Source organism: Lagenorhynchus albirostris, chromosome 13 (genome assembly GCF_949774975.1).
Source record: "Lagenorhynchus albirostris chromosome 13, mLagAlb1.1, whole genome shotgun sequence".
Lineage (NCBI taxonomy): Eukaryota > Metazoa > Chordata > Mammalia > Artiodactyla > Delphinidae > Lagenorhynchus > Lagenorhynchus albirostris.
The window spans coordinates 83,249,530-83,537,887 of NC_083107.1; the positions used below are offsets into that span (position 1 = coordinate 83,249,530).

Genomic DNA, 288,358 nt, shown 5'->3' on the forward strand with positions numbered 1-288,358 from the left:
TCTCTGTTTAAGATGTCAGGGAACTCTGAGTGGTAAATTAGGGGAGATCTCTCTCTTCAAATATTTCTGTGTTTTCCAAATACTTTATAATGGACACATATTCCTTTTAGAGTCAGAGAAAAACATTTTTTAAAGTAAGATGGTATGTGAAACATCTTAAGATTTCCGTGGAAAATCTGATGTACAATGAAACTGAAACCATGTAAAAAGATTGGACCGCTGAAATCATCATCCCAATATGCTGATCTGTTGAAAAAGATGAAAGCGTGAGTAAAATTACAGTTTTGGTGGGGAGAGTGGTGAGGAATGGAAAGATAACTCACATTTTTCCTCCTCCATATACATGACAAGTAAAAAAGACAGGCTCTCGAAGTGATCTGAGTGATTCTGCTGAAGCAAGAAACCCTTAGGATGCCTCTGCCAGAAAGATTTAGGCGAGCTGCATAAACCATAAAAAGACCAATGAAAGTGGGGAGAGTGATTCATTTGAAACAAAACTGAGGAGAAAGCATTTCAGTTCGATTTTACAGCAGTCATAGCATCACAAGATGAGAGTCTGAGTCCATAACTATGAAAGGAGTCAACAGCATTTGGCAGAAGTTGGAAAATATTTAATTTATTAAATGTAACCATAATGTAGATAAAGAAGAATGGGCTACAGTGGGATCAAAAAGCTACTTAAACAAGGTCCTACTGTATAGCACAGAGAATTATATTGAGTATCCTATGATAAACCATAATGGAAAACAATATAAAAAAAGAATGTATATGTATGTATAACTGAATCACTTTGCTGTACAACAGAAATTAACACAACATTGTAAATCAACGATACTTAAAAAAAAAGCAACTTTATTTTTCCTCAGGGCAGCTCCTGTAACTGCTCCGTCTCTTTCTTGTTTCCCAGACAAAATTTCTAATAGGTCTCATAATTTTTGTAATTTTTCTCATTACTCTTGGATCATTGAATATCACCTAGTCATGTTTGGTCATTAAACATTCTCATTTTAGTAATGAAATGCCTGGCCTGGACTATTAGTAAAACCCCAAACGTAAAATTTCTCCCGTCCCCAGTTCAGACCTGCAATGGAGGGGGGACCCTAGTTGATAACCCTATTCCCTGCTCCAAGGCTTCTCCCCTTTCCTGCCATCCTTGAACCTGACCCTTCTCTCATCTTCCATTCAAACGTTTGCCAAAGGAAAGCCTGTTTCTAGTAGCTTCTTTCCAGGCTGTCATCTGGACTGCTTTTAAAATGTGCCTGAAAGGACAACTTGTACACCGAATATCTTCAGGATTTTTATCCGGGGAGAAGAAGTGGGGAGGGGATTCAGGTAGTGTGGGTGATGGTCTTAGTGTCTGGGACTCAATGTCCCACTTCTAGACGGGGATTTGCAAAGTCCTTGACTGAGAAGCCGCCAGCTGCGGTGCAGCGGTGCTTGGGGCCACCTAAGCTGGAGGACCACTGCTTCCTGTCCCCCCCGCCCCCCCTGCTTTCTGTTATATTCCAGTTGTCCCCAAGAGAGGCGTTCTGGCCGTGCTGGTTCACTGCTGCTCAGTGTGGCTCACACCTGGTGGGCATAAGCCGACCTAAAGCCTCCTGGACTTGCTGTGGAGAGGCTAGCTCACCGACCAGGCGTGGCTTCCTGGAGTTACAGAATTTACGGGGTGAAGCGGCTGGGGTGGTCATGGTGAGGCGGTCTGGAACGGTGAGGACTGTCATGGGGGCAGCTCTCTTCTCAAAATGGTGTTCCGTAGGGGAAGCACTTAGGGACTCAAGACCCCTTCTCCCTGAGCCACCATTTCATAGCCGACACACCTCAGTGAGATCTTGCAGGGCCCAATCTCTGATATGTAATCCACATTTTCCCTTTGTGTCCCCAAGCTCATCCAGAAAGCCCGTCAACATCCCAGGGGAAGAGCAAATCTCTCGGAGAGTAGCTCAGAAGGTCAAGAAACTCAGAGACAAGGTTTAATGTACAGACAACTTTCTTGGAAGAAGAGTAATCCAGATTTTCCCTAGTACTAGGAATCCTGGGAACAAATTTAACCATTGTGGGATGAGAGTGCAGCTTTTTCACACATGGTAACCCAGAGGTGTCAGGAAGTGTAGGAAGTCTCATCTCATTTTTAATATTTTTGCCCGGGGATTCTTAACCACTTTTGTGTTCTAGTCCTTTTTGGCAGACAGGTAAGACCTACGACTGCCTTCTCAGAATGTGTTTAAATAGATAAAAATAAAATCAATATGATTACAAGAGACACCAATAATATTGAAATGCACTCATTAAAATATTTTAAAAACACCCCCCACCCCCAAAATAACAAGAACAAAAAAGAAAGCCTTTCAAATGCCTTGCTGATGATTCAGATGGTTCCTTATGACGAGAGCATTGGCTCCCACGCTGGGGCCATAGATCCCTGTGAAACCACAGATTCCAATTCCCATGTTGCTTTCACAACCAGTGGCTACTAAAAGGCCACCTGCTATACTGTGTAGGTCCTCAAAAACCTGCTTGACACTGAAAAGGGATACTCATATCTGCTATCACCGATTTGGACACAGTGGGACAAGAACCACGTCTGAGAATGATGTTTCGTTGGAATCAGCTGGGAAGATATTTAAAAAATCCCCAACAAGAGTCGAGTTTTGATTTTTAAAAAGATCTACAGATGATTTTGATGTGCCAACTTTGGGCACCATTGAAAAGCATCTGAAATGGATCACTCTGGCAACTCATGGAAAAAGCCAACAAGGGGCCAGCGTGCGGCTCCATCAGATGTTGGTGTGGCATGCGTGCACAACGAGAGGACACCCCAAAGCGTGTGACGAAGACGTAAATGGTGCTCTTTCTTCCTTAAACGCTTTCCAAGGCCACACACTGCTCTAAACAGGGTGAGGGAAGCTGGTGTGGAGTAAGAATGGAGTGAACCTTATAGGGGGGGAGAGACATGGAAACCGGTTAAATATGCTTTAACACATACTTTTGGAATACCTACTGTGCCCCAGGACTGTGGAGTAAGAAGGTGAATACAGACGATGAACCCTGGTTGAGGTCATGCAGAAAGCTACACAAGAGGGGACTGCTTAGGCTGCCTCTTAAAAGACAAATAGAATTCATCTGTTGGACTCAGCTGGACAAGAGGCAGGAAAGAATATCCAGGGGAGAGGGAACAACACTTTGGAAACAAAATGGAGATGACAAAGAGCATATGGCCCAATGTTCCGGGAACTGAACTTGCCAGCCTACGGTGGGGGCAGGATGGGAGGAGAGCGGTGGACAGTACAATGGCAAGAAGTCTGGCAGGGGCCAGCTCCAGAGGAGACTTGCCTGTTAAGTACTATTTGGGAATCTGTTCTATGGAAATGGAAGGCTGCTGAGGAGTTTAATCAAAGAAGTGACATGATCCCCAGTCTCCTGGGGAGACGGTTAGTGGGGCACCAGCAGAGGCAGGGAGGGTAGTTGGGGGCTTTTGATATGTAGTCCTGGTGGGGAGCTTCTGAAGCCTTTAAGCAGCTCAGGGGTGATGAAAGTGGCTGCAGTCAGGCGGTGTGGGCTGATTGGATGACATTAGGCAGGGGCGGAGGAGGAGGTGCATGACTTCCCAATTCCTGCCTCGGTGGATGGGGGCAGGAGTCAGGTCCCCCGACAGTGTCAGAACAGGAGGATCACACCAGGTCGGGGGGGTGGGGTGACGAGTCCAGCTTTGAGCTGAATTCTGGAAATGTTAACCAATTTGAAGGGAGGTGAAATCTGAGAGGAGCAACTAGAGAAATGGGAGGAAAACGAGGAGAATCAGAGTCACAGAAGCCGAGGGAGGGGAACATTTCCAGGAGGGAGTCGCGAGCGAAACTGTGAGTGGAAAAGTGGTCAATCACATTTGGCCGCCAGCAGGTCAGAGGTTCCTTCTGCAGAGACCCGGGTAAGGACGGTCTGCTGGGCTGCAGAGGGGGGAGTGAGGAAGCGGGGGAGGCGGTGGGCTCTCTGGGCCGGGAGATTAGATCCCACAGGTGTTCTGGGTTCAGGAGGACGGGATTTCAGCTAGCCTCCCTTCGCAATATGTTTGCAGAGTCGTTTGAAGTTATAATTGCGGTTTATTTCTCTGCATAAGCTTTGATGATAATGGTGAACTGGGATAAGAAACTCGCCATAATATGAAGAGTGACACTGAAGATGAAGAAAATATTGCCTGGGGCGCTTGCCAAAATACGCCAAAATTTGGAGGCCAGAGAGAATGTGCCGAGGGAGGCAGGGCTGGGTGACTCGCTTCCCTCGCCCCAGCCCGCCTACCCCGCTTCGCTCCAGCCGGCGCCGGCAGCCCCACCCAGCCCCGCCTCCTTCGGGCTCCGCAGACAGACACGGGGCGTGGCCACCCTCAGCCCCGCCCCTCAGCCGGGGTCACGTGATCTGTCAGTTTGCGGAGACGGGGGGGAAAAATGGCTGCCGGCTACGGTGAGGGCGACGCGCTGAAAGCCGCGGTCTCTCCCTTTCTAGTCTTCTGACAGCGCCTGCGGCAAAGCGGGCCCTTTCCGCCGGAGCTGTGGAAGCCGTCCTGGGGCCAGGTTCTGAGACGGTCAGTGTGGTGGTCGGCAGGGAGGGGCCGTGGTGGGGAGTGTAGGGGGCCGAGGCAGAGCGAGGAGGGAGCGGAGGAAGGGTGAGGCCGGGTGTGGGGAAGGGGCCGTGGCCGGGTGAGGGGGCCGCGAGGCCGAGTGCGTGTGCGGGGTCGAGGGAGGGGAGGGAGGGGGCGATGCGGGGCCGCGGTGCGGGGGGGGCCGGTGTCCGGCTTTCCGGGCGGGTCCGCGCTTGCTGGGGCGCCGGGAAGGTCTTGGACTTGGTGTCGCAGGTAGTCAGCCTTTTGGGGGGGTGAGATGGGGGATGCTAGTGAAACAAGTGTCTTTTGGTTATTTTTTCGGAGCAGCCGCAGGCACACCCACCTCCTCGAGAACCCCCTTAGCTGGTACCGCTAGGGCAGGCGTTCGAGGTCTCTTTCCTTGGGCTTCCACGGAGGAGGTGGTTGGTTTTTCTCCCTTTGCTTTCATATTGGGCTCCATTACGCCATTGTCCTGTGCAGGCCGTTATATCAGCAAAATGTCAGCAAGCCATCGATTACGACTCTTCCTTGATTTATTTATAGGGAAGCGATTTGTCAGCCAATAACGTTGGATTATTTTTCTTTAAAATTGTTTTGGCACATAGTAAGGTTTAAACCAATGAAGAATATTTTATTAATAACTATTTATGGAGCTATCTTTGCTAGCCGCTAGGGGGCACTGGTTAAAAATGTAGCTTTCTTAGCCTTACCCTCAGAATTCCCATTCAGCCGGCCTGGGGTGTGGCTCAGGAATCACCCCTTCAGATAGGTGACTGTGATACGTTCTGTCACTGTCTCCACTTTGACAGCACTGAAGATCAGCCATCTAAATTTTTTAAAGCTCCCTAGGAGACCTGATGCAGAGCCGAGGGTGAGAAATGCAGCGGCAAGGTTGTGTTCTTTGTTCTCTAGCTTTGCTAGCGTGGAAACTTTCATCAGAACCATTTTGGGGTGCTTGTTAAAATGTCAGTTTCTGCGCCCCAGGTCTACTGAATAGGATTCTCTGGGGGAGAAGCCCAAGGAATTTCTGTATTGACAAGCTTCCTGAGTAACTTTGATGCACACAAGTATGAGGGTCTTTGTTTTACACTCTGTGTGAGTGATTTGCAGATCTGTTCTTCCAAAAACTGGGTGGATTCTCCAACCCAGGTTTTTTCGAGTACCTCACATTCAGCATGCAGGAGTGGTGGGGAAGGAGGGGATACTAACCAAACAGAGGAAAGTCCTGACCTTCTCTGGACTCCACTTTTTTTTTGTTAGTGGGACCATCATCCTCTCATCACCTATGCGTGGTATCTAGTCATCTTTGCCAGTTCTTTCATGTCTGGTCACATATTTTTTAAAATGTCTACATTCAGAATCTCTCTTCTGGATATTTTGGTAGGTCAAAGGGTCCAATATGGGGGATTTTATACTGTTCAAGTTCATATCTCTCATTTCTTCTGCATCCCTACCGCCTGTCCCCTCTCCTGTGGGTTGTCTGACTGGTATCCAGGGGTCCGATTCTGGGCCGCATTCACTGCTGGGGGAAGTTTTCCTAGGATCATGTGAGTGTGCCATCCCCCTCTTCCTTCCTGCTTTTGCTCAGTTTCTCTGCCACTGTGTTAGTCAGGGCTGTTTAGAAGGCGAGGGACAGAGATTTACTCTTTTACCTCAGGGAAAAGGAGATTTGCAGGACTGACTGAGAATCGGAAAGAAATCGGGATCTAAGGCAGCTCCACCTTCTGTAGATCTCTCAGGGGCCACATTTGTTTTCTCAGTTATGAGGAGTGTTCTCTGTTCACATCGTTGGATCCTCTCTCTGCTGACTGGCTGCCTCAAAACTGTATCATTTTGTTCATGGTCTGCAATGCCTGGGTCTCTGGTTTCTAATTTCCAGTTCTAGAGAGAGGAATCTGACTGGCCCAGCTTATCTTTTTGAGCAGTCACGTGTCCTCATGTGCTCATCACTGGTTGTGCCTGATGGTAGAGAACATGGCTGTTGAGGGTAGTGGGAGCTATGGGCAGGCCTACAGAAGAGGCATGTTTAGTGTACCTATACAGTTACTCAGTTTGGCAGTTATCTTTGATGTTTCTACTTGCTCTGGACCTGTAATAGGTGCTGGGGACATAAGAACAAAAGAGAGACGGCCCTTATCTCGCAGAGATTACAGATCTAACCACCCTCACTTTCCAGTCGTAGCTCTAACTTTTTACTTACGTTCCCTATCCACGCTGTTCATTGTTTCCTGGACATAACACTGCATAGTCACTCAGCACTCTCTGTGTTCATTCTGTCCCTTCTGCCTGGTATGCCCTTCTTTCATTTCCTACCAGTGGACCCATTCTTCAGGGATCAACACAAAGTGATACTTCCATGATATTCCAGTAAGAGTAGGAACCTCTCTTGGGAGCTCTCATAGGACCTTGGGTTTCTGCAGCACTGTTCTACCTTAAATCATGACTTGGATTTATCTGGATAGTACACATTTGCTTTTTGAATTATGTTGGGCAAATTACTTGTGTATGAAACCTGTTTTCTCATCTGTAAAATGAGAGATGATACTTAAGATTATTGGAAAATCAAATAGATCATAGATATAAAAGCATCTCATAAACTGTAAGGTGACGTGTAAATGCTCTTTTCGTGATGAAGTTCTTTTATGTCTCCTAGTGAACGGTAAGCTTGTTGAAGGCTTGATAGGAATCCACTAAAGGCTGTCATGGGCCTTGCACATGATGGTGCCCCGGAAATATTTGCAGAACAGATGAGGCCTTGCCCCCTGGGCTGCCTTCGTTCACCTGATGCCTGTTGAGCCTGTCCTTTGTTCCTGGAAACGTGTCAGGCATGGGGGAAACAGTGGTGACCAAACCAGGCATGCTTCCTGCCTGGGAGCACAGTCACTGCAACGAAGTGCAGTGTATCTTTAAGGAAGACTGAGAAAGAAGGAGGGAGAGAGGAGGCCCTAAGCTGGTCTGGGAGGGGAGTGGGCGGTCAGGGAAACCTCACTGGGGGAAGTGACTTTTAAATTGAGACCTCTAGGCTGTCTGTTGGTGGGTTGGGCACACGTGTCTGTCGGGATGTCGGGATGATGGAGAGGAGAGCCTGGTCCTGTGAGGGGGAGGGGGAGGGGAGGATGGCTTGAAGCTGACAGGGAATTTCTGAGAATGACGAGAGCCGAGGATGGGTTGTGGGGGGTGAGGGTATTTGTTTTTAGATGAGAATGGAACCTGTTGAAAGGATTTATTTAAGAGGGGAAGCACGGCTAATCAAAAGTGAAGCCCCTGAGGGAGAGATTGGGAGACCTGGCCATCGAAGAACATAATCTGATTTACTGGGCACACTTGAGATCAAATTCTTGATTTGTTAGAAGCCTGGCTCATGGGAATCATTTTATAACTGTCAGTGTGGTAGACTGTTTTCTCCTGTTAAATTAATAAATGTGATGTGACGATCAAATTCAATTCAGGAAACATTTAACAATTCTTTAATATGCACAAGAAACTGTTTTAGGCGCTTCTGAATTTGTGAAGGTAAGACTTGTGAAGTTCCTCCCATTAAGAAAGCAGCCCTGTAGCACAGGGAGATCTGCTAGGTGGTTTGTGACCACCTAGAGGGGTGGGATAGGGAGGGTGGGAGGGAGGGAGATGGAAGAGGGAAGAGATATGGGAACATATGTATATGTATAACTGATTCACTTTGTTATGAAGCAGAAACTAACACACCACTGTAAAGCAATTATACTCCAGTAAAGATGTTAAAAAAAAAAAAAAAAGAAACTTAACAGTAAAGAAGGGATGGGTGGATGAATGCAGAGATTACCAGAATTCCAGGCGTGTAATGCTGAACGATCAGCAAAGCCTGCTGTAATATTTCCCCCTAAGTACACAAAGTAGAGGATCATGATGAACCCTCATGTGCCCATCGCCCAGCTTCAGCCAACCAATTTTATTTCAGCCATTTCTCTCTTCCCCCAGTCACCTCTTTTATCCTCCAGTACTTTAAAGAGCCCTAAGTCTCCATAGGGCAGAAACAGTGTATTATTCAACTTGTCAGTGGTAACCTGAAGCATTGTAAATTACAGACTTCCAACAGACTACTGTTAGATCGAACTGTTATTCAGTTATGGCTGTGTAGAATTGCATTTTCTCAAAACTCTATGACAAAGGTAGATCACCTTTCCTTAATAGATTCGTTTAAAGAATATCTTTCAGGTGGCTTAAGGCAAGGCAGCTTCAATTTTTTTTTTTTTTTACTATTACCATTTTCTGCTTAATCTTAGTCTGAAAGGATCTAAGTCTGAAGTCTTTTAATATTAGTCACAATCTATGAGTGATAACTTTTAAAGTTTTATGTATCTCAAGGTGATACACATACCATCACATAACAGATTGGGGGAGAGAGGTAACAAGATTTGAAGATCTTAAGATTTTCAATTTTTTTTTCTTTTTAACAACTGAGGTCAATGTCTATAACTACTTTTCTTTACTGTGCTCATTCCAGTCTTGTGTGATATTATAGTGAGGAAAAATATTTGATCTAAATAAGGGCTTTGTCAGACATTTGCATGTGTGTTTAAAATTTTTAAAGTAATTGCAAACTTACAGAAGACTTGTAAGAGTAGTACAAAGAACTCTGTTTTACACCTTAACCAGATTCACCAGGTGTAACATTAAAATTTAGCGTGCACATAGCCTCTGTAATTATAAAATATTCCTGTTAATTCCATAATCATTTAATGGCGATGTACCAAGCCTTTCCTTAGTTGCTGAGGATGAAAAGGTAAGACATGATCTTGTTTTCAAGGATTTCAAAGTAAATTAATAATTGTGATATGTTGTTATAAGTGTAATACTGCAGATATGCATGACATATAGGTGTACTGGGTGAAACTGACCAGGGCGGGGAAGGACAGAGTAAGGGGAAGGAAGGGGGAGGAGGTCCCAGAGGAGGATCCCCCTGAGGTGGAATTTGAAGGAATGTTTCCATTTGTTAGAAAGTTAAAGATGGGTGAAGAATTCCAGGTGGGTGCATCGGTGTAGGCATGCTCATTCATTCTTAGATATTGGTGTCTGCTGTGTGCCAGGCACTGTTCTACATGCTGGGGATTCAGCATCAAACAAAACAGGAATAGTCTCTACTCCCGTTGGGCTGCATTTTGGAGGTGGGGTGGACGATGAGGAGGCAGACGAAAAACCCAGAAAGCAAAACACAAAGGTTTCTTGAGTGATGCTAAGTGCTGCATGGAAAAGCAAGGCGGGGCGATGTAATGAGGAACGATAGTGGGGGTGATGGCTGTCTCGCACACAGTGGTCAGGGATGCTCTGATCAGGTGACTTTGGAACAGAAACCCTGGGTAGCCTGAGCAAAATGAAGGCGAAAGAGAGTGGTAGATAAGCTCAGGGACATGGAGAGGGGCTGGAATAGGTCAGGCAGGGCCTTTTGGGCTATGATAAGGAATTAGGGTTTTTATTTCGAGTGAGAGAACAACTGTTGGGGGGTTTTGAGCACAGGATGGCCAAGATGCAGCTCAGTGATTTAGGAGTGGTGTTCCAAATGCAGGGAGCAAATTGAGCAAAGGCAGGTGTGTGGAGCGTGTTAAAGATACAGATACAGGGGCTGCACCAGGACCTACTTGTCAGAATCTCTGAGGGAAGGGCCCAGGCATCTGTGTTTTACAAGCTCTAGGTGGTTCTGATGTATATTATGATTTAAGAAGCTCTGGTCCAACTTACATTTTCAAAAGATCACCTGGTTGCCTTGTGGAGGATAGACGGTGGGAAAGGCAACATGGAGGAGGGGAGAGCAGTTGGGATCTAGGTGAGAGGTCACGGTGGCTGGACCAGGGTGGTTGTGATGGAGGTGGTGAGTAGTGACCAGATGTGAAATACATTTTATAGGTAGAACCAAAGGATTTGCTAATAGATTGAATGTAGAGTGTAAAGGGACGAGATAAGTCATGGATAATTCCAAGGTTTTGACCTTGGAAGAATGGAGCTGGAGTGGCCATTTACTGAGATGGAGAACATAGCAGGAGAGGCCGTGGAGCGCTTGCTTTTATTTGTGGGTGGTGGGTGGTGGTGAGGAGGAGGGTTTGGGGGATGGGTCTGGAGTTTGGGGTTTGGATGAGTTAAGAGAGAGATGAGTGTGAGTCTTGGGAGGAGAGGGGTGGACATTTTGAGAGCTGAGCTATGGGGCCTTGTTTTTACTCCTGCCAATGGAGGTGTAATTGTACAAGTTTAAGGTTAAGAAAGTAATATAGTTAGTAGTAACTTTGTTTTCCTAATCCCAAATTATGATCTGATTTAACAGGTATTGTAGCTTTCTGTGAAAATGTCAGTTCTCATATCACAGAGCGTAATAAATTATGTAGAAGAAGAAAACATTCCTGCTTTGAAAGCTCTTCTTGAAAAATGCAAGGATGTAGATGAGAGAAATGAGGTAAGACCAAGTTTCTAAAATTAAATTCTTCTTACCAATATTTGTTGACTACCCACTATGTATGAGGCACTGTGCTAAGGATAAAGGTAAGTAAGAAATTTGTAGTTCTCACCCTCAGTAATGATATAATTTCTTATAGTTAAAAGTTCTTTGAATTCTGTATTGTTGGAATACATTTGAACTTATATAAATGATTGAATATTGAATTTATGCTTTATGACTGAGACTTATGTTTGGCTTTTTTCCAGATAGAACAGTCACCCTTCAAGAAGTTTAATTACTGAAATCAAAAGTGTTTCTAGGAAACTTTAGAAGAGCTTCTAGACCCAATCTTCTTATAAGTAGATTAACCAAAAAAAAAAAAAAAAAGATTAACCAGACAAAATTAGGACTTTCTGAAATATTTTCTTTTCTGGAGCCTCCACCCTCTTCCCGAGTTGTTCATTCCACACGCCTTGGGATTTTAAAGACTTAAATCTTTAACAGATAGTTAAATAGGTCGTGTGTTCTGTTTAATAAGACAGGGAAGTATATATTCATCATTTTCATTAACTCGTATTAGATATTTCTTTTCAACAATACAAGCAGATAAAATGTTGATTATTTTATTGTGAACAGCCAAGCTGCAACATTTTAGGGACTAATAAACTTATTGTATGAATTTTTTAAGTGGCAAATATGTATGTTTTATAAAACTTAAGAAAAATAATCCTTTTTCTTAGGACTGTATTTCAATACAGTGTAATTTTTTTTTTTTCTGACCAGTGAATAAGATGAACATGGACTGATTTTAGTTTTACACAAATGTATATGTATGTATATGTGTGCACATACATGTATCTGTGTGTGTAGACATGCAGAGTTTTATGATTTTTTTTTACAGTGGGGAAAAAACATAAAATTTACCATCTTAACCATTCTTAAGTGTACAGTTCAGTGGTGTTCAGTAGTGTTAAGTAATTCACATGTGAAATACTTCCAGAACTTTTTCAAATCTGAAACTCCATATCTATTATACAACTCCCTATTCCCCCGACCCCAGGCCCTGGTAACCACCATTATACTTTCTGTCTTTATGAATTTGACTACTCTAGGTACTTCATAGAAGTGGAACTGTACAGTGTTTGTCTTTTTGTGACTGGCTTATTTCGTTTAGTGTAATATCCTCGAGGTTCATCCATGTCGTAGCATGTGACAAGATTTCCTTCCTTATTCCAGCTGAATAATATTCCATTATATGTATGTACCACAGTGTGTTTATCCACTTATCCATTGATAGACAGTTGGGTTGTTTCCTCCTCTTTGCTGTTGTGGATCCTGCTGCTATGAACATGGGTATGCAAATATTATAAATGTTTTGAAAGCTGCTGAATCAACAGTTATTTCTTTATTATTATTATTGTTTTTGACATGGGGTACCTAATTTTATTAAATGTTAGCTCTCGTTAAAGAAATCGTGATATAAAATTTTTGTTATTGCAATACATTGATGATAGCTATTGTTTTTATTGACTATTTATGCAGATATGGTAATAGTTCTATATATTTAGCTCATTTAATTTGCATAGAAACTCCATAAAAAATTATACTCTTATTTATCTTGACTTACAGATAAATGACTTAATCCTTCAGTTTCCTATCCAAGATATTACCTGGTGAAATCCAGATTGAACCCATTCTGTTTGACTTCAAACAACCTATGATCTGTTCATGCTCTTTTGTCTTTGAGTCTTAAGCATAAGTTCATCTAATGATAGTGTCTATATCTTCAATGTTTCTATATTGAACAAACTATATTTTGGTTAGTTGACATCATTATTCCCTTCTATGGTTTTGAATAGTCAATAATTGTTATGCATAAATGAGATAAAATTAATAATTGGAGATTGTTCATTGTTATAAAAGAACTGCTTATGGAAGTAGTCATTTTATTAGCATATATTAGCATATTTGGAATAATAAAATGATAGTTTAAAAAGATTAAGTTTTATTTCATAGACAGTTTCTTTGGGAATATTGAGAAAATAGCTTCACTTGGAAGGAGAAAGATAGCACATAATAAGCATAAACTTAAATTAATCTTACAAAGAATGAAGTGTATTTGGTTTAGAGCTTAACTTGTCATCATGCATGCAGTAGCATTTAATGGTTATTAGTGATATTTACATCTAGTTTAGTATTCAATAAATTAAAATTGGATTTTTAAAATAATACTTTGAAGCAACCTGGGATTTTTACATTATGGCTTAATGTGAAGGTTGTGGAGAAAGTAGCTTTCTCAAGGCCTTTTTTAGCATTTTGCTTCTACAGCTTCTGATTAAATTTAATTTTTATAGAATTCTAAAAAGTTGCTTAGACCTTCTTCCCTCTTTCTTGCCTTTAAAAAGTGAAGTACTTAATTACCTCATGTTAATATGTTTGGTTATCAGTTTTCAAAAAGTTTCTTAATGTTACATCAATAAAATAAGATAATGTGGGGAAAATTGCCTGATGCTGTGCTTAGCATATGATGGGCTGCAATTAATAAATGCTAATTTCCTTCCTTTTTTTCTTTCTACTTTATTTGTAAACTAGATAAATCTCTTGGCCTCTGAATGTTCTCAATGATGGCAAGTCTTCGCCCTTTGTAGATCAGTGAAGGGCTTTAATTTAATTTAACTTTATTTTTGAAAAGAGCACTCTCAGCTCTCCTTGATACAAGGATATAGTGTTGAGGTTGAACATTATTCCCTGTCTGAGAAAATGAAACAGGGCTCTAAATTCAGGAGGTGAATTTTGTTACGTGCTTACAAATGTAAACCCTGAAGGAAGCTTCAAAGGAGAATTAAAAAATGTTCTAGTTTCACTACAATTATTGGAAGACGTATTGATCCTCCAAAGGTGACTGCTTTAAAGGGCAATGGTTATCTAGGCCCAGTACACCTGAATAAATAGAAGTGGGACTACCTAGGAATTGGGAAGAGCAAAAAGATGCTGAATAGGAGATGTTTTTGCATTGTAGCTTCTGGGAAGCTGAGATAAAATATGATAGCTGTTGTGCTGTATGTTAGTTGGCGCGCAGTGTTCTGTCTTGGTGTTTTGGTTTGAGGTCATTATCAATAGAGTATTATATGAGTTATGTGATCCTGTACTTTTTGGAAAGAAATGGGTTTGGGATTTGCTGGGATGTGTATGTGGGGTTAGGTAGGGGAGGGCCTTTTAGTGATTCATATTGAAGTGAAAGAGTAAAGTCGTCATGACTGTTTCTAAGTCACTCTGTCTCCACAACTGTAGTTACTAGATTGGCTAAGCAAGAACTAGTAGAATAAATATGTTTTGTGATAAGGCACAACTTATAAGGTAAATATCCTTCTACCTTAAGGGATTTAATAAAACTTAATGGCAGCCTTTCCTGAAAATCACTTATCTATTTGGATAATGTAGCTACAAAAGGTTGAAGATTGCTTTGGACTGCATGTAACAGCTCCCAAAATAGTGGCTTAATCAAATTAAGATCTTATTTTTCTCATGTAATGACAAGCTGGAGGAGACATTCCAAGGCTGATATGATGGCGTCAGGATACCTTCCCAGGCTCCTCCTGCCCTTCTGGCCACTCCTCTCTGTGTGCTTGTTACTTCACATCAGCTGTCTTGATACAACTGCAGCATTGTGTCCACATATCAGACAAGAAGGGAAAGGGAACGGGCCAGCCGAGTTAGTCTAATTACTGAGCCTTCCTGGGAGACCTAGCCAGAGTGGTGCCATGGATTATTTCCAACTGCAAGTAAGACTGAACAATGTAGGTGTTTTTAGCTGAGCATGCTGCCACCCCAACAAAATCCTGTAGCTCTAGATACTGGGTAGACAACTAATAGTTTCTGCAAGAGAAAGTTATGACTCTTCAAGTCTTTCATTTGGCTTGTTTCAGTTAATCACGTTTACACCATCTGTCTTATTTGTGTTATGGATTTTAATACACATCTAACTTATTTTTTCCCTCATACTCTAAGAGCACCTGTCTTTGTGAACTATCTGAAATGTGACTGTGACCCCAGAGAGTAAACAGAAAGCTCCTGAGTCTTGGGAATTACAATTTTGGAAACTGATGTACAAGTCATATATCCTTAGGACCATAGAGCCAATTAGTTGGCTTTAATTTATATATTATACCATTGCTTTTGATATTTCACTTTTTATCCCAGTTAATCTAATCAGAAGGGAGAAACATGCTGTAGAAAGTAACTCAAAGACATTAGAGCTCACAGAGGCAAGCCTGGTGTAATAATTGATGTCTGTAGGTATGACTCAGAATCATAAACATAGTGTTTAAGTTAATCTGTTTAACAAGTAGCAATGTGTGTATTACTTTTTAGAAAATGGTAATCATAAAAGTTATAATCAAATTTAATATTTAAAGGCTAAACTTTTTCACCTGGAAAATCTATTTATGCATAATATCTCATTCCCTAATGACTCTGGTTGAATGACAGGTGACTACCACATATAATTTAGTATCCATCATTATATGAGTGTCTGTATTTAATTCAATTTACTTTTGTCCTTTAACTCAGTATTTGTGTTTCTCTTTACTTGTATTCTTATAGTAGCATCTGTTGCATATTGCCTGTTACTATAATTATTTTTATGTTTGTATGTTGCCGTTAGTGGATTTTTAAATTCTTTCAGACTTCGCTCACTCATTTACTCAATAAATATTTGAGTACCTGTGTGGCAGTCACTTTACCTCACGCTGGGGGTGTACAGTACTAAACAAACAAAACAGACATGCTTCCCACCCTCTGGGAGTTTAGGGCCTTTAGAGGAAACACAATAATCAGTTGTTAATCACACAAATAAATGTGTAATTACAAACAAGGATTAGTTTAGTAAATGAAATTAGAGGGGGTTAGCAAGGCTTCCCTAAGGGGTTGATGTTTGACCCAAGAGCTGCCGGGTGGGTGGTGGGTTAACTGGGTGGGGTAAAGGGAAGACTCTGTCTGAGGGTCCCGAGGTGGGAAAGAGCTTGAGGGCACATTGGTGAGGAGGGAACGGCCTGGCACAGGTTTCAAGGTAGGCCTGCTGTCGTCTCTCCATCGTTAGACCACAGGCCACGTAAGGATTTTGGTTCTCATCCAAAAGAGCAGTAGGAAACCATGGAGGGTTTTAAGCAGTGGAATATTGTCAGATTAGCATTTAAAAAAATCACTGATGTTTCCCCCCCCCCAACTGATACACATTCAGTAAGTAGGTGCTTAGATAAATATTTCTCTAATTGAACTTAGTTTTTGGTGTAATTTTCATATACCTTAGTATGTTTCAGCACCTTTAACCCAGTGCTTCTAACCTGTTTGATATCACGGCATGTACAGAAAATGATAATGTGTGTGCTGCACTTGCAGTAGCCAAGGCTTGCTGCTGGAGGGAACCTGTCCCAGGATCCCGCTGCCCAGGCCCTGCCCTGCTGTCTCAGGGCTGGGGAGCACTGTATCTTATGCTGTGACTCATTCTAGGCACAGGCTGGGCAGCTCTGATGTAGCTAGTAGGGACTTCAATGAATTAAGGTTATAAGGGAAGGCTTAAAAAAACTACGTAATATATACAGCACCTGTATTGTTTTTATTTATTGCTTTACTTTCCTCTCTCTAGTCCTGATAAAACATCTTATACATACAATAAAACCACATTCTATATCATATTCTAACTGTATTGGTAGAGAATTTGGTTACCACAGACATCCTAAGATTTTTATATACATCGTGGTAATTACTTTTCAGTGCCTAGTATTATTCATGCTTACTTATTTTGAATAAAATTGCAGTGCCAAAAACAGATTGCTAATGCTGTCATAAAGAAAGTCTCATTTTCTCTTTGACTTTTACATTATTAGTAATCTGAGAACTTAAGAATTCAGAGGTGTTTCTAAATTAATGAAATACTATAAATAGCGCTTAACATAACATCAGGAAAAAGTAAGTGTGCTGTAATTAACTGGTATTTCAGCTAAAGTACAGCATCTTGACAAGTTCTCTGTGTCTTTTATATCTCCAGTGTGGCCAGACTCCATTGATGATAGCTGCTGAACAAGGCAATCTGGAAATAGTGAAAGAATTAATTAAGAATGGAGCTAATTGCAATCTGGAAGATTTGGTATATATTGAAATAATTTACTCATTTGTCTTTTTCTTTTCCTTAACTTTGCTTTTAAGAAATGATTCAGAAGTAATAGATTATAGATTGTACTTCTTCTGTATCTCAACTTTGCCTAGTAATAGTCTAACTCAATTTTTTAAAAGGGGTAATAACAGGAGAGAAATTTTTACTTTCAGTGAAAGTTCTCAGCTCTTCAGGTTTTTTAATGTATAGATGGCACTGGTTGAATAGGGAGCACATATACTTAAAATTAAATGCCTGCCTAGAAGATATGTATGAGTCATATTGTTAAGTAACTCCCCATAATGGTATCTTATTATTATAAATATCACATATGATAAGCCAGAAAGATGTGGTCCCTTCTGATATCGTTTATGAGGGATAAATCACTATTCCAAGAGGCTTACTTTCTCTGTTTCCCAGGAATTATTTTTCAGGGTCACACAGCTACATCTGTTTTTCTGTTTGTATTTATGATTCAAATTGATGATATTAAATTGGTGATTTTAATTGAGTGATCATTTGAATTAAATTATAGTACACTCATGGATAAAAGTTAGGATAGGATACTTGTAGGCTTTATTTAAAAAAATAAAGAATAGTTCTTTATCATACAGTTTCTAAACTCATCAAATGGGATCTCTTTAATAGTTTGTAAATGTGCTCTTAAATCTGATTGCAGGCTCTTTAATTTCAACTTATAGTAATGGTTGCTAACCACAAGGGTTAGCTTTGAGGTTTTGATAGTCATCTTTTCTCCTTTTTGAAAAACACAGTATGTGATTAGAAGTCCAGTGAAAAGACTGAACAAGCAGTTGTGAAACCGTTTTTACACCATTGTAGTCATACAGGTAGACAGATAAATTCTTAACAGAGCTTATGCTTCAGTGTAATTTCAGAGTAGTTTAGAGTGGGTCGGATCATGTCAATTTGGTATGATCATCTGGTATATAAATTCACATTTATTTTTCCTCACTTTGGAATGTTATTTTTGGTTTTGAAATGGTAACATTTGTGTCTGTGTGTTCAAGGATAACTGGACAGCACTTATATCAGCGTCAAAAGAAGGGCACCTGCACATTGTGGAAGAACTGCTTAAATGTGGGGCTAACCTGGAGCACCGTGATATGGTATGGACATTCTTTATCCACTGTTAATCAGCTGGAATCTTATTAGCAGTATTGGATATGTGTTAAGTCCTGTATTTTTATGTGTGAGGTGATACTATAATAATGTTTTTAGGATTTGGGATTGGGCATTGAAATGACCCTCAAGAATGTTTTAAAACCCGGTGATATAATGCACCTCCTTTAGAATATTCTTAGTCATTATTTTCTGTTTATTTTAGAATTTTAATTCTGAAATGTTGTTAAAACAACCTATTACCCTTTATAATGTATCAGTTTTAGAACTCAAGAGAAAGTTGTTCCCTTTAAGGAGAACTTTAAGAGGGACATAGTATAGTTTTAAAAATATTTTCAGTTGTTTAAAGTCATGATTTTCAGAATAATATTTATAAACTTATTTTCAAAATGTGATTGTGTTCCTAATGCCATCTGTACACATTACAAGTTTAACAAGATATGATTCTTAATTATCTTAGCTCTTATTTGATCTTGGCATCTGCTTAAAGCATAAAGGTGAAGAAAGGGATCATTTCTGGCTTAATTATTCTGCAAAATGTACAGCCTTTTCAAAGATTAATTTTAACAGGGGAAAAAAAGAAGGAATTGAACTGCCTTGATATAGACAACATGTATTACTTTGCTGCTGATGCTTTATGAAGTACAGGTGGTCTGAATTTTTAAGAAACTGCAGCACTCCACCATCTTGCACTTAATATTGTACGATGTAATATATACACGGTGTTCTTCTACAGTGTTATATTTATTCTTAAAACTTAGTGAAGTGGGGCTTCCCTGGTGGCACAGTGGTTGAGAGTCCACCTGCCGACGCAGGGGACACGGGTTTGTGCCCCGGTCCGGGAACATCCCACATGCCGCGGAGCGGCTGGGCCCGTGAGCCATGGCCGCTGAGCCTGCGCATCCGGAGCCTGTGCTCCGCAATGGGAGAGGCCACAACAGTGAGAGGCCCGTGTACCGCAAAAAAACCAAAAAAAACAAAAAAACAAAACTTACTGAAGTGGTTGGTATACTTATTTTTATAGAAGGATACAGAACCATTTGTATCCTCCCTATTTCTGAAAAGAAATTGAAGTACATTGCTATAAAAATTTAGGGAGAGAAGGTAATGATGTCAGTAACCTAGCCAAAGGATGGGTATGGCAGGTAAAGTAAAATGCAGTGTTCTTATCTTAACTGGTGTATAATAAAGCAGAAGAGAAATTCATGGAATTACCTAGTTCTCAATATTTTATTAAAAGCACCATACCATTTTATCAGGTGAATTAATATTAAGTAGCTTTTGTATGCCTGATCCCTTCAGGTTCTTTTTAGCCTATCATTAATTGACTTCTGAGAAGAATCCTATGGGCTAAGGGTTAATTTTGTTCTCAGCGTATATAGTTCAGGAAATTGAGACTGGAAGAAATACTCTTTGCCCAAAGTCACTTAGCTCTTAAGCAGTCAGACTGAGTTTTGAACCCAGGACTGCTTACTCCAAAGGCTTTCTCCTTTATCATTCTTCCATATATATCAGCAAGGGAGTTAGGAACTATAAAGTATACATTGTGAATGTGTAAAAACTTGTCAAGATTTGTAAAAAATGGTTTCTTAAACTTTCTTAGTTCTCCATATTTCTCATTTCCCTGAAGTACTTATCAAATCACAGCATATTTTAACATTTAAAGGGCCTCTGTGTTTGGCTTTTAAACACCCCAAATTAGGGAAACTGAGGCCTGTGTCTCCCTTAGTAGTTAGTATTGAGAGACCCTAACCTCAGAGAATTGGGTGGGTGGTGGCGGCTGCTGAACTGTGAGGGAGGGCAGAGTCCCTGGGACTTGTATGAGGAGAGGAGGTTGTACCAGGGGTTGTCTGGGATTCAGGAATAATTCCAGGATATAATGTCAGGAAGTCTAGTGAGGATTCTTCCTTGAGAAGACCTTTAATGGACACCAAACTACAGCATTGCTATAGGCAGTCAGTTCCAGTCTTTTCATTTTGCAAATTTGGGCATAGGTTTCTCAAGATTAAATTTTTATCTCAGAGATTCTTGCATAGGGTGATACTATACAAATTAAAATGAGGGAATGATATTAACACAATTCTGGGCAGGAATTTTACAGATTACAATATTGGTGTGTGTAAGACTTGACTAAATGCCCAGCTCTATAATTTGACCTAAATAAATTATGTCAGCCTTTCTTTGTCTTTCATGACCTTGACACCTTTGAAGACTTCTTGTCTGGCATTCTTAGAATGTCTCTCAATTTGGATTTGTCTGATGTTTCTAATGATTAGACTGAGATTGTGCTTTATTGGGAAGGAGGTGATATGCCTTTCTTAGTGTACCACATCTAGGTACATACCTCACCAGAATGTATCACTGGTGATGTATCCTGGCTAAGGTAGTGTCTGTCAGATTTCCCTTTGTAATTACTAAATATTTGAGGGAAGATACTTTGAGACTGTACAAATATCTTGTTTTTGATTAAACTTTCATTCATTTATTTTAGCATCCATCAATGCATCTTGCATGCAGCAGTTATGACTGTGGTGTTATAATGGTGATTTTTCTATTTTCATCATTCCATCTACATTTATTAATTAGAATTCTTCTGTAAAGAAGAGTTCTCTCTCTCTGACTCTGTCTCTGTCTTTCTCTGTCTCTCTAAATATATATCTATATATAGATACATGTAGATATACATTTTAGCACTTCCTTACTTTCTGGCATTACAAAATGCTTCAGGCTCAGGTTCATCTTATATTTTCCCTGCCTTATTTCCCTGATTATCAGCCCTGGAATCAATCAGTTTTCCAAGGAACCCTAGTTACTGTTTTTTGAAAATGTTATTTAGAAACCAGTAATCTAGGTGTTAGGTATGCTTATTGTTATTGGGATGTCACTGCTGTAGTGCTTCTCATTGGATAGATGTAGGAAATACATGTCTGTATATTAACTCTTGCATACACATACATCTATTCTGTATCTGTGTGTGTGTGTATATATATATACATATATATATATTTTTTTAAGATAGACTAGGTCGATAACCATGAACCCAATCCACTGTAGCCTTCTCCCTTTTCTTAATTTGTAACTCTCCTCTGACTGTGAGAAATCTGGCTCTCACTCTCCACACTATATATTTACTTATTTGTTCACCTCTAGTATACAAATAGTTTCAGAATTTCTAATCCATACCGTGAGAGAAACAGATCTGCTACTAAATACATTGTTTGTATACAGTTCTTTTCGTCTTTAGCATTATTACAGAATTCAGTCAAAATATTGCTTTCCAGAGTTACCTAGATCAGCTTCTAAGTAATTATGTGATTCGTTTGTAATATAATTAATTCATCCCAGTCTATATTCTGTCTTCCCCATATTCTAGTTGATTTTTAAAACATTTACTTACAATAAAATTCGTCTCTCTGGTGTTCAGTTCTGTGGGTTTTGACAAGCACATGATGTCATATGTCCACCGCCACAGCTCTGTACAGAGCAGTTGCATCATTTCAACAGTACCTCATGCTGCTTCTTCATAACCAGCCCCTCCACCCACTCCCCAACCCATGGCTACCACTGATCTGCTTTCCCTTTCTATAGTTTTGCCTTTTTCGGATTAGGGCAAGTATTTTTCTTAAATCTCTTTTTTAGTGACAATGAAACAGAATCAGAAGGATTAAGTGATTTATATGCTTGAACCCAAAGTTGGATTGGTGCAAATACTGATTTAAAAAAAAAAGCAAACAAAACATTCACTTCTTAGTATAATTTGATTGCATTTGTCTCTTTCATTGAACTGCATTATAGTTAAAGAGAACATTGCCAAAACAAGAACACTACTCCTGTAGCTTAAAAAATAGAAAGTTACTATGCTGTTAATTCATACTTAATGACTTTGCCCACCCCTGGAAATCATGGTCTACAGATCAGTGCCTTCTCATCCTCTCTTTTTTAGCAAGAGGTATGATAATGATCTGGAATTTATAGGACGGGTTTAGATGCAGGAGTTGAATAGCGTTGCTGGAATCCCTCTCTGGAAAAAGTCTAGACTCATACCAGGAGGAGAATATCTGGAGACATAGAATGTTTACTGAAGGAAAATATTTATAAAACCAAAATAAATCTTGGAAATTTGGAAAGAGTCCAACATGAATGTTCTCTATGTCAATTTCCAAAATATAATAAAACTTCGGAGTAATCATTACTGGACTTAAGAGATTTGACTTTTTTCAGATACTATTGTGTATTTCTCTGGGGAGCTTAGGTGTTTAAAACTACATAGTAGTGATTTCTTAAAACAATGGTTCTATAAAGAATAAAGGTTACAAAAGGAACTTCATTAATGCCATTTTTGTGCTTAGAGACAATCCAGTGTTTTGTTTCCCTCCCCTGCCCCACCTTTTTGTTTTCTTTAGGGAGGATGGACAGCTCTCATGTGGGCATGTTATAAAGGCCGTACTGAAGTGGTTGAGTTGCTTCTTTCTCATGGTGCCAATCCAAGTGTTACTGGTCTGGTAAGCGTTAACAAAAAATCCATCTGTAATGTAAGTAGTAAGTTCTTTTAGGGAATACTTAAGGCTGGTTATGCTTTGGACTTCGTAGTGGATAAAAATGATCTAGATCTTACTAAAGATAATAATGCAGAATGTGATTTCAAAACACAATGAAAATTTCTTTCTGAGGCTAAGCTTATTTCTCAGTTTTTATCAACAAAAAGGCAACTCTTAGAGTTTAAATGTTAATTATAACTATACAATTTTTCAAAAGGAGATTTTGAAATCCTTAAGTCATCTTACCTGTTTTCTGTGCGTATGTATTCTTAATCTAAACTCTTTTAAAGAGACATTTACCAAATATCCATGCCACTTTTCTATATTCTTTTTTTTTTTTTTCTGGCCCTCTCCACTGCTAAAACCTTACTCCAAGTCACCTGTATTAGTTTTCTGTGGTTGCTGTAACATCACCACAAACTTGGTGGCTAAAAACAGCAGACTATACATTCTTATAGGTGGTAATACATGCATTACTATTGTACTTTGCTTGAGACTTGATCTCAGACTGCAGATTAAGAAATTGTTTTATTGATGGGGGGATTCCTTTCACGATGTATATGTATGTCAAATCATTACATGCACTTTAAATGTCTTACAATTTTATTTGTCAGTTATACCTCAGTACAGCCGAAAAACAGGAAATGGTTTTATTCAAGTTAATGGACGGATTATAAAGAAAGGTTTTATATTCTTATTAGTCTTACCTGTTGGTTAGATAATTACATTGTGTAGTGAATCTATAAAAATAGATGTGTTCATAATATATATTTAAGGTTGAGTGCATCTCAGTTCCCAGTTATGTATTATGAGTATTACATGTGTTTTTAAAGTGGAGAATGGCCTGTAACTTGATTTTGTAAAATACTACTTTATATTGCTCCCTTTGTTGTTTCCTCTTCTTAGCAAATGTGTGCTGTAAATATCCACCTAAAAGACTTTTTCTTTCCCTCCCTCCCTCCCTCCCTGTGTACCTACTCACCCACCTGCCTACCTCCCAGCAGTACAGTGTTTACCCAATCATCTGGGCAGCAGGGAGAGGCCATGCAAATATAGTGCAACTTTTACTGCAAAATGGTGCTAAAGTCAACTGCTCCGATAAGGTAGGTCAGCAAGATCTTTCCAGGTTCTAGTTCATATTATGTCCACTCAGTGTGTCTAACTTACAAGGATTTTCATATGATCTCATGCGGCAGCTCTGATGTATCTTATGTTTATATTTATTAATACATTTTATAAAGACACACATCTCATAGGTGGGTTCCTCCTAGGTATTAAATACGTGCTAAGTGTCCTTCCATTGTCTTTTATATCACATTCATCATTCTCAGGAAAATAGGTAGGGTTGATTTCCTATCTTCATTATTTACTGTTGTAGCTCTTCTTTCTACTGTGGGTCCTGTCTGCCTTCTCTGTATTGTTGCCAGATGATCTTCTTTTTTTTTTTTTTTTTTTTTTTTGCAGTACGTGGGCCTCTCACTGTTGTGGCCTCTCGCGTTGCGGAGCACAGGCTCCGGATACGCAGGCTCAGTGGCCATGGCTTACGGGCCCAGCCGCTGTGATCCTCCCGGACCGGGACTCGAACCCGTGTCCCCTGCATTGGCAGGCGGATTCATAACCACTGCGCCACCAGGGAAGCCCCCAGATGATCTTTTAAAATTTAAGTCTTGTTCTTTCTCTCTCATATTTAAAATCCTAAAGACATCAATCCCTGTTATGATGTATAAAGATAATCCTTGCCTCCGTCTCTACCCTCTCTCCTGCTCTCTCTACCCCAAACTACTTTTACTCAACTATCAAATGATGCAGGTTCCTGAGTCCATCTGTTTTTAACCCTCCACATCTTGCAGGTGCTCTTTCACAGTGTGGAGTGCCCTCTCATCCTCGTCTGCTTTAGCTTCTGTTCATCCTTCACACTCAGCTCATGTGCCATCAGCTCCAGAAAGCTCCCCAGGATTTTGTTCTATTCATTTTTTAAAATCCTTAATACCCCAAATATTTGATAAATATTTATTTAATTATTTCATTCTTTCTTGCTTTTGGAGAGCTTTGATAGCTTCTGTGGTTTCAGGGCAAAGCCCAGACTTTTCAGGTGGACCCCCGTCTTTCTTCCCAGGTTCACTTCTTGCCATTCGTCTCCATATACACTAAGCTTTTGGATACAGAAGATTGTCTATCATTCTGTGAACTTTTTTCTTTCTTTCTTTCTTTACTTATTTATTTTTGGCTGCATTGGGACTTTGTTGCTGCGCACGGGCTTTCTCTAGTGGCGGCGAGCGGGGGCTACTCTTCGTTGTGGTGCGTGGGCTTCTTATTGTGGTGGCTTCTCTTGTTGCGGAGCACGGGCTCTAGGTGCGCGGGCTTCAGTAGTGTGGTACGCAGGCTCAGTAGTTGAGGCGCTACTACTCAGTAGTTGTGGCTTGCGGACTCTAGAGCACAGGCTCACTAGTTGTGGCGCACGGGCTTAGTTACTCCGCGGCATGTGGGATCTTCCTGGACCAGGGCTCGAACCCGTGTCCCCTGCATTGGCAGGCGGGTTCACAGAAGCCCCATTCTGTGAACTTCTATGAATTTCTATGAAGTGCGTGTCATGGTTTATCCTATTCCCTCTGCTAGGAATATTATGACCTCCTCTGCCTGATGAACTCCTATTTATTTTCTCAAGTCTCAGTTGAGGTGTTAGCTTCTCTGTTAAGTCTCCTTAACTTACCCAGTCAACTTAGATGCCCCTTCTTCTGTAGTCAGCATTCACTGTCCATACCTCCATCAGTGCACAAAAGTTCTATTGGTCAAGGCTGTTATAAAAAGTAGGTATTCATTAAATGTTCATTTCAACCTGCAGTCTCCCATGTAGTTAAATGTCACTGTGAGTATTCTTGTGTCTCTTCATTGTCTTATGAATCTCCCCAAAGATAAAGCATTGCTTTTATGCATGATTTACATTCTCTGATGTCTTTTGAATCACGTTCCAGCAGAAGGCGCTTTTGAGTGCAGTTTCTAGGCGGACATTTATTTTGTCAGGTACAGAGGCCGATCTGGGGTGGTGGTTAAGAGCACAGACTGAAGCCAGGCTTGTTGGGTTCATGGGTCTTGCTCCACCTCTTAGTAGCTTTGTGACTTCGAGCCTGTAATTAACTTCTCAGGGCCTTGTTTGCTCATCTGTTAAAATGTGATATTGTGGTTTGTACTTATTCTTCTGATGAGGATTACACACGTTATCTCGTGTAAACTATTTAGAACTGTGTTTGGCACTTGGTTGTTACTATTTCAGACTGTTGGACTTTATATTTCACAAGATATGGGAAGCAAAGAAAGCTTGTTGGAAATTAGAGGCTATATGACATTATGATGGAAAAATTGTCACTGATTGTAAAAGTTAAATTTAATTAAAATACATTTCATGCAGTGGTTAATCATCTATTAAGGAGAAATAGTATGGGGAAAATATGATTTATCTAGGATTAAAATTATGATTGGTATAAACCATAATCTAAAAATGCTCAAAGTATGATTTTTATCAAAATTCATGGTGAGAGCTAGTTTCTTTTAATACACCTTAGGTAATAATTTTAAATTTATTATTTCTTTAATAGTATGGAACCACCCCGTTGGTTTGGGCTGCACGAAAGGGTCATTTGGAATGTGTAAAACATTTATTGGCTATGGGAGCTGATGTTGATCAAGAAGGAGCTGTAAGTATCTTTTCTATTTTAACTGCTGGTAGTAGAGAGATGTTTTTAGTTTTAAGAGAGAGAATACTTTTTCCTTAGTATATACCTAGAAAAATTTCCCTATAGTTTCTAAACGATACTTAGAAAAACAAACATCTTCTGTTATCCTGGTAAATATATTATATTATAGATATTATGTATTACAGATATGTGCTTTTAAGGATTTATTGCTAATGCACATAAATTTTGGGAGGCTAAAACTATATGGAATATCTTTTAGTAATCTTAGTATAAATTAAAATACTCCCCAAATCAAATTGTTTGAATTACTGTTGTGGAAAGAGTTTCTATTTTGTTAAAATACCTTTTCTTTAAAATTCTAAAATAATATAATTTTTTGGTATTTTAATCTGTGACTTGTTTTCTCTAATAGATTTAAAAATATCAAAAATCTGTGGTCAAAACCTATATAGCTTAAAAATTGGTTCAGTATATCTTACAGTCTAGCAGTTATAAATTCCTTATTGAGTACCCGCGGTCCACCCAGCCCTGTGCCAGATGTGCTGGGGATACTGGAGAAGCCTATCATATCGCTCTTCTCTTGAGCTTGTAAGAATATAGGTAAAGGAGACGACATTTATGCACAAGAAACAATACAGGCTTCTGTTAACATAATTATTGTTATTATGTGAGATGGATCATAAAGGATTCTGAGAAGAGTTGCTACCAGATCTCTGGCTGCAATGTAACAAAAGTGAATTCTAAATCATTAAAAGTGACTTCCTGGCATAATACCAACCAGCTCCTCCTATTGTCCATGTTGACAGAAGCTACTAATTGATGACCTTCGAGGGGTACATAGTATTTTAGTGGTGTGCGGAGATAGAGCATGATTCTTACCCAGGCATGGAAGTCATACCTTTCACTTGCCTCCTTTCTGGACAGTTTATCAAGTGGATGAGTGGCTTGTCTCTATGGTTATTGACTGCTGAGGAATCTGAAAAGGCGGTGTTATTTTAATATTGAGAGAATTATGGCTTAGTTCTGGGGGCTGATATAATAACTGAAATATTTCTATAAGGAAATTGCATGGTATCTCAAACTAGATCAAAATCTCAACAATAAGTTTTAATATTTCTTTTATAATGAGTCAGATTCTTCTATTATGTGATTTTGTTATAAATTAAATGTGCAGTTTTTAAAAGAACCACTAAAAATAAGACACTTTTGAAAATGTGGTTTGTAGATCACTGTGGAAAACAGGGAAATATGTTATACTTTTATTGAAATATTCTATAGCTTATTAATTCATTGTTTTACTTCAGTTTTTCATACAGATTTTATTATAGACAATTCTTTGAAGTCTGATTGATTCTTACTTTGGATTATTTAACTTAGAATGTGTTTAATTTTGAATCATCCTGTCAGCTATTTTATATGTCAATACTTTAGTGAGAGGGTTTGTTCATTGTAAATGACTCCAATTTTGGATTATCATTTAAAGAATTGAATGTCGTAACGGTCCTATTGACCGAAGAGAATTAATGTATCTTCAAAAATGGAAAATATGCTTCTGGCCACTTTTGGTCTGTTTCTGGTTATTTATATTGGCATTTTATTATCAGAAATAACTGTTAATAATAGGCCACCTATTTGAAAACATCAGTTTTTTGACTATAGAATAAATTATATGTTTTCTGAAAGTACTAATTTCTTGGGTGTTGTTTGATTTGTAGAATTCAATGACTGCACTTATTGTGGCAGTAAAAGGAGGCTACACACAGTCAGTAAAAGAAATTTTGAAGAGGAATCCAAATGTAAATTTAACCGATAAGGATGGAAATACAGCTTTGATGATTGCATCAAAGGAGGGACATACAGAAATTGTACAGGATCTACTTGATGCTGGAACATATGTGAACATACCTGATAGGGTAGGTTATCTATTTAGAATTTGTCTTTCAGTGGTGACATTGATGGAAGGTTACCTTAACTTCTCACCACCTTTCAAGATTCTTCCTGCATGACATACATTTAAGATGTTTTATTTCTGCCTTTAGAACTAATAAGTTAAAACTTTCCAATCTTTGTGGAGGTGTTCTTCTAAATTTTTCAGAAATAATGCTGTTATTGAAAATGTGATCTTGAAACCATCCTAACTAAAGGTGTTGTTCATGGCTGTTGTTATTCATTGTTCCAAGGCTTCAAGTCTCCCACCCTTACACCTAGAATTTTCAAATTGGTATCTCTTGTTCTCACCTCTTCTCGGAAGTCTACACTTGTCTGTCCAGCTCAACTTGAACTGTCCACTTGAATGTCTAATGGGCTTCTTAACTTACAGCAAAACAGGTGTCTTGTTTGTTTCATCCCACACCTGCTTTTCCCTCAGTCTTCTCCCTCTCAGTAAGTGGTACCAGCATCTATATATCCTGTTGTTAAAGCACCAAATCCTACACATTAGTCCTGATTTCTCAAGACTACCCAAGCCAAAGTAGCTACCCAGTCACTTTCTATCAAATCACTATATTTTATTTGCATTACATTTATCTGATTTCTTATTTGTGTTTATTGTATGTTGTCTGTTAGTCTCCTCTAGGCTATAAATTCTCTCAGAGCTGGGACCTTGTCTATCTTATTTCCTAGTGCCTAGAATAGTGCATGACACATCGTAAGCAATGAAATATTTATAACCTTTTATTAATTTACTAGTCTGAACCCACATTAATGCTAATATTCTCAACTAAAATGTGTCTGCCATGGGTTTATTTACACTTTTAATGTAGTAGTTAAGGTACTACATCATGGTGCTAGACTTAATAATCCTCGAGGACCTGCATCTTGCTATAGAGCCCACTGGGGCCCACTTAGGATTGAGATGAGCTGTAGCTTATGGAATCACCCAACCCAAACTCATACAACTGATTTGTAATTTAGCAGTTAAAAAAAAAGGCCATTTACAGTATTTGAACTAGGAGAAGATATAATTAATAATGATTATTGCTTGGTGGATATAATTTCAGGGCAGAGATGTCCTTATGAGGTAGTGAACTTCATCTAAGCCTTGTACTGGGGAGTGAGTCTTGTGCACTGTTGGCCTGTAATGCCAAATTGATAGAATATAGGTGCTGTTCTGGGAACCAACCTTCTCCCTTAATTAAATGTGGTTATAAACCCACAGATGGCTCTAGCTTTATAACTCCCTTCTTTTTAGAATCCATGGCTTTTGTCATATAGTATTATTCCAAGGGATTTGTATTATGTAATTTCCAAATGTTCATCTGGTTCATTGACAGCCACTGTGTCATTTTATTTAATTTACATCTGTAATGGGAGGTTGGTTACCTTCAAATAGAATGGCTTATTGTTCTGGGTGACTTATCTTTCTAAACTTTTGTTGTGGAATTTCAGGTATAAATGTTCTCATTTTGAGGTATAAAGTCTTCTGTCCCTTATTCTGAAGGTTATTAATATCAGGTATTAATATTAGTTAACTTTCTGTTATTTAGAGATAATTTTTTCCAAGAAATTTTCAGAAAAAATCTGTTAAATTAATACATGACTAATTTTAACTTGAAAACAGTGTTTTTTGTTCCATCATCAATTCACCTTGGTTTTTTTTTTGTCTTTTTAGAGTGGAGATACTGTTTTAATTGGTGCTGTCAGAGGTGGTCATGTGGAAATTGTTCGAGCACTTCTTCAAAAATATGCTGATATAGACATTAGAGGACAGGTGTGTGTGATTACAGGGCTGTTGTTATCTTAGTATAATTGTTTGTATATGTTGGCTGATCATAATGTCATTCTTCCAGTTTTCCTATGGAGACAAACATATAAATCCTAGTACGTTTAGTGGATGCCTGTATTATTAAGTTTCACTGCCATTATTATGAAATTTCTGTATTGATGTCAAGTTAGATTTAGATAGAAGTAAAGCATAAAGAAGTTCATGTTTTTCAAATACACCTCCCTTACTAATGTCTAAATATATTCAGTTCTGACATGAGTAGTTTATGATACCAAGGCAGTTGGTGGCACTTTGAGTGTATGGGACTTATTTTCTTTAGTATGTGTTTCCTCTGTTTTGTCTTCTTCATCCATGTATTGTTCTTCTGTTCCTGGTGTTTCATCTTTCTTCTCCTTTTCCCCCATTTGCTAGCCTTTCCCAGGACCACTTGGTAGTGCCTATGGATTTTGCTTAAGGCAGTCATAGCTCACAGAGCTGTAAAGGTTATTTATTTTAGGGAAAAGCTTCCCTAAAGTTGAGAATATATCCAATATGTCAAGAGCTTTAGATTAAAAAAAACTGTACTGAACAGCCTGTTTTGTGGTTGGAGAGTCTACATTTCTGCTCAGTTTTTTTCCTTGTATTTAGCTTGTATCCAAATCCACTTTTGAATCAAACTGATAAATATTATGCCAAATGCCATGAGGGTCTTAACATGGGTCCCTTGCCTGAAGAAACATGTGTTTTAGTTAGGAAGGTTTTAGTTTGTTTTGTTTATATTTATTCTTACGTTTTTATGTAAACATAAAAAGTGTTGTCACTTTTGGTATAAGATAGTATATGATTGCCTCGTGAAAGGTTCAAATGTAAGAGTCTTGAGGTGGCGAAAGTGGGCATTAAGGAGAGCTTTTAAGGGAAGGTAGAATTTGAGCTAAGTTTAAAAGGTGGGTTAGATAGGGAGAGAGAAGGAAGGCTCGGTAGTTCAGGCAAGGATAGTGGAATAATGGGATGAGAAAATTTAGTAAGAAGGGAAAGTGAAAGACTGTATTCCTTAGTTGGTGAATAAATCAGCTTGTCAGCAGGATGGCGGGGAGGGTGGGATGGGAGATAGAGAAGAGAAAGGGACGTAGTGCCAGAGAGGCTGGAAACTAGTGTACAGTGTTGAGAAGGGAGCTGCATTGGGGACATCTTGGTGCCGGAAAATTAATGTGGCAGCGGCAGAGAGTCATTCACTGTCTTTCGGGATAAAATCATATTTTCACTAAAAGTTGGTGACTGGATCATCTATTTAGACTTCTACCGATCTCCTTTGTGTCTGTCAATTTTGTTTTCCTATGTTTTAGTCAGTGTTTTTGTTCTCTACCTCTGCATTCAAAGTCCACATGGATCTGTTTTTGGTTTTTGAACTAGATAGGATTTTAAAGGATCTGATGAAGATCAGTATATAGGTGCAGTATAGAGATTAAGAAAGCTAAACATGGTAAAAAAACAATTCACCATATGTTTGTGTAGTACACTCTTATGCATTATCTTTTGAAAAGATTGGGCAGATGAAAAGCCAAAAGTCGAAAGTCAGAATATTTATGTGACTTATCACAGGATACAGAGCTCAGGTACTGATGACTTCCAACATAGTGCAGGGTCCTGAAACCTGTTTGCTTTCCAAAAGCATAGTTTCCCCTATCAACTATGTGGGGTTGCTGCTTTCTCAGTCAAGAAGGATTAAGTTTTCTTAGGCTTCTTTCATAAAGAATTTCTCACAAGTAAATGCAAGATAGAATAAGGATTAATGTTATTTTCTACCATGCTGCTTCTTGGTAAGATATATTAATGCTTTAATAGGAATGTTAATAATGTTTTATATTTACAAATAGAAGTTTTTAATATTATATCTTATATGAAGTGGTTGTTGATCTTTTTATTATGCAGGACAATAAAACTGCTTTGTATTGGGCTGTTGAGAAAGGAAATGCAACGATGGTGAGAGATATCTTACAGTGCAATCCTGACACTGAAATATGCACAAAGGTATAAACGACATTTCTGTTCTCTTAGCAATACCTAGTGCTGAATGTTAGTACTGCTTATTTTTTTCAATTTTTTACAGTTGTTTGATATTAGAATTATACTGATTTAACTGGAAATGTTCTGTATTAAATTGAGGAGTAAGTTTATATCCTTTCAGGAGTTGTGTATTCACAGCAAAATGCAATGTGTAATTTATTTTAATTGTTATTTAATTTATTTTAATCAGAAAGTACAGTATCAGCTCTTCATAAATTATGGACAGATCATTTCCCCAGAATTATTTTATGCTCCTGTTGTTTGGAATGCAGAACACATTTCCTTTTAAAATATCATTGTGTGTGGTTATTGGTGCCCCAAACCAACCACTTTTAGTCTATTTTACTCAAATCATGTGGAAAGTATAAAACTGTATAAGACTTTAGTGATTATATTTGGCTTTACATGTGATAGTTGTCCATGAGGAAAATATATTTGGAGTTCTGGATTGAAATGGCAGGAATGAATAAAGCAAACTTACGGAATCACCCGTAAGACAATCCTATTTCATCCGTTAGAGATTTGGAGCAGCATCTTCTGAACCAGTGATGGTAACCTCAGTGCCCTGGGGCAGAGCTTCTCCTGGGATACCTTCTGCTTTGCAGGTGGTGGCTCCTTGGAATCTTGTTTCTTTTTCTTTTAGACCTTTGTGTCAGCTACTGTGACCACACGTGGCTTCTGACCAGATTTTGCTTTTTCCTAATTCAGTGCTGAACTGTGGTCTCTTCTTATTTCTATTAATTTGATTTTGAAAGCAATTGTAAAGTCTTTTAAGGTTTCCCAAAGGCATACTGCTCGTATCAGGTTGTTTCCCTGTTGTACACAGGTCCTTCCTTAGAAGCACAGAGGCGCTGGTGACAACATCTGACAGATCTAGACGCTGGCTTGTCTGGACATTGACAGGCTAGGTAGTGGGCTACTTGGGTGAGGTGGTCAGAACGGGAAGCAGCCTCTGGAGGAGGTGGCGCAGGTGTCAGCGGTGGGCCTGGGGAAAGACAGTGGTGAGGGGCAGAAGCGGCTGATAAGTAGTGGGGCACATCTCTTGCTCTGTTGAGTGATATAAAAGTATTTTGATACAAGTGATTGGTTATGAAAGGAAAAGCACTTGTTAGTTTTTCCAACTATGTTTCCTTGAGAACATTTTCAATATAGACTGGTCAGATATTTGAATTCTTGACACGTGTGTTTATGTGACTTTAAAGATTTAGGAGTAAAGGTATTAATCTGGCAAACTTTCTTATCTGTGCTCACAGGATGGTGAAACACCTCTTATAAAGGCTACCAAGATGAGAAATATAGAAGTAGTAGAGCTGCTGCTGGATAAAGGAGCTAAAGTATCTGCCGTAGATAAGGTAAAAACATCTGTGTAGAGAGCAGTTTTTTTTGAGGGCTATAGGTAGACTGACTGTATATCCGGTGGGTTTAATGGGGGTCTGATTTTATTTTGTGGAGGCAGAGATTACTTGCTGGGGCTATTTGTGTGGGATTTGGATGCTGTGAGATCTTCTTGGCTGTTCTGAGAGCATGCTGAGGAGTGGGCGGGCTCAGTATGCAGCAAAGCAGCTGCTTCAGAGGTTCCCTCTATGGCTCAGATCAGTTATGGCAAGGCGCATTGACCACCATGCAAGGAGGATGTCATCAGGTGTGGAGCTTGTTCAGAGAAACAGGAAGAAAGAATCCAAAAGGGGCTGGAGAAGATAGACTCTCAAAGGAGACTGGCATTCACGTTCACCAGCAGGAGAGATGTTCTGCCATGTGTCCTTGCCTTAATCCTTTTAGAGGAATGTTCATATTTTCCATAATAAATTTAACTCTCAATTGCTTAATACTTCATATAGAATTGATTCCTGGTTTTAGTTGGTCTACATTTTAAGCAGGTTTCTTTCTCTACTTCAAATTGATTTCCTCACAGAAAAGTTATTTCTGTATGAACTAAGAAATATAAATTTTTCCCTCTGAATATATAATATGATTTGGGCTCTCCTAATCCATAATAGATTGAAGCTTATCTTTTTATTATTCGTGAGGCAATTAAACAAAAAACACAGAATTTATATATATTTGCCTTTTATTTTATCAAGAAACATTATTAAAAAAAACACAGAAAAGCCTCCTACCTATTATTACCATATGTATTTATATATGGTATATATATTAATGTATATTAATATCATATTAATATAAAAGAAAGAAAATATAAAGAAAAATTTTAATCTTAAAAGTGAGGGCATAAAGTCAAAGAGAAGTTGTTGAAATTGAATATACTTAACTTTCTAGAAAACTTCTGTATTGCCTGTTTTTCTCATTCTGCTGTTGACTACTTTCTGGCACTGGTCCCCTAATTTGCAAAAGGGAACCCCACTGGACTACGTGCCCTTTAAGGTGCCCTGTCTCGGACCCTGTTGTGTGTGCTTTGTCTTAAGTCAGCACATACTTGCTGAGAAGCACACGTGATATCTGGAATGTTCTTGGAGTGAATGTGCATTCGTTCACACATACTTACAAAGGATGAATAAGGTGCTGTCCTGCTCGAATTTGGAATACAAACTTGTAAAAGTCTTGAACCTGGCTCTTCATAAAGGATTACATAAAAAAAACTTAAGAATAAAGATTAATGTTATTTTTACCTGGCCCATCACCAATCTCTGTTTATCTTCAGCATAAACAGGCAGGGTGTGTTGATGTCTTCTCTGCATTTTCAGAAATTTTGTGCCTGGCTGAAATGCCACTGATGATATTCTTCCTTCTCACATGTTTGGGGATAAGAAATGGAGTTCAGGTGGAGAAATAAGATGGTGAAATTCAGTTTAGATGTGGTTAGTTTGAAGGCTAAGACGTTCAGGAGGCCGTGACCGATAGGGCTTGAATTTGGGCCAGAAATCAAGGCTGGTGATAGGAATTTCACAGTTAGTTACCAAGAGATGAGAGCTGCATGGAAGTGACTAAGATCATCAGTTTGGAAGAAAGATGGAAGCTGAGGTCAAACTTTCCTTACAGCGTGTGTCACATTCTAGTTTGTTTTACGAATGTGCATGTTTATCCATTCTCCTCCTGTTACATTGTAACTTAGTTAAGGCCATGGACTGTTTTGTCTATCATCTCCATATCCCCCAAATTATCCAGCTCAGTGCCTTACTATATAGTGAGCTCGATACGTAGCTTTTCTGCCATATTTAGGATGTAGGAAGGGAATCTAGAAAAGGAAGAAGTAGACCTGAGGCAGAAGAGGAGATTCAAAATCACGATAAGGTTGTGCTGTAGAAGCCACAGGAAGTGAGTGGGTGAGAACTGAGAATTTCATTTGTTAACTTGTGGGTCATTGTCTTTAAGAGAGATGTTTGTGAAGTAAAAAGTGGAGAACACCTTGCGGACTGAATTTGCTTTTTTTTTTACGTATTAGTTTTCTTTCCTTAGTGTTGGATGCGAATACTAATACGATGGAGATTCTAATAAGGGAAGAAGGCAGGTTGATGTTAGGGAGCCGTGAAAGCTGAGGAGAACGGAAGAAGTTGTAGTAGCCAGAGAAGGATGGATTCAACATAGAGGACTCTGAGGAAGAGAATGTAGGGAACTAACATAATGGTGACAAAGGGCGTGAGGAAGGACGAGGTCGCTTGTGCTAGTGGAATATCAGCATGGATTGGGAAGCTGTCTAGACAAATGGAGACCACGTTGTGAAATAGAATATAAATTAGTTGAGGAAGGTGGTTGACATCTGTGGACAGTAAGTATCTGGATGATAGATGGTTACTAACCTGTGATGGAGGTGGATCCAGGGCCTGGGAGGAGCCGCAAGGAAAAAGCCTGTTGCTTGTCCTCTTTCGTTCTAGAAGGCTGTGGGAGAAATAATACCTGAGAAAAGCTAGGGAAGGAACAAGAGAAAGAAATTGTGGGGAGGTTACAGAGATAAAAATTCATATTATTTATACATTCTATATGAAAATATGAAAAGTTCGGATTTTCTGTTATTTTATAGAAGCATGAAAATTGTTACTCTGTATGTACTATATGTAAGAAATGTGAAAGTTCAAGTTTCCTGCCACTATTTTACAGAAAGGAGACACTCCTTTGCATATTGCTATTCGTGGGAGGAGTCGGAAACTGGCAGAACTTCTTTTAAGAAATCCCAAAGATGGACGGTTACTTTATAGGCCCAACAAAGCAGGCGAGACTCCCTACAACATTGACTGTAGCCATCAGAAAAGTATTTTAACTCAAATATTTGGAGCCAGTGAGTATTGGGTTTTGTACCTAACTGGGCTTTTAAGAAATGAATGTCTATGAAAAAATTAAGAGACTTCCAGCAGTTTTGCATTTCTCACTTAACTGAAGATTATAAAAGTTAAAGTTATTACTTTACTGTAGAAAAATAACTTTTCCCTGTCTAAAGCTGTTTTGCATTATATTGTAGCATTCACATTAAGTACATTCAGAGTCAACAATCAGCTTTTAAGACTTCTAGAAATCTAGCCTACTTTTCTAAAACTCTCTTCCCCCTGTTATTCTCTCAGGTATTCTTTGTGCTTTTATCAAAATGCACTCTGTTTTCAGAGTGTGGCTCTCTACCTTTGCTTGTGCTGTGTCCTCTCCATCCCCATGAACGTTCTTGTTAAAATCATCTCTCTCCAAGGCTGGAGTCAGTTGTCTTGTTCTCAGTGACATTTTAACTGATCTGCCTAACCAGATACAATTTTTGCCTCATTTGAATACTTAAGCATTTGTGTTTATATTTCCTTTTTTATACTTATTACATATGGCCTTTTATTTTGTTTCTTTTAAAATTTTCTCCCTTATTTCTTTTAGAATTTTCTCCCTTCCAGATTCCAAGTTATTCAGGGCAGGGATTCTTTCTTCTTGTATCCTCCATAACATCCAGCACATAATGCCTTGAATGTTGTACTAAAATAGTTTTTGCTTGTAAAGGATGCACATGAGAATGTAATCATTCACATGTGGTCTTTTGAAATACGGAACAGTTTTCTACTAGAGTTAAAAAACAGACATGTTAGTCCCAGAAACCAACAGGAGATAGTAGAATCCTGCCACCTTCCAGTTTAGCTGTTTACTTACATAAGCAAGTATGATTCTGTTCAACATTATGAGTTATATTTTAAAATATTTTTTTCTGTTGATAATAATGCACACATTAAATTTTAAGAATTAAAACACGAATACAGTAGAAAGTTCAAATTTCCTATTGTCCTTTATCTCCTAATTTGTAATTGTTTGAATGACTTGCCAAGATTTTCTTTACATTTCTAAAAATGTTTTATACTATGTATATAGCCTTAAAAAACTTGAGATACCATAATATAAAAGTTTTAAATAATGAACTATACCATATTTTAATTGTTGCACAATCTTTCATTCTAAGTTCTAATAGTACATTCAGTTCTTTATTGATGAATATTTGGTTTGTTTTGCTGTTAAAAGCTAGTGCTGAAGTGAACATCTTTTTTGTACGTATATCTGTTAACTCTTATTTTTAGGATTATTTTCTTGGAATAAACTCCCAGAAGTAGAATTGGCAAGTCAGTGGATGTTCAATTTTGATAGACTTTCCAAAATGGTTGTAACAATTTCTCCTTCCTTAGACCATGTATGATAGTGCAGTTTCCTGCAACCTTGCTAAAACTGGATATTTCCAGCTTCCTTAAGCTTTCTAATCAGATCAATAAGAAAAAATTTCATTGTAATTGGCATTGTAAAATTATTAGTGAGATTGAGATCTTTTAATATGTTCATAGGCTATTTGCATTTTTGCTATTTTCCTCTTTGTATCCTTTGCTGTCTTTTTTCTTGAGTTTTTAAAATTATTTAAAAATTGATTTTTGTGTCTTTAAGGATATTGATCCTGGATCCAGCCTATATATTGTATCTCTCTCCCGTGCTTATTCTTTGTTTATGGTGTTGGGGTTTTTTAATTCCCCATCCAATAGTTATATAAATTTGTAGTTTACTTGTTGGTCTTTTCCTGCAGTTCTGGCTTTAGTATTATATTGAGAAAGAAAGGCCTTTTCCACACAAAGATTTTTATAGTTTTTTCTCTTATATTTTTTTCTAGTGCTTTTATAGTTTTACTCTTTACATTTAATTTTTTAATGTTTCAGAAACTTATTTTTGTTAAAGTATGAGATGCAGAGTTCTAATTTTATTTAAAAAAATGGATGGCTTACTTCTCCCAATACCACTTACTAATTCATCCTTTCCCCACTGATTTGAAATGCCACATGTTAATATCCTGTGTGAGTTCTGTGATGTTGTAATTATTGTAGCTTTAGAATGTATTTTGATTCTTCTTCAAAGACAGCTACTTTTTGGTAGTCTTTAAATTATTTTTCATAGCTATTTTTACATGTTCTTCTTGCTTTTCAGCTTTTCAAAATACCCTCATGGAATATTATTATTGGAATTGCCTTAAAATGGTAGATTAATGTGGGGGAGAATTGCTCTTTTTAAGTTATTGAACCTTTCTGTCTGGAACCATAGAATGTCTCGTTTTCTCTGGTTATCTATTATGATTTTCACTAACATAGCATTCTTTATATAGGTATTATACATATTAAAATGATTCTGAAGGACTAGTTATTGTTTTAATCATTTTATCGATTGTAAAATCTACTTTACTCCACATTTTAGCATCCCTGAAGTTGGAATATGTCTTATAATTGATGGGTAAGAAAGCATCGTGTCATAAATTGGCAGCACTTTTTCTTTCTTAGTCGTACATAATAATGATGCATCTTATAATTAGTAGGTATCTTAAGTTTTATGAAATATGGTATTAACTTAAGCACCTCTGAACCTATTTTTACACAGGTCTAACCATTTAAAATAAGTGTTTTTCCTCAATTAAGTAAACAATTAATAAATGAAAATTGATGCTACTTTTTAATAGTAATGTCTTTAATGCAAGGATATGATGTGTTTATAATTACAGGACACTTGTCTCCTACGGAAACAGATGGTGACATGCTTGGTTATGATTTGTATAGCAGTGCCCTGGCAGATATTCTCAGTGAACCTACCATGCAGCCGCCCATTTGTGTGGGGCTGTATGCACAGTGGGGAAGTGGGAAATCCTTCTTGCTCAAGAAACTAGAAGGTATGTTTGTAAAAAGTCTGCATATATAACAAAGTTTTCTCTTGTGTATTTTTGTTTTTTTAAGTAAAGAAGAATGGAGTTTTTTTTTTTTAAACATCTTTATTGGAGTATAATTGCTTTACAGTGGTGTGCTAGTTTCTGCTTTATAACAAAGTGAATCAGTTATACATATGTTATACATATACATATCAGTTATAAATATACATATCTCTTCCCTCTTGCGTCTCCCTCCCTCCCACCGTCCCTATCCCATCCGTCTAGGTGGTCACAAAGCACCGAGCTGATCTCCCTGTGCTATGCGGCTGCTTCCTGCTAGCTATCTGTTTTACGTTTGGTAGTGTATATACGTCCATGCCACTCTCTCACTTTGTCACAGCTTACCCTTACCCCTCCCCATATCCTCAAGTCCATTCTCTAGTAGGTCTGTGTCTTGCCCCTAGGTTCTTCATGACCTTTTTTTTTTTTCTTTCTTAGATTCCATATATATGTGTTAGCATATGGTATTTGTTTTTCTCTTTCTGACTTAACTTCACTCTGTATGACAGAGTCTAGGTCCATCCACCTCACTAAAAATAACTCAATTTCATTTCTATGGCTGAGTAATATTCCATTGTATATATGTGCTACATCTTCTTTATCCATTCATCTGTTGATGGACACTTAGGTTGCTTCCATGTCCTGGCTATTGTAAATAGAGCTGCAATGAACATTTTGGTACATGACTCTTTTTGAATTATGGTTTTCTCAGGGTATATGCCCAGTAGTGGGATTGCTGGGTCATATGGTAGAATAGAGTTTTATGTATGGGTATGTGGTTGATCCTCTACACCGTTATTTGAGTTCTCTTTCTAAAACAGAGATCCAGCTGTGTTATAGCATACTTAAAACCCCTTCGTAGCACATTCCCTGCGAGTGCTGTTTATAACTGTCCTACCCAGGTCCTTCACAGACTGTCAGTTTGCGTGAGCACCCCTGCCGGGACTGCCCCCCCGTGTGTGCTCAGGGCTGTAGGTGTAGGGGCTCTCTGCGCCCACGCGAGCCCACTAGACCCTTCCTGAGTGGCCTCCTCTACTAGGAGCTTCCTGGACAGGTCCCCCACCTCCCCGCTAAGCCCCACTTCTTTAGTTTGGCAAAATTTCACTCGTTCTTCAAGGACAGGTGTCAGTATTGCCTATAAAATTCTTGCTAAGTTTAGTAGTAAGAATGCCTTGTTCAGGGCTCATCTGGACTGAGCACACACCTTTAAGAGCAGTGATCCTCAAATGTAATTGGAGGGAGAAGGGGTGAGGAGGAGCAGGGAGGAATGGTGGTGCTATAGCTAGGTATAATAGTTTGAAGACACATAACAGAAAAATAGTTTTTAGTTTTATATCTGGAAACAGTACCTTGTTGATTGTGTGATACAAACCACAAGAATAAATATCAAAATCTTAACAGATGGGAATATATGAAAGAGGATTTTGTGCATTTTCAGTAGGAAGCAAGAGAGTGGGTGGGACAAGGGTCAAGGGTACAGGTGCCCCTAGGGAATGAGATTCTTATCAGAAGAGAACGTTGGTTAAAATGGTTAAGTACCAGCATTCTATCTAGGGACTTGGTAAGTGCTCAGTAAATGTTTATATTGAAAATGTGAAATTTTCAAAATGTTTGAAGTTGTATTTCTTAAATAAAACAAATAATGTTTTCATATTAAATTCTCTTTCAGATGAAATGAAAACCTTTGCAGGACAACAGATTGAACCTCTTTTTCAGTTTTCATGGCTTATAGTATTTCTGACCCTGCTCCTTTGTGGAGGCCTTGGTTTATTGTTTGCTTTTACGATTGACCCAAATCTTGGAATAGCCGTGTCATTGAGCTTCTTGGCTCTCTTATATATATTTTTTAGTAAGTCTTTGCCTTTTGTCTTTTTCAAAAATGTAGAGAATGTCAAAACTCATTGTTTTACTTAAAATTGTATCTATATCTTTCTCCTAAAGTCTGTAAGAGATTTTCATAATTAGGTGAGAAAATTGATTTTTTGCTATTTTGTAAGTTGGCCTAGAGGAACATTGTTCCCAGCCTGGCTGGTACAGCTTTAAAAACTAGTGCACTACTTGTTAATATTGAAGCAGAACTTTTATTTATTATACTTTCCCTTTTATATGTTAATTAATGATTTATATTTAAGTCCTTTTTTAAAAATAAGTTTTTATAGCTGTCATGATGTGCTCTTGATCATTTTGACCATGCCTGTAATTTTTATTTTATCTAAAAGCAAAGTAATAAATATATATAATCCCCGTTCTCGCGAGTGTCTTCAGTTGCAAGAAAGGAAATAGATTTACCTTTGGAGGAACTACTGGTAACTTCAGCATTTGCAAGTAGTGATAAAACCAGTCTTTATGTTTGAATCTGAACTAAGGGTTATGTTTCTGTTTAAGGCATTATCTTTCTGATTGTGTTTCTTATGTCATATTTTAGTCAGCTTACTTTCCATTTTTCACATACCTGATGTATGTTGGGGGAGGTTAATTAATTGAGTAATTCTTTGAGGAGTAGTTAGGAAATGGAATGGGACCATGAAAATTATGTAAGTCTGCCTGTTACTACTTGATACTTGACTGTTTGGAGAAAAGAGGCTGCTTGACTAATGATTGTTCTGGATAATTTTGTTTTAAACCGTGAATTTCAGTTGTCGTTTACTTTGGTGGACGAAGGGAAGGAGAGAATTGGAATTGGGCCTGGGTCCTCAGTACTAGATTGGCAAGACATATTGGGTATTTGGAGCTCCTCCTCAAATTGATGTTTGTGAATCCGCCTGAATTGCCAGAGCAAACCACTAAAGCTTTACCTGTGAGGTGAGTTGGTCCCTTTGACAGAAGTAACTTTTAATAAGATGAAGCAAGTAAAAGTTTATAATGCATCATTTCTCAATGTATATTCCAAAAAAACATTGGTCCCTTAAACTTTTTAATGTGAGAAGTAAAGCAAACAAATACTCCCTGGTCAAATCTGTGTGGGAAACACTTCATATTATAGCTCCCTCTTGTACATTAAAGGATCAGAGACACCTTTTCATAAAGAAATCAAGTTAACTTTGATTTACCAAATTTTATTTGAGCATAAACCCATGTTCCCCCCTTATGACACCTGTTGTCATCCTTTGGACAAATTTGAAAAGAGTGCTGGTCTATTTGAAAAGAGTGAAAGGAGTCTTGGCATCTGTTTACATCAGGGTGTAACTTTGGCAATTCAGCTTGCGCTCTGAGCTGCTCTTTCCTCACCTGTGGAAATATATTTACCCACTCCTCTAAAATTATTTTTAATATCAAATAGGAAATGTATGAGAAAACAGTTCAGAAAAGATGAGAAACATGTAAGTCAAAGAGTAAAGGAAGGCTAGAGGGCTCCAGAGGCAAGTAAAATGAAAAAAAAAAAAGTTTAGAGAACTGAAAGCAAAAGGAATTCAATAGAAATTAGTAAAATAATTAAATATGCACTAAAAGATTAAGAATTTAAAAATTATTATAAGATAAAATATGTTTAAGTTAAGCTGAAAGTAAATAGGCCAAACCAGATAAGACATCAAAACTATAAGAGAGGAAGATGAAAGCTTACAAATAATTGACATATAGGAGTATTAAGAAAAGGATTTAAAATGAGAAGTTAAAATGAAAAGCGTAAAAAGAAAATATGCGGAGTGTAATAAAAGAATTGGAGAAGATATTTTTATATAAAATAGAAGCACTTTAAATTAATGAGATGGTATTTTTTTTAAAAATTAGAACAATTAAAATAGCATGCAGATACATATTACAGTGTGATCCTAGATTGTATTTTGAAAGCAATGCCTATCTACAGGATTGAGATGAGAGTTTAGTTTAGGGGTAGAAGGGAAGAAAGGAACTAATGCAGAAATAATATCCATTCAGAGACTCAAAATACGAATAATTCAGTTACTTTGCAGAACAACTGTGAAATGAATATTTTATAGCTTCTTTCTAAATCCCTGGTAGATGTTTAAGCTATAAATAAAACATTCTAAAGCTTGAGTTTTTAAATGGCATTCAATTCTTAATTATTATAATATTTTCTCAAGGTTTTAATCTCTTCAGTTGATGCTTAGAAAACTTTCTTTGTGCAGCTATTTTTGGCTGATACGGGGTGTCACCTTTTTTTTTTTTTGTGGTACGCGGGCCTCTCACTGTTGTGGCCTCTCCCGTTGCGGAGCACGGGCTCTGGACGCGCAGGCTCAGCGGCCATGGCTCACAGGCCCAGCTGCTCCGCGGCATGTGGGATCTTCCCGGACCACGGCACGAACCCATGTCCCCTGCATTGGCAGGTGGACTCTCAACCACTGCGCCACCAGGGAAGCCCTGGGGTGTCACCTTTTAATCATTTTAATCGTTGTATCATGAGATCTGTTGAGATGTCTGATTCCTTGGCTAAGCTGTCATAATCTTTTTCCCTTTCTGCCTTTAGTCAGAATTACTTCATATAAGTCTACTACATTTAACTTTTGTTATTGCCTTTTCCTGAGAAAAGTATATAAGATGTTAGAAATGGAAGATACCTAATTACAAGTTGTTTTCCCTCCTTAGAATTTTAAAAGCAACCTTTTGAAAGAGACATGAAGAAATACAGGCTAAATGATAGAGATAACATATGTTGAAATCGTTTCTTTAGATAGCTGAGTAACATTTTCTTTCCCCTTTCCCCAAGGTTTTTGTTTACAGATTACAATAGGTTGTCCAGTGTAGGTGGAGAAACATCAATGGCTGAAATGATTGCCACCCTCTCGGATGCTTGTGAAAGAGAGTTTGGCTTTTTGGCAACCAGGCTTTTCCGAGTATTCAAGACTGAAGATACGCAGGGTAGGACCTCCTTCTCTTCTTTGTGTGTATGTAGGGCTTGAGGATGGGATGGATGCAGTGCATGAAAACATGAGTTGAACATCAGATTTGTTATATGCTGTCACCGTAATGATTGAGATTTTCTGGATGCTTGACATGTTAAAACCATTTGTTGTATTACAGGTAAAAATAAATGGAAAAAAACGTGTTGTCTCCCATCTTTTGTCATCTTCCTTTTTATCTTTGGTTGCATTATTGCTGGAATTACTCTTCTGGCTATATTCAGAGTTGACCCAAAGCATCTGACAGTGAATGCTGTCCTCATATCAGTTGCGTCGATAGTGGGATTGGCCTTTGTGCTGAATTGTCGTACATGGTGGCAGGTGCTGGACTCTCTCCTGAATTCTCAAAGGAAACGCCTCCATAATGCTGCCTCCAAACTGCACAAATTGAAAAGTGAAGGATTCATGAAAGTAAGCACTCACTGCTTCTTAGAAAATAATCCTGGGAGGTTCCTGGTGGTCCAGTGGTTAGGACTCCATGCTGTCACTGCCGAGGGCCGGAGTTCAATCCCTGTTCAGGGGGAACTAAGATCCCACAAGCCGTGCAGAAAATAATCCTAATGTGAATATGCTCCCCATGACCATGGGGCTTTAGGGAGTGTTAAAGCGTTGCATTTGTTTTTAGTTTTACTCTAGATTTTTCCTATGAAAATACATATGTGAAGTGGGAAAAGTTACAAAAATAACGTATTTTTATAAAACAGACTTTTATAAGATACTCAAAAGGTTGCAGATTATTCCACAGCTGGTAATTACTACCTAATAATATAGGTTGCCCTAGAGCCTGGTAGAGTAAGCAGATTGAACCACCAAAACATATAAGATAGGAACATACTTTTAGAACAGAAAAGGGCTTTATACAGTTACCTGCAGCCCCTTACTTTGATCAAGGTCACATGCCATTGGGGGTCAAATGTAGTGTGGTATTTAGATTATTTGGATTTGCATTCAAATATGTCTTCTGACATTGAGAGCATGTGATCTCAGCAAGTAAGTCACTCAGCCAAGTCTGTCCTTTTAAAATGGATATGACAGTGTCTACCTTATTGTAATAAATGCTCTAATTTAGGTGAAGCACTTGCTACAGTTTTAAGCGGAACCACAACTGGCAGTGAGGACATTGGATTTCTTTTCTTCCTTTAGCTGACTTTCTGTCAGGCTTTTTAAGAAATGTGCTTAACCTTCTCAGATTTCAGTGCTTTGTATCCTTTCTTTTGCACAGGTTCTTAAGTGTGAAGTGGAATTGATGGCCAGGATGGCAAAAACCATTGACAGCTTCACTCAGAATCAGACAAGGCTGGTGGTTATCATCGATGGGCTGGATGCCTGTGAGCAGGACAGAGTACTCCAGATGCTGGACACCGTATGTCTGAACCACTTGAAACTTGTCATTGTCACATATGTGGCAGCTGAGAGGAGTCGCTTCATGAGTATCTCAAGTGGAGTTTGAATAATACTTCTTTTGTAAAAACAACCATGTTTTATGCAGAAACATAGCAAGAGTAAAAGTTTCATCACAAGCAGATTGAAACAATTCTAGCTTAACGGCAGTGTGAGGAAAAAAGTGAATAGAGGGTCTCTAAAGTCCATAGTGTGACTCCAGCTTTTCTTTGCAGATAGTTATGGTTGGAATGGAGTTAAGGGTAGGGAAACCACAGAGCTTGTAGAGTTCTATTAAAGTAGGGCACGTCAGTGCCTTACAGGGCACTCTGTAAGGTACGTTATAAACAGCAGTGTGTAACTGTGGTCGGAGACCAATGTGGTTAGTACGTCATATGTATTCATGAATATTTCTCATGTGTGTTGATCTTACCTCTTATGTAGACCATAAGTGTCTCGAAATACGACAGGATTAATTGTTTTCTTTGGAGATTTTATCACTCTCAAACGTTGAAAAATTGTCAGATGGTGACAAACCAGATTGAGACTTTGGTAAAATTTGTTTTCATGTAGAATAATACTTGAATGAAAAGGAAATGGTATTTTAAAAATATAGTCACCAAAGGACAACACAGATTTTGAAGAGGTGTTTTATTACTTTGGATAATTTAAAGTTTTTATCTTATCATAACTATACATTTCTTCTACCGCAGGTCCGAGTTCTGTTTTCAAAAGGCCCATTCATTGCTATTTTTGCAAGTGATCCACATATTATTATAAAGGCAATTAACCAGAACCTCAACAGCGTGCTTCGTGACTCAAACATCAATGGACATGACTATATGCGCAACATAGTTCATCTGCCTGTTTTCCTCAATAGTCGTGGACTAAGCAGTGCAAGAAAATTTCTTGTAACTTCAACAGCTAATGGAGATATTCCATGCTCAGATAATACAGGTAGAGATCGAGTTCCTCAGGTACTTTGGGTTTGAAGTAGTTCTGTAGTTTTTTATGGTGCATCTCCTTTTACCTTGAAAAATACTGTTCATATTTCACTACTCTTTAAATATCACATACAACAGAGTTTTAATACAATGGTGCTTTCTTGATAAATTCTTTAAGGGTTGCAGGAAGATGCTGACAGGAGAGTTTCACAGAACAGCCTTGGAGAGATGACAAAACTTGGTAGTAAGACGGCCCTTAATAGACGGGTAAGTTACCTTATGTTTTGAGCCATTTGTTTGTATTGCTATTATTTAAATAAAACCAAGGTGATGCCACGTAATATTTTATAAATACTGTGTTGAGCTCATCAGTAAATTTTATCATTGGATTTCCTTTCAACTTCAGGTGGTTTTTCAGGGAATGTCTGAACCTAGAGCCATAATAACTGTAAATTATATAGGAGTGCCTGTCCTCTCCCAGCCTGCTCTCAGCCCAGGTGCCACTCCAGATTCCAGACCGATTGAATCAGAACCTCTGAGGGTGAGATTTTAAAGCTCCCCAGATGATTTCATCGAGGGTTAGAGAACCACTGGGTTCATTCCAGGTCAAGTTGTGTTTATTCCAGGGACCCATGTCACCATAGCTGTAAGGGAGAGAGAGGCGTGTAGTGTGAGAACAATTCCTTGCTTTGTTTTCCTGTTGGCCTTCCTCCTTCCCCGATGTTTGTGAGATGTGTACTCTTCTTTTCTCCCCACATAGTGATTTTTGTGCCCTTCCCAGTCCCTTGGTTTTCTCCTGGAACACTGTAGTTTCCCTGTCCTACCCTATCTTTAGGAGCCTTCTTTTGTAAAGAATAAGGGAGTATTACAAGGCAGGAAGATGTCCACTTGCAGGTAAGTTATGGTGATAGTGCTGCTTAAGGATGGCTAGGCTGGGCTAGCATTAGCGCCATTTATTTTCCCCCCTAGTTTGCTAACATTAAATTGGGACATTTTACATTTTAAAAAATGTGTCTTCAGTGATATTTTGACTTTATGCCTCTACCATGTACAAGTATGGATGTGAAAATAATATTATGAATGACAGTTGACAGCTCTAAATTAAGAGCAGGGTGTGATTTACAGTTTTGAATTTCTGTCCTGTGAGTCTGGACTCCTGGGTTCCCTATAATTGTATCCACATTCCCCTGTCTCATGACCTTAGATGAGAACGCACCTTTGTTGTGCCTGTTCCTCCTCTGATTAGATGGGATTCCCTACCCCACCCCACCCAGGAGAGAGCCTTTAATTCTTATGCAGATGTGAGGATAGTTAGAGCAGCTGTGTCATACGTTTAAAAATAACCTAAAAATCAAAATGCTGAATCCTTAAATCTAGATGAGGGGTTATTTGCTTTATTATTTCAGGGTTCCTATAAATACTGAGCTCCCATAAGAGTTTGAGTTGAATTTTCTTTACACAATTCTGCTTATTTATGATCTTCAAGGCATCGAGCTTTCTCTGTGCAACTATAAATCAAAATACATCTGAAGCTAAACCATAGCATTTGATGCAGTTGCTGCTAATATTACTTTATAACTGTTCTGTAAATATTCTGCCTCAGGAAGTAATAATAATACCTGTTATTACTATATAGTCTTTCTCTTTGACTAAAATTTTGGATTGTTTTTGTTGTTGACATAAACATATATTAACTTCTCAAAAAGCCTTAAGTTCTCAGGCTCGAAGTATGGGTTCACTGTTTCAGGATACTTACCGAAGAAGACAGATGCAGCGCACGATTACTCGGCAGATGTCCTTTGATCTCACAAAACTGCTGGTTACAGAGGACTGGTTCAGTGACATAAGTCCTCAGACCATGAGAAGATTACTTAATATTGTTTCTGTGACAGGTGAATTTTGTTTTCTTACTGTTGTATGGTAGATAATAAGGCTTAACATTAATAAAGCAATCCAATTTCAGAAACAAAAGGATGTACTGCGTTTATATGATTACACTGCTGAATACCAGTTTTATTCGCATTAAGTGTGTCTAATAAAACCAATATTAGCTTTGACAATGAAAATCAACTACCAGTTGTCTACTGTTATTTTAAAACTCGATGACTTAAAAATTTTAAAATTTCTTCTCAGCTTTAATTTTTCTCTTCGTATAAACATAATTTTATGCTAATTTGTATAACAGTATAATTAATTTATAATTTAAAATGTTGAAATTCAGATTTTACATGCTGCTCTTTCTGTTTTCAAAGATATATATTTTTTCTTTTTTTATTGTGTTAAATGAAATACACAAATATTTATCAACTTAACCATTTTTAAGGGTACAGTTCCCATAGTTGTGCAGCCGTCACTACCATCCATCTACGTCACTCTTCATCTTGTAAACCTGGAACTCTCTTCTCATCCTCCTGCTCCTCTCCCCCCGGCCCCTGGCAGCCACCACTATACTTTGTCTCTATCATTTTGGCTACTCTGAATACCTCATATAGTTGGAATCATACAATATTTGTCTTTCTGTGACTAGCTTATTTCATTTAGCACAATTTTATCAAGGTTCACCCATGTTGTAGCATATTTCAGAATTTTCTTCCTTTTTAAGGCTAATATTCTACTGTATGTGTATACCAAGTTTTGCTTATCCATTCATCTGTCAATGGACATATGGGTTGCTTCCATATTTTTAGCTGTTGTGAATAATGCTGCTATAACACGGGTGTTCATATATATTTTGGAGACAGTGCTTTCAGTTCTTTTTTGGTATATACCCAGAAGTGGAATTGCTGGGTCACATGGTGTTTCTATTTTAAACTTTTGGTGGAACCTCCATACTTTTTTCCATAGTAAAAAAAGAAGTTTTTCCCACCAACAGTAAACAAGCAATTTTTCTACATCCTCACCAACCTTGTTGTTTTCTGGTGTTTTGATAATAGCTATCCCAGTGGGTGTGAGGTGGTATCCCATTGTAGTTTTGACTTGCATTTCCCTAATGATTAGTGATGTTGAGCATCTTTTTATGTGCTTATTGGCCATTAATGTATCTTCTTTGGAGAAATGTCTGTTCAAGTCCTTTGCCAATTTTTGAGTCGGACTTTTTTTTGCTGTTGTTGTTGAGTTTTAGGAGTTCCCTGTATATTCTGGATATTAATCCCTTTTCAGATATATGATTTTCAAATATTTTCTCCCATTCCGTGGGTTGCCTTTTTATTCTACAGATAGTGTCTTTTGATATACAGAATTTAAAATTTTTTATTAAGTTCAGTTTGTCTATTTTTTTCTTCTGTTACCTGTGCTTTTGGTGTCATGTCAAGAAATCATTGCCAAATCCAATATCATGAAGTTTTTATCCTGTGTTTTCTAATGCTTTAAGTCTTAAATTTAGGTCCTTGATCCATTTTGAGTTAATTTTTGTATATGGTGTTAGGTAAGTTCAACTTCATTATTTTGCATATGGGTATCCAGTTTTCCAAGCATCATTTATTGAAAAGACTGTCCTTTCCCCATTGAATGGTCTTGGCACCCTTCTCAAAAATCATCTGACCATATATGTGAGGATTTATTTCTGGGTTCACTATTCTGTTCTGTTAGTCTATTATGTCTGCATTTTGCCAATATCACACTGTTTTGATTACTGTAACTTTGTAGTAAGTTTTGAAATCAGGAAGTGTGATTCCTCCAGTTTTGTTCTTCTTTTTCAGGGATGTTTTAGTTATTCAGGGTCCCTTGAGACTCCATGTAAATTTTAAGATGGGTTTTTCTGTTTCTACAGAAAATGTCATTGGGATTTTGACAGGGTTACATTGAATCTGTAGATTGCTTTGGCTAATATTGACATTTTAACAATATTAAGTCTTCCAATCCATGAACTTAGGATGTCTTAATTCGCTTATATTTTAAAATGTTGAAATTCAGATTTTCTATACATCTATTTTATTTATTTATTTTTTTGCGGTACGTGGGCCTCTCACTGTTGTGGCCTTTTCCGTTGCAGAGCAGCTCTGGGCTCACAGGCTCAGCGGCTATGGCTCACAGGCCCAGCCGCTCCGTGGCATGTGGGATCTTCGCGGACCAGGGCTCAAACCCATGTCCACTGCATTGGCAGGCGGATTCTTAACCACTGCGCCACCAGGGAAGCCCCCGCTACTGCTTTATTTCTTAACTGTTGTATGCTAGAACACTTCAAATACTTAACGTTATTTTTATTCACTCACACTTTTAAAATAGTTTGTCTGTTCTCTGTATCTGCTAGTTTCATGAATTCATGACTGCATTTGCTGTTGCCTTTGTTTGACTGCCCTAACTTTCTCCTCTTGCCTCAGCCCTTCCTCATCAGATTGACTCATACTCACCTTGCATAGCTTAGTTCTAGGGGTTACTTTCTTAAGGAAACCTTCCTGTAACTGCTGCTTCTGGATTTGGAGTGCATTTTTTATTTTCTCACAGCAATATGTGTGTATCTCCAGAAGAGTCTTATCTGTTAGGATTGTAAGTAATTGTTTTCTTATCTATCCATCTTTTCCAGTACACTCTTGAGTTCTTTTAGGGTGGGGAGTAAGCCTTCTGTGTCTGTCATCAGTAACTAACATACTGAATGAGTGAGGTTTAAAAACTCAATAGAGCAACTGTAGTTAGATTTGAAGCCTTCATTGCCTTCCCACAAATGTGTGGGGGATCAAGCCTAATATGGGATGAAAATTAGTTCACATATTGTTTTAACCCATGTTTCCAATTCAGTTCTAAAAGTTTTTTTCACCAGTTTTTTCATCTTTTAAAGTTCAAGAAGTATGTTGTCAATGTTGCAAGCACATTTTAATGCCTTGCTTCTAGTTGTCTAGGGTTTTAAACTTTTAGTTCTGTGTTAACCTGTTTATACTCTGCTGAGAGTGGATCTCCTCTCGTCACAATTTGTGATTAAGTCATTTCATGATTTTTGTTTGATTTATTTGTCTGGCCCACTGGAGTGTAAGCTTCATGAAGGCTGGGATCATATCTCTTTTGTTACGCATTTTATCCCCAGCGTTAGTATCATATATCCGTATATTGTGATACGTCAGTGAGTTTTTGTAGCTCTCAAATGCATGTGACCGTAGCTCGCTTGGATTGAAAGTAAAGACCTTGTCACGTTTTTAGCAGACCAGATCCCATTTTCTAGGGGAAAAGGAATCCGGTGATGATAATGTGGTTTGCCCATAAAAGCAGATCTGCTGAGGGAATGAGGGTTGAGGATATGGGAAGAATTGGATGGGGGAATTACAAATCTATATCTATTAGTAGTAAGGAAAGGGATGATTCATATTTGAACCAAAACAAATAGATCTTAGTCTAGATAATGATGAAATAAAACTGACAGTGTTTAAAACTAAAAAGCAATGATATCAGCAGTTCAGAATCCCAACAAGATCAAGGAAAAATTGATGAAGCAATGAAACAAATCATCTGTTCTGAAAGTTCAGGGATTGCCAAGTGTCCTAATGTAGGCATGCCCAATGGTAGAACACTGAATTAGAGTCCTAAGAAAACCCTGGTGATAGGAGTTTTTAAATATATGTAAACAAATTTTAGAAACATATTATTATTCACTTGATAGATTACTTACATAAGCCACCCTTAGTACATAAAAATGAAAGTGTATGGGATTGTACATTTACCCGTAATAAAACGGGTAAATGTACAATCCAGCATATTTGGATTTGTTCAAGGTCCATAGGAGGATGGGGCTTATCATGGGTGCATTGATGTTCTGCTGTATGATTGTGGGTAGGGTCAAGACCGTCTGACATGCCATCCTGAAAGATTTTTGCCTGCATACATGTCATCAAAGCAGTGTGTAGCACCAACGGCAAATCACAAAAAAATTACTTTAGAATTAAACAGAGTTGTGTTTAAGCCATATCCATATAAGTACTAGGTTTCAGTTTGTAGTGTAAATTAAATGGCAAATTTTAAAAGATTTAAAGTTGAATTATTTTTGAATATACAGAATATTTGGCTTAACGTTACATGCCTATTAATTTAAAACATTTTTTGTATTCCTTAAAGGGCGATTACTGAGAGCCAATCAGATAAGTTTCAACTGGGACAGGCTTGCTAGCTGGATCAACCTTACTGAGCAGTGGCCATACCGAACTTCATGGCTCATATTATATTTGGAAGAGACTGAAGGTATTCCAGATCAAATGACATTGAAAACCATCTATGAAAGGTACTTTATCTGACCTCTTTATATTTAAGTTTACCTTAGACTGAGTTGACTTTTCAGAAGAAAGTTAATGCATATAAAGCAAAATGAATACAAAATGTATAAAATGTAGAGTTCTGGGTTCAACTAATCATTCTCATTAATTCCATTATAATTTGGAGTTGTATTAGCACAGGTATATATCCCATTATGGAAAATTTACAGACTTATTTGTCTATATTCTTCCTATCTCAGTGTAACCTATATGATGAAAAATGTTTCATAGTCCTGTTAGCTCGATGTTATTTATATATACAAAATGAAAACCTTAAAACATTATTATTTATTTCTATTTTATTTTTTATTCTAAGTGTCTTTATAGAAATATTAAGGAGGTTACATTTTCCAAATCATTAGTGCAGGTATATTCACAGCTTTATATCTGGAGGATTTGGGGAACTGTGAATACTGGCTGGAAAACATTCTTTGCATTAAACAATAAAGGATTTATAAAATATATGAACAATTTATTGTTCTTTTATAGAACAATAAGTTGTTCTATAAAACAATAAAAAGAACTATTTTTCTTTTATAGTCAGTCATTTGAAGTACTTTTTTTTTTTTTCACGGTACGTGGGCCCCTCACTGTTGTGTGGCCTTTCCTGTTGCGGAGCACAGGCTCCGGACGCGCAGGCTCAGCGGCCATGGCTCATGGGCCCAGCCGCTCCGCGGCATGTGGGATCTTCCCAGACCGGGGCACAAACCCGTGTCCCCTGCATCGGCAGGTGGACTCTCAACCACTGCACCACCAGGGAAGCCCCTGAAGTACTTTTTAAATCTACTTCTGGTAAAGAAATTGATTAATTTTTTCTGGAAAGCCATACAGTTAATGCTCAGTGAAATGTCAAACATGTCAAGTTTTAAGAGTTTGACTTTCTTGTCAAATAAACAAATAAAATTATAATCCCTTTTGTTTACCAGAATACTTAATACCTTCAAAGTTTTCAGTTACAACTCTAAATAAAAATACCTCTTAGAAAAAGTATAATACAAGGGAACTATACAATTGTATAAAACTTGATATAATTGAGACTACTCTTTTGAACATGTAAATGAAATATTAACTCTAACGAACCATTCAGTGTAGAGTTTATACATCAGAACTTTTAAGATACCAAGTAATTTTTCTTAGAGTATTGTCAGCATGTGGTTTTCATTATTTTCCAATCCCCAGTTTTCATGTACATATTTTATCTAATATTGTCTAGGTGAATAACTGATTCTAGAATATAGAGGCTGGTTGTAGTATCAGGTCTACAGACTTGAGCTCTTGTAGGTTTTGCTGTTTAATTTGTGCTAAATTAAACAGATTGAATTCTGTGAGCTGTGTCAAGTAGGTGCTCTCGTAGATGGCAGCGAAACACAGCTACCATGGGTCTGTGGAGCAGTGTCACTGATTGCATCTGCTCTTTGATGTTTTAGAAATCATCTTTTTATTATAAGATACATGACTGTTTTTTCCCTTGGTTGTGCAGTAAAATATTATTTCATGAATAAACGTTTGCATCATAGCATAGGTGCTGTATAATAATGAATGTTTGCTAGATGAGCACAGTTTTTGGTTTGATACACATAGGACTCAGGTCAGTCTCTTCACCTTCCTTTAATTGAATATAATGCTTAGAAGTTTATTGTGTCTCAGGAGTCCGGGAACATTGCTCAATTTCTCACATGTTAAGGACAGTGTGCCTAGGGTTCCCAGCACTGGGCCCTCTGCATGTTCTGTGAAGAGAGTGAGTAATTGGTGAAAGAAGGTCTGTGTCCTCAGGAAACAGAAGCAGGAGAGATGTGAAAATAAACAAAAAGTTTTTAAAGCTCTCAAAAAAATTCATAATTGAGTTCACTCAAAAAAAAATCTAAGCGTCTGCTACTTGGGGGCCCTAGTCCTGATGCTGGAGGTACAAAGGCGACCAGGCAAATATATGTTTACTTTTTGATCCTATAATCTCATGTGTAGAAATTTAAACACACACCTCCACAGTTATAAAACTGGTTGTACAGGGTTGTTTATTGTGACCTTATCTGTAGCAGCATAATTTAAATGCACATTTATGGGAACATTGCTTGGATAAATTATGGCACAGCTTCCATAATAGAGTGCCTCGTAGCTGTAGAAAATGAGAAAAAGCTATGATTTGATATGGTGAAAATTTCAGGATATATTAGTAAGTGAAAAATGCAAAAGAGTATATAACATGTTTCTGTTTGTATAAGGAAGAAGGGGGAATAAGTACGTCTGTATATACATATGTAAGTATATATTATTTTTCATGAAAATATAAAACAAACCCATGGGAAGGGTAAGCCAGAAACTAATAAAAATGTTTACCTAAAGAGGATGCTTACTTAGATGGGGAATGAGATGTCTCTGAATGTATATTTTTATGTAGTTTGCCTTTCATATCATAATCGAGAAACAAAAAGGATGGGAAAAGCAAACCCTAATATTGAATACAAACAGAAAGAGATGATCCTAATGGTACATGAAATTGAAAATATAACCACACAGAAAAAAATTAATTCAAACACCTTTGAACTCAGTTCTCTGATTCTTTTATTCTTAGTATAATATGCTGAAGACAAAATTAACTGCAAAGAAATCTTGAGCTTAGTAGGTTTGTTGCTGATAATAGTATTGGTATTATACTCCTGAAATCCTTTTGAATGTATCATAGGACAGAGTAAAAAATGAATTAATAGATATTTTTGGAAGCCGGTGTTCTCCCTGTGGGAGAAGGGATATACAAATATTGAATCGAAGAAATTAGGAGGAGCACTATGGTAGTAGACTGGATTTGGAGATATTAAATATTAACTCATAATTTAAAATGAGGTTTCCTCTAGTTTTGCCCACCAAAAGGGAGCAAAAATACCCCCAAATTGTGAGCGCATCTGGTGCCTAGATCTTGGTTTCTGATTGGGACTCCTTGGAGAAATGGCTGATTCCAGGTCTAAGGCAGGGAAAGCTCAGGGGGAGCCTGCATTGTTGTGCCAGAAATCAAGGAAGGAGAATGTTCAAAGACAGTGAGGTCTGCACAGAAGGGCACAGGGCTTAGCTTGAAGGAGCACCTTTCAAACTTGGGCCCATTTGAGAATCACAAAGAAAACTGATGGTAATGCATTATAACATATCAACAAAAGAAATCCAGTGAGTCCACAGTAATACTTAGAAGAGAGGAAAAAGGAATAATTCTTTGTTTTAAGAGACTGCCAGCAGATAAGTGTAGAAGGAATGAATGAAGTAGAAAAATTACCATTTTTTTAAATCCCCAGTGTGATAATTGATTCAAGCAAGGATCATCGGTGGTTGCAGAAACCACTGGAGGAAAGTTGTTGGGGAACACAGGAGGCGTACATGGTCTCAAAATATCACCCCCAGGTTACATATAATTACAGCGAAGACACGTGCTTGCAGTGGCGATATCTGGCTGTCATCGCATTTTTAATCAAACAGTCAAGCCTGGCATCATTAATGGGGTGCATAGCATCATAGGCCACTAGATAAAATGCGGTAGAAGGCACCACATCACCTTTCTGGTACCGTTGCCAGCCATGTTGTACTATGATTCTAATTCTGAGGAAGCAGCCAGATGAATCTGGAATGTGGAACATTCTACAAGACAACTGGCTTGAATTCCATATTGGTGACTGGGGGAGACTGAAGAGATAGGTCCCACAGCCAAAATGCAGTGTGTGAGCTGTGATAGGGATCTGTATCAGAAGAAAAGCAGGTCACTGAAGGGCATTTTGCGGGCAATTGGTAAGGAAGAATTTTTGAATTAATGTTAATTTCCTTAGGCATGGTAAGGGTGTTTGGGGGAGGTTCATGCTGAAGTATTGAAGTGTGAAATACACTTTCAGATGGTTTGGCAAAAGGAAAGTGTATGTATGTGTGTGTAGATACGCACATGTCTGTAAGTATACCTGTGTATATATTATGTGGATGTGTATACATGTACCTATATATGGGGAGGAGGGAGATAGCAGGTGTATTGCGATATGATGTTGACAGTTTGTGAATCTAGGTGAGGTGTGTTTGGGAGTTGGTTGTCCTGTTCTTTCACCTTCTCTGTGACTTAAAAAGACATCTTAACGCAGTGGAAAAGCACAGTAAATAGTTAAAATATAGGACGATAAATGCTATGATTTGAACAAATAAAAAGAGAGGAGGGATACAAACATGAAGTACCTGGTTCTTATTAAGAAATTTTCCTCTTCCCATTACTTTTGTTCTCCATAGTGATAGTTCAGTAAATATTTGTTGCTTTGTTAAGATTTTTACTTAAGGACATAGTTTACATTAAATGATTCCAAGAACTGTATTCCTTAGTACACTTATGTGGTTTTAGTAACCTTTACACACATGCCACGTGTAATTGAAGATCATTATGTATATATACATAGCTCTATTGAAAGCTTTAAAAAAAAAACCTACCATTTTGTTTCATGGTGGCAGGATGAATCACAAACCACACTTGATTGATTGATTGATTCTAATGTTAGAATCAGCTGGTACCTCTAAAAGGCATGGAGCAAGTGGATGCAGACGGTGCAGTGTTCATTAGTATTTTAAGACCTGCAATCCACAAATGCCAAGAAGTCAAGTTAGCCAGTTCTGTTCCTGTAGGAAGTAAGATGGACAGTCCATCAGTGAGGTCAAGTATGATCAGAATCTGCAACTCTTGGGTTAATGAGTTATTCAAGTGAAAAATCACATATATTTTAAAAAAATTTTTTAAATGCACAGTGTCTAATTTCTTTGCAGAAAATTTATCTTATTTCTTCTGCATGTTGTCAAACTATATAGAAAATATTGAGCATGTTTTTATGAAAATGAGCTTTTAACTTATCATTGGCAGTAATTTAAATTAGAAAGTCATGGTTTTGTAGTTTTCTAGTTACTTTTTTGCTGGGATAGTCGCTGGGAGACAAAAGATATAAAAAGATATAAAAAGAGTATTTCAGTCTCATTTTATTTTATTTTATTTTTTTCGCGATACGCGGGCCTCTCACCGTTGTGGCCTCTCCCGTTGCGGAGCACAGGCTCTGGACGCGCAGGCTCAGCAGCCATGGCTCACGGGCCCAGCCGCTCTGTGGGATCTTCCCAGACCGGGGCACAAACCCGTGTCCCCTGCATCGGCAGGCGGACTCTCAACCACTGCTCCACCAGGGAAGCCCTCAGTCTCATTTTAGATATTATCATTTGAATAAAACATGCCTTCCTGAAATCTTGTCTCTTTTCTTAAAGAAACCAAGATGAGTAGGTGTGAGACCTAATGGCTTCCCTTGATTTTTGTTTATCCATTCTAGTTAATTTTCTTCATTTAATGTGTATTTAGTGTGAGTTTTTACTATGGGTCAGGGCTTAGATTGTTGTCCTTTGTGCTTTCATGTGTTCCGGGGGCTGGCTGAGCAGGTGGGGTACATAGAGAGACAACTATACAAAGCATCTTAGGCCCTCGAGCAACTTACACACATATCTACACACACGTACATACACTTTCCTTTTGCCAAACCATCCAAAAGTGTTTTTCACACCTAAATACTTCAGCGTGAATCTCCCCAAAACACCATTACCCGCCCCCCCACACACACCCTTTTTTTTTCCCTAGACCATTAGAGGGTGTATTACATACAACATATCTTTTGTCCCTAAATACTCAAGTGTTGAGAAACTTATATTCTGATTGAAGGTAAAACATACATATTTGAAACGACTGGAGGAAAGTAAAAATGTGATGGCTCTAACGGCCAAGTAACAGGTTTTTATCAATGTCAGGCTAAAACATTGCCTTCTGGATGATAGAAAACTTTTCAGGCTAAAACTGCTGTTATTTGCTAATAGGCAATTACTTGACCTTTTAAAACTTTCACCCTAATTTCTAGCATTTGAGCCTCAAGCTTATATGACTTCCTAATATTCAAGGAAACTTTCAAAAATTTATATTTTTAATTAATTAAAATATATCTTACAGACAAAAGAGAATGTATCACCTGTAGTTTAAAGATAATAGTAATTTTTCACCCTGTTCATTAATATATCAGTAGAACATTTGTCAAAGAAATGCTTTTGGGGGGGTATTTTTAATCATATAATAAAAATAGCTTGGAGTAAATTTTTGTAGGGGGAATATTTTATTTTGTTCAAATAAATATAGATTGTTATATATTGGAGGTATAATGAGGTAATGGGAACTTTGTTTTACCATTAAGTTAATTTCTTATTTTGGACTTCAGCTCTTGGTGGGCCTGCCATCCATGAATGGGTTGGATTCAGGGTGATTTTGAGATGCCTTTTTTTTTTTAAAGAAATAATTGTGTCCTATATACCTGCAAATACTTATAAAGACTGCTTTGTCGGTAGTCTAAGGAAGAGAAAAAAGACAATGTAATAAGAATCTGAGAATTCATTAAGGAATTGACAAAGTAATTTAAGATGATTTCTTAATGAAAAACTATAGGAAGCCAATTTGATCAACATTGAAAAATCATATATTGGAATATGTTAGAATAACTTAGATGACTGTTTCTAGTTAACCATAGTTGAGTTCTCTGATGCTATTGCTTGTCATTTGAATAATAAAAAGTGTTATTTACAACAGACAAAAAGCAGCAGTATATAATTGATATTCATTTATTTTATTAAAGAAATCTGATTTGGTGAAAACAATCAGAAAATAGTATTTTTAACACTAGTAGTAAAATTTTTTTAATCCATAAAAAGCCTCATTTATTTTTATAGCAATTTGATGACACATCTGCTTGATATATTCAGCTGAAAAAGAAAATGTTGGTTCTTGGTGTTTGGTAAAATTGCTTTGTTAAATTATTTTCTAAATTGTTCAACTTTTAACAAATGACATTTGATACTAACACTGGAAAGCAATTTCAGCTAATTAAGTAGATCCCTCTGTAAACCATTGGAACATTAAGATGACATACTGTTCATTCAAGATTATTTTAATTGGTACAATTATTGTAATTTTCTGGCAATTATGTGTTGAGCTAAAAGCTTTTGTCTAGATCATTTGAGGGCTTTTTTTATTAACATACATTTAGTAAGAAGAAAGGGAGTAAAATAAAAACTGTAGATAAAGATTTTCTGTCTACTTTTATTGCAGAGTTTTAGACACCATTGAGATATTTTAGTATAAAACTTTATTTCTGATATTTTTCAGTTCGCATTTTAAGCAATGATAGAGGTTTTTAAAAGATCAATTTAAATAGTTTTCATGAAGATAATATTTCAAATTTCTGTTTTGACACTGCTCAACCAGCCTTTTACTTAGGATGATGTGGTCAGAATTAGTTTTGTGATAAGGATAATGCCTTACCAAACAATACTTTGTTTTGGTCCTTTATTTTGATTTTTTAAAAACAATTTAATAAGTTTTGAGGAAACCTCAGAATCATAGCCATTTTCTTTTTGCGGAAATATCTACTACTTGCTGACTAGACACTGCAGACATCTAGTTTGTAGCATTTATCCTAAATTCGGTATCTTTAAATTATTCAAGTAGCAGTATTTCTGTACTTAGGATGTTTTTCATAATAAAACATCGTATCATCTGATAGTCCTTCCTGATACTCACCCGAAGTTTTCATAAGCTTAGTTTTATCACTTCTAGTTATCTCATGCCTCTGTTTAGCTCTCACTCACCGCCTTCCTCTTTCCTTGAAGTTCTGGGTGATTACTGGTACCCCTTCCTACCCCATTGTGTGGCCCAGATTATGCACAGGCTTGTTTCTTTTGCATGTGGACTTAAGTTATAAATTTGAATAGCATAAAAAAATTGGACAGTAGTTTAGATTTGCGAAGAAGTCTTATCTCCTTTGTAGCACAAAGTACATTCTTTGTACTGATGATTTTTTCTTAATTTAGGTTTTGAGATACTATAAATATTTATTCCCAGTACTGTTTTATGTATGCTCTTTTAGTGTTTTTTATATATAGTTGAGAATCTTAATGAAATTCTATCTTCTTGACATGATGTGTCTTCTCTGTAGGTGTTGGTGTTGTCATCATTCCACCATTATTAAATTACTGTCTTGTGTATAGTTATTATTTCCATTTTTTCCCCCAAAACACTCTTGCCCTTAATGTATATATAATGTAAATACTTTATTCAGGGGTTCAATACTTTATCAATATCTTTATCTTTAAAAAAAAAAAACCTGATTGAATTTTTTGCAAAATCATGAAATAATTCTCCATATAGGAAAGGAAACTAAGCAGGTTTGTGCTGAAAAAAATAAAATATAATCTAAAATAGAAATCATATTTTAACTGGATAAAATAAATAACAGTATATTTGCTAGATTTAATGTGAAGATTGAGTCTTCAAACCATGAACAAAGATGCCGTAAACAAATGTAATGTTGACAGTTAAACATGCATTTCTTATTATGCATTGTTTATTTTTATTCATTGTCTTTGTGGAAATTGATTGGAAAATTCAGGTTCCTAAAGATAAATAAAGGTGAAGGGCAGAATTTTTTAGTTTACTTCGATATACCTGCAAATCATGCCTGTTTGTTGTTCAGAGAAAAAAAAGAAGCATGAAAACTAGACATGTTTGACTGTTTTTTGAGTTTATCTATTTATATATTTTGCTACTTCTTTATTGTTGCTACCAGACTCGTAGCAACATCCAAACATATGAGAGAAATTAATGGGAGAAAGCTTAGAATTCATTCATTTATTCAGGAAATAGTTATTGAGCACCCATTATGAACCAGGCACCATTGTAGGAGCCTGGATATGTCCATGACCAATACAGAAACAGATCCCTAAGCTGAGGAGCTTATTACTCTATCAGGGAGGTATGAGTGATAAACAGTCTCTGTAACACACACCTCTACAGCATGTTAAGAGGTGACAAGTGCTATGGAAAAAATAAAAAGCAGAGTTAGGGGGAGGAAGAGTGGTGCAGGGTCCAGACTGCTCAAGAGGCTCAGGGGAGGCCTCCTTGAGGAGAGAAATATTGACCAGAGACTTGAAGGAGGAGAGAGAGAATTAGCCAAGTAGGTATCTAGGGAAAGCGTTTCTAGGCAGAGGGAACAGTTTGGACAAAGGGCCTAAGGCTGGAGAGTGCCTGGGTTGTTTGGGGAACAGCAACAACAAGGGATCTGGTGTGGCTGGAGGGAATTCTGTAGGGGGAAGCGGGGGAGATGAGGTTGGGGAGGTCAGGGGGTGCGGGTCACCGACAGCTTTTAGGAGGAACATTGTAAGGACTTTGGCTTTTACTCTGAGTAAAATGGAGATCCACTGCAGGGCCTTGAAAAAATTGTACACGTACCCGGAATGCTCTAAGGTGCCTGTTATTTGGTCATATCAGTGTAACTTGGAACCGACTTAGGGAACCCTGTTGACCTAAGGGAGTGTATTTTCAGAATCCTGTGCTAGGAAGAAGATTAACAGTGAAACTGGGTAGAAAAATTAGGGTAAATGGAAAGTTGTGGAGAAAGTAGGTGGCAGTCGCACAGTAAAGATGAAATGAGCAGTAGAGAATGGTCCATGGTGGCACTCCACGAATATGAGAGAGCTGAGAAATGAGTAACATCATCTATAGTCTTGTTGCAGTGTCCTGATAGAAAACTCATTAGTTACTCTAAACATCTGCAAGAATTTATATGACTTCCCTGCCTGTTTCTTCTGCTGTAATAGTTTCATGTTTCTTAAGATGATTTTATTCTTTATTTTCTGATAAAACGATGGATTTATAAGCGTAATTTTTGGGTCAGTGCTTTCACCTGCCTCTTTCCTTTGGAATTGCCAACTGCATGTCCTGTCCCGCCCCGCTACCCCTCACATCTACACCCCAGCTTGAGAGTGAAAGGTGCTTCCCGCTGCATTGAAAACTGATAGGTGTACAGAGCACCTTGCTTGTAGAGTAGTATTGAATTTGATGTATGAGTAGTGTAAGATGGAAATGGTGGTCATTTCAGTATCAAATTGGGTTCTAAGGATAATGAGAAATAGTTGGTCAGAATTCTAAATACAGGAATCAGGTTTATCTGGAACTCCAAACAATCTTAGCATGGATTTGCAGCCCCTCCTCATGCCTTCTCCCTCTTGCCTTTTACCTTTCCACCTGTATTTATCTCTGGCCCATCCTCCCCTCTCCCACCTTATTGTGGTCTCACCTTAAATGTCACTACCTCGGGAAGCCTTTTGTATCCAGGCATATCCCAGTCTCCAAGATTTTATTAGATGTGTTCATTATACACTGGTATGTTACTTCATGATACTTCCCATAGTTACCTTTTATAAATATTTGCATTGCTGTTTCTTTAATATTTGTTTCCTGAACTAGACTCTTAACTCCACGAAATGTAACTTCCTTAAACCTTTCTGAATTCCTTGTTTCTAGACACTCTTGGCATAGAGTAGGCAGTAGTGGGTATTTCTGAAAGAATAAAGAAATATGATGATGACATTTGCATTGAGGAAAGCATGGATTTGGGGAAGGTGGTAAATGAGAAGCCACATTTTATCTTGAAAAAAATAACTGTCCATACAGACGTGTCCTTCTTTGGTTCTAAACGTGGGTAAACATTTTCCTTTGTCATTAATACCAGTAGATCCCTGGGCAAGGCACATAGAACGTTTTCAGAACACAAAGGTTGAATGGTGACTACATATTTCAGCTGATACCTAGTAGATTCTGCCTTTTGTCAGGTGATAGTAAAATCAAAGCAGTGTTTTCCTAGGCATTTCCCTGTAACGGTGAGTTCAGCTGCGTTTGGAAGGTTTCTTACATTCGTAATCGTTTTATGAATGGCCCGATTTGGAGTTGCTTCCTATGGGCACACTTTGAGACAGGTTCCTCCCACTTTAGTTTCTATTTACAGGCTGTTGTCAGTATTGTTTAAAAAGGCCCTTTGACTTAGCTGGACTCTGTTTTTGTTATGCTAAACATTTTGATTGTGTTCATTCATTAACCGAATGTTTATAGAGTTTATTACGTGCCGGCACATGCTAATAAAAGCAGTAACTAGTATTACTTGAGCCCTCAATATATGCCACACATTGGATTTGCCTAGATTATTTCATTTATTACTCGTAACTCTGGGAGGCAGAGAGAGCGGGCATTACCTAAGTTCATACGGCCATAGCTGTTGGAGCTTCCCCAGCCCCATTTCTGGAAGCCAGGAGGCTGTCTGTGACTACGGAGCTAGGCAGTGGGTCTGAGATATTAGAAATGCAGAACTAAACTAATTTTATTATTTCCAGATATAATTTATTCATTTTCAAGTGAATATTTAGAATCATTTATTGTGTATCAATGGGAATGTTGTAGCAAATACACATTTTTTTAGAGGATGGAATTTATCTTTTCCATTAAAAAAATGCAAACTTCTTAGCAACTTATGTAAAACCCCAAATCAGTGCTTCATTCAGTTCTGATTGTGTCTACCAACTGCAGTAGGTTTTGTATGGAAAACTGAAAAAAAAAAAATCAGTTGTGATATTTAGCACTTAAACAGCTGGTACATCTGTGTGTTTAAGCCTTTATACCATTTTTATGTCTGCTAAGTGTCTGTAATTTTTTTTCTTGATAGCGTTTTCAATAGCTTTTCTTTTGTTTTCAATAGGGTAAAATTGATTTTTTAAATATTTTCTCATTTAAACTCATAATGCCATTTTCAGTATTTTATACTAATATAGAACAAAGAAGGAATTTTTTAAAATTAATTTATTTATTTTTGGCTGCGTTGGGTCTTTATTCTTGCGCGTGGGCTTTCTTTAGTTGCTGTGAGTGGGGACTACTTGTTGTGGTGCGTGGGCTTCTGATTGTGGTGGCTTCTCTTGTTGCGGAGCACAGGGTCTAGGAGCACAGGCTTCAGTAGTTGTGGCACGCGGGCTCAGTAATTGTGGCTCGTGGGCTCTAGAGCGCAGGCTCAGTAGTTGCAGCGCACGGGTTTAGTTGCTCCACGTCATATGGGATGTTCCCAGACCAGGGCTCGAACCTGTGTCCCCTGCACTGTCAGGCAGATTCTTAACCACTGAGCCACTAGGGAAGCCCAAAGAAGGAATTTTAAATGTTTCAAAGTTGTGTGTTTCTAACTTTAACATGAAAAACTAAAATATATTAACTAAGAAGACTATTTGAAAACAGTATTAAAAAATCAGTTTTTCTAAATATGTTTTAATATGTAAAATAAAAAATATCATTACCTATGCAGGTTTATAGTTTATTTTATAATACAATAAGAATATTATGCATATTTACATTAAAAAACAAATATGATTATTGAAGGATTCAAATTTGTCCAAAAAATTAAATATACCATTAGAGATCAGGTAGAGATCAGTATTTTCCCTGAAATTATTTTTTTTCAACAGAGGTTTGTGATTTCAGAATTTCAAATGAAAATACTTTTAAGACTCTTCAAAATTTGAGAATAAGCAAAGGTAATGTATAATAAAAATGCCAGCTAATTGAAGTGCTAAGGTAATGGTGAGATGCTTATGTAAAACCACGAAGCACATGACCTCTGTTTGCAATGTCCAAAAAGTCCACGAGGGGGGAGTATTTCACCAGAAACATTGTTAGCACGGTCGACCAAGAAATAAGAGTGAATGCGTTTTGCTTTCCCTTTTCCATAGCAGAAAAACAAGAAAAACACTGAGTTTAATGAACATTTTAAACTGTCTGAGGTTCAACTTTCATTCCTGTTATTTAAAGAATGGCTTCACAGGACTTTTGTAAGCACTGAGAATCATGATCATAAACGAATGGTTATCTGATCGTATCGTATAGTTTTTATTAAGTTTAGTGTAGTACTTTTTTCTCCTAAAATTCTTTTAAAGTTACTATTGGGCAAAGGGATATGAAGAACAAGGAGTTTTTTTTTAATTGATCTGCTTACAAATTTATGTTTATATATTAAAATACTAAATCCTAAACATTGTAGATCTTGGGTTCCATGCTGAGTAAACGTTAAACCTTTAAGATAACTCATATAATAAAAGTTTTGCTTTAATCTTGGGCATATTTATAGGCAGACTCTGAGTTCAGAGCCTCCATTCCCTGATTGTTATTCAGAATTTTACTGCAAAACATTTGTGCCCTGTATATGATTAGTGTAACACTTCTTACGATTTCTTAAAGGCAGCAATAACATGAACATCTCTTATTGCTTGCTAGCACCTCACGATGTTATTAGTGTTCCTCAAACAGCTATGAAAATTGGATCTTATTTACTTTTGTCAGAATATTTTAAAATGTCATATCATCATATAAACTCTTGATATAAAACTAGGGCTTTGCTTTTTTAATGAGAGAGAACTATTTTCATATTGTCTGTTGTGAAATGTTTTGCCTCAACCTCTTTACTGAAGTTTTCTCTGTTACCTTAGCTTGAAATTACTGTTTTGTCATCTGAATTCCTATCATCTGATCACCTGCATGGGAATACTGGGGTAGGCATCATGCTATAGTACATGGTTTTTCAGGCTTTTCCCCCCCTGGTGGAAACCTTGTTGCAAATTCAATCTTATGTATAAACCCAATAAATAAAGCAGAATGAATATAAATTAATTGATTCAAATTATAACATTTCCTGATAAATTCAGATAGGAAAATGAGCTGTTCTGAAGAATATTAAAATTAAAACGTGTGGATGATTGTTGCAGTCCTGTGTTGGATCAAACATCTATTTGTTTCTATACTTAGTTTTGGTAATGTAATATCAAGGTAATTCTAAATCATGAGTAGATGCAAACGTTAACCAACTTTTAAACTTGCTTTGCAATGGTGGGATATTTTCAATTAATCTGATTCAGAAACTTGAAAGTTTAATTGGGGATTTTGTTTCTTAGGTGAATCACTAATATAATTTTACAGTTGCTCACATATTTTTTTTTAATAGTCAAAGTGTTGGGTGCTGCTTCTCTGACTGGGTCCTGTCACCTGGGTCACGTCATGAATTATTACTGAGATTTTCTAACTAGCTTTGGCACTCTGCTCAGGCACGTAGGGTGGAGTAGTGTACTGGCTTGAGTAATTTTGTTAACGGAAAAGTGCTGGTCTGGATTTTAAAACAATGAAGGAATTTGAATATATACATGAAGATGGAGGAGAAACTTTATTTCCAAGTCTGCAAAAAATTGAAACAAAAAACCAGGATAACTTGCTAACACAGGCTTATATGTTGGTCTTCTTCAGTGTGTTAAAATTTAATGTGTAACAGCATTCTATTTTATTATATTTTAAGGAGTTAAAAACAGGTAAATCATTAATTTAAGAATCGTGAGCCAGGTCTGTGGCGCGCGGTTTGAACCAGCGCAGGGAGCAGGGTACAGGGTTGTGAATCTGGCCGACGCAGGCTCCAGCTCTGCCCTTTACAGCCAGGCCACGTCAGGCCAGTTGCTTAACCTCTCTGAGCCTCAGGTTCCTCATTTTAAAAACTGAAATAACACCTCATGGAGCGTTGGGAAATTAGATAAACTAGATAAAACATCTGGCTCAAAGAATGGCAAGCAGTAGGTATTCAGCAAATACTGGTTTTTAAAAAAATTTTTCCTTTCAGTTCTTTACAACATTTAAATATCTTTTCTATTAGACTTTATATAAGAAAGGGCTACCTCACTCAGAGCATTTTACATAACACACATAAATGAAGGCAGTGCCTTACCAGTACTACGGTTGAGCCTCAGTAGATACTTTCTTCGTTACTTCTCTGGGCTTTCGTGTCTTACCTTCCCTGTTGATCCTTTCTCATCCCTGCAGTTACCAAAAGTACAGTCTTGCAGCCAGTAAAATTATGCTTACGTGTCTCGTGTTTACACTGCGAATCAAGGGAGCTCGGACATGGAAGGGACATCTGTGCGTAGGCCAGAGCTTTCCTTCATCACTTTGAGAGAAAGAGCATTTCCCCACATGGCAGGGGCGTGGGAAGCATCTGGAGGGCCACAGATAGGCCCTCAGAAATCTACCTCAGCCCCTTTGAAATAAGGAAGCTGGAGTCTAGAGAGTTAAATGACTTGTCCAAGATCACACACAGTTAACAAGTGACCCACCCTTTAAATACATTTTTATGCCTTAAAAAAGTCTCAAGGCTTTTAATTTTAATTGTCAAACATTACAGCCTTATTCTAAGGAATCTGAGATCATCAAGTCTGGATCTAAGGAAAGTCATTGCAGTAAACACTCTGCTTTTTGTTTCAGAATACAGCCAAGTTGCATTTCATGCAGGCATTGTATTCCTAGAAATCACTGCCTTTATTAAAACTGAATTTAATGGGAAGCATCTAACATGTAAATACGCAGTAAGTTTATATAACAGCCTCAGAGGGGGATTTTTGTCCCCCTCAGACTTTGATTATACTACATTTGTTTCCTAGGCAGTTGAACAACCTCATTTCTCTTTGAGCGTAAATGCCTTTGTGTCAAAATGATTCAGCGCCTTTTTTTTTTTTTTAACAAGAATGAGATTTTTGTGGTCATAAAATTTTCCTCCTATTACTTCTACCACCAAAGTTACACCTTGTGCTACCCAGGTGAAGCTCAGCTGAAGCCCAGCTGCAGATATGCAAATTGTGTGTCTAATGGTAGTCTACTGAGTTTGCATATTGAGCACTCTTTTATCCATTAAATTACAGGCCTACATGTTTCCTCATTAGTGTAAAAAAAGTAATCTTGGGCCCTCATGTTTTTGCCAAATAGATCTCCTTGGAAATGAACACCCTCAATGGGAAACAGTTTTTTAAAAATGTAGAGTAAGCTCTTCTAGTAAGTAAAAGAGTAACATTGTTTAGCTCTGCCAGTGATCCCTGTGGCAACCTGGACAAGTGTTTTTATGGTTTGCAGTAGTTACCAACCCTAATTAGATCACCCTTGAGCATACAAGTCACACATATCAAATATCAGACATCAGAAACAAACGAGCAAGCCTGAAGGTTGGCATGATTACATACCCAGTGTGCCACATGTGCAAGTGCTTTGTTTGTTGTTTCCTAGTGTGCTTACTGAATAGGATGCCTATAAAATGCAGCATTACTTTTGTGGCTTTAAAGAGTGAGCAAACCTGACACTGTGCGCACTGTTGTCTTGAAAATCAGCTCTGACCACCACGTGGAGATGCCTCTTTGTTTTCTCTGCAACAAGTTCTTTGCTCCATTGACTGTTGCTTTGCACTCAGCACAACCTTCTGCATATGGAGAGTTTTAGCTTTTAATTACTTTAGTAACAGAAGTAATAAAGTAATTCTGTTACTTTAGCTATAGCAAGGAAAGTGTCTATTTTTCTGACCCCCTATGCTAACCGTTCTCTCCAACACAATATGAAAGGTGACTCATGGAATCATTTTCAAGGTACTTTTTTCTTTTTTTGGCTGCACCATGCGGATCTTAGTTCCCCTGACCAGTGATTGAACCCATGCCCTCAGCAGTGAAAGCACAGAGTCTTAACCACTGGACCACCAGAGAATTCCTTCAAGGTACTTTTTAGGGGTGATTAAAACTTATGGGATGCAGCACACAGGAAAATTTATAACTATAAATACTTACATTTAAAAAGGAGAAAAATCTTGTATTAATAGCCTAACTTTAACCTTGAGAAACTAGAAAAAGAGAAGCAAATTTTACAAATTTCAAATCTAGCAAAAGGAAGGAAATAATAATGATTAGAGTGGAAATAAATAGAGAATAAAATAACAGTAGTGAGAATTGACGAAACCAAAGCTCTTTGCAAAGATCAACAAAATTGACAAACCTTTCACTAGATTGACAGAAGAAATAAAAGACAGAATTAACTAAAATCAGAAAATATGGATGTTACCACCCACCTTACAAAAATAAAAAGGATTGCAGACTACTCAGTGGATACACAAAAGGCATCTGACAAAATGCAACACCCTTTCGTGATTAAAAAACTGTTAGAAAACTAGGAGTAGAAGGGAATTTACTGAACGTGGTAAAGGGCATTTATGGAAAAACGCATTGCTAACATTCTCGGTGGTGAAAGATTGCAGGCTACCCCCCTAAAGACAGGAACAAGATAAGGATGCCTGCTGCTATGGGCTGAATGTGTCCCCTGCAAAATTCATATGTTGAAAACCTACCCCCCAATGTGATGGTACTCAGAGGTGGAACCTTTGGGAGGTAAGTAGGTTTAGGTGAGGTCATGAGGGCTGAGTCCTTATGATGGGATTGGTGTCCTTATAAAAAGAATCAGAGAGCTAACTGCAAATCAGAGAGGGTTCTCATCAGAACCTGATCATGCTGGCACCCTGATCGCAGACTTTCAGACTCTAAGACCTGTGAGAAATAAATGTTGTTTAAGCCACCAGTCTATGGTATTCTGTTATAGCAGTCTGAGTTGACTAAGTCACCTGCTTTCACCACTGCTCTTCAACATTATACTGGAAGTTCTAGCTAGTACAGTTAGACAAGAAACAGAAATAAGTGGATCCATTTGGAAATGAGGAAGTGCAACTATCTTTAATCACAAATTACATGATGCTGTATGTAGAAAATCCCAAAGAATTTCACAAGAAAGCTACTAGAGCTGATAAATTCAATGTTTCAGGGTACAGATCAACACAAAAATCAGCTGAGTTTCTGTACACCTCCAGTGAACAATCTGAAAGGAAATTAAGAAAGCACTTCTATTTACTATAGTGCCTAAAAGAATAAAATACCCAGGAATAAATTTAACCAATGAGGTAAAGAATTGTACACTGAAAACTACAAAACATTGGTAAATTAAAGAAGTTCTAAATAAACGGGAAGATATCCTATCTTCATGGATAGGAAGACTGAATATTGTCAGTATTACCCAAAGTGATCTACAGATTCAGTGCAATCCCTTTCTAAATTCCAGTAGCCTTTTTTGCAGAAACAGAAACCTGATCCTCAAAATTCATATGAAATTGCAAGAGACCCCAAATAGCCAAAACAATCTTGAAAAAGAATAAAGTTGGAGAACTCTTTCTCGATTTTAAAACTTATTACAGAAAGAGAAAAACAAATACCATATGCTAACACATATATGTGGAACCTAAAAATAAATAAATAAATAAAATACGGTTCTGAAGAACCTAGGGGCAGGACAGGAATAAAGGTGCAGAGGTAGAGAATGGACTTGAGGACACGGGGAGGGGGGAAGGGTAAGCTGGGACAAAGTGAAAGACTGGCATGGAATTATATATACTACCAAATGTAAAATAGATAGCTAGTGGGAAGCAGCTGCATAGCACAGGGAGATCAGCTCGGTGCTTTGTGACCACCTAGAGGGGCGGCATAGGGAGGGTGGGAGGGAGACGCAAGAGGGAGGAAATATGGGGATATATGTATGTGTATAGTTGATTCACTTTGTTATAAAGCAGAAACTAACACACCATTGTAAAGCAATTATACTCCAATAAAGATGTTAAAAAAACCCACAAACTACAAAGCTATAGTAATCAAAACACTGTGGCACTGATACAAGGACAGACATAAACCGGTGGAATAGAGTTGAGAGTCAGGAAATAAACCCATACATCTATGGCCAGTTAAGCTTTAATAAGGGTGCCAAGTCCATTCAGTGGGGGAAAGAATAGTCTCTACAAGAAATGGTGCTGGAACAACGATTTCCACATGCAAAAGAATGAAGTTGGACCCTTATTTCACACCATGTACAAAAATTAACTGAAATGGATCAATGTACTTTTTCCCAAGCACAAGGGTTTTTTTTCAATATCAGAAAGGGTAATTAAAGTGAAAATTATTTTAAAAGAATAGAGTTCTTTGGGAACAATACTGTTTTGTGTAGTTTGTTCACTCTACAAATATTTATTACGCAAAAGTCATATGACAGCATTCTGCGCTAAGCACTGGAGATACAGTGGTGAACAAAACCAAACTTGTTCTTAGCTTTAATGGAATTTACCGTCTAGTGGGGGGAGATAGACATTAATAAAATAATTCCACTACTGAATAACATTCTAATTGTGATATGTGTATGTAAGAAAGCATATGTGCTATTATGAGGGTTTGTAATAGAGGAGTGCAATGTGGTTTCACGGAAAACTTCCCTGAAGAGGGGGAGCTGAGCTGAGAGACAAAGGATGAGCAGGAATTAACCTGGTTAAGACGGAAGGGGAGAGTGTGGTTAGCTCCAAAGTTGTCTAGGGTTTTTGTCTGCAGATAGTAATGGACTTAACAATGGATTTCATTTTATCTTTTGTTTCTGACCCGTTTGGCTACAATGCTGAGTGGCTGTTTTCTGTGTGTTCCATCTATCTTCCAGAATCTCCAAGTGTTCTGTGCATAGAGAGTATTTAACAAATGGACACTCACTGATAGAAAGTATTTTAGAGTCTACTGGAAGTTAAATTGTTTCAAAGTAATTCAATTCTGAGGCAGTTAAAAGTTTTCCCTTTTAAAATTTTTAAAGAAAATTTATCTTAATTTTTAATCTCTTACGATTAAATAATGACATTATTAGGCAGCTCCTTTTAGACAAAGTAAGGTAAATATGCCTTCTTCATAAATTATGCTCTTAGAACCTATTTATATTTTGATTTAAAATGGAATTTTTTCTGTGTAATTTAAAACCTTATTTTGAATGGAAGTGATACGAATGGCTTATGTAATTTCTGCCAAGGAATTAATACGGACTTTCTCTAAACCACTGTCATTTATAATCAAAATGCTTTTAACTTACATTGATGTTGGCATTAACAAGTACTGCTAGATTGGTAGCATAGAAGGAGATTGCATTTAAACTTACTGGGAGATCACTGATGCCTGAGGTTTTATAATGCCTTCTGTGGGCCATTTAACTGCTGGCAACTTTAATTCACATGATTCATAATACTGGAAATTTAAATTCACTCCTAATTGAAAAGTGAAGTTGCTTAAATTCTTTAAATACTAACCTTTGGAAAAATATCTGAAAAATAAAGGCACATATGATTTTGGTGGCCTACTGCCAAAAGATTATCATTTACATAAATATCTCTTTCAGTAGAAGAGTTTAATGTATTGAGCTCAAAAGGTTAGAATAGAGACTTCAATCTGGAAACCAGCAGCAGACTGTTGGCTTGTGAACAGCAGTATTGTTCATCGTATTGAGAACACTGTTCACATTCAAGCTTAAGCAGAGCTGGCATTAAAATTCAGTTAATTTGTTTCATGTGACTTGTCAGCTGTGTGTTTTTATCTAAATCTTTCTAGCTTCTCTTCTTAGTATTTTATGTTAAACTCCTGAAATAGATGAACTACCTTTTTAACTGTTGAAGCTCTGATATTTTGGCCACTTCTGCAGATGATTCTGTGCAACCATCCTTCAAGTTTTCCATTTCATTTTAAATATATTTAATAATCAGTTTGAAAGCCAGTTTAATTTATTAAGAAGTAATCCCATTTCAGAGGGCTTTTTGTTTTGTGCACGTGTGCATGAGTCCATAAAAGGGACTTCCTGAAATTCATTAAGACAAAATTGCTATCCTTATTTTCTAAGCAGCACCCTATTCTTTTCTTGTTTGCTAATTTTGTTCTCTGGATTTTCTTTTAGATGGCTTTTAATAAATGGCTACTAGCCAAGTAGTGGGCCTGAGTAGTAAAGTGCTAGTCCCAGAGAAATTACGTAACTATAACTAGTATTAGAGTAAGATTCCATTTCACTTTTTTGAAGAACATGAAAATCTTACTGCTTCTCTGAAACTAGACTCAGTATAATCTCACAGTTAATATTCTTGACTAATTGGGAATTGAGTGTTTTGAAGACATCTTCAGATTTACAGTGATTCTAAAACAGCTTTATGAGATATAATTGACGTACAATAACCTGCCATATTTAAATTGTACAATTCCTGAAGTTTAAATATGTATACACATATATAGACACACAACACGCATCCCCACCAAATTGTCGCTGCCGTCAGGAGAGCAGACATATCACTTCCTAAAGTCCCCTCCCATTCCTTTGAAGTCTCTCCCTGTCATTTCTCTTCCTCACATCCCTGACTTCACAGGGAACCTTTATCCTTTTTCTGTCACTATAGGTTGGTTTACATTTTCTAGTTTTATATAAATGAAAAAAAATACAACTGTATTTTTCATTTGCTATATTCTTTCACTCAACATAATTTACTATGAGATTTATCCATGTTGCATATATAAATAAGTCCATCCCTTTTTATTGCTAAGTAGTATTCCATTATATGGCTATACCACAAGTTATCTTTTCCTTGTTAGTGGACGTTTGGGTTATATCGAGATTTGTCATCTACTTCCTTGTCTTTTAAGCTCCTTCATATTTTCTATTCCTTTATCCCTCTGTGATGTATTTTTACTCACTGCCTCAGATTGGCGCATGGCCTGGCATGTAGTAGGTTGAACCCTATGGAATTGTCAATATTTGACCGTTTTGACCTATAAAAATGGCAGTTTCGTATAGTTCAACATAGAAGTGTTTACTAAGTACTTTTTAATGAATGTCACTTGTTTTTACATTTAAGACCTCTGCCTGATACAAAAGTATTTACATATATAAATTCAACTAGGTTAAAAGTTATGCATAATGAAAAATAGACTAAGTGACACTGTAATTGGTAGTTATCGTGTCTGGTTGGTAAAATGATGTGGGTTTTTTCCCCTTTCTGTTTTTCTGTATTTCGTTGCCTTATATATATGCTTATATAGTAAGCACAGATTACTTTTATAATAGAAAATAAAACCTTTTTTAAAAAAGGAAAAATCTGTGCTTTTTTCTAGTTCATGTAATTTATTTAGAAATTATTCTTTATTTCTTCTTTTCTTTGCAAAGGCAAGAACCCTAGTATTTTATAATAAGCATGGATTTTAGACCCAGTCAGATTCTCTTAGTTGTGTGACTTAGGCAGACTGTTTAATTTGTCTGAGGCTACTGTTCACATGTGTAAAATGGTAACTCATTTTTAGTCTTCACTGAGAGGTAATCATTAACATGTGACATACCTAGAATATGTTACTTTCCTTTCTCTGTTTTCCTAGCCCAAATCCTGCCTTTCATTAGGGCAATGTAATTCTGACCTCACACTTGTTACCTTAGTAATTTTGTAACTATACCACTTGTTTTGTTCCTTTTTCTTTCCTTTAAAAAAATTATGAGAGCAAGGTGTATAATGTGTTATTTTTATAAATAACAAATTTTAAGTTACATGCAGAATTTGCCTAATAGTGACATTAATGACCATTTTTGTTTGTTTCTTATTTGAAGAATATCAAAGAATATTCCAACAACTAAAGATGTTGAGCCACTCCTGGAAATAGATGGAGATATAAGAAATTTTGAAGTGTTTTTGTCTTCAAGGACGCCAGTTCTTGTGGCTCGAGATGTAAAAACCTTTTTGCCATGCACTGTAAATCTAGACCCCAAACTACGGGAAATCATTGCAGGTGGGTATTAGTAATAAATTTACTTTTTCCTCTCTGCAACACTGAAGGCTTTTCCTGTTTCTGACGTAGCTGTGTAAGTTTCTCCTGCGCTCCATGAAACACCAAGAAATATCGAACCAAGCGCTACACAGGAGAATTAATGAAACTGCGGATCGGCAGTCTGACATCTTTTGGGAATGCTAGGAAAATGCTGTTTGTTAAATTGACCTTTTTATGTTTCCCAGCCTACACAGCTGAACCTTCTTTGGAATCAGGTTCCTCTTAACGGTATAATCACCACTTTAAGATGTCAGTCCATTGTAATTTTTCTGTCACCGGTCTTCTGTCTTTAATAGGGATCTCTATCCAGAGGGGTAAGAAAATCTATATCACTTTTAAAATTTTAGCTTAAATCTGTGGACTAGAACTTGAGGACAGTGACATGAGGATTTTGGAAGAATTTAAGTTGTCCTTGAGGCACCACTGTATGCACATGGACACACACAGAACCTTTGCTGAAACATACCATCTTCTGTTTGATGCAGGTGCTCCTGACTCACCTTGGCATTTTCCAGGAATTATGGAGAGAGAGCCTTATACTCCTACATTCTTTTTTAGATACCTGTTATAAGGCTGTTGTCAGAGGTGTATTTTGTGACTATGGAATTGGTTATTGTTGTTGTTCAGAGGTGGATGAGACATATAGTTTGCAAACCCATAATCTTAGCTAACGTTATATTTACTACACAAGTTTGAATTATTAATAATTAACGAAACTTTATGAGTCACAAGAACTGTTAGAATAGCACAAATACCTTGAAAAGTCAGAAAAAAGTTTATAGTTCTGGTAACTGAGGAGAAGAATCCAGATGTTGGTGACGTTTCAAATGGTGAACAAAAGCTTTTATGCAAAGTAGTTGAGTTTCTCTTGCTAAAATGTCTATGGAGTATTCAAAATTTCCTGTCTACTTCTGTAACCCCGTTGAAATCCTTGGCAAGAGCGATACAGTCATGTTTCTATCTGGTACCTAAAGGAGGAAATGGTAATTGGATTAAATACTAATGTTCTATTTTCTTTTGCCTTCTGGGGTGTTGTTTAATCTTTTAGATGTTCGAGCTGCAAGAGACCAGATTAATATCGGAGGACTTGCGTATCCCCCGCTACCTCTGCACGAAGCTCCCCCTAGACCACCGTCGGGCTACAGTCAGCCTGCGTCGGCCTGCTCTTCTTCCGCCTCCTTCACTGCCCCGTTTGGAGGAGGGGTTGTGTCACCACAGCCTCATAGCAGCTATTACAGTGGTATGACGGGACCCCAGCATCCATTCTACAACAGGGTAAGCAAGTGCTAGGAATCTTAAATTTTAAGAATTTCTTCCAGGGAAGTATTAGAAATTTTCTGCTAATGGGGTCTGTTATTATTTTAAAACTGTACTTTAGGTTTAAAGACAAAAAGTGTTAAGTTTGAATGCAGTATGATTTTTTAAAAATCAGAAGAATTTTGAATTTTAATGGTTCTAGATCTCAATTGAGTCTGAATATTTGAGATGCTTTTTGCTTTTATTTATTATCTTAATAAGAAAGTGAACTCTATGGGGTCAGCAGAGACTATCCTGTACTTCAAAGGGATCTGTTTTTCTATTTGTTTATAAACAAATATTCCATTTGTTGTATCTTGTATAATAATTTGTATTGGAATTTAAAACAATGATAATTTTTATAGTAGTTCAGTAAACCTATATTTAATATGTGTTACAGCTTTTAAATGTGAGATAATGGAAATACTGCTGGTAGGACTCAGGTGCTATTGCCAAATAATAGCACTGTAGCCAATTTCTAGAATTTTATTTCAAGTTATCTTCAGTCATGTATAATCATTTGCATAGTATAAATATGATCATTTTCTACTTCAAAAGATGAGAGCACAATTAATTATCAGCAGTATTCAGACCCTATCAAGTTGAGTAGGTCCAAGCTATCCTCATTTTAATGGTCTTAAACACTAATATTTCCTATAGGAAACTGGAGCATCTGCTCTAGTATTATACTTTCTGGAACTGTACTCTAAGATCCCTTGCAGTTTCTTTATTTTTGTTGTCTCCCTCTTTAGTCTAATTTGAGAAAACACAGGGGCTGGTATTCATAGAAGCCAAGTGCATGCCTAAATAAATTTCTTATAAGCTAGGAAGATAGAGAAATTTGAATAAATGTGGCAAAGCAGGAATTCTAAAATTTAAATTTTCCAGTTTTTGAGAAATGCCAGCCATGTAAGTTATTAGGTATACCATTTATAGAGGTCCTGTGAATGTTATTCCATTCTTTTACTCAAATAAGGAGAAAAAGGTGGAGCAATAGCATTTTCTAATGTATTTCATCCTTGTAAACTTTATCTGAGTGGTAGGCAGTGTGAAATGCAGGTTTTTATTTGCCAGTCTTAAAATCTACTATAATTTTTCGTGAAATGGTTCAATTCATAATTAGATGACAGTTGAAGTTTTGAGACCAATAATTTTTTTTTAATATTAAATTACCATACCATCTAGGTGGAGACCTTGTGTTCACTAATTTCACATGAATAACAATGATGTGATGCTTTAATATCGTTTTATTATTTTTAAAACATTTAAAAATTTCTCATGTTTTTAGATCTAGTTATTTTTTGCTCTAGTTATTTGAGGTTTTTAGTCTGAAAGTTAAAAGCAGAACAGTTTTCTTAAAATGGCAGGAGTGAAAAAAGTAAGGGAAGATGTTACATCAGTGTAATGAAAGTTAATATGTTTTAATCTTTATTTTTAGCCCATATAATCTGATAGCTCCTGTTTATATGAAGCTGGATACAAATAAATGGTGTATTTATAGATCTCCTCTAAACAATGAATTCCCCGTTTAAAAAATATGCTTGCTTATTTAGGAGACAGAGTAAACTCCAGGATATAGAATATAAAGTAAACTCTAGGAACCTAGAGTAACAGTATTCCTGGAGTCCATGTATAGGAGGTTCTCATATAATTCAGACTTTCTTTGGTCTTACTTAAGGCTAATCTTTTTTTGGTAAAGAATAGTATTCTATTGAGATTCTATTTTGCTTTTTTTTTTTTTATGAGAGTGTGAGTTAATATTTGTAAATCACTTAGAACCTGACACATGGTAAACCCATAAAAATGTTAAATGTAAAGAGAAACTCTGGTGTCAGGTTGTAAGGTACAAAACTTTAGTTGCTTTTTAAAAAGCTTTATTAAATCAACAATATAAAAATTTAAATAGTATGTCTTAAGTTTGATATCTTAGAGAATATGAGTGAGGCATTTTTTCTTTTGTTTTGTCACTTGCATTAAAAACTTGGAGTTGTATTTTATTGGTTAGTTTCATTTGCTACATCTCATTTCACTTTGATTTCGGTAATTGTTTTGTTACGTGTTTTCTCCATAGCCATTCTTTGCCCCTTACCTTTACACGCCAAGGTACTACCCTGGCGGCTCCCAACATCTCATCTCACGTCCATCAGTAAAAACGAATTTGCCCAGAGATCAGAGCAATGGCCTAGTAAGTATAAAAAAGCATAACTAAAGTATTACTCTAATATGAAACATAGTCAGCATTAGAAGTTTGCTTATTTCCTTTCTGTAGTAAAAGCGCAACTTATTTTATAAGTAGTTTTAAGAAACATAAGCTGTTACTAACACAAAATGTATTTTGTTTTCATTTCTGGTAAATATCAATGAAAGGAAAATGACTTGCAGCATCAGGAGGTAAATGATGAGTTGTTTACAACCAGAGTTTCTGGCCAATAATGTTTGTTATCAAACTTTTAAAACTAAACCTTTACATCTGCTAATTTCTGATTTCTTTTTAAAGGACATACATATATGGTAGTTGTGTCTATCTATGTATATATATGCTAGCCCTATGGTATAAAAATTAGAGGACGTATTGAAAGAACATTTTGATTGAATAGCAGAAATTAAATAGAATCAGGGAAGTATTCAAATGTACTATTAACTCTAATCCAAAACAAAATACATTTGTGCCTAAAATTTTAGGTGTTCCTGATGATAAACGTGTGTTAACAATGAAAAAAAAAAGAAATTCCCTGTTAATGTATTTTTTAAATTAGGAGGCAAAAGCTATAGAACATAAACTGTTATTTAAATTTTAAAATATTATCATTGAAGGAAAAAAATCTAATCAGGTCCAGGTTTCAGTGTTATATATTATTTCAACATCATGTTCATTCATCATCCTTGTTTGGCTCACTCCTTCACCTTTTACCCACACTCTTGTTTTGTGTTGTTAGGAGGTTATCAAGGAGGATGCTGCTGAGGGGTTTTCTTCACCCACAGACTCCTCGAGGGTAACGGAGTAGTCTTGTGGTGTGGACGCGAGCATCTCCCGCTTCTGCAGCAGTAACGACTGTCTTAATCATGATGACAGCAGTTCACTAACTGTGCATCTGCAGTGTGATGGGCAGCTGGTGTAGAGTAGCTGAATACTAATAATTATAGTTCACGGATTAATGAAAAAGCTAATGTTTAACTTTACCCTTCATTTCCTCCTGCTTTTCCCCTTTTTCAATGACATGGGATGGGTTTTTTTTTTTTTGTCGTCCAATAAGGAAGGGGTTTTTCCAGCAGCCATCAGGAGCATTCATTTGGTGGTATTAGTTCCTTAATGTTGGGCTTTATTTTCACATTTGCCTGTTTTTCTGAAGCCTGCAGTTGGTACCATACATGTAGAATAGGTTTGAAAATATCTCCAATCAACCTTGAGACTGCAAAAAGACATTATGAGCTCGATGGTATAGACCAGGAATGGATCCTTAGTGGCTCTGCTTAATCTAGGTGCCCATGCTTAGTGTAAATTCAGTACTACTACAGCGCTACTTTTCTTTATCTGTATACAGTTGATCCTTAAACAATGCAGGGGTTAGGAGCACCAAGCCTCCTACCAGCCTAAAATCCTAGCAGTCTAAAATAGAGACTGTAACTTATAGTCAGCCCTCTTGCGGAAGTAGTTCCTCCTTATCTGTGGTTCTGCATCTCCGGATTCAACCAACGCAACCGTGTAGTACTGTTGTATTTACCATTGAAAAAACTGCGTATAAGTGGACGCGCACAGTTCAAACCTGTGTTGTTCAAGGGTCAACTGTATTAAAATAAAATTTCCAGATAAACAGAGCTAGTACAGCATGTAAAGGGAATTATTTAAAACTTTTTTTCCCCCAACACTTTAGAATGGGTGTCTAAAAAACCAACTTTTTTTTTTTTTTTTTTGTGGTACGCGGGCCTCTCCCTGCTGTGGCCTCTCCCGTTGCGGAGCACAGGCTCCGGACGCGCAGCCTCAGCAGCCATGGCTCACGGGCCCAGCCGCTCCGCGGCATGTGGGATCTTCCTGGACTGGGGCACGAACCCGCATCCCCTGCATCGGCAAGTGGACTCTCAACCACTGCGCCACCAGGGAAGCCCTAAAAAACCAACTTTTGTAGGAAGTCTCTTTGTATATTTATTATTAAAGGCTTTGTACTTAATAAGAAATACATTTAATGTGATGAGCCATAAAATCTTCATTCATTCAATCAATGTGGAATTTAAGAACCCAGTTTGTATCTTTAAGTTCTGTTGATTTATTTGCAGAATGTTATGCCCATGTAAACATCAATTTAATCTAAAGAAATGTAGCATAGCAGTTAGAATTACTTTGGTGAAATATTGCATCCTGAATTTATGCATAATTTTTAACTTAAAACATGCATTTGAATAGGCAGTAGTTTTTTTTAACTTTAATTTTCTTTGAATTAATATTAGTGAGATAGGAAGAGAACCATTTTGATGTTTTCATTGAGGAGCTGATGATTCTTTTTAAGTCATTAACATTTTAGCTGAAGTGTTTGAGAGACTTCAATTATCCACGAATTATGGACACAATAAACCATAGTAATTCTATTTGGGTGTTGGGGGAATATTTAATCCATGGATCATTGCCACTATATGCAAGAATGACTTTTAGTTTAGTCAGAGAGCCTTTAATACATAGTTTCATGCATGCAATGCAATTCTCTGAGCTAAAATTCCTCTGCAAACTTTTGATGAAAGTTGGATCCTGTGAAGAATTTGATGGTCTTAATGACAGAGACATGCTGAAGTAGTAGCTGTTCCCATGCTTAAGGAGAAACACTTGTGAGTAAAAGGTGTCAGTAATTTCAGGGACCAGTGAAGGAGCATTAGGCAAATTTTAAAATGAGTTTTTGGGGAAGGGGAAATAATGCAGTTCTTAAGAAGTGTTTGCAAGCGCAATAACGAAGAGTAAAAATGCTCTGAATATATTAGTGCCTTTGTTTAGTAAAATAACCATACTATTTGCTGTTCTTTTAATATTAAAAGGTAGTTTTGTAATCTGTTTAGTGAATAATAGTTGTTTCCCAAGCCTTCTTTGCTTTTAAGAAATTAACAGTGACAATAGCATGTAAAATTTATTTAGAAGTAGACTAGTTCAAGTAGACACTTAGTTCAAAGCTGTGTTAAAAACAGTGGTGGAAATGTGGAGAAGTATCTATACATGAGAACATTGTATGGGATTTTTATAGCTGAACCAATGAAGAAGTAGTTAATATAATACAAAAATTTTTTTAGCCCTTCATGGCTCCTGTAGTTTTCCAGTACTGTAGTAGAAAACGATATGATTTCTGAGATACGAAGACTGCAGGTGAGTTCATCTCTGCTCATTCATCTGTCTCCTGTATGCAACACTTGATGACAAAAGCTGCTTATAGATAAGTCAGGAGCTATGCGAACATTTTTGGACAAACTGTCTTGTCATTATGGACACAGAATAATGAGTTAAAAAAAAAAAAAAAAACACCAGAAAACCAGATCATAGAGAGTTAACCAGCTCTCTGTGGTCTTTTCAATTTAGTTGGTCCCATCTTTTTTTACCTCAAGGAATTTCTCATAAACCTTCATAAAGCAGAGCCTTATGAAAATAGTTGAGTTTTCTCACATTAAGGAACGTTGTAATGATTGTGACTTGTGAAGACCAGCCAAGGACTTAACAGATAAATTACAGAGATGTCCGAGGGTCCCACTAAGGCAAAGACATAAGATACAAGCCTCTGTGCTGGCTTGTTTCCACTGTGATTTTATAATAGAGAAAATATATGCCAAATCTTGTAAAACTGAAAAAATATATATTAACATTGGGCCCAGGATATGATCCCCAGGATATTAGAGCTAGAAAGGACTAGTGTTTTTCAAACTTTCAAAGCAGAAAAGCCTTTTTTAGAACTGAAATCTTAATGAGAATTCTAGTTTACAAAACCAGTGAAAAAAGAACTCTGGCCCCCCACCTTGGACTTGCCTTCCCTCTGGGGGATCCTCAGAGAAGGCTAGGACCCATGGTCTAGTCCAGTACCACGGTGCAGACTTCCCTGCGGCTCACGGGAGGGGAGCGCCAGGTGCAGAGCTGGAATCCGTGTGGCTGTTTCCATGGACCGTTCCTCACCACCATGCTGCCCTCTTTGCTCCTGTTAATACTAAGCATGACTTGGTCAGGTACTTGGTCATTCAAGTTAAATAGGCCCTGGTGATTAGCTCTTTGCCTTGGAGAAATTACTTAACCTCTCTGATACTCAACTTCCTCATCTGGAAAAAGCAGACCTACCTCACAGGTCTGCTTTAGGGATTACTCAGCCTTTGCACACTTTAAGTACTTAATAATCATTATTATTACTACTGTCCCAAAGACCAAATTCCATGGAGCTTTAAAAAGACTCAGAAACTAAAACCGTTTTGTGTTAAATAACCTCTTCTCAGTGGTGGGAGTAGTGTATGAACACTCCAGTCAGTTTAGATTAACTCAGCCTTTTATCTGTTGATGCTTCTCTGGCCTAAAAGGTGGTTTGATTTCCTAGAATCAGTTTGTTTTCCTAGAATTTAGAAGGATTTCCAGCTTATCTGAATGCTCCAAATATTTTACAGTTTTGAAAGCTTCCCAGGAGAATTGTGCTTGATGCCTTTACCTTCTTTCAGTCCAGGTCCCACAAGGAAGTAGTGGCGTTCAGATCATTCTGTGACCATGAAGGGAAGGACCCACCAAGGAGGGCCTGTCTCGAGCCAGGTCTCCTCAGTGGCATTTTGTTGTGGTCTTTCAAAGAGTTCTTCTTACAAGTGTTGTGTTCAGTCTGTTTTTGTTTAGGGTATGTTGCCCATGGTGGTAACTGTGTTTCCTTGAAAAGCATTTTTTCGAAGGAAGGAGTGATAGAGCATTTCTTTATCCTTTTATCCTTCCTTGAATTATTTAGCATTGAGTCCTTCAGATGCCTGTTTGATCATCCACTGGTTCACTGTTACAGTGGGATGTGGTAGTGAACAAAACTGATGGAAATCCTGCCTTCTTGGAGCGGATGGGCTTGAGGCTGCCAAGCGGGAACGATCAGTGTTGCTACCAAGTCATTCTTTCCCGACCTCCTCTGCCGCAGGGGTTACTAGATACCTTTAGATAGGTTCATTTAGATCAGCTACCTCACTGAAAAGGCATGAAAATAATTAGCACAACGTTTAATTGCGGAGAACTTCAGAGTTGCAGAGGCAGTGTTAATAACAGTGTCCTGCCTTACAGTGTGCTGTTACTCTTCCTTTTAGAGATTGATGAAATTTACTGAATTAATAAAAGTCTTAAAAATGAAGGTCTTGGTTTTCATTGAACCGGATCCAATTGGTGGAGTGACCAAGTTAAAAGGGAAAAAAAGATGGGACTCAACTGTAGATCATTTTTATTTCCACCACTGGTTTAGAACTCATAACCTGTTAAACCAAATACATGTCCAAATCAAGCTGTCTCTCATCGCGCAGGAGCGATGACTGGGATGAGAAAGCTAAAGCTGCTGTGGGTAAGGCAGGGGCGTTTCAGGTTCATTTAGATGCAGGCCTAGGGAGGGTGCTCTTTGCCAGCGGTCAGCACCTTTTCTCTGGAGGTTCACTCACACTTTCTAAAGCATTTTAGGAGTGCACTTTTTTATTGATCTGTTTCAATTTGGAAAAGTTTTAACATATGTTTTCTCTAGTAATGTAGTGAAAAATTATATTCACTTCCAGCTTCAGAGTCTTTGTGCCAGACTTCAGCTCAAGAAAGCTTTTTCTCCTAAACAATAAACTGCAACTAAATTGATTGAGATATTATCGAAGAAGTAGGGTACTGCAGTAAGGATATCATTGAAATCCTAGAGTACAGTTACAAGTTAGAAAATAACAAAATCGTGTCCTGAACTTGTGTTTTTTTAAAGATTGCCCTTTACATGTGGTGTTAAACCTCATCTGTCAACTTTGACCTAATTATTACTGGGTTGGCCAAAATGTTCGTTCGGGTTTTTCCATAAGATGTTATGAACTTTTTGGCCAACCCAAAATTTCTCATGTAGTTCAAGTCTCCACAGATATACATAGTAACTTCCTAGAAAACCTACTTACAATAACGTTGATATGTAAACTAGAAAACAAGGTTTCCATAAGGTACTCCAGATAATGACATAGTAAAAGAAAAACATTGTAAATTAACTTTGACTCAATATTGTCAGTTATCTTTAGATTATTTTAACTATTTTAAGAATGTTTACCACCAACCTAATTTGTACAGAAGAATAATTAATAGCAGTGTGTCTGCTTTGAATTAGAGTTTCAAAGAACTACATCAGTAAAATAGTTACGTTACTCACAGTATGCAAATATTTTTCACTGTTATATTTATGATTTCTTGAGCTGAAAGGCTCTTAGGGCCTTTCTTTTCAAATGGTATTTTAGTGATCTATTACGTGCCACATGCCCAGTGAAACAAAACCCAAATTTGAAAAGTGTATCTCTGAATGTTAACTATAGTGTGGCTAGATAATGTTTTATTTTATGAAGTGAGCATGTGAATTCCAAGTATTTAAACCCTGTTATTAAATTGGCCTGCAATTAATAGTGGCAGTTTTTAATCAGAATATTTAAAAATTAATTTTAAACTTGTACATAGTAGGAATATTGACTTTTTGTAGCAAATTTTATTTACCTGGTTTTCTTGTTGAATGTATGGCCCATGATTTATTCTTTTGAGAAAGAATATAAAATTTGAGAGTACAATTTTAAAATTACCAAGCACATGTTAATGACATGAAACTACTGTGTGTGTGTGTATGCGAGTGTTCCTTGCTTTGTGTTGCTGTAGAGGTGGTGTGTTTGAAGTCATGGGAAAGTAAGAGGAGTGACAAAAGTACTGCCTGTTTTTATTACATATGTGTATTTGATGTTTTCCTTTAAGCTCGTGTCCTTCATTCTGTTTTATTCCTTCCTTAAAGCCGTGTGACTCTGGGTTTAACAAACAGAGACAGGTACAGAAACTTTCAGTGAAATCTTACTCACTTTCCTTGTTTTAGACTATTAGAAGCAATCATTGGCAGCTTCATGCTGGGCTGTTTATAAATCTGTGCTCATTTCGGTGCCTTGGGTTTATTTTAATAGCTGCTTTCAGCCTTTGCATGGCTCTCATTTCTGGCTAATCAATTCTAAGCTTGTTTAATAAATTTACCAAAGATGATAATGTTTCAGAGTGTAGTTTTAATCTACTTATAATATAAAATCATATAGTTATATCAAAGTAATTTAAATCTGTCTTGTTGTTAGCTTTACTTTGACCCGGAGGAATTCTGATTTGTATGTATTTTGAAGTTTATATTTAACAGTTTAAACAAACTAACATCTTCTGCATTCAGTCTCCTGTATCAGAAAAAAAATTTTTAAATAAATTGTGATGTATACTGAAGTGATCTTTTCTTGACTTGTAACAAGTAAATTTCAAGTAAGAATGCATGATAAACTTTAAAGTATTACCATTCTTTGTATTGCCAAAGTAATGTAATTAGTTTCCTATTAAGAATTTACATATTGAGTTATTGAATATGCTTTTTCCTTATCACTTTTATACTCCTTCTCCTTCTTTTTATGAGAGTTCCATCTAAAGGTCATTATTTTGGCTACTAAGATTCATTTGGCTTCAAAATAATTTTATTATATATGATTATTTTAGAGGAGACCTGCCAAGTAATCACTATTTCTCTTTTATTCAAAGAAGCATATTGTAATGTATTTTAATTTATTGATAATTTACCCCTTTTCTTGAGAAAAGCCAACTCACAAATAATGAATAGTCAGACTATAGCTTTGATGGAATTACAGGGATATCCATTGTGTCTTTTCTTATAGCTTCTCAAAGCCATTCAGAGATAATATATATTTTCTACATAATTCCCAATGAGGGACAAAATTATGTTTTCAAGTGATAAAATGTAAAAGTTTTGAAAGATCATGAAAATAAAATAATGTGGAGTTTTTTGTTTTAAAGGAAAGGGTAGTATCTTTATTAATGTGTCTCCATTGCTGAATTCTCAGATTCCTTTAAGATACTCTTTAACATTTTACATTCCCCCCCGCCATGCAGACAGAGTTAATCTGTTCCATGTCTGTTATACTTACCTTTTTTAGCACAATCAGAAATAGAGTTTTTTTGTGATTAAATTTTTTTTTTTTACTTCAAAATAATTTTAGAATTAAAAGGTACAAAAATAACATTCCCTTAATGTTAGCATCTTTCCTAACTGTAGTATATTTCTCAAGAGCAGAAGTGAAAATTTGTACAGTATTCTTAATACAGACTTTATTTGAATCTGACCAGTTTTTCCACTAATGTCATTTTTCTGGTCCAGGATTCAATCCAGTTGTATTTTGTTATTTCTCCTTAGAATTCCCTAATCTGTGACAATTCCTCAGTCTTTCCTTGTCTCTTATGACCTTAAAACTTCTGAAGAGAACTGATCATAGATATTTTGTAGACCGTCCTTCTATTTGGGTTTGTTTGCTGTTTCCTATGATTAGCAGATTATATATCTTTGGCAAGAGACCCACAGAAGTGATGCCGTGTCCTTCTCAGTGCATCATATTTGAGCATCTGTGAGGGCCTAAATCTTCCCACTGGTCATGCTGATAACCTCAGTCATGTGGTTAAGGTGGCATCTGCCAGATTTCAACACTGTGAAATTTTATTTTTCCCTTTGTAGTGAGTAAATATTTAGGGGGAGATACTCTAAAACTCTGCAAATATCCTGTTTCTCCTTATACTTTTGCCCATTAACTTTAATGTCCACCAGTGCATCTTGTGTACAGCCACTCTTGTGGTGTTTTCCTGATGGTAATTTTCTGTTCCTTTCTTCTGCATTAATTAATTGGAATTCTATAAGTAAAAGCTGTCTCTTCTTCCTCATTTATTTACTTATTCAACTTTTTATTTATATCGGTATGGATTCATGGATATTTTATTCTATGAATTATAATCCAGATGATCATTATTTATTCTGGTGATCAAACTGTTTGCTTGTGATTTTTCTAATCAAGAAAATGTAAACAAGTGTAAATGTACCCAGAAAGAAGAGCTAGGTTGAGGAATAAAAACATTTGAAAGACAGTATTAAAGATCATTTAAAAGATAAATATTGTTCAGCAATAAAAAAGAATGAAGTACTGATCCATGCTGTAACATGGATGAGCCTTGAAAACATACTAAGTGAAAGAAGCTAGCTGTAAAAGGTCACATGTTGTGTGGTTCCATTTATGTGAAATGTCCCAAACAGGCAAATCCACAGAGACAGTAGATGAGTGATTGCTAGGGGATTGGGACTAGGTGTTGGAAGGGATAGAGAATGACTGCTGACGGCACAGGATTCCTGTTTAGGGATACGAAAATGTCCTAACGTTGATGGTGGTGATGGTTTCACAGCTATGTGAATATACTAAAAGTCATTGAATTGTACACTTTTAATGGGAGAATTGTATGTGAATTATATCTCAAATAAACCTGTTTAAAAGAAAGAAAAACAAAACAAATATGGTTATTAAAAATTCATAGAAAGCAGTTTAAGTTTCCATAGTAGATACTGGTTAATGAACACTTTGAATATTGGCTATACTCATCCAGGCAGAAAATAGAACTTTGTATGTAAATATGAAAACTAAATTCTGGAAGTACTAGTGTTTTGCTGTTAGTATTTTTGAAGTAATTGAACCTCAGACCGTATAATGTATGACATATTTTAAATTTATATTTAATTGAAAACAAACTATAAATAAACGTGTTTTGTGCAGTATATTCCAAGGCATTAATTTACAAATTTTTATGGGACTGTCTTACACTTGTAAACTTGCTAAGACTCCCTCTCATAAAATTACTGCCTCACTGTCCAATATGGTCTCATCTCCTAGCTGTATTTATATTTATATGTAATATAGGCATATTTTGTTTATATACTATGTGTGTATATTTATTTATCAGTTCATAATAGAGTATTATGTTATGCTTTCATGTTACAAATCATGTTAAACAAGTAGCTAACAGGCAGTTTGGGCTGTCATAGTCTACCTTGGTAATGGTAAAAGAGGCAGTAGAAAATGTAAATTTACACGTACTTGAAGATAGGATAAATTGTATTTATTTTAAGACTAGATTGACTGGTAAACAAGACAGGTCATTTGGAGTGTTTTCCTCTATACTAGTTGGTTTGTCTTCTCTTTATTTTGGTTATAGTTTCTATAAACTCTTTAAAAATAGACAGTTGCAACAAAGAAAATAGGAAGTTATAAGACCTGATAAGTTAGGGTTCCCATCCAAATCTACCACTAACTAGCTATTTATTCTGTGACGTTGAAGCCAGAACTTACCTCTCTGTAAGCCAGTGTCCACATCTGTAATTGAGGAGCTTCATGTACAGTTGGCCACAGGCAAATACTTCTTCAGTATGTCACCATATTCAGAAAAGGTTTTTCTTCTAAGTAAATACTAGATTTATTATTTTGACTTTTCTTTTAAATGAGACCAAATTTTAATGGATCATATTTACTTCCACATGTGTTAAGAAGTAATGCTGTTGTTTCATATTCACATGATTATTGTATAGATTCTTAAGGGGAAGTTTTAGACCCCTTGGGTATAAAATATGGTCACGATCTGAAAACTTCAGATAGTTAATAGTCGTAGACTGTTAAGGTAGTCTGTAAAGACATTCAAAAAGTATAGGCACTTTTAAAATTATTTCATAGATTTACTTTTTGTATTTTGTAATATAGTCATCAGTAATTCCCCCCATTCCTTTTCTTTTTTTAACCCCCTGTCCTTCTGTTATTAAGGGCTACACCCTTCTCTCTTGAGGTTTGAAGTTAGGCTCTCTTGCAGTTGGCCTTGGCTTGGCTCGTGGAATGTTCTGTCTTCTTAGAAGAGTGGTTTTGATCAGGCTGTATCTGCTATAATAAAAGATACTTCTTAAGGTATAACAGTAGCTAAATCTGTTCCCTAATGGCATTTCCCCATACTGCACACATTCGCTGTCTTTACTTTAGTTTGAAAATGTATTGTTAATCAGAGTACTTACAGTGTAACTTCACAAGTTTCTCTGTCACATGACTGCGTATATCTGACATTAAATGCTATTCATACATGTATTTTTCCACGACTTATCTAGGGATCAGGCCCAGCCTCAGGAACAATATCACTGAATTCAATGAATGTGGATGCGGTTTGTGAGAAACTGAAACAAATAGAAGGGCTGGACCAGAGCATGCTGCCTCAGTATTGTGCGACCATCAAGAAGGTGACCAGCATGTTTCCCCGCTGACTCGAGACAGGGCTGAGGGCGCCAGTGGCGGGCTCTGTGCATGGCGAGCACTTTGTATTTAGCTTCTCAAAGACGAGTTCTCTGTTGAAATGGGAAAGCTCTAGGTGGAAACAGGTTTCTTACTATTTGTATCCTAAAATTGCCCCTTTATCCCTTAGTTTAGAAATGGATAAAAGAAAATAAAGTGTTGTATTACAACATTCCTGTAAAATGATCTAATATAAGGGGGAGTTCCCTGGCGGTCCAGTGGTTAGGCCGTGGTGCTTTCACTGCCTGGGTTCCATCCCTGGTCAGGGAACTAATGTCCCACAAGCCACGCGGCATGGCCAAAAAAAAAAAATCTAATATAAGTCAAAAATGCTTTGATGAGAAGTACAAAGTTCTAAAGGATTTCACATGAAGATTAACAATAACTTATATTTCCAATATGCAACATAGAACATTTGAAGGCCTTTTATGTTACATTTTCTTTAATTATAATATTTATTTGTGACTTAATAATTATCCAAGTAAACCATACTTACTTCATTTTCCTCAGATTCTCACTTTCATGTCTTAGAGGACTTCTGATCATGTCCCGTTTGAAAATACCTCAGAGGTTTGGGTTTGCAAGGCTAATGCATTTGAGGAAGTTTATTTCTTCCGAGATCTTTTCTTGCAATTCCGGTAACTACCACGAGCCTGGGATTTTGAGGAGGCTTCCCATCTACAAGGCTAACCCAGTCCCCGTTTTAATAGATACTTCCCCTAAGTTATACTTTTTCTATCAGAGATACAGTGAAGGAGAACATGAACAACAAGCCTGTAATATTTACTACATACTTTAAAGTCTGGCATCTAAAAAGATTTTAAAAGAATTATGAGCACATATACCATTTCACTAATCTTAAACTATGTTTGGTCAGAAAGGTTCGGATAACGTTAGTTTTCTCATAGATCTGTTTAGTGTTCATCCCCATTTGCGAAAGTGTCAAGCACTGCCTTTCCAAGGTACAAACCTGACTCTCCTCACGGCAGGTTGGTGAGCGTCAGGGAAGAGAGATGTCTCCACGTGAGCCCTTTGTGGGGATTTTGTTTCCCTCAGGACAGCGGTTCTCTGCCCACTCAGCTCTTTACTCTCAGGCCTTGGCTGTTTGAAGCCCATCGTAGCAACTGGTTTCTTAAGTGCCGCTAAGCTCCTTGCATTTCTACAGCAGGACCTCTGCCGTAGGCTTGCTCTGTACATTCTTTTCTTCAGAGTTAACTTGGAAACTGAGCATTCTTTTGGTTTTAAACCCAAGTATTCCATAATTTTACCACAGTTAATAAAGTCAGGTTTTGTATTTTGTAAAATAAGTAAGCTACCTGTTATTAATAAAGAAAATTCTATCATTTCTTACTTGGAAGGGACTAGAATTACGGAGACCCAATAGTGACAAGATCATTTTCTGTGAATTTAATAGACTGGGAAATTTGTTGGTGGACATTCTTGGTGGCTGAAGTTATCTCGTAAAGTTGATAAACAAGTTTGTCAGCGCTTCACTTCATTTAGAAGTTCATCAGTGACCAACATGCTGACAGATGTCTTTGTCCCCTCCCAGCAGCTTGCCTTCGTGTTCATGTTTTATGATTAGAGGGAAAAAGCTAACAGTTTTGTTATTGCTTATGGCAGAATAGGTAGTTTTGGAAATAGTTGGAGGGTGAGCTCTTGGGTTGGTCCCTGAAGAATGATTTCTTTTCCTTGAACGCCTAAGACACTTGGAAGAGTATGGAGTGGCTTATGTTATTCAGATTCTACTTGTTTATTAATTATTACATGGGGTGATAACCTTCTTTAGGTCAGTATTTTCTAGTCTCTAATATAAATGTAATTTTTAATCACTAGAGGTTCAGAATCTCTCACATTTTGGTTATCTTTGTGTTTGTGTTTGTTTTTATTCAGGCAAACATAAATGGCCGTGTGTTAGCTCAGTGTAACATCGATGAACTGAAGAAGGAAATGAATATGAATTTTGGAGACTGGCATCTTTTTAGGAGCACAGTAAGATATTTTTAATATTTGTAGAATTATTTACAACATTTTATAAAACAAGTGCCAGTAAGTACTGGTCTAAACTGATATTTTCCTATATTTTTAAAAAAAACATGTAAAAATTACATTTTACACTTATGTGTACAGCTCTTGTATATCCTGTTATGTAGAATATACACAGCAGCACTTAGCACCGTTTGCCTTTTGGGCATTTCACTTGGAAATCTGGGAGAGAGGCCACCTGCCAATTCTCCATGCTTTCATTGACCAGGACACTCTCCTTGACCTCACTCAGTCAGGCTTCCCGAAGCCTCCAGGCCTCGACCTTGGTGTCTGTCCTTGTTGCGCCTGCATTGCCCCGTTGTAGGAAGCATCCTGTTAAGTCAGTTGAGAAAGAACCTCACCCTCAGTGTCTGATCACCCTCGCTATCGCTATCCGATTACATTCCTCATCCTGCACCCCTCCTCTGCTCCCCGTGAGGTCCTAGACCCCAGGCCTGCCTCCAGAAGGTATCCTGTCAGGTCAGTTCAACCAGAATCCCACCCCCCCTTACCCCTGATGCTTCCTCTTAGCAACTTTCCATCCACTCACCCCCGCCTCGTTCCTGGGCTGTAAATGCCCACGTGTCCGCGCTGCTTTTGGAATTGAGCCCAGTTCTATCCTGAGGTCCATTTTTCCCCGTTGCGATAGTTCCTGGTTAAAATCTGTTTTTACTGCTTTAGCTACTGTCCAGCTGTGGTTCTCTTTGACACACTCCAGTTGCATTTTGTTTTGTTCTTAAGTTAAATTTTAAATTAAAGTAGTAACACAGTGGTCAAATTAGAGTACAGTATATATGTGATGGTTGTTGTCATTACAGTTATCTGTCAGTGTCTGTGGGTGGGTGGTTCCAGGACTCCGGTGGATACCAAAATCTTCAGCTGCTTAAGTCCCGTATATAAAATGGCATAGTAATATTTGCATACTACACACATCCTCCTGTATACTTTAAATCACCTCTAGATTACTTATGATGCCTCATACAATGTAAATGCTGTGTAAATAGTTGCCAGTGTGTGGCAAATTCGTGTTGATTTTTGGAACTTTCTGGAATTGTTTTCCGAATATTTTCAATCTGTGATTGGTTGAATCTGCAGGTGCAAAACCACTAGATTCTGAGTGCCGACTGTACTTCTTTTAGTACAGATGATCCTTGAACAACTCGGAGATTAATCCACTGACAACAGAGTCAGCCCTCCGTATCCAAGTTTCCTCCGCAACTGCGGATTCAACCTACCCTGGACCATGTAGAAAATATTGCCGTCTTCACTAGTGAAAAATATCTGCGTGTAAGCAGACCTGCACAGTTCAAACCTGTGTTGTTCAAGGGTCAGTTGTATTATTAATGTAGAAAGATAAGCAGATAAGAACAAATGTATTTGAAATTCACTTACAGAAAGTATGCTTTCTCATTTCCATTAGAGTAACTTTATGTTTAATTTTTAAGATAATTTCTAAAGCTTCTAAAATGTGATGTGTCAGTGTGGATACTGATAACTTTTTGTTTTCTCTCTCTCTCAAGGTACTAGAAATGAGAAATGCAGAAAACCAGGTGGTCCCTGAGGACCCACGTTTACTGAGTGAAAACAGCAGCTCAGTTCCTCGCGGTGAATCTGCGCACCGCTCGTCACACGAGTTGCCTCACACCGAGCTCTCCAGTCAGACTCCCTACACACTGAACTTCAGCTTTGAAGAGCTGAACACACTCGGCCTGGATGAAGGGGCTCCACGTCACAGTAACCTAAGTTGGCAGGTATTTATTAAATGCCATTTTTCATATTACTGAAGAAGAGGGTGGTGGTTAATTCTCTGAGATTATGTCGGTGCATTTATATAGTCATTCAGAAAATCTTTAATGAGTCCCTGACTGAAGAGGATGGAGGGAGGAGTCCCTACTCTCCAGGAGCTGTGTTTTTCTGGAGAGGACAGTCAGTAGAACAAAAAGAAAATAACATGATTTCAGAAATTGATAAGAATTGAGAACATAATAAAATAGAGTCATGGCATCGAGGGTGAACAGGAACTGGTCTACTTAGGTGGTTAGCTGAGTTCATCTTTCACGTGCTGTTTCCTTGTTAAATTCAGTAATCATTGGCTAAAACACATCTTTATTGGATAACCTGCCATGTTATATGGTTTGAGCACCATAACCTGGTTTTTCAGTACGTATGTTGCACACTGTTCGTGGATGTTCGTTTTCTTTTTATTATCTGGTGTTAGATATGGCTGAGTTCTTTCTTTGAATGTTCTTAGAAGAGGGAGGAGAGGCGAGGATCAGGAATAAAAACAAAAGTGAGAGAACGTGAGAAGGAGTAAGGGCTGGACGAGAAGAAAAATAAACTAGGAAAAGACCTAGAGCAGGGCACAGAGCAGAGAGAAGACAGGCAAGGGAGGAAAAGTAGTAAGTAGCCACCAAGAACTCTCTACTGAAAGGGAGCCGTATTTAGAGAAAGGAGTACCTGTTAGGTCTACCATTTTTAAGGGTGTTGTGTTTGATTTGGTAGTAAAAATATTTTTTGGTTGTTATCATCTTTTTCTACATACTATCTATCTTATTTCTTTAAGTTGAGAAGCCATTTTATTGGGTGTTAACTAAGATAAAAATTTCCTTATTTTATGATAAGTCCGCACTTGACCCTTTTATCTCCCTGTTTCAACAACAGTAATTCCTTTCTTTTCCCTGGAATTCCTCTTAACATTTCTTAAGAAATCCTCATCCTCTGCTTTTCCATACTTGGTATTTACCACCGTGACCTGGAAAGTCTCACAGCCTTCCTATCAATGCAGCAGTTCTCAAACTATTTTTAAATCTCAGAATCCTTTTACACTCTTAAAAATTATTGAAGACCCCCAAAGAGCCTTCGTTTATGTAAGTTTTATCTGTCAGTATTTACTATATTAGAAATAAAAACTGAGAAACTTAAACCAATTATATGTTAACATAAATAACATTTTTATGAAAAATGACTATTTTCCAAAACAAAACATATTTACTGAAAATGATACTGTGTTACAAATCTCTTTAATGCCTTCCTTTGTAGAAGACAGCTAGATTCCTATATCTGCTTCTGTGTTGAATCTCCTGGGAGGTCACACATGAACCAACCTCTGGAGACTCCACTGTACACTATTGTGAGAATGAGAGTGGAAAGGCAAAGGTCATCTTCATATTCCTAGGAAAATAGTTTAGACCTCGTGGATCCCCTGAGAAGGGGTCCACATACTGCATTTGAGAGTGAGGGCGGCACTGTCCTGAACTGGGTCTCAGGGAACCTTCTCAGGGAGCTGGGTCATTTTCTCCTGGTGGCAGGAAGACTCTGCCTTATTTCTGCTTCGTTTCAACCTTTGCTCTTGCCCTTTCTTAAACTTCCTTGATTCTTTTTCTTCCATTTCCTTCCTCTTTTTCCTAATCTTTACTTTTTATTCCTCATGTTATTAACCTTTTCTGGGGTCTGAAGCAATTCTCGTCCTAAAACTTCACATTGGAAATCAAACTTTTAAAAATATTTTATTTCTTTTTACTTGGACCTGAATGTTGACCTCAAGGCTTCCATTTTTTTTCATTTGGATCCTGTATTTATCTTTTCCATTGCACTTTATACTTTTCCTTTTAAAATCTGTTTTTTTCTCTTTTTTTTGCATTTTGAGTACATTTTTTTTTCACTGAATTGGAATTTGACAGAAACTTCATGTCGTGCAAGTTGAGAAAGGTTCTATTTAACATACATTTAAAGACTTGAGTATTTTGTTTTTGAGATATATCTTAGCTCTCATCTTCTTTCTCTTTTCTAAGGGGAACTTTTATATTTTATCAATGAAGGTGACTTTTGCCGTAAATAAATTTAAGTTTGAAATGATAAAAACAAGTCCTAAGGTTATTTGTTAATATAACCTTAAATTATACTTTTAAATATTAACAATAAACTAATTTTATTAAAATTTGCGTAAAGCTTTCTAATAACAGTAAAATTATTCATAAGTTCACAGCTTTTGTTAAACTGTGTTATGCAGAATTCTTCTAAAAGAATTTGGTATTTTAAGGACTTTAAAAATTCTTATTGTCCATATATATATTTATTTTTATATATATATATATATATATATATATATATATATATATAAAATTTCCTAAGCTGATGTTTATTGTGCCTTTTTTTGGGTTTATTTGAATTCTTAAATTATTATTATTTTTTTGTCTTCACAGTCACAAACTCGCAGAACCCCAAGTCTATCGAGTCTCACTTCCCAGGATTCCAGTATTGAAATTTCAAAGCTTACTGATAAGGTGCAGGCTGAGTATAGAGATGCCTATAGAGAATATATTGCCCAGATGTCTCAGTTAGAAGGGGGCACGGGTTCCACAACAATGAGCGGCAGGTCTTCTCCACACAGCACATACTATATGGGTCAGAGTTCATCCGGGGGCTCCATTCACTCTAATCTAGAACCAGAGAAAGGGAGGGATAGTGAACCAAAGCCAGATGATGGAAGGAAGTCATTTTTAATGAAGAGGGGAGATGTTATAGATTATTCCTCATCAGGAGTTTCCACTAACGATGCCTCACCCCTGGATCCTATCACTGAAGAGGATGAAAAGTCTGATCAGTCAGGCAGCAAGCTTCTCCCAAGCAAGAAGTCCTCAGAAAGGTCAGGTCTCTTCCAGACAGATTTGAAGCTGAAGGGAGGTGGGCTGCGCTATCAGAAACTTCCAAGTGATGAAGATGAGTCTGGGACAGAAGAATCAGACAATACTCCACTGCTCAAAGATGACAGAGACAAAAAAGCTGAAGGGAAAGTAGAGAGAGTGTTGAAGTCTCCAGAACACAGTGCGGAGCCTATTAGAACCTTCATTAAGGCAAAAGAGTATTTATCAGACGCCCTCCTTGACAAAAAGGACTCATCTGATTCGGGAGTGAGATCCAACGAGAGCTCTCCCAATCACTCCCTTCACAATGAAGCAGCTGATGACTCCCAGCTTGAAAAGGCAAATCTCATAGAGCTCGAAGATGACAGCCACAGTGGAAAACGGGGAATACCACATAGCTTGAGTGGCCTGCAAGACCCACTTGTAGCTCGGATGTCCATTTGTTCAGAAGACAAGAAAAGCCCTTCTGAATGCAGCTTGATAGCCAGCAGCCCTGAAGAAAACTGGCCAGCATGCCACAAAGCCTACAATCTGAACCGCACACCCAGCACTGTGACTCTGAACAACAACAGTGCTCCAGCCAACAGAGCCAACCAGAATTCTGATGAGATGGAGGGGCTTAGGGAGACACCCCAAGTCATCTTGAGGTCTGGTTCCAGCTCCCACTCAACTGCCATTCAGAATGAAAATCTAAAAAGCATGACGCATAAGAGAAGCCAGCGTTCAAGTTATATGAGGCTCTCGAAAGATTCTTCAGAGCTGCACGCAGTAGCCTCTTCTGATAGTACAGGCTTTGGAGAAGAAAGAGAAAGCATTCTTTAAGAAAAACAAGCAACTTTAAGAAAAACAAGCAAAAGCAGAATAGTGTTACTATAATCCCTGTGACAAGACTGACCTGAGTTTTATGGTGAATCCATCCACGCACACCACCTGTACATTTCACTCACAAATAATTAACGGATGAGAAGGTCTTTGGTAAAAGAGACATACACTGTACAACAGAGGGAAGTATAAGATAGCCTGGTCCATCTGTCAGCCCCCGTTGTCTTTGTACTTAGCAGCTTAAAAACCCAATATTGTTATTGCACCTTTCGTTGGCATATAACTGCAAGACAAGATGAGTATAAAGATAGGTCAGAAGTAGTTTATTAAATTTAAAGGGCTTAATTCACCAACAGAAATTAAAAGCTAGAGACCCCTTTCGTAGAACATTCATTCATTAAATATTTGAGGGAAGACATGATGTTAAATGAACCAGAAGCACATTTTGCTCTTAAGGGGTGAAACATAAGAACTTAGAGCTTATGAAATAGCCTAGAGACTAAAGGTTAATGCTCTGTAAGTTGCAAACCGGTGTTCTGTATAATAGACAAATTGCTTATCAAAGAGTTTTTAAATTTTAAGTAGAAAATATAAAGAGGGCTTTAAAAATTGGTAAGAATGTGAGTCAACAGTGCCCAAAGTAGAGCCCCAGTAACTGGGTCATTGTGAGCTGCTAGGAGAGTGGCCCATGGAGAGGGGCCGATCACCTTCCTATGACCTGGATGCTCTTCTCTCCAGATCCCAGACATGGCTTCAAGCACCATCCACCTGCCCGAGAACCCGCCCTGGTCTACTCTGTAGCTCCTTTAAATTGTGTGCTCAGCTTTCCTTAGTGAGCCGAGCGATGAGAGGAAAAAAATGAATTCTTTCTCTGGGAGAATCAGGGAGACATGGATAATAATAGGCACTAAAAATCTTCATGGAATGGGAGACTGAGGACATAACTATAGCAGAAGGGTCAGTGACAGTTGACAAGTGACAAGGAAATATTTAGTTAGGGAAACCGAAATCACTGCCTTCTATACCAGGGCAAGGTTTATCTGCTTCACCTGTTCCTATATCGGCATGTTAATTCTGGGGGAGGTTCATAAGAAATACTTGTAGACAAAAGTTTAAAAACATGTAACAAAGCAAGAGTAAAAAGAAGATAAATCTGGGTGTGACTTTTCATTTACTGTTAGCAGAGTTAAGAGAATGATCACATTTAACTATTGTGTGGACTAGAAATTTACCCTGGCATCATGTATTGACATTTTTTTGGTCGTTTTAACATAGCTTACTTATGTAGAACAATTTTGGTAGTATATCTTCAGTCACAGATAAGATTGTAGGTGGTGAGATCATAGAGGAGCAGTTACCTAAATTTAGTGTTTACATTTTTGATGTTTTTCACTTACTGGATTTTTAATATACTGAATAGTTTATCTACTTGACCAGTCGTTGCATTAAAAAGTTGCTCTTTTGGGTTTCATTGCCTTGATGTTTGAGTGTAATCTAACATTTTCATAAAGTGTTTATTTTGCATGACCTTAACAAATGTTTTAACCAATTAAAAAAGAAGGCAGGATGTTGTTGACATTGTATGTTGAAATGTTAACATTTTAGTACTTACAGTGTTTATTAGTCTGTAGTACTGTGTAATTAGTAATTATTTCAGGGGCGATACTTTGTTCCTTTTTAGGTGAGTAGATGCAGCTTAATATCACTGTAGTGTATTCTTTATTCTGTTTGTAAAGTTAATACCAGAGTATTAAGTGTACAGATAGATTTAGAAAACAATAAAAAAAAGTTGCATGCTATTCTGAGTCATGAATTTTTATTCACTATAGTGACGATGATTCACAATTCAATTAAAAATAAAAAAGTAATTTGTGTGTTTGTTTTGTCAGAGGTCTAAAGTTCATTAAAGACGTTCAGGTGCATGTAGCGGTCGTGCAGCTGCAGGAGTGTTCTGAGCTGCTCTCTCTAGTCTTTCCGAGACAGCGTGGCTCAGTGCCTGAATGGTGCCTTTGTGAAGCATTAGGGCCCACGGCACAGCTCTGTACCGTGCATTTGTGTAACTACAAGAAGTAGGTTTTCCATATCCTGGGAGGGTATCAATTTAATTGTTGTATGAACATTCTGGAAAAGTTTGCTTTTTCATAGTGTTTTAGAAATTGACAAACCAGATGGGTTATTGAGTCACACCCATCATCCCTTTGAATCTGTGTGTCTATGTGCATGTGTATCTGTATCTATTTATAATCCATAGCTCAGCCTAACTCTCACATATGCAAAACTCTGCTTTAAGCTGGGTGACAAATGACGGAAAAGAGAATTGGTGCTCTAAATTTGCTAGTCCCTTAGCTTCTGCCTCAGAGTCTTGCCATGTTTTATAGACCGTTTTGCCTTTACTTTAAGCCGCCGATAGTTCTGTTCATGTACCATAACGTAGGCCAGATCCATTCACCGTGGACGTATGGAGTGGTACCTACGAGGACAGCCTTTCAGTAGGAGAGACTAGAAAACAAGCTGTTGCTGTCTCTCAACTGATACAACTTTCAGGATGCTGAGCATTTAAGGGTCAGCTCTCAAATTTGGAGAAATGTAAAATTCATAATAACCAACGTTTTCAATACTAACAGGAAAACTTGTTTTTGTCTTTTATTTTTATTTATTTGAGTTTTCTATAGCAGTCAGAATAATTTTAATTGCCTAGCCAAATAATTTTAGAAACTTACTTGCTAAAATTCTTCGTCTTAAATTGAGGACTCTTTGGATCACTTGCATGTTATAGTTCTGAGTGAAATATACTTGTAATCAGGATTTTTTTTCTTACAAATACTAACCATTAGAAAATATTTTCGAATGAAATTACATCCTTTATCCTTCTGGCTAAAATACTAAATTTAAAAGGTTTTAAAACTACATAGATTTTGGCTGTACCAGGAATTCTCAGCCTATTCAGAGGCAACAGCCTATTTAGAGCTTAAAAATCCCTCAATTCCTGGTTAACCCTTGAGTAAATCAGCGTAACTACCAGGAAAAGAGAACCAGAGGGCACTGTGCTCTCTACGAATGAGTGACATCGAGGGAAGAAGCAGGTAAATGGGAAGGAGCAATGAAATCAACTTCTTTGACAAACACTTGACACTGAACATCTAGGCTCCTTCGCCTCCTGCCCTTCTAGAACCGTGCTGACACTTGGCAGAAGGGAAGAAACAGCCGAACAGCTGGGGAGCCTTTTTTGCTTTGGGTGGGGGTGGGGCTGGACCAGCCTGGGTGGGCTGTCTGGAATGACTGCATTTTTAATTTCCAGGTTGTGGTGCCCCTTACCCTTCCCTACCTCAGAATTCTGAGCATAGACTATAATTATGCAGATGAATTGAAAAATAGAAAGAAATTGGTCTGTAACTGAGAGCCTGCACTTGGATGGGCTTTTAATGTAATGGCTCATCACTTGAGAAAGGTTGAGAATCCTTGGTTGAGACTGATTAACTAGAAAGAGAATTTAAAACCTTACATATTTTAAACCTTTCATGCCTAGGAAGAAAATGCTGCCCTTGAGATAGATAGATCTTCAGAGGGATCCAGTTTAAGCTAAGGTATGTAAAAAATTAGTTTTCAAAGTAATTAGTTTTAAGCCGCCGTTGAAACAGTTCTCACCCATTAGAGAATTTACATTCTCACCACTTTAAGAAATAGAGTTAAGTAAGAAATATCTAAAACAGTTGCTAGAAATCAACCACTGTCACCTACATGGTCAAAGCTTTTTAAGTAAAATCACTGGTAAAGCACCACCTTGGTTAACACCAAGTCTGCTGTGCCCAGGTCTGTGGGTGAGAGGTTTCCTAAAGGGGCTTCCCAGCACTTGGAGCAGAAAACTCTTTGGATAGGCCTGGCTGGCTATGTGGTGAGCTCTATCCTGAGTTTCCAGTTACAGTGAGGCATTAAGAAAACAAAGAATTTGTAAGAATAAAAGGATCAGTTCAGAAGGAAGAGCAATTATTTCCAGACTGTTAGTAGGATGATTCCTTAAAAGTCAATAAAAATGCCAGTGATTTGACCTAACTGGAGTGAGGACCAACCAAAATTGGCCAAAAGTGTGAATTACAGTAATACTGTACAAGAAAGGCAGTGGGACTGTTTTAAAGTCCACAGAATATTCTGACAGTGCCGATACAGGATAACCAACAGTCATCTGTGTACGAAGAGTCTGCTTAGGTCCCTAATCTCCTGGGCTTAATGTGCCTGTGGAGGGTTATTTACACCAGTGGTATATATTACGAGCCCTTAGTTTTTGCCGGGATTTAACAAAGCACAAAACAATCTATCAAACAATTATTAGAACTTGAATAAATGAAATTTTACTTTAAAAAAGAGTATAGAACTACATGCTTCATATGATTCAAATTAAGGAGTTGTTTGAAATAATTAAGATTGTCTTGATTACCCACTATCATTTTCTAATTTTAACATATATTTCATACTTATTTACCTCATTTCCTTTCAAGGCAAGAAGGGCTCTAGATCTTAGTACCCTGCCCATAGACCATTCCTCCTCACAATTCGGTTACCTTCTCCCAGTTGCTGGCTTCCTCACCAGACACAAGGGGGTAATGAAGATTCTATCTGCCACTCAGTACGCCTGCTATCCAGTCGACTGAAGAAGAGAGACTTGTCACCTCGGCCAGTTTTCTTTGTTCCAAGTAGTTGTAAAATTTGAATTCATTTTAATGAAGTGTTCCTTTTGTAAAATTTTAGATAGAAGCCCAAATGTATAGCAAAACGCATGTAAATAAACTCTACATAACCTGACATTTCATATCTTATAGCATCTTCTTGGTCAAATGTCTAATAAAAATTTAGATTGTTATTTTCAGATTACCATAGTTCCTGACACTTGGACTTTTTAGCTGTGTTTCTGAGAATTTGTAGACTGTATATTGTTATACTTAATGCGAATTTAACTCTCTTTATTTTTAAAGAATTTATTTGCTTTTTGAGTTCTTTGTGTTTTTTTCCCTCTCTCTTTTACCTGGGTTCTTTTCTCTCTTTTTGTGTCTTAAGTTTTGTATCGGTTGTCATGTATTCATCCATTTTACCATAAAACATTCTTCAGAGCATTAGGATGGGAAAGGAACCTCAAGAAAGGCCAAATCCTGGATTTCAGATAGCCAGTGGACATTCAGTCAGTACTTGATGAGTGAATAAGGTATACCTAAACTAGGAGAGTCTGCCCACACATTGTAAAAATGCTGAATGCCTTCATACTGTGTGTGTGTCTGTAGTTCCTTACAGGCCCCGCCCTTCCCTATCACTTTATAGCCACCTGCTACCTGTCTGGCCCTATAAGCTTTTCAGCTTATGACTCTGGGAATCTTTCAGGACATAACACCATGCTTTGTTAAAAACTCTCAGGGAGGAACATCCACAGCCCATCTTGCTAAGTGTGGTCACTTTAAAGTGCTAGGCTATCTGTTCTACATGGATGTATTTTAAAACCGCCTGTGTGCCTTAAGCCCTTTGTTTAGTCCTTTGTGGAGATGCCCATCTTATAAATTAATATAGTTATAGAATCAAATTAAAATGGTTCAATCCTACATTTAACTTAAGAATATTGGAAATATTTTTAGGTATAACTTAGCTATGGTGAGCATGTTTTCTCTGAGCCCAAATGGGGATAAATCATTACAGTGAGGATATTTAACATCAGGACCATCCCCCCAAATCTGATATGTAGGTTTATCCTTTCTCTAGCTCAGCTTTCCAACCTTTTTTTTTTTTAGTTATTATTTTCATTGACCAGCTCTCATTGCTGTCTCTCATTCCTTATCTCAGGTTGACCACTCTGATAAATTTGAACTAGAATTCATGTGTTATACTGGGATTCTCTACTGACTTTTATACACGAGTGGGCCATCGTGGGTTCATAGAAAATTTCTTTATTAAGGTAGGCTAAACAACAACCTCAAAATCTCATTGACTTAACACATTTGAAGTTTGTTTCTTGTTCCTGTAACAGTTCACAAAGATTCAGGGACCCAGATTCCTTCATTCTGTGGCTCCACCAGCCTCCAAGGCTTCAGAGTCCTCTGCCCCATCTTCTGTGTTCTGTCGATGTGCAGGGGAGGAGAGAGGGTGGAGGACCATGCATGGGAAGTGGTGTCTGCCCATCCCATCGGCCTTCCTAAGTACCCTGGTCGTGCTGAGGGGCAAGGGAGGCTGGGGAATTCGGTGAACTGCATGCCCTGGAGGAAGAGCAAACATTTTTGAAGTTCATAGGCACCTGGCCACTTAGGTACTTGACATGGATGATCCATGGCAGACTCAACACTGTGACGCATCTTGTTTTCAGCTGTAGTAGCAGTGTTTTTTGAAGACATCTCTTTAAAATTTTGCTTTTCATTCCGGTAGGGAAGTCTGTTAAAATAACACCTAACCTGGAAGAGTTTGAGGATTTCAGGGTTTTAGGGTTAGGTAGTTTTCAATCAGCCAGTTCTTTCCTTACATCCCCAGAAACTTCGCAAATATCTAATATGGAGTGGGTTGCAGGAAGAACTAAGCAAGGTTGGGAATGGGGAAAAGAATAAAGTTTCACAATTTCTCTAGAACCTTTTAGTAATCCAAAGACTCAGGCCACCCAGACTCCCTGACTCTTGGGATCTGGTGGTAAGTACAGACCTTCCGTCACCACCAACTCTTTCAGCTTTCTGCCTCCTAGAGCAACGCAGGGGCTCCCGGTTCCTCCTCCTGGTACCTGGCAGCCGGGGCAGGACGTGGTCCCTGGGAGGCTCCTGCCCCCAGTGCAGGAACTGGTAGTTGAAGAGAAGCTAAACTTACATTAGTGGCCACTCCTGTCCAGGAAATGCAGCTCCCACCCTTAGAAGGCAACGGGAAAATTAGACTGTATGTCTACCATTTTGTTTAAACAAACCCGTCTGCAATCTAACGCTGTTGACCACTTTCCAGTTTTTTTCCGACTGGTCAATTCCAAGGTGCATCAATTCCAAGGTGCACATTTTTTCATACTTTGACTTTTCTGAAATATAAGCCACAGCATCAACGGCAGCATTTCCCCCTCAATGTTTCCTAAAGTAATGACAGATCCTGCAGTTGATGGAGTCTTGCTTGGATTGATGAAACGTGATGCTACTTTAATATTATATATGCCGTGGTCACGTTGAGTTGTGATCTTTAGCAATAGTAATGGACTAGTGCTGATTTATGTTCAGCTGACCCCCCAAAGTCAACATTTTGTGTTGAATATTTGTTTTTATCAGTTATTATTCTATATTCATTTGGGATATTTAAAGTATCGTTATGCAGTTGTTATAATTTAAAAGTTTACGTTTATTGAACACATAATGTGCCCGACATTTTCCCAAGATCTCTACATCTATTAACTAATTTACTCTTCACAACAGCATCATGACTTAATTGCTACTATCCTCAATTTACGAATGAGAAACTGAGAGACAGATTGGGTAATTTCCCATGGTCACACAGCTACTAAGTGGCAGAGCCAGGATTCAAGCCCAGGCAGTGGGGTTCCGGAATGCTGTCTCTTTATGTCAGTTGTCTTCATTGTTCTTTAGCTAACTGGGGGCTTTAGCTAAAGTCAATTCTTACATTTTTTTCCAAAATGCACTTTAATTATAGCTTTGTTCGCCGTACCATCACCATTGTCTTTTACTTGTTTTAAACCAGGGTTTGGGGTTTAAGAAAGATAAAAGTCTTTAAAAAAAATCTATATCCATGTAAACAGTATTTATAGGGAAAAATCATTTTTTTTAAACATCAAACATCTTTGTTCCTACTAGTTATTTTGGAATGATGTTCAGTTTTTGGTTAAAAATCTACGTTTTGTGTTTAACATCCTTTATCCCATTATTATTCATGAAGTAGACCATTACATTAAAGTTTGCACATAGTGTTGGATATATACATTTTACTTGCAGTCTTATTGTCATATGGCTTTCGTATACAAACACTTGCCCTTCTATATGTCTATTCTATTGTCAGTATTCTGTGTTAGATTACAATCTTAAATACCACTCTATGTATTTTTCTTTATATTCTATTATTAAATAGTATTAATGCTTAATAATGTTAATAGATAAGTAATATATGTCTATTTAAAAAATCATTATTGCAGTAGAGGTTTTTTTTTTTTAATGATTTTGGTCACTGTCTCCTAAGAAGAAAAGAAAATAGGCAAAATGGAACTCTGTCTTTCATAATGACAACTAGTCACTAAAGGCAAGAAACCAATAGACACATCTGGAACAGTGGATAGACAGTGGATCGAGATGGTGGTAGGTGACAGTTTAGTTTAATATAATCATCTACCTAATAATTTGCGTGCTTACTTGAGCCAGACACTGTTATAAGCACTTCACATGGATTAACTTATTAAATCCTAACAAGCCTATAATGTAAGTGCTATCATTGTCCCTAGTTTACAGATAAGGAGACTGAGACACAGACGTTTAACTTTTACATGACAACAATGCGTTAGATTTTTGTAGCCGTTCCCTAAACTATTGGTATTATTGTCATTATCTTAATTTTGAGAAAACTGAAGATTTGGGAGTTTGAGAGCCCTCTTTCCCTCCCACCCCCAAGGTCACTCAGCTAGTAAACAGAACAAAGACACCAACCCTAGTTTTTTGACTCCAAATCTGATAATTTTTCCAACACGGTGCTGACTTCATTTCTGCCAGTACCCATCACTCTGTCCTACGTGGGTCTGTGGTGCTTCTGTTTTCCATATTCCATTGTTGTAGAAAATGTTAGTGGAGAGTATTAAACACATCTGAGTCTTCAGGCTCTGAGAATGTGTCCTGGGTTTTCCCACGGAAGCTCTATCTCCTTCTTCCGTCCTCTCCCTGTGAACCCTGCAGCCGCAGTGCCAGGCAGTAAAGGAGTCCAGATCTGCAGGCCATCTGGGCTTTTATTTAAATCCTTGTGTATCTTGAAATGAACCCTCTGTCTGGCTCTGTTGTCCTCACTGACCAGATCTCCTGAACTGAGCTCTGTCCATTTGGTATAAACATAACCATTGCAGCATGTTTAAACTGGGGCTGGGGAAGTGTGTGTGTGTGTGTGTGTGTGTGTGTGTGTGTGTGTGTGTGTGTGTGTGTGTGTGTGTGTGTGTGTGTGTGTGTGTGTGTGTGTGTGTGTGTGTGTGTGTGTGTGCGCGCGCACATGTGCCCGTGCATGTGTGTATTTAAATGTGACCTTGCCAGATAGCTGATTTGACCCATCACTGAAATGGTGGGTCGGTTGGTCAATACATCACAGGTGAAAAAACACAGAAGTGAGTCACAAGGCTGGAGTTATGGACCGCCTGGCTCTGCTGTCTATCCGATGGCCATGTACTTGTCAGCTCTAGTTTCTTCATCTATTAAAAGTACATGATGGAGCTTCCCTGGTGGCACAGTGGTTGAGAGTCCGCCTGCCGATGCAGGGGACACGGGTTCGTGCCCCGGTCAGGGAGGATCCCACATGCCGCGGAGCGGCTGGGCCCGTGAGCCGTGACCGCTGATCCTTCGTGTCTGGAGCCTGTGCTCCGCAACGGGAGAGGCCACAACAGTGAGAGGCCCGCATACCGCAAAAAAAAAAAGTATGTGATGGAGGAAAGAGGGCTTCCTCCCTTGATAATGGGTACTACTTCCCCACTACCCTGTTATATTTTAGTCACTAGCTCCCTAATCTTTGCAATAATATTGAGAAGCAGATACTTTTCCTATCTTACAAATGGGGAACTAAAGCTGAGAGAAGTGAAAAACCTTGCCCAGTGGCTCACAGCCATTATGGGTTAGAGCAGAAATTTGAAGCCAGGTCTAACACTGAGTTAGTGTATCCCCAGCTATCCCTTTTTGCCCCTCCAGTGATGTATGTGAGCTCAGTTTGCAGCCATTTAGGTGATATTGAAGGGATGAGCATGAGCACGTAGAGTGAGAAGTCTTTCTGGTCGTTTAGTCTAGCCCCTCAAGTTTACAGATGAGGAAATTATAAAGTGGTCGTATCATTACAAATATTTTGGTGCTACATAGGATGGTTTGCTTTCACCCCACTTTTAGCTTCATTTTATCTTTGTCTTAGCTCAGGCTTCTGTAACAAACAAACATAGACTTACCATAGGCTTATAAATAACAGAAATTTATGTCTCATTGTTCTGGGGTTTGGAAGTCCAAGATCAGGATGCCAGCACGGCCGGGTTCTGGTGAGAACCCTCTTCCAAGTTACAGACCGCTGACCGCTCCTTGTGTCGTGGTGTGGCAGAGAGCAGGGGTAGGGGAGGAAGTGAGCTCTCCCGTGACTTTTATCAGGGCACTAATCCCTGGGGGCTCCACCCCGTGACCTCACCTTAGAAGTCTCCCGTGTGTGTCTCTTCTGGAAGTACCCCTCAAATACCACTCTCTTGCCTTTGTGATAATCATTTCCTTGCTTACCTTTATGCTTTTGCCACTTATGTACGTATGTATCCTTGAACAATTTTACCTGATTTTGAGCTCGTATCAATAAAATCATACTGTTAGTGTTTATCCTTGACTTGCTTCTTTCATTAAACGCTGTCTGTGAGGTTTATCCCTGGTGATGTACATAGTTGCCATTCATTAACTTTTCACTGCAGAATAGTATTCTGTTCTATAAACATGTATAACGTATCTATTTACTTTATTGGATATTGGGTTGTTTCCAGTTTTTATTGCAAGTTTTGTATGAATAAGCGTTACATGTCTCCTGTTGTACATGTGCAAGGGTTTGGAGTTTTTATTACAAATTTCTGGATTTGAGTTATTTTTAAAGACACGTGTTTCTGCCATCAGAAGAAAACTGCAGAAAGAAAAGACTCTTTTGGTTTATCATATCTCTAAACCTCCCCGGGGGTACTTCTATGTCTGGACTGCTGCAGCAATCATGAAACCTTAACCAAGGTATCAGGAGCCGGGAGTGAGTGAACACAAGAGATTGTCATTTGGAAACAGACTAAAATCGGGACCTTTTATTTTGGGATGATGCAAGGAGAAAACAGCTGTGATGGAGGCCCTGGCACCCTGATGGGTGTGACGGGGAGAACGTGCACGTGCCCAGCAAGCCCTAGATTCTGACCTCCCTCTCCTCCGGCGCCAGCTGAATGCTCCCACCCAGATGTCGGCCATCGCCTCACGTACAGCTTGCCTAAAACAGAGCTCAAAGCTGTCCCCCAGACCAGCTCTCCCGCTGTGGTTGCCTCCTTGTCACTGGCGCCATAATTATCTCCGTTACTCAGGCTCAGAAACTGAGTCAATCTTCACTTCCTCTCTCTCTCCCATCCCCTGGCCCCGTCAGTCACCAGGCTCTTAGCTCCTCTCTGTAGTGTCTCTTCAGACCATCCCCTTAGGGTCCCTCCACCTTGAATCTAGCCACCAGCATCGCCTGCCTCTCCCCTCCCCCCTCTTCATTCCTGCCCACGAATGCCAGTGGAGCCTCTGAAACGCAGAGTTCACCTCCGGCTCCTTAGTGGCGATGACTCCCCCGTCATTCAAAGTATCCAATTCTAGTAATCTTGGATGGACATTCAAGGCCCTTCAAAGCATGGTCCCAATTTATTCCTGTGCAAATTGATTTCTAAGCTAAAGTTGTCCGTTTACCTTGTTTTCCCTGAATACTACAAGGATCTTCAGGAAACTAACTTCACAGATGGTCCTTATTTTTGTGAGTTTGTCCTCACTTCCTCCCGTGCTCAGGCGCGTGCTCTTTTCTTCCTCACATGCTATACTTTCTTGGCACAATATCTTCTATTGAAGTATACTTGTCTGGAGTATCCTTTAAAGCTTATTGCAACCCAAGGGAACGTCCACTTGTAGCTTCGTGCACGCAGCCACCGCAAGGCACTGGGCCAAAAGTCAAACTTGAACTTGGTGGTTAGCAAGTTAACGGAATTTATTACTGAAAGAGCTGCAATAAGTTGAAAGATAATTGAATCTCAAGAATTTTAGAAAAATCTAATGAATGATAAGTGATTAAGAATGTTATTGCATAACTTATGGAAGCCCAAGAGTCGAGCTTTAGCGACATACAGGAGTATAGAGCTCTCCAAAGAGACCTTAAAAGAGTCAAGTCTTAACACCCTTAATTTGTAAATTAAAAATGGGACTCAGAGTGTTTTCCTGCATGTTGCAACTTGTTTTGACTTGCAGCAGGATTAATCTCAACATTGTCTAAATTAATCTTGTTCTAGCAGCCTTGAAAAAAATAGAAGAATGTATTATTATGCACTGGCTTAAAAGGAATTACCACTATTTGGAGCAAAGACTATCAAAGATTATGTGAAGTCAAATTTTCATGTAAAATTTAAATAGATAAAGAGCGATTTGATTGGAATGAAATGACATCAAAAGTGAGAGTGTGGCCTTGAAAATTAAACAATGTGTAGAAGATATTGATGACTAGCCAGGTAAGCGTCAGTCACTTACACGATCATGAAAAAGGGAAGAGCTGTGACTACAGCAGTGTGACAAGGGCTGGGGAAAGAAGTACTTCGGGGAGCCGGTCACGTGTTCTGAAAGACAACTTGAACACAAGGTAAGACTTTAAAATCTGTACCATGAATTCGAATGACAAGTGGAGAAATCAAAGGCTTAGCATTTGTTCTGGTCTTTCAAAGGAAACTGGACAAAAATAGCATGGATTTGAGGAAAACAGTAATTGGCGCTGAAAGGTGGTGTTTTCTCTGTGACCCAGAAACAAAGTGTCAAAGTTTGCACTGGAAAATTACAACATTCCCAATATCCACAAAAGCGCACATGTCAAAGTCACAAATAAAAGGCCCGTTGCTTTGTCCCTCAGCCATCTGTGGAACGTTCAAACCCGGGGGTCAAGAGTCCATCCAGCTCGTCACACACGTGTGCTGACGGTCCATAGGGTGCCCACAAAGCAGAGGGTTGCACAGGGCCTGCGGCCTCACCACATCCAGGATCCAGTTGAAAGGGGGCTTTCTGAGAAACAGTGTCTGGCCAAAATCGGTTACCAGATGTATCACTTAGTTCAGCCTTTCCCTTGGGATGTTTGTGGAAGGCTGGTTAGGTGAGGATGTCGGCAGGTATTACACGAAAAACTGGATTTTTGGTCCAATAAGTTTAGAAAGTCCAATCAAATAGGTTTTTTTAAATTTAATTTTATTTTATACAGCAGGTTCTTATTAGTTATCCATTTTATACATATTAGTGTCTACATGTCAATCCCAATCCCAATTCATCCCCCCACCACCCCCACCCTGCTTTCCCCCCTTGGTGTCCGTACATTTGTTCTCTACATCTGTGTCTCTATTTCTGCCTTGCAAACAGGTTCATCTGTACCATTTTTCTAGATTCCACATATATGCGTTAATATACGATATTTGTTTTTCTGACTTACTTCATTCTGTATGACAGTCTCTAGGTTTTTTTGTTACACAGTTTCTTAGAGCTTTCCATGTATATTTTGAAACTCCAAGAAAAGAAAATGATGTGCAATCTCTTCCAAATATATCCCACCCCAAATCCTTTTTACCCCAAGCAATGTGTAGGACAGTATTCCATCCTGTAAAGGGCCTTGCTTAATTAAGGCCCTTTCCTCCAAAGGACTTCTGGAAATATCAATAAAGCAAATCCACCATTGAGCACATTAAAAAAAAACGATGGGGTTCCTGTTTAAATGACTCCAGAGGAGGAGAGCCACCTGAGGCTGGTCTTCAGAGCAAAGACACTCATTTGGTTAAGTCTAAGTACTTGCGCTTTCTGTTTGCTAGTTACTTCACTACCAGTCAGGAATGGGAGAATGAACACATGCATCTCTTTCTTCTCCATCCTGACGTATCAACCTGTAAGGTCAAAGAGCTCAGGAAGGAAGATGACAGTAGGGGAGAAGTTTCAACAAATATTGTAATCCAGAAAGGCCAGGGGGGTGAGGAGACTTATCAGAGAAACAATCTATATCCTGGGTGCCTGCCAACAGACCCCTAAAGAGAAGAGACGTGATGTGTGGGGCCCTCAAACGCCCTGAAAGGCTCTGGGAGCCCAGGGACGCCCCCTGGAGGCAGAGGTGAAAGTGGGATGAAAAATGGAAGGTTGGCTGAAAGTCTTCCAAGGCCATCTAAACCCCCTCCTCCTTTTGTTCCCTAGATCATCTTTGGGGAAATGTTCAAGCCCAGTGATTCCCAGTTCTTTGCTACCAATAAAATGGAAGCTAGATGTAATCGAGTTGTCACGGGGTAGAATACTAAAAATAAAGTTTGATAATGAATTGCTACATAGTTTCTAGCATATAACTTGGAAGAAGTTATGAAAGAATGACGTTGTTCTATCAAAACAGCTTCCAATTCCATCTACTTCTTTGTGTGAGTGAGGTTTCTTGGCACTTAAATCTATTCAAACAAAAATACCAGGATTAAAATTCATGCTGAACTCTGGCTCGTTCTATACAAAAGTAACATTCATCCATGGATACTTAAAATAATTGAAAATATCATTAAGAAATGTATTTCCTGGAAAATATTATCTTAATGTTTATAAAAATGTTAAAAGGATTTAAACATGAAGAAGGATTTGTGATAACTGGAAACAAAAATGTTTATAATTTCAATATATATATGTTCTTTTGCAGAAAGGCATAATAGGGTAATAAATGATTTTTAAATGCAAACATATATTACATTAGAACAAAATTTTGTGGGAGAAGTAGATAGAAATACTAGTTCAGGGAGAAAAAGAAACTGTGAAATTTTTGACTTCTAAAGAAGAAATGGTTCTTGTATTTTAAATATGGTTAATCACAGCTATCAAATTGCGCCGATACTCCAGGAGACACACTTAAGAGAATAGTGCAATGAATTTGTGTGAAAATTTATTTTGCAAACTTATTACAAAAATTTAAGTGACAACTAAAAACTGTGTGAGCACATACATGGTTTTTCAAAATCCTTTAAGGAGGTTATACCAAAAAAAAATGTGGAGATTATAATTCTTAGACTGTGTGATACTTCACCTCTTCAGATCATGTTCATGTTATCCATTGCTATGTAAGGAATCACCCCAAACTGATTGGCAAAAACCGCAACAATTATATATATTTTATATATATATATATATATATATATGTATATAATAAATATTTTTATCACAGTCCTGGGATTGACTAGCTCAGCCAAGTGTTCCTACTTAGGGTCTCCCATGCAGTTGTGGTCAGATGGTGGCAGGGCCGGAGGCCTCTCAAAGGCTTTCTTGCTCACAGGTCTGATGGGTGACATGGTGGCAGCTGGGGAGGCAGCTGTAAGTGCAAAACCCCTACACAGGTTCTCTCTCTGCAGCTTGGGCTTCCTCACAAAATGGCAGCTACATACCCAGGGTGAATGTCCTGAGACTGAGAGAGAGTGGGTATCAGGCAGAAGTTATATCACCTCTTATGACCTAGCCCTGGAATTCACAGAGCTCCTCTGCTGTTGCATTCACAAAGTCCAGCCCAGGTTCAGGGCCAGGAGACAGACTCCACCTCTTGTTGCAGGAGTGACAAAGTTCTAGAAGAGCACGTGGGTCCAGGAATGTTTTTGCAGTCAGTTTTGGAAAATACAAACTGTCACGGATCACCACAGGGATAAGGAAGACAAATAAATCCTCTCCTGTGACTCTGTCACGGCAGAAAAACGGATGGAAAAATAGCTCTTTTACACACTGGATGCGTCCAGCCTGATTTTAGAGAGCCGTTCATCTCCCAGGGCAGGAGAATTACAGGGAGCATGATGGAGCTGAAAGGATCGCTCGCTTTGCTTCTAGTGAGACTGAGACCTAGTTAGTGCACATGCTTGCCCACACCTCCCGGGGCTGGGGGATGCCAGCACCAAGGGTCGAATGCTTGCAGCCTTACCTCCCGTGGGCTGCCCAGAAGCTCTGTGTTCCATTCAGTGCCTGTGAGAATTAGTCTGGGGCAAGAAACTGTCTTGGTTGAAAATATTTGAAATGAAGTAGATATTTTCCCTTAACATTGAAGCCTTCAACATACTTTTGGTGTGTAATTGCCTGCATTTTTCCCCCCCCCAGAATGATTTTCTTCCTTGGGAAATGTCAGTTAAAATTTACACCCTTACTGTAGTGAAAAAGATGTAAAAAATAGAAATGGCTTTCTTTTCAGACATTGTCACTATCTCTCTCTTGCATATGGCTTCCAGTAAGAGTTGTTTTTTTTTTTTTTCCTCCTATTTCACTGATGGTTTGGCTATGGAATCTCAGAAAACTTGGGCTCTTGCCTATAACTAAGAATGTAAAGGCCTTACACAGAAAATGTTGAAGTGTATAAGAATCAATATATACTATTTTTAGATTGCATATCAACATAAGACTTAGAATTCAAGTCCCTTGTCTTTATCTAGATGCCACACAAAAGCTACCTCCTTCCTGTGTGTAAAGGTGTGGAAATGGCCCAAGGGCCACTTTCAACATTTCCAGAACTTTGGTCCTTTTATCTACTTCAACCGATCACTTGGACTTGAAGGGTGTCACTTTCAATGGTGAGACTGGAGAACACTATCAATTGTGTATAATATGTTTCCAGTAATTAAAATACATATGATAGCTGGGCAGGGGGAAGGAAGAACTGAATTTTATCCTTGGCTGTTATACCTTACCATTCCATTTATCAATAGAATAATCATCTCAAGTCCAAAATATTTAATAGTATGGTTTCCTATCTCTATCTTTCTATCTAGCTAGCTAGCCTTTTAGATATGCCCAAATTATCCCTCCCGTTGTAGAAGTGAAAATATTATTTACCTCACTTCAAGGTTCTGCTTATAGCCAGGTATTGAATCAGGTGGGAATAATATTTGGGAAAAGTAAAATGATCCAATGAGTTATGATGCTCTACGATGTGTGGTTACTTAATATGCTATTTTTTCTTGAGTTCAAAAAACCAAGTTAGTTGTGGTCTTGTTAATAAGTTTAAAATGTATTGGCTGCAACTAAAAAATACACATGTAGTCCATTGACATCTAGACATCTTATCAGCTGGAGGAAATGCCAGCATAGTTCCTAAATTGAGAGTTTTAGTGACACAGCAAGATAGACTGGAGGAGTCCCACGGCCAAAATTATCACTGCCATTTCCACCAAATGTTCCCAAGGAACTTCTAAAATGGTGCCTGTGGTAGGAAGTTGGCCATTTCCTCCTTTTGGGACCTCCGGATTCCAGCTCCTGCCCAGACTGTGAGTTCTCTCCACTGTCAGCAGCAGCAAAGGAATCAGGACCCCCAGGCTGGCCCTGATCCTACCCCACCCCCTCAGCCAACATTCTTAATAAAAAGACCTTGTAGCCACTCTCAAGATGGCCCCAGGGACCCCACCTTCTGCTGTTCACACCCACACCCTGGTGGTCCCCCCTCTTTGTACCCGGGTTGGTCTGTGTGACCGAAGGTGGTGGTCCGTCACTTCCGAGATTTGGTGGGTCAAGGCTGCAGCTTCTGTCTTGGACATTCTCTCCCTGCCTCACCCTGGGGGAAGCCAGCTGCCCTGTTGTGAGCAGCCCTACGGAGAGGTCCCAGGGTCTCTGGCCAAAAGCCGGTGAGGAACAGAGGCAACCACACAAGGGAGTCTGGAAGCTGATTCTCCAGCGCTGGCAGCCTTGAGTCAAGAGTCTTTGTCCAGAGCCATCGAGCAAAGCCACTCCTGATTCCCGACCCTCAGAAACCGTACAAGGTAAGAAACACTTGCTGTCTTAAGCTGCTAAGTTTTGGGGTGCTTACTTATGCAGCAATATAGGACCAATATATCACTAAAATTCTATTTTATTTATTTTTTGCTGTTTATTAATTTATTTTTAAATTTTTATTTCATATTGGAGCATAGTTGATTAACAACATTGTGTTAGTTTCAGGTGTACAGCAAAGTGATTCAGTTATACCTATACATGTATTTATTCTTTTTCAAATTCTTTTCCCATTTATGTTATTACAGAATATCGAGTAGAGTTCCCTGTGCTACACAGTAGGTCCTTGCTGGTTATCTATTTTACATATAGCAGTGTGTACATGTGAATCTCAAACTCCCAATCTATCCCTGCCCCCCATCCTTCCCCCGCGGTAACCATATGTTCGTTCTCTAAGTCTATGAGTCTGTTTCTGTTTTGTTAATAAGTTCATTTGTATCATTTTTTAAGATTCCTCATATAATTGATATCATATGATATTTGTCTGGCTTACTTCACTTAGTATGATTATCTCTAGGTCTATCCATGTTGCTGAAAATGGCATTATTTCATTTTTTCTATGGCTGAGTAATATTCTAGTGTGTGTGTGTGTGTGTGTGTGTGTGTGTGTGTGTGTGTGTGTGTATATATATATATATATATATCACATTTTCTTTATCCCTTCATCTGTCGATGGACACTTAGGTTGCTTCCACGTCTTGGCTATTGTAAACAGCACTGCAGTGAACATCGGGGTGCATGTACCCTTTCGAACCAAGAGTTGGTGAGCCATTGGAGTTTCTCCTCTGAGCAGTACGGGCTCCACATTGTATAGGGAGGTTGAGGGGTTGGGCCCAATGGACCAGCCAGAGTCCAGGCAGGAACTTCCACAGAGAGAATACAATTGTCAACTCAGTGTCAATTGTTAACTAGGGAACCGAAAAAGGAAAAAAAGAACTCTAAGGAGGTAGCAGGGAGGTAGTGACTGCAGGAAGCATGTCCCTGTCTGGGCTGAGGGCACGGGGAGAAAGGCTGGAATTGTTGGAATGGTTAAGACCCAGAAGCCTTGAGGAGGGGATGCTGCTCACTGGTGCAGGGGAGGGTTCCCAGGGTCCTGCTGGCTGTGCTGGCGTCCCAGGGAGGGGAGTGCTTGGAAATCTGCATACTGGACCCAGGGTATGCATGCTGCAACTAAGAGTTCACATGCCGCAACTAAGGAGCCCACGTGCCACAACTAAGAACCAGCGCAACTAAGTAAATAAATAAATAAAATTTAAAAAAAGCCAAAGCCAAATCTATTAACTTGGAGCATCTATTATTTCATACTTTTGCATTGTGACTTTGGGATAGATTCCTAGGAGTGGGATGGCAGGGTCAAAGTGTAAATGCATATACGATTTTGCTAGATATCATCCAATTCCTCTGCACAGGGGTTGTACCACTTTATTATCAACAATGTACAGGATTTGTCAACACAGTACGTGGCCACTTTTGGACTTTTGTCCATCTGCTAGGTGAGAACTGATATCTCATGTCGTATCCATGTGCACTTATTATGAATGAAGTTGACGATCTTCGTATGTTTAAAGGCCACTCTATTACTTCATCTGTGAACTCTTTGTCTTGTGTTGTTGAACTTTTTCTTCTCAAGTTTTAGGACGGATATATGTGTGGCCTGCCAGCTTGACTAAAGGCTTGTCTACTATTTAGACATGTCTAATGTTCAAGTTCAAGTTGCTTGCTCACTCCCCTCCATTGCCACGACCCTCAGTAAAGTTTGTCCTGTGTTGGATCTTTTCATTCTATCCTCTGTGTCTCTGGCCTTGATTTCATATTTGTGATATCTTTATCTCTTTGTGCTACGTTCTGGGATATTTCCTCAGACCTATCTCCCACATAACATAAAATTTACCACCTTAAGTACATTTAAGTGTATAGTTCAGTGGTACTAAGTACATTCATATTGTTGTGCAGCCATCGCCACCATCCATCTGCAGAACTCTTTTCATCTTGCAAAATGGAAATTTTATACCCATTAAACAATAACTCCCTCTTTTCCCCTCCCCCAAGCCCCTGTCACCCACCCTCCTTACTTTCTGTCTCTATGATTTTGACTACTCTAAGTACTGCATGTAAATGGAATCATACAGCATTTGTCTTTCTGTGACTGACTTATTTCACTTAGCATGATGTCCTCAAGGTTCACCCATGTTGCAGCATGTGTCAGAATTTCCTTCCTTCCTTCTTAAGGCTGAATAACATTCTTTTGTATGTATAGACCACATTTTGCCTTCTATTCATCTGTTGATGGACACGTGGGTTGCTTCCACATTTTAGCTATTGCAAATAATGCTGCTATGAATACAGGCATGCAATATCTCTTTGAGATCTTGCTTCAATTTTTTGGGGTGTATACCCAGAAGTGGCATTGCCGGACCGTACGGTAATTCTATTGTTTAGTTTTGGAGGAGCTGCCATACTGTTTTTCACAGCAGCTGTATCATTTATATTCTCACCAACAGTGAATAAGAATTCCAACTTCTCTACATCTTCCCCAATACTTGCTCTTTTCGGGGCTGGGGGGGGACGGGTTTGGTGCATTTTTTTTTTTTGATAGCAGCCATCCCAATGGATGTGAAGTGATAGCTCACTGTGATTCTGATTTGCATTTCCCTAATGATTAGTGATATTGATCATCTTTTCAAGGTTTATTGGCTATTCATATATTTTCTTTGGACAAATGTCTATCCAAGTCCTTTGCCCACTTTTGAATTGGGCTGTTTTTGCTGTTGTTGAGTTTTAGGAGCCTTTTATATATTTTGGATATTAATCCCTTTTATATATTTTGGATATTAATCCCTTAGCAGATATATGACTTGCAAATATTTTATCCCATTCCATAGGTTGCTTTTTCACTCTGTTGATAGCCTCCGTTGATACACAAAGTTTTAAATTTTCATGAAGTCCAATTTGTTCATTTTTATTTTATTTTTATTATTATTTTTTATTAATTTATTCATTTTTGCTGTGTTGGGTCTTCGTTTCTGTGCAAGGGCTTTCTCTAGTTGTGGCAAGCGGGGGCCACTCTTCATCGCAGTGCACGGGCCTCTCACTATCACGGCCTCTCTTGTTGTGGAGCACAGGCTCCAGATGCTCATGCTCAGTAGTTGTGGCTCATGGGCCTAGTTGCTCCGCGGCATGTGGGATCCTCCCAGACCAGGGCTCGAACCCGTGTCCCCTGCATTAGCAGGCAGATTCTCAACAAATGTGCCACCAGGGAAGCCCTGTCTATTTTTATTTTATTTTATTTTTGCCTGTGCCTTTGGTGTCACGTCCAACAAATCATTGCTACATCCAGTTTTGTGACGCTTATGCCATATGTTTTCTTCTAAGAGTTTTATAGTTTTAGCTCTTATGTTTATTGTCTTTAGTGCATTTTGGGTTAATTTTTGTATATGGTGTTAGGTAAGGGTCCAACTTCATTCGTTTGCATGTGGCTATCCAATTTCCCCAGCACTATTTGTTGTAAAGCCTGTCCTTTCCCTATTGGATGGTCTTGGCATCCTTGTTGATCATTTGACCACATATGTGAGAGTTTATTTCTGGGTTCTCTAGCCTATTCCACTGATCATGATGCCTGTGCTCATGCCAATACCACACTGTTTTGATGACTGGAGCTTTATAGTAAGTTTTGAAATCAGGAACTGTAAGTGCTCCAACTCTGTTCTTCTTTCTCAAGATTGTTTTAGCTTAAGGGTCCCTTAAGATTCCATATGAATTTTAGGATGGATTTTTCTTTTTCTGCAAAAAACACCATTGTGATTTGTCAGCGATTGCCTCAAATCTGTAGATTGCTTTAGGTGGCATTGTCATTTTAACAATATTAAGTTCTCCAATTCATGAGCATGGGATATCTTTCCATTTTTTAATGTCTTCTTTAATTTCTTCAGCAATGTTTTGTACTTTTAATTGTACTAGTCTTTTGCCTCCTTGGTTATGTTAATTCCTAAGTATTTATTCTTTTTTGATGTTATTGTAAGTGGAATTGTTTTCTTAATTTCCTTTTCAGATTGTTCATTGTTAGTGTATAGAAATGCTCCAGTGGTTTTTCATCTGGGTTTTAACTTTTGCATTGTTTTCAACTTCAATAACTATATCTTGGGATTGTCTTATGTTTTCAATTAGTTCTTTGATTTCTTTAATCATTTTAGTCACTTTCATCCTTTATAGTTCTCTTGTTCCTAATCTTTCTCTTCATTCTATCTACTGATTCTTTCTCACATGGTAAATTGTTTTCCAGTGGTTTAAAAATTTTTTTAATTGTAAACTTACGTTCAGCAAGCCATTAAATATGAGAATTTTGTGCGGTCTGTATGGAGGGCTTTTCTCTCCAGAGAAGTTTTGTATTTGCTACTGCCAAACACCCCAGAAGCATCAACAGCCAGGACCCATTTTTATGTTAATTTATCAGCATTAGAATTTCTGAAACTAACTGGGTAGTATATATTTGAACCCCCATTCCCCATGAGGGCAGATCTACGGCTATAAATTTGCAAGGGAGATATTTCTTTCCCCGCCTGAGCTCAGGCTGACAGACAGACTTTCTTACAATCTTCCTGGGCTAGTGAGTAATATTTTATTTTAGTCTATACCTTAGCTGAGATTGCAGGCCTTCAAGGGTTCTGCGTGGTGGTCTCGGTTGCAATGTCCTGCTTCACATGGTTCAAACCCTTGTTTTCCATTCCTATTGGGCCCATGCCCCTAACTTGCTGAGCCTGGCACCCTCACCCAGGACGGCCACAGATGTGTGCATGCCCCTCACTCTGAATCAGCTCGCTCCACGTGTCCTCTGCAGAGTTCTCTGACGTTCTTGTGACTTCAGGCTGGTACCCCTCAGAGTGCCTATGTCAGTAGTTGGCACTGAACACAACACCTGCTGCTAAGCTTCTCAGCAGATCTTGCTGCCTCTGTCCCAAATTATCTTTATGATGAAATAGAAGGACATTCAAAGCCTTGTCAGAACCATCTCCAGAAGGACACTCAGAGCCTGGAGGCGCCTCTCCAACAGCAGAGAGCGACAGAAAGGGAAGGGTGGGTGGTGAGTCAGGCTATTTGACTGTTTGGGTGGTCCTGGAGCTGTGTGCCCACACTGTGGAGAGCAAGCCCCATAAATAATGATCCTTGAATTTTTTTTTAAAGCTCCACGGTATAGCTTTTTATTAACAAGAATGCTATTTCCTATTAAATTCAGAAGCCCCTTCTCCATTCCAGTAAAACACTGGGCTGAGTTGCTCTGTCCACTGACTGTTGTGTGCCCTTGTTCACTCAGATCACATATCTGAGTCCAGTTTCTGTAGGATGGAGAGACCACATGTCTGCCCAGCTCTGAGGATTTATCCATGGCTTTGAGGACTAAAAGTAAATGCAATCTGACCCACACATTTATTGTTTGAAGTCAGCGTGACCTTGATTCCAAAATTAGGTAAGGACTGCATAAGATACCACAGCTCAATTTCATTCTCAAAAATTCCAAGTAAAATATTGCCTAACAGAACCCAACAGTGTCTATAAAAAGTAATAATACATCATGTTCAGGTAGGATTTAGTGCAGAAATGTAAAGGTAGTTACCATCAGAAAAATTAGTGTCATACATTAGAGAAATTATGTCAATAAATACAGTAAAACTACTCTACCAAATTCACCCCCAAATTATGATTTAAAATTCTTAAAAAAACCCTGTAACAATTGAAGAGTTCTTCCTAAAACTGATAAAGACTATATATTACAGCAAAATCCTAGAGCCAGGTCACACATAACAGAGTTTGACCTGTTCTCACACATAACAGAGTTTGACCTGTTCTCACACATAACAGAGTTTGACCTGTTCTCATCTGGAATAAGACAAGGATGCCCACTCTCACTCACCCCTATTTCTTTAACACAACATTGGAGGTCCTGGCTAAGGTTATCAAGCAATTCAGAAACAATAAAATTAAACAAAAACTTAAGGAAAGAGAAGGGAAAACGTTCTGGCTTTCACTGGACTTCACATTTCTTTTTTCTGCACAATCTGGTTATAATCTCTTTGAGGCCCGGGATCATGTCTGATACTTTTATTAAAATCCAGGACAGTACCTACTGCAGAGTTAGTGGTAGATACTAGTTTGTAAAAGGGGATCGTATCCAAGTTATGAAGTAGTAAAGATGAAATAAGAGTCCCATGTGGAAACGACTGTACACATGCTAGAGAAATAGGCTTTCATGACATCATCATTCATTTTCAAAAGCTTGTGTCTCCCCGGTGATTTCTCCCCTAACTCTCCAGCTGATTAACTCGGGTTCCAAGCCCCCAAGCCCCGGGCCCCTTAGACCCCGCTCGCGAACTGCCTTCCTCGAGCCAGCCAGCAGGTGGCGCTCGGCCTCCACCGGCCGGACCCCGAAGGGCCGCCCGGCCTCCGCCGCGAAAAGTCCCCTCCGAAGGGTGCCTCTTTCCCTTGAAGCTGCTGCTACTCTAGGTCGTCGTCCAAAACTTGCAAACGGTCCCCCGCTCCCAGTGACAGTGCAGCTGTCGAAAACCCCGCCCCGGACACACAGCTTCCCCCGCAAAGCCAGGGAGCCCGTGCACGAGACCCTCCGCCGGGGTCAGATCCCCTCGCCATCTGAGACGACCACGAGAGGGTCATCGAGGCTGGGGGCAACCCGGGGCTGGCGTCTGCGCAGTCCCCCCGCCTCCCCGCCCAGAGGAAAGGACGGGGGTGGGCAGCGACCTGTCCTCCCTCCTCCCGCCCTTGCCCCACCCGGGTCCAGCCCCACGCAGGGTGGCCTGTCGTGCAGGGCGCCGGAGGGGCTGACGACAGGTGGACGGACGTCAGGCGACAGGCCTGAAGGGAGGCGTGGGTCGGGTGACCGGCTGCGCCCAGGTGCCACAGCCAGAGCCCGCTTCCCTGGGGGTATGATTATCAACAACAACGACGGCCCTGGTACTGTGCCCGGATCAAAGGACGGGCCCACCTGCGGACTAGCATGATGTCCACGATGGGGATGACGGGCAGGGCGAGGGTGATGTCCAGAGCTGCCCTGGCCGGCTGCAGGGCGCCAGCCCAAGAGGAAGGAGGCTCCAGGGCCGGGACTGCTGCCGAGGATGCAGGAACGTGGCAGGGTTCGAGCTAAGATCCCCAGGCTGCCTCTCTCCCCATCCTCCACCCCTACCCGGCGCTCACTGCTCACTGGTGATAGATTCAGTGTCAGGGCCGGAAACACCGCAGCCGCCAGGTCAGACTCGGTGGCGCCACCCAGCACCGGCTCGGCTGGGCCTGAGAAAGTGGCCACAGGTGAGACACCTATCCTCGCCCGCCTGTCCTCCAGCTTCCTTCTCCAGTTCCAGTCCTCCCGGGACCGGGCTTCCAGAACCTGCCCCCCTCCCCTCACACCCCTGCGGAAGTGTCTTCCAATTTGAGAATATAAATATACGTACACATATAAATTTTAAACACGTATCTATACTAACTATATATTTTAAAGCCGGGTCCAAAGGTTGCCACGTGAGGGCTGCGGTGGAAACAGCCGGCTGATACTCTGTCCTCGCCTGGGCAGGCAGTGCGGCGGCGCAGTCAAGGGTGAAGGGCGGTTTAATAGCCACCTGTCTTGGAACGTGGGCCCCGTCCTTCTCGGCACAGGGGCAGCGCGCAGAGGCTGGAGCTCAGGGCCGGTTACAGCGGAATTCCCAGGGCAAAGAGTCATAAGGAGACAGGGGCACTGAGGGGTTTCTTTTTGCCCTTCCTCTAAATCTTAAAATCATGTTCTGAATTCTAGAGAGTCTTTTGTCTTCTGATTCACAGCAGTTTCATTTACTCCAGAAGTGTCTTGACATCTACAGACACGTAGGCCTCCAGAGTCCACATTTATTTGAATGGTCTACCTCTCAGGAGTCACCACCACAGCAATTCCTTGGTTTGAAACCCAACCCCAAAGCAGAGAACTAATTTTTCCTTGACGGACTTAGAGAAACTTCTGGGTTTATAAACTTCCCAGCCCCTGTCAGCTCTCCTAAAAAGCAGCAGCGGCCCTTTGCCCCTAAGCGATAGCCCTGACCACACATCCGATAAGGCATTTCTCAGCACACAGGTTTCCAACACTTAGGGGGTGATAGAAGGGATGAAGGAGGAGGGGTTAAATAAAATGGCGCGATAGAGACAGAAAGAGAATCTTAAAAATCATTCAGAGTCAGGTATTGACTTCAGACATGTTTATTATAATCTTATACAGTCTACATAAATTTGAACTTGTATTTATTTGGGTTCAGTTATATAACATAGCATAATAAAAATCAAAGCACTGGTCCTCTGAAATAAAGCAGGCAATCACCATTCAATAAACACACTTGATTTATTTTGTATAAAAGGGTTAAGTTTACAACTAAACTTTTATAAAAAGTTTAGCATGAATAAGTACATCATTACACTTTGTATGCAGAAATATACATTTCTGCCACTGTACAAGAAAACTCTAATTAAAGAGTTCACAAGGTTTCACTCAATATATATATATTTATATATAAACATATACACAGCATTCAGTAGGCTTGCGTCAAAAAGGTAATTTCTGACCGAAAGACTTCATTTAAGTAACTGAATACTGGATCCTTCTGGAATTCACGCTCCACCTTTGAAAAAAGGCAAAGTCTGCTTAAATTGGGCAATTCCTTGTGATTTTAACGTTTTCGCTCCCCATGGTGGGAATAGTATATAAAGAAAACCTTCCAACTGCAGAAAGGGCATTTAAAAGTCTTTTTCATAAATAACTAATATCACAGTCCATGTCAGAAAACACCCTGGGGAAGTTGATCATTCTTAGTTTTCCTTCCATTTTTAAAAAAGGTCCCTTTGACTTGTTCTCCTTGGGAAAGGGTTGAAAAGTGAGTTCAGCGCCTTAAAAGAGCCTGTGGAGTTGTTGTTGTTATTGTGCAAAGGAAACAAAAGTCAGCGCCTGCAAAAGACTGGGAGAGAAGGGGGTGTTAGGAGATTTTAACCTAAGGGCAGAGGCGGCAGACTGGTGCCAGGAGGAAGCCGCAGTCTGAACACTTAACCAAACACTCAAACGTTGGGCAAACCCCGGCGTCCAGATGCAACACACACACTCGGCCTGGACAGCGCAAATTCAACATTAAAATAGCAGAGACTCGGGGGAAAAGCTTCCCAACGCCATCTCTTATTTGGATCTCCAACGGCAGTGCTCACAGGCGCCAGTCTGCTTCTTGTAACAATTATTTGATTGAAAACAGCCCTTTCGTTAACAGATAGGGAAGTCGGAATCCCACATCACAGGGTCTGAGGCACAGGGCAGCAATGCTCGGGTTAGCTGAATCCCAGAGGGCTGCAGTTTTTGGGAAGGAGGATCCCTATGGAATTTGCGGCGATAAGATTAATTATATGGAGGTTAGTACCTCATAGTACCAGAGCGATAGCAGAAAACAGCCGGAGTATGTTACATGCCCACAGAAGCCAGTACACATTTGTCTCCACCACCTTCCGAGTAAGTTACTGGCATCATTTTTTTTTTTAAAGGTAAATGTCGTGGGATTTTGAGTAACAGGAGCTAGAGGCCCCTTCGTGTCTAGAGTACGTGTAAACAATGTACTACGTGTAATACAACGAAGTACACATTCATTTACCAAGCCAACATTTTTACAGATACGCAAGTACACACGCGCGCGCGCACACACACACTCCAAGCGCCAGTTCAACGCGAGGCACAAGCGAACACTCACCATTTATTCAGCCACAGAGCGCTTTGCTGTCATTTGACATTAACTCAGAAGGGAATTCAGAAGCCTGCGAAAAAGGAGATAAGAGGCACAACGTTAGACAATCTTAAGGAGAAAGGGCCTTTTTTAAAACAGCAAGTTCCATTAAACACGTTAATACTACATTGAGACTCGAAGACAGATGCATTAACAGGTCAGAACTTACCAGTAATTTCACGCCCGACTCAATCTACACCATATTTGTAAATAATAATAATAAAGTTATTAGCTCATCTGTAAGTCACCGACTACGGCCGGCCGTCTGGACAATGGCTCTGCCAGGGGCAGCCCAGGCATCGCTGGGGGTGCGCGGCAGCGAGTGGGGCATCGGGAGCAGGTCTTACCTGAAAGGACAGGATGCTGATGTCCGTGTTTAGGGTGGTCAGCGGCGTCCTGGACGCCTGGCTCTGCCCGGGCCGCTGGTGGTGCAGGCTGACAATAGTGGGGTGCGAGTCCAGGGCGATCTGCAGGTCCAAGATGTAGTCGATGACGTGCTGCAGGATTTCCATCTTGCTCACCTTCTTGTTCTGGGGGATGCTGGGCACCAGCTCCTTGAGCTTGGAGTAGCAGTCGTTCATGTTATACAGCAGGCTCATCGGGTCGTCCACCGGGGTTTTGCTCCGGGAGATGCCCAGGCTGTGGTCCGAAAGGCTGTTTTTCCTAACGGACCTCACTGGACTGAAGGCTTTCATGCTGATCGCGGGGAATGAGAGACCGGGAGGAGGGAGCGGGCTGCCCCGGAGCTCAGTCCGCCGCCGCCGCCGTCGCCGTCGTCGCCGCCGCCGCCGCCGCCGCCGCCGTCTGCGGAGCTACCTGCCCTCGGCACCGGGCTCGGCTCAGAATGAAGCTGAGAGCCCGGCCCGGCGGCTTTTATTAGGGCTCGCCGGGGCAACACGATCCGGCTTCCCTGCGTCCCCATTGGTGGAAGTCAGCGTGTCCATCAGGCCTGACGGGCTCCCTCATTGGCGGACGCAGGCGCGAGGCGAGCGCTCGGTCCTTCCGCGTTCCCAGCCAATCCCCGCGGGGTGGGCGGGGCGGGCGCGAGCCCAGCTCGGGTGGTAAATAGAGTACAGTAAGCGCCGGGCCGGAGGGGAGTGCAGGGGAGCGGAGGGGAGCGGAGGGGAGCACGCGAGAGGGGGAAGACAGGGGAGGAGAGGAGCGGAGAAAAGGGAGAAGGCGGTCGCGGACAGGGTGGGGGAGGGGGAGACGGAGACCCCGGGAATCTAAATGTGCATCTTAATTCTACTCCCAATGGCTAGGCAGGACCCTCCCCGTAAGGTGTCCCCCGACGAAGCCTCTACACCTCGGAGCTCTCAGCATCCCTAAAATCACAGCGACACAGGCTAGGTCTGCACAGCAGAGGGAAAGTCACCACCGTTCCCTGCGCCTCACGGAATGTCATCAAGATAGAAAGCATTTCTGAAGAAAGTGAAAACGCAAATAAGTTTGCCATCGACAAGTGACTTTTGTAGAGTGAGTTCGGTCTCTTAAGATAAGGAAAAGCTTTGTAAAAAGCAAAACCAAAAACACCCACGCGCGCATTCAGCGACAGGTTTAGTGTGGGATCGTGCAACCCGGAGTGACGCAGGAGGCATTATTGTAAACTCTGTAAAATGAGTACTTATTGGAAACCATGCTGATCGCTAAGGAGCTCTGAGAGGCAAGACTCTGGGTTCCTTTTGTAGAGCTGGGAACGCTATTATAATGATCCTAGTAATCGGAAATCATTAGGAAAACTTGTATACTGAAGCTGTATTTATATACGCTGCCCTTGAGAGGCTGCTGATCTGTGTTCTGCAATGTAGGTGGCACAGTAAGGTGATTAATTATGCACAAATCGTGATTTCTGGTGTCACATTCCAGCGCCTGCTGTATTTTTAAATTTTTGCATAGGTAGGTGGCCCCAGCCATTGGTCGATATCTTCACACTATTTAAGAAAAAAAATCTGTCAGGTACCAGGTTGGGAATCTTTTCAGCACTAGGACTGGAAACAGCTTCAGTTTGTGTCTCCCCCGCCCCTCTTTTTTCTAGACATATTTTAAGACCTCATTCCTGCGGTCTAAATAAAAAAAAAAGTTTGCAGTTATTTACTCAAATCCTTTTCAGTAAATTCACACATAATTCTAGCTTAACTGAAGACTACAATAAATTAGTTGTGTGTTTTGAAAATCATATTTCTCTAGAATATGCTAGAAAATCTGACAAAATATTATATTGGTAAGTTTACTTTTCTGTCTCAATCTCCATCCACCTCCTCTGCATTTAAGAAAGAGGAAGAGGGCAGAACTGGAGAAAAAGCAAAGCTTAATAATGGGGATACAGTATTTTTTCCTTCAGTGAATGATTAATTCGTCACCGGTGAGCCAGCTGGTCTGGTCTCGGACACCAGTTGCAGCCATGTGCCTGCCCCACGGCGTCTCTTTAGGGAGGGAGAGTTGGTGGCGCTAGGGTGGATGTCACTTTCAGAAAATCCAACCACTTCAGTTTGGAGGATGGAGATGGTGGTTTCCTGACCAGCAGAGAAATCTGCTCAGGGCCTGGCTGGGCAAAGGCTGCCTGCGACTCTGTTCCTGACAGTGTTCCATTAACAACCTCTTCTCCGATATTAAGTCTGGAAATGATTTCATACCCGAGTCCCCGACAGTTCGAGCCTTTTGATGTACTTTGTGTGCATGTGTTTCTGTCACATACGTGCCACAGTGGAACAGATTTTGTTTTGACACTATTTTGGTTCATGATGTTATACTTTGACTATTTTACAATAATAGCCAACGTAAACAAACATCTTTGGGATTCTCAAATTATTACTTGTGATTCTTGGACATTGCAGCTCTGAGATACTGACGCGTTCCTAGCTTTTTCCAAGGACACCGTATGTTAACATCCGTGCCAGCCTCATTATCCCTACAGTCAGGCTCTGGGCTGGTTCCTAATGAGCGTTGTGCAGGATTACTTTACACACTTGCAAAGCTGACTGAGCCACTGCCTTCTCCCATGATCATTTTTGTACCCTGATGCAGTAAAATGGCTAAATATGGTTAAAGTTTTCTGGTGTTTCTTTCTTTAGCGGCCATGTCAGAGTCCAGTCAGCCTGATTGTGTTGAATTCGATTCGATTGGCACGCTACCCAGTTCTACATTCATTTAAAGATCATTTTAAGGGGATTATGAGGCTGTATAAGTCAATGATTAAAAAAAAAAGGCTTGAATTACTAGTATGTCTGTCTCAGCAAACCCAATACGAAATTACCTTTAAAATTATGCTTTCATCGGCAAAACGGTGTTGGAGCATTTTCGGGGTGGGTTACAAAGCATTGAAAAATCTGTCAATTGGTGTCTCAGTGGGTTTGCATTTGAGGACTCTTAAAGCTGTAGAAAGGGCCCTGGATTTGCTGGATCTGTGGCTGGTGGGAAGGTGTGAATGGCTTCCGGTGGGGGGGGGGTGGAGATGCAATTCCCCCCCCTACACACACACCCACTTAAAGCCACACGCCTGCCCTGGAAGTTCCCCTAACCTGGTTCCAGGGCTCACTCCCTCGGTCTCCACCCGGGGCTCGGCCGCCGGCTCCCAGCGCGTCCAGCCCCTCGCTGTGATCAGAAGCAGCTCCGGGCCGGGCGCACCGGGCCGGCTGGGCCGCCTTTGCAATCCCCGCGTGATGCAACTGGGGGCGGGAGGAGCCTGCGGGGGGCCGGGGGGGGCGGTCTCAAGGTCCTCCCTGCACATCTGGCACAATTGGGAGCGCTCGCCTTTCTTTCCCCCGGTTTTGTTCTCACAGCTGTGTCCATTCCGCCCGTGACCCCCCGAGTGATCCCTGACAGGTGATGAATTGGCAGCGGCGGCGGCGGCGGCAGCGCGAGGGCCAGGCCGCGGCGGGGCCGGAGCCGGAGCCCCGGAGCAGACTCTCTGGCGCCAGGCGCGTGACGCCGCCCATTCACGCCGCCCTGCAGCCTTGTCCTCGCGGCGCCGCTCAGGCGGCTGCCATGGCAACCGCGCCGTCACTCAGCGCGCGCGCCCAGCTGATCAATGCCTGCGAGGCCCGGCCGTCCCAGGCTCGCCCCGGCCGGGCCGCCCGGCCCGCGAGCACCTGCAGCCGCTGCACGTCTTAAGTTTCGAGCGATTTGGGGGAAGGAAGGACGACCGAGAAGAAAAGAAAAGGGGGGTTGGGGAGAGAAGAAAAAAAAAAGCCGGGAGAGGGAGAAGAAAGAAATCTTCCTTGTGCAGGAGGCGTAATGTGGCTTAGAGGTTGCCAAAGCAAAAAAAGGTTTTGCTTTATTTTATTTGTTTTTGCAACCGAGGCGTTCAGGGTGGGGCTGGCGCGAGGGTTAGGGCGGATGGGGAGAAGGTGACTGTCTTAGTGGATGTCGAGATTTATGTGTTCCTTTGGATCCTCGCGGGGATGACTTTGATGCTGGACTCCCCAAAATACCTTTGAAGGACCCCTCACCCCCGCACCCCTACTGTCCCCTGCCTTCCTCCTCGGAACCCTTGGAGGTTGAGCTAAAAACCCTCAGATTTTTCCAGAACAGCCCCCCACTCCGCCCCCCGGGAGGCGGGAGGATGTGCAGCCTGGTCCCGCGGCTCCCAGCCCCGGAGCGCAGCGGACCCGCGTCTGCGTCCTCATTACCACTACAAAGACGGGCAGGCTTTTAGCCCCTTCCCGATGCTGCGTTTTCAACAGAGAACATCAAGAGGCCAGAAAGTTCCAAGTCAGCCCTCGGACGCAGACGCCTCCTCGGTCCCGGCTTTATCTCTAGGGAAAGTTCCATTTTAAGAACCAGATGCCAACATTCCCGGACAGTTTATGGCATCCGGATCCCTCAAGGGTGCGCATCTGCAGTTTAGAGTGCTAGCAGCAATTATTTATCGTCTGTCCTGGAGAGGAGTTCCTGAACATGGATGTCCTCTGCTGGCCCCGAAACCGCGGGGGTGGGGCCACTGCTGCTCCCGATGCTGTTATCTGGTTTAGCGGGGTTTGTTGTGGTTTTCGAGGAAACGGCATCTGGATTACATAAGGATTCAAGTTTTTGCTTTACTTGTTTATTTAATACCTTGGCAAGAGGGAGCCCTTACCCTGAAACCAGATAACCGAATTTGGGTTGAAAACAGCCTTAGATGAGGGGCAAAGAGAGGGGAAGAAAATGAGCAAAACCACAAAAAGCAAACAAGGGAATGTTTATTTTTCTCCCTTTGGGTAGTTTTGAAGACCTGCCTAACCTCTTCTCGTTCTTGTCGCACACAGCTAATAAATTGCACTAACAAAGCGCTTCAGCTACTACAATGGCTTAGCAGTCGTACCTCCCCCGCGCCGCCGCCATCCCCATCCCGGCCCCAATTCCTTCTAGGATTCGCGCGCGGTCCTGTTTGCCCAGAGATCTCAAGAGCACCAGGAAAAACGCCTTGCTAAAGCCAATTGCTTTCAACCTTCTGATCTCCTTGTAGGGAGATCACCTTTCAGCCCCGTTCAAAGAAAGCAAAGTTTGGAAAGTTTGGCGGAGGGGCCGATTTAACTACCAGCACGGCAAATATTTAGTTACAAATGCTGTGAAGTGCCCCGATTTGTGGGCGCGTTTAGCTTTCACAAAGGATTTTCCTGTGGCTTTTGTTCCGGTCACCAAATTAAAAAAGAAAATTAACTTGAGCGAGAGATAAGGACTTGCAAAACAATCCCGGGCCGCCCGCGAGCTGGCGGGCGCGGGGCTGGCGTCGCCGAGTCTGCGCCGCCCCGGGGCGCGCGTCGCGGGGTCCGGCCCCCGCGGGGAGCCCGGGTCACAGCGGGGACCCCTGGCCGCCGCCCACCGTGCTCCCCCCCGCATGGGCCGCGGCGCCCGGGCCTCTGGGGCTGCCCACCGGCGTCCGTGGGAATCCGCAGCAGCCCTCTCTGGCCAGCGACGAGGGCGGGCTTGTCCGGAATCAAGCTGCATCTCAATATTATAATGCGGCACCAAAAGTAAAACCCGAGGCCCGGCTTGCGAGTCCCTAACAAGAAACACATTGTGCGCTTTTTTTTTCTTCTTTCCCCTTTTTGGCCGAAGCCACATTTGCGCGCCGGCCGCGATGCCGAGCGCCAAGTCCAAGACTTCAGAGGGGAGGAACCCGCCCGCCCCGCACAGCGTGCGCGCCCGGCCCCGGCTGCCGCCTCGCCGCGCCCCGCCGCCCAGTCCCGCAGACAGGTCAGGGGCTCAGGCCGGGGCTGGGGCGCGCTCGGCGGACACGCGTCCTGCGCCCGCGGTGCTTCGGCCACTGCCCTTTCCCGACCCGAGAGGCCGCCGATGGGGCGCTGGTGGCACCCAGGAGGCGCCAGGACGGGTACTTCTGATCACTGGCCGCTCAAGTCGGCTGGTGGAGAGAATTTGTTTTTCAAGTAGTGACACACTTCTCTCCACGCCCTCACCCTCACCATCCCCACGTCTTTGAGGCTTTCACTCCCAGAGTCTACCCTCCCACTTGCCTAAAAATGACAATTTACAATATCCCTTCTCCCCAGCTGGAAACAGCACAAGGGTTCTGCAAGCCCCTTGATGCCTGTCACGTGTCACTGCTACCCCTGTCTGCGGGAGGTGACAGGACCTAAGGCTGCATTTTCAGGGAAGTGAGTGCCGGGGACCCAGCCAGCAGCGGGGACCTGCTGGGGCTGGAGCAGTCCCTGGGCACCCATCCTCAGCTCAGCCAGGATCACGCTGTCTTCCCAGCGCCGCGGATGCCAGGGCCCTCATATGTTTCAGTGCTGGGGTTGCCCATCAGCGGGACCCTGGAGGAAAGGCCGGTTGGATTAAGTGGCACATTTTATCTTAACCGTCTCTGCCTTTCCCGGAGTTTTTGTGAAGAGCATAGAGACACCATATTTCCAAGAAAAAGGGCGACGTGATGGCCCTCTTTAAAGAAGGAGAGGTTGGGACTTCCCTGGTGGTGCAGTGGTTAAGAATCCGCCTGCCAATGCAGGGAACACGGGTTCGAGCCCTGGTCCAGGAAGATCCCACATGCTGCGGAGCAACCGAGCTAGCTCAACTACTGAGCCTGCGAGCCACAACTACTGAACCTGTGTGCCGCAACTACTGAAGCCTGTGTGCCTAGAGCTCGTGCTCTGCAACAAGAGAAGCCACCACAATAAGAAGCCCGCACACCGCAACAAAGAGTAGCTGCAACTAGAGCAAGCCCGTGCGTGGCAACGAAGACCCAATGCAACCAAAAATAAAAAATAAATAAATTTTAAACAATAATAAAAAATGAAAAGTGAAAGCCACAGATGAAATCAAATTTATTTTAAAAAATTAAAAAAAAGATAAAGAAGGGGAGGTTAATCATTCACATTGGGCAAGAATAGTCATTTACAAGCCCATCATAGCTCGCTTGTTTTACTCTTCAACTTGACCCCATCAGTTAGGAAATGCAGATGCTGTCCCCGTTTTGCAGAGGAAGAAACTGAAGCAGAGAAGAATAACAGATCCGTCTGTGAGCCCACACTTCCTGGAACAGTACCCTGTGATGATCCAGAGGTTTGTGACCTTGACCTCAGGTGGGATATTGATTACTTTTTTACCTTAAAATTTGTTCCAATCTTGCAGGGAATTTATAAAACACTTTGTTCTCATCTTCCTCAGAAGTTAACACTGAGTGACTGAGCCTGATTCTTTATTAACAAAAGTTCCACTCAGACCTGAGGACTTTACACCTCAGTGTATGTAACAATCACCTTTGCAAGCAGAGTCCTGCAGCCCATCTCTAGAAATTCTGATTAATTGGGTTTGGTGAGTAGCCCAGGAAACAGCCTGAGGAGACACTGATGCAGGTGGTGCAAGCACCACAATCTGAGAAGCTTCAGGTAAGCAACTGGCCTCTTAAATCAATCCTGCAGTTGGTGCTGTTTGCCTACGGGTGAGAATGAGCCATCTTGGACCTCTTGAGGACCCATACACTTGCTTTTAGAAAACCCAAGAGGACAAGGGAAATTTATTATATTTACCCGCATTTTTACGTTCTCTCGTGTTCATTCTTCCTTCCTGATGTTCCAGTATTCTTTCTTTTGTCATTTCCTTTCTTTTTCAAGGGCATCCTTTAGACATTCTTTAAGGGTAGGTCTGCTGGTGACCCGTCGTCTTAGTTTTCCTACATCTGAGAAGGTCTTGTAATCCTCTCGGTTCCTGGAGAATGTTTTTGCTGGATCTAGACTTCTGGGGTAGAGTTCTTTCAGCATTTGACATGTTGTGCCACTTCCTTCTGGCTTCCATGGTTTCTGATGAGAAATCTGCTGTTCTTCAAGTTGCTTTTTCCTCTGAAGATAAGGTGTTATTTCTCCTTGCTCTTTTTATCTTTGGTTTTCAGAAATTTGTCCATGATGTATCATGGCATGGCTTTCTTTCTTTTTCCAGTTTGAGGGTCTCTCAGCTTCTTGACTCTGTAGGTTTAAGTCTTTTGCCAAATTAGGAATATTTTCAGCCATTATTTCTTCACATACTTTTTCAAACCCTCCCTCTTTCCTTCTGGGGCCCTGATGACAAGAATGTTAGATCTTTTTGCTATAGTCTCACAGGTCTATGAGGCCATGTCCGTTTTCTTTTTTTTTTTTTCTTTTGTCTACTCACTCTGTTGTTCAAATTGGGTAATTCCTATTTTTCTATCTTCAAGTTCAGTGATTCTTTTCTCTGTCCTCTCCATTTTGCTTTTGAACCCATCCAGTGCATTTTTTGCTTTGGCTATTGTATTTTTTAGTTCTAAAGTTTCCATTTGGTTCTTCTCTGTATCTTCCACATCTTTACTGAGATTATCCTTTTTTGGAGCATATTCATAATTGCTTCTTGAAAGACTTTGATGGCTGTTGTAAAACCCTTATTAGTTAATTCCAGCATCACGTCAACTCAGTGTTGGCAACTGTGGTCTCTTCTCATTCAAGTTGAGCTTTTCCCAGTTCTTGGTATGAAGAGTGATTTTTGCTTGAACCCTAGACTTTTTGGGTGTTATGAGACTCTGGATCTTACACCTTCTGTTAGAGCAGGTCTCTGCTGACACTATCCTGGCTGGCAGGGGAAGAGATGCCTCCTCCTGTACCTACACTCTGGGGGCTGAGGACCTCTTACCTCTGGAAGGGAGTGAACGCCCCAGCTTTTCACTCAGCCTGCTCTGAGACCACCCTGTGGGGAGCAGAAACGGTGCCAGGTTACTGCTGGGTGAGGGTGAAAGTCCAGGCTCGCACGTGATCTCTCTTAACACTGTCGAGGGGGCTCATTGCTGACTAGCAGGGCGGCTGCCTCTGCTCCCAACCCCACCATCTGTAACACCACCCTATTGCAGAGGGAGGCTGAGATGGGGGTGCCTCATGACAGCAGGGTGAGGGTGGAAATGTAGGCTCTGCACTTGGCCTTTGCTGATGGGGGTGGAGTTGGTGCCCCAGTTGTATCTTTGGTGCTTTTTTTTAGGGTAGTATAGTTATTGTCTAGACATTTTCTGTCTTGCCAGGCTGCATCATTCCTGGTCCATTGCTTGAGAGGGTAGGCTTTTCTTGTTTTCTCTCTTGTCCGTGTCCATTGGTGTTTCAGGGTGCCTGCTTCCCCAGCACCTGGTCCAGGATATAAGAGGCACAAAGAAAACCCAGGGAAAACACCGCCATGTCCTTCCTTGGGCTCCACAGTCACCAGCCAGTCTGCCCTTCTCTCCACCTCTCAGAGTCTGCTGATGACTGTTTTCTGGCTGGTGTCTAGAGTTTTTAGCTCTCCTTGGCAGGAGGAACAGGGAGAAGTACATCTACTCCATCTTATCTGGAACTAGAAGTTCCTATTTGTTGATCATTAAAAAAAATAGGAAACATGGAGGAGTGGTATCTGTTTAAAGAAAACTATTCACATGTCTTTATTGTTTGCATTTGCAAAGTACTTTTCCATGTACCTTATTTCATCAAGTCATGGATTTTGAAAATATGATTTAACTGTTGTTTTATCAGGCCCAGCCTGGCCCTGACAGCAGGTGTGTAGAGGCATCATTAAGCCTGATGGTTGTAGAATCCCTGGCCTAGACGAGTACTGTCCTCACCCCTGGCTGCAAGCGTTGCTTAGAATTCTTTTAGACTGAGCCTAATTCATTCCACTAGCACCCTGTGCGTCCTGGCCAGCTAGGGGAGCTAGAGGGATCTTTCCCCCTGCCACGGCAGGGGTCCCACTCGTACAGCACTGCTGCCTGCCCCTACTCTGTCATTACTCCTTGGCAGGTCCAGCTCCATGGGCATGTCACCTGGACACCTAGCTCAGAGGGGCCCCACACTTGGGGTTTAATGCTCTACAGGTGTTGTCCTGAGATTCATTTTTTTTAAAAATAAATTTATTTATGTACTTTTGGCTGCATTGGGTCTTCGTTGCTGCACACGGGCTTTCTCTAGTTACAGTGAGCGGGGGCTACTCTTCACTACGGTGAGCAGGCTTCTCATTGCGGTGGCTTCTCTTGTTGCAGAGCATGGGCTCTAGGCGTGCGGGCTTCAGCAGTTGTGGGACACGGGCTCTAGAGCACAGGCTCAGTAGTTGTGGCGCACAGGCCTAGTTGCTCCGTGGCATGTGGGATCTTCCCAGACCAGGGCTCAAACCCGTGTCCCCTGCATTGGCAGGTGGATTCTTAACCACTGCACCACCAGGGAAGTCCCTGAGAGTCTTAATAATTTTAATCTTTCAGTTGTGTTTTGTGAGTGACATCTGTTGGGACAGTGGAGCACGTACTGGAGGCTGGCAGCCTGGACCATATGTGGTCCCACCTCCATGCTTCCCTGGGTTCTTCCACCTGCTTCCTGCCCCTTGCTGATCCACCACTGCTCTTCTGTCCCCCATGAGGGCCTAGGACTGGGGGCAGGAAAGGTCAGAGTGGGTGAGTGCACCCCGCACGCTGAGTTGAAGACCAGGGCTCTGGGCACCTGTGTCTTTATTTGCCTAAGTATCCTTGTGACCAAGAGGGTGTGCCTTTAAATCACAAATTCAAAAACACCATGACAGGTGAGAATTCTTTTAGACTGAGTCTAATTCATTCCATTAGCACCTTTTGCGTCCTGGCTAGCTAGGGGAGCTAGAGGGAGAGAGAGAGAGACCATGGAAGAAAGGAAGAATCCTTTTTTCTGCTTTCTGAATGGGCGGGGGGGGGGGGTGGGGGGCTGCATTTTCACTTCACAGTGGGCCCTGAAGTTTATGTATCTTGCCTTTCACCTTGACCTACAGGTTTCTGGTAGCTTTTGAGGTCACTACTCTCCAAAGATGCCCCCTGATGAACCATGCTTCCCAGAGTTCCTGCTGCATGTCATCCTTCCCAGACTGGACCTGGGCAGGCCCCATGAACCCAACAGATTGCAGTGGACGTGGTGCTGTGTGATTTCCCAGGTTAGGGTCGAAGAAGCCTTTTAGTTTCCATTTTGGTTTCTTGGTTTTTCTCTTACAATCACCATGGAAGAAATCCAGGCCTCTTGGATTCCACCATGCTGTGATGAGGACTGTTCAAGCTCACTGCATGAAGAGGCCACACACAAAGAGCTATGGGAGGGAGGGGCCGGCCCCAGGCCTCTAGCCATCCCAGTTAAGCAATTCACTGTGAGTTAAGGAGACAACTTGGATGTCCAGCCTAGAAAGGCCTTAAGGTGGGTGACCTCACTCCAACCACTAACTGACCACATTCACCTGAGAGCCTTTGAATCCAAGCAATAAGATTGTGAGAGAAGAAACTATGGTCTGGAGTCACTAAACTTTGATGTAGTTTGTTACACTGATGACTAAATGGCCACCAAAAGAGAAATTACAGATGGCAGGGGAATGATTGGTGAATCAGAGTTTCGACGTATAATCTTACACGTGCATTGCAGTTGTAATCACGGAAAACTTACTTCAGCTTTTTTCTTCCTGAAAGCTTTACAACAACAAATGATTTATAGTGCACAAAATAAATGTTATCTCCACGTCCAACAAAAATGCCTTAATTTAAAAAAAAATGCATGGTTTTATTTGACATCGTGGTGTCTCGTATATACTCAGGTATATAGCGTGGGTCTATTTTTAACCAATCAGAATTCCTACTGACTTTCCCCTAAGGTATAGGATTTATACCCATGTGTGATGAACCCAAACCAAGTAGGATAAATGGCCTGACTGGCTCTGGGCCCTGGAGAGGATGGGAAAGCTGAGTGGGGGAAGACGTGGCCACCTGTGGACCCCTCAGCTTCCCTGGTGAGGGGGTAAGAGCACCTGGTGCCTCTGGACGTTCCAGAAACAGCATCTTAGAAACATCTCCTCACTTCTCAGCATCAAGATTTTAAGGTGATTTTGGCATTTTTCTTTACATGTCATGACTTTGAGTGTGGGGCCGTCAGGCTTTCTGGTTGGGGGCAGGCTCTTTAGCCATTGTCTTGCTGATTTGACTTCCAGAGACCCCTGGGATACCGTTTTCCCCGAGGAAGACCCTGCTGGTGTGCGGACTCGAAGCTTGAGTACCGCGAAGGGGGCTGGGAGCCCCCAGGCTGTGGCTCTTGGAGCTGCTGGAAAGCTGAGGTCCGTCTTCCCGTGACGCCATTCCTGGTCCTGAGACAGGGGTCAGGAGGACGCTGGTGCAGCTCCAGTTCCTGAAGTCCTGCGCTCCGCTTCCCCAGAGAGGAAGAAACCCAGAAGAGCAAAACGCTTACAAGAAAGTGTCTAGGTTCCGTGACTGCTGCTGTCGTTGTGTTTGGAAGAGGGACTGGCGGGGCGCAGAGAGGGCAAGGAGGCGGCAGCTGCGGGCTCCCGCCACCTACCACGCCCGAGCCCGAGCCCTTGGCCTTGAGGGGAGCTGCAACCTCGCCCTTCATTTCCTTTTGCTCTGCGGGCATCTCTCCCTGGTTGCCGCTGCCCTCAGTGAGTCCACCTGCATGAAGAGACTCATCACACGGAGGGCTGGGACGGAGCATTTCAACTCTGACCCTTACTTCTCAGAGTGTGGCGTGAGAGCCGCGGCCCGGGTGCTCCCAGGGGGGCAGAGCCGGCCTCCGGTCCTGACCCACTGAGTCAGAACTTGCAGGGAACCAGAGCCGCTGGTGACTGCACAGCAAGGCCTGCAGCCAGCGCCAGTGACAGGCCACCCCAACCCCCACCCCGGGGGCTCTGCAAGGAGCCAGGAGCACAGGTGTGTGAGCTCTCCCGCTTTTGACTTTAAAATAGCGTCTTTGCAGAGCAACTCCTAGCATGTGAATCGCAGGGTGGACTTAACAGCACTGCCCTCTCTGACTCTCACCTTGACCAGCAGGGTAGGCACTGTCCTTCCCGTTTTGCAGAGGAAGCATTGAGTGCAGAGGTGAGCCGGGCTGCAGGGCCAGGTGTCAGGTGGGGTCAGGCCTGAACCCCAAAGCGCCTGTCCAGTCTCTGTCCCACGAGGAGTGGGAGTGCCTGTGGACGGGGAGGGAGCAGGTGTGTGTGTGGGAAGCAGGCCTGGGATGTGCCGGGCACCGCGGTGCGGCCGTGAGTCCCACATCACAGACGCCGGGCCGGGGCCGGGCTCGGGCAGGGGGTAGAGGTCCCCTGGCTGAGACCGCAGAGCCTGGGAATTGCGGGGCTGGGACTCCCACCCTCCAGGCCCTCTTCCCCGCGTGGCGAGGGGCATCCCGCAGCCCCCCTCACTCCAGCGCAAGCCTGGCACAAGCCCTTTCACGGCCTGGTCTCCCTAAACCCTGCAAGACCCTGCGGGTTGGGCCGCAGCACTCTCCTGCCTCACCTGCCGGGAGACTGCCCTGTCACCCATCCTGTCAGAACAGCCAGGAGGCGGGAGCCAGAACCTGGACCCTGGCCTGTCTGACGTCAAAGGCTCATCTCTGTCCTGAGTTACTGCCTAAGGCTTTCTGAAAGAGTATCAAATCCATTTAATTATCTTCCGGAGAAATGCTTGCTTTAAAAGAGGAAACATTGACAATGAGTATTTTACAAGCGTTCAAAACATAACATTTCGAAATAAAGTATTCTGCACCATCCTCACCGTGCCTTAGGGTCCCCTTATGGGCTGATGGTTGCCGATAGGAACAGAAGCCCGTGCCGCTGTCAGTGGGGTTTGAAGTGCTGAGGTTGGAACGGCCCTGAGTGCGGGCGGTCCTCGGAGCAGCGTACCCCATGGGGAGCGCCCGAGCACTTGGAAGGAGCCTGCCTGGGGCCCCAGTACCGAGGTCATGGCCGGAAGTGTGTGATGCAGGGAAAGTGCAGAACAGACTGGGGTTGGAAGGGGAGATGTACAAATCTAGGGTTGGTGTCTTCCCCGGGAGGGATTGTCATTTGGAAGCCCAGTGAAGGGGGTTACTCCATCACATGCACGGCACACTGCATTTTCACGTGATTTTGCCTGGAACAGGAAACATGTAGGAAGCTGTTTTCATAGTTTTCTTTATTAACATTTACATGAGTTATGGAGCACGCAAACAGATCTGGCAAAAACATGTCAGTAGTAAAACAACAAAGCTGGTTTTAAAGAGGGAAGTGACTGGCTTGTGAGTAATCATATCTTACCTCATCTGGAAAAGGAGACAGGTTTTCCAAGCTCAGACATGCAGCCAGTGTGAATGGTGGCACAGATGAAATAGAGCTCAAAGGCAGGTACCCTTCCATCCACTCATCCATCCATCCACCCACCCATCCACCCACCCATCCATCCATCCATCCGTCCGTCCAGTACTTACTGAACACCTACTGTGTACCAGGCACTCTTCTAGGAAATTAGAAATCATCAGTGAACAAAACAGACGAACATTCTGACCACCAGGACGCTACATTCTAGAGGGGAGAGACAAAGAAATGAAATTGGTGAGTAAATCACAGAGGTTATTACAAGATGGTGAAGACTGGCAATAAAGCAGGGGTGGAAATGAGCAGTGCCCGCAGCAGGGGACGAGAGTAATGGTTTAGATGGTGGTCCTGGTGGGCTGCATGGAGAAGGTGACATTGGATCAGAGACTTGAAGAAAGCAGTCTCCCTGCTTACATGGCTGGAACCTGAGTGCAGTAAAGGAGGAGAAGGCCGGGTACTCGTGAAGCCTGCACGACGGTGTGTACCTGAGCCCGACAGCACCCCAAGAGGAGCTTTAGGGGCTCTGTTTCAGTGTGAGTCAGAAGCTGAGACTTAGAGAGGCTAAGTAACAAGTCTGAGGTCGCAGAGCCACTGGGTGCCAGGATTAGGGAGTAAAGACAGGGATGATGGACACACTGTATCTGAATCTTTCAAGTATGGGAGAAATAGTGAGGAAAGTTTTTCTCAGGTGGAAGAGAGTAACAAAAACCCATAGGCAGCATTTTCATGTCTGCTCAGAAATTGAGGGTCATCTAGGCAGTGGTGGGACTTTGCTGTTTTGTTCTTGTAAGTAGAGCCAGGGAAAACCCAACTGGAATGATCTGGATGCTTCTGGAATATATGGGTTTATAGACCCCACCTTTACCTATCCCATAAGAATTTGAGGGTAGGGTGAGGAATAGGGCTGAGCCCTTTATATTTTTTCACAAGATTCCTGGGCAATCCTGGGATCATGTTTTAAGATATACTCCTGCGACCCCCAGCTTCTTAGCAGAGGTGGAAAGATGACTACGGAACCTGCATTTTAGATAAGATGATTCTTATGGCCATAAGGTGATTAGAAGTGGCCATTTTATCATCCCATGAAGGGTCTGACTTTTGGGGACATTGAAGGAACTGTAGGAAATAACCACCCAAATATACCCATGTTCCATTTAAAAACACAATTATTCAGAGTCGAAATCAATTAGTTCATTGACTTTTGAATGTCCACCACACAATACTGGAGAGGACAAATTAAAAAACAAAAACAAATGTACGCAATCATTTAGTGATCAAGTTCTGCTTGTCGGCCTTTTATTTAATATTATTTCTGTCTACAAGTGTCTTTAGTCCCACTCATTGCTCTGGCTCCATCTCAGCTATTCTCCTCTGTAGGCAAAGTTCTAGAAATTCAACGTTTACAGGACTTTGCTGTTTGGTGAGAGCCGTGGTGCTTCGGCCGCTTGTGGAATCTTGGCCTGACTCCGCTCCGCCGTCCACGCCCCAGTCCCTCCGAGGAGGGCCAGCCAGGGCCCCGTGTTTGCCCCAGCTGTTTTGTATCCCCTCCCCCCGGGGATTTCTCGGGGCAAGTGACTCAGCGTGACTCAGCAACCTGGCTTTTTAGGGGAGCCAAAATGTTCTGCCACACGGCCAGCATATGGTAAACATTCACACTGCTTAGCAAAATCATTGTAAATGAAACGCACCAGGGAAAAGGAAAAAGGCCCAGATTTCCTCACACCCAAACTGGAGAGATCGGATCAAGGATGCAGAGGACAAGCTGAGAAAGCATCTTCCCCCTGGGGCCCAAGTGCAGAGCTGTTGCCCTGAAGATGGGTGGGGGAGGAAGAAGCAGTAACACCCTGAGTTTCCTTGTGGAGAGGGGTCCGATGTTAGTGTCTCCTCCTGGCTTGAAAAAGCAAACAGCCGGCCACGAAGGAAGCAGCACAAATGGTTTGATGCCACTGCCGCCATGGCGGCATCAGCTGTATTCACTGGGGGGAAGGTACCCTTTATTCCAAATTTTTAAGCTTAGTGAATCTCTAGCTTCTTTTCGTTCCTTTTTCTTTCTTAGTGGCGTGAAAGCACAGATCTTTAAAAAGGCCATCGGAGCCACTGACACTTGGCATTCTCTACAAATGGGATTTTGATGCTGTGAATCCTGCCAAGAGGGACCTTCTGGCATCCCTCCTTGGAAAGCCAGTGCGAGCTCTCGGACTGTTTCCCCTCGGCATTTCTAGGGTCATTGTGTTAAGCCTTCCGCTAAAGAACAGCCTCTTTGAAGCAGCTGGTTTGGGCCGGCCTCCTCGTCCCGGATGGTTTCTCGGTATTTGGTGCTCACGTGACAGAGAACATACACTGGATTCCTCGCCTTTTAGAGTCCGTTGTTTTCTTCATCTGAAGTAGCTTGTTATGCTTTAGAAGGATTTTGCTTTTTAGGTCATAAAGTGGAGCTTGAAGACTGGAAGAGGGTTTTTTTTTGTGTGTGTGTGTGTTTTGTTTTAATGTCTTGACTCTGTGTTGAATGTTTGAAGTTCCTGAGAGCAAGAGATGAGAGCCCAAGGTTGGCTTGGAGAGGTTTTGCAGGATGTCCAGCTTGTCCTAAGGGGGCGGCATTGAAGGGTCAGCCTTGGGCTCAGGGTTAAGCCCTGGTCAGATGGGTCAGGTGGCTTTCAGGCAGGTGTCCCCTCTCGCGCCGACCTGCTCTGGTTCCTTAAACGGCTCCTAATGCCCTTGTGATGTTCTCAGAGCATGAGCTCCCTGGGAGCAGGGCCTGGTTCATCCTTTGCACCCCTGTACCCCAATACCTACAACTGTGCGTGGCACAGGCCACGAGAAGGGATGGATGAAGATGCATTTGAAATGTTGGCTGCAATGAAAAATTCTCTAAGGGGAAAGTGGGGAGGGATAAATTAGGAGTTTGAGATGAACAGGTATACACTACTATAAATAAAATAGGTAACCAACAAGGACCTACTGTATAGCACAGGGAGCTATACTCAACATTTTGTAATAACCTACAAGGGAAAAGAATCTGAAAAAGAATATACACTACACATACATACATATGTATATATCTACATACATATATATACACACATGCATACATATAGTATAACTGAACCACTTTGCTGTACACCTGAAACTAACACAACATTGTAAATCAAGTATACTTCAATTAAAAAAAAAAGACATTCTCTGCATCAAAGTCCATTCACTGATTCTTATTTTAAAACAAGAGATCAGTGTCTTCAGTTGCCCCCAAATCAGTGGGAAAGGGGCAATGAGAAGGCCCGCGTGTACGTACTGAAAAATGTTTGCTGAGCAAGGAGTCCAGGGAGGAGAAGAGCTGAAGAACACGGGGCCGACACGGAAGTACAGGACATCCACAGCGAGGCACAGACTGTGTAACCATTTACGAATGGATTTTGACCGTCAGGGAATGCTACCAAATGTTTTTTTGATCCTGTCGGGATCAAGAGAAAACCAGTAATTGATTGCTTTTTAAAAAAACATGACACTCACATGGTCTGAGTTTCGTTTTGTTGTTTAATTTTTAACTGACAGTACCTCCTTTCAGTTTGCTTGTGGAAAGAAAATTGTAGTTAGAGGTGACCTGCTCTTTACCAGAGTACAGGGAAGATAGCATGGGGCTTCTCAGAGATGGCCCAATGTTTCTTCAATAGTACTGGCTTTTTCCCATGTGAAGCCCTTTGGAAACTGAAGTAAACGTCAGCTCTGATTTCTCCCCTCCGCCCCGCCCCACTAGGGACCGGATGTTTGTGTCCCCCCCCCAGATTCATATGTTGAAGCCCTAACCCCAGTGTGATGGTGTTTGGAGGTGGGCCTTTGGGAGGTGGTCGGGATTAGATGAGGGAGGGGCCGCCATGGTGGGATGAGTGTCCGTAGAAGAGGAGGCGCCAGGGAGCCTGCTGCCCCTACCCCATGTGTGGAGCAGCCCTGCAGAGGGCAGAGGGCTCTCCCCAGACACGGACTCTGCCAAGGCCACGATCTTGGATTTCCGGCCTCCAGAACTGTGAGAAAGAAGTGTTTGTCATTTAAGCCACCCAGTCTGTGGTATGTTGTGATAGCAGCCTGAGCTGCCCACCCCTTCAACTCTCCCCACTCAATCCTGGGTCCCCGGACCCCTGGCCCCAGCCCCTCGAAGGGCTGTTCCCTCCGATCCCTCCCAGCAGCCCCTGCTTTCTGGGTTATGTCCAGACTCTGGCTGTCCCGAAGGCCCCGTGGGTCGCGCCCTGGCCCGCCGTCCAGCCTGAGCTCCTGCCCGACCTGCTTGCTGCTCTCCGGGACACCGAGTCCTCTCCTGTGCCAGGTGCGGGTGCCTGCGTCAGTCCCCCTCTCTGGGGCTCCCTTCATCCCCTCCCTTTCGTGGCCTGGCCCTCCTTTGTCCCTCAGTCTCAAGTGTCACTTTCCCCAAATCTTCCCTGGTCCACCTGGGCCCCCTCCCCTCAGAGCTACCTGCGCTGGGCTGGGCCGCTTCCCGGCCGAGTCCTATAAGCTCTTCAGCAGAGGGACTGCGGTGGCCTGTGGCCCTGGCAGGGAGCTTTCATCACAGACCCGGGGGGTGGGGCCATGTTCAGGGGCCAGAACTGTCCCCGTCTCACTGGGGCACTAGGGCAGCGGCTCTCAAAGTGTGGCCCTTGACATGGGCCCTTTGGGAGCATCAGGGTTGCAAATTCTCCGACCTCACCCCAGACCCGTGAGTCAGAAGCCCTGGGGAGAGGTCAGAGGTCTGTGCCGACAAGCCCGCCCGGGGGGATTCTGATGCTTGCCCAGTATGAGAGTCCCTGGGCCAGGGAGGGAATGATGAGGATACCTTGCAGCTCCTCTGGCAGCCTCCCCTGTCCCCTGTGCACTCAGGTTTCAACATAAGCGTCCAAAGCCACCCGAGGGGGACCCCTGTGTCCTGAAGGCACCCTCAGAAGATATAGTTTGTCACCCACAGCTTAAAACCAAGTGTTAACAAAGCCACGGGAGACCAGGCCAGACCAGATTTTGGAAGAAAGGGAGCCGAGTGTCCATCAGTGGGTCCAGCTAAAGGCTCATCAGCTACTGCTTTGGGGCCCTGGGCTGCTAGCCAAGCACACCTGACTGGATTGGGAGGGGGTGTTAATGGGCATCGGGTTGGGGAAGCAACGGAGCCAGAAGTGCTGGGTGAAAGTCCGAGACGGGAGCAGTGGACGCTGCCTGGAATCCTGGTGGGGAGGATTATCAGGCCTGGACATTTAATCTGTTGTGTTCATGTACTCATAAAATGTTACTGCCGAAAAGGAACCCGGAAGGTCACTTTGTGCTATTTTTTTGTTTTGTTTTTGCGGTACGCGGGCCTCTCACTGTCGTGGCCTCTCCTGTTGCGGAGCACAGGCTCTGGACGCGCAGGCTCAGCGGCCATGGCTCACGGGCCCAGCCGCTCTGCACCACGTGGGATCTTCCTGGACCGGGGCACGAACCCGCGTCCCCTGCATCGGCAGGCGGACCCTCAACCATTGCGCCACCAGGGAAGCCCTCAGCTGCCTTTTCTTACTCATCTCTTGTCCTCCGCAGTGACTGTCACCAGGCAGACGATTCTCGGTTAGCTGCTGAGTTGGTTGGTTTCGCCCACCTGCAGATCTTGAGGAAAGGAGATCCTTCTACTCCGCCTGGTGCCACCTGCAGCATCTTCCAGGGACGCGGCACATCAGCGTTAGGGAATCTCAGAGTCGGCGGGATCCCAGGGATGGCCTGTCCACCTCGGGCGAAGTGACCGCTCAAGGGCACACACATGGCCCTCGTGTCCGTCCCGGGGCCGGGGAATCTCATCCGCGGCACACAGCGCGTTCCTCCTCATAAACGGTGAGCGAGGGATGGAAGAACCTGCTCAGTTCTCTTCTTCAGCTGCCACTAGAGGAGTTTCTCAGACTCTCACATTTGGTGGACCCCTCCAGGGGACAAAAGACCCAGCCCTTCAAGGCAGCGGCTCCATGGGCCGCCCACCGCCTCCCTCTTTAGCCTGATCCCCTGGCCTGGTCCCTGGGTCCCTGCATCCAGCGTTCAGTCACTCACAACCATCCCTGCTCCCTGAACAGGCCAGGGTAGGCCACCCTGGTGCTTGTCAGCTTTCCACAGAGCCCCGTGCCCCCTCCCCAGTATAGCCTGGAAGATCTCTCATTTGAGACTTGCCTCTGCAAAGCCTTTTTGTGGCCTAACCCTCCAGGTAGAAGAGGGCTGTTCCTCCCTCGAGGCCCCATCCTACCTGGGGTAGATGGCCCCCGAAGCTGAAACAAGCAGGGTAAGCATTGGCACGTGGCTTTTGCTAATTCTGCCTCGCCAGGGCACTGCCAGCTTCTTAGGGATCTGCTTGGGACTTCTTGTTCCATGTTCCCAGCACCTTGCGCCTGCCAAGCACCTAGAAGTCCTCAATGAATGTTCATGGAGTGAATGAATTTATTTTTTTCTCAGCAGATAAGATAATGGATGAAAGACGCATAACCAGTTCACAGGTATCCACGACATCGGGAGAAAGTAAAGGACATGGATGTATATACTGAAGTCAGACCTTGACTGCCTTACTTCATTAAGTTAATTTAACCTAACTGACACACCTTCTACCTCTAGAAGGTTCTACATCGGGCTTGAGAAAGTCAGCACTCAGCCACCAGGTTTGCTGGCTAAATGGTGCATTTGGATAATAGGAGGTCTGAGTGGGGGGCCCACACAGCCACTTGCACATGTGATGCACAAAAAGCAGGGAGAGGAAAGTGCAAACACCCGTTAGCACCTCGTTGCTTTAATTAACCGACTTTCTAAGCCTGAAGGTAAAGATGTTAGTTTGCCATCACGCCTCTGATTTATTCATTTCCCAATAGCGAAACCACAGCCTGATGGGAAGCAGGTACAGTGTGACCTGTTAGATGATCAGCTTCTGCAGAATATCTTTTCCTGTTGCATTGCCCAAAGGTATGATGCTTTTGGAAATCTCCTTAATTTGGAATGTTATTGCTGCCATTTCAAAAGGGAGAGGGAAAACAAACGTTCCCTTTTTCATTAGTTTTAATGTCACTCCTCTAAAGTAGTGGTGTCAAATAATACACTTCTAAAATTTATTTCTGGGGAGCACTCCTTATGAGGCCCTGAAATTTCTGACTCGTCACCTAAAGAAAATTGGCATTTTCAGAGCTAGTCCATGATGGACCAGGAAGTTGGGAATTTGCCCCAGGAGGGCTGTGCCGTGGTAATTTGCACTAAAATGAAAATCTTCATGTTTATCACCTCCTTTCACCTATAAAGCAACTCTGGGGCTTCCCTGGTGGCACTGTGGTTAAGAATCCGTTTGCCAATGTAGGGGACACAGGTTCGAGCCCTGGCCTGGGAAGATCTCACATGCTGTGGAGCAACTAAGCCCGTGCACCACAACTACTGAGCCTGAGCTCTAGAGCCTGCAAGCTACAACTACTGAGCCCGTGTGCCACAACTGCTGAAGCCTGTGCTCCTAGAGCCCATGCTCTGCAACAAGAGAAGGCACCGCCACGAGAAGCCTGCGCACTGCAGCGAAGAGTAGCCCCTGAATGCCACAACTAGAGAAAGCCCGCGCGCAGCAACGAAGACCCAGAGCAGCCAAAAATAAATGACAATAAATAAAATAAATATAAAAAAGAATCTTACCTATAGAAAGCAAGTCTGCTCACCAATCTCACTGGTTGTGTCTTCAATCAGGACAGAGCCTGGTTCTTTCCTTGCCTTCTGAAGGCTCTGAGCATTTCTCTCCTCTTGCTGAGTAGATGATCCTTTTGAAGAAAGTTTAGGGAATTGAGGTTATTTAATTGGGGGAAGGTCAGGAACGATTGAGGACCGTCTCAAGTGGCTATCAAGGCTTAGGAAAGGTGTCCGCCCACTCGTCTCCCTTTTTGCACAAAGCTACTCAGCTTCAGTTCCAGGAAGGAGGAGTGGCAGAGGGTCCTGCTGCCTTATGAGAGCTTTCAGCCAGGTCCTTATTCCTGATAGCCCCAGAGGAAACAAACGAGGTTCCAAGGCAAAGAGGCTAAGCTCAACTGCGCTGGGTACTTCAGACTCCAGTGTCCTTTCTGAAGGGGAAGCAGAAGACATTCTCTGTAGAGAAAACTCAGCCCTTCGGTTTTGTGAACCAGCTGGTGGGAATCTCCAGGGCGAAGATGTGCTGAACAGTCAGTGTTCCAGGTGAAAGGAGGCCTAAAGCTGGTGCCATGCAGATTTGCCCCTCCGCTCTGCTTCTGGTTGAAGGTGGGTGGGCAACAGCTGTGGCAGGGAGGATGCAGCTGGGCAGACAGGAATACTCGTGACTCTCAGCACCTTGGGGCCTAGGGGAGCAGGGAGGGCTCTGTCATCATCAGATGTCCTTGAGAAGAGGCTCAACAGTGAAAGAACCTCTGCGCACGCACAGTGGGATAGATGTGTCTGTCCCTTCTCCCATTCATTCATTCATTCATTCATTCATCTTGAGCATCAATGCTATGGCAACTACTAGAATAGAAGCATAGGAAGCAAAGATGAAAGGTGAGGCAGGTGAATGAATGTGTATGTCGTGATGCCACATGGTGAGTTCTAGGAGAGAGGCAAGACTGGGGTGCTGGGAAGCCCAGAGCAGGGGCCTTATAACCTGGGTCATGGGAGACGAGACTTGCTGGGGAGATGGGCTTAGAAGATGGTAGGTGTGGTGTGCGATGGTGATAGCAATGCTGATGACAGTGGGGGAAAGACCTTAGATGGTCTGCCTTCTACGTTCCTTCCTCCATTGGAGGTGGGCACTACCTCAAATTCCTTTAGGAATTTGAACACAGGGTGGGGGATTCAAGCCAAACAAGGGGACAAGGGCACCAGAAGGGGTCATTGAGGAGCTGGACCTCAGGCCAGGCCACGTGCTGGGGGACTCAGGAGTGCGGAACGGACGCTGCAGGTGCTCCTTGCAGGTAAATGCTTGACGTGGGTGGTCAGGGGTGACTTTGAAGCAGGTGGGTAACCAGGTATGACTCACCCTTCAGAGAGATCCCTGGAGCCTGCACGGAGGAGTGGAAGAGGAGGAACAGGTCAGGGAACAGGATTGGAGTGACAGGGGATTCGAGGGAGGGCGTGTCACCTACTCCGTCAGCCCCAGCCCTTGTCCCAATGAGGACACCGAGGGTCAGGGTGGATCTCAGAAATACAGCAGGTGTTTCATAGGGTTCCAGGGCAGCTCTCTTGACTACGAGGTGAGCTGGCTTTCCACCATGCCATAGAAACCCAGTGTGACCTTTTGTCCTCCCAGTTCTGTGATTTTTGTCTAAGTCTTCCCATCCAGCCCTGCAGGCTACAACTGGGTCTCTTTCAGGGTCACGGGAGGGAGAAACCCTTTCCTCTGAGCTTTCCCCTTCCTGTTCCGCTTCAGTAGACACTTGTAGGCTCTGAATGGAGAGCCCAGGCTCCTGGCTCACGTGGGTTGGCGGGTGGTTCTGAAAGCAAAGCGGCTCACACATGTGGCCAGCCACGCTGGCTGTGTGCCGGTCCCCAGAGAACTCTCAGTCCACAGCAGACGGGCTCTGGGCGGATCTCGGGTAGTGTGACTTTCTGTAACCCCCAGGCTCTCCTGTGTTGCACTGTCTGGCCTTCGGGATGAAATGGATTCACTTTTACTGAAATACACATTTCAGTGTTTAGTGGCTCCTAGAAAATTTTGTTAAAAATGAGTTGAAATTGGAATCTACAAGAGAAATTTGAAAATCTTCCTTAAACTCTGAAAATAAGGTCACTTGGCTAGGACCCAAGAGTAAGAAACTTCATCCCCAATGATAATTATCTCGAAAAGCTAAGGAGTCAGTAATGATAGAAGAGAAAGGGTCTCGAGCAAATAGGTGACTGTTGGGAGGACATAAAGGAGGAGAGAGCCTGTCCCACAGTTGGACGTGGTCCATCCCCGCCTGCCCCATGGCTGTTTATCCTGTTTCTGTCTGTGCCTTTAGGGAAAGTGCTGGGCGCCACAAAGCTGGCCTGGCCTCCTCCCTTTTCCTTTGAAACCTGCAATCCTATTAATTACCAGATTCACTCCCATATCCCTTCTTTTGATAAGCCTGGGTTTATTCAGGCCAGCACTGCTCAGCTTCTGCAGAAGCCCAACCTCTTCGTAATTGCAACTTCCTGCCCGGCTCTGCAGCTTCCGGCAGGATGCGCACATATCCGCAGGCTCCCAGGCCAGCTTGAAGCCTTTGGCGTGCACGTTTGCCCTGTTCATTGGCTAACAGAGGAAAAGGGTATTGAACAGTATTCGGTATGAAGGAAAGCTTCCAGCTCCCAGAAGCTTCCAGCTCCCAGACTCAAGTTTTTCCAAAAGAAGGAGGGAATCTGTAGACGGAAGAATTTGCTGAAGGCCAAGACAGGAATGAATGAGCTTTTGGTTCAAACGATTTTCATGTATTTTTTTCTCTCTCTCATTTTCCCTGGAAATAAAGTAAAGGGAATTATGGGTAAAGAGAAGTGCACAAATGCCCATAGCTGTGAACACTTTAAAAGTGGCAGGTTAACGGTGAAAATGAGCCAGAAACAGAAGGAAAAATCAGTAATACTGGTCTGGTTTTTATTTAACAGTATGGTATTTTGTTAGCCATGGATTTTGCATTAATTTTGACTTCTTACATACTGCATGAAATAGGTTTTATCTTGATCACTGAGTTTTTTTGACATCTCCTTCAATTTTACACTCAAGGCGTCATTTCCCTGTATCCCTTCACCCCAGTCCTGGCCCTGGGCTGACCCATTATGTCATTAGCCATTGGTTCACTGATGGAGGTAAAGAAATAGACTCACTCAGGCCTCCCTGGACCCTCTGCATGGACCTCCCTTCTCCCTTTTCTGTCTGGTGAAATCGCGTCCTTCAAGGGCCTGCTCAGATGTGCCCTTCACTATTAAGTCTTTTTGTTCCTCCCACGCTGGGAGAATCGCCCTTCCCCGTGCTCCCACAGCACCTGTGTTCACCTGTGCCCGCCTGTGCTCTAGCCCTGACCTCCCTGCATGTAAGTTTCCCCCATATCCGGGTCTACATCTGTGTTCCTCACCAGACATCAAGGTTGGGCACCATGATTTATTTATTTATGCCTTGCTTGGTTTTCTTCGTATATGGTTGGCGGGCATCCCCTGAATGATTAACATAGAATGACACGGTGCTAAGATGGTTTCTTTGAGTGTTAATAAACTGTTAGTTTGAAAAATGGAACTGGCCAGGTGTGAGTCCTCTGCCCTGTTCCTGCGACCGTGGGGCCCTTCCGCTGGTCTAGTGATCAGCAGACTCTGGTCAGTGGCTTGTGGGGCTAAGGTGGGGAAGGTGTTTACATCTGGGAGTGTAGGAACTTGGAAGGTCAGGAATGTCCTAACAGGTAGACTTGTGGCAGGATAGGGAGGGGAGAAGAGGGGGTGAGGGGAGGCTGTGGGAGCACCCAGGGCATGAGGCTCATTCAGTAAATATTTGCTGACCAGCTATGTGGTTCGGTTGACTAAGAGATAAGTGAGCTGTGCTTTCAACCCACAGGTGGAATTGGATGCAGGGCGGGGAGGCTGGCAGGAGGACAGGGGACCCTGCCGTCGGGGGACTCAAGGAATGCGGCGGCCTCTAAGGGCACCGGATGGCCCCGAGGATGGATGGTATGGACAGAAAGAGGCGATTAGGCGACGTCTTTCCAAAGTGTAGATTTTCAGGGTGATCTGCACATATATTTTTTCCTGTAAACTTGGGTCAGAGAGATGAGGAAGTTAAATGCTGTGGAAAGGCTGTTGGTAACTCCAGCCAAAGTAACTTGATAATATTTTTAGTTTTACTGCTCTGGGATATTTAAGGAAGATAGATAGGTTTTGTAATGAGACTACAGTGCATAGACTGTTTGGCTATTATAAGCTGGACTCCTGGAGAAGCAGTCAGCAATGATTTAGGAAAGTCATAAAACGGAAAGCAAAAAACAAAAACAAAAGCAGTGGTACCTTGGAATCCAAGGAATGATTCAGGCCTGAATACAAGCGGTTTAGTTATCTAGGACTGTACGAAAAAGGACCCCAATATAATGGCCTGAAATGACAGCCACTGTATTGGGTACAGTTCTGTGGGCCTGGAATTGGGAGCTGGGGACGCCCTCCCTGGCTCTCCTGAGTGCGGCCTCTCTCCCTCACCTTCTGGTCACATCTCCCCTGAGTTTCTTTCCAGGCTGTCTACTGGTCCATGGACCCCCATCCTCCTTGGGGGGCAGCAAGTCACTTCTGCGGTGACAGTGGACTCAGGGTGGGTGAGGTTCTTGCCTGCAGAAACACAAGCCGTGAGATTCCGGGGTCAGGGCTGGGCGCTGATGGTGGGTGTCAGACAGAGTGAGGGAAGGAGGGATCTGGGTTCAAGGGACTGACTGATCACTGGGGAGAGGGGCTGGGGCACTAGGAGACCCCCGTCACAAAGGCCCTCCAGCTGTCCCTCCGCTGAGGGACCCCCTCAGCTCTGGAAACGTCAGGTGGTCCTGCACGCTGTGGGTCCTGCAGGTCAGGGGTCGGGGGACGCAGGGGAAGGGGAGCCTGGGGGTGATGCAAAGCAGGGTTCTAGCCTGGGGGGGGTCACACGGTTGGCTGACGCCCAAGGGTCCCGTGACCCCAGGGGAGGCGTCGTCTGCATAACGGGCCTTGTCAGACAGAGTCTGGGGCGAGTTGGAGCCTGGTGACAAGACGGCTCTCAGCTCCCAGCCCCAGAGGCACCTCCACTGGGGGGACTCAGCTCCCAGGACCCGTGGCGTTGAAGGCTCTGCGTGGGCCTCCCACGCGAGGCTCGAGCTTGCCCGGGTCACACGCGGAGGGGACAGCCCAGCAGTGCTCAGAAACACTGGACGCTTTGAAAGGGTTATTTGCCCGAGGGCGTGGCCACTGTGGGAGAGCGGGTCTTGATTAAGTGATAAACCTGGGGAGAGATTGTTGGGAAAATCGAGGAATGAGGATATTCTCCGAGATGCACAGCTTCCTGTTACCTGGCAAGAACCCCTGAGGCCTGGGCAAGGGCCCCCTTCCCACCCCTCTCTGCTCCCTCCCTGGCACAGGGTAGAAGGGGAGTGGGACCACTTCTGATATTCAGGGGGCCCAGGGAGAGGGGCAGCAGCGCTTCCCTGCCTCCAGTCTCTCCTCTGCTTCCCACCTTTGGGTCTATCCAGCATCGTGAAGGCCCTTGCAAGTGGCCTGTGGCCGCCCCAGCCCTAGAACCCAAGCTCCTTTCCACACCCCACAAAAAACTGGTCCTCGGGCCTTGGGGTGTGCATAGCAGGGGTGTGGTCCCTCCTGGGAGGATGCACCCAGACCGCCTCCTGCTTCTTCTTGTCCCCCGAGCCTGTAGCCCCTAGAGGTCAGCAGGCAGAGGGCTCTTTTTCAATGATGAATGAAGGACAAGTGTCTGCCAGGGATGCATTTCCAAGTCCTGCGATGGCGGGACAGCTCAATCTCGACCTAGAAGCTTTGGAAAGATTCTGAAGAGGGAATGGGGCACCGGCAGAAAGCTGGGGTCACGCTGGCCTGTCTCCCTGCTGCTCTTCAAGGAAAGCATGGCTTCCTCATGGCCTGTCCGAACGGGCTGCTCTGTGAGTTCCGGTTGGCAGCCACAAATCCATCTTGCATGCGGTCCCTGCTTGCCTCCCTGCTCCCAGGTCCCCTCTCCAGGATGCCCGCAACTGTGTGCCATGAATGTGACATTTATTCTTCTTGTCTATGTGCAGAGTCAGGTGAGGTTATTGCAAATAGCATATAGAAATATTCATTTTTCTTTCCAAAAAGGCTCTTAAATGTCACATTAAATTAAATGAAATCATTGTATCAGGGCAGAACACATATAAGTTGCAGATGGTGCAGTCTTTCTATAAATTCCCCCAACTCCACTGCTTCCTCTTGGGTTTTATTGACCTGGGCCAGTTTAAATAAAGTTCAGACACACTTATTAGTCGAGCGAAAGTCATTTGCTAGAATCTGAGCACGATTCATTAGCTAACTTCTCCTCGTTCTCAGCACCGAACACATCCCGCCGCCGGCCCGGACCCCCCAGGTTCTGTCTGGTTTCCTTGCCGGGCATTATAATTATAAGGTCCTCCAGCAGCAAGTTCATGGGACATGGTTTAGCTCTTCGGTCGACCTTTAACACCTGAAGATGATCAAACAGGAATTCCAGGTACTCGGCGTCCCGGCGGCCTTGGCACTGGCGGGCACAGCCGCTTTGGAGCACAGCGGCTGCGGGACCCGGCGAGAGGCGGGGACCCGGGAGGCTGGCCGCCCCAGCCGGCGAAGGGAAGCCCGGCCACGTGATGAACGTGCCCAGCTCCAGAGCCGGGAGCCCTCTGCGAGGATGCTGTCATGTTATGAGATAATTGGGGGGCCTCCGCGGGGTGAAAGGGTGGGTTTGTCAGAGGGGCACATACCTAGGGCGGCCTTTTCAGGAGCCGCACGGACACTTCATTACCATGTCAATCCTGGGAGGAGGCCCTTTAGCGCAGCAGTTGGCTGAATGCATAAGGAGCGGATGGACCCCTGAATGAATAGTGAATGGAGAACCGGCTGGAATCTGCCTTCAGCTTTGTTCGGGGATGACCAGGGTAAGGGACCCCGGAGCTTGCAGCCCAGATGGTAGGAGGAGGTGACGATCTGGCGGGTTTCTCTCCTTTCCCTTTTTATCCTACCACTCGCGGGGCTTTTCTTCCATATTTGTATACATATTTCAGTTGCTTAATCGAATCTGCTTCGATTTCCTCACTCCACGAAAGCAAACTTGAAGATGAAACACAATAGTATCTGCAGCAATAAACATTTACATTCTTTTCCCAAAAAAATGGAAGTTTAAGATACTCAGTTTCGTGAGGTGTAGGAGTCATCGAACATGTAATAAAGAAATCATGAAAAAGACAAAAAACCCACTTTGGAACGGCGAGTTCAGAATTTCTTCTGGGCTCTCCCGTGTGAGCTTGGCAGCATCCGAGGACAAGGACAAGTGCTGTAAATCAAAGGGCTGGCATTATCTAGTTTCCTTTCTGGCTTTAAAAGTTAGAACAGATGTCACCAGAGAGGACAAAATGGATTTTACCCACCAAGAGGGGCTTTTCTTGCCATCCGTAATAGGAGGCGCCTTGAAATGCTAATGTCCACAGTCTGTGTTGCCAGGGTTTGCATAGAGATGGTGGGAAACAGCTCTGATCTCAACAAAACCTTTTGTTATTAATCAAGAAAATCTGGTCTTCTGAAGCCGCGAAGAGCTGGAAATTAGCAAGGCCACTGGCAATGAGGCCAGGGAGCAAAAATGCAGGAGAAGATCCCAGAGCCCCAGGGAGACAAGGTATCTGGGGCCGCACTGCGTTTGCAGGCACCCCGGCCTTCTCTGCTCTCCCCAGTCTCAGGATTCAAAGGGGGAGGGATGTGGCTCTTGTATCTTGTGCTTTAAAGCCGTGTGTTTTCTCTCTCGGCAATTTCGAGAAGCAGGCTGGAGGAGCCTCCGTTAAAAGCACGCTAATGAAGTAGTGCTAAGAAAAGAAAGCTAAACACCACAGAATCAAAGCGGAACATTTTGCTCGGCTAATGGGCTTGATTATGAGGTTTTACAGGCCCTTTTATGAACTGGAATTTTATTTTGTGCTGGGGAACAGGAAGTTTCTGTTTGGTTTTAAACATACATGATCACACCACCAAATATTCCTAATTTAAGACTGTGAGAGTAGAACAAGATTTCATGCCTCAGAGAGGAAGGGGTGGAAACAGCTCCGCCAGTGGCAGTTAATAAAAGCACAAACCTTAAGCCACTTATTTTACAGAAATGGAAACGGAGGCTGCAGCAGCCCTGGTGACTTGTCCCCTTTCCCCTGCGCCTCTGGGGTGCTCAGAATCTGACGTTTCCTTGCATCGTGCCCTTGGGTATCAGGTGTGTTCATTTGGCCCCACCTCCTCAACTACAGCAGATAGTTCTTTGCTGTAGGGGGCTGGCCTCTGCCTTGGAGGGTGTCTAGCAGCCTCCCTGGCCTCCACCCACTCGACGCCAATAGCACCCTTCTCCCAAGTGACCACCAAAAATGTCTCCAGACATCACTGAAAGCTTCCCTGGTTGAGAACCACTGAACTAGATCGATCACCTGCCTTCGGGTGATGGAAACCACACTTGGGACATTCTAACTTACCCAGTGTCTGGCCTGGCGTGGGGCACAGAGCCTCGGGGTGAACACAGGCTGGGGCGGCAATGCTGCTGAGAATGTGGTAAAGGACCGGACACGCCAAAGCCAACAGCAGACTGGTCGTGCTTTCAGTCTCCTTCCCCACGAGACCAATGGCTTTGCATTCTCCCTGGTCTTCTAGCAAGTCAACTGGAGGGGAGGAAGCAGGCGAAGGAAGAAGCCCAAACAGTCCACAGCCTGGACCATCAACTAGGTGTCAGGTGCGCTGCTCTGCATATGCTTGGCCCTGCGGGCAGGTGGTGTCCTTGTAGAGTAGAAATGGGTCTGCCGGCGGGTGGTCAGTTTAATCTCCAGCGAGATTTTTAAGTGAGGCCTTGCTACTCTTTGAATGACGCTTCATTATCCTTGTAGGGACGCCTTGCTTTTTGGAATAACTTATTAGAACGTTGCCTGGGGAATTCCCTGGTGGTCCAGTGGTTAGGACTCTGCGCTCTTACCGCTGAGGGTCTGGGGTTCAATCCTTGGTCGGGGAACTAAGATCCCACAAACCATGCGGTGTGGCCAAAAATAAATAAATAAGTAAGTAAAATAAATGTCGGCTACAATTCTAAAAAAAAAAAAAAAAGTTCCCTGTATGTAGGATGATAGGTTTTCACCTATGAAATACATACTGTATGTATTTTTCTACTAAAAGCGAACCTAGAGAAAATCTGTTCTAAAGAATTTCATTGTAGCATCATTAATTGTATCATCACCTTCCTCCCCATCCTGGGTCTGCCTGAACTGTGGTACATGCAGCCCTAGACAAGAGCTGGAAGTCCCCACGGCCTCGTGGAGCTGCCACAGAAGGATTGCGATCACCTTAAGCATAGTTTACTCACAAGAGCTCGAAGAGGGAATTGAGGTAATATAATAAATGGAGAGATCAAGGGCATCCCCAGAGAGCGGCCGATATGCATTGCGCTTAATCCCTAAACCGTGGATCAGTGGTATTGCTCACACAGGGAGGTGGGTCCCGGGGAGGCGTGCTTCCCCAGCTGTGTGCAGATGTGAGGCTCAGCGACTTGGGGGTTCCCAGGACACAGGAGGTCCCGGCTTCACCAGCACGTGGGTTTATAAACAGCCCCTCTGCCATTGCCTCATCTGCTGAGGGAGCTCTGGCGTCCTTGACCTAAGAGCCGTCAGGGAAAGCTGGGGCTTTGGGAATGTGTGGGGCAGGGAAAGCGAGACCCTGAAAGTCAAGGCCAGCTGAGGAGCGAAGACTGGGGGGCGACAGGCTTCAAAGTAGCTTCTTCTAAACTGTCTGTGCTTTCATCACACCTCATGATGCTGCGTTGAAGTCTATCAGGTCGACATTCACTCGGCTTCACAAATGCGTTGTTTTAAATGTGCATGCCTGTGCAGGGACCACGTGAGATGGTCTAGGGCCCCAGTATCCTCACTTGATAGAGGAGGAACTGTCCACAGAGGGGAAGGGATGAGCCTGCTGTGCAGGGCCATGGCCGGCTGCACCTGCTGCCCTTCTCCCCGAAAGGGTGCTCACCAGGGGAGCTGCCTCCTGGCCTGCACGGATCCAGCAGGGTCTTGGGCCTGGGCAGTGGGAGCAGGGATTAGCCTGCAGGGAGAGTGGAGGCTTGGGGATGGAGGGGTGGGCAGCCTTATCTGACCTCATCCCCTGAGGATAGGGTGCTGTAGAGTGAGCTTCGGGGTCAGAGTTCAGGACTGGTACCCAGGGAGAAAGGGCACAGAGATGGAGGGGTGAGCCTTCACTGAGGGCAAACACTGCCCACTCTGTACCCTGCCACGCTCACCTTATCTGGAGGGCGGGGGGTGTCCCTTTCCCCTGGAGCTGCTCCCCATGCCCCAAGCTCCCTCCAGACTCAACATACACGTCATCATGCGTGTGAGAAGCCAGCAGCCTCAGGGATGGAATCAGATTCTGTGGGCTGGCCGGGCCCTCCGGGACAGCTAAAACATTGCTTCTGAGGACAGAAGCGTTCTACCTTTGAGCTGTTTAACTTCCCAGTGATTTTTTGGAGCCCAGCTGGTGGGTTTGGGCCAGAGGGAGAAAGGGCTCCAGCAATCCCCCTTTCTCAGCCTTGCTCTTGGCGGCCTTTCCGATTGCCTGGTTAGTACCCAGGACGTAAGAATTGCCCCAGTTTACCGGCCCTGCCACCAAGTGCTAAAAACTGCTCCCACTCGAAAGCAACCTAGTTTATTCTCCGGCAGTAAGAAAAGAGCTGTCGGTGATTGGAAAGCAGCAGACTAGCCTCCTAGACTGAGATTTCACCTGGGGTTGGGGGGGAGCATGGAGCAGAAAAAACGGCTCCATTATGAACACCTTAAAAACAGACAACAAAGGAAATGCTGACATGGCCGGGCCCCAGGGCCGCTCCAGCAGGCAGTTAGGGGAGGGAAGGGTTTTGTGTGGAGTTCAAAGCCCCAGTGAAAGCTAATGAGGACCATTGTATTTGTGGGCAAGAGACAGTGCAAGGGCTTATCAGAAAGGAGTGTTAGGTTTCCCCGCCTCTGGGCTCTGGAGTCTTAAAAGGCAGACTTTGGAGCCCCTGGAGGCTTCCAGGGACATTTTTTAGGGGACCCCTTGCTCCTGGGGTGTGCTGGTTGTGTGAGCCGAACCCACAGCAAAGGGGCCGAAGGATGGGTGGGCTGCGGGGCAGTTTGGGGAGGTTACCCCCGAGATCCCTGGAGTCCTGGAGAGTGAATGCTGCCGGGGAGCCGTCATGGTCTAAGGGGCCAGAGAGGCTGCGGTTTCTCCATCAGTGAAGAAACCAAGAGCTGAGATGCCTTTTCTGAAGGATCTTGAGACAATGTCCTTAGTCCAGGAATGCGGGACTAAAAATCAGTGGGTCTCATTTAACACTGACCAGTGAGCGAGTAGAAGCAGGTGGTCCCTTTCCAGAACCGGCCCTAGTCCCTAGGAAAAGTCCCATCACTGTTAGGGATCTGGGCTGACGGGGACCCACACCCCACTTAGGGAGCCGCGAGACATCCCGAGGGGAAGGCCTTCCTGCGTGTCTGGGGGGCTCCCGTGGTGCCTTCTTGTCACTGAGCAGGGCTGTCCGGGCAGGCTGGGCTGTCCCCCTCCTGGGAGATGCACCTCACCTTGCCCGCCCCCGTCAGGTGCCACCCTAGGGAAACCTTTCTCTAAATCTGCTCCAGGGTCACTCATGTCAAGAAATCTACTTTTATTTTGTTCTTTCACTTCCCCATCTATAGAACGAGAAAAACAAGAGTTTTTACATAAAAAACGAACCAGCTCCCTCACCAACAAGACAAAACAAACCCAGCCATGCCCACTTGGTGAAAATTGCACACCGCTGTTAAAGTGAACTAGGGAGAAGCGTGAAACATTATAACATGAATGATGTGGAATGAATGATAATGAAAGAAAAATGGAAAATAATTATGCAGCAGCGTTTCTGGGAAAACATGCCTGGCCCTTCAGTATGATCTCCCACTGGCCCAACGTTGACGTCTAATTAAGATGTTAGCTCCTGGGCTTCCCTGGTGGCGCAGTGGTTGAGGGTCCACCTGCCGATGCAGGGGACACGGGTTCGTGCCGTGGTCTGATAAGACCCCGCGTGCCGCGGAGCGGCGGGGCCCGTGAGCCATGGCCGCTGAGCCTGCGCGTCCGGAGCCTGTGCTCCGCAACGGGAGAGGCCGCAGCGGTGAGAGGCCCGCGTACCACACACACACACAAAAAAGATCTTAGCTGCTCTTTCCTCCCAGCCTTTCATTCTTATCAATTCTTCTAAAAGTCTCCAATTTCGTACAGCTGAAACAGAAATAAGAGAGGCCGGCCACGCAGGGCTGCAGGGGTAGAGGAGAATGTTTGAGGAATGCAAGGGAGGAAAACGCAAGAAAGGCAAAAGATTTTAACAGCCTCGTCTCTTTCATACTTTAAAAACAGCTTGTGGCCAAAGGAGCCCTGGGGCCAGGGAGACAGTTTGAGGCCAACTTCCGGGTCTGGACAGAACCTGGAGGATAAGGTGAGACAGCCTGCAGGGATTGCAGTGAAGACAGGCAGTCTGCAGCCTGAGCACAGAGTTCTCCACCAGCTAGGAGTCTTCAAATTCTCAAAGCCTCCCGGTGCATCCTCAGAACAAAATTTTTTTTTTTTTAGTTTATTTTATTGAAGTATAGTTGGTTTACAATGCTATGTTAGTTTCTGCTGTACAGCAAAGTGATTTGGTCACACACACACACACATACACACACATATTTCACGTTCTTTTCCATTATGGTTTATCACAAGAGATTGAATATAGTTCCCTGTGCTATACAGTAGGACCTTGTTGTTTATCCATTCTGTATATAATAGTTTGCATCTGCTAATCCCAAACTCCCATTCCTTCCCTCTCCCACCTCTCCCTCTTGGCAACCGCAAGTCTGTTTTATATGTCTGTGATTGTTTCTGTTTTGTAGATAGGTTCATTTGTGCCATATTTTGGATTCCACATATAAGTGATACCATATGGTATTTGTCTTTCTCTTTCTAATTTATTTCCCTTAGTATGATAATCTCTAGGTCCATCCACGTTGCTGCAAATGGCCTTATTGCGTTCTTTTTTTAGGGCTGAGTAGTATTCCATTTAAGTTGTTTCCGTGTCTTGGCTATTATGGGTAGTGCTGCTGTGAGCACTGAGGTGCATGTATCTTTTTGAATTATAGTTTTGGCCAGATATATGCCTAGGACTGAAACTGCTGGATCCTATGCCAACTCTATGTTTAGTTTAGAACAAAATTAGTTTCAGTTCACTGGAGTTAGAAATATGTTTGCTGTCAGTGGCCTGACTAGAAACTCTAGGCTGGGGTCACTGCTGGGATAGTTCTACACACCCCCTGAGATGGGGAGAGAGGTCTGGGAGGGGTGGGGGCCGGCCGGGAAACAGTCTCTCTGTTTAACTGGATGTCAGCTCTGTGCGCCCCTCAGGGCCTTCTGTGTCATTCATCCTGCAGGAGCCCCTGATCTCCAGCCCTACATGTAGGGAGTGGAACTGAAGTGGCTGACGGGGCCAGGGAGGGAGGATTCTGATAAGCCTCAGCAAACAGCTTCTTGTTGAATTTAGCAAGGCCTCAGGCTCGGAAGAGAATACCTCTGGCCTTGATCTCTGGATTCCTGTTGGAGTCTCTCCTACCCTAGGAGAAGCGTTTGCACAGTAACTATGGCAATTCACAGGTGCCGAGCTCTCAGGATCTGCCAGGTGCGTGCTGTGTCACGAGAATATTCCACCCATCTTCACAACAACCCCATGAGGTGGGTGCTAGGATTTCATGGATGAGAAACGGAGGAGGTTCAGATTGCTGGAAGGACTTGTCCACGGTTGTGCAGCTAGCTAATAGTGAGTTGGGATCTGGGCTGGACAGCCAGACCCCAGACAGACCTAATCTCTCGAGGAAGCTGCAGCTGCCCTGGGCCGTAGGGAAGGGTGAGGGGACAGATGCTCGCTAAGGAACTCTGTGCTGTATCTAAACTGATGGTTCTTAATTGTTTTAAGAACTATTGATGTTTCCAAAATCGATCTTCGTTATAAAGTGGCAAAGTTTGCCAGGGATTCCTTAATTAAAAAGAAAAAGAAATAAAAGTAGCACAGATTCCAGGTTTGGACTCTAGTATCGTTACTCTCACGCTGATATTTTTTCAGGAGAGGAAGAAGAGGAAAGGAGAAGCAGCAGTAGGTGGGCCCGAAGTTATACCTGCAAGAATGTCTTGTGGGTCTTGACAGAGAAGGGTTGAGAAATGTGTGCCAGGAAGTGGCCAGTTTCCACCTGCGTTATTTCATCACATCCTCACAACTACCCTGAGGGAGAGGGTGTTATCTTGAAGATAAGAAAACTGAGGCTCAGGCAGATATGTGACTAGCGTTGGGGTGGAGAACTGTGTCCTCCAGAAAGGTTCACATCCTAACCCCTGCCACCTGTGAATGTGGCTTTATTTGGACATGAGGTTTCTGCAGATGTAATCAAATTAAGATGAGGTCCTGTGGGTGGGCTAGGCCGATGACTGGGGCCCTTATAAGAAGAGGGGCATTTGGACACATGCACAGAGAGGACACAGGGAGACGCCACGTGGAGATGGAGGGCAGAACTGGAGTGGTACATCTGCAATCCAAGGACCACCAAGGGTTGCTGGCAACACCAGGAGCTAAGAGAGGCAAGAAAGTGTTCTGCCCTAGAACCGTCAGAGGGAGTCTGGCCCGCCTGACACCTTGATTTTGGACTTCTAGCCTTTAGAGCTGAGACAGAGTGACTTTCTGTTGTCTCCAGCCACCCAGTTTGTAGTAATTTGTCATGGCAGCCACAGGAAATGAATGCACCAAGTACTCACCTTGCTTCCACTGTGTACTTGAACCTAATTCTGAATTAGGTTCTCTGATGCTGCCTGCATCTGGCTCCTAAGGTGGCTCACTCTGCAGTACTAGAGAAGGACATGGAGCTAAGAGGGCCTTGAAGGAAAGAGGAGAGGAATTTCACCGGGGTGGAGACAAGAAGAGGGGCAATGCGACTGAGGGCAGACAGCGAACCCCAGAGGGCTGGCCCTGGGGAGGGACTGGGTGGACCCAGATGCTGGAGCCAAATGCTAAAAGGTCTTGAAGACCAGAAGGAGGCATTGGGATGTGGTGCCGTCCACGATGGGGAACTTTGAAGGCGTGGTAGCAGGCAAAACGGTAAGAGCGGGATGAGAATGTTTAAGATATTTGCGCGTCATTGAGGGATGGGCGGAAGTGAAAGAGATGGCTTTTCCCTGTTACACCAGGAGTGTTCCCAGAAGGAGGAAAATGGAGAGTTCCCTAAGGACATGTGGGTGCTTGAGAGCAGAAGAGAAAGCGGGCAGGAAGGGGCTGTGAAGGTGGCCTGGCTGCGGGGGACGTGCGTGGAGGGAGGGGTCCGGGCGGGACCGGGAGGGAGGAGAACGGGCTGACTCTGGCTGAGGGCGCTCAGCGCTGGAGAGGGGAGAGCGGAGAGGGCAGCCCAAGGGACGCTGAGGAAGTGAAGCTGGACCGGAGATGCTGACATGTACAGCGTACGTGACTCCTGACGATAACTAACCCTGGAAAGGCATTGAGTGCGGTGCTGGTGAGTGACTCAGAACCCAAGCACGCTGGTCCTCTTGTCATGTGGGCGGCCGAGCTGCGCTGGGCGAGATGAGGCTGAGTAGATCATGAATGTGCGTGGGAGGCCAACTGCACCGGATAAAGAGTTAACGATTAAACCACTGGCGCCACTACAATGGGCTGGGCTGGCCCAGGGTCCTTGGGGCTGACCCCGTTGCTCTCCTGCCCTGTCGGCATGTGGCCCACGTGGGGACACCCCAGGAAGCTCAGCCCGTGGGGCCCCAAACAGCAAGGCGTTTTAGTTTCGGAAACTGCCAGGACCGGAAATTAGTGAGGCTGATTGAGAAGACCAATTCGGCTTGACTTGAATTTGGTAGGAGCTGGAGAAAGGGCGGGGCGGGAGAGCCAGCGTCTGATGCGGGCTCAGGGGATCCTGCACTCCTCCGGGGGGCCGGGGCTATGAGCCCCTCTTTTCTGGGGGAAACTGAGGCTCAGAGAGGTTCAGCAGTTGACGGAGCCTCCGTAGATGGCAAGGGTGGCCGAGCCAGGAATGAGGGGGCAGGCCTGTTGGCTCCCAGGCCCCCCAGCCCGAGCCCCCACGGCAGCACTGCCTCCCCCAGGCTCCTGAAGCTGCGGGACGGTGGGGGGGGGGAGCCTGAGGCCAACGGGAAATCGGAGCCCAGATCCCGCCTCTGGCTCTGCCCGGTTTCAGGTGCTTGTGGGGGGAGACGCCGGAGCAGGGCTGAGGACCCTACACCACCAATACCTGCCCGGTGACCCTAGATGACCTCAGGGCTTCGCAGAGGGGTTGACGGTACCTTCCTCTACCTTCCTCTGGCGGGTGTGGCTGCCCAGGTGACATTTTAAGGTGCTGTCCAGTCCTAAGATTGCAGGGTTTGTGATTTCTGGAGATCTGAAGGGACAAAAAAATGTCTTTGTGTTCAAAGGAGCTGCGCTTTGGGCAAAAAGTCACTCCCTTGGGGCACTGGACATTGCTGCCCCCCTGTGCCTGCCCAGCGAGCTTCCTTTCCTCTGGGCTGCCAGTCACCGCCCTCCGGCCCCATGATTCCTGCCCAGGGCATAGCGGCGGTCCAGCCGTCTGGCTTCCCTGGCTGGGCAGTTCTGCCTCTTGCCCTACGATGCCTGACCACCCAGTCTCCGGGGCGTCTATAGAGGGAGCCTGCCCCACTCTCACCTAGACAATGGTGCCTGCGTCTTGGAGCGCTTCCTGAGCTCCCCAGACCTCTGCACTTCACACGGCAGGCCTCACCCCTGCTCAGAGCCCCCCAGGGGGTCCCCAGGATGACCTCGCTGCCCAAGGACTCCCTTGGCCAGAGCTGCTCAGAGCCCCTGGGCTCCTCTCCCTTCTGGGGGGCCACAGCCACTCCCCAGACCCAGCCCTTCCAGCTCTTTCCAAAGCAGGAGAAATGCCGCCTCTTGGAGGAGACTTCCTACGGAAGACGGCACACCCCCTCTCTTCTGCCCGCTCACAGGGGGACCACCGGTCCCTGGGATGGTCCTTCCCCAGCCTTACACGCCTTTGATTACAAAGACTGTACACAGGTACGGCTCCAGAGGCTGTCTAGTGCCTCCCAGACGCTGGCCCGGAGCGGAGGTGTCTGCGTACTCACAGCGTGTCCTGAGGAGGCTCCCTCCTTTGCCTGTGAGGGCAGAATAATGCACTCCACCCCCCAAGGATACGCACATCCTCAGCCCCAGAACCTGTGACTAGCAAAGGGACCTTGCAGATAGGGTTAAGTCAAGGGGATGGAGGTGGGGAGATTATCCTGGATTATCCAAATAGGCCCCAAGTAATCTCCAGGGGGCCCTGAGTGCGGAAGAGGGAGGTGGAGAAGTCAATGTCCCAGTGATGCTGTGTGGGAAGCACCCAGCGGGCCAGCGCCGGCTTTGAAGGTCGAGGTGGCATAAGGCAAGGAACGCGGGCTCCAGAGGCTGGAGAAGACAAGGAAGCAGGCTGCCCCTGAGAGGCCCCGGAAAGGACACAGCCAACACCTTGACCTTGGCCCAGTGAAACCCATTTTGGACTTGTGGCCTCCAGAAGTGTAAGATAATAAACTTGTGTTGTTTTGAGCTGCCGCGTTTGTGGTAATTTGTTAGGTAATTTCTATTTGTGGCAACAGAAAGCGAAGAAACCAAGTGACGCTTTTGCTCGTGACCTGGGAACAGAGGGGCAGCTCTCAGTGTGCACATGTCCAGGGTGGGGCTGGCGGGTCCCGGAGCCTCTTGCCTCCGCCCCAGCCTGGCAGCACCCCGTCAGCGCCACGCTCAGAGAACGAAGCTTCCCCACACCTCTCCTTCTAGCTGACCTCACAGCGTTTCCGCAGAGGCTCCGGGGCGCAGCCGCAGCAGGACACCCTTCTCTTGTCTGTTCAGCTGCTCCTCCTAGGAGGAGAGCATCAGGGCTGGAGGAGGGAGGCCCTGTCCCGGCCCCCATGGGCTTTCAGTTCAGCCAGGGACAGGTGTGTGCAGAGAAGATCCCCAAACAGGGCCACGCTTGGGCCGTGGTCACAGGGCATTGGGAGGGCATTGGGGGTCACGGGGCATTGGCCCGCACTGAGAGTGGAGGCCAGGTCTGCAGAGGGTGAGACAGGACCGGGGACCCGGCAGACGATGGAAGCTCGGAAGCCAGGGATCCAGAGGCAGGACCGGGGTGGTGTGACCCCGATTCCTCCTCTTCCTGGGCCCTTGGAGTCTTCCCAGCCCCCCGAGGGATCTGGGCCCCTTCGGCTGCTGGGCCGTGAGCGGAGCTGATGTGAGTTCTCACCGACTCAGCAGACCTGGAAGCCGCGTGCTCATGAGGTCGGGTCCACAGACATGGAGCCCGTGGGCGCCGTGCACTTGAGTGAGTGAAGCGTGACCTTGGCTCCTGAAGCCTCGGAGATTCCTGCGTTAACTCCTCATTCCCACAGGGTCTGCCTATCTTGGAGGATTAACTGGGTTTAGAAAGAGCCCCGGGGTCTTGTGAAGGGCGTGTTGTGTGCGGTGGAAAACATGAGTACAATGAGCTGATAGGATGGGAGACGGGAGGCCCGGGAAACAATCACAGGGAGTTAGTGGGAATGGGGGGCGGCAGATGTCAAGCAGCGCAGTGGCCACGGAGGGACAAAGGCCACCTTGGAAGAAAGCCTTTGACTCTTGCTTCCAAGCTAAGGATCTAATTTTAAAAACTACTCTCGAGTCTTCTCTGTTCCAAGTGTGTGAGTGTTTTAAACTGTTTTCCTGGAGACCTAATTCCACGCCCTGTACAGCGGGGCCCGGGCGCCCACAGGTGCTAGAACAATGAATAAGTTATTTTGAGGAAAGGCAATCATACTCAGGCACGGCCAGAATAGGAACTTTTAAAAATAAACGTTTTTGGAAAATAAACTTTTGAGACTCTTTAGTTGAGAAATCAATGAAACCCACTGCGGTAGCCTATTCATTGGCGTTTACTCTGTGATTTTATGGGTAAAAATCTCGTTCCCTGAATCCTTAAAGGGGAGTATATCCCTCCCTTAAGACTATTAATACATAATAAGGAGAGTCCGGTGCCCCTTAAAATAAATTTGAAATCAAGTATAATGTATAATGTGCAGACACTTACTATGTTTTACTCAGTGAATATCCCCTGCCTTTGTATTTCCATAAAATGATCATTAAGGTAAAATAAATAAAACCGGAATTTTATGATAAGTGGGGTTATTCTTCCCCATTAAATTTTCTATTAATGAATTCAACCCTCAACAGTGAGTTGGTGAACACCGTGCCCTTTTGTGGTAACCAAAGCTAAGGTTTGTGCTCGGCTGGGACACGTGTACTGTTTCACTTAATCCTCACAAGAATTTGATCTGGTGGCTTCTATCATGACCCTCAATTCAGACATGAGGAGACCGAGGGCCAGAAGGATTGCGTCGTTGGCCAAGAGTCACACAGTGTGTTGGGAGGGACGAAATCCAGGCCCAGGCGGTCCCCTCCGCGTTGTCACCTCTCTGCAGGGCGGCCGGGAGGCCACAGGCGTGAGCGGCTCCCCCCAGGCCAGGGCAGGCTCTCCTTCTGTTAGCATTTACCAGATGGCTCCTGCCCAGGCACCAGCTTTGAGGTTGGACGGATGTGCTGTCCTGCCACCTCCCAATTTTTGCCACAGCGAGAGCCGGACGCAGGTGGCATCGAGGCCACTGGCAGTCGGCCGGGGGCAGGGGCAGAGGCAGCAGCAGGGAGCTGGAAGTTGACACATTTTTCATTTTAAAGTTTGCTACACTGACTTGTCAAGTAGAAGTGAGAGCTGTGCTGATTTCAGGATGTTCGGAGGTGACAGGCAATGCTTCTTAACCTCGTAAGGGGCGTGTTCACTAATTGGGCCCGTCTTAAGGGCACGGAGCGTATTACTGAGACAGTGCGTGATTATGTGGCCTTTCTGTAAAATTCCTTTAAAAAATTGAATTGAGAAAAGTCCTTTCTCTCAAATCAAATGAAAACCCTCATCCCTAAGGGCATGACCCTCGTACCCCAGGTGTCACCTCCGGGGGATGGCAGCTCTGTGGAAGGTGAAATCATGGTGCACAGCGTGGGCGCTGGCTGCCACCCCCGCCTCCTGGGCTCCCGAGGCTGGTGTGTGCCTGAGGCCGCCGGGCCTCACCCTGCTCCTCGTGGGTGGGTACCAAGGGCCTGGGTTGGTGCCGTCCCCGAATTCCCACCGGGTAGGTGACCCTAACCACCCGCAGCGGGGGACACGAGCTGGGGCTCGCGAAGCACAGGTCGGTCTTGCGGGGTCGGGGTGCGAGGCTGCTCTGATGGAGAGAGCCCCGCAGCAGAGCACTCCCGGCTGCTTCTCCAGAGAAACAGTGACCCAGATCTAAACTCCTCCGAAACTCCCTCCACCACAAGAGCGCCCGCTCTGAGAACCCGGGTCAGGGGGTCTTAGGGGTGATTCCGAGGGGTTCTTCCTGTTCGTGGACTTGGGCAGGTCCGTGGTGGCCCCCGTTCCCGATGGCCGAGCACCTGCTGGGGCGGCCAGGCCCTGCGCCCCAGGCTCTCCTGCCCCTCCCTCGGAGGCTGATGGGCCCTGGTGTCCGTGTGCCCTGTGCATGTGGGTGAGGGAGGGGTGGGGAGAAACGCAGCTCCACAAGCACGAGTGAATGAGAACGCTCAGTGAGCTCATGGTCACAGAAGGAAACCAGGAGAACTGGGCTGTGTCAGTGCTTCACTGGATACAGTGTGTTAGCAGAGTGAGCGGCCGCTGTGGCCAGGCTGAGTGACAGCCCTGTGACTCTTGGACCTTGGGCTCTGGCCTGCTGGGTGACCTCAGACGTCCTCAAAGGGAAGTCTGTGCTTCTCCGTCCTACTCGGTACACAGCAGGACACCAGTGCCCCAAACTACAGGCCCCGGTTGCCCCCTGCCTTGCCACCCCCCACCTAGCTGGTCCTCTGATTCTCTCTCGACAGGTTCATTCTCAGGTTTGACACTTGCTAGCTGTGTGACTGTGGGCGAGTGTCTTAACCTCTCTGAGTCTCAGTTCCTTCATCCATCAAATAGCTACGAGGAGTCTTACTTTGGAAGACTCTGGTGAAGGTGCTAGGCATCTTACATAGGGCCTGGCATTGGGTGCTTAAAAGGGATGTCACTTCCTACCATGCTCCCGCTGTCTTTAAAGCTGTCACTCTCCTCCCTCCTGCTTCCATACTTGTCCTGTCTAGGGGCAGACCTGTGCTCTCCGTGGGCCGTCCCTCTGCTGCACCTCCGTGGGCTCCCCCCCCCACGTTTGACGGCCCCTGGTTGCTCCTGGACACTCAGGCAGCAGCGAGGCCAGGAGAAAGGAGCAGCAGTGTTTTCCCTGAGTGAGACCCTCCTCCCAGGCTGATGGGCGGGAGAAGGCCCCTTGAGGCCGATCTGCTTGGAGCACCGCCAGCCGCAGGATCCTAAGTCTGAGGCCTTTCCTTTTTTGGAAAAAAAGGAAAAGAAAAAAAAAAAAGTGTTTTCTATGGCTGTTCAGTTGTAGAGACCAGTTTTCCCGGGGAGCTGAGGCACGCAGGCCTGGAGTTGGGGGTCCCGGGGTAGAGGCAGGAAGATGGAGGGACTGGGTCATCCTGTCTCGTGGGGGAAAGGTGGTCTCTGAGCACGTCGTTTGGAAGGCCGGCATCGAAAAGTGAGTGTGTATGTGTTGGGGGTAGCACCGGACCCCATCCTTGCCAAGTGTGCCCCCTTGTCCCGGCTGCTCTCACGAGGGTGGGGAGCCCGCTTCCCAGGAGGAGCCGTGGGGACCTGTCCTCGACCCTGGCTCGCAGCTGGGCTCTCAGCCTTGCAGAGGGTATCATGGGGCCGTCGATGGGGAGAAACAGGGCCTTGTCTGTTTGTCTACTACACCCAGGTCACCGCAAGCTTGGCCTGGTTCAGATAGCACTCTATCACACCACTCCCTACTCAGAAAAACCCCTGTTATTTAGGGATTTCCTATTTACCTTGCAGTTTTATGGCCACTTGGTGAGATGGTCATGACTATGGCCTGTGTATTTAGCTGTAGAGGTAAATTATATATTAATCAAGATCTCTCTCCGCATTTCTCTCTCGGTGTCTCTCCTACACTGACACACGCACACACACACACACCCCTCGTCGACACAGCTGAGGCACAGAGGTGTCGGGGGTGGGTGAGGGCTGAGCGCCCAGCAGCCATGTTCCTTTTTTCACTTCGATCAGACGAGCTTCACGTTGCCGGTTTGTCTGCTGGAGCTCTCCCTGGGTTTTCATCTGAAGAAGTAATTCTGTTGCCCCCTGCCCGCCCCACGGGGCTCTGAGGCACCTGGGGAGTGTTCTCCAAGCATCTAGGTTTCCAAGCCTGGTGATGCAGGGAGGTGGAGGTCTCTTTGGCTGTGAGTCTGGGGGCGAGGGCCAGAAACCGGGGGGGCTGCACTAGTGTGGGGGGCGGGTGATAGAAACAGCACTTCAGGGGTGAGCGAGCATCTCTCTTTAGAATCCTTTCTGGGGCAGCATCGGACTGTTTTCTCTCCTAGAGGCAGCTCCTCTGTGGCCCCCTCAACTCCTTCATCCGTCCTTCCTCACTAACCCGCCATCCATCCACTGTCTACTCACCATCCAGGAAGCCCTTCCTCTCCAAGGCTGCCTCCGGTCCCACCCGCCGCTCCTGGTGGCCGTGCGTGGTGACTGGGGAGTGCTGGCAGCCTGCGGTTAGCTGCATCCCAGGAGATTTGGGGCGTGGGCCTGGACCCCTACAGCAGGACCCACTGCTGGACCCAGGGAGGCGAGTGGGGGGAGACCCTGTTATGGGCCCGATGAGAAAGTGCAGTCTGGCTGATCAGGGTGTAAGCTCAGGGTGGGAAACAGCAGAGGTGGGTGTCCCGAAGGGCAATTTGCTCTGAGGGTTCTTCCTGTAGTAACAGAGTCTCCAGCTGGAGCGGGTGATACGGGGAAACCTGGGCGGGTCAGGGAGGCCGGGTCTCCGCTACTAGACCGGCCAGCCTCGGACCACCAGGGCCAAGGTCTGGCTCCCATCCCCGTTGCCCACAGATGCCCAGGATCCCGACCTGGGGTCAAGGGGCAGATAGGCGTGTGGCTGGAGAAGGCATCTGCAAGCACGCTGGGCACGCGTCCGCCTCCGAGCTCTGTTCCAGCCATTCCCAGTGTCTGGAAGGGGTGCTCCCCAGATCGCCCCTTGACTGAACCGAGCCTTTGCTGACCTCTTCTCCCAGAGAGGGCCACGTAGACCCACTTAATTCATGCAACAGCTGTCCCCCTCCCCCGCCTCCCAGGCCCCCTTCCTCACTCTTTTCCCCCTAAATATGTGCGACCTTTAACCTAACATAGCCCTTCTCTATGTATTAAGCTTATCATTTACTATCTACTTCCCTCCTCTAGAATGAAGATCCTTAATCAGTATCTGATCTGTGAGGAAGGAGGGGCTTGACGGCCTCCTTGTGGGCATGGCTGCGGGGTGAAGGCCTTTTCCTCCCCACCATGTCCCACAGGGAAGGAGTAACGTGTGACTTCTGGAAATACAATAGAGCTGTCAAAAGGGCATGAAATCGTCCATTCTGTTTGTCTGGAGCAATGAAAAGCTGGCCAACTTACCAACGGAAGAGGGGACAGCCCCTCCGCCCTGCGCGTGACGCGCCTCTTCAGTACGGCCACGAGGGTGGCGCCAGTGTCACCCCATTTTAGAGAAGAGGACGCGGACATCGGGCAGTTACGTAAGTCTCCCAAGGACTCGTGGCTCCGAATCGGGACTGCTGCCCAGTCTCCTGGAGCTCTGTTCCCGCCTGCTCCACTGCCCCCAGGTCAAGCTCGCCGCCCCTCCCGGAATTCTCGGGGAGCTGCCTCCCCGGGAGGCGCCGTGTTTCGCTGGGCTGCACGGTAGCCCTGATCCCTACTATCTAATGACGTCTGTGAGGTGCAGTGAGGGGGAGGGAGGGGCGGAGAGCAGCTGAGCCCAGGAGCCGTCGAGGCCTGTGTGCACGGCACCCAGCGCCCAGCCCCTGGGCAGGTGTGCACATCTGGCCTCAGCCCACCAGCCGTTCAGAGTGGCAGCTTCGTGTCCAGACTGAAGGCTTAGGCCTGGGCCAGTTTTCACTGGTTTCTCCCCACTCCGGTCCTGCAGACAGGGCTGCTTGCTGGGTTCTCAGAGGCTGACCGGATTGCAGGGTGGCCTGCTGAGCATAGCCCTGCTGCAGCAGCCCTCCATGGCCAGGACACGGGGCTGGGGGGTCGCGTTGGCCAACATCGACCTGGGTCCGCGGGTCACACCTGGCTCTTCATGGGCAGTCAGTTTGCAGCATTGCATTTAAGACTGTGGGTCCGAGGCCCGGGTGCCGTCCTGGTGCCCGGGCTGGCCGGGGGCTCTGATGTTCAGCCATGTGGCCTGTCAGACCCCTGCCCCTCAGGCCCCGGGAAGGTGGAGGGCACTCCCCAGCGACCTGTGGCGGACAGAGCAGCCAACTCTGGGAGCACAGCTTTACCATGTCATCTGGGTGCCCATTGCAGCCAGGATTCTGGGCTTCCACTCAGTGGAGCTGAGGTCACCAGTTTGAGCTCCTCTCCCTGGGACTTGGGGACTCACATGAACTGACCACGTATGATCGGCCTGGACCCTTGTCACCTGGACCAGCCACTCCCCTTCCCGTGATCACATGAGGATCAGTGTGGGGAGGAGAGAGCACAGAGGACAAGCCAGAAAGGCAGAGAGCCCAAGACCTGGGCATTGTGCTGTTCTCTAAGACGAGAGACACCAGCTTTGAAAATCGATTGCAAGAAGCTGGTGGAATATGTATATCTGAATCGCTTTGCTGTACACCTGAAACTAGCACAACATTGTTAATCAACTATACTTCAATACAAAATAAAAATTAAAAAATAAAAATAAAAAAAGAACCTGGTGGAGAGAGAGAGAGAGGAGAGAGACACAGCTCATCCATGTGACAGGGACCTGGGGAAGCTGGAAGGGTGTTGGTCAAGAGTCCAGCTAGAGATTGGCCTTGGGGGGAAGGAGGGACAAGACAGGGCAGAGGTGGGCCTGGCTGCAAGTGGGGAGAGCTCCTCTCTGCTGGTTGCCTCTGAAACGCTGACAGGGAGGGAGGCGGCAGCGCCTAGCTTTGAGGAGGGGGAGAAGTTTGGGGCAGTTATCATGGGGCTGGCAGCAGCTCTGAGGGTCAGGGCAGGGACTCCAGGCTGTAGGAGGGAACCGGCACCTTTGGGACTGGGGTTTCCCCTCCTGGGAGCCACGCAGGTAAAGGCAGGGGCAGGGTCAATTTCTGGTCCCAGCGGTGCCTCTGACCTTGTGTGACCTTGGGCAGAATGCTGTCTCCCTGGGCCTCGGGTTTTATCCGTGTAATGAGGAGGCCAGACTAGAAAAGCAGTAAGGCCCCCTAGAGACCTGGGATTAAATTTAAGGCCACAGGTTGAAGACGGAGGGCTTCTTTCACTCCTTATTAGCATAGGAGAAGAGGAAGTGCGGAGTTAATATCCAGGCATGCCTGAAATGTGAAACTAAGAAGCAGGAATTTTATTACTACGTTGGGATTTGGCACTGGGTTCTTTTGCACGGAATTTAGGTTTGTAGGTTAATTATAAAAACGTTACCAGAAAAAGAAAAAACCCTCCTGATTTTTCACGGTTGATTGATCTCATTGCTGAGTTCTCTTCTGTCCCTTTGATGTCTGCATCTAGATGATTCTGCCGCTCTTTGGCATCAACAGCTGGCAGTGGGAAAGCGAAGGAAGGAGGTGAAGGCATTTAGCGTTGTTATGTGTTGGTAGCTCTGATGAAATCATCAATTTCTTCACTCATTTGTCCTTGCCTGCATAAGAAGAGGAGTGAATGAATACACGTTGGGATCAAGAAAGGGTGTGGAGAGACCATTTAATAACTTCATTTATCTCTGCTCTCTTGGCCTCTACCTGCTATAATGAAAAATTAGGGAAATTGAAAATAAGCCATTTATTAGATCCAGGAGGGAAGAAATGCAAAGATAAAGCAAGTGAGCTAGGATTTAGCCCTGTACCGAAACTATTGATAAATTTGGAATTAACACCCGTCTCAAGGAATTTGAGAAATTTGAATAGGGTCATTGTTTTCGCTTATGAAACAAGCATCACGAAGTCACGTGACAATATGCAATGCGTCCACACGAAAGGAAGCATGTTGAGCAAGAAAATAACATTTCTATTTCTTTAGACTCCATTCGGGGGCTCGGCTTATTTCTGCCTAAGCCCATGAGGCTTGATCAAAGTCGTCAAATCATTCATCTGTCCCCCCTCCCATTTCCCTCTGTGAGAGAAGAAGGGTCTTTGGGAACCTCTGTACTTTTGAGGAGTCTGTGGACGTATGGCTCCATCTCCACCTCTCCTGCCCTTGCGATGCTTTCCTCTTCTCCTTGAGATCCTGGATGTTTTGGAGCAGGTCAATGTCATCCTCCTGAAATGACCTACTCTGGCATCTCTTGAGCTGCTCCAAGCTGCACTGGCAGCCCTTTGGGCGTCTGTACTGACTGTCCTACAGGTAACTCCGTCATCTTGGGGCATCCCTTTGTCTTTCTGCCTTTTAAAAAAATTCACTTACTTGAAGCATAATATGCATACAAAGAAGTGCACAAAGCATAAGTGCCTGTCTTGATGAATTATCATAATGTACACATGCAGTTGTCAAGAAACAGAACCTCGCTAGTATCCCCAAACTGTCTCGTATTTGCCTCCCAGTTACCACTCTTATCCTTCTCCCCAGAGGTAACCATTATCCTGATGTCTAACAACAGATTAGTTTTGCTATTTTTCATCTTTATATAAATCGAGTTATGCTCTTTGAGAAGAAAGTGTATTGTGTTGTAGGACAGAGTATTCTGTAAATGTCAAGTAGACCACATTGACTATTCAGGTCATCTCTATCTTTACTGATTTTCTGCATGTTGTATCTACCAATTACTGATACAGGGGTGTTGGAGCTTTCAACTATAATAGCTAATGTGTGTACTTTTTGAAGTTCTATCAGTTTTTGCCTCTTGTATTTTGATGCTCTGTTATTAGGTACCTATGTGTTAGGGACTTTTATGTCTTCTTGGAGAATTGACCCCTTTGTCATTATGTAAGTCCCCTCTTTATCCCTGATAATCTTTCATATTTTGAAGTCTGTTTCGTCTGAAATTATGTAACTACTCCAGCTTTCTTTTGATTAGTGTTAGCATGATATATCTTTTTCCATCCCTTTACTTTTAATCCATCTGTGTCTGTACATTTAAAGTGGGTTTCTTGATTCCAACATATAGTTAGTTGGGTCTAGTTTTTTATCCCCTCTGATAAACTCTGTCTTTTAATCGGTGTATTTAAATCATTCATGTTTTAAGTGATTATTGATATAGTTGGATTAATATTGACCATATTTCTCCTTACTATTGTTACATTCATTTTTTCTTTGCTTCTTTTTTCCCCATCTCTTCTGTTTTCTCTGATTTTAATTGAACATTTTATATGATTTCATTGTATCTCCTCCGAGTATCGGTGATACTTTAAAAAATTTTTCAATAGTAGTTGCCTTAAAGTTTAAAATACACATTTTAAACTATTCTATGTCCACCTTCAAATAACACTGTATCACTTTAAAATTCACTCAGGTAACTTTTAACTGACAGTTTCTAATCCCTCCCACTTATCCCTTAAATATTGTTGGCATTCATTTTCTTTATTTACGTGCTATAATCACTCAACACATTGTTACTATTACTGCTTTAATCAGTTATCTTTTAGATCTATTAAGAGTAAGGAAAACAAAAGATTTTATTTTACCTTTATTTATTCCTTCCCCAACACTTTTTCTCTTTTAAGTAGATCTGAATTTCTTACCTATATCATTTTCTCTCTCTCTGAAGAATTTCTTTGAACCATTTTTTGCAGTAGAGGTCTGCTGGTGATGAATTCCCTGTTTTTGTCTGGTGGAGAATGTTTTTATTTCTCTTTACTTATTTATTTATTGAAAACAGCTTCATTGAGATATAACTGACATACAAAATATTACACACATTTTAAGTATACAATATGGTGAGTTTGAACATATGGATACCTCTGTGAAAACATCACCACAATCAGGTAATGACATATTCATTACCTTCAAAAGTTTCCTTGTGTTCTCCCTTTTGTTGACATACAGAAAACTGTACATAATTACTGTAGAAAATTTGAAGAGTTTTCTCCTTCACTTTTGAAGGATAATATCTCTGGATATACAATTCCAAGTTGGTATTTTATTTTTCTTTAAATATTTTGCTCCACTCTCTTCTTGCTTGCATGACTTCAGGTGAGGAGTATGCTGTAATTTTTGTATCCTTGTTCCCCTGTAGAAAAGGTGTTTTTCCCTCTGACTGCAATTCAAGATTTTCTTTTCCGCTTTCATTTTCTGTAGTTTGAATATGATATGCCTAGGTATAGACTTGTTGGTGTTAATCCTGATTGGTATTCTCCGAACTTCCTGGATTTGTGATTTGGTATCTGTCACTAACTTTGGAAAGTTCTTGGCCATTCTTGCTTCAAATATTTCTTTTGCTCTATTCTCTTCTCCTTCTGGCATTCCAATTATGCATATGTTAGACCTTTTGAACACATTCCACTGTTCTTGGATATCTGTTCTATTTTTTCATTCTTTTTTCTCTTTGCCTTTCAGTTTGAAGATTTTATTTTGACTTATCTTCAAGCTCACTGATTCTTTTCTTGGCTATGTCCAGGCTACTAATGAGTCCATCAGATGCATTCTTCATTTCAGTGTTTTTGACATGATAGTGTTTTTAATTTACTTTGATTCTTTCTTAGGGTTTCCATCTCTCCACTTACATTACCCATATGTTCTTACATTTTGTCTACTTTTTCCAATAGAATCCTTAACATATTAATCATAGTTATTTAAAATTCCCTGTCTGATAACTCCAACATCTGTGTTATATCTGAGTCTGGTTCTGACGATTGCTTGTCTCTTCAGGCTGTGGTTTTGTTTGCCTTTTGGCATGCCTTATACTTTCTTGTTGAAAGCCAGACATGTTGTGCTGGGTAAAAGGAATTGATGGAAATAGGCTTTCGTGTGAGGATTTATGTAAATCTGGCTAGAAGCTGGGCTGTGTTTCATACTTGCTGTAGCTGTGTGTGCCAGAGGCTTCAAATCCCCTGAATGTCCTTGTTTCTCTCCCCTCTTGACTGTGGGCTTCCCTAAGCTCTCCTTCTCAGAGAAAGGCTGAGTCTTGCAGCTTTTCCAGTTATTATACTGAGACCTACTGGTGCCATGGTAAAGCACTGGGAAGGGGAAAGTGTTCTATTATCTTCTGATTAAATCTCAGTCTTTAATGGACCTGCGTTTTGAGGCTGTGACCATCACAAGTAATGTAGTTTTGTCTCCCTGTCTTCTACTCACTTCCTTGGATGCAGTGTTCCAAATCTATTTCCTTGAAACTATGATCCCTGTTAACTATGTTCCCCTGCCTTTCCCCTGATACATGATCCAAGAAGACTTGGGGGGTGCTGTATTGGGAGGAATGCCCTTCCCTCAGCTGGGATAGGCCTTGGCAAACTCTTCTCCCTTGAGGAGTTGGCATTTGTTATGGAGAATGCTCTGGGCATATTTCACATGATTACCTTTCCCTCCCCCTGCCAGAGCCATGAGGGGATCTTTCTTGGATCTTCACTGTGAGAACTTGGTGGGGTTCCCAGAGGTAAAGCCCCAAATAGTGTGAGAGCCCCCCCAATCCCATAGCTCCAGAAGTTTTCTTTTTTAGGCTAGTCCACACTAAAAGACTCCAGCAATTCATCAAAATTGCCTTTTAAGTGTCCCTACTAGTTTATGACTTCAGCAGATTTTGCTCCAGGTAAGATCTTGGCTATGACTCTGGATGTACCTGCCTCTCCAGATTTATGGGTGGCAGTTTGCCCTGCAACATCAGTTACCTAATGAGTCCAAGAAAAGTCATTGTTTTTCAGCTTGTCCAGCTTTTCTTGTTGTTGTTGTTGTAAGGATGGTGGATGATGACTTCAGAGCTCTTTACATGTTGGAGCTGAAACCAGAAGTCTGATATTTACCATTTGATCTTCTCTTGAGTTGCATCCAATGCATGTTTTCACAGTTTTCTCTCTTGTTTTGGATGAGAAAATCTTCTAGTAGCTTCCAGAGGTATGTGGTAAATATCTTGACACCTTGAATATCTGACACAGACAGCTTGTAGAACCTTCTGTTTGTCCTCAATGTTCTTAAATTTCATGATGATTAACTTGGGGTGTGTCTATTTTCATCTATTTTACTGGGCATTCAATGGGTCTTTTAGGCTAGAAAATCATGTCTTTTAGTTCTCAGAAATTTTCTTAAACTATATCTTGATCATTTCCTTTCCTCTGTTTTCCTTGGTTTCTCTCTCTGAATTCTATTATTGTATGTTGAACTTGTTGAATTAAACCTTCAATTTTGCTCTATTTCTTCTATTTCTCTATTTTATCTTCTAATCTTTTAAATGAGATTTCTGTTCTTGATATTACATTTGAAATTTTCCGTGGATTTTTTCCCTCTAAATATTCCTCTAAAATATAGATATTATAAAAAAGTTTCATTTTTTATGGATGCCATATCTTCTTCTCTCTCTGTTTTTGATGTTTTCTTCTCTGTGCATTATCTCTGTTTCCTCCAAGTAGCACCTCTTCTCTGTGCTTTGGTTTCTATCTCTCATGTTAGAGGCTTTCTTCAGATGTCTGACACCCTTGGTTCCTGGCTCATATGTACGAGTGGGACATAAGAAGCTGATTGGCAGCACTGAATGTGTGATTGAGATTGCCGACATGGCTGGGCTGTTTTGCTGGGGAACTATCAACATTAGGACCTTTATATCTTTCTTCTTGTGCTGGTTTAAGTTCACAAGGAAGGATGGTTTAACCTTCTTCCTGGAGGTGACAGGCTAGACATTCTGGAAGTCGAGTGAGAAAAGAGAGCTGGGGGTGGGGTACAGGGTCTCAATATCCAGTATACAAACCTTCATTTGCCCCCTGTTTCTGTATGGTACCCCAGGCTTCAGCTGTGCCTGGAAACTCCTGTCTAGATACCTTCCATTCTATTCTCTCCAGAGCATAAACCCTCAGTCCTCTGCTGAGGTGGGAAAGGGGATTTGAAGACAAAACTGCTTCATAAACAGACTTTCAAGTCATTCCATTTATAACTCCACTTTTACCTTCAATTGCAGAAGTATTTGGGACCACCAAATCCTGAGCCCTCCATGGATTCTGCTGAGAAAATCTGGCTGCTTCTTGACAAGGCTGCCCTTAGACCTGGAATGAGAGCTTTGGAGAGTCCCGAGTTCCCTCTTCCAGCTGTGCCTTTTCACAAAGACCAAGAGGACATGCCTACCCAGAGCCTGAACTTCATTCTGTCCTTCTAGAACGTACTTTAAGGGAGATGGAGTCTTGAAATTCCCTGTCCAAATGACCCCATCCTTGCTTCTAGGGCCTTCGTGGACCTCTTGCCAGGGCTCATCCTCCTGGAGTGGACAGTGCTGCCAGCATGTGTACACCTAGGCCAAGGGGTGGCCGAGAGGCAGTGGTTGGTGGGAGGTGTGGACGGAGAAATGACAAGGCCCCTCCGGTACGGGAGGAATCGGGGGTGGGAAAGAAGAGACGGGGCCAGGCTCTTTTTGTGATGCCGTGTTCTAGTGTAGAACTCAGGGACATCTGAGGACTCCAATTGGAACCTGGCTGTTACGGGTTGAATCAAGTCCTCCTAAACGGACATGTTGGGGTCCTATAACCCCCAGTACCTCAGATTGTGAGCTTCTTGGAAATGGGGTCTTGTAGATGTCATTAGTTGATGAGGTCACATTGGAGTAGAGAGAGTCCCTAATCCAATGTAGTTGGCGTCCTCATAAGAAGAAGGCCATGGAGAGACAGAGACACAGGGAAAAGGCCATGTGAGGACGGAGCTAGTGATCGACAAGCCAGGGAAGCAAAGATCGTGGACCTTCACCAGAGCGAGGAGAGAAGCGTGGACGGTTTCTCCCTCAGAGCCCTCATGAGAAACCAGCCCTGCCCACACCTTGATTTCAGGCCTCCAGCCTCCAGAACTGTGCCACAAGAGATTTCTGTCATTTTAAGCCCCCCAGTGTGTAGTACTTTGCTATGCATTGTCCTTTTATGTCACCAAGTAGGTATAGTAGTCAAGGTAGAAGAGAGATGGCATTTTTCAAATCCTTTCAATGAAGTTCATTATCTTGGTTTAGCCATTTTTCAGAGTTAGGGCACGTGGCTTCCTTTGACACTCCTGCTCCGTCCCCACAAAGGAAGAGGGTGATCTGGCTTCTTGCATCCCCCAGTTCTGGTTTAGGATCCAGCTTTATCCCACCTACCCAGCCGGTCACCACCCATCCTGCACTTCCCAGCATTTTCCCACTGTGCTCTCCCCATGGCTTTTGCTCCTAGCAGGTCTATACCAGCACCATCCAATAGAATTTTCTGCTGTGATGGAAATGTTCTTTATCTGCTCTGTTCAGTATGATAGCTACTGGCCATACGTAGCTATTGAGCACTTGAGATGTGGCTAGTGTGACCTGGAAACTGAAGTTTAGAACTTATTTAAGAAAAATGTAAATTTAGCACATGTGACTAGTGGCTATCATATTGGATAGTACAGCTCTATACTGTATTATCTATACTGTACAAAAAAAAAAACCCCAAAAGTTTTTGTTTTCAAGGTCACGAGGGAGGTAATAAAAGTAAAGGAATGTGTTCCACCTGCCATCTTTACACTAGTATCTCTTCCAAGTCTTGAATTTTATTTCAAAGAGATCTTAGAACTAAACCAGCCATAGTGAGGTAAAAAGAAAAAAAAGAAGTTCTGGTCCTGTGCAGTAGATGAGCCCTGTTATACGGTTCTGTGCAAGGAGGTGGCTTTGCAGAGGTCCCTGCTGTCACAGGTGAGGGGCTGGCCAGGTAGGAAGTGGAAGTGCTGCCTAGGGTCATAGGACGAGCTTGGGACCCCTGCCCCCAGGCCCGCTTGTCTCCCTGCAGCCCACCTTTCCTTGTCACTCAGGGGTCGTTGGCCAACTCCCTGGATCCTCGGTGGTTCAACCTCCTGTCAGGTCAGGGATGCTCGAAGTTTCCAGAGGCTGCACCTTTGTGACTCCCAAACATCCAGGTTGGCTTCCCAGGTCCTGCCGCCCCTTGGCTGCTGGAAAACAGATTGGGTTGGTAAAAACATGAGTGCGTGTTCTCACAGAACCTGAGAAAATCACACCTGGTCTTTGACAAAAAAATCTGTTTGTGTCGCTCCCATAATCACTTCCTACCTGGTGGGATGACAGGCCATATGCCTGCGAAGTGGCCAGGGGAGAAGACGGTCTACCCTCACGGCACCTTGCAAAATATATTTTCCTTGCTGATCAGCTCTAAATTATAAAGAATCGAAGCCACAGGCTTCTGCTTGCAAACAATAAACCCAGTGCAAACTGCTCCTGGAGGTGGAGGGAGCGGGGACCTGGACTCTGGCCCCGAATCTTCGTGACCTGTGTGCTTAGGGGTAAAAGCAGCCAATGGGATTTTTAAGTTTAGAAGTTCAGTGTCTGGGGTTGAGGGGAGACGCCAGCACACCGAGTGTAAACCAGGCCTCGACTGAGTGAGGAAGGTTTGTCTGTAGAAAGTGGGACTTGCTTTGGGGTTTGGTTTACTGGGGAGCCCTGCCAGCCCCTCCTGGACACTGGGGCAGGTCCACACAGGGAGGCTCTGTATGCTAAGCCCCAGCGCTCATCTCACACCATCCTGATGGTTCGGATGCTGAAAGGTGGAAGGTGAGCTGTCTGTGATGCGGGCTTTCCTGCCTCCCCTCCCGCCCATTCCTGGCCCTCGGGACTATTTGAGTGTGTTGGCTCAAGAATTCAACCCTTAAAGTGGTCACTGTCCCATGGAAGCTAGTGCACACGACACAGAAATGAGAGCCCCAGGGGTTTTTTGTTCTCTCTGTACCCTTTCCCCAGAGTTGACCAGAACTTTTCTAGAATGACCGGCGTCTTTCTCACAACACTGGTTCCGGAACAAGCCTCTCTTGACAAGTGATCCTGTGACCTTAGGTTGATCTTAAACGTTACACGTTTTGGTTCTCTTACCTGTGACTGCAAAGGGTAGTGTGAAAAGAAATCAGGTTAAGAGATGCAAAAATACTTTTTAAAATAAGTTACTGACTTTAGTTAGTGCCCATTTCATTATTTAAAATTTACTTGTTATATAAATAGTTCATTATGTGTTGGACTTGAGATGATTCACTCCCCTCCCTTAAAAAATTATTCACATCCTTTGTGGTCCAAATTCATTGATTATTTGGAAGATCTGAGAAGTGAAGTTTATCTCTTGGATTTTTCATTACCAACAGGAGTGAATTTACAAAGGCGTGCTACATGCTATGTGCTGAAAGTTTGTGTTTCCCCCAAATTCACATGTTGAAGTCGTAATCCCCAAGGTGATGGTATTTGGAGGTGGGGCCTTTGGGAGGTGATGAGATTGTGAGGGTGATGCCTCCATGTATGGGCTTAGTGCCTTTATAAAGAGACATGAGAGAGATGATCTCTCCCTCCACCACGTGAGCACACAGCAAGAAGGTGGCCATTTGCAAGCCAGGAAGAGAGGTCTCACCAGAACCCGACCAGGCAGGTGGCCCAATCTCCTCCAGCCCCTAGAGCTTGGAGAAATAAATGTTTGCTGTTGAAGCTGCCTAGTCCGAGGGATTCTGTTACAGCAGCCAGGACTGGCCTGTAATTGACAAAGGAGCATGGCTTGTAATTGTCAAAGCAGGTACTGTGGTACTCGCAGGTACTCTGAACCACACACGATGTAAATACCAGCCATTTCTGGGGTCCTGCTTGAACACCTCTGTTCCCGCAACCCCAGGAGATGCCCATGGAGATCCAGGAGTCAGCTCTTTTTACCATATTAGATTCATTTTTCTGTTGATCATCCAAGGAACAAAGGGTATTAAAACAGCACTGTGACAGCAGTGGGCGCCAGTTAAACCAGAAGGAAGCCCAGGCCAGATGAAGGAGAGGAACCATTTATTCCAGAACCTGGAAGTGACGCTGGTAAGCACAGACTAGGCCTGGACCCCAAGGACGCTGCTTCAGGTGTTTCTTCCCTGATCTCTTCCAGCTGGAAGTCATCTCCCTGTGGACCCCCCTCAGCACAGCATCTGCTCCTTGCCTTGGGCACTTATTACTGTCTGCCTCTGGTGAGTTATTTCTGAACCCGCCTTATCTCGCTTCCTGGACCTCTGGTGCCTCAAGGGTTGGGACTGTCGTAACCACCTGTTATCTTCCTCCAAGGCCCTTGGCTTTCCTCCGAGGCCAAGGGCCTCGCACAAGAGTTATCATTTAGCTGAACGCCGTCCTGTGTGGTGTCAGAGCCATCCCTGGATGACAGGGCTGAGCGGTTTCTCTGCACCCGCAGGCTGGCACCCCGGGCAGGGTGGGGGGCAGCATCCCAGCTCGGCTGCCATCTTGGGATTTCAAAGGCCCCTGGAGGAAGTTGCCCTGGGGAGGTTATTGGTTCCCATCGCCATCTCCTGCCATGTTCCTTCCTCCTCTGGGTTCAATGTCTTTCCATCAAGTATCACCTCTCTCTGCCGTATCTTCTCTCACTTGCCTCCTGCCGGCTATTTCCCCGGTGGATGGTCCTTCTTCCATTCTCTCTGTTTAATGCTCACCTCTCTGGACCCTGCATCTCCCTCAGCCTCCCTCTCCCCTTCCGGCCGAGCTTCTCCAGCGAGATGTCCCCTCTGTCTCATTCCTTGGCCACAGGGATTTGGTGCCCTTCCCCTTGCTCCCCTGGGCTGGCTCTGGGTTGGATGTGAGGTTTCAGTGGCCTGCTGTTTGCTGGACCTGTGTGCTCTTTTGGTGTTAATCCGACTCGCCCTGTCCGCAGCATCTCACCCTGTCGATGCCTCTCTTCGCGAAGACTCTGCTCCCTCGGCATCCTCGTCAAACTCTCCTTTTGCTCTTCTTGAAAGGCAGCATCCTGCTGGCCCTTCACTGGCTCCTCTTCTTGTTTAACTATTAGTGTTCTTTGCCCTCTGCATCCCCCGCTCCCCAATGCCAGCCACTTCCTTTCCTTCTCCAAGACTTCAGCGACCACTTGGATCTGATACTCCCGAATCCACCGCTGCAGCCCTAGCCCTTCTCTGATGCATTTCTAGCCGCCTCTGTTTCCTTTGTCACAAGCACCTCGAACCCACATGTCTAGGATAAAAGTGACGGCTTACTGGCCAGTATCTCTGGCTGGCTATTGTTAACGGCACCACCTTCATCTGCTTGCCCAAGTGAGTCGTCCGAGGCTCACCTCTCTCCCCAGCCTGGTCCAACGACAAGTGCTCTGATTCCCCCATGTGGTCAGGTGGGCTATGCTCTGGTGACAACTATCCCCAAATTTCAGCGGCCTAACACAGTAAACGTTTGTGTCCTGCGCACACAAGTGTGATGTGGGTTGGACATGTCTCCTGGCAGCTCTCCTCCAGGCAGCCACTCAGGGATCGCGCCCTGCTCCATCTGCACCAGAAACACCTGGAGCCCGGGAACACGCTAGGTGCCGCCGAAGGGGAAGAGCAGACCAGAGGATCCCGCAAGGAGCCTGGAAACGGTTTACGACACTTCTGCTTCATCCCGCTGACCAGAACTCAGTCCTGTGGTCCCTAAGCTAACTGCCAGGGAGGCCGGGGGAACGTAGCACCCCGTTTGCCCAGGGAGAGGAAGCGGTTGGATGCCCTGCCCCCTTGCCCTGCCCCGCCCCCTTGCCCTGCCCTGCCTCTCCGCCCTCACAGCTCTGCTCTGGTCTGCACCCTTGTCATTTCCTCCTGGGCGAGCGGGTGCTGCCCTGGCCAGTCTCCCTGCTCGCAGACCCTTTCTTTCTGACCCAGCCCTTCCTCGTCCACGGAGCACACAACCTCCTGTTTAAAATCTTGTGGCGCTCGACTCCTGTGCTCTTAGGATGCAGCCCAGTCTCTGTTTTAGCAACAACCAGGAGGTCGTTCGTGGCTGGCCCCTATCAACCCCTCCATCCCTAGTTCCCACCACCCTCCCCAGCACAGCTTTCTCTCCAGGGGCAACAAGCTCCCTGCAGTTCCCCAGACATGTAGTATTTACGATATCTACGAACGCCCCTGGCCTTACCTGCAGGTGTTCCCTCTTCCAGAACATAGTCTGGGATCTGGGCCCAGGCCAGCTCGCGAGGCACCTCTTCGGACCCATCTTTTCGCAGCCCACCGTGACAGAGTCAGCGGTTCTCTCCTCTGGGCTTCCAAAGCCCTTTATTAGGACTCATTGCATTTTCTTCCTATTGTTTTTCCAAGAGTCTGACTTCATCTGCAAGCCCGGAGGTGACCAGGGCCTCTGTGTGCCCGTCCCTGTGCTGACAGCTTTGCATGTTTTAACTCATTGGATCCTGTGAGAGAGGCGTTACTCTGATTTCTATTTAAAACATACTGGGGAAACCAAGGCACAGAGAGGTTAAGGAACCTGCCAAGCTCACACAGCCAGCAAGAGTGGGAAGCAGCTTGGCTCCAAGTCCACATGTGTGGCCTCCATGCTTCACGGTCTGTCGCCAACAGTGCTGGACAGTGTCCATCTTCACGCCCGTCTCTCACCCAACAGAATGCTGGTCACTACTGGTCGGTGAGATGCACAGGTAAGTTGGATCCATCTTCCAGTTTTTTGGTTTTTTCTTGCGGTACGTGGGCCTCTCACTGTTGTGGCCTCTCCTGTTGCGGAGCACAGGCTCCGAATGTGCAGGCTCAGCGGCCATGGCTCACGGGCCCAGCCGCTCCGCGGCATGTGGGACCTTCCCGGACCGGGGCACGAACCCGCGTCCCCTGCATTGGCAGGCGGACTCTCAACCACTGCGCCACCAGGGCAGCCCTTCCAGTTTTCTTTAACTCCCTCCTCCACCTACTTCCATCCATGTTTCCCTTAGAAATCGCCCTACTTTTGCCTGCTTGGTCCGTTTCCGTAACTTAAGTGCGAACAAACATTCGTGAGACTCTTGCTATACTTTGTTTAAACAAATGAACTTGATCTTGTCCATAAAAGTGGGCACCGCTCCCCTTGACCAGTCACTCCAGGGATGTCATCGCTGCCTGAGACATTTCGAATGGCTTCCTTGGGAAGTGATTGCAGAGATAGCTGGAAAGCCATTCCCATGACTTTATATCATTGTCTGCACGACACAAGCAGTATCCCGGGGATTCTCCCAAATAGGTGTTGCTAACTAAAAGCACTTTGCTCGGCATATCATCTATGTCAATAACTGTGCAAAAGTGACGTACTTTAAAATTCCCATTCCCTAAATGCTGTGTGTTTGGGGGAAGCAGAGAGGGGTATATGTTAGTGAGCTAGGGCTGCTGTAGCCAAGCCCCACAGACTGGGTGGTTTAAGCAACAGAAATTTATTTCTCACAGGTCTGGAGGCCAGAAGCCTGCGATCAAGCAGGGTTGGTTTCTCCTGAGGACTCTCTCCTTGGCGTGTAGCTGGCCCTGTTCTCAGTGTGGTTCATGTGGGCACCCATCTGTGCATGTCTGTGTCCCAACCTCCTCCTCTTATAAGGACACCAGTCATATTGGGTTAGGACCACCCGTATGAACTCATTATAACATAATTACCTCTTTAAAGACCCTCCCTCCAAATACAGTCACATTCTGACATCCTGGAGGCTAGGGCTTCAACATACACATTTTAGGGGTCGGAGTTCCGCCATAGCAGGCACTGACTAAGGCTCTGGCCGCTCTCAGCTCTGCATCCAGGGCCCCCTCGACCTTGGATGAGTCCCCACCTCGCTGGGTTTCACTTCCTTCTCAGCAACATAGGGAGTCAGACCAGATCACCCTGGGTCTTTACAGCTTCCACGTTCTGCTCTGTGATGACCTGTAAAAACATCACGTTAGAGTGAAATACTGCTTCTGTGACACAGGCCTCACAAGGGCGTTCAGCGTTCAAGGCCACGGATTCCCGTGCGGTCTGAAGTTTCTCAATATTTGACGACAAACTTTATTACCCCTTTCTGTTGGCAGGCTAAACATTCCTCCTGGGCTCTGAAAGGAACCGCAGCATCATCTTAGCTGGAAACATCCTCTGCGAGACAGTGTTTGCTGTTTTCCAGTCTGTTGAGCCCCGAGCTGGAAGCTCTGGATCCCGCACGGGAGGAAGGAGGGTGTCTGGTCCCTTCCAAGCAGAACAAGGACACTTTCTTTCCAGGGAGACGCTATAGACATGCACTGTGAAAGCTCAAAGCCAAAGCCAGCCAACTGCGGAATGGGAAAGAGTCAGCAAGGACAGCAGTACCCTCCTCCCTGTGGGCGCCCTGGGGGACCCACTTGGTCACAGCGCTGAGTGGCTTCCTCGGAGCCCATGGTCACTTTCAGGTTCCCTAGAGTCGGCCGGGAGGCAGTGCTTGGAGCAGCTGCGTGCAGCCTGTTCTTTATGGAGCAGCGACGTGGCAGGCTCTCGGAGTGGACCCCAGCGCCCTGTCTGCCCAGGGCAGGGGTGGCGTGGGCCCAGCTGGTCCCCTTCAGAGGGAGCAGGGGGAAGAGAAGCAGGGGCTGGGGGTCTCCGGGCAGCACCAGGCTCTCCTTCTGCCTTGAGTGGGTCACTGGCTGCTTCTTTTCACTTCTTTCCTTCCCCCATACCCCTAATTTGCCCTTCGCCCTTCCATCTCCCCGCTAGTAACCACTAGTTTGTTTTCTATATCTGTGAGTCCGTTTCTGTCTTGCGTGTGCATTCATTCGTGTCTCTTCACTTCTTAGAGCTGCTCTTCAAACCCAGCCCCTGGTATTTATGCAAATACCCGAACTTTCCAGATTCTTAGCTTCCTTCTCCATAACGTTGCCCCACTGATACCCAGGAGAGTCTCTGTGAGGGATAAATGAGGTCTTGTGTGCACAGAGCCGGTACCCAACAACAGCAGCTACCGGATTTTGTATTTTGTGCGAGTCTCTGTTGATTTGGGGGAGACGGGATGAGTCTGGACGTGGGGGTGAACTTCCTTGTCAGGATGCTTGCTTAGCCACTCATCTTCATAATCGACATGGATACAGCTTGTTGGAGGCATAACACATCATACGCACCCTCTCCTCGGGTCCTCAGATCCCCTCCATCACACTGTGAGATCAGTGCTACAGCCTCCCTTTTACGTGAGGGATGCCCTGGAGAACTGAGGCTCACGTGATCTACTTGTCCAAGGCCAGACAGCTCATACGAGCATGAGGGAGACCCTGGCCTCAGTCCCCCGCTGCTGCTCTGTGCTTCTGTAGCCCACGGACCAGGCTCCTTTCCCACTCTTAGTGCCCATGACGGTCCTGTGGAAACCCTGCTGACGGACGGCCCTGTCTGAGCTCACGTCGAACTGGGGCCTCTGCACTCCCATCTCGCAAGCCGCCTGGTTTTGGTTTATCTGAGCACGCCAGCCGCTAATCCACACGGAGGCACTGCGGAGGGCTTTCAAACCAGATGAACAACTGGGCTTTACTGAGTTGTCCTCTCTTCACCACATTAGTGAGGCCATTTTTGCATAAACTGCTTAAAAGAAATATGCATTAAAACCTGAGGCTGATCGTTGCCCAGTCGGGCCAAATTATCTGCTGCTCTGTGTGGCATAGCTTCTAAATTCGCAAAGGACCAGTCTCCTTCTCCTACCCTGGGAAAGAATAAACTGACCACAGGGTGTAAAATCGGGTTTATGTGGGGTTGACCCAGACACAGGCCATAAAGATCAACTCTTGGTCTGCCTGGACTTCTCCTCATCCTAGTGAGAGCATGTAGGTCTTTATGGCCTCGGGATGGACCTTAACAGGGGAGTACCTCCTTTATCTGCAGACTTCTCTCTCTGGTTTGCATACCAAAGTTGTCATATCAGTAGGGAATTCCGTGTGCGGTTTTGTCACATAAAACCTGATTACCCCAGAGAGGCCATCAGAGGGGTTTGTACCTTGATCGTCCCCACAGAGGTGGATCCCTTCCCAGGACAAAGAGCAGGTAAACAGAAGCTCAAAAGGCACGTGAGCTTGCAGTCTAGTTTAGGGCTCCGGCTGCAACAGTGATAATTGGGGGTGGGGGCGGCAGGATTAGTGGGATGTCAGCCTCATCAAAACGTGAGAAGGGGGCCCTCAGGTCCTGAAATGTTGGCACCAGCCCAAGAGCTGCTGGTTCCCAGCTCAAGGAGAGGGGCTGACAAGGTCCCCCGAATTGTTTTGGGGGTCTATGACTGGAAGGGATAAGGGGGGAAGAAGTCGGCTGGAGGTAGGTAGAGTCTGGTGGCGAGAACACTCGCTCTGGATTTGGACCCGTCTAAGCTTGGACTCTTGCTCTGAAACTGAGCGCCTTGAGGTAAGTTATTCAACCTCTCGACAGTTCTTGATGTAAAAGAAGATACTAACACTGACTTTGAAGGGGTGTTGAGGGGATTTGATGGAATGTTATCTGTCCCAAGACTGGCTCGTGGTGGCTGCATCATAGTGGCCGCTTCTATTGCCCAAGAGCTGGACACCAAGTTGCTAGGGCCTGGCACAGAGGGAATGGACCGTGAGTGGTTGTTGAATGAATGCATGATGGATGGATAAGACGACACTAACCCAGGGCAGCTGGTGCAGTCAGTGAGTTACAGACAGTTGTGAGAGGGAGGTATCCGGGTTGGCTGGCCTAAATTTAAACCTGGCTCAGCTACGTTAAATATTAGCTCCCACAAAGGGAAATCAAGAACACATCTAAAATAAGAAGAAGGCTCCTCACATCTTTCCTAGGTGTTTTCTTCATTGAGGGTAATTGAGTAGGTTTATCTCAGACATAGCCTGGGAGAGGAAGAGACAGGAGAGGGGGAGGGAGGAAGGGGAGGGGAGGGGAGGGAGAGGAGAGAGGGGGAAGGGGTGGGGAAGAGGGCAACCTTGGAAGCCCAAAGGCCCAGGAGGGCCTCACTTGCCCTCCGTGGGTAGGGACGGTGGCTTGCCCACTTGACCCTGCAGGGCACCTGGCACTGCCACTTACTAGCTGGTGACCTCATGCAGGTTAATTGACCTGCCTCAGCCTCAGTTTCTTTGTCTGGAAGATGGGGATAGCAATAGGAACCCCACAGGGGTTTTGTGGGGTGTATGTGGAGAAAAGACCACCGCCAAGCATAAAATGCCACTCTTGTCTGAAGGCCATTTCCCAGAGCTTTGAGGGTGGGAAGCGGGATGAGGCTTTGGGAGTCCCTTGGGAAGATTAGAGAAGAGGTAAGAGGCGACCATGGAAGTGGGTGGCCTTTTGTTAACATCACTGTTCCTGCAAACATCATTGCTGCCTCCTCTGTGCGGGGCTGTGCTCGATGTTTGAGAGCCAGTGATGCAGAAGTCCCCAGTCTAGGGGACGTGGCATGGGCTCACTGTTCTCTCTGTCTGGCCAGCTCTGCGCTTGGATAGCTCATCCACCTTATCCAGGTGAGGATGCTCTGACCCCTGACCTGACTCCTTCATGTGTCCCATACCTCTGCCCCAGCTGCCCTCTGCCCCCTGGCTGTGGTCCAGACCCCGTGGTCACTCATCTTGGGCTCCTGACCATTGGCTTGCCCTGCCCTGGGTCCTGATGCCTCTGCTGCCACCAAGGGCCAGCCCAGCCTGCCTCTTGGCCCTGACCTCTGTGTTTCCTGAAGCTTCCTGCCCAGACGGCGTCTGCTGATGGCCCCCACTGCTATTCGCTGTCAGACCGGGGTGCTGGGACCAGTGTTACCCAGAGGTGCTTTTGGAGGGATGTGATTAATCTCAGTCAATCACAATGCTGACTTTAGGTTTCTTTTGAAAGAGGACCAGGAATGGCAGAGCTGCGCCCCCCTCCACCCCGAGCTGCTGTTCCTCCCTAACGCCTCTGTCCACTCCCCAGGCCCTCAGCCCTGAGGCCTCGTCCTGTGACCACACCCACATGGAGTAGGGCCTTCTCTGCTGTCCGCTGTGCCTCAGTTTCCCTCCAGATTTATAGGACATCATAGCAGGACCCTTGTGGAGTGAGTGGTCCTCGACCGGCCGTTGGATGAGGTTAAGAATGATGGCATCTTTTTCTTTACAAGAAATAAAGGAAAGGACTGTCTTGCTAAGTCGACAAAGCTGCTTCTATGGCAGTTCCTGTGCCCAGGCACCTCCTCACTGCCTTGGCACGGGCTTTGGCTCCGCCAAACCCATTTCTCACTGTGATCGAAACTGTTGATCACTGAGCGTTCGGCGCGTCGGGGGCCTGGCGCAGGAGCTCGCAAACAGCGGGCAGGGCTGGGGTAAGACATGAGAACTGACCTCGGGGGTCTCGGATTCCAGTCCTTCCCTTTTACAGATGAGGGCCCTGAGGCACCCCCCCACCCCCCCAGGTGAAGGGACTTACCCAAGGTCCCTGTTGATGGTGGCCGAGGCAGGGCTAGAACTCGGGGCGATGGACTTGTCCCAGTACTGTTTCTGACAGTATCTGCCTCTCATCACCGACATCCCTTGTGAATAATTCTTATGCAAGACGCGGGTGGAGCTGAGCAGGTCCTCCTGAGGAACTGTGTGGAAGGGCCAGATGGGGAGAGGATCCCAGCCTAAGCATCTGTAAAGATGGAGGAGAAAATGTGGAGAAAGCACTTGCCACGGGCCTTGGTCACCGCCAGGCTTGCAAACCTGGATGACTGCACTGGTGAATTTCTCTCTCAAACAAAAATCAAGAGCGATTTGTTTTGAGCTTTATGGGGTATCTCTTAAAGCATTTCACATTACAGTGCCGGTGAGGAAGTGGTATCAGTATTTTGTTTGTGGGCAACAGAGAATGGAAGTGTCTGGCTCCAAGTTACATGGGCTCGGAGGTGGAGACCTCGGTTAGCATTGGACATCTCTTCATCTCTTCTCCCTGGTGTCATCTGCTCTCAGTGTCACTGAGCCAATGGCCTAGATCTGGCTGACATGTTCAAACATCTGAAGGACTTTCATGTGAGCTAGGAGTAGATTCCTTCTACAAGCCGCTTCAGAGCAAAAAGCTTGAACCTCTGTGGGAAATCTCAGCAAGGTAAACTTCAGCCCAGCCCAAGAGAATCAAATCAGCCGGGAGAGCTGCCTTGTGGGACGGAGTTCCTGTCACACTGGGTCTGCAGGACGGTCTGCCGGGCCTGCTTCTGGGATAGGGCTCCTGACGGGCGGGAAAGCTGGACTTGGTGACCTGTAAGCCACCTCCTTCTTGGAAAGCTTCTGGGCTGCTGGGCCTCTGGCTTTCCTGAGGTTACCTCTGCGGTTGCATTCCTAAAGCACAGGTTTCATTCTTGAAGGCAGTTTTGGGTTAAATCGAAGGGAAAGTTAGGAGCCTGCACTTTAGAGAAAAGTATGTCTTGTTCACCTGTGGGTCTGTTACCTCTGGTCCGAGGCAGCCTTCTGACTTAGCGCTGTTGCCTGGACCGGACGCCCAGGCGAGGTGACGCTTCTAAGAGCGGGTTTCACCAACTGATCCAAAAGCGAAGGTGAAGCTTCGGTGTCAAAATGTTGCTCATCTCCTGACAGCCCAGCTTAGCCTCCTGAGAAAAGCTGGCCTGTACTTTTTCCATCTTTTTTTTGGACAATAGGAAGTGATCTTTGGTTCAAAGTGGGAGACAGAGAACAGTGTGTGGACGAAAAGCCCTGGCTGGGGAGGGGTGTAAGCAGCAGGACTTACTGGGACTTGTAGCTGCTGTATTTCACTCCCAAGAACTACTCAGGTCAAGAGTACAGGTTCATAATAAAAATGTCAGGTTTGAGGATTCCTATGTGACCGGATATTCCAATCTCTGATTGGTTTAGAGAGTATTTAAACCTCGGGCTTACAGATTTGATCACATTTTCCTTAAGCTAGTGTGATTTTTTTCTCCCAGATCACCAACGGATCTGAAATCTTCATGTGAACATTGCCTTGTGTTATTAACTCAAGGAGAAAACATTCTGTTCATTATCTGCTGAGGTCTTCTTGAATATTTTTCCTGTGGCTGTCACCGGGAAATTCAAAAGTTCTGTGCTATAGAGTCCTTGTATCCGCTATTTGGGTTTAAAATGACCTGTAAATAATGATTCATCATACTTTATTCTTTAAAAATTCAGATACACAGTTGACCCTTGAACAACATGGGTTTGAACTGCGAGGGTCCACTTATACGTGAATTGTTTTCAACAAATATATACCACAGTACTACACGATCTGATGTTGGTTGAATCCAAGGATGTTGAACCTTGGGTACAGAGGGCCGACTGTAAAGTTATATTTTCGACTGCACGGAGTGTCTGCATCCCTAACCCCGGCATTGTTCACGGGTCAACTGTAATTCACACACCATAAAGTCCACTCCTTTAAAGTGTCCGATACAGCAGTGTTTAGTATATTCACAGAGTGTGCAACAATCATTACTATCCAATTCCAGAACATTTACATCCTCAAAAAAATCCTGTACCTATAAGCAGTCACTTCCCTCCTTCCCTGGGCCTGGAAACCCCCTACTTTACTTTCTGTCTCTATGGATTTGCTTTATTTCCTCTAAGTAAAATCATACAATATGTGGTGTTTCGTGTCAGGCTTCTTTCACTGAGTATAATGTTTTCATGGTTTGTCTATGTTGTAGCTTTCATTGTATCAGTTATTCATTCCTCTTAGTGGCCAATAATATTCTATTGTATGGACAGACCACATTTTGCTCATCTGTTCATTGGCTGGTGGACGTTTGGGTTGCTTCTGCTTTTGAACATTATGAATCTGCTGCTATGGACGTTTCTGTACAAGTTTTTGTGTGGACATATGTTTTCAGTTCTCTTGGGTACGGATCTAGCAGTGGAATTTCTGGGTCATGTGCGAACTATGTTTACCTTTTTGACGGACTGCCAGACTATTTTCCACAGTGACTTCACCATGTTACATTCCCACCAGGATTGTATGAGGGCCCCAGTCTCTCCACACCCTCATCAGTGCATTTTATTGTCCATTTTTAAAATTCTAGCCATCCTAGCTGCGTGTAAACATGTTATCTAATGATGATTTTGATTTGCATTTCCCTAAAGACTAATGATGTTGAGCACTGTTTTGTGTACTTATTGACCATTTGTACATCTTCTTTGGAGAAATGTTTATTTAGATTCTTTGCACATTTTTGAATTGAGTTACTTTTCTTTTTAGTGTTGAATTGTAAACATTCTTTATATGTCCTGGATACTATATCCTTATCAGATATGGGACTTGCATATATTTTCTACCATTCTGTGGGTTCTCTTTTCACTTTCTCGTTGGTGTCTTCTGTCACACAAGTTTTTAATTTGATGAAGTCCAATTTATGTATTTTTTTCTTTGCTTGTGTGTGCTTTTGGTGTTACATGAAAGAAATCATTGCCTAATCCAAGGTCATGAAGATTTACAGCTATGTTTTCTTCTAAGAGTTTTATAGATTTAGCTCCTAACTCTTAGGTATTTTTCTGCTTAAACTATCAGTCTCAGCTCTGGGAACACTTCTTTCATTTTCAGATAATTTTATTGTAGAAAAGAAAAAAATTAAGAAATTAAAATTAAAGAAAAATATACACTTTTACTAAAGAGTAATTAGACCTTAAGATCAGTTTCATAGTTTGCTTTATTCATTTAATATATCTGAAACATTTCTCTATGGTATTACTCTTTTATATCACAATTCGATTGACAGCACAATATTTCATTGTTTGGATGTATATTATTTGTGTAATCCCTTATTATTCGTCATTTATGTTATTCCCATTAAAAATAATAGAAGTAGTATAGCAGTGAATGTGGGATTATTTCCTTAGAATAAACTCTCAGAAATGATTTTGAAAGAGTGAGCCCCTATTTCCAGCATCCTAATAAAACAGATATACAATGGTTCCCTGAGAATATTCTAGAACAAAGTGAAGGGCAGTTAGATAGACAGATTAAACAAAAAAGGAAGTCAACATCTGCTTTCATTCTGGGGAAGTGTCTTCTTGACCTTGCCCAATATTCCCACATTTTTTTGTAGGTTATCATGTAGCAATACTAATAGCTTTTTCTTTGTTGCTACAATTATCATTTTAACCACCATGCAATATTATACTGATTTGATGGGACATAATTTACTGATTGTGCCCAGATGTTGAATACTTCAGTTGCATTCAACATTTAACTTATAAATAACACCACAGTGAACATATTTATCCACGTAGGATTTTTGTCCTTTCAAATTGTTTCTTAGTGCAAGTTTCCAGCAGGCAGGTTTCTGGGTCAAATGGTTAAAACGTTTTGAGAATGCATGGATTGTTCCGTTGTTTCTGAAAGGGTCGTATCCGTTGTTCAGCGATGTATGAGGGTCCAGGATCCAGGCAAGCTCACCTCCATCCTCACACATGTTTTCAGATGTTTCCGTAACAATTGCAGGTGAATGGCTCTTGGGTTAGGGGAAGGTAAAATTACCTTCTATCTTATTACTATTTTTAACTTTTTAATTTACATTGAAAGAGGATTCTATATTCTTCACATGGACTGCATAACTCACATCCATTCCATTTTTTTTCTTAGTGTGAAGTCCAAAACTTATCTTTAAGAAAACAGGATATAGGAGGCTATACTATATCAGCAGGATTGATGTTCATGGTCTCTGAATTGGGAAATGTTTACTGTGTGTGGAGAGATATGACATCGTTTCCAGGTTAGGAGGGAAAAAAAAGAGGGCGTTCCATTTTGTCATGCAATGTTCATCTGTAGCAGGGGTCTCTCCACGTAGTGTTGTGTGACCATGAGGTTGCAACCAGCCCACAGCTGCCTTCCCCTCCACATCCCTTGATGGCTGTAGGTGACTAAACCTGGGTCCATGGGAATTTCTGAGGGTCACGCTCTGTATCCACTTCCTGGGTTATTGTGGTAGCGACATCCAGCCGCCTGGGTACCCGTTGACTGAGGGAAGCGGATTCACCAGTGCATGGTATGTCAGGGTCTGCCTCAGAGGAGGTGCCCTCGGCTCTGGGGCGTCTGAACGCCCGAGGTCTCTGACGAGGATTCACTGCTGTCACGAGAGCTCTTGGTGGCCTGGATTGTCCTGTGAGTCATTTCCAGTTAAGCTGGACTTAGGAAGGTGTTTGTGCCCTGCACTTCGGAAGCGGGAAGGCTGTTCTCCCACCATCCCTGTGGGACCCTTGAGCCCTTGGCCACGAGAGGGGCTGTGTTTGGTGGGTTTGGAGGAAAACTGGGGGGTGAAGGACGAACGCATGCGAGGGGGAACTTTGGAGAAAGCAAGGGGCTTTTTTGGCAAGTTAATAATAGCACAAAGCAGCCTCTCCTCTGTTTGCTGCGGAGCCCGGAGAATAACCAGCATTTGTTTGGTTACTGACATTGCTTTGTTTGGCCATTGAAAGAGCCCAGATCCCAGGCCTCTGTTTTGAGCCTGGTGGAGATGGTGGTCCGGCCCGAGGGCTTTTGACTCTGAAGTTCGGCTCAGCTGGGATCCTGCAGACCTGACTGACGAAGACTGTCTCATCCTGCCTCCCACCTGCAGACCCGAGTCTGTCTGAGTCCAGGTCTCCCCGATGCCCACGTGGACTTGAACTCAGCCTCCACCAACAGGGCTGCCTTGGGGAGCCCTTCCGGCCCAGTTCTGGACTCTCTGAACCCAGCCCTCTGCATCCTGGCCCGAGGGGGCAGGGACTGTGTCCTTCTGGTTCTTCTCCAGAGGGGAAGGGGCAGGGCTCCTTCCTACCGTCGGGCTCACCTGTATGCAGGTGATGCCTCCTTGAATCCTCCTTGCTTCCAAGTGCTGGGAGCATCAACTAGAAGACAGAGGGGCTCCCGGGCAGGCTGCCGGGAAGAGGGAGACGCAGTGGTCCCAGGAGGGTTGAGATGTTCTTAGAGGTCACACCCCCTGAATCTTGGGGTAGCACCATGACCCCGGCATTCTCCCAAATTAGAGGCCAGAGAGCGGTCTCTGGGGCCTCTTCACCAAAGCCCATCACCCTGCCAGCGAGCCTGTCCTGGTTATGTCTGCCTGCCCTTGCCGCCCGTGCCCAGCCGTCTCATTTCCACTCCCCCGTGCATTTCCACAGTATACGGTACAGCCATGGTTCTGTACATCCACCGTATACTGTATACCCATTGTATCTCTGTATCCACCGTATGTTGTATACCCTTCATATACCAACTCAACTGATGCAACAGGACTCCTAGGTGGTCTCCCAGGTCAGGTCTCCCCACCTCCCGAGTGACTTTTCTGCAGCTCCAGCCACCTGCCCTGTTTCATGGATCAGGCCCCAGACTCCCTGGGGCGGGGTCCCCCCTCCAGCCTCCTTGCCTGTTTGTCGCTCCTCCCAGCTTCCTTACGTCCCTTGACAATATCAGGCTGCCTCACTCTCCAGGCTTTGCCAGCGCTGCTCTCTCTGTCAGATCAGCTGACGGGTACTTTTTGGAAACAAAGACCAGCAGTTCCGCAGCATGTGGGTCTCAGAGCGCCTTGGTGGACTGGATCTGTTCTTGACAGCGGTTTGAGGGAGGTGTTGTTAGCATCCCAGGTTGCCTGGTGAATAAACTGAGGCTGAGAGAGGTTGGTTGACTGGGCTAGGGTCACACAGCTCAGGCGAGGCGGGTCTGACCGCCTCTTCCTTCTCCGGGGCCAGGATATTTCCATCCCATGCGCTGCCCTGGGAGTCCCTGATGGTTCTGCGTTGACGGCCTTGATTATGGAATCGGATTTGCCCCCTTGCCCTTCACTGATCTGCTAACTGTGCTTCGCCTGGATTGGCCTGTTGTCTTCGCCTGTTGTCACTGGGGACTTGCCCGGGACCGCATTCTCCACATAGCCTTGACCTCCATCGATTTCAGCTCTAGCTCTGCCCCTGTCAGGCTGGGGGTTCCTGACGGTCCTTTCTATCCTTGATAGCTTGCCAACGTGCTGGGGCACAGGGCTCAAGACGGGAACTTTCTCTCGCCCCCGTCCTGCTGTGCTCCCACCAGACACCTGGGGATCCACACCTCACCCCACCATTTGCAGGCTCCCTCTAGTGCATCACACACACGCACACACACACACACAGTCCCCATGTTCACAAGTACTTGCACGCCTTCTGGTCACAAATTGGTCCAGGAAGCAGGAGGGCCCAGAGCTTGTTCCAAGGACAGCCTCCGTGATCTAGATTCCAGAAAGGCCCTGACGCTCTCTTCTCCCTGGCCCACAATTATCAAGTGCCTGCCAAGTCTCAAGATAATCAGGTAGTTTTCCTGGTAGGATGAGTGCATGCCCAGGACATCCGTGTCTGTGGGTGATGAAGAGAAAGAGAGACAAAGGGGAAGACCTGAAACGGGAAGGGAAGGCAAGGCTGTCCTCGGGACACATAGGTAGCGGTGCTGTGGGTGACTCCACTGGGCGAGACAGATGTGGCCAACACGTACGGGCTGCTACTCGGGCAAAGGCTCCTCGCCCCGTCTTTCTTCCTCTGGTTCAGCCAGAGCGTGTGATTTCCTTTTTCCCTATTGGATATTGCAATTTCTGGCCACATGGCAACATGTAGTTTAATGACAGAGGCAGGGTGTGTGTGTCTACTGTGTGGCGTGTGTGTGTGTGCCTGCCTGTGCACAAGTGTGTGTGCGTGTGCGCGTGCGTGCGCGCGCGTGTGTGTGTGTGCGCGCGTGTGCGTGTGTGCGTGCGTGTGTGTGTGCGCGCGCGTGTGTGTGCGTGTGTGCGCGCGCGTGTGCGTGTGTGCGTGCGTGCGTGTGTGTGTGTGCGCGCGTGTGCGTGTGTGTGTGCGTGTGTGCGTGTGTGTGTGCGTGTGCGTGTGTGCGCGTGCGTGTGTGCGTGTGTGTGTGCGTGTGCGTGTGTGTGCGTGTGTGCGTGCGTGTGTGTGTGCGCGTGTGTGCGCGCGCGTGTGCGTGTGCGTGTGTGCGTGCGTGTGTGTGCGTGCGTGTGTGCGTGTGTGTGTGTGCGCGCGTGTGCGTGTGTGCGTGCGTGCGTGTGTGTGTGCGTGCGTGCGTGTGCGTGCGCGTGTGCGTGTGTGTGTGTGCGTGTGTGTGTGCGTGCGTGTGTGTGCGCGTGTGCGTGCGCGTGTGCGTGTGTGTGTGTGCGTGTGTGTGTGCGTGCGCGTGTGCGTGTGTGCGTGTGTTCAGCTATGTGCCAGCATTACTCTGAAAAAGAGAGAAAGAAAGAAGGAAGGAAGGAAGGAAGGAAGGAAGGAAGGAAGGAAGGAAGGAAGGAAGGAAGGAAGGAAGGAAGGAAGGAAGGAAGAAGGGAAGAATGAAATGATTCGCCTAATGAAAGGTTTACTGGTGGGCGCTCTGGGGTAGGGCAGAGTCTGGCCGTTGTGGTGTGAATGGTCTGTCTCTTTTCTCCTGGCTTGTCCCTCACGGCTCTGACTTGGACCGTAATGCTCTGGAATTGACCGTGGGTTGCAGAACATGGATGGGGGCCTGCCGTCCTCCCCGCTCCCCTTGGAGGAGTCTGGGAGACGTACTGGGAGTTCCCCGTCAGGGCTGGGGGTGAGGCAGGCTGAAGACTTGCCTGAGAAGGGAGACCAAAGGGCCAGTCACCATGGACGGGGTGGCAGGGGTTTGGAAGCGGGGCGGAGCCAGGCATCTGGGCTGCAGTCCCTGAGCAGGGACCCCTGGTGGGCTCCGGGCCAGCCTGGGGGTGGGGAGGGGAGGATGGGGGTCCTGCAGCATCCTCGCTGCCTGATTGCTGTCTACACCACTGCTCCCGGGCAAATTCAGTCTCCAGAAGCTGCAGCAGGTGAGGGCCGGGCCCGCTGAGCTGGGAGGAGTTTCCCAATGCTTGTCCGGGAAAGGATGAGAATTAGCCTCTCGTCCTCTTGGGTTGGTCTGCTGGCTGGGTGCCTCCTCTGAAGTCAATACAGGTACGGAGGGAAAGGACACAGGCGAGGGGCAATTCTCACGTGGACAGGTGGCTTTCTCTCAGATAGGCACCACTCTTAGCAACTTAAGTCATCACTGAGTGGGCAGACATATGGAAGGCAAAGTGCTGCGCAAGTTGTAAGCGACTCTGGTGACCCATTTCTGAGGCTGGTGGCAGTGTTTCCTCCCTCGAAAGGAGTGGGCACAGCAAGGACCCTCTCGGGCCCTGGGACGGGGGCCCTGACCTTAGGCCCTGGGCTGTCACATGACAGCCGATGATTCCATGACTTACAGCCTTTGTGATTTCCGCCCATTTTCATGTTATTACCCTTGTGTCCTTCCAAAGAAGGCACATTTTTCAGAAAGAGAAAAACAAACTACTGGCTATTTACTTGATTTAACATTTTTATACATGAAAACTGAATTTACGTACGAATGAGAATGGTTTGGATAAAGAGAAACACCAATTTTTCTTAAGGGGTGGGCCTGAGGGCAATTTTAGCCTTGGGTTCTTATTTTATTCTCATGTTGTTTTTTCAATAAAATAACATTATGAAAAATGCAAATTTGTTTATAAGGTGTTTTATTTCCACAGTTTCCCTGGATGGAGAAACAGTTTTCACCGGGTAGGGCCATCTGAAAGAAGAAGCCTACATTCTCGCTTGGACTAAATGGTATCTTTTGAAAGTTTACCAGGGAGAAGAGCCATCTCAGAATGACTTATTGTTTTTGGTGGGTAGATCCGCCTTTCGGCTCATCTGTGACCCTCACTTCCAGGGCAGTGGCTTCCTTCAGAAAAGAGCAGCCTTTAGCAGTGAACAAAACGGATGACAGATCCCCTGACACTTCTGAGTTCCTGGCAGCTGGGGCGATCTCTTGCGAGGAAGATGAAGTTGCTGAAGCTTCGGGAACGTCTGCGGGGCTCTGCCTGGCTCAGGGAAAGTGGCTCGCACAGTCTGGAGTCCCGCGTGCACTTGGAGCCTGGACGAGACGGGAGCATCCAGCGCTCCCGCGGGTGTTCTGGTAACGGCATGGACCTGAGCTTAAAATCATAGCCACAGCGTTATTTATTAGAAAGGCAGGGGAGATTTATCATCTCCTCCAAATAACACGGCCACGGCTATTTTCGGTCAAGTGGACCACAATCTGGGAAAAAGGCAAATCAGGATTTACCCAGACTGTAATCAGTGCTTGAACTGGTGGAGGTGACCATGTTTTATCAGAGAGGTTGGTGAGTAGAGGGCATTATGGACAGTGTGTGTGCGTGTGTGTGTGTGTGTGTTTGTGTGTGTGTTTGCAGGGGACACAGCCTATGAATTCCTCTTATAAGGACCTTTTATTTACTCTTAGAAATGAGGATAAATGCATATGGCTCAAAAACATTTAAAAGTATCGGGGTGATAAATAATGATTGTATTAGTTTGCTAGGACTGCTGTTAACAAAATGTCACAGACTGGGCGGCTTAAACAAGAGAAATGTATTTTCTCACAGTTCTGGAGGCTGGAGGCCCAAGATCAAGGTGTGGGCAGATTGTTTTCTCCTGAGACCTCTCTGCTTGTGCTGTAGACAGCTGTCTTCTACCTGTGTCCTCACGTGGTCTGTGTGTCTGTGCTCTAATCTCTTCTTCTTATAACGACACCAGTCCTATTGGATTAGGGCCCACCCTAGTGACCTCGTTTTACCTAAGTTACCATTTTATAGATCCTATCTCCAAATATAGTCTCATCCTGAGGTACTAGGAGCTAGGAGTTCGACATATGGATTTGGGGGGACGCAGTTTGGCCCATAATAATGGTTTTAAGTTTATACAGCAGAACAATGGGCTTGAGCATCCAGCACGGCCTGGCCCAGATTAGATGCCACTCTGTGTTGTTTCCATTGTTTTTCACAGCTGTCCCTCCCTCTACAGCTGGGGATAAACTCTCAACATGGGACCAGCCTGGATGGACGGCAGGCCCTGCAGAGCTTTGGGGTTTCTCCCCTCCTGCCTCTGGGTTCCTCCTAGAGATGACTCCACAGATGTTTGGAAAGGCTCTCATGGAATTATTGCCTTTTCCCCGTTCAGCAGAGTCTGTGTCACGGGTCACCTTCTGAGGATGGATTTTTATGGGCCTTTAGAGCCCTCTGCCTATTTTTGACACTTCCACAAGGTGAGAAGGGACCAGGTGTCACGTCGATCAGATGGAGAAGACTCTGGAAGGGGAGCCCCGTGGCTGCCCGAGGCTGAGTCAGTCCTAGGCAGAGCCCGGAACAGAGCCCAGGTCTCCTGATTCCTTCCCCGTCCCTTCCCCCAGCCCCGAAACCCGCCCTTCTGAGAATACATGGGTCCCACCTTTGTGGTGCCTGGTAAGCAGGGCGGCCTTTGGGGCGTGTGGGTGAGGAGAGAACGTTGCTCCGAATTCAGCCAAGAGCCCTCTTCTCCAGGCTCCACCCTGTTCCATTCTGCTCCCCACCTGCCCCCTCCCACTGATTCTTGGCATCTAATGACAGCCTTCCTCTGTGTCTGTCTGTCTGCTAACTGGTTATCTGTCTGACTCAGGGCCTCGGTGCAGCTGGGAAATCTGTGCATTGCAAAACTGGCCCCCCTGCCCCTGACGGCCCTGGATGTGGATGTATTGTCTGTCGGACTAGAAGCTCCCTGAATGCAGGGATGATTTCCAATCCAGGTTTTGGTGAGCGACTCCTAACATGTTGCTAAGCACATAGGAAACTTTATCTATGTGTGTTGAATAAATGAATGAATGAATTTTTTTTTTTTTTTTGGCGGTACGCGGGCCTCTCACTGTTGTGGCCTCTCCCGTTGCGGAGCGCAGGCTCCGGACGCGCAGGCTCAGCGGCCATGGCTCACGGGCCCAGCCGCTCCGCGGCATGTGGGATCTTCTCGGACCGGGGCACGAACCCATGTCCCCTGCATCGGCAGGCGGACTCTCAACCACTGCACCACCAGGGAAGCCCTGAATGAATGAATTTTAACATGGAATTTTGGAATTGGAAGAAACTAATGCTCCTTTCTCCTGACAAAGGCAGAAATCTCTAAAAGGTCCTTGACTGTATCTCCTTCGTGCTCCCAGGGATAAGATGCTCACTCCCCAAGTAGCAAGTTCCCCGCTGGGGAACTTTGACACTCATAACATTTTTTCATAGCAGCTGAACCTTGGTGCTCTCTCATGGTTACCCTGTGGTCTAGTTCTGGGCAGGACCTTGGAGATCTCTGGTCCATGGATCCTCAGAAGGGAGGAAGAGGGTGACTCCTGGGTGGTGGCAAGCAGGCTGGAGAAGTCCAAGATCGTTTGAAAAAGCCGACACATCTTTATATATTTTGAAACTTGGGAAATGAAGAAGAGCTCCTATGATTTTAATGATAAAAACTATTAACAATAAAGGAATGAAAATTTATGAAGGGAGGCGGGGGAAGGAGAGGATGAAGATTTCTCAAAGTTTACCTGGTTATATTGTCTTGAGTTTTGAACCACCTGAATGTATCACCTATGCAGAGCGAAAATTAAATAAGGTGTTAAAATGAGAAGCCGGGTGTGTGTGGGGGGGAAGAAAAGGAGGCAAACTTGTCTCACCTGGAATGAGAAGACACGATGATTCCAATGGCCCATCAGGCCAGCTCCCGCCACATTTCTTTCGCACGTGAGAGAGGGTGTGTTTTAATAAAGTTAACAGACACTTGGGCACAGGAAGCTCAGAGAAGTAAAGTGCTACATCCGGTCACCAAGCAAGTCAACTCGATTTCTCCTCCTTTCAGACGCTCGGTTTGCAGAGAAATTTGGTAGAAACCATTCTGGCCTGAGCATTTTGTTGGGGGTATTTGTTAGCTGGTCCATTTGAATCCGTATGAATTATTACCTTGGAGCTGACACCAGGCAGAGGTGACTGCCCCACAGTGACTCAGAGAAACGTCTGAACATCTCCCTTTACATCTTTTCTGAGCCTTAGTCTCACATTACAAAATGAAAAACCTATAACTTGGGAACACGCAAACGATGCTTAACTTCACCGATTCGTAACCGCCAGTCAAACGAGGTGCCATCTTTTCACCCGTTATGTTGGCAGAGAGAAGCCATTTGGTCACTTGCAGTGTTGAGTGTGAAGACACAGGACTTCTGCACATGGTTGGTGGTAGGGTTAATTGGTCCCAATTTTACATCATTTGGTGGTAATTTCACATTACGTATCAACACCGCAAGCGCCTCCAGTTTTAATTCTAGGGATTTATTCTTCAGGTATCCTCTGGTGATGCAAGAGAAGGTATGGGAACAAGGTGGCTCATTACAGCAAGATTTGTAATGGTGATAAGCGAGGAGCTTGGTCAGTAAATTACGATGTCCATATAATGGAATATTATACTGCCATTGAAATGAATGAGGTAACTTTTGTATGGAAAGCATGGCAAGTTATTACATTTAAACAAAAAGGTAAATACTCATGACAATAGTACACATCCATTGTTTGCAGAAAGATGTTTGTATGCGTTTGTGTAGATGGGAAATTTCTGGACAGAAACATAGGAAGCTGTGGATGATGTTACCTCTGGAGAGTAGGGGGAGGGCCTCTGAAATGGGCAGGAAACTAACTTGACACAGTATAACTTTTTGGAGTGATCAAATTTGTTCTCTACGGAAGCGTGAGATTTTCATTTGAAAAAGGAACCCCCTCCTCCAACAACAATCTAATCCCTCACAGGTCATTGTGAAAATCAAATCAGATACCTCAGTTCAGCTCAATAAACTCTTTCAACACTGAATCTGTTCCAGCCACTGGCTAAGGTCTGTAAAAACTGCTTCCCGAACTGTTAACCACCACGAAAACTGAGAGCAAACGATTTCAGATAGTACAGCTGATGAACCAAATTCTCGTAAGAACCAGCTTCCATTCATAAGCTGGAACCCTCCAGAACATCAAGATTCATTGCAGATGAGGAGTCATTGTTCTTCTATTAAGTGTTAGATTTTAGCAATACGGGTTACAAACTTCCAACCTTGAAAAGCACACGCTCCCTCCAAATCCTTCCAGAAAGCCAGAAAGCCCTATGAAGATATTAAGGACTTGGGACAGACTGTTACACATCACAAGACCTGTGATAGGAGAGAGAGAGGGAGGGAGAGAAAAGTGCTATTGCTGAGTCGTCTTTTTTCTTTTTTAACATTGTAGCAACTGTAATTATTTTTTTAAGTAGTTAGGTATTCAGTATTTTATTTATTTATTTTTGGCTGTGTTGTGTCTTCTTTTCTGTGTGAGGGCTTTCTCTAGTTGTGGCGAGCGGGGGCCACTCTTCATCGCGGTGCGCCTCTCACTGTCGTGGCCTCTCTTGTTGCAGAGCGTGGGCTCCAGACGCGCAGGCTCAGTAGTTGTGGCTCACAGGCCCAGTTGCTCCGCGGCATGTGGGATCTTCCCAGACCAGGGCTCGAACCCGTGTCCCCTGCATTAGCAGGCAGATTCTCAACCACTGCGCCACCAGGGAAGCCCTGTGTCATGTTTTAGATTCCACATGTAAGTGATATCATATAATATTTGTCTGTCTCTTTGATTTACTTCACTTAGATAATCTCTAGGTCCATCCACATTGCTGCAACTGGCATTATTTCATTATTTTTTATCACTGAGTACTATTCCATTGTATGTATGTACCACATCTTGTTTATCCATTCACCTGTTGATGGACATTTAGGTTGTTTCCATGTCTTGGCTACTGTGAATAGTGCTGCTATGAACATTGGGGTGCCTGTATCTTTTCGAATTACAGTTTTCTCTGGATATATGCCCAGTAGTGGGATTGCTGGGTCATATGGTAGTTCTATTTTTAGTTTTTTAAGGAACATCCATACTGTTCTCCATAGTGGCTGTATCAATTTACATTCCCACCAAGAGGGCAAGAGGGTTCCCTTGTCTCCACACCCTCTCCAGCATTGGTTGTTTGTAGACTTCTTGATGATGGCCATTCTGGCTGGTGTGAGGTGATACCTCACTGTAGTTTTGATCTGCATTTCTCTAGTAATTAATGGCATTGAGCATCTTTGCATAACATGCAGAGTTTTATAGAGGAAAGTGAGGTTCCCAGCCCCTACATGGGTGAAAGGTCCACTCCTCAAGGCAGTCCTGCTGTGCGGGGTGGAGGAAGCAGAAGTGGGAGAGCTCACTTCCTCCCCTCTGTGCTCTCAGCTCACTGCGGTCCCCTGGGCCCGGGACTCCCGAGTTCACCGCAGAGGAAAGCCAGCAGCCTCGGAGGGTCAGACGTGCCATCGCCCCGGACTTGGCCGGGTGTCTATGGAGGTGACAGTGCTCTGGGTGACGTGGGATAGCCAGGCAGGCAGAGAAGCCTTCCAGCTCAAGTCAATTCTCCTTTAGAATCACATCCTAAGCTCAAGATTTGCTTTCAAACCTCATTTTTCTCACTGTAAAACAAGCATGTGTAGTCTTCGGGTTTAGCTGCCAACGCATCCCGAATCTGGGGCTGGTCTAAGCTTTGTAGGCAGGCTGTCCTGACCTGGTCTCTGCCTTGCCTTGGTTTGAAACGAGCTGTTCTGGCTCCTGAGAGGTGCCCTGACCCAGGGCCACCCTTGTTGCCTTGTGGGGTCGGCCCCTGGCTGGGCCCTGCGTCCCGCACGCCACTTCCATCTGGACGTGACTGGGTGTGCTCACACCCTCCCTCCCCCGCGCTGAGCTCTGCTTTGGTCCCACTGGCCTCCCAGTTGCCTCAGCCCCTCTCCACCTTGAGTCCCTGCAACACTCACTTCCTACAGTTGTTCTGAGAAGCAAATGAAGTAACCAATAGCCCCTCCGGCTTCGCCACCACTGCTCTGTCTTCTGGCTGCCAGCTGAGTCCTGACTCTTGCACCTGGCGGGGTGACCGCTGTGGCTTGTCCATGTCCTTAGGGCTCAGGTGGAAGCTCACCTTTAGGCAGGCAAAGCAGAGCTGGCCATCCACATGGGAGAGGGGTCCCTCTTGCCCCGCCCCCTCCCCGCAGCCTCGGAGAGCTGTCAGCCCCTTTCTTGGAAACCAGCACCTTCTGTGCTGCCAAGCAGCCCAGGGCCAGTCCCCTGCTTCTGAGCTCAGAGCTGTGGCTGCAGGTATGGGAGGAGAAGCCTCTAGAGGGGTCCGGTGCCCTGTGTGTGTTCCTTTGGGTGCTATCACGGGGACTGAGTTCCACACTCAGTAGCCAGGAAGCTCATCACATACAGGGCGCCCTCCCCACGGCAACATTTCCTCCTGTATCCAAGCAGGATGACTTCTCAAGCTCAAGATCTTTAATTCTCACCTAGCAACACCCGGGTCAGGTGACTTACAGCCAACTTAGAAGTGGAAAGTTCGGGTGTTTCTGAGTGGTTTGAATAATTATAAAAAAGATTCTAAAACAAGATGAAAAAGGCCCCAGAAAACCCAAACTTCACAGATCCCCAAACCCAGTTGTGCTTCTCCTTCCTTGGGAAGGTGACGGGGTTTCAAGATCTTATTACTGAGACGTGGCAGAGGCCACACTTGAGGTGCTCTGGCCATGATGGGAACTCATGGCAATAGTGAGCTCAGGAAATGACCAGGAAAGTTGAAGCCTATGTTAGTCTGGGTTCTCTGGAGAAACTAATAGTCAACAGTCAATAGAAGGTATTTGTAACTATATCTATAACTGTATCTATGTATTTCCATCTATCTATCTATCTATCTATCATCTATCTATCTATCATCTATCTATCTACCTACCTATCACCTATTTATCTATCTATCTATCTCTTAAGAGAGGTGATTAGTTTGAAGAATTGGCTCGTGGGATTGTGGAGGCTGGCAAGTCCAAAATCTACAGGGTAGGCCGGCAGGCCAGAGATGCAGAAATAATTGGTGGTGCAGCTCAAGTCCAAAAGCCATTTGCAGGCAGAAGTCTCTCTTCTTCAAGGAAGATCAGACATTTTCTATCAAGACCTTCAACTGATTGGACGAGGCCCACCCATATTACAGAGGGTCTGCTTTCCTCCAACTCTGCTGATTTAAATGTTAATCTCATCTAAAAAATACTTTCATGGAAACATCTAGAATAATGTTTGACCAAATATCTGAGTACAGTGGCCTAGCCAAGTGGCCATCACGTGGCCCCCGAGGACCTTGGACACTCACCTGTCTACCTGCAGGCCTATTGGCCCTCCACCTGCATGGTGTAATTCCCGCTGTCCACCCCGCTGCCACCATGAGCCACAGTGCTCCCAGCTCGGGAGCCCTTCAGCTTGCTGCGTGCTCAGACTCAATCAGATGTCTTCTCCACATGGTTCCCCAGACTATAGTGATAGGTTTTGATGTCAGACACACCTGGAGTTTGAATCCTGGCTTTGCAACTTCCATGCCAACGTGGTTAAAGTTCTCTGACTGTCAATCTTTTTTACCCATACAATGAGTAAAAATACTTCTTAATCTTGTAGGGTTCTTATAAAGATTAAATGAAATGATGGATGAAGTATATTTATATGCTAGCCAACACTGGACACGGTGCTGGATAGGGTTTTAAACTTTTCCAAGCACTGTATGGACTCATTTAATCCCCTCCAATAATCCTGTTAGCTGTGTATTATTATCATCTCCATTTATTTAAAAACAGTTCTATTGAGATATAATTCACATATCATACATTGCACCCATTAAAAGCCTATGATTCATTGCTTCTTGGTATACTGCATTATTAACTTTGTGAAACTGTGATAAAGTATACATAACATAAAAATTTCCATTTTAACCATTTTAAGCAACATTCAGTGACATTAATTACATTTACAGTGTTGTGCAGCTATTACCACTATCTGTTTCCCAAACTTCTTCATCAGCCCCCAAACAGACTCTGAAACTGTTCAGCATATTATCCCCATTCTATCGATGAGAAAACCAAGGCACAGAGAGGTGAGGCAACTTGTCCAAGGTCACACAGCAAACTTGTGGTGGAGCCAGGGTTTGAACAGGTAATTTGGGTGCAGAACTTGGGTTCTTATTCCCCAGTGAACTCAGTGTCCAATAACAGCTCATGTTTATTGAGAACCCACAGTGTGTCACACTTTCCTTACATCCTTATGACAAGTCTGCAAGCAAGTCATATATCTGCAAGCTATTATTGTCTCTACTTTACAGCTGAGGAAACTGAGGCTCAGGAAAGTTGGGTAACTTTCCCAGATCACCACGACAGCACGTGTTAGGGCCAGAGTTTGAAGCTGGGTCTCCCTGACCCCAAGGTTCACACTCTTCCCACTTTGCTGTGTACCCCTGCACAGTACCAGCCGTGTCTCATGGCTTTCCTCCTGTCTCATCTAACACCCAGCACACGGTAGGTGCACAAAGGTGCAGGACCGGTGAGCGGAATTGCCCTTCAAGATTGCAGTTGGGAGGGAAGCCTGGAGGTTCTGAGGAGCACCCAGTGGGCTCCTATAGATGGAGGCGAACTCACGTCAGGGTGGAAGGAGCCTTTCCCAAAGGCAGGGGTGAGGGGTGGGGGTGAATGGGGTTGTGTGTTCCCATCCTGGTTCCTGAGATCTGCACGGGAAGGTGTGGTGTGAAACCCGAACCAGGCAGAGTGTAAGGGAGGCAAGTCTCCCCTCATTCGATTCCATAAGTGGTGCCCAAGGACCCCCAGTGCCCGCAGTGGGCACACCACAGGGGTCTGTCTGGAGCTCCTGGAGTCTGATCTACTAGATTAGATGTCTGTACAAATCACGAGGGTGGGATGGGGTCGGGGAGGGGGTGGGGGGAGGTTAAAAGAGAGAAAGTTTATATCAAGGCTCAGGAATAATGAAAGGATTCATCAGAAAAAGCAATGAAACTGACTTAGCAAAAAGGTGATTCTGACAGGTCGGGTGATGCCAGGAGGTAGGAACAGGAAGGTGGGAGCTGCAGGCAGGAGTGGCAAGCTGTCCTGCAAGAGGCTGGGAAGGTAAGCAAGGAGGAGGAGCCCTGCGGCTGGAGGCGTGGCCGGTGGGCGAGACCGTGGTCGATGGGCGGGGCCTACTGGAGCCCCTCCCTGAACGCTTGGCTCCTCCCGGAGGGCCGCAGCGCCTCTCTGGAGTGGCAGGTGCTCTGTCCCAAGGGGAACCTGCGGCGTGCAGAGAGCAGACGACCTGTTTCTCCCACTGAGCAGAAAGAGCTGGCGCAGGTGGTGTCCAATGTGTGTTCCTCTTTGCCTCTGACGTCTGGAAGGGGAATTCAGCAGAAAGGACTCCAGTCTGGACCTCTGACCCCAACTTCCTCAATCCAAGCTCTAGAGAGGCACCTGTGTAGCCGAGCCCCGGGGTCCTGTGGGACCCGCACCCTCTCTTTCTTTCCCTCCTCTGCACCACCGGCCCACACTCCCACTGTGCCCTCTATGCCCGCCCCAGCGCTGCATCCCTGCGCCGACCTGGGCTGACCATCACCTTTCATCACCCTACATCAGGCGTGTAATCACGCCTCTCCCCTCAGCCAGGAGCTCCTGGGGGCAGAGACCGCTTCTGTTTTATGACCCTGCAGAGTGAGGCATTAGGTGTTAGGGACTGAACGCGAGTGTGTGCAAAGCCCCTTTCCTCCCCTGAGCCCCACTTTGGGCTGAGACCCCTCCCTCCAGCAGCCTGATCCCTGCATGACCGTGACCAGGCCGGTTGCACAGCACTCAGTGTGCCCATCTGGGCAGGACCACATCCCACTTCCTACCCTGGGGCCCAGGCTGCTTCTGGCCTCGTAGGCCTGGATGGTGGGGTGCCCGCACCTCAGGTGTGCTTCCCGGGTCCTGGTGTCCTTGGCGTTCCCATCCCCATGATGAGTGAGGCCTTAGGTGGAGGGAGACGCCAAACTTGGCTAATGAAATACTCTTTCCTACAGATGCCATCGGCACTGGCTTCTGAGCCCTGGGGTGGCCCTGGCCACAGTATCTCTAGGTTCCTGCCTGGGGCACCTGCTCCCTCCCCTGGGAACAAGGCCTGTGGTCACTGGCGGAATCTGTGCTGGGGCAGTGCTTCGTCCCAGTATCTCAGGGTTGTGGACAGCAGCCTCATGGACTCCTGGAAGAGGAAAGGAGCTTGGAACGTTCCTGCTTCCCCTTCGCACGGATGCCACTCCCTCATGTCCCTCTGGTGGTGGAGAGTCAGTCCCAGGGCCGGGAAGCCTGCCTGGCTGGCTCAGCCCCCTTGGGGTGAGGCAGTGCTGCCTTCCAGCTGCTCTCAGGTCTATCTTGAGCGCCCTTGTCCTGCCCCCAACCCCCAGAGGTGGCCCCGAGGCAGGTCAGGAGGCTGGTGAGGGTCTGAGGCCTTTGTTAAGCTGCAGATGAGTTCCCAGGCTGCGTGGCCCCGGGGCCCGGTTCCCTGCGGGACTCTGACCACAGGTCCCCCCCTTGCTTCCTGTCTCTGGCCACTGTGCCTTCTCTCTGTGTGGCCTTTCTGGCCAAGCCCTGCTGATCAGGGAAGGACTTAGAGGTTAAGCGAAGGGAGAAAGCTGGTGGCTCTGACGCCTCTGGGGTCTGGGACCTCTTGTGCCCGAGGAGGGTGAGTATCGGTGGATCCATTTGGTGTCAGAAACAGCGGGCGGCTCTAGGTCCCCTTTTCTGGAGGTGGTAGGCCCTCCCCTGGGTCCCTCCCTCCCATGGTGCCCCGGCCTTGGTGTTACCCATGCTTCCCGCCAGGGTGTCCTCATCCCAGAGGGCGATGTGATAAGGGGGTTCCTAGGCCCTGGGGTTGGGAGGGGTCTCAGGACCGCGTGGGCTTCGATGAGCCCTTAGTGTCCGCAGAGGAGCAGCTCTGACACCTGAGCTCTATCCACATTCGCCAGCGAGGCTCTGGGTCCTGGTTTCTGCATCCGGCTGCATGCAGGAAGCACTGACCTTGTCTGTTCACCGGTCTGCATGTCTTCAAGAGGAGGGTCTGCATCTTGGAACACTGTGTCCAGCACAGAGTGCAGTGCCACACGTACAGGACCCTTGGGAAGTGTGTGTCTCTCCCTCTGGCTGCAGTCCACCAGCCGCCACTGGCAGGTGACTGGGCCTCTGTTGCTCTCTGCCTGCTCAGAGGGCCCGCGAGTTCCCTGACTGCCTCCCCACAGCCTACTCCCAGCCCCTCTCCTGCCCGCCGTGGCTTTCAGATCCTGAAGGGCTGTCCCAGCTCCTCGCTGGTACACAAAGGCACTGCAGTTTCCAGAAGAATCCTTGGACCTGGAGACTCCAGCCACCGCAGTCTGCCTCACTTACCCCTCTGGGAGTTTCTCTGCCTCGGACCCTTCTCTCCACTTGCACAGCTCTGGGGAACGCCCCCTCTTCTCTGCTCAAGGGGCAAGGCCTCACCCTTGCCTCAGTGGCCCCAGGGCATCGTTGCAGGGTCAGCAAATTCTCCTCTGCAGGTCGGGGCCCTGGCTCCAGGCCTCGTGATCTGGAGGCACCAGCTTCACAGCTACCAAATATCTGCAACCTTGTCCTTGAGAGGAGGCCTTAAGGCTTTTCTCTTTTGCCCCAGAGTAACCTCAAGGGTGTAGGGTGGTGGGAACCACTCCTCAGGATCAGGGTGTGGTCTGATGTGGTCACTGAAGGCTTCTCCCAGGGAGCTTCTGGAAGAATTTCTGATACATTGTCACAGGACAAAGTAAACCATAACTGTTTCATAACATATAGCTGTAATTTCCGGCACTGTTATATTCCATCTTATGAAAAATATTTGACGGTGCCTCCAGGGGAAGACTTGGGCCATGCTTGGGGGTGGGGTGATGAGTGCCTCTTATCAGGACATTCGTACCCTGACCTTCCCAGTTCCCTGGACCCTGAGACTTAATTAGTCACAACTATTTTTTTTTTTTTAAGTCTTCTTTGTTGAGAAGTTGCTGAACTTTGCTGAGCGTGGACGATTGATTCAGGAGTTCAATCATTTATTCATTAAATAAGTAAAACTTCTTGAGTGCCTACTATGTGCCAGGCGCCATGCTAGATCAACGGTGGAGACACAGCCCTCGTTCGCGGAATTGTTGGTTTGCCGGTTTGAGTTCAGTTCTGCCGTTTACTTGTCGATGAATCTGAGCTTCAGCTTTTATCTCTCAGGTGAAGATGGGGATTTCTGTCTCGCTGAGTTTGCCTGGCATCTAGGAGCTACATGCAATAGATTGTTTCTTTTTCTTAATTTAATTTTTAAATTTTATATTCGAGTACAGTTGATTTACAATGTTGTGTTAGTTTCAGGTGTACAGCAAAGCGATTCAGTTATACATATACTACATCCATTCTCTTTCAGATTCTTTTCCCTTTTAGGTTATTACAGAATATCGAGTAGACTTCCCTGTGCTCTACAGTAGGTCCTTGTTGATTATCTATTTTGTATATAGTAGTGTGCGTATGTCAGTCTCAAACTCCTAATTTATCCCTCCCCCGCACCTTTCCCCTTTGGTAACCCTACGTTTGTTTTCAAAGTCTGTGAATGGATTTCATTCTCGATGCTATTTTCCAGGCTATAGACTGTCCTCTTTCTTCTTGCATGGGCATTGCCTGAGGAGGCACTGAACCGCTGGCTCTTGGGTCGCTGACTGTCCTGAGTTTTTGAGTGCCCCGGAAAGGCCCTGGTGAGCCGGCTGACTGGCTCCCGGTGCACGCCAGGCTATGGGCTGCGCTGAGCGACCCGGATGGGGAGCCGTCTCTATGTCCTGTTCTGTATCTCTGTGTGTTTTGTAACTGAGCCACCCTTTCCGTCAGCTAGAGTTGCTGATGACCTTGAGAAATGATCCCAGCCCTGAATAGTCAGCCCTGCTCTTTTGAAGTCACCCACTTTCTCTGTGGGTCTAAGCGTGTTTGAGTTTTCCCCTCTTGGGCACACTCTCTCTTCCACTTTGATGCTGCCTCTGTAACAACAGGGCTCAGAATTATTAATTCCTACTGCACAGCAAGGTGCAGTCTTATTACACAGAGAAGGGGGGGAAATATAATTGTTACCTTGAGTAATCATTTTCCGAAGGCTGCGAGCATAACCTTTAATTAATATTTCATTTGCAGCCAGGATGGGTAACTTGAATAGGGCCTAAAAATATTGCTGTCCCTGTGCATGGAGAGATTATTAACTGGGAGACACGGAGCCAGCGTGCTATTCGATTGTTTGCAATCATTTCTAAAATTAAAAATGTTTGAGCCACTAACCCATAATAAAATGCGGGAACAGGCTTAGAGGGATGCAGCTCTTTATTGAGGGGGATAAAGGTGCAAATTCCAGGCCTAACCCAGCTCCCTCCACCTGACCGTGGAATGAATTTGGGGCACAGGGGTGTCTGGGGGGCCAGCGACTCACTGATCAAAGCTGGGCTCCCAGCTCGTGTCCGACAGGCGCCGTGTGGCTGGTCACACACAGGTCACTGGGTCTAAGGATCAACGGGAAGCACCATGGTCTTTGATGTTCGCTGGAGAGGAGCACTTGAGATGTTCAAAGTGCCTCCTGGGAGAGAGCCAGAGGCTGTTTCCTGGGTGGCTGGGAACCCTGGGAACACTTGAGGGCCGGGGGAGGGCGGGGGAGGGCTGTGGGCAGTGGGGGAGGGGAGCAGGTCAACGGCGCAGGAATGTCGCGGCAGATGCTTTGGCGGCTGAGCGATTCTGGACCGCTTCCTTCCCGGCCTTGGGGATACTAGCAGGTGGGGGACCCAGGGCTGGCTCATGGGAGGCGGCTGAAGGCCTTCAGACACACACGCCCGTCATGGTCTGCACGGGATTTCACAGCCCATGAGCCCCTCCGTCTGAGAGCCGTGGGCATGCTGGGCGGCAGCCGCTGTGGGGATTGGGCCAGCTCTTAGCTCCTGGCTTTATCTCATCGGGCCTCCCGACAGCCCCCGAGGAAGGCGGTGCTTCCTTACAGGTGAGGGACCTGGGTCTTTTGGCTCAGGTCACTGACTCCCAAGGGCACACGGCTGTGGTGTTGATTTTGACAGCCTGGTTGGGTGCCGTGGACCCTTGGAGGCCGAGGCGGGTCCTCGTGTGGCGACGACGGCAGCACAGACGTGTGAGGCCAGCTGCACGGGGCACCGTCTCCCGTCAGCGTCTCCCTTTGAACTGGAGTTTGCAGGAGACCTGACCCCCTAATCCAGGGCGTATCAATGTGAAGGGGCGGATCGTTTAACTTCATCCACACCATTGGGATTATTTAAAACCTTCCTGCTCAGCCCCAGGGCTGCTGTGTTTCTGGGTTCTTGGGCTTACTGAGTTTTCCTGAAAAAAGGAGTTTTAAAAACATCGGCCAGTAGGTTTATTGCCATATTATTGATGACAGAGGGGGTTGTCTCAATCCTTAATCATCTTGGTGTTTCTAGATGTGCTCAAGTCGGCTTCTCATTTGTGCCCACAGCCTGGCTGTTGTCAGGAGTTCCCTCTCTGGCGGAAAGGACGCCAGGCGTGTGTACTGCCACCTGCCCCCTTGCTGGGTCCGGCCGTCCGGGAGGCGGGGGAGGAGGGAGGATTTGAGGGACAGCCATCAGTTTAGTGTTTCTTTTTCTCTGAACCTCCTATAGGAAGGAAGTCGCAGGACAGGACGCTGATGGTGGCCCCTCTGCTCTCTCGATTTATCTCATTAGACCTCAAGGCAGCCCGGCCGCTGCGTAGCCCTGTGCTTCCCATTTCACACACGGGAGACTGAAGTCCTACACCTGCTTAGTGCTGGGCGTCAGGGTTTGAACCTGGTCCCCTCCTCTCTACCCTGGGGAGAGCCGGCCTCTTGGAGCAGGGCAGTGGTCCCTGCCTCTGTCCCCTGGACACGCTCCCTTCCTCCCCTCACTCCACTTTCCCGAGGCTCTGCTCCTGCCAGGTCTGTGCCCTACAGAGGTTCAAGAGTGACTGCATTTTGTTTATTTTCTCCTTCACTCATTCATTTTTTAAAAATTAAAAAGTGACACTTGCTTACAAAAATTTGAGTTTCCTTCCGTAATCTTATCCCTCAGAAGTCAGCACATGAACTTGGTGGGTGGCATTCCAGACTTTGTTCCTAGACACATACGAACCTTCAAAGATAAATGTAGATATCTATACACAGAGAACTTATTTATTTGAAATGAGTACATGTAAGCAATGTTTGTAAAAGTCCAAGGTTGGAAATACCTGAAGTGAGATAACCTCGGTAGGGGTTCAGTTAGACCTTTTGTGATACGGCCATTCAGTAGAAATATTGCTTGGCTGTTAGAAAGACAGCTCTCCACGTACAGCGGCAAGAGCTGTTTACAATGAGCCTTTAAGTGAAGAAATGAAGGAAGGATTGTCTGCATCATGTAGACTCACTTAATTGGCACAGTAGCTTCTCACGGATGGGCAGGCAGCAAGGGCAGCCCATCCAGACACAGCCCGGGACCCCTGTGCTGATTTGACAGCGGTGTCGGTGGCGGGATGGCTCCGGCACAAGCTACCTCTGACAGAGCGATTCCTCCAGAGAGCTATGGCCACCCCAGAGGAAGTTACTTGCTGCCACACTCGGGGGAAGTCCTGTGCTAAGTGCTTGGGCGGGGGAGGGGGAGGGGCTGAAGGGCAGGGGCGACTGAGGACCCCAAACGTGAACTGAAGACTTCCTGGAGGGCAGTGCCTCAGAACTGTTCACCCCATTTCTCTACAGGCAGAAACTCAGGCCCAGAGAGGGGAAGCGACCTGTCTGAGGTCACACAGCAATGTAGAGACAGGCTCTGCCGGCGCCTCAGGCCTGCTCTGCTGTGACTCTGGAGTCTGTGCTCGGCGGGTGTGCGTGAGGGCTACAGCCGGCTCTTCCAGGCTTCCCAGGAGCTGCGTTCTCTGCAGGGTCATCTCAACTTTCCTCTTCCCCCCCTTCCTCATCCTGCCTGCAGCCCCCTCAGTTTGGTCTCTATGCCCGCTGGCCAGAGCTGAGGCAACTTGGGGCACCTTGCTGGGAAACCTGGGTGAGCACACGGATGCATCCCATTCTCCTCAAACCCTTGGATGTTTCTGGTGAATGCTGTGCACGTGTGTGTGCCGTGTGCACTTGCAGGTGCATGCGTGTGCACACGTGTGTCATGCAGTGCATGTATGTGGTGTGTGTGTAGCGCGTGCAGGTGCGTGTTCAAGGGGAGACTGACGGTGACTCAGCCACGGCAGTGTCGGAGCTGACCCAGGAGCAGGGGCGGCCGGCAGGACCCGTGTCTTGCCGAGCCGGTCGGTCCCAGCAGAGCCCGGAACCGTGGGTTAAGAGAGGCACACCTTCGGAAAGAGTAAGCCACTGTCTTCTTGCCGGCTGTGTGCCCTTGTTAACTCAGGTAGCAATTACCCATTCTGAATATTTGGCGACTAATTAGCTTGCCCTGTGGAGATGGCAGGACGAGGAACGCTTTGCTCTGACCTGATTCGCTTGCTCGGTTTCCTGAGGAGGGGGCGAGGGAGGCTGACGCGGGGCAGGGGCGACAGAGGGCGAGAGAAATCTGCCCGGTGCCCGGGATGCCCCCGTAGCTGCCCGGGTCTTTGCCACAAGTCTACAGGGTGATCAGAATAACCCTCCCAGTTTGGGTTTTATTCTTGCTTTCACGTCGTCTGGCCCATTTCCCCTGTGAAAGCAGCTTCTGGGCGTTGGCCTGATGATGTAGGTGGTGGTGTCACAGCGAACGTTCGAGGCTGCTGGCTCCGCTGGTGTCACCTCATCCGGGAGCTGTGCCCTCTGAATCCACAAGGTGACCAGGGACCCTGAGCACAGGGACAGCACGCTGGGTGAGAGGACGGGCGCTCACGTAGGGGCTGGGACGCCAAAGGGCGCGCGGCTCAGGGTGACGGCGGGAGAAGGCGGCCAGGCGGCCCTCGTGCCCCAGCTCCGCCCCGCGTGGGTTTGGCTTCTTACCCGCTGAGGAGCCCCTCACTCAGCACCTGGCCTTGCTTTGCCTCTTTGCTCTTGAACGTTTGGTTCCTGGGGAATAGCCGTCAGTGTCGTGATTGTTCACAGAAGCACCTCTCGGGAAGGGCTCCGGTAGACAGGAGGGCTAGTAGTTCAAGTCCGGGCGGCCTCCTGAATTGGAGCAAATGACGGGCAGGAATGTATTCTGGGGAAGTGGTAAGTGGACAAGTCAAACAAATATTGCTGTACCTGTTCTGGGGACTGGGGGGCAGTGGGGCTCAGATCTGGGCGCTGCAGCCTAGCCCACCAGAACTGGGGGCGGGCGCTACCCCCTAACCCCTCCCGGGCTTGCTCCCCTGCTGGCATGCACACAGGATGCATGCGGTGTAGACCCAGTACAGCCATGGTTAGGGTCTCTGAAGGGTGCTCTCCACCCGCCTCTTGTTTCAGATGAACATTTCTGCTGGGGTTGGAAGGCCTCCCGGCCGCCTTCTCCCTGCAGCTGTGCTCTGGGGCCCAGTCTCGGCTGTGGGCGAGGCCTGCTGCCCCTGCAGCCACGTCGGGTGGGCATCAGCGCTTACAGGGGGCTGCCAGCTGGCTGGCTGCATCGCCCCCCGCACCGCGCGCCTGTACAGGTCTCGGCTTCCCCGCGCCCCTGACCACTGGGCACGTGCCTGTCTGTCTGACGCAGCTGGGCCAGCCCTGCTGATGCGGGAATTAGACTCTGGTCATTTGCACCTGCTGTCCCACAGTCTACGGCGGGTCACGGCCAGGGACTCTGTCTTCTGGCATCTGGGGTTTCCCCAGAGCACTGAGGCTCGTGCTGGTTTCCCTAAACCGTGGTGGCCACGGTTCCTGTTCAGATCGGCCCTGGGAAAGTGCAGAAGCCTTGGGCTCAGGCCTGGCCCCGAGTCCGGGTTCTTCCAGTGACCTGTGACCTTGAGTGGGCTATGGAAGCACTTTGAGCACCTCTTCTGTCATGCTGCCTGTGTCTTTGTGGTACGCTGCCGCACATGTGGCGTCAGAGGGAACCAGATGCTCGGGGTGTCTAGCAGTGTGATCTGGGGGCACAAGGGCGCGCTTGCCAGCAATCTGGACAAGTGGCCTTGGGATCTCCCTCGAAGCCCCCAGGAGCCCCTGGGGGACAGAGCATTGCTCCGTCCTCTCTGGACCAGAGAGCCTCCCTGCCGGCCCGCAGGCTGTGGCTCTGAGGGCCCCCGGCAAGGGGTCTGGCTTAGACCAGGTGTCTGCCAGGTCACCTGAGGGCTGGACTTTAAGTAAGCCCCAGCATGGAATTTCCACGCTGGGATGTGAAGTGGCTTGGAGTCTAAGCTGTCTCGGGAAATGCAAAAACACCAGGTGCAGGGCTGGCGGTTCGAGTTTCCATTGACATTATCTGGGACTTTTCTGTCCAGCTTCCCCTCCCCCACCCCTCGCAGCTGGGACTTCACATGCCCAGGCCAAGCCCACCTGAGGGATGGACATACCAGGCAGGGGGGCGCCGCTGCAGGCGGGGCACACCCTCCACGGGGACTTCCGACCCCAAAAGGCAAAGCAACGTGATGGAGGCTGGGGCCCTTGGGAAAGTCATCTGAACACAGGGATAATAAGACCTCCTTGGAGGCGGGGGTGAGGACTAAATAAACCAAGAGACAGAAAGGGTTCAGTGCCCTGCTGGGTGGTGGCAGTGATAGTAGTAACAGCAGCCTTTGTGTGCCGCCTCCCTCCGTCTGGCTCCGAGAGGGCTTGAAGTATCAGCTCATGTAGACGGCACAGCAATCTTCTAATGTGGAGACCATGGTTTCTGTCCTCCCCATTTTACTGAAGGGGAAACTGAGGCACTGAGAAGCAAAGTCATGTGTCCGAGGTCACAGAGCTGCTACGAGGCAGAAGCGGGCGTTGCCCCCCAGGCACTTGGGCTCCAGGCCTGTGCCGTCCCTGTTCCTCACTCTGCTCGGGACATCGCTGGCCTTGGAGGCTGCCAGCCAGTTCTCCCTGAGCAGCTCCTGTCTCCTGATGTCCCCGTGGGTCTCAGGCAGTTGGCCTGACCCGCCCCTGGACTCCATGCTGTGATTAGCTCCAGTGAGCCTCGGGGGTGGGGGGGCGGCTCCAGCCCTGCTGCCGCATCTGCAGGTAGCTGGCGCCAGGGAGGGTGTGTGCTCTCAGCTCTGACCATTACAGCCGGGGCCCTTGATTCTGTTACGAGTAAGCGTAAGTAGCAAAGGGTGGCTACTCTTATTATGGGTGTTCTTTTTTAAAAACATTTTTAAGACCATTTTTTTAAGAGCAGTTTTAAGTTCACAGCAAAATTGAGAGGAAGACAGAGATTTCCTCTATGCCGCCCTGCCCCCACTCACGCGTAGTCTCTCCCACTATCAACACTCCCACCAGGGTGGGACGTTTCGTACAATTGATGAAACTACACTGATGATCATGACCACCCAAAGTCCATAGTTTACATTAGGGGTCACTTTTGGAGTTGTACATTCTATGGGCTTGGACAAATGTACAATGGCATGTCCATCATTACAACGCCATACAGAGTATTTTCACTGCCTTAAAGGTCCTCTGCGTTCCGCCTACTCGTGCCTCCCCCTCTCTTTCTTAACCTCTGACAATCACTGATCTTTTTACTCTATTCACAGCTTCACCTTTTCAGAATGTGATGTGGTTGGAGTCAAGCAATATGTAGCCTTTCCAGATTGGCTTCTTTCACTTAGACTCTGTATTTAAGGTCTTTCCATATATGTTCGTGGCTTGATAGCGCATTTCTTTTTAGTGCTGAATAGTATTCTATTCTTTGGATATGCCACAGTGGATTACCTGTTCACCTGCTGAAGGACATCTTGGTTGCTTCCAAGCAAGATGGATTTGGCAGTTATGAGCAAAGCTGCTGTCAGTATCCACGTGTAGGGTTTTGTGTGGGCATCACTCTTCATCTCCTTCGGGTCAGTACCAAGGAGCGCGACTGCTGGATCAGATTGGGAAGAGTATGTCAGCCCGTCTTCCAAAGTGGCTGCATTCCCACTTGCATCCCCAGCAGCATTTGGTGTTGTCAGTGTTCTGGATTCTGGCCTTTTTTTTTTTTTTGCGGTACGTGGGCCTCTCACTGCCACGGCCTCTCCCGTTGCGGGGCACAGGCTCTGGACGCGCAGGCTCAGCGGCCATGACTCACGGGCCCAGCCGCTCTGCAGCACGTGGGATCCTCCCAGACTGGGGCACGAACCCGTGTCCCCTGCATCGGCAGGCGGACTCTCAACCACTGCGCCACCAGGGAAGCCCGTGGCCATTTTAATAGTTGGGTAATGGTGTCTCACTGTGGTTTTAATGGGTGTTAGTTTTCACTTTTAGCCTTACCTACATTCCCCTGCCGTGGGCCTGGTTTCTGTCAATAAAACTTTCGGGAAGAACTTTTAATTCTCCTAGCTAACGAGAAGACTCAGCCCTCACTCACTGTTAGAGGGCGTGTGCGGGTGTGTGTTGTGTGTGTGTGCACTTGATACATAATTATAAAGATGTAGAAGTGAAACAAGAGGACTGGAAAAGGGCTCTGACAGAGGCACTGGGAGGGGCTGAGACTTCGAATCACTGTGACGTTTACTTGCCCCTCCAGGGTCGAGGCAGGGATCACTTGGTTGCCTATGAAGCGCCTGAGCCAGGGTGGACACTCAGGAAATGTTTGTTGAATGCATAAGAGAAAAATCAAAGAAGGCTTCCCAGAGGAGGTGGCAGTTAAGCTGAGGCTGAAACTTAAGTCATGTTTGATCGGGGAGAAGGGAGGGGGAGCTGGTGGGGGGACCAGGCTCAGAGACCTGGAAAGGCACACAGCTTCCAAACTGTTGTGGAGTGAGGGGTCTGGCTGGGTCTTGTTTTGTCACGAGCTGTGTGTTTGAGGCCAGTGACTTCCAGGAGGGAAGTAATAAGTAGCCACATGTTTGCTGAATAAACATTCCCCTGACGTGCGCCCCGTCTGAGGCTCAGTGAAGGCCAACGTGAAGCTGTGGACGGTGCTGGCAGGCTTGGGGGAGACCCGCCTGGGAGCCACACAGGCCCCCGCGGCGTCCCTGGTGCCAGGATGGGGGTCATACAGGGAGGGGAGCGTGGGGAGTCGGGGCAGCTTCGGTCCGGGGGCAGCAAGGAGGGCACCGCCTGGCTGTGGCTTCGTGGGGGAGTGGGTGTCAGAGAGGGAAGGCAGGCCCGGCAAGGATGCTCCGGGAGCTTGGACTTGGGCGCCAGGGAGGCGCTGCTGGACCCTGGGAGGGCCCCGGGCACACCTCGTGGAGCTGGTCGGGGGCTTGCCGTTTCCAGGGCAGAGGCGCTCATGTCCTGAGCTAGGACTTACCCGGTCAAAGTACGGGTCCCTGGTCCCATCCATCCAGAGACTTTGACTCGGTGGGCCCCAGAAACGCGAGTTTTGGTTTTGTGCGTGTGTTTTCGGCAGCCCAGGAAATTCCTACGCTGCTGGTCTTTCGACGGCAGAAACACCTCTCTGGGGGGCTGGGAGCCATGGAAGCTGGAAAGCCCTTAAAATCCCTAACATGGCTGCTTCTGCGGGAGCCCATCCTCTCCTGGCCCCAGGGGGACACGTGCAGGGGTGTCACACTGGGGCTCTGCTTCCCCTCCTCGGTCAGGCGACAAGCTGACAGCTGATCATTCATCTCATCGCATTTCACTTCAGGTGTTTTACTGGATCCTTCCCTGTTCACGAAAGGATTTCAGGTGGCTTATAAGGGAATAAAAATGTACGAACATAGCATAAAGGAAAAGTGGGGTAAGAAAAGGTAGAAGAACAAAGGAGGAGACAAAGTGGAGTGAGGAAGAGTAGCGTTCAGTGATCCTGGCTGTCGCCTCACTTAAACCTATTCCCATCTCTTTCAGGGTTTATGGCTACTCTGGGCCGCGTGACGCATTAGGGCTTGAGCTGCCAGCGCTCCTCCCGCTGCAAAAAGCCTCGCATCTCTACAGGAGCTGGGGCCACCGAACCTGGACTCGGTTTGTTTAATGAACCGCTGTGCTTCTCAGGAGGCGTGCGATGTCGACCGGGCATTGTCTGCTGGTGAGAAGGTCTGGCCGCCCGGCCGTATTGCTGAGCACTTCTGCCAGTGACGTTCTGTGCCCGTGAACGCGGGGTCCCGCGGCCGTGCTCTAAGCCAGCCCTGAACGCAGACGGCTGGCGCTGGGCCTCGGCCCCTGGAACTGACCCGAGGTTCCTCGGCCCCGGAGGCCCCCGGGCCTCGGCTCAGCTCTGTGGCGGCCACCTCAGACTCGGGGGTCTTCCTGGAGCCAAGGGGATAACAGGCCCCCATCGTTTGGCGTGTTGGGTGGAAGAGAAGCAACAGTGATTACATTCGCGTGTGGTCCTTCACGGAAAGAGCATCCCGTGGTGCAGAAGCAGGAAAAACAGCTCCCCACCGTCCATCTGTCCCCTGCACACTCTTTGCTGTCGTGTCCCCTTTGGAATGAGTAAACTCAGGAGTGGAGGCACCTCCCGGCTGAGCCTCTATTTCAGGAAAGGAAAGCAAACGTAACTAGATCAGGACGACAGAGCGCTCCCCTCACTTCCTCTAAAGGAGGGCAGATCCACCTGTGTGTCTGCCGGGAGTCAATCTCGGAAGGTACTCTGAGGACGTTATGTCTGAGATATGAGCTAATTTAAGCCAATTTGGGGGAATAAAAAAGCGATTCTTTTCTCCAGTGACCTTCCTTTTCTTGACGACTTGATTCCTCAGGGACACCATTCAGGAGTAGCATCTGTTGTGTGTGTGTGTGTGTGTGTGTGTGTGTGTGTGTGTGAGTGAGTGTGTGTGTCTGTGAGTGTGTGTGAGTGTGTGTCTGTGTGTGTGAGTGTGTATGTGTGTGTGAATGTGTGAGAATGTGAGTGTGTATGTGAGTGTGTGTGTGTGTGTGCGCGTGTGTTTGGGTGTGGGGAACTGTGACTTTCTCTAAACAGTAACTATTGAACAAAACCAAAGGGGAGTCTTGTGCAAAGATGCTGTTCACAAACGTCTGCCCCTTTCACAGTCACTGACTGAGGCTGCAAAGCCTCGGGTTCTTAGCTCCTTCGCTGACTCCTCCGGCGGCTGCTTTGAGGGCTGGGGTGAGTCTCCCGGGTGACATGGCCTCGTCCGCAGGCCGCTTCTCTCCTGCTGAGCCCTCCCTGCACCCCCTGCCCCTATAGCTCATCTTGTCCAGGGCTCTTCACCTTGATTCCTGTTGCAGGTTCCGGGAGCCTGGCTGCTGAAGTCGCCTGCTTGCTTCAGGTATGCGGCCCAGGGCTCACCAACCTGGAGGCACCTTGGCAGGGTGGCCTGTGAGGCCCCTGGGGGCCAGTGAGGTGGGCTGAGGTCGGGCTGCCAGCGCCCGCAGGAGGGGCCCGGGTCGCCGCGTGCAGCCTCAGGAAGGGAGCAGAGGCCATGGGCAGAGCTGTGCCCTCTGCCTCTTGCAGGCCCCTCTGTCCACGCCTCTGTCCTGCTCAGGACGAAGCAGGTGCAGCAGTTGAAGAGGGAGGTTGGTTGCAGGTTGCGTGGGCTTGGAGAGGTCGGGCCGGGCTGGGCTCACCTGGGTGGCGGTAGCCATGGGTCATGGGTGGGCTGGCGGCAGCATCAGGGGGAAGGTGGTGGGAGCTCACTCCTTCGTGGAGCGGAAGCCGGCTTTCCAGCGGCGGCTTCGGGTGGGAGGCCGTTGGCAAATGCAGGGGCCAGATGGAGGGAGTGGTGAGCTGGAAATTGGGCCGGGGACGGCGTTCGCCCTCCCTCCCTCCTACCTTCTTTCCTTTATTCAGTCAGTGTTTCTTGGGCATCTAGCACCTTCCAGGTACTAGGCCAGGCACTGGGAAATCAGAAACGAGAAGCCATCCTGCTACAAACCGGGAACTTCGCGCCCAGGAGGGCTTCCAGGGGTTTACAGGTCAGCCTTGGGAGCCAGGCCCCCTCCCCTTCTCGAAGTCTTCCTTAGCAACTTAGGGTCTTAACAGGCAGCCTGCAATAGTCCTGGGGGAAACACTGCATCTTTTTACAATACATCTTTTCTTTTAAACAGAAGGGCCCTGTCCCCTTTCCCTAAAGGTGGGATGAATGATCAGCTACCTTACCCGGCAGCTGGTTGGAAATGCAGATCTCAGGCCCCGCTACCCGCTGAACCAATCAGCACCTGCATCTCGACAAGATGCTGGGGGTGATTCCTGAGCATGAAAGTCTCACACTTTCTTCTGTAGTCCTCATTCCCCTCAGATACACAGAAAATTCCCTGTAAGATCCAGAAGGATTGACAGCCTAGATGACAAAGATTTTTAGCGGATGCAAGAGGTTGGAATTCACCCCTAAGCCGAGCCTGGGAGGCGCCCAGGTATCTGCCTCTCGGGCTCAGAGGGAGACAGCCTGGGCCCCTTACTTGGTATAAATACGGCTGGAGAGACGTGTGTTCCCTGAGGCTCCCCCAGGGGAGGCGAGCCTGTGTCTCGGCACCTCCTGAAGGGATCTTGAACAAGAGGCTTCAGTTTTCCAAGACAGTTGCTCCTCTATGAAATGGGGTTTTGGGAAAATGCATGTGGATGGCGTGTCGAGAGCCAGCCGGGGCCCTCGCCTGCACGACAGCAGCCGGTGCGTGGGGAGGGCTGGAGCTCCCGGGCTGGTGCTGGAACCAGCCGGGCTGTCGTCTCTGAGTGGAGGTAACGCCTGCTGCAGAGGCTGTCCTGAGCATCGCGAGAGCCTATGCATGCAACGCGGCAGAACAGCAGCTATTATTTTTATAACCATTGGCTTGTGTAACTGCCCTGAGTGCAAAGCCAATGGGCTGTGGCTTCGGGGAGGCCACCGTACCTGACTCATCCAAGGACGGGTGGGGACAGGTCGAGGAAGAGGCCACATCGCCTGTGGCAGCACCTACTAGACTGTTCACCCTTTGCCCCGTGGTACTCAGGCCTGGATTCCTGAGAGAATCCGTAAGAATCACAGAAGTTAACCTGACATGTTGCCAAGTAGATTTCTTTTAAAACGTGTTCTCTCTCTGAGGTAATGACAGATGTGAGTGTTGCTATGGTGACAGGTCATCTGTTTAGAAGCACACGGCACCACGGTTCAGATGCCTTGCCTATAACCTATGGTCATGGGAGGTTAGCAAGGCCCCTCCCAGGAAATTTTAGCGGGGGTGGGGGCTTCTCCTTCTGAGTTCTGATTTCCAAAGCTGACTTTACTTTGTGCCTTGGGTGACTGGGCAAGATGGGGAAAGCACTGCAGACATTCAGGACAGAGTCTATGCACAGCACATGATGAAAGGTTGAGGTCTTTTCCAGAATTGAAGGAGATTTATAAAAAAAGATTCCACGGGGAGCTTAGAGCTTCGAAGAGTTGGATGTGCTGGGGTCCTCTGAGAATATTTCACCCACCTGTGGATTTCATTGTACCAAACAATACTGCCATTTTGCTAGATTAGGAGCAGAATCTGTAGCTGGCCGTGAAGTTATGTCAATATTACAAGCCTTCACTGACTGCCTACTGTGTACAAAGAGGGTCTTGTCCTGGAAGGAGATGGTGGTGGGGTAGCGAGATTCGAACATGAACAGGAGGTGGTCTCTGCCCTGCAGAAGTCAGTCGGGGGGACCAGGTGGATCTAGGACTGAGGCAGAGGCTGTAAGTGCTGTGGAAACAGGGGGTCAAGAGTGAGTGTGTCTGGGGAGAGCCGGGTCTAATTCCAGTGGCAGGGGTCTGGTCTGAGGGGTCTGTGTGGCAGTGGAGGGGAATTTTAGCAGGATTGCCAAGGACGAGCAGGGTTCCAGTGGGAACTGATGCAGGAGAAGGGCCTCCAGGAGGTCAAGGTGCCGGCGAGGTGGAGGATGCAGAGATGCTGGGGCTGAGCCAGTGGCCGGGGTGCCTGGAGCCCCAGGGCCGTGTGGGGTGCAGTGGATGAATCTGGAAACTGGAAAACTTGGCTGAAGCATCTTCCGTGCTGGGAGGGGGAGTCTGAGCTGGGTACCACTGAAGACTCTTCACCAGGAAGGAGATGCAGCTGCTTAGGCCCATTGCTGTCAGCGGGAGAGGGTGCCATGAAACGGAGAGACCGAGGCAGGGGCGGGGGAGGACCGCTCGGCAGTCGGGACAAACGGTGATGGCGTCGGCCCACACCCCTGCCCGGCGAGGCCACGGGCTCCCTGGCTGACCGCTCAGGCTCAGCTGGCTCCCAAACCCCGAGGGTTTGCTGCCTCCTCTGAGGCCTGGTCAGAGTGAAGGACTTCTGCCCCAGGCCTCAGAGGCTTTGCCCTCCGCCAGCGGGGAATGCCCTCCACGCTGCTTGCTTCCGGGCCAGAGAGTCCCATGGTTCTGACGGGGCACCGTTCTTCTCCCCGCGGGGTCCAGGTCAGCCCCGCCAAGCAGGAGCAAATCTCCTAGATGCTGAGCATCTAACCCAGGCTGGTCTGACCCGGCCTGGAACCCACCCCCAGAGACTCAGAACTTCCGGGAGCTGACCCCACGGATGTCACACCTCCTGGACGGGGCGGTCGGGAGTGTGCCGCAACAGGCTGGGAGGAGAGCTCGGTGTCTGTGGGAGCCCAGGCCATTTATGGCAAGAAAAGTGCCCACTGGAGGCTCCGCTGTGGCCCAGAGCTCGGGCAGCAACCTCCGTCGTGACAGGAAGTAACTGGACACAAAAACACAAAGCACAAAGGTGACGACAGTGGAGCTGAGAAGAGCTGAAGCAGCGCCTTGGTCTGGGGTCTTCAGCCCAGCTGGGGGCCGGCACAGACCTGGGGGGACCTGGGGCGCTTGTCCTTCTTAGATTCTGCGCTCCCTTGATTTCCCCAGTGAAGAAAGAGCCCCGGAGATCCAGCCTAGGGTCCCTCTGTTCCAGGCAGGAACCGGTCAGCCTGAACCCCACTTCCCCAGCCATGAAGTAGAGACCAGAATACCTGCTCCGGCGACCTCAGCGAATCCCGGGATCATTTAATGCCGAAGAGCTTGTAAACCACAGATATGGTTCAATTCCGTGGGATTTGAAAAATGAAACAAAAACATTTATTTTGTTCCAGAACATAAAATTGATACATGTTCACAATTTGGAAAATACAAAATAAAAAAGAGAAAATAAAACTACCCATCACGCCACCACTCAGATGGGCATGCCGCTTGTATTTTGTGATATTAACTGCCAAATTCTTTTCTACGCCTGTATGTAAATTCCTGCCTTTTATATCCTTCGGCCGAAACTGGATCATATTCTATGTCCGTCTTTGCAAACGTTTCTTTTTCATTTGGCAACCTCTTCTAAACATATTTCCTTGTCAATAAACCTCCCCATACAACATCAGCTATATGGCCGCCTGAAATTTCATCCTGTGGGTAAGCATCCCATTTTATTCAGTGGATTTCCTCTCCTACGTTCATCTAAGGTGCTTCCAAATTTTCTCTTTTATGAGCAGTGCCACACTGATTGTCTGATTGTGCTGTGTACCTCTGCCTTTTGAACTGGACAGTTTTTAATAGGAGGTACATTAGTGTAGGCAGTGTTTTTCTTCTAGAGAAACGTACCCCCACCTGCTCAGGTCTGGCCCACCTATGCTTCACCTCGGGCAGATGTGAGTCCTTGTCCCGGCATTTTCTGGGCTCTGTGTCTGTTCTTTGATTTTTCTGTATCTGGTGTCTTCTGAATGAGAAAAAGAAATGCCCCTGCTTATGAGAACGAAAGGACTAAGTAGCGGGAAGAAGTACCAGTCCTTTCTTGGCGCACCGGCGAGTGGCCATCTCATTGCTGCCCAGCGAGTGTCACTGTCATTGTCCCATGAGCTTTAGGCGCCAGCTCTGGGCTCATCTCCTAGGGTCATTCTCCAGCCGTTTCTGTTCTGTTTCCCTGGCACCACCCAGCAAGGCAGTCACTGTCTCCAGAGCCCAGAGCAGGCACTGCCCTTATTCTCCCAGCCTCTGGCTTCGCTGATCACAGGTGCAAAGATCCACTGATGGAAGCTGGAGACACTTTCCGAAGACAGCCGCGCCCAGTGACGGGATGGCCCAGCATTCAGGACTCCTTCTGCCGTAATTACAAGAAACACACGACGCCTGCAGGGGCTGCCTTGTGTCTTCCCTGTGACGGTTTCCATCAGGGAAGGGAAAGGAAAGGAGACCACCATCCACCGGGTCCCTATCAGGATGTGGGCCCTGACCTGAGCACCCACACACCAGCGAACGATTGGCTTTGACCTCGGATCAGGGCTGCCTGTCACTGTGGCACCTGGGCTGGGGTGCCTTAAAAGCTGGGCTCAGCTGGGACTGTGATGGGATCACCTACACTTGACCTCTGTGTGGCTTGGGCTTCCTCACAGTATGGAGGCCGCAGGGTGGTTTGACTTCTTGGCGGAATCTCAAGGCCCTGAGAGGCAGCAGAACAAGCAGGAAGCTACATGACCTTTAGGGCCTCGCCTTGGAAGGCACGTTCCACTTAATTGGTTGGAAGTCACCTGTCCAACGAGATTCAAGGAGAGGGGACGTAGATCCCACCTCTAAATGGAAGATATTTCAAAGGACCTGTGGCCATGTTTTAAAACTGCTTTACCCTCCTTTACTGTATGTTGAGTTTCCATTTCCAATGGGTCTCTTTCTGGACTCTAATATATTCCACTAGTCTATTTGTCTATCACTGCACAAATATTCCTGGTGCTTTTATTATTACAGATTATTATATGTTTTGATAGCTAGAAGGGCAAGTCCTCCCTAATAGTTTGTCTTTTTTTCCCCAAATCTTTTAGACAAAATTTGTGTAATGTTTTTCTGTAAGATGTTCAGAATCATCTTGTTAAGTTCCACGACAACTTTCTGTTTTGCATTTATAGTCTATATTGGAGGAGAACTGACGTCTTTAAAAAAGGAGGCTTCGCATCCAGGAGTAGGATTTTTAATAAGAAATGTTTGATAATTTTCTTTATATAGGTCTTACGTTTCTCTGGTTAGGTTTATTCCTGTATATTATTTTTATAAGCTATAAATGGTAATGGGAGCTTAAAAGTTTTCTAATTATTATTGCTCTATAGAGAGCTACTGACTTTTTTATGTTGTTCTCCTCCTGCCATCTTACAGAACTCTTGGTTCTGATAATATTGTTAGATGACTTCTTTACACATTTTTGGTTAGGAAGTCATATTATCTGTCAACAATGATGGTCTTTTCGTGTTCATTGGGAGTTCATGGAATTTGTAGGGTGAACACACATGGTGGTATCAGTTGCTGACGTCTCGTAATTACACCTGCACTTCTCAGAAGAGAGTTTCAGAAACCACTGAATTCATCCACCCCACCGCTCATCCCTTTACAGGGCCAAGAAATCCAGCTTCTCAGCGGTTTGGGCGTGGGCCCCCGCGTGCTGGAGACAGGTCTGGCCCTGGAGCCCGGCTCTCCTGACCCCAGCACGATGCCCCGCCCGCTGTCATATCCAACTGGACCCTTTTGTCACAGCCTCATGTGCTGTGTCTTGCTTACTCAGGGAGGTCACTTATGGTTGCCTGTGTGTAAAATGCTGACAACAAGCTATCGAGCAAATGCGGACCTGCTTGACTTTCTCCAGCATCTTCCCACTCCCAAGTCCCTCAATCTTAGCAGAGGAGAGGAGAAGGCTCTGGAGTCTGGGGTACGCCTGGCATTTCGTGATTTGTGGCAGATGCCTTAGTTAAGGGGATGATATTTGGAACTTCACTTTCTTGTGATTACACGCGGTGATGAGCATTGTAAGCTCTCCACGGTGGGCATTCTCCCCCTCCCCCCGTCCTCTTCCAGCTTCCCGCTTCTCACCGCTCCACCACCTTCTCCTCATCTTTTTCCTTCTTATTTTGAGCATTTAGCCAGGTAACTATGTCCTTTGAATTCACTTCTTTTTTTTTTTTTTTTTTTTTTGTGGTACGCGGGCCTCTCACTGTTGTGGACTCTCTCCCATTGCGGAGCACAGGCTCCGGACGCGTAGGCTCAGCGGCCATGGCTCACGGGCCCAGCCGCTCCGCGGCATGTGGGATCTTCCCGGACCGGGGCACGAACCCGTGTCCCCTGCATCGGCAGGCGGACTCCCAACCACTGCGCCACCAGGGAAGCCCTTAATTTACTTCTTATTCAGCTACATTCATTTCCTTAGTTCCTGACTTTGGCAAGAGTGGTGGTGATGTTGACAAAGATCTCTCATGAAAGGAACTCAGACTGGGCCCAGAGTCATTGCAAACTGAGGGTCAGGAAACTTCCTCAAGATGAAACTGTGGGTGGAACAGGCCCAGGAAGCTCCCACCTGACGGGCTTGTGGATGGAGGGCGAGTGGCTGCGGCAGCCCCGCGGCTGTGCCCGTCTGCTCGAATCCCCCTTTCGCCTGTCGCGTGTGTTTTCGCTCAGGGGGTTGTTACCTGTTTTGCAGGTACTTCCTGTTTGAGCCACCTGTGCTGACTCCATGCCTCTCTGAGAATCTGAGTTTGAACCGTCAGCAGCCCATCCTCCGCCCTGCTGCCCCTCTCCGGTGACACCGTTTTGGGGCTGTACCTCGTGGGGCAGGGGTCCCATCCCCCAGGTTCTCCCCCCAGGGCTGGCACGTGGCCCATGTCTGGGTGTGGAGACCGTGTGGACTGTGATGGGGGCTTTCACACAGCTTTCCCCAAATGCAGGTGTCTCCCCTGCTTGGATGGCTGGGCGGGACCTGTGGGTGCTACCCGGGTCACCCCTCCTGTCACCCGTGCCCACATTGGAAGGTGATGACTGTGGACCACCTGGGACAGCTCTAGGGGAAACACGGGGTCCTGGGTAACCCCCAGAACCCCCATCTCCTCTCAGACCCATCAGATTTCCAGACCGAAGGGCTCCTGCCTGTCCATACTCATCACCCCTCACTGACAGGAGGGGGAGAGAGCTGGGAGGCGCTACCTTCTGTTTAACTTTTCCAGATTCCTGGCCACGCCGTCACCCAAGGTGGGCTGCCTGGGTGCTGGGAGAGCCGGCCGGTCCCTGAGGCGCTCCCAAAGGCTGAGCATGTCTGCAAATGGTGAGCCCACAGTAGCAAGAATTGCGTCCAGTGAGAGCTTCAGTGTAAGCAGGCCACTTGGTTCTCACAGTGGTACTGCCAAGTAGAAGCTATTATTATTATTTTTTTTGTATTAACGGGACTGTGCAGTTTGTAGCCTTTTAAAATTTAATTAAATTTGTTTTATTTTTGGCTGCGTTGGGTCTTCGTTGCTGCACGCGGGCTTTCTCTAGTTGCAGTGAGCAGGGCTACTCTTCGTTGCAGTGCGCAGGCGTCTCATTGCCCTGGCGATGCTATTATTGACCCATTCTACAGCCGAGGAAACTGAGGCACAGAGGAACTAATTAACTTGGGAGTAAGTAAGACAGCCAGGATTCCAACTCTGGCAACCTGGCTCGAATGGATGGCCTTACCCACCTCTTTTTGCCACGCCTCAAACAAAACAAAACTATTCAAAATACATGACAGCTAGCGGATTTTAATTAACAGTGATTAAAAAATGAGTTGATACGGCTTCAGATTCCAATGGCAACTAACCTTTAAGACGCTACCGCTTATAAAGCAGAAACTAACACACCATTGTAAAGCAATGTTACTCCAATAAAGATGTGAAAAAAAAAGAAAGAAAGAAACTACTGCTTGTTATGTCTCAGTGTAGTATCAAAGAATACCCACCATCATCTGAAAATCCTATTACAAAGTTGTCCTCTTTTTCCAGCTACGTATTTGCCGGAGGCTAAATTTTCTTCGCACACCTCAGGCAAAGCAGCATAATGTCCCAGCCGGAGTGCAGATGCAAGAGTGAGGGTCTGGCTGTCTTCTGTGAATTCGGACGCTTAGGAGCTTGGGAAAACTATAAACTGTTGCCATCCTTCTTACCGTTTTTGTTTGTTTGTTTGTTTGTTTTGGAAAATATAGTGGTTTCTCTTAAAAGTTATGCCAATATGTAATGAATTTATGATTGTTATTTTTGATACAAATTGATAAACCTCCAAAACTTTTTCTCAGTTTTAATTTCTAATACAGTAAATATCTTCAGATACAACCCACATGAAAAAAAGCTCTTTCATTTTTAAGGGTATGAGGTGGTCCTCAGACCCAAAAGTCTGAGTGAGATAAGGTGCTTTTCAGAAAAGCCAGCCTCGGTGGAGAGCAGTTACAGGAGTTCCTTCAAGGCCCCTGGTTGGTGGCGGCAGTGCCAGGAGAAACGCAGGGCTGCACATGCCCTCACCTGTCAACTTTCACCGCAGCTAACTTCCTCCTTCTGCGCGAAAGGCCCGCCCTCCCCGCCTTCTCGTCTCAGAGAGCACTGGGCATGTCTCCTCTCTGGCAGCTGTGTAAAAGCAGAATGTAACGTGGGCACCAGTGTTTATTTCTGAACAACGTGCGAAAAGAGAACAGCAGAATGTGAAGCTGAACGGTGAATGTGCAGCGTGTAATGTGGGTGTCGTCCCATGGGGCCCAGGGAGCGGGAGGCATTACCAGGAAGACTTGGGGTTCACCCTTGTGTTAGGAGGTAGGGTGCGACGCTCACCCCGGATCTGCTTCATGTCAGCCTCTTCCTCATCTGCGTTGCTACCTCCCCGTCTCACCTGGAGGTGCTGGAAAATGGGGCCTCAGGCACACGTCTTCCTGGGCTCTGTAGCTGCTGCTTCTGCAGCAGTCGCTGTGGCTGATTGACCTCTAGCGCTTCACGTCCTTTCTTCTGCGTCAGCATAATACTGAGTTTATATTCTTCGATTTCAAGCAGGAACACAGCTTTGTGTTTCTGATCACCGAAGAAAGAGAATGAGGCATCTCCGGTGTATTATTTAGAGGGGAGTCCTCTTAAGGGGCAGTTGCCACCGTCTTCCTCATTCCTGACAATATTTACCCCAGTCTCAGCTCGGTTCTGGACTCAGAGATGGACTGGACACAGCCCGGCCATGAAAGTACTCAGACTCGGTCGGGGTTAGGGTTAGATGTGCATGGCTCGGACGAAGCAGGTGTTCAGATGAGAGGGCGTTGGGAACCGTTGCCCAGCTGAGCTAGAAAGCTGAGTCTGGGGTGACCAGAGGGTCACAGGTCATGCAGAGGAGGGCAGGACCGTGGGTTTAGGGAGCGGAGCTCGGACGGCTTTTCTAGCGTAGTTTGCTTGCTGTGGTGAGTATTTTCATTTAACTGACCCTGTTGAGCACACCCTGCCTCCTCCAAGTTCTTCCTTGGAGAGTCCAGTCGGAGTAGCCTTGGAGAGGTTCATTGAGCAGGTGGGGCATGAACTTGACCTTGAAGGGAGACCAGGGTTTGGGTAATTCAAGAAGAACAAGAAAAGTATTCGAAGGTTGGGGAATGGTGTGAGTGGAGGCCCGGAAGCAGGAGGGTTCCAGGTGCGTGGACCAGCGTAGGTGGAGCGAGGAGGGCTGTGTGGGGAGCAGGTGTGGGCTATAGGATAGGGTGGGATAAGGTCTTGAGTGCCGGACTCGAGTTAGGGCCTTGCCCTTTGGCCACGGGGGACCATGGCTGGTCTCCGAGAGGCGGCCTGTCCTGTGTGCCCAGGGATTCTCAGGTGACATTGACAGTGACGCCTGGAGATGACTGAAGGGGGAAACTCTGACACTGGGGCATTTCTTCATTGCGGGAGCTGGGGAGGAAGGGAGAAGATGAAAAACTAAGCACTAGAGAGGCGCTGGGCTGGCTGAAGTCAGATGGCGAGCGAGTGGGCAGAGGGAACGGCAGTGCCAAGTTCTCAGCCTGACGCCAACGAGTAAAATACACTTGTGTTTCTTTACATAGCTGCGTGTGCAGATGAGCGAGAAGAAGCGCTCGTCTCATTCGGCACTTACTTCCTGGGAAAAGCAGGAGGACGAGTTCTCTCAGGCTGGGAGTCAAGTTTAACTCACTCTGAGGCTGTTCTTATTACTTAAGGAGACACAATTAGGATTCCTGGGCTGGGGAGTAAAACAAGAAGATAATGAGCTTACGCCCCATGTTGTTTGGGGGCGCCCGTCTCCTCCACGAGCCCCCGGGGCCCCTCCCACTTCTGGGGTCCGTGCCCTTGCGTAATACGCTTCCCTTGGGTGTGGGCTGAGCTTGGCTACTCGCTTGTCATGAATCGACGCGGGCAGAAGTGAAGGGCCATCACTTGCATGCTGAGGCTACACAGCGACTGTAGCTCCTGTCGTCTTCTGTCTCACTCGGAGGGAAGCTGGCTGCTGTGTCGGGAGCTGCCCTGTGCAGAGGCCCAGCCGAGACGGGAGTCCTGCAATCGCCATGAGAGTGAGCTTGGAGCCAAACCCTCCCCTTGCTGAGCCTGAGGTGACCACTGGCTGTCACCTGGATAGCGAGGCCGGGAGCCAGAGGAACTGGCTAAGCCACTCCCAGATTCCGGACCCATTGGAACTGAGGCAACATCATATGTTGGGTTAGGCTGCTAGACCTGGGGGCCTGCGTCACACAGGTATAGAGAGCGAATATCCCCAGACCCTCTTGATGGTGTCTGAGAGCGTTGTTCCCAAAGCCAGAGCGCACGGGTTCAAATCCTGGCTCTGCCGTTTGCAAGCTGTACGAACTTAAGCAAATTATTTATATCTGTGTGCCTCAGTTCCTTTGTTTGTAACATGGCGGTAAGATTAACACCTATGCTGTAGGGTGATTGCAAAGATTAAGGGAGATGATAGCCCGTAAAAATTGATTAGGACACTGTTAGGCTCAGTCAACACTCGCTACAATTATTATTATTATTAGCCTACCCTTTAAGGGACAGCCTGACGCTAATCCCTCCTACAGTTTCTACTGTGCTGCTCCAACGCGTGCTGGACTCTCCTCTCGGAGTTTTTATGGTACCTTGACTGCACTTTACCTCGTTTTCCAACTAAAACCCTCTGAGTTGAGATGGTCTCAGATCTATAAACTCTTCCCAGCTCTGAAGGGTCCCCGGGAGGCCTCCTCAGGGTGCTTGACACATAATAAGGGGTGGGGTTAAATAAAGTGGGCAGATGACAAGGCGAACAGGATCGGCTGTGAGCTCGTGAGGTCGGGGAAGTGCGGAATTACCGGGTGCCGAGGGACCAGGGCCTTAGCACCATCCCAGCGCACAGCAGGTTTGAAACCACCTTGTTAAACCAGATGGAGCGAGTAGACACAGGACGGGAGACAGGCCACACGTACACGCACGAGGCCAAGGAAGTGGGGACATGGTGGGCCATGAGGTCCACGTTAGGTGGGCCCATGACACAGAGTGAGTGCTTGACAAATGTTTTTGGACAAATGGATTATGAGGCCCAGTGTTAATTCTGGCTGATTTGGTGAAAGTTCTGGGAATCTGAGTGAAGTGGTTGGAAATTGGATGATAGCGGAAAGAAGCTCATCACTGAGAGGAAGGGAAAAGCTCAAAGACCCTCGAAGTAGAAGTCAGAGCGCCGTGGCTGTCACATCCTGGCCTCTACTTTCCAGTTCGTTTCTTCCTGGCAGCCAGCTCTCTGGGCAGCCCTGAATAGAAGGTTGTGGAATCTAAGAAAATGGTACAAATGAACTTATTTACGAAACAGAAATAGAGTCACAGATGTAGAAAACAAACTTTTGATTACCTGAGGGGGAAAGGGCAGGGGAGGGATAAATTGGGAGATTGGGAGTGACATATACACACTACTCTATATAAAATAGATAACTAATAAGGACTGACTGCATAGCACAAGGAACTCTACTCAGTACTCTGTAATGACCTATATGGGAAAAGAATCTAAAAGAGTAGATATATGTTTATGTATAACTGATTCACTTTGCTGTACAGCAGAAACTAATGCAACACTGTAAATCAACTGTACTCCAACAAAAAAAAAAAAAAAGAAGGAAATGCTTAGGATCTAGACAGAATGAACCAGTCGCATCTTTTTTTTTTTTTTTGCGGTACGCGGGCCTCTCACTGTTGTGGCCTCTCCCGCTGCGGAGCACAGGCTCCGGATGCGCAGGCTCAGCGGCCACGGCTCACGGGCCCAGCCACTCCGCGGCATGTGGGATCCTCCCGGACCGGGGCACGAACCCACGTCCCCTGCATCGGCAGGCGGACTCCCAACCACTGCGCCACCAGGGAAGCCCCAGTCGCATCTTTAGTTAAAAAAAAAAAGAAAAGAAGGTTGGCAGCAGGTAGGGAGACTGTGGAGACCCCTACGAGCAGAGAAAGGACCAAGGGTCCTCCTTGGCACGTGGTCAAGGGAGGATCCTCTCCTGGACATTGAGTAGCCACAGAAGGTGAGAGGACGCAGCGGCTGACTCAGCCCTGCCCGGCGGCACTCTGGGCAGTACCACGGGGTGACCATCCCCAGGGTGCCGAGGGTCACTCTCTAGTCCCCCATGGGCAAGACGGCTTCCTGGACCCTAACCAGAAATTCCTTGTGAGCTCCTGCCAAGGTGATCAGAACAGCTTGTTCAAAAACCTACAAGCAGGAGCTGCCACTCACGCGTCCAGGTGTGTTTTCTGAGCCACCGATGGGTCCTGGGTCCTCCTAGGCAGCCGGGGCTGGACACACCTAGACAGGATTCCTGTCCCCGCTGCTCCTGTCATCTAGGGCAGGTGGCTGGGGTCCAGCCACCCAGGGTGTGTGGAAAGGCAGAGGGCTTCTGATGCTGTCACAGTGGCTGGGAGGGCGGCAGACACTTAGTAGGTGGGGCTCGGCCCTCCTGCCGTTCGCAGACAATCGCCGGGTAAAGCATTACGGCGCTCAAAATGCCACTGGTCAACTCCTCCTTTGGGAATAATTAGCCCGGTGGGAGAGCTAGATGTCAATCAATTAACCACACAAGTAAGTGACTATCACAAAGCATAGTACCTGCTGTGAAGACAACGGTACAGGAAGCTGGGAGGGGGGATAACAGGGTCCTCTCCTGGGTGGGGATAAGGAAGGCTTCCTGAGGAAGCAGCGATGGGGCTGAAATCCGAAGGGGTGAGTGTGGGGTGCGGAGGGGAGATAAGAGGAAGATTGCGAGAGACACACACACATGCGCAGACACAGACACGAAGGCTGAGGCTAGTCGCCCAGGTCCTGAGAAGCCAAGCTGAGATTCTGGTCTGAGTTTCCTGCATATGAGGGAGACCTGACTGCCTCTGAGATTTGGGAAGATGACCCTGGAAGAACATGGAGGATGGACTGGACGGCAAGGCTAGAGGGGAGACCGGTTAGATGGTGCCGCGCGGCCTGGCCCCCAGAGGTGGCGTTCGCTTGCACCGGGGGATGAGGGTGAAGACAGAAGATCAAGAGAATGGGTTTGCCGGATGCTAGGAGGGACGCGGGTCTGGGCGTAGATTAGATCTGGGGCAAGAGAGAGGATGGCGGCCAAGACGACCAGGTGGCAGTGGCCATTTGGGAAGTGACCACCTCTGGAAGCAGAGCCGGTCTGGGAGAGGGTGGTAAGCTCAGTTTTGGACAGGCTGAACTTGAGGTGCTTCTGAAACAGCCGAGGCAGTGTGTGGAATGGACTTTGGCTGTGTTGCCCGGGGGGCGGAGTAGCAGTCTGGGCGGGGCACATTTGGGAGAGGTCGCTATGGGTCTAGAGGGACAGAGGCCACTGGGCTGGGCAAGCTCCCTGGACGGGGTTTAGCAGGGGAGACATGTCCCCACCTAAGGCTCCAGGCAGCCTGACTGTCATGCCGGCTAGAGGGAGATGCCCCAGGAAAGAGATGCAGAAAGAGAAGCCGAGGGAGGGGCAGCGGGGGAGCTGGGTGGTCAGCAGGGCCTCCCGGTGCTGCTGGAAAGTTGAGTGAGAGGATGACTGGGGAGTGTCTCTTGGATTTAGAAAAGGAGGCCACTGGTGACGTTGGCAGGAACTGACCAGGTGGCTGATGGGGGCCGAGGCTGCGGCCATAGGTGGACCAGTGGGCGGGAGGAGACGAAGTGGAGCCGGCCTGACAGCATTTGGAAGGAGTGTGTGAGGACAGCAACCATAAAGCAGTAGCTGGAGGGGGATGTGGCGCTGAGGGGAGACAGTGCTCGTTGACTTCGGGGTGGGCGAGGTTCTAACTGCGCCTTACAGGCACGTGCTGGTGGGAGAGTCACACGTGTGACCTCCGTTATGCACCTAACACACCAGCTATGACATAGGGATTATTCCTACCTAACGGTTACCCTTAAAAGGAGGGTGACACTTCTGGGCCTCACTTCCCACCTGAGGCCCAGAGTAGATATGTAACTTGCCCAAGGCCACACAGCTAGTAAGAAGAGGCAGGACTTAACCAAGTTAAACAGGTTAACAGCCAACCACAGAGTCTAACCGAAGACCCTCATTACACGGGTCTGCTTCTCAGCGGTCATGGGCTGGGCGTTGGAGCTCGTGAAGGTGGGCCCTGCAGCATCTTCCCGAGTCCACGTCCGGTGATCGCACCGGCCGGGGTGGGGATATTTGCCCCATGAAAATTGGCACGACTCAGAGCTATTTTTGAATCCCCTGCAGAGCCGATCGTTAAACATTTACCAGCACAGCTCACTGCTTCTCCCAAAGGACCCAGAGGTGAACTGGGTAGAAGCTGTCCACCCCAGACAAAGCTTCTGTCTTGGACAAGTGACCCGAGGGCCTCCTGGCTCCCCTGGAGGGTCCCCCCCTGCCCTGCAGCTGGGAGGTCTCCTACCTCTCAGAGACCACGAGACTGGGGCTCTGTTTGCTGAGCTCTGAGAAGTTAGGAGGGAGGCGGGGTCACCTGCCCGGGGAGCCCTCGCGGCGGCCCTGGGCTGCTGGCTTGAGCAGGCTGCCCTCCTGCTGCCCGTTCTGGGGCAGCTGGCTTCCTCCGCCCATCACAGCCTGTGGTGTCTTTCCTGTCATCACTTTGCCCTCCCAGCGCACAGGGCATCGGCCCCGAGGGTGTAACATGAGACCCAGACTTTCAGAGCTGTCACTTCCAGTTGCCAAACCATAGCCTGGTTTAAATAAGGACGCGAAAGGAGATTTCCGAAAAGGGGAGCAAAGGCCCAGGGCTGCCTCCTGCCTCAGGGAAAGACCCCCGAGCCGTGAGCTCGCTTTCAGACCACCTCCCCAGGCAGGGCTGCCGCAGACCCTCCACCCTCCCTCGAGAACGTTGCTGAGTTCGCTCCATTTCAGAGATAAGGGAACTGAGGCACAGAAAGAGGAAGCGACCTGCCCCAGGGCGTGCAAACATCGAGTGGCAGATCTGAGATTTCTTCCAGGGTGCCTCGGAGGTCCATGGCCTTGCTGCTGCGTCTCCAATGCGTGTCTCTCAGGCCCAGGTCCTCTCTGTGGCCGTGGGTCACTGGGGCTCAGGACTGTCATGGTGTCGCTGACTCTACTGCCACCACCTCCTACAGGCTGGGCAGACAAGGCCTCCCTTTCCTGCCTTCCAAGCCCCGGCCACTGCAGCTGGTGCCCGGCCCCTGTGTCCCAACCTGCAGCCTGCAGCGCCCACCCCCAACGGGACAGGCGGGCTCGTACATTTCCCCATTCAGCTGATGGTGAGTGCTGTGCTATTTTAAGCCCACATGGAAGTATTTTTTTTTTCTAAGGACCATCTGCTACGGGCCCCAGCCCAGATGATACAGTTAGAACCTACCCACAGCATCCTCTCCCGCCTTCAGACAGTTCCAGGAACAAGGGTGAGTCAGTCGCCCAGCTGAACTCCCGTCTTGCTACCCTAAGAGATGGCCCCGGTTCCGTACCAGTGAGGGGGCTGCTGCTACTTCAGGGGCAGACGCACTGCGCTGCTTCTCAGAGACAGGAAAGGGACCCCCGCCCCTCGCAGCGTGCTCCCTGCAGAGAGAGCCAGAGGAAGGCCTGGCAGTGCCCACGTTAGCCCTTCTCAGCTGAGTCTCTTTGCCCTCGGAGGCTGAGACCTGGTTCAGGAGTTCAAGTGCAGACGCTGGAGCTTGTCAAAGAGGGGTCACCAAGAAGTGGGCGGCCAGCAGGGCACCCCGCTCTGGCTGCCCCTGGAAGAACCCCTGGGTCAGCTTTGGGGTGCAAAGAGGTTGTGTGCCCTCTCACTGGGCTGCGTGGGCCGGTGACCACCCCGGGCCATGGGAGGATGTTACTAAACGCTGACCACAGGCCCTTACTCTCGGCTCCGCTCACCTCCCCCCGCCTCTCCCTCCCTTCCCTCACCGAAGGGCTCCCTGTGAATAGAGGATCATGAACTCAGTGTACAGCCCAGAGACTGCAGTCAGACCTCGCAGCCGGGCTCTGTCCCTCATAAGCGCATGACCCAGGGCGAGGTGGACTCATCCCCTGAGCCTCAGTCTGCCCGTCTGTAAAATGGGGATGATCCTCCTAGGAGGTCTGTAAGCATTAAATGTGTGCGAAGGGTCTGGGATGCTGCCCGGCTATTGTCTTCTCTATCACTAGGAACTTCAGAGGGTCTGTGCCAAGAACAGGCTGAGAAGCTGCAGGAGTATTTGAAAGCGTTGGGCCTGTGTTCTGTGAAGAAGTGCGTCCTTGCTTTACGTGCTCAGTGGGGCTGGGCCCCTCTGCTCTTGGGAGCTGGTCATTTTGCTGCAGGGATCCTGATTAAGAAATGCACGGGCAGCGACTGACTTGACCCCGACAGGGTAGCCCCCGGGCCAGCTGTTATTTCATCACAGGACCGACGACGGCTAGAACCGTTGCCTCTGCCGCTGCTGACGGCAGAACCTGGAACTCCCATCAGGGGTTTTCTCAGTGCTTCCTCCTCCCGCCTGGCCCCTTCTTTCCCTCCGGGGCTGAGGGCTATGCCAGTCTGGCCGTGCCTCCCTTGGTTGTGACCGCACAGCTGTGTCCCCGAGCATTATCGGGTGCGTGCAGCCCCCGGTGGCCCCGGGAGTGCCCTGTGAGCAGGCGTGGGGCTGAGGCCTGACAGCTCGACTTCCTGTCCCAGGGTCTATCTGCTGCTGCTCTGCGGAGGCCTACAGTTTATCTGGGGTCAGTGCTCTCACCCATTTCCTGCCAGCTGCTACTGGTTTTCAGTCAGCTCTGATAGCTCCGGTAGCTGGGAAAGGACCGGGCTGCGTGATTCACCGGCTCTGGCCAGCAGGGACGCTGCGCCGGTGCGAAGGGGCACCTCCCCCTGCGTGGGGAGGGGCGGCACCTCCCCGGTTCCCCGGGCCTTCCCCGCGGGCCGCAGCGAGTGAGACACAGAAAACACCCGCACGTTTGTCGCCAACCAGAAGTTGATGGTGTGGGCGCGTGTGTACGTGTGTGTGGCCTGTGCGTGTGTATGCGTGTGTGTGGTCTAAGGGAGTTTTTCCTGGGTGCGCCCCTGCTGAAGTAAAGGGGGTCACGTTTTGAGGAGTCATAACGTAACTGCCTAGGCTGAGTGCTGCCCCGTGTCGCGGGGAGCCCCGGTTCTCTCTGAGGAGGCGCAGATGAGGAGAGGGGAGTCTCACCTACCGTTTTACTTCCTGGCATTTCAGAAAGCGCAGAGGAAAATTCCCCACTATAACAAATGACTGCTTCAAATAGAAAACTGAGAGTATGTTCATTCGTCTTGTAATGCCAGGGACCAGAGGGTTTTTGAAAAAATTTTTATTGGCGCGTAGTTGCTTTACAATGTTGTGTTAGTTTCAGGTGTACAGCAAAGTGATTCAGTTATACACATACACATATCCACTCTTTTTTAGCTTCTTTTCCCATACAGGTCATTACAGAGCATGGAGTAGAGTTCCCTGTGCTATACAGTAGGTCCTTATCAGTTATCTATTTTGTACAAAGTAGTGTGTATGTGCCAACCCCTATCTCCCGATTCATCCTGCCTTTCCCCCTTTGGTAACTGTAAGTTTGAACCAGAGTTTTGAAGTTGTCCAAAATGTTGGTAAGCCCCGTGTGAAGTGTCTTTAGTTGGCTAGATGGTCACTTCTCAATCCTGGGCTCAAGTTGAGAGAGCTTGTGTCTCCGTAGGCCGAGGCCAGGCCTGGCAGCACCTGGGAACCTGTGTGAGATGCAAATCCTCCAGCCCAGCCCGGCCCACTGAGCCCACACTGGCCCGCTGAGCCCACCCTCTGAGCGGCGGCCCACAGGCAGGGAGTCTGCGCTTCACCTGGCTCTCCAGGTGGTCCCATCTCATCACCCAGCATGGGAAGACGCAGACTGCACTGGTAGGTTTTATTAGTTTCCTTGATAGACGTGGGTTGTGAAGAATGAAAACGGTGCTCCAGGGCAGAATTAAATGTTTCACTCCACACATAGTTACTGACCCCGTCGTGGGTACCGGGCCCTGTGATGGACACGGCGAGGGACCACCCGGCACTGAGCCCAAATCCCTGTCCCCAGGGGTCCCAGTCTGGAGGAGGCAGATAAAGCCAACGACAAGGTTGCTGCCTCGTCTGGGGAAGCTCCCTGGTCAGACACGGGCAGGGTGCCTGGGGAGGGGTTCCTGGGAGCAGTAGGTGAGACCCAAGCTCTTCCACAAGGATAGGAATTAGACGGAGGGGAGCGAGAAAGTTGGACGGCCTTGCTAAGTTTGGGCTTCCCCCAGCTCTGACACTGTACAGTGCAGTGGGCTCAGACAAGTCCCTGAACTTCTCTAAGCCTCGACTTTCTCTTTCGTATAATGGGCTGCATGATATTTCCTTTTACGCTTGTTTTGAGCCTTCAAGGAGGGAACACACGCCAGGCGCGTAGCACAGCTTTCTCTAATCCCTGTAAGGACGATAACAGTGATGGCATCCGAGGGCAGTGGGGAGCCACTGAGGGATTTTAGCTGGTGAGAGACATGAGCAGAATACTGCAATCGCTCCTAGAAACGCCTTGTACATTTGGGCAGATAGCTGCTCATTGTTGAGCTTGAGACGCACGTACCCTTAGTATTTCAAGCTACAGTCAGGTTTAAAATGTGCCTGAGAAAATATGTTAAATCCTCAAAAGCACCGCCCTTCCTCCCTCGTCATATTTTTGGATCCTAAGATCAGCGAAATGCAGAATCTGACCATTATCCAAAGTAACGTGCCTTTGGATTGAGAACAGACTCGCAGGACAGCACTTTACTTTTTCCCTCTCAAAAAGTCCCAAGGCCCAGAATACAAGAAAATTTTGGCTTCTGAAGCCTGTGCTTCTCAGGGCAGCTGACGAACTCCACGGCCTTTGGGTGGGACCAGCTCTGGAAGTGCCCACGCCGGCGGCCTGCTTTCTACACACGCTGCCCGGAGTGGCTCTGGCCAACGCTGAGTGGAGAGCTGACCAGGATTGGTTCTTTTCAAAGACAGAAAACCCGTGGAGAGAGAAGAGTAGTGGTTCACAGGGAGGTGAGCCCCGGGTAACAACTAGTACCACCCCCAGGACGTTCTGGGGAAGCTCCATCTTAATCCCCTCCCGCTTCGAGGCAGCCTCTGCACAGACATGCTTCATCCATCCTACACGTGACCGCTGGGCACTTTTCACATATCTGCGCTCAGAGCGCTTCTGTAGTGGGAGAGACGGGATTTGACAAATCATTGCACGAAGGTGAGGATGAGGCCTGGCTGGAGAAAACCAAGGTCCTCACCTGGGCTCTGCAGAGCCAGACACAACCAGCCTTAGCTCCCCAACAAGTTTCCTTTCTGGCCTTAGGTTTTTCTTCCTGGACAGCTCCATCTGCGGCGTCGGAAGGAGGGGGACGGCGTTTCAGCACCCCGATGCCCACATTTGGATGCAGTGCAGACAACCAGGTGCGTTTGCAGGAAAGCGCGTGCAGCTGTCATGCCCACATCAAAGGCGTGTGGCCCAGTGTGGGAGTCCAGGGCGAGCGGGTGCTATTCCTGGCACAGGTACTGACTTACCGTGATACGAAGCCTCCCACTATCTCGGTTGCCCCATCTCTAAAATGGGGCCAGATCTAACTTATCTGGTTCCACAGAGCTCACGGGCAAACCACATCACTGGTCAGGAGCCTGGATGTCTGCTGCGCCCTGGGACCAGGCCTTTCTGGTCCCTCCCTGAGGCTTTCTGCACATCCATCTGGCACTGTCTCCACTCAGTTTCTTAGAGGCTATCCCATTAGAAGTGCCCCTGGTTTCAAGGGGAAGCATCCCCGCGGCTCTCACAGCTCCAGCCTGGCCTCTGCGCTGCCTCCCAAGGGCCCTCCCCAGCCCATAGTCTGATTGTGCCTCTGTCCTGCTCAACTCCCACTGAGAACCGCTGGGCAGAAACACCCAGGGCTCCTTCCGTCCCCTGCCCACCCCCTCTGGCCTTCTGAAGTACACCTGCAGGTCCTCTTCAAGTCCCAGGGCCTCGGCAAGTGCTGTCCCTGTACGTGCCCTTCCCCTCTGACCAGCTCAGCAAACTTCTCTTCATGCTTCAGAATTCAGCTCCACGATCATCTCCGCTGGGAAGCTTCCCTGACCCTGGTATGTCCCCGTCCCCACACTCAGCATCAGGGGGCAGGGGGTGCCCCAAGGCCTGCTTCTCTTCACCTCCTAGGACAGGCTGGCTGGACTGCTTCTCGATCTGGGGGAGCAGGGGTGAATCTGTCTCGTCTCAGACGCCCGCCCTTCACCGGGAAGTCTGGAATTCCTTTTCCAGGAAACCCTGGGTCTGGAAGGCTGGGAGCAGGGAAGGACAGCTGTCAGGGGACAGGTGCAGATGCCTTTTCAGGTTTCAATCAGACTGGAGCCAATGAGAGGAGTGGTTCAGCACAGACCCATCTGAATGGGTTACGGGGCTCCTGGCCCTGTGGGTGTGATCACCTCCTGCTGGTGCGTTCAGTAGCCCAGGGATTGCTCTTTGGAAGGTAGGAGAAGGTGCTGGGAGGGGCTGGCGCTCCAGCAGGGCCCTCACTAACCTTAAAGCACAAGTGCGCCCAGCGGGTTGTCAGTTGCCAGAGCAGCGAGTTTAGGGAAGGGCCTGAAGGTACCTGACTCCAAGAATCCTTCTGCCCGGGCTGAGCTGCCGCCTTCAGGAAGGCAGGGAGGCTGTGAGAAAGGAGAGGCCCAACTGAACAGGAGATAAAGACAGGGAGGGGAGGTGCTGGCAGCCCATCCTATTCCTGCCCGGGGCTGACGGCTTGTGACATTCAGATAGCTCCCTGGGTCTGGTTTTTCCTGTTCCTGAAGTTTCTGCAGTACCGCATGTGCTGGGCTAGGTCAGAAGTAGCCTTTGGGGTGTAGCTCGTGAGCACGTGTGTGTGTGTGTGTGTGTGTGTGTGTGTGTGTGTGTGTGTGATATCTCAGTTTAAAGAAACAGGGAATTCAGGGTTTGTATCAGCGCCACATCCCAGGCCGCCTGTTTCCTAGAAAGGAAGGGCAGATAGCGTGGAGGCTGGGCCCGCCGGTGAGGCTGGGGCCTGGCCAGCAGGAAGGGCTTCTGGATCTGTCCTGGCTTTGGCCCAGGGCAGCGTCTGGCCCCGGGGCGTCTGCGTTCTCTTCTGCTAGAAGAGGCCCAAACTACTCGCTGCCAGTCTGGATGAAGCCAGGTCGGAGAGCAGGCGTGGCTTGGGGAAGTTCTGGACTCTGGGTCTTGCTGGGTCTGTACGTTCTGGTGGCCTCTGTCCTGGGCAATCAGTGAGAGTGACAGGAAGGGGGACTCTGAGGGGGGCGCTTACGGAGGAGGGGGGTGGTGCTGGGACAGCCTGGAGGGTCCTGGGCCTCTCAGCTGGAGTCTCAGGTTCCAGAGTTTAGGGCAGTGGGAGCTGGAGGCGGGGCGGGTGGGAGAGGGCCCCTTCCTTCACAGCCTAGGAAGCAGGCCCCGGCGTCGGGTGGCTGGTCCAGTGTCCATGGCACTCATCTGCCGGCCGGCCACCTGCCATTAGGTGGTCCCAGACATCCCTGCTCCGAGCGCCAGCCGGGCACCCGATGGAGCTCGCCCCCTGCCGGCTTGCCTGGGCCGCCCCTCAACGCAGCGCCCCGTCGTAAGCACACGCAGGCTTTGCAGTTCCGGCTCCAATGAGGGGTGCAGACCCTGCGGCCCCGCAGCGTGGCGTGGTCTGGCGGCGGGTCTCCGACCTGGGGCTCTTTGGATATATCTCTGTCTCTACCGGCTACTCTTACTCTGCTCGAAAGACCATGATCTGGGTGTCCAGCTAGGAGGCTCCGTGCCGTGGGGAAGAGGAGGGCCTTGGAGAAGCCGCCTGGGAGCTGAGTCCTGGCCGCTGAGCCCAGGCCTCTCCCTGGTGTGGGCTCCCTAGAGCTTCGTCCCAGAACGCAGCCCTCAGGTCTCCCTGCAGGCCCTCCCTCCCTCCAGGATCCCTCCGATCTCTGACCCTTGACCTCGGTGCCCCTCGGTGCCCGGGCAGAGCTTGGAGGCTAGAACAGCTCACGCTGCAAAGTCTCTGTGCACTGATTTCCCCCCAGCTTGTTCCACTTTTAAAAATAGCTAATGAGGAAATTAATTTTGTCACCCAGATGTATTCAGTAAAAACATGTCAGGGAAAGACAATTAACCTCTGCACCAGTAAATCCTTCCCAAATTAATGGAGTTAATATCTGTAGATGCTGAGACCTTCAGCCGGGGAGAGGGGCCACAAAAGCAGAGCTCCTTCCAGGCGGAGAAGGAGAGACGCCAACAAGAGAAGCGGGGAGAGAGAGAGACAGAGAGACTGACACAGAGAGACATGTACACACACAGAGACAGAGATGGAGAGACAGACGCAGAGAGAGAGAGACAGAGAGAGAGACACAGAGAAAAATTAAGAGAAAGAATGGGGGTGGGGATAAGCAGACAGGAAGGAATGGCAGAGCAAGACAGACAGACAGAATGAAGGAGAGAGGCGGGAGCATGTGTTTAGAGGGAACAGGGCTGTAATATTTTCCGAGAATTTCCAATTATTCCAGGTATTCGGTTGCAGTAGGTTTGGGGGCAGGAGAAGACTCGACAAGCGAAAGCACAGAATGAAAGGAGTTGGGGTTGTTCACGTGTGGATTTTCCAGCCCTCTTGGAGGCAGTCTTCTCTCCGCTTGAAGGTTCTGGATTCTTTTCCTCATCAGAGGCATCCAGGGAGCCCCGGGCCATGGGAAGTGGCCGGCCAGCTGGAGGGGGCTAGGCGGTTGCTGCCCGTCTTCCTCCTGTGTTTCCCTGGGGGGGTCACCTGGCTGGAGACACGGTCAGGTATAACCTCCCCGCCAGTGCGAGCCCTCCTTTATCTCCTCCCCTTTCACCTGGAGGCACCAGGCCAAAGATGACAGCCCCTTGGAAGAGGTCAGCCTCTGCCCTAGTTAGATCTTTTCATCCCAGGCTGGGACTGGAGAGCAAGGACAGGAGACGTTATGCCAAGGAGAGGGACAGGTCGGGGGGGCAGGCAGGCTGGCACTCACGTGGGCAGGGGTCAGCACAGCCGGACCCTTGAGCTCTTACCCTCTGTGGTCTTGGCCCCCATTTGGGGGGCACCAGCTCAGGAAGCAAATCCCGACTTGGCACTCCTGGAACTCGGATTGAGATGGAATCTTCTTTGGGGACTTTGGGCTGTCGGAGAGAACGGGGAGAAGGGCTGAGGGGCCATGTGAGCTCTCGGGGTCCTGCCGTCTCTAAGGCTTAAGTCCGGGCCCTGGGCCCGAGGTGCTGACAGGCAGGGGACACCACCGTGCAACCCAGCCCGCACAGTTTTCCTAGAGGGCGGGACTGGGCCATCTGACACCAGCCAAAGATGCTGCTTTGCTCTCGTCCATTAAAAGCCCCTTTCTTCATTAATTCCTTCCACCTGTGTGACCTGCAAACAGGCCATGGAGCAGTCATCACTCCAATCCTGTCAAATCACTGCTTCCGGGGAGCAGAAGCCCGGACCGGGGTGGGGAGGAGCCTTTCCAACAGGAGGCAAAGGGAAAGGGAGAGACGCGTGGGACTGCGCTCCTTTCCAGAAAACCCAGGGGTGGTGACAGTGATCAGCCAAAGGCAGGGCCCCAAAGGCCTAGCTGGGCTGCCATTTCGGAAAGCTGAGGGGGCCGGAGGGAGCCTTCGGGGTGTGGAGACGGCCGGCCGGGAGGGGAGCAGGTGACAGGGAGGCCTGCCCGCTCCTTTCTACACTTGGGAAAGAGCTGGCCAAGTCGTTCTCACCGCGGGCACAGACAGCAGAGAGCTAGACCTTAGGTATCTGGAGTTGGATTTCTCACTAATCTAATCTTCCCAGGCCACTGTGACAAGCTTGCAGATTGCAAGGAAGTGACAGATGTCACCTATCTTGAGCTCCCGCTAGGCTGTTGCTCTCCTCTGCGTGACATTCCTCCCCCCGCCCCAGAAAATGGGGGGTCTTGGTCCAGATCTCTGAGTCCTAAGCTGCGTGGACCAGGGCCTCTGAGGACCAGCCACGCACAGGGCTCAGAGGGACCTCTCAGGGCTCTGGCCCCCCCGATGGTGTCACCCAGGACAGGAACCTCGTCGGGTTTCGCTGAGGACCCCAGTGTCGGTGGGCTGGGCTCGGGTTGGGGCGGGGCAAAGGCTCTGTCTGAGTCCACGCTGGCCGAGGGAAATAGCAGGCGTGGTGAGAGACAGAGGTGAGCAGGCTGAGGGCCCCGCCCACCTTCCCGTGCCGGTGCTGAGCTGGATGCTGAGCTGGGCTGCAGGTCATCTTATTCTGTCACCCAAAGATGAGGGTCTGGAGCCATGTGGAGAAAGGAACCCAGGGATGCCCCTGACTTTTATACTGGGCTCTGTGCTGACCCCATGCCCCCCACCCTCAAATCCCTGTCCCCAGAGAGCAGTGAAGACAGAATTAGGGCGGGAGGGGAGTCTGGGGGGCGATGAGACCTTGTGTAGGTGTTACACCTACAGGCACATGCGGGCTTTTACAGGGTGAGGGCTTCTCTCTCCTCTGCTCTGGACAGAATACAGGGGACAGGCTCGGGCTGCCGCCTGCAGGGCTGGGGTAGAGGTAAGGAAAAGGACTTGGCCGGCAGGGGTTAGCTCTGCAGAGGCTCTGAGAGTCGGGCAGGTGCTGCTTTGTAGCCGTGATCCATCCTGAAGGGAGGGGTCCATGACACTGAGGGCATCACCCGGGACTCCCACAGGTTTGAATTCCAGCCCCGTCACGGGGCCAGTCTAAATCCCAGTTTCCCCATCTGTGCATTAACACAGCCGTGTCAGCCTCATGGAATCAGAGGGAGTAACGCGCGTAAAACATGTTTTTAGAGCAGAGACGCCAAGTGAGCGCTCCTGGCCAGCGCACATGCGTGTACCTGAGTAAAGGCTCTGGTCCAGGTGAACTGTCGCGTGTTCTGGGTGCTCACGCACTCCCCCCCTGCACCTTCCTGACGATGAGCAAGCCCGTCTGGCTTGGGCTGAATTGCTGGAGCCCAGGGCACAGAGGACAGCCTGCTGAGATCCCTCCCGGTCACCTTCCCCTGTCTCCAGATCTGTCTCACCCTCGTGAATAGGATGAGAGGATTTCTCATAGAGTGGGGGGAGGAAGGGGAGCAGCTGCATTGACAGTAACCAGCAAAGCGGCATCCACGGTCTGAGATCCCCTCCTCCGAGGGTAGCTCGGACAGCATCCCCAGGTGCTCCAGGGAGAGAGGTTTCACTGACCCCTCAGGTCATCAGACTGCTCAGAGGGCGCTGGGGGCTCAGGGAGTTTCTGGCGCAGCGGCTGCAGGCCTGGGCTCCTGCTAACCCCCAAATCCCTCAGCAGGAGCCGTCTTGCTTCTCCCTCCCCCTCCCTCCGGGCTGGCCTCGCTCTGTAGGGGGTGGAATACATGCAGGGCAGTTACAAAAGGGATAACAGTGGGGAAGTGGCAGAAGGTGAAGAAATCTCAGGGCTCTGGCAGCTGGGGCTCTAGTTCCTGATTCTCCTGCTGAGATAGTGCCGAGGGCCCCGGCCTCTGGCTCCCCTTCCACCCGGTTGAGCCCATGATACCCGTGACTCAGCTCCTCCCACGGGGGTGACCACGGTCAGGGGTCAGTTGCATTGCCAGGCCGGTCTGGACTGGATGTCTCCTAGTCCGGGAGGTCAAAAGACAAGTGACAGGCCAAAGTTCACAGGGTCAGCGGGGCCACTGACATCCAGTCCAGATGCAGCCTGGTGCCCAGCTCTGCTCTCCACAGGGGCCCAGAACTAGGCCCCTCTGTGGCCACGTGACCTTGGCAAAGTCCTTCATCTCCAGACCTCCAGTTTCCTCAGCTGTAAACTAGGTGTCATCATAGCTCTCAGGTTGCCATAACAAAATACTCCAGGCCGGGGGGTTTGAACGACACAGATGTACCCTCTCACAGCTCTGGAGGCTGGATCTGAGATCGGGGTATCGGCAGGGCTGGTTCCTGCTGAGGCTGGTGAGGGAGAATCTGTTGCCGGTCTCTCCCGCAGCTGCTGGAGGTTCGCTGAGCACTTGTGCCAGGCGCTGTTGCACAGCCTTTACTCGTACCCCAGCCGCCCCTCACAGCCTGGCACCCTGGACCTGCCTCCGCCTGTTGGCTATTGGTCCTTCCTTGATGCTGACTGGCCTCCTGCACCAGAGCCAGATGCTCGCTCTGAGCCTCCAGCCCAGGGCCCTGGTGCCTAGCCCCATGCCAGCCCCAGCGGGACGCTGCCCGCCCATCCCCAGACTATTGATTGTTTGCTCCTGTGCCACCGCCTGAGTGGAGGTGTACTTTGGGCAGGGCTGGGGGTCTGAGGTCGCTGAGGCTAGGTGTGGGGTGGGCTGATGCAGCTCTGGGGCGCTCCGTTCAGGGAGCCCAGGGGTGGCCAGAGTGCCCTTGGCCGGGGGGGCCCAGCAAGGTACGGCTGGTGTACGGGTGGCCCGGCGTGAGGATGGGAGGCAAGTCCACCGTCGGGGATCACCTCACGGGGGCCTCACCGCACGGACTGTGTTTCTCACCACCAGGTGTTTACGGAATCAGGACTGAGGCCGACACCATGGCTGAAGGCCCTATGTCCCCCCCGAGAGCCTCCGTGGGAGGGCCACATGCTCCCCAGATTTGCCCCTGTGGGTGGGACCCATGAGGCTTTGCTTCGGGGTTATTCCCTGATTCAAGTCTGCTTCTCGGGGAGTTGACTCCCCACAGGGAAATGTCACACTAAGAGAAGTGTTAGTCCAACAGGATTTGGTACCAGAACTTTGTTGAATGTCATAAATACTTTCATAAGTGCCCCTCTGCGTATTGAATAGACGCTTATCAGACCTTAATGTGATCCAGTTAAAATACAGAATCTGACTCAGTAGGCCTGATGTGGGGCCTGGGATCCTGCATTTCTAAAAAGCTTTTGGAGATGCACATCCTGCTTTGGGTAGTAAGTGACTAGACCAGTATGTCCTGAGAGTTTTGCTCTCCGGACAGCTTTATACTCTTAAAAATGACTGAGGACCCCAAAGAGCTTTTGTTTATGTAGGTTATATCTGTTGCTATTTACTGCATTAGAAATTATAATTGACAAATGAAAAAATTATTAATTCATTAAAAAATAACACTAATAAAACCATTACATATTACCTTAAATAACGATTTTATAAAATAAACTATATATTCTTTCGAAAACAAAAAGTAGTAGAAAGAATGGCAATAATTTATGTTTTTGCTCTTTAATGTCTGATGTAAGAGAAGATGCTGGATTCTCTGTCTCTGCGTTTAATCTACTGCAACATATTTTGTTGGTTGAAAAAAATCCAGTCTCAGACAATATGTAGTTAGTATTTTAATGTCTTTTTTCAGATAGATATATATTTTTTGATACTGCACTAAAGCTCTGCAAGTGATAGTTTCTGAAAAAGTTAATTGCGATGCGTGTTCACTGTTACTCTAAAGTCTGTTAGTCTACCTGTTTCTTGGCGTGGACCTTTTGCTCATGCATGATTTTGCATTGTCATTTGGAGAAATACTGGCTTACTGAATTATGAAGACCTCGCAGATTTGGCACATTTTATTAGGCAACATCCAGAAACCACCATTCACTAATTTACCATCAACCTCAACAGAAAAGTCTTGGAAATCTCTCCCTTGACTCTTCTTACGTCAGGTATGGGACCCAGTGTGAAGCAGCGGGGACGCAGAGCTAAGGGGTCTAGCCGTTGTCCTGCAGGACACTGGGAGACATAGCGGCACTTCTAAGTGGGAAAGTGTGCGGTCAGGAGTGTGTTTTGGGAAGCTCACTCTGAGAGCAGTTTGGAGGATGAATCTGGGAGTAGCAGTGAGAGGGGAGGACAGAGATCCAGTTGAGAGGCTGTAGCCTAAAGCCAGGAGAGAGTGGACGATGGCTGGCAGTGGCAGTGGCCCCAGGGGAGGGGAAGACCTGCGTACCAAGATGAAGGAGGCAGACTCTCCAGGACCAGGCAACAGACTGGACGGGGGGTTGAGAGCAGAGTGGTGGGGAGAGTCCAGCATGGTGCTCTGGTCTCTGGCTGGGATGCTTGCATGTATGCAGAGACCCTTCCCCAGGATGGAAGGCACAGGGTTGGGGGAGGAGAGGTGACCTTGGGGGGCAAAGGGCTTTGAACCCAGGTCTTTGAAGATCAAAGTTCTTAATTATCTCCATTCAAATATCCTGAAGCTAATGGTATGGGAGTGAGCACCCTGTCCCTGGAGGTAATCAAGCCGAGTCTGGTGGCCTCTCATTGGGGCGTGTTTAGAGGGCTTCCTGTCCTGAGAGGGAAGGTAGAGGGTGTTTTAGTTAGCTCAGGCTGCCATAACAAATTACTAAAGGTGAGGTGGCTTAAACAACAGAAATTCTCACAGCTCTGGAGGCTGGAAGTCCCAGATCTGGAACAGGTCTGGCACGGGCAGGTTCTGGTGAGAACACAGAGAGAGAGCTCTGGTCTCTCTTCTTATAAGGCCACCGATCCTATTGGATAAGGACCCCACGCTTATGATCTCAATGAACCTTTTTTTCAACTTTTTAAAGAAATTGAGGTGTAGCTGATTTCCAATATCATATTTAAGTTTCAGGTGTACAACATAGTGCTTCACAATTTTTAAAGATTATACTCCATTGATAGTTATTAACAAATATTGGCTCTATCCCCTTTGCTGTACAATTGATCCTTGTGGCTTATTAACCCTAACTTCCATTACGGTCACACTGGGGGTTAGGGCTTCAACATCACACAGGAGAAGCCTACATGGTTCCCACTGCCCTGTGGCCATGCTCACGCTGACCTCCTGGCTGACTCTGAGGAAGGGGAAAGAACTAGCAGCACACCCTGGGCTATACCTGGCCCTGAACTTGATCACAGCCCTGCAGGGCCCAGGACTTGCGTGCAGAATGAAAGGCCCACCTGTGTGCCGGCTGCCTCTGCCTGTGCCACGTGGCATTTGGTCGTCCCGTGGAAGTCACTCTGGAGCCAAGCAGCTGAGGCATCTAATTAGTCCTGCTCTCCAGCTGACAAGTGTCAGCTCCTCTGATGAAAGGACAGGTTCCTCCCAAGTGCTTCCTTCTGGCAAAGCTAAATATTAATTATCTCCCTTTATTTGATGATTATTCACGGGCACTGATGTCACCACATCATGGAGTGAGAAGTCAGTGCCAGGAGAGATGAAAAAGTGGGTAACTCGTAGTGAGCTGCCCAGCGACCCTGAAACATGGGAGAGATTGTCGTTGCCCGGGGAGCGGGGGCCCCTTTGTTCCGAGCTGTGCCTCTGAGCTGTGCCCAGTGCACGAGCTGCCGTCCCAGGTGGAGTTTCGGGCTGGAAGGGAAGGGACGCTCTGCCCAGCCAGGCAGCTCAGGATAGAGATGCTCCCTTAGAAGCAGAGTCAGAGGTGTGTCATACATGCCAGACCCAAGAAGATGCTGGTGCACTCCAGGTGGTCCTGGTTGAGCAAACGTCCACAGGGAACCCAGGGAGCTCCAGGCAATAGGTCAGCCCTGGAGGTGGAGGACAGGGTCAGGAGATGTGGCCTGATGTGTGTGCGGGTCTAGTTTTAAAACTGGACACTGGGAGTTCATGTCAGCAAACTACCTCTGTGTGTGTGTGTGTGTGTGTGTGTGTGTGTGTGTGTGTGTGTGTGTGCATGTTGCACATTGGTGGCAGCCCCAAAACTGACAGAGAGTAAGAAGAATAGTGCACGGCGATGATGAAAATCCATTTTTTTTAACATCTTTATGGGAGTATATAATTGCTTTACAATGGTACGTTAGTTTCTGCTTTATAAAGTGAATCAGTTATACATATACATATGTCCCCATATCTCTTCCCTCTTGCGTCTCCCTCCCTCCCACCCTCCCTATCCCACCCCTCCAGGCAGTCACAAAGCCCCGAGCTGATCTCCCTGTGCCATGCGGCTGCTTCCCACTAGCTCTCTACCTTACGTTTGGTAGTGTCTATATGTCCATGCCTCTCTCTCGCTTTGTCACAGCTCACCTTCCCCCTCCCCACATCCTCAAGTCCGTTCTCCAGTAGGTCTGTGTCTTTACTCCTGTCTTACCCCTGGGTTCTTCATGAAAATCCATGTTTTAAATGACCCCCCTTCTTGGCACACGGGGTTTGCTAAACGCCGGCTCGTTGATGGAGGGGCCTGTTGGACGCCCTCGACTCTGGTTTCCTTCCGAGGCCACTGAAGGGAAGGGGCCCGTGTGAAGCCTGGATCTTCCAGCGTGGCAGGCGGAGAGTGAGTTCCAGCATCCTACGTGTTTCTAAGTACTGGAGGAGCGGGTCTGTAATTGTCATATGGGGTCATCTTAATTAGAATGACATAAAATAATGTCTAGCTAGGCATCATCCTATCTTTTAGAGACTTGTCACAGATTCAAATGGGAAACCTTTCAGCTTCTCGGTGGTGAACTTTGAAATTCTCAGTTGGTGTTCTTTTTCTCTCTGTCCCCTTGGCAAGTGGCAGGGCAGACCAGCTGCTGGCCTGCAGTGGGTGCTCAAGCCTGTGTGCTGGCCCTCCTTGGTACCATCTGCACACAGAGGAGAGGCAGGGCTGGAGGTGGTCCAGGGGGGAGCCAGGAGGGCTTTGGAGGCAGGGCCAGGCTCCCCCACTTTGCTCTCAGGGACCCTCCTTTTCCCAGGAGAGAGTGTCGCAGAGGATGAAAGAGCCACAGTAGGGACCAGGACAGCTGGGCTTAACCGCAGACAGCCTTCAAGGACCTGTGAATGCCGCTGTTTCTCCGACCCTCTGTTTCTCCATCTGTGAAATGGAGCCGGTCTGCGAGTGGAGGTTGAAGAGCGAGGTCGGAACAGAGCGATGGTTTGTAAAGTTTCAAGAAATCGCCTCATTCCTTAAGGTAGGCCAAAGGGTTTTGCTGCTGAAACCAAATAATAAAGTTTCCCCTGATTTGTAGATGCAGTGACATCAATACTAATGGCAAAGGACCCCAGTTCCCCACTTGCTTTGGGGTCACTTGTCCTGAGTGTCGCACTGGTACCGTCTGACCCCCAGACGGGGGGCTTGAAGGAGACGCAGCCTTTCCCAGGCCTTGCCATCCCATCCTACTGAGCCCCGGGCACCTCCAGCCAGGCTGCCACGTCGGCTTTCCCACCAGTGGCCCCTGGCCAGCTGGTCACAGCGTCTGCTGGCCCGCTCCTTTGATCCTGCCCCTCTCCAAGAGTGACAGAGCCCTCCCTGTGTCCCCCAAGCTGCCACGTTCAACTGGCTTCTTGGAGGCTGATGACAGGGCCAGGGGAGGGTCAGCGCTGTAGCTGCTAGTTCTCCCGTCCCGTGCTGGCCAGTCTCCTTCTGTCCGGCGTCCTCGTGTCAAGCCGAGCGTCCTACGCTTCCTTCCCTCCTCACCCCGTCCCTGCCTTTGAGACCTGAACGGAGCCCTTCACGCCTCACTCTGAAGAATCTGCATTTGGGGTATTTCACCTTTGAGGGCTTCCCCCCAATAATGGGGAATTTCTCACCTCACATTTGCATGAATAAAAGGCTCATGTAAGGGAAGTTCTTTCCAGAGGACAGAGTTCTCTCAGAAGGCAAAAACCGGGTGTTACAAAAACCAGACAGACTAACTGAAAACCAAACTCACCTACTTTGTGTTAGGTTTTCGTACAGAATAGGACGTTCTCAGTTTTAAGTTTCTCTTCCATCACGTTTAAACGTAACATGAAATGTGCCACCTTCACCATTTTTAAGTTTCTTTTCCATAACTTTTAATACTTCGTAACTCGTTACCACGTGACAGCACTGCCTTCTTCTATGAGGGGGAACAGAACGACAAGCTCTACGAATCTGTGCTTCCCCAGAAAGCACTGGTCCCTAGGGGTCGCCATCCCCGGCCGCTCTGGATTTGGGCCAGGTTGGATGTCCACCCTGGCGTCCTCCACTTATTAGCTCTGTGATTTTGGACAAGTTCTTTGGTTTTCCTGTCCGTAAAATGTTAAGTAGTGAGACTTGCCCTGGGGAGAGAGAGTAGATGAAGATAATACTGCTCAGGAGGCACCCAGCGCCCATGGGCCGGGAAAGCTACTGCCCTCGGGTGGTCACCAGCAGCTGCTAACCAAGCGGGAAGCCCTGAACAGGCCGAATCCTGTCAGAGCAGGTTAAAAAAAGGAAGGCAACTCCAGTAAGGGAGAAACTGGAGGGAAACGACCCAGGCCTGAAGCCGATCACTGACCTCCCGCTTTGTAAAGTTGATACGGATTATCCATTTCCTCTTTGTGGCTTCACTTAATGGGAAAGTCCCTGCAGGTGTGAGCTGGGACTTACAAAGGACGCTGGGAGATAGTAGCCCTGGAAAAATAATTCCACCTATAAACACCTGTGTTAACAAGTGCTGTATTTGTCCAGCTAGTTTCTTTTTCAAATACTGTTTACACACACCTATTCTCTTACCCCGCTCAGGTGTGTGTTGCGTGGCGTCTAGGGACCCGCTGGCTCGGGGCCAGCCTGCACGTCGGAAATGCTTCCCCTCTTCGCCCGGCCAGCCCGGGTCTTCCCGGGGCCTGCTGTCGCGTTAGTGCTCCTGGGGTGACCTCTGGGAGCTTAGCCAAGTCAGGTCGGAGACCTCAGTGTGGAAGGAAGGGCCGACTGGGGGCCCCTGGGGGGACAGTGACCCCAGCTGGACGAAAGAGGATACCTGCTCTTTTCCTAGCTGGCCCAGGTCACTTTGTATTTTCACACCGAGAGGAAATTTGAACCCTTCAACCACCTGATTACAACAGCCTTCCAGGACTCACTCGGGGTGATGGGGGGCAGGGGTGGGAGCTGCCAGGGATCCAACAATGAGACCTTTAGAGGCCTGTGGGCAGGGGAGGAAATGTGTTTTTTGTTCTATGAGAACTCCAGAATTTGTTCAGAATTCCATCTGCTTCCATGGAAGCCCTTCGGACTTAATTCACGTCTTACCCTGGCGAGTGGTTTCATCCCCATCTGCATGGGACACTCACCAGGACCTTGTGAATGTCCGAGGTTCAGGCCTCAGGCCCAGGGACTCCGGTTTACTTGACCCGACATGGTCCAGCATGTTAGAATCCCCAAATCTGTCTCATGCACAGCTTCTCTGGTAGGGTCGCCAGACAACTCTGCGTGTTTGTTTACTATAAACCTTTCACGTAGAATAACTGTGCATTTACAGAGAAATTGCAAGGATGCACAGAGAATTCCCGCACCCACTCACCTGTCCGCCTCTTGCTAGCAGCTGGCAGAGATGTAGTCATTTGTCTCAACTAAGGCACTGGTGTCTGCCCATCACAATTAACTAGCCTCCATGAGTTACTGGGGTTTTACCAGTTTTTCCCAAGTCCTTTTTCTGTCCCAGGGTCCCCTCCAGGATCCCTCCTTACATTTAACTGTTACGTCTCTGCGACCTCCTCTGGCCTGGGCCGGTTTCTCAGACTCTCCTTGTGGATGACCTCGATGGTTTTGAGGGCAGGTGTTTTGTAGACCCCACACTCTGGGCTTGGAAGCTGTTTTTCTCATGCTGAGACTGGGGGGTATGGGTTTTGGAAGGAAGACCACAGAGGCGAAGTGCTGTATTCATCTTGTCATATGACTCATCGCTGCCGATGCCGGCCTTGATCACCTGGGTGACTGAGGCAGTGTCCGCCAAGGTTCTCCATGGTAAAGTCACCCCCCTTCCCATACTGTCGTCTTCGGAGGCAAGTCGCAGAGCAGAGCCCACACCAGTGTGGGAGGGTGGTCCCCCTCCACCTGTTGGAGGGGGTGGTGTCTACGTAAAGTCTGTGGAATTCTTCTGTCAGGGCGAATGGCCTCTTCTCCCCATTATTTATTTTTTTAGTTATTTGTTTATCTTGGTGTGGACTCTGTGCTATTTAAACTTTGGGTTATAACGCAATACTACGTTACTTATTTTGTTACTCACATCCATCCAGCTTTGGGCAGTGGGAGCTCTTTCAGGGTGGCTTCTGCCTCCCTCTGAAATGCCCCATCCTTTTGGTTTTCAGGTACTTCCTTACTCAAGAAGAAAAGCACGGCTTTACGGACACCTGCTGGCTTCTTTTAGGCTCTTTATTTGCATTTTCATTGTTTAATCATAACCACTCATTTCTTTCCTTAACACACTCTCTCTTCCTCTCCGACCCACAGTTTTCACTCTTGTCCCAGGAGTGGCATCACAGGGTGGTAGAAGGAGCCAGGATGGAGAGTCGGGCGTGCCGAGTTCCTGCCCAGGTTCTGCTTCTCACCGGATGTGTGACCTAGAACAAGCGCTTCCACCTCCATCAGCCTCGAGTCTCGGGTCTGTGAGAGGCAGACAGCACTGAGTATCTCGAAGGAGGGCTGTGAGCCTTACAGACCAGTGTAGACGGTGCCTGCTACACGGGAGGTGCTCATACAAGCAGCTTTGCCCTTCCTGCCCCTGGCTCTGTTGCTAAGTGACTGTCACCTTTTTGACCTCTTTGGTCCTCAGTTTCCTTGTCTGTAAAATCAAGGGACTTGACCAGAAGGTCTTGGAAGAGCCCCCGCTGCCACCTCGATGTTCCGCGTGGGCCCAGATGCAGCCGGCTGGTGGGGATGGTTGATGGGGGGAGAGGGCTGGAGAGGGGTCAGCAAGCATGGCGCTGGGAGCCCAGCAACCAGGCCCAAGACCGGCCCCAGCCTCCTACTGGAATCAGCTTTGCAAATCTGCCAATCAAAGAAGGTGGCTTTTTGCCCTAGAAGACAAACTTTTATACTGAGAATGTAACCTGCATGTCTGGGCTGCACCCCTGCTGCCCCCTGCCACCCTCTAATGCGTTTCAGCTCTTGGCATGTCCCGGCTGGCCGGGCACAGGCTGGAGATCATAAACCAATCTGATCTGATAGAATGCGAAACACGTTTGCATTCACTGGTACGCATTTTGTACGTTCTTGGGTATCTGGTCTCCCATCACTGCGCGTCCCTTTCCACCCAGCAGTGGTATTTGTCAGCTTCTTTCGACAAGTGGGATTTGGGTTGGGGTGTGAGGTTGGGTTTCTGGTGTGAATTTCTGAGGCTGGTTACAGGTGCTGAAACCAGGGCCAGGGCCTGGCTGGAGGTGGGGTGTGGCTGTTCACTGTGTTTCCTGTGGGAACCGGGCCTCAGGCACCCATGTGGGCCAGTTTACCAGAGCAGGAAAGGGGCAGATGGGGAGGACGGGCTCTGGAAATGGCTCGGGGGGCACAGGGCTAGGAGAGCAGACCCAGGTGCCCACAGCTCGTCTGCTCTAGCATGGGCTGGGGACGGATGGGGGCTGGGCTGGAGGGAGGCCTGCTTAGGGCAAGCCTGGGTTTCAGTCCCAGAGGAAGAAAGCTAAAGATATTTACCCAAACTGGGTCACAGGTTAGTGGGAGGCCAGGGCTCTGGCCAAGGCCGTGGATGTCCCACAGGATTCAGGCCTGGGCAGGGGGGTGAACGAAGAAAAAGTGGAATCTGAGTGTGAACCCTTGGTGATGGGCTGGGAGGGCAAGGGGGGCTCAGAAAGTCCAGTCAAGGGAGTCAGTGGCAGCATGGACAGGATCCACTGCACAAATTACTATAGATGTGTGCCACACGTACATAGAGACACACCTACTAAGATGTTTGTGGAAGCATTGCTTGTAATAGGATAAAAGTGAAACAACAAAAATGTCCATTAGCAGGGGATCAGGGTTTATCTGTAATATATATTTATACAGTGGGATATTCTGGGGATATTGAAAAGAATAAGATAGGCCTGTAGGAATCAATGAACTAACACCAGCAGGGGACAAAAATACAGGTTTATTTTTCTCATGTAATCCCACATCTGGAGGGAAGCAGCTGCTTACCAAGGTTGTCAGGGACCCAGTTTCTTTCTTTCCCACGCCACCTTCATGAAAGGTGTTGGCTTTTAGATCTTTACATTTATTTCCTCATGGTCCCCAAATGGCTGCTGCAGCTCCGAAGATCACATCTAAGTAAAAGGAATGAGGAAGGAGGACTGGTCAGTGCCAGACACAGTTGTCTTTTTTTAAATATGGAAATTGAGAGCTTCCCAGACGTCACCTGGCTCCTCCTTTCCCAGCATGGGCCATCTTGCCCCCATATCTCATTGTCCAGGACAGAGTCTCACCTGTGCACTCCCAGCTGCAGGGAAGACTGGGAAAGTATCTGGCTTTCCAGCCACAATAGCAAGGAAAGAGAGTCTGAAAAAGCTGTCCAGTTAGCCAGCAAGTAGCATTTGCCCAGTGCATGTAAAGGACTCTGTGGGAAGGGTCTCCAGGGGGCTTTTGATAGTAATTGCCTCTGGGGAACAGGATGTGGGATCTTACAGGGGAGAGCAGCTCGCTTTTTTTAAAATTGCGTAACCTTTCCTGCTCTGACCCTTTTTTTTTTCTTTGCGGTACGCGGGCCTCTCACTGTTGTGGCCTCTCCCGTTGCGGAGCACAGGCTCTGGACGCGCAGGCTCAGCGGCCATGGCCCATGGGTCTAGCCGCTCCATGGCCTGTGAGATCTTCCTGGACTGGGGCACGAACCTGCGTCCCCTGCATCGGCAGGCGGACTCTCAACCACTGCGCCACCAAGGAAGCCCCTGCTCTGACCTTTTTGTTTCCATCTGTATATGTGACTTTTTTCCATTAAAAAATTTAGTTAATTAAAATCAAATTAAAGCATAGTGAAATGTGGGGGATGCAATATGCCAGATGAAAGAGTTGATTCAGGAGACAGAATCTGGGTAGAGCCCTGGGGCTTCTGTTTGTGGGGGAGCATGGCCATTTATGGGGTACCTGTGGCCGAGTCTAAGGGTGAGAGCTGACGATGGGTGTGTGGGAAGACCCTAGCGCTTGGCATCTGGGGGGTTGAGGTTGGGGGCGGGGCTCCCCCAGGTCAGCACCAGCAGTTGGGAGAGAAGGGAGGCAGGGGCAGGGGGCTGGGAGAGCTGGCTCCCCATCGTTTGAACATTTGCTTGGTGAGCGTTCATGACTTTCTTGCTGCCTCTTCTTCCAGAGGGCAGCGTTGAAGCTGACGTCTCAGGAGAAACCCTCCCTGCCCTGCTATAGAAACGGACGTCCCTGCCCTGCTATAGAAACGGACGTCCCTGCCCTGCTATAGAAACGGACGTCCCTGCCCTGCTATAGAAACGGACGTATGTTTCTAATTCTGCTCACCAACTGGACATGGGTCTTTGACATCACAACCTGAAACAGAAATGGGAGGAGGATTGGAATCAGTCCTTGAATCAGATGACTAGGATGAGATTGGAAGAGCACAAGGGAACATGTGATTTTGCTTTTCCTGAGGGTGACCTTGCTTACGGTGGGCAGGAAGGCATTTGTCCCACTGTACATGGTGAAGAAGGGGGTGTCCAGAGAGGAGCGGAGGTCAGTTGGCCCAGTCGACGCCACCCAAGTCTTTCCCTACCTGGCGAGTGATCTGAAATGACCCCCTGGGGAGACACATCATGGCCAGACTCAGGAAAGGATCAGAGAATGGGAGACTCTTAAAAATTGGAAGACTCTTTAAAATAGACCTGAAGGATTCTGCAGAAGAAAATGGTCCCCTGGCTCTCCATCAATCAATCTGCACGAGGTTCTTCTCTATTAAAGTCTAAGGTGGGATAGACTTTAAGTTTGCTCTACTAAAATTCTCTTTAGTAGAGCGTCGGCCTGTATTAGTGTGTATCTGATTTGCTAGCATGTGCACGAGAAAGCCCAGCAACACGTGAATCCTGATGTGCGTGAATACAAAAGTCAACAGGGGGCAGTGCTCCAGTGCCTCCCTGACAACTTACAGGAACTGATGGTGGAGTCCAGAAAGGACTTATAGAAACGTATAGATTTTTCAGGTAGCTATTCCTGAAACTCACAAAGTATACCAATCGCCTGTTTCTGAGAACCTAAGGGTAGATGTATCCGTCAGAGCTCATTGCAGGAAGCAGAAACTGCTCTAGGTATGTTAAGCAGAAAGGGTCTTAATACAGGGAATTTGGTCTTTACAAAACAGATGGAAGGGCTGAAGGAGCAGATTCTAGGCTGGAACACTGGAACGATTCCTATAAGAATGCAGAGCTGGCCACCGGGAGAGCTGCTGCCTCTGAGGCTTCCCCCCAAGTGGGGCTGGAGTAGGATGCTGCAGAAGCATCTACTTCTACTAAAGAAAAGCCGCCCGAAGCCGCAATCCGGGGGTTAGGAAGCCAGGTCAAGACACCAGGAGCTGGAGAATAGAATGGAATAGGATTTTGCTGTTGGAAACCCCCACGTCACCGAGGCTCAATGCACAGCCACAGCAGTCGAGTTCTGCAGGCAGAGGGCATCTGCCTCACTTCTACCTTCTAAAGGTGTCATTTGGTGCAAGCTAATTTGCATCCAGAACCCTAGCTGCAAGGGGGCCTGGGAAATGCTTCCAACTCTTGCATCGGATGAAAGAAGAGGTCAAATGGGCCATTCCAGAGAGTCTGGCTCATGGGCAATGCCAACGGGTGCTGGATGGCTAACGTGGATTCGTGCAATATCGCTCCTTCGGGAAAAGTCTGAGTCAGAAACATGTTCCGCTTTGGGTGGGTAAGTTATAGAAATCAACCATTTCTCCCAATTTCCACGTGTGATCCTAGAGGCTTCTGGTCTCAGCTCTATGATATTTTGAAATGTGGCCTTGAACAAGCCTCAGTTGCCCCAGTTGTGAAATGAGGGTGTGTGACAAGCTCGAAGGTAGCATCTAGCTTTGGGGTGGTTTCTCGCAGTATTATTTAGCTCAGGCTTTAGGTCTTGAGTCGCGCAAGTCTTATGAGCCCTTCTGTGAACAGCGACCCTTTGTTCCTGGGTTTTCCAGACTTCAAGTGCACTTCAGTGGGGGAGGTTTCTGAGAGCTCTTGAAGATCAAAGCAAATTAGGAGGAAGAAAACTTGTGGAAATCTTGGTAAAACCCAAGCAACAGTGGATTGTTGCCTGAGCAACGGTGTCGGGGAAGGTCCTGTCTCATTTGCTGTACCCAGCGGTGGCCTCCTTTTGCAGATGGGAAACTATGGCTTGCTCAACTCTATGACATTAGGTATGATGCTTTATCCACCACATGACAGGCGTGGGACTGAGGGGAGAGCACGTGTCCCAGTGCTTTGGTCCTGTGATGTGTGCCCTCGACCAGTGATAGTCAAGGGCATCGTCCCCTTGGAAGTCCACACCAGTGCCCTGCTGGGCTCCCTGGTATCAAATGGAGAATAGAGTGGGGAATCCAGGGTTTAGTGTGGGGTCCTCTCTGCCTGTCTACCCGCGGGCTCCAGTGGCATGCTGGTAAGTGTTTAACAACTGCCCGAAAGAAAGACAAAATAAAATAGCCCACGTCTGCCCATTTCTGTGGTGTAAATACTCTCACCATGCTGATTCCAAGCTACCAACGAGACATCACCGAGTACACATTTGGGAAGAGATGCTCATGGTGGCCACAGCGATGCGGTGAGGGCTGGCTCTGCACACACTGACTTGGGTGGTCCACCGCCTTACTGATGGGTGACATGCCCCATCGTTCACGAGACAGGTGGGGAGGGGTGACTGACCAGCCTGAGGATCGTGGAGACCAAGGGAAACAGGGGCTGTGGGATTCAGGGGTCCTACCCTGAGGAGGCATTGACGTCACCCTGAGGTGGAGATGCTCTTAAGCCACATGTGCTGACTGCTCTCCAGAAGGGACGGTTTTAGGGCGTCACCCTAACCACTTCCTAACCAGCACCAGCGACCTCGGGGACTCATCCAAGGTCAAACAGCTAGTGACTGCCCATCCGAGGCTCTTGTCTCAGCTCTGTGAATAAGCTCTCACTTCTCAGAGCCTCAGAGGGCGTGATGTTCCGCAGCTCTCCTCCCCCAGTGGGCCAGAGGGACAAGAAGGGGTGCTGGCCTGAGGCCTGGAGAGGAGCCCAGACTCCCAGGCTGCGTGGAGTCATCCCTCCCCCACCACTGGAAGCTCACTCTCCCTCACGGGTGGCCTGGTCTCCCCCTCCCTTCCCTTCTGCTTGATCTAGGATGGAGCTGGTGTCCAGGGCGTGCAGGGGACATTCAGGGGTGGCCCTTGGAGTTCTGGAGAAGCACCACAGACACCCCTCCCACCAGCGTGGCTGAGACAGGCTGGCCCTGGGCAACAGAGGAAGCCTGAGGAGGAAGCAGGGTGGCCCACGGCCTCGGGCTTCCGGCACCAGTCCTGAAGGACTCCAGCAGGAAGTGACTCTTCACCACAGTGGGACCCCTGGATGCCCTTTGGAGCTAATCCCCAGCTCGCCCTTTAAAAAATTAAAACACAGTCCTAGAAAGGAAAACAGCACACTGATAAAAGTACAGATGCCAGAGCCCCGTTGGCGGGATTTGACCCCAGGCCACACCAATTCCCAGCTGTGTGACGTTAATCACGTTTCTTCTCTCCAGCTCAGTTCCTTCATCTACAAATTGCTAATAGTTCTGGTCACTAGAACCTACCTTGGGAGGTTGTTGTGAGGACTGAGTGATTCTAGATACTTTAGTGTTGTCCTGGCATATGTACCGTCCCTGGAACATGATAGGATATCAGTCAATATAAGTTATTTAGTATTATTTATATTAAAGTTGGTGGTCTCTGAATACTGAGGTCCCTTTAAGTCTTTGGGGAGTTTGGCTGGTTGGGAGGGAGAATTTGTGCTTGTAATTCTGCTCCTGGCCAGTGTCCTCCAGGTTAGCCCTGTGCAGGCAGCGAGGGGTGGAGATGCCTGCTTAGTGGCAGTCGTGGTGCGTCCTTCTACCCCAGGCTCCCTGATCTCAATCTCTAAGCCTCTTACCCCATCGCACCCTTGGGAATATTGCCTCTATGACCACCTAGGTGCATGGACTGTCTGGAGGAAGATGCCGAGGGGCAGAAGGACTCAGGTGGGCCTCAGTTCCACTGGATGTGGAATTCCAGATCTGCCACTTCCAAGCTCTGTAACCTCGACCAGGTTGCTTCCCCTCTCTGAGCCTTGACTTCCAATCTGCCGCAGTTGAACTATAGTTACTGATACTGATGGTGAGAAAGTAGGAGGCACAGTTGTCAATATTGAAGGAGATCATGGGAATGTACCAGGTCCGGGGTGGAAACACAGCCTTTCACACCCTAGTGCCAAGCACTGTGTTACATGGTTGAGGGCACTCTGTCACTTCATCCTCATAACAGCCGAGGGGGAGTCACAGGTCTCAGCGCCCCAGTGTACAGATGATCGAGGGAGGCCGAGGGCCGGCCAACCTGCCCAGAGGCCGCAGAGCCAGGCGTCAGCCAAGTGGGTCAGCCGCCTCCTACTGTGTGTTTCCTTTCTTTCTGCCGCTTTTGAGGAACTCGGCCCAAGAACCACCAGCCACAGAGCTGAATGGGCCCTTTCTTCCCTGAGGACACCTGGATGGAGGGTGGGGCATTGGAGGTGGCAGAGTGACAGCAGGTGTGGAATGGTTTCTGTTTGCCTCTTGGTGCTCAAGTGCTTCCTCTGATAACATTCACGGAGAGCAGCGCTGCTGGATGGGGCTGCCCACCCTGAGGCTGGAAGTGTCTGGCTGGGGACGGGGTGCGGGGTGGGAGAGGCGGGGGGAGAGGGGGGAGCTGGAGGATGGAGGTGAGGAGGGGGGATGGTGGGGAGGACAGCAGAGACTGCCCAGGGCCTGAGCACACTGTTCCTGAAGGCGTTCAGAAAGTCTAGCTTCCTCCAGGCTGAGGAGTTCCGGAGGCATTTGCAATGTAAAGGGCGGCCATCCTCCATGACGCAGGGGATGAGATACCATCAGAACAAGAATATATTTAGAAGACAGGAAATGAGCCCTCCAGCCTGCCCTTGACTTTACACCAGGCGTTTTCGCCTTGTGAGCCCCCAGCTCCCAGCCGACCGAGAGGCTGCAGGGTGATGCGAGAGGAAATCACTCCGGTCTTCCCGCCGCGGCGCCCTTTTCTTCTCCCTCTCTGTCTGTCTCTGTCTCTGTCTCTGTCTCTGTCTCTCCTCGCAGGCTTTGCTGGGGTTGTCCCAGAGTGATGGGGAGAAGTGACATTTCGCTAGGAACTGAGTCATTTTGCTGGATTTTTTTGAGCCATGTCCCTGATTAGTAAACCTGTCTCAAAAATGGGAAAATGCACAGGGCTATTTTTAAGTGTTCTCAGCATCAGTGTTCCTAATTCCTAGAACAGACATCAGCGTCTTCCTCTTCTCAAGTGTAGATAAACACTGAGCAGCTGCGTGACCTTTGGCAAATGAGACTTGCCGAGTGTCAGTTTGCTCATCTGTGAAGTGGGTTAACGCACAGGGGGAAGGACAGGCCGACTGACTGGGTGCATTCCACCGCACCCACCCCCAGTGTGCGGTGCCTGTGGGCATTCAGTGTGTTCAAAGTTCCTCTTGTTATTTTTATAAGATTGACTTGTCCACGACCAGCATGGGGACTGGGTGATTTCACCCATGCGCTAAACACAGGTGTGTCTATCAGGTTAGACTCCACCTTTGGTTGGCTAATGGGAGAAACAAACTGAAACTCGCACTTAAATTATCAGGCAGGGGAAGACCTGGCGACTTCTGTCCAGTAAATAAACATTTGCCAGGGTCCTCTGTGCTATCCTGTGAGGGCATCCAGAGAGACAGCGAGAAATGTGACACTGGCCGGGCTCGAGACGGACACAGATGATTACAAGGGGACACCTCACTCATCTCGGGGACTGTGGGGACGGCTTCTGTGCAGAACCCATTGCACATGACTGTCCCGGGACACTGGGATGCGGTGGTGTTATAAAACCTCGGACAGCTGATGGGGGAGATTTTATAGGTATGCTTTGTGCAGACGCGTCCCCTCAGAATAAGCCGTGTGCAATAGGTTACATTCCAAGAGAAACACATGTGTGCGTCTCATAGAAACACCAGCTCCTCTCAGTAAAGTGTCCCCTGTGCGCCGGACACACTGCTCGGTGCTTGGCATGGCTCTCTTTCATCCTCACAACAGCTCTGTGGGGTCACCGCTGTGACGGTCTCCAGCTTACGCATGGGGCCAGACCCTCGCCCCGGGTCTTACAGCCGAGAGAGGGTGGAGCTGGGATTTGAACAGAGGTCTCAGTGCCCCTTCAAGTTATCAAGGTCCACACGTGCGTGAAACCTTCCTGACCCCGACCTGATCTGACGCCATGGAGAGACATGATTTTGCTGTGGTCACTTATGGCTCCAAGAACATCGCCCCTTTGCTGACAATAGTTTCTGCTGAGTGGCATTCTCCGGGGACCCCTGGAGAACAGAGCTCTCCTCTCTCTTTGCTATCTGCCGTCAACATTTCTGAATGGAGGTCAGCCCACAGTAGGGTCTGCTGATTCTGTAGCAGCTGCTTCTGTTGCCTCAGAGCCCATGAGGTCTCCTGTCCCCCGTGTGGTCACCAGGGGCTCAGGCCAAGGCCAGAAGACAGCAGAAGATGTACCAGCCTTGGCGTGAGGGGCGGAGCACTCCAACAGCCAACATGAGGCCCACGTGGGGAGCCCGTGCAGAGACAGAGCGGGATTAACGTTGTCGTGGAATGTTCTGTGTGCTTAAAGAAAATAGTTTTAAGAAACTTTAGCAGGTTTTTTCCTCCTCTTGCAATATAACTCAATGTGTCATATTACATGAATTTATATTATATGTGAAATATAACACAAGATTAGTTATATATTGCATGATTGGTGTCTTGGTTAATTTCCAGGCATACAGCTTTCTTACCAGGGGTCAGAGTTGAACTCAGATTAGCCAGTGGAGCTACTGGTTAGCATTTCTCATAAGTCTGGGGCTGGGGAACATGGAAGTTACTGTTGGAAAGAATCATAGGTGAGCCTCGACGTTGAGGAATTAGCGATTTGGGCTACAGTCGGCCTCCGTATTCTTGGGTTCTGCATCCAAGGATTCAACCAACCTCGAACTGAAAAAATAAATTCCAGAAAGTTTCAACAAGCGAAACTTGAATTTGCCACGGCTTGAATTTGACACAGCGTTTGCATTGTATTAGGATTATAAGTGATCTAGGGATGATTTAAATAACTGAATCACTTTGCTATACAGCAGAAATTAACAGGACATTGTAAATCAACTATACTTTAATAAAATAAATTTTTAAAAAGTATATGGGAGGATGTGCATAGGCTATATGCAAGTACTACACCATTGTACAGGGGACTCGAGCATACAAGAATTTCGGAACCAATCCGCCAGAGATACCGAGGGGATGCCTGTGTTTTTGAATGGCTCGGAAAGTCCAGATGCAATGGTCTGAAGGCTGTTGACACACAGCATCTGGGCTGGGAGGCTGGTGTGCTGGTAAGAAGGGCCGGGACAGCTGACTTTGGCCTCTCGGTGCAGCCTGGTGTCCCATGTGGGAAGTGAGGAAAATCACATTTCTCTGTTAAGAAAAAAAAAAAAATCCAGCACAGAAAGTCAGCTGCTAGGGCGCTGATAAGGGACACAGAGCGGTGACGGTTGTCCTCCGGGTGAGAGTCACCGTGCAGGCTTCAGAGCGGGATGGTTGCAAGGCGATAGCAGGGTGAGAGATCTGGGGACTCTGTGGAATTTCCCATGTGCCCCGAGGCCCATTACGTCATCGGAGGATCCCCAGTGGCTGCCTGGGCCTCAGGAGATGGGGCAGAGGGTCAATGCAGAAGGCTGCCCTCGCTGGCTAGGCTCTGGGTTTGCTCTCCTTCCGTGCTCTGTAGCTGAGTGAGGGTCCTGAAACCCAGGATCCCTTAGAGCACTCCGAGGGGACTGACGGAGACCCCGAGGCCCATTCTGATGTTTTGGGGGTTTTCTGGAGCCCGGCTGGACACGCCACATCTGGTGGTGGGTAACATGGGGAGTGCCCAGACGCTGCAGTTAGACCTGAATTCTCGTTCTAGCTGTGTGGCCTCAGACAAGTCATTTCACCTCTGAGAGCTTCGATTTTATTGTCTTTCCAACGGGGATAATAATATTTATTATCGTAGTGCAGGGAGGTGTAAACGAAACGAGATATTTACGTAAAGCACTCAGCACTGTACCTGGCATACAGAAGGTATTTGATAAACAGAAACTATTATTAATGAAACACAGTAGTCTGGGATTTGGCTTCTTTAAGAAAGCTGTCTTGGAGAGATTTTTACATCCTACTGCACTGTGCTAAAGAGACAAGTAAGTGCCTGTTTACGTATGAACCTAAACCCTCTTATTCTAACCGTGGCACCTATATTTATGCTTTCGGTTTTAGCTGTTCATATGTTTAAAAGCGGCACACACTTCCGGATTATGCTAATATACCTAGGAGGTTAACAATCGCACTGACTGCTCTAACCATCTATTTGAACTACATTGTGCAAATAAGATGTTATCTTAAATAAACTCCTAATATAACTCGGTAATCACTATAATGCTTTCTGGTGAAATTGTGGTGTTATTACTGAATTTAGCCATGAATCTCAAATACTGAACTTTTGAGCAAACACCAGCAGTGTCCAGTCGCTGAGTTCCTGGCCTGGAAGAGCTGGACGTGGCTGTCCGTGCAGGCTGGGGAAGGGCAGGGGCGGCTGGCGTTGTGCAAGGCCCCGGCACTGACACACACAGCTGTCGGTGCACCAGGGTGTAGGATCGCAGCTGCCTGAGGGAGAGTCGCCCTTATCAGAAGGCTCATCAAAAAGTGGAGAAGGAATAAATACTGCAGGGGCTGCGCATTCCAGCCACAGCAGAGAGATGAGGCAGGCTGGGCCTGACTCGGGAACTGGGATGCAGACCGGGAAGGGTTTCAGCCAGTTGCCGGTCCTCTCTGCCAGGGACCCCACCTGCACAGCCCCTTGACACTTACGAGGAGACTGAGAAAGGGGCTGTGGGAACTTTGGGGGCAGGTGGATTTCTCTGACTGGCTCAAGGGGGAGAGTCGGTTTATCCTCCCATCGCATTAAAGAAATAGGAAAACAGAACATCAAGGTGCAAATGGAGGATTTAAAAATGATAATAACTGTCTCTTCTTCCCTTCCTCCCTCCCTCTCTCCCTCCCTCCCTTCTTTTTATTTTAATGGTTGGAAGCACTTAGCTTAAAAGAAGGAAGTGGGAGCTGAGCTGTGAGGGTGCTAGGCACCAAATGAAACAGATTTTAAGGAGAACTTCGGAAGGGCTAATTCGCCAAGTAGTCTGAAAGCAAACATGGACTGCAAAGTTCAACGCCCTGGCCCGAACAGTTCAGTGCAGTTCTCATGCCGTGCAGGTCACTGGACTTCCTACAGAGGAAGAAGAAACGTTTTATTTGTTTGCCATGGAAAGAGTCTTGGATCTGGAATCAGCAGACCAAGGTGAAGGGTGTTAGATGTGACAGTGTGCTCTCTAGGGGCATGTGTTGATCACCTATTAATTCATGGCACCAGGAAGCACTTTTTTTTTTTTTTGTGGTACGCGGGCCTCTCACTGCTGTCGCCTCTCCCGCTGCGGAGCACAGGCCCCGGACGCGCAGGCTCAGCGGCCATGGCTCATGGGCCCAGCCGCTCCACGGCATGTGGGATCTTCCCGGACCGGGGCACGAACCCATGTCCCCTGCATCGGCAGGCGGACTCTCAACCACTGCGCCACCAGGGAAGCCCAGGAAGCACTTTTTAAACTGCAGAGTGCTTTGCATGTTTAAGGTGGTATTAGAGTGTCTTCAAAGGCTAGAGTGAGAAGGCCTTGAGATATATATATATATATTAGTACTACATGATAAGTGTCCTTTGTTGAGTGGAGAAACTCATGCTTGGAGAAGCTGCGGCACTTACCCCCAGTCCCTTGGTTAAGATTCAGAGGAGCTCAGAAGTCAGGTCCCCCCTCCACAAGGTCAAGTCCTTTCTCTGTCTTTCACCCACGGCCTCAGACAGCCACAAACATTTTCCTTCTCCTCTCTGATTTTACAGATGAGCAGCTAGGAGTCTAGAGATGGAGTTTCCCCATCATGAACCAACATGGCACAAGGGTCTGGAGCTTCTGGGCTTTTCCTTCTTCTAGAACACTGGCTGCCTCACGCACTCTTGTTTTCTGCAGAAAACAGAGAATTCCAGCGGAACCTCTCTGGGGGGTTGTCTATCTGCCACAGGGATGCTTCCGCAGGCTCCAGCACTTTAGAAGACACGCAGTCTGTTTTCTTACACAAACTCATGGAAATCCAGAGAAGCCGACTGCCTTTGGTCTGGAGGTGGTCTTAGGCAGAGGACTTACTTCGGTGTCTCACAATGACCTGTGGTTTAATTTACGTTTATTATGGAAAGTGAAACCTCCGAAGCATGCATATAGTTTGTCCTCAGGTGGCTTCCATGTTCTCTGGGAACTTGTTTAAACTTTCCTTTCACTGGGCCCGCCAGCCCTCCTTCTTATGGCCCGAGGTGCTTAGCAAGGCAGAATTCACGCCCTAGAGATTTAGAATTAACCTCTCCCTTTTACAGAGAGGATACTCAGGCTTGGCAAGTATTAAATGACTTGCCAGAGGCCAGAGCTGTTAGCTGAATCTGATCCATGAGACTTTCATCTTCCAATCCAGAGCTCTTCCATAAAGGAGCCAGTGGGAATTATACTTGGGCTGGCCTGTGGTTACAGGGCTGTGGAGAGCTGAGCGCTCAGTCTAAAGGATGGTGGGAGGGGGCAGAGGCTGCAGGTTCAGGGAACGAGCATTGGACTCTGGCCTCCGGCCGCCAGCACCAATTTGCTTTGAGATCGAGGTAAAGCCTCAGCTCTCTCATCTGTAAAGTAACAGTTTGGAGGATATTATGGTCTGAGTTGTGTCCCCCAAATTCATAGGTTGAAGTCCTAACCCCCAGGACCTCAGAATGCCACTCTATTTGGAGATAGAATTTTTAAAGGAATGATTGAGGTAAGATGAGGTCACATGGGCGGACCTAACCCACTATGACTGGTGAGGAGATCGGGGCACAGACACACACAGAGGGGTGACCACGTGAGGACACAAGGAGAAGGCAGCCACCTACGAGCCGAAAAGAGAGCCCTCAAGAGACACCAACCCTGCCGACACTTTGATCTCGGACTTCCAGCCTCTAGAACTGGGAGAAAATAAATTTCTGTTGTTTAAGTCCCCCCGTCTGTGGTGGCCCTGGCACACCAATATAGACGCATGTCTCCGGTGTAAAGAAATGTCACTTCTCGTTGTTGGTTACTTCCTGTTGTTGGTTACTGAGGGCTGGGTTTGCTGGGAGTTGGGCAAATGAAGTTGGGTCTAGAGAGGTGTCTGGAGGCTGAGGTCTCAGAATTGGCACTTATTGGTTCAGGGAAACACTCTTGCTGTCTTTCTTCACAACCCCGCTCCCCTGTGAGCTGCCCCTGGGGCAGAGCACCTGCTGGTGTGTTCCCTGGCCCCAGGCACTCCGCGTTCTTGGCAGATTTTGTCCAACGAGCAGGTAAATGCCACAGGAGGGAAAGCATGGCGACTTATTAAATGGTTGAAAGAGCGAAGAGAAAAATTGGAGACCATCTCACCATGGTGATGGGAGTGGAATGAGGTTACTGTTGGTGGGGCTAGTAGGAAACTGAGCCGTGATCTGGTCCAGACTGTGCATTTCACAGATGGGAACTGGGCCCCCAGAGGAAAGTGACTTACCCGAGACAGGGCTGACTCTAGACCACCCATCTCCTGAGCACCACTCGTGATGCTTTCACTGGATTGTCCTCACTTGGAGGAGGGGAAAGGAAAAAAGAGATTCTCTTCAGATTCAGAAATGCCTAACACAGAGAACGCAGCACACTTAAACCCTAAAAGTCCCCGAAGGAAATGGCTTAAGTTGGCTCTCCACTGTGTGCAGGAATTGTTAGAAACAGTTAAATGTTATCATCCTCCTATTGTGTGAGAATGACTGTGAAGGTCAGGAAGAAAGGCAACGTGCTTATCTCGGCTTATCTGAGAATGACCCTCATCACCGGCATTGTTTATGTTCTGTGCGAGCTGAGGCTCCAGTCACACTGGTACTTTCTCCAGGTGAACTAGGGCGAGGGCCACAGAGAAGGGGGGCAGGGTTGGATGCCTACCATGGAAGGTGCTGGAACGCTCTGTTTTTGCTGAGTCCCCCCCAGACCAGGGTGCCTCAGTCTGTGTCTTTGCTCCTGCAGTCCTGTCCGTGGTCCTTCTCTGGAGGGAAACACAGCCACTCACAGGCCACGTATGTGCCACTTAAGAGACTCACATCACCCCTCAAACACCCCAGAATTACCCTTAAGAGGTGGTCTGAAAAATGGGCTTAGTGACCCTTGTCAGATGGAATGAGGGTAGCTGCTGGGGTTCAGCTAAGTCACAAACCATCACCTTCCTGAGCCCACTGTGGGGGGCACGTCTCTGGGTCGGCACTGCTATGCAGGGCTGCTCATCTCGTGGGAGGGGAAATGCAGGGACAGAGGGGCTTGGGGACCCCCATGCCCAGGTTCACCCACATGCTCAGGGATGGACTGAGCTGGGATGCACACTCAGACCTGCCCCGTTGCCAGGCTGAGCCCTCTTCATTCGACCGCATTGCCTCCGTTGGGGTATTTCTTGAATGTCTGTGACCTGGGAGGCCCTGGGCCATGCAACCGGGACATGGGGAGGAAGCAGAGCCGCTCCCTGACCAGGTCGCCAGCAGCCGTGACAGGTGTGAGGCTGGTGGGAGTTAACATAGGGGGCACGTGTCTTAAAAGACATACACAATAAGTGTATGTCTAAAGAAAGCAATACTTACTCATCACTCCAAATTTAAAAACACAAAAAGAGTGAAAAGAAGAGAAGAAACCAAATTACCTGTATTTTCACACTCAGAAGTTCACCGCTATTACTCTTTGGTGTATTTTGTTTCGGTCTGTTTTTTCCCTACACAATAATTTTCATATCTAGTTCTAATGACCCCTTGATGGTAGCCTTCAGTATTCAGGATCTACGTTTTTCTCATTTTCCACTTTATCCCCTAACAGTTATGCAACTGGAGCTCAATAAATGGTTTTAAATACATTTGTAGAATAATCACATATATTCAGGTGTGTAGTCTCACGTTCTCATGTAAAATTATAATGTGCTTTTCCCCACATTTTCACCGTCTTTTTCTAACTAGTGTCTTTTTAATAAATGCATAGAAAACCACAGTTGTGTGTACTTCACCATGTCCCTACTGTTGGACGTTTAGGGGTTTCCCAGAATATAGTTTATTCTTAATAAATAATAAAGCAGTGAACATCTTTGTACATAAAGCTTTTTTTTTCTCCATATTCTGGGACATTTAACCTGGATGGATTCCCAGAAGGGATTTAACATGTCAAAGTATATGAACATATTTATTTCAAATCCTTTGGACACAGATGGCTAGAAACAATTTTCAAAGCTTTGTACCACGGTACACGCCCACCAGTAGGACGAGTGGCTTGGAGACAGAACATGAGGTCTGGGATCCGCCATCTGGGCTGGAGTTTTGGCATTGTCCCCTACTTGCAGGTGACCTCATTTTCCTAGATTGTAAAGTGGAAATGGTAGTGACAGGTGAGAATCGGGTGAGAAGAGTTTGCAGAAGTTCTCCACAGCCTGTAGGACTCTGAAATGTGAGTTCTCCGTCAAAGAGACTTACTGTCAGGAGGGCATCGAGCCTACAGCATCCTGGGACAGAAGGTCACAGCTTCCCAGGACGCAGAATACAGCACCCTGGGGCTCAGGTGTGCAGTACCTGGGGCTCAGGAATTCAGTCTTGAGGATGCCATGTGGTCTGTTCCCGCCCATCTCCTCAGACAGCTGAAATCCGAGCTGTACCAGTTCTAGTGACTCAGTTCAGAGTTTACCACCGGCCTGTTCAGTTACACCTGCCTCCCAATGCACTGCTTGCCAAAGGGTCACGTAAAGAAGCACCTGGAAGTAAGCATTGTAATTTCTTTCTCTGCTTATATATATATTAAAGTCAAAAATACCCCAACAAATCGATCCCCAGAGTTGCAGAGGCAAAGGAACAGCTGTGTTAGACTGAAGGGCATGGTAGGCGAGGCCTGGATCTTAGGGGGAATGAAGCCAGCGAGGGTCACAGGAAGGAGGGAATGTACTGAATACTTCTTCCGGGAAACTCTTCACGTTTCCCTCCTTCCTTCCCTCCTTATCTCTCCTCCTTTTGTTCTTTTGCTCGCTTACCCAATATCCACTCATCGCTGAGAATTCGAGGGTCAGAAGACACAGCCCCTGTTGTGAGGGGCTCCTTAGTCCGAGGAGGCATTGGGGAGCGACAGAGCGGTGATAACGCAGCGAGCGTCTGGGCGTGCAGAGACGGTCTGTCTCGACCCAAAGCACCTGGGTCACATCAGCTCTGCGTTGAAGGGACCTGCTGTGCAGAGCACGATCATATGGGGTGTGGGAGCTCCATTTGTGGAAAGAGCTTTTCCACAGTGGCCTGAACCGGGAGGGAGGTGAGGCCTGGCAGGCAAGTGGGCTCCATGATGGGCGGGTATCTCGGGGAAGCGAGATGCCGCTGGTTCAAGGGCAGGTCCCACGGCACCAAATTCTGCTCCTGGAGGCGAAGGCAGCAGGAGAAACCTTCTCTCACAGGTCCCAAGGGCACTGCAGAGAGCTTCTGTGGCCGTGCTGGGCCGGCGGGACTGCCAGTTCCCAGGAGGAAGCTGCGCGGCTGTGGAGATGCAGCCTCCGGCCATGTCGCCTGACTCCTGCGCTTAGCATCACGCCTTCCCAAGTCAGCGGCTGGCCTGACCCGGGACTCCTCCGTCAGGAAAAAGAGAATGGGCCGCCCCGTTTGCGTCTGTGCTATCGAGTGTGGGAACCAGCTGGCTTTTCTTTCCCCTGTACTTTTGGACTCAGGCTTGGCATTCTATAAAAAGGCACAGGTGCTGTCGATGGCACAAGTTTTAGGGGAAAAGCGTTATCATAGTGAGTGCTTCTTATGCGCCGGGCCCCGGGCTTCGACGCTGACATTTAGTTCTGGGAAGGAGCCCTGAGTTAGGGGCCATCACTTACCAGTTTACAGAGGAGGATCCAAAGCTTAGTGGTAAGTGAGCTGCTTGAGGTCACACAGCTGATAGAAGGAGACCCGATTCTAGGACACACGCTCTCACCCACTGCTCTGTACCCGTCAGAGGAGGAGAAGGCATGGTAGTATATACTGTATATATGGCTTTCAGGAAGTTCTGCTTTGAGGAACTGGGGTTACAGGAGTACGCTTGGAAGTCTCCTCATTATTCATCCAAGTTCCCAGGGGTCAGGATTTACGTAGTCTGGACACTAGGCTCTGGAAACAAAGGTGGGTCCGAGGGACAGGCATATCTGAAGGAAGATCAAAATAAAAAGAGATTCGAAGTTATTGATGGGTCAAGACCTAGACCAGAGGTCAGAGGGTGGAAAATTCACCACTGTGAAATTTAGCACAACAAAAATGAGGACTTTATTAATAAGAAGATTGTTAATCAATATGGAGTAAAGAAAAGAGTGAAGTGCTTGGGCCAGCTCTAATTCTGACCGTGTCACGTAGTAGCTTGAGACTTGGGTTGCCTTGATTCTTCCAAGCCTCCCTGACCTTATCTTTAGTGGAGATGCCACCAGGACGTATAATTCACAAGGCAGTCATAAGGGTTAGAGAGTAAATCCACTGGTGGGCACCTAGACTTGCTGGCATATACTGAGAGCTCAATACATACTAATTCCTCCCAGCAATGGGAAACGTCTAAGAATGGAATGACCTGCCTCCACGGGTGGGCATACTCTATCGCTGAAGAAATTTAAGGACAAGTTAGATGGCTTCTTGATGAGAGAGTGGAAAGAGGATACTGTGACATGAGGAATTTCCAAATCTGATGGAGCCTGGGGTCTGGTGGATCGGTCAGGCCTTTCACAGAGAGTGGGAAGGTTTTCAAACTGAGAAGAAGCACCCTCAGGTCCGTCTGCCTCCTGCCTGATAAAGGTGTTCACTGTGTTGAGGACTCGGCTAGAAATACATCCAGACTAAACTGAGGGCTTGTGGGCACGGTGGTGGAGCAGGGTCGTTTCCTGTGGAGGGTTGTCCTTGGTGAGGATCCTGGCTAGGTGAGGAGATGGGCAGTGGGGAGCCCTGACCTTCCATCACAGCTGATACCAAAGCCTGAGAACCAGGTCCTGCCCTGATGCCAGCACCCTTGCATCCCAGCTGGAGAGGAAGATCTATTTACATAGAAAGGTCAGTAATAATAGGGACCAATTTATGATTGAGCCACAGTAAGAAGCTTGAAGTGGGCTGCATGATCCTACATTAGGGTTGGTGGATAGGCTCGGGACACTTAGAAATGTGGGCCAGAAATCCAGGCAGGGAGGGACCAGAGTGACTTTTTAAAAAATTTTTCTTATTCTTTTTAAAAAAATTTTTATTTTATACTGGAGTATCATTGAGTAACAATGATGTGTTAGTTACAGGTGTAGAGCAAAGTGATTCAGTTATACCCATACAAGTATCCATTTTTTTCAAATTCTTTTCCTATTTATGTTATTACAGAATATTGAGCAGAGTTCCCTGTGCTATTCAGTAGGTGCTTGTTGGTTATCTATTTTACATATAGTAGTGTGTATAAGTCAATCCCAAACTCCCAGTCTATCCTTCCCTCCCTCCCCCAACCCCTTCCCTCTGGTAACTATAAGTTCATTCTCTAAATCTGTGTTTCTGTTTTGTAAATAAGTTCAGTTGTATCATTTTTTTTCAGATTCCCCAGATAAGTGATATCATATGATATTTGTCTTTCTCTGTCTGACTTACTTCACTTAATATGATAATCTCCAGGTCCATCCATGTTGCTGCAAATGGAATTATTTCACTTTTTTAATGGCTGAGTAATATTCCGTTGTGCATATGTCCATCTTCTTTACTCATTCATCTGTCAGTGGACATTTAGATTGCTTCCATGTCTTGGCTATTGTGAATAGTGCTGCTATGAACATAGGGGTGCACGTATCCTTTCGAACCATGGTTTTCTCCGGATATATGCCCAGGAGTGAGATCTTAGGATTGTATGGTAGCTCTATTCTTAGATTTTTAAGGAACCTCCATACTGTTCTCCATAGTCGTTGTACCAATTTACATTCTCACCAACAGTGTAGGAGGAACCAGAGTGGCCCTTTGCTGTAGAGAGGAGGGCATTTGAGAAGAGGCAGGAGAGAGATGTCAGATCCATGTTGTGAGGGCTTTCCTGCCCAACCCTCCTCCCCTGGACACTGCTTCCTTGATGGCAGGGCTGCTGTCTCATCCTTCCCTCCTTCTGATGGTATCTGGACAGGGAGGGGCTCAGTACAAGTTGTGGGTGTGAATTTTCCAGTCCGCTGGAGGAGGGATTCAAGCCGAGGAAGGAGCTGGGCGGCGGAAGGTTACTATGGCGGGGAAAGGGAGGGATGGAAGGATGCTGCAAAGGAATACTACTTGGCAGTGAAGAGGGAGTCGGAGACAATGCTGACTCTTTTCAGGCTGGGGGTGGGTGGGTTCCAGGAGAGAGGGTGAGAGTCACAGGAATGGCGCTGCTGACATCTACCGTGCCTATTTCCTGCTTCTGCGGACACATCAGGAGCCCCCATGGCACGCTGGGCTGGTTGGGGATGCGGACAACTGTGGGGGCAGGTGGAGACCATGGGAAGTGATGGGACCATCCTCACAGATATGGTTTGCTGCACACCAGCCAAGCAGCAAGTAGTGTGCAGGGCTTCACATACTCCATCTGTTCTAAAACCAGCCCCCAGGGAGGCAGGTTAGGACCCACCACCCTGAGAAACTGATAAAAGGATAACGTGGACTAGTGGGTGCCCACAAGGAGCTCTGGGCCGGATCCCGAGCCCTCCCGATACCCCACCCCGTGCCCAGCTGATGAGTGACGGCACCTTCCTCATGTTTGGAGCGTGGTCCGGGGAGCAATCTCCTGGTCGTGTGAGAGCCGTTCCCTCCACCGTTTCCCCACTCCTGGTGGGGGACTCAGAGGCTAGTGGTCAGAAGCTGGTCCCTGGGGAGGTGGTGCAAGCAGCTCTTGGTGCCCAGCGGGTACCTTGTAGAGGGTGGGGGTGGATGCTGAGTGAGGGACCACAGCAGAACTCTTCCAGGCATCTCGGTAGATTCACAGGGGCTGATGCCTGTCATGTGAGCTTAGGGCTGTCTTTCTACACTCAGTTATGACGGGGCTCCTAGACTCAGTGCCCCTGGGTCAGTTGCCATTTTAGCCAAAGTTACCAAACAGTAAACAAAGTGAGACTGTCCCAGATTCTTCCAGTCCTCTTTGCTTCCTGCCTCTCCCCAGTCTAGCCCAACCTCCTTCATCTAAGGGATGGGTCAGTGTCAGCATATATGTTAGGTGTGTGTGTGTGTCAGATCCCTCAACCTTATTAAACAGTTATGCTGTGTCTACTCCTTGATAGGCACCGTGAGGCTAACTTAAACCTCTGAAGAGCCCACAGACAACTGAGAGAAATAAAATTATTTATTAACCTGACATAAAGTAGAATGTAGTAATCTCTGAGATCAGGTGCCAGTGAGACCCCTCTTCCAGGCCGCAGATGAGTGTTTGCTCGTGTATCCTCACAGGGTGGAGAGAGACCTAGCTAGCTCTCTGGCCTGTTCTGGTAAGGGCACTAATCCCACTCATGGGGCCCCACCTTCATGACCTAATTACCTCCCAAAGGCTCCACCTCCAAATACGTCACATCTGGATTAGGGTTTCAACATATGGATTTGGAGGGGACACAAACATTCAGTCCATAGCACTAAGGATTGCTGGGAACCACCAGAAGCTGGAAGAGGCAAGGAAGGGTTCTCTCCTGAAGGTTTCAGAGGGAATGTGACCCTGTTGTCACCTTCATCTTGGACTTCTGGCTTCCAGAACCGTGAGTGAATCAATCTGTGTCAGTTTAAGCCATCCAGCTGACAGTACTTTGTACTGCAGCCCTAGCAAAGAATACAGTGGGTACCTTGATGCTGCTAATAGCCCCTCCCCTGGCCTGCTGCCTTGGCTCAGGGCCCTGCACTGGGGGTATGGGTCACTTCTCAGCTCACTGCCCACCTCCAAGGTTGCTCTGGCAGGGGCTCCTGACCGTCTCCTCTTCACCCCAGCTGAGCCATTCAGTTCTGATAGCATTGGGGGTGAGCTTGTCAAAAGCTTGAATTGTTTTGTTGGCATCTGGTGGGGGAATAGGTGGGAATCCCTCCAAGCAGGGGCTGAGGTCAGAGAGGAGGGGTAGGAGAAAGGGTCTCTTCTGCCGGCTGCACTGGTCGGTCAGGGTGAAGGGATGCAAAAGATGCTGTTGCTGGTCTGTGTCCCGTTGAGGAGAAACGCAACGTGCTTTTGGCTTCATGTGGTTAAACTGAGGTCTGTGTAGCTGTTTCTACACATGTCAGGAAAAGCAAACAGCTGTGGCGCAGGGTTCAGCCCATCACCGAACCTGTTCGAACCTGGTGGGGACAGATTTGCATGAGTCGAGGCCGTAGCTGCATCTATTAAAACAAAGTGCTGGAATGGCTCTTCCATTCCCCATTGCCCTGCCCACCCTTCTCACTCCCAACACCCGCTCCCAGATCCTTCATCAGCCTGTTTCTCCAAAAAAAGGTGGAGGAAAAAGTCACCCTTGTTGGATACTGATCGAAGGGTTGCCTGCGTCCTGCACACTGGGGACATTGTTTAAGACGGTGCCACCTCTGTGAAAATATTGGTTCTGTAGTGATGCCAAGATTTCTGAGTTAGCTATCAACCAGAACTCCTTGTGCAAACCCAATCTGCCTTCTGACAGGTTTAGTCAGCACGAGATCCTTGTTAGAAAATGGTCACAGTGCTTGTGTGCACGTCTTCTCTGTTCCCTGCTGGTCACCAGCAGCCACTGGGGTAGTAGCCATGAAGCTGTGGTCTTGAGGCAGAGTTGAGTAATTATGACACAGAGAAGGGCTGGAGAATTCTTTCTCCAACAGGCTGGGTGAGATGACAATTCTCTTCATACTGGAGTGTCTTTAGAGAATATCATTAAGCCAAAGATTAAAAGGAAAAGTGTTTTAGTCGCTGAAGGAGATCCATTGTTTGCACTTGAACCTTTGGTGTTTAGATTCTGAGACTCTCATTAATGAAGTCAAGATTTTAAACTATGGATATCTATTGGCTTGGAAAAGAAAACATAATGGTATTTCCTTTGATGTAATTGCCTTGGAAAATAGTGTTGTAATTCCTAGGCTGTAAGCAAACCCTGCAATCTGTTTTTTTGTAAAATAATTCTATACAGATATGTAGATTGACAGGTGGAATTTATCCAGGAATGAGGTTATTTTAGCCATTAATTTACTTGGGATTAGAAGAGATTATTTTCAAGTACTAAAAATAAATAAGGAGCTCAAAATTTATGTAAACATTAGATGAACATTTTTTTAAAAAATTTAAGCATGGCCAGAAATTTGTAACAATATATGCTGGACCTTTGAAGTAACTGAGTTAATATGTAGCGTATACAAAAGACAATGATTTGATAGAAGCATCAGATAAATTTCCTCCTGCCTTTCCTCACTCCCCCACCCTGTCTAGTTGCGTAAAAATGACTGTTTTGAATTACGGATTTACAGCAGGGAGGAAATTAATAGAGAAATATGTACTTGGAGCGGTGGTCTGGGAAGTTAGAGTCTAAGCCTATTGCTTCTCTGCTCCTGACTTCCTGTGTGGCCTTGGCCAAAGCAATTAACCTCTCTGGGCCTCAGCTTCTCTGGCTGCGATGGAAGACTATTGCTTGTCAACTGCCATATGGGGGGAAGATGAATGAGCCAGCACTTGGGAAGAGAAATAAGGGAAGGACTGGAAGATGTCCGGCTGGAAAGCAGCAGGGGAGTCACAGACGGCTCCCGCTAATCCCATGCCTCTGACTTTGGCCCCTGATGTCTGTGATCTGTGGTACCATTCAAGACCTGGGGTAATTTGGCCTATTCCTCCAAAATCCTGAAAGCAAATATTAACTCAAGCTAATGCAACTCAAGAAATACAGAGGCCAGCTAACCTGGAAGAAGAAAATATCCCCACGTTTTAAAACGACGGCACACGACCCATCCAGAATTGCTCATAAATTCCTGTCCTGTGGCGGCAAGAACCTGCCTGAGAAAGGAATGCCGGGGTATCTCAGGGCAGCCTGGTAATCATGTCAGATCTGCACACTGTCCCCAATTACTAAAGCTCTTTGTGGCTGATAAGGTGCTTGTTACAGAGATGGGAACTAAATTTATAGCCGGCTTTTGTGGAGCCAATTTCCATGTTGTGCTGCTGGGGTTTGAAACGAAAGGAAATGTGCTTGAAGCCAAAATTGGCTTTGTGGCTTCAGTTTCCTCAGCTCAGCACCACCTGCCTCCAATCAAACTGTCCAATTACAGGAAACAATTGTTTTCTTGCTTTCTGGGAAGTGAAGAAATTCATCCAGTAAAGGACTGATTTCTAAATGTTTCTCCTCCCCCCGACCCTTTTTTAAAAAGAAAAAAAGAACAAAAATCAACAACAAATCCAAACCATCCACACTGTTTTGGGGGAGAAAGTGTTTCCCTAACAAATTGCTTTCAAAGTTCATAAGTCAGAGTGATGTGGTCCACGCATTATGGTGTGATTGACCACAGACCCCTGATCTGTAATTTCCTCCGATAATACTGTCGTGAGCCATTCAGAAGAAAGTTTCTCCCTTTTAAGATGTGAGGCAGTAATTAAAGGCTGTGAATTTCACAGGTGACATCTTGCAGAAAGTACAATTTTGAAGTCAAAGAATTTAGTGATCCACCTCTGGTTAATTAAGCTTTCTTCTCAAAATAAAATCTTGTATTTGAAACAGTGGAATCAGTGGCAATGATACTATTTATCTCTGAGCCGGAGTCTCATTTCGTTACACTCTCTTTTGACTTGCTCAAGCTGATTTCTCTGAAATGGTTAAAATGGCAGCAGAGGAGTTGAAGGGAGAATAAACCATTGGCCACGTGGAGATGATATTTAGCCTGCACTGAGCATGGATGGTAATTATAGTACATACTTTCCTCGGGCAGGTAATATTTTAATGGCACAAACAAATTTCCCTTGACGTGTTTTTGTGTCATCTCCTGAATTTTCTTTTTTAAAATGAAAATAGAACTGCTCAATATTTCATGATTCAATAAAAATCATGACCTCATGAAAACCACTTATGAGCGCTGTTCCACATCGCTCTGGAGGGCATCTACATATCGGAGGCTACCTCCAAAAGCTCACATATACAACATTGATTTTTGCCACATTCACAGTCCACTCATGTGGTATTTCAAGGGAGGAGCCCCGCACTGCTCCATGAGCTCTCCTACATATGGGCGTTAGCTCATAAGAATTAATGTTCTCCTCCTCCAGGAAGTCTTCCCTGATCAGATCAGGTAGAGGCCATCTCTCACTTTCTGCTCCCGCTCTAGTCCTGTTTCAGCCTCTGTCCTGGGCAGTGGTTTTCACTTCTGCAGTGTAGAGTAGCCCTTTGGGAGTATGAACTCACTGGGCACCAGGCTATTTCTCTTCCATTTGGTTAAAATGAATGAGTGGATGATTTTCCTCCCATTTACTTACTCTGAGCTCCCTTAGAGAACTTTCCTCTTCTCCGTATCCCCCAGGTAGTGGTGGGACACTAAGACTCCAGCCTGAGCACCTTTTCCTTTCGTTCTGCAAACTTTCTGGGTGACCTCATGCTCCCTCATGACTTTACCTAAAACCTTTGCTCCTCAAAGCACAGGCCTGTGTTCTCCTTAGGCCCTGATGAGGTCTGGGGCTAGGTGCTTAGCATACTGACTCTAGATAAAGTACCCCTGACAGGATACCCCTGTCACCTCAGGGACGGTACTTACACTCCTGGAGTCTTAGTGTTCTTACCACATGGGGGTGTGGGATACCAGTGAGAGCAAATCTTTAATCCTGAGAAATCCCTCCTCATTCATCAGCCTCAGCTGGGCTCAGGCATCATGGCTCGAGGCTCTCCCTGCCTGTCCACCCCACGTCTACCACCCCAGCCTCATGCTGCCTGGGGCCACCCTGCTTCTGTGCCCGGCAGGGACTGGAGCTCTTTCCAATCAGAGCCAATGGAAAGTGAGTTTCTCCAGGGCAGGGGCTGTCACTTAGCTTTGTTTCCCTGGTGTCAGGAAGGCACCCGGGAAATCTTTACTGAATGGACAGATCTGCTTTCAGCAGCAGAGGCTGTGATCCTTACCCACCCGGCACTTTATCCACAAGAATGAATTTCGGATACTGCGAATCTACCGCTTCACGGAGGTCTGGTGACTCAGGGGAGGACTGTGGGCATGGGGGCTTTCCAGCAGCCTAGTTAGATGAAACCACACAGTAACCTTCCCACCCCATGGGGTGACCTATTTCTCAATTCCTGTAGTCTCAGCATCCCTTGCTGCAGAACTCTGATGAGGCCGGGCCATTTCATGGCTGGTACTTGATGAGAAAAGGGAATTGAGATGTAGGTGATTGATTTGGACCTTGAGAAGCTGATGGGACGTCATCCCGTTCTTTCTGACAGTGGGAACTAGTCTGCGGGAAGGGGGCTTCCTGTGACCCCTCCTGGGCCTCCCAGAAGTTCTGCTCCATCCCTGCAGAATGAGACGGGAAGGCTGCCCTGACACATGGTGCAAGGGGTTGATTATCTGGGCTCTTGTAGCCTCTCCGGGTGAGTTTCCCAATTAGAATGAAAAATCTCTAACAATCCCGTTTCCACCTGGATCCTCATTTTGCTTTTTAGAGCTGAAGTGAAAATTGAACTCTACACATCTTGCCTGATTGAGTTTGTCTGTGAGGTAGTCGGGCTGGTGGCTGCAACTCCTCTGGGCCGAGGGGCAGATGCTCCTTCCTCCCCGTGCCCGGCAGGACCGAGTGGGCAAAGCAGAAACCGCTGCATCTCTGGTGGGTTGTGTTTTCTCAGCCTCCTCAGCAGCAAGGAGAAGCGGAGATGCTACAGTGGGAGATTCCTTTTCTCCTCTGCTTTTCTCTGGGCACTTACTCATCTTAGCGTCCTCTCCTCTATAATCCCTCTCCTGACCATTCAGCCCTCCCTCCTGCAGCCTCCCTGGCACCCTGGACGCCCCCGGTGGGAAACTCCTCAGGCTGGACGTGGTTTTCTGCTCACGACTCAGCCTCCTACTGTCTGGCAGCCTCTGGAGGGCAGGATGCGGGGTAAACGCAGGGGCCCAGTGCCCGTGACCACGCAGTACAAATTTGTAAGGAAGGAAAGAACCTTGCAGTGGTGATCAGCCCTGTGCCCAGTGGACTATTCGATCTTCTTAAAAATAATGCAGAAGCCCTGGGCCCCCCCGAACCAATGGGATCAGTATCTCTAGGCATCAGCATTTAAAAAGCCCTCCACTTGGTTTCTCTGTGCAGGCCAGCAGGAGGACAGCTCCAAAGGGCAGAAACGGGGCTTTGAGCCTGGATCTGGGTTTCCCTCCTCACTAACTCTGGTTTCCTCGCTTAAAAGGATGAGGTTGCTGGGTTCTAGATATTGCGTATAAAGTACCTACAAGAGACTATGCATTCAGTAACTTTTGATCTTGTGGTTGCAGATGTTGGTGTCCATTGGGCTTAAGCCTATAGGATTTGGAGTTAGGCAAGGCCTGGTCTGAGTAAGTCACCAAATATTTGAATCTGGGCAGACTGCTTGACTTGTCGGAGTATCCTGTGTGAAATGGGTTTCATCATATTCCGCACATCACAGGGGTGTAAGGATTAAATGAGCTGAGCCATTCAAGTGATACAATTTGATGATGGGTACCTGTTCATTATTATTCTTCTTCACAGGGTGAATGCTGGCTGACATTCACAGAAGACAAAACCATTAGATATTGACAAATATGAATGGTGGTTACTTGGACTTCTAAAGCCTATCTCTTTAAGGAAAATTTCTGACCTCCATAGATCAAAATATTGATTAGACTTTATTATGTAATGCTAGATTCGTGAACTGGCAATACATCTCTGGAGTGGAAATACATTTTCATTTGCTAACTTCTCTGGTCATGAAAAACCAACTAAATGCTTAAAAACCATGGGGAAAAATTATGAATGTCTCATTCCAGTGTCTGCTGGCTCAAGAGATGCCCCCTGACTGATAGTATAAGCCTTCTCCCAGAGAGCACCCAATTATTCCTGACATTCCCCACCCTGGTTCCCCTCAGACCAGGTCACATGGGGTCACCAGCCTCTTCTATCCAGGGCTACTGCCCATGAATGAATGAGTGGGCATCTTACTGCTGTCACTGTCAGCCTGGAGAAGGCCACTGTCCAGGGCAGGGTGCTACCTCCAGGGGTGCCCCAAGCTTCCAGCTTGCAGGGAGCCAGCGGGTGCTAGGTCTCCTGCAGACACAGATGAGTGGATGGCTTCTTCCCAGGGATCCGTGCGTATGAGGCAGATTGGCTGCCCAGCATCTTCCTAGGGGTCCAGTGAATAGTTCTGCAGGCTCCCCTCCCCTTGGGGCAATACCCTGGGCAAGTTGGGAAGATACCGTGTGGTCCCCTCGATTTTCCTCCTGATATGTGACTGTAGGGAAGGGTGAAGCAGGCCAGGCCTTAGCTTCGCCAGCTGAAAATTCCCTGTTTCGTATATAAAACCCAAACCCAGCTCATCAAGCAACCGACAAAGATAGCATGACTTGGTAATGCCTTCCTAGAGAGCAATTTGGCAATATTGATCAAGAGTCTTAAAAACGTTCACAGCCTTTTACTCAGCATTTTAACTCCTGGGAATTTATTCTCAGGAACTATTTTGTTATGTTCATAGAGAACTATGTTCCAGGATTTCATCTTAAAATGTATCTCCCTAGCATACGGGTAAAATTGGAAATGAACCTTAATGTCCAAAACAGAGGAAGAATTAAATAAATTCTGCTGTTTACATATATATGGTAAAATATCTTAAGCCCATTGAAGTCACATTGAAGAGTAGTTAATGATATAAAAGATGTTTATCTTGTAATGTTACTTTTAAACTCTTGCATGTAAAATTGTAGGTATGGATTTTACAATCATGTAAAATCATATATATAGCCTATATTTATATGTGTGTGTGTGGTGTGTGTCATAAAAAAAAAAAAAAAAAACCAGAAAGCATGCACGAGGATATGGACAGTGGCTATACCTGGGCAATGAGACAATGACAGATAATTTTCTTTTTCATAATACTCTGTTTCCCCCTAATTTTCTAGAATGAGCATGTATGATCTAAAAAATGCTTTATAATGATTCCAACAACAGAAGGTAACAGAAACTCAATGAGAGCATCCTACAGCTGAGAGCGTAGGCTGTGTTCCCCCAGGTCTCCTTTGTGGGGACCTCCCAGGCTGGCTCCCCAACTCGTGCCCCTCCCCAATCTCTGATGCGGCAGACTTTCCCAAGGAGACAGAGAGGCAGAGATGTACTTGTGTGAGCCTGAGCCCCTAGCCCGGGAGAGCCATGGTCCCTCCCGTGTCCTGGGGGCAGTAGACAGCACTAGCTCTGGATTCGGGCAGGTCTGTGGTGGTTCCCAGCTCCACAACTTGCACGCATGGACCTCGGACAGGGATTCCTGCCTCTAAGAGCCTTACTTTCCTCATCTGTAAAATGGGGACAGCAATACCACCCGCAGGAATGTAATCAAGACGTATGACAAGAGCTTAGTGTTGTCCCTGACATGTAGTAAAGTGTCCTGTAATTGGGGTGTGTGTGTGTGTGTGTGTGTGTTCCTGTGTGTCTGTTTGGGTGAATTTTCTCCTCTGATATGTGGATCCAAGATAATTTTCACCATTCACTTCTTAAAGCTTTGGATTAATTTATGTAAAAACATTTATATAAGTATTTTGTTGCCAGGTGAGGTAAGTGGAGTGTCTTTGTGCTGAGAAAGAGAAGGGGTCGTGGAAAGGGCGCTCAGCCTTTGCAGGTGGACAGAACCATTGTCACTGTTCTCTCTTCACAGCACAAGTGGAGGAGGGCTGCTGGTCAACCCTTAGGGTCCTTTGTGTCCACTCTCCTCAAAGCCATGTGGCTGGACCATGGCCTCTCACGCTAGGCACACTTAGGTGAGTCAGTAAACAGTTGCCAATACAATCGTGTCCCCCTCAATGAGGGAATGATACCATTGAGAGGAGGCTGATAGCATCATCATCACCATCCTCCTTCTCCTCTGCCTCCTCTTCCTGTTTGTCATGGCAACGAAAGGCATGGATGACGATGCAGTCCAGGTGTTACCTGGGAGCTCAGAGCCTGGTGCGGCCCACACTCTCCCTTTGCCGCTGGTTCCCTCCTAGAAGCTCAGTGTGTAGAAGCTGCCATCTGTGTACCTGGCCTTACCCCTTTCTGGAAAACTCTGCTGTGGCTGTGAAGGGAGCTGGCTGGTAGGGAGGGTACAATGGGAGTGACTGCATTGCCAGCGACTGAAGCCGTGATGGGGCTCTTAGGGCATCCTGGCTCCCAGCCTAGGTGCCATGGCAGAATAATCCCACGCTTGCACCATGGGGTGGTGCCAGCAAGAATAACAACGCATGAGGCCGAGCACAAATTGTTTGAAAACCCACAAGTGAGCTTGGTTCAGGTCGTGCCAAAGAATTTTCGATTTCAGCAGAGAGTTATTTTGCGCACTTTTACTACTCTCATCCAATAAAAACACAACAGTTCAGAGTGTCATTAAGTTGT

At 46.0% G+C, this 288,358-nt stretch overlaps 2 protein-coding genes across 14 annotated transcripts; one reads left to right on the forward strand and one right to left on the reverse strand.

The window, feature by feature from the left end:
- The first annotated feature begins 4,438 nt into the window (after positions 1-4,438).
- On the forward strand, positions 4,439-102,264 carry KIDINS220 (kinase D interacting substrate 220). Of its 12 annotated transcripts, none has more exons than XM_060168505.1 (33): positions 4,439-4,573; positions 10,884-11,012; positions 17,041-17,139; positions 18,174-18,272; positions 22,689-22,787; positions 23,825-23,926; positions 26,417-26,515; positions 28,231-28,428; positions 30,126-30,224; positions 32,148-32,246; positions 33,536-33,634; positions 36,336-36,513; positions 39,223-39,387; positions 41,093-41,272; positions 42,060-42,225; positions 44,090-44,241; positions 44,404-44,693; positions 45,505-45,645; positions 46,376-46,619; positions 46,785-46,873; positions 48,354-48,498; positions 52,646-52,808; positions 75,041-75,219; positions 76,307-76,533; positions 78,626-78,739; positions 79,491-79,547; positions 85,521-85,553; positions 89,727-89,855; positions 91,801-91,899; positions 93,453-93,683; positions 96,135-96,215; positions 100,924-100,981; positions 101,891-102,264. In XM_060168505.1, exons 2-32 carry the CDS (start codon positions 10,905-10,907, stop codon positions 100,978-100,980), a joined length of 4,221 nt encoding a protein of 1,406 aa, XP_060024488.1. In that variant the 5' UTR covers positions 4,439-4,573; positions 10,884-10,904; the 3' UTR covers position 100,981; positions 101,891-102,264. The 12 variants fall into 12 exon arrangements, with proteins under 12 accessions (XP_060024488.1, XP_060024489.1, XP_060024490.1 ...); XM_060168506.1 differs by having other exon boundaries at positions 101,964-102,264; XM_060168507.1 differs by lacking the exon at positions 96,135-96,215.
- Positions 102,265-123,309: 21,045 nt separating this feature from the next.
- ID2 (inhibitor of DNA binding 2) lies at positions 123,310-125,711 on the reverse strand. Of its 2 annotated transcripts, XM_060169456.1 has the most exons (3): positions 125,226-125,711; positions 124,846-124,909; positions 123,310-124,074 (listed from the first exon to the last, which is right to left on the reverse strand). In XM_060169456.1, the coding sequence occupies exons 1-2, from the start codon at positions 125,571-125,573 to the stop codon at positions 124,853-124,855; spliced, it is 405 nt and encodes a 134-aa protein (XP_060025439.1). In that variant the 5' UTR covers positions 125,574-125,711; the 3' UTR covers positions 123,310-124,074; positions 124,846-124,852. The 2 variants fall into 2 exon arrangements, 1 of the variants encoding a protein (XP_060025439.1); XR_009544139.1 differs by having other exon boundaries at positions 124,846-125,711.
- Between the last annotated feature and the right edge of the window lie 162,647 nt (positions 125,712-288,358).

Coding starts and splice junctions, on each gene's coding strand:
- KIDINS220 (XM_060168497.1), top strand. CDS start 10,905: ATGTCAGTTCTCATATCACAGAGCGTAATAAATTATGTAGAAGAAGAA. Junction 46,874..48,353: donor AGACGGCCCTTAATAGACGG/GTAAGTTACCTT, acceptor TCACTGTTTCAG/GATACTTACCGAAGAAGACA. Junction 85,554..89,726: donor GGTTTAACAAACAGAGACAG/GTACAGAAACTT, acceptor CGACTTATCTAG/GGATCAGGCCCAGCCTCAGG.
- ID2 (XM_060169456.1), bottom strand. CDS start 125,573: ATGAAAGCCTTCAGTCCAGTGAGGTCCGTTAGGAAAAACAGCCTTTCG. Junction 124,910..125,225: donor TCAGCATCCTGTCCTTTCAG/GTAAGACCTGCT, acceptor CCTTTTTCGCAG/GCTTCTGAATTCCCTTCTGA.